Here is a 285,117-nt window from a genome sequence, read left to right as displayed (position 1 = left end):
CAGGTTTCCTGGAAAAAGAGGAAGTAAGTTTCCAGCCTGCAGATTTATAAAAATAGCTGAGACTATTTCTTATTTTAAAGCATGAAAGTTTTAAAGAATTAAATCTAAACATTTTGAGTAATTGGATAAGATTCAAAGTAAAATACTTATATTAATATTGGTTTACTTGTAATAATATTTACACGTACATTTGTGGGAACACTTACAAGAAAAACAAGTAACGGTAACTTTGGTATCCAATAATTAGAATCATGTATTATTCTTGGTTTCTTTTCAGAAAAACATCTGTAATAACTCACATTAGGATTATAATAAGTATAATTAATAAGTTATGGTTATAAAATCATAAATGAATGATAGATCAGAGAAGCTGAAGAAAATAAATGTGATATAAGTTATGGTTATAAAATTATAAATGAATGCTAGATCAGAGAAGCTAAAGAAAATAAATGTGATATAAATGTGATTTTGACATTGAACTTGAAATGGTGTAAAAGGTGTAACTGCAATTAAACATCACTGATATGTTGGAGGTAGATAGTAGGTGAAAGGTGAAAGGCAAGGAACTAACAGGAGAGCAGAGATGATCAACGCCTTATTTAGGTAAAAGGTTGTGCAGGCAATGGACATAGGAGGTTGAGCAACCCTGACATTAGCACAGACATCAGGAAATGTCTGTAAGACAGTGATGGATATGAGATCATCTGTCTGAGCAGTCAGAAACCCTATAAAAGGTGGGTGCAAAAGAGGAACCTTTCGTTGGATCCTCCGGGCAGCTTCGAGCCAAGAGATGGACAAAGAACTCTGCAGCTGAAGAAGAGCCGGGGCCACAGAGCCGAAGACTGTCCTGCTCATGGAGACCAACCCGTCTGGCCCACAACCTGTGGCTTCGAATCGCACTTCTCTCATCAGCTGGGTTCAGACCCCAAAGACAAAGACAAAGGCAAAGACAAAGAAGAAGAACTGGTGCCTTTTTTCCTGCCAGCACCAAGTCCTGTGTGACCTCACCATCCATGCGGAGAAGAAGCTCATCAGACCTACAGAGATTCCTGCCTTCGCCGATCAACATCTTCCTCCTGCTGCAGCACCTTCTTCATCTTCAATCATCACAGAGATTCCTGCCTTCGCCGATCAACATCTTCCTCCTGCTGCAGCACCTTCTTCATCATCAGGCCAGGTCTGGGGTTCGAAACACCAAACTCCGTCCGTCTCTCTCAAAGGTTCCTTTTTTTAGTTCTCAGTATCAGCAGTAGGGAAAGATAGACTAGATGATTGATTTTACTTATTTGATTATTTCTGCTACTGAATTAAGCTGTACTGACCCTTGTAAAAATGCTTTACTAATAAAATATTTAGCATAAAGAAAATCTAAAAGATGTTGTGGACATTCAGTTAATGAGTCACCTTAAGGTTCTTTGATGGTTGTAAAATAGCTGTGATGTTTGATTCTGGAGAGGAAAAAGTTTAAAATGTTTTTAGGTTGCTGGTAGCCCAAATTTAAAACGTCATCCTTGGGACTCGCCCGAGTCACTAAAACCTACCTGGTTCAATAACAAATGCAAGTTGTAAAATAGAGAACGAGCGACCGTTAACAGGTGTGCTCTGTGAAACTAGTTGGCTGTAGGCTGCTCAGTCTGGCTAATTCACAGGGGGAAGCAGGTTGGGACACCTGGATGTAGGCCGTCAGAAAACCAGGCGAATCGTTTCTCGAAACCAGCTTAAACAGAGTTTACTTCAGTTCTGGACAGGGTAAATCCCGGCAGATTTAGGAAACTCAATTAACCCGTTAGAAGGAGAGCTGGTAGCACATCTCCCCTCTCAGAAGAGGAAGTAGAGAGTGAGACAGTAGAGACAGAAAGGAGGGGGGGGGGGGGGGTGTTGCGCAACAACATTATGTAGAAAAGGTAAAATCCCTCTTGACTCTTTATTTTTTCAAGCTAGGAGGGGGATGCATTTTTTGGCAATATGGAATTTGAGCCTGCCGATATTTGCATGCCATACCTATTTTCCCCAAATATCATCCTATTGATATAAAACTCATACCAGCAGTTATGGGAACAAATGTGATTATGTAGAAAATGTTATTTCTTTATTGTCGCTATTGCAAGGATACTGAAGGAAATAAATCTGACAATGCATCTTTGCTAAATGTAAAGCATGCACAAACCATTTTTATTTTGGTTTAACATAAAAATTAAATCACTTTTTTATTAATTTCAACAAAAGAATATTCATAACAATAGGTTTCCTTAACTCACTTTGAGAGTCCCAAAAAGATGTGAAGAGGTGCTTGGAAGCAACAAGGTGAGAAAAACAAGAACAATTATTGTTTATTATAATAAAAAATGTCATAATTGGATAACTAGAATGTTAATTTAACATTTTATCCTCTCAACAAGGACATTTATGAGAAGCAAAGGGATGAAAGTGTCAATGTGGAAATGTGAAACAGTATAACATGCCATCCAGCAAGTTGTGGTTTCATGTGGTGTGTTTGCGCTTAAAGTAAGTGCTGTTTAAATATATATATACAGTGTATATATATATATATATATATATATATATATATATATATGCATGCACATGGTCCTCCAGAATGGTTCGGTAGTCCTTGGCAGTGACGCGCCCATCTAGCACAAGTATGGGGCCCAGGGAATGCCATGATATGGCAGCCCAAACCATCACTGATCCACCCCCATGCTTCACTCTGGGCATGCAACAGTCTGGGTGGTACGCTTCTTTGAGGCTTCACCTCTCGTGCAGCTTTCACAGACTGGCACTGAGTTCAGGAGCCAGCAACATTTAATCAGCCACACAGAGAGGGGGCGCTATTTCCCCATTGCACTGATCCATATAAAGCAAGTGGGATTCTACAACTTAAACCTAAACACTGTTACTCCACCTATATTAAATATATAGTCATTCTTATCAAAGTGTATTGAATCGGAATCAAATAAACACAAACATTTATTTTTTATCATATTTTATATTTCATATTTCAAATTGCATTTAACATGTCCATTTCAAAAGAACACCTGAACAGTGGCACAACAATGTGGTCTTAAATTTAAAGAGGTTGTAGAATACTGAGAGAAGCAATAATATTTGAGAAAGATTTCACTGTTACAATATGAAGAGTTGTATGTACAAAATGTTAATATCTGTATATTTCACTCATTTAGTGTGAAACCTGTGCATGTTTGGATGAACACAGAGCTGATATCCTGGCAGGAATTGAAGACAGACGAAGCTCTTCCTCAACAGCTCTCAGTCTCTCTCTGTTTTTAGTTTTTATAGTAGCCAGGCTTGAGAAGCTCACTTCACACAGATATGTTGTGGAAAATGGGAGCAATGTTAAAATAGCTTTGTTTGCCAGAACAGGGAACTCCTTGGCAGCAGTCAACCAAATACTGTCCAGATGTAGATCATCCATCCATCCATCCATCCATCTTCTTCCGCTTATCCGAGGTCGGGTCGCGGGGGTAGCAGCTTCAGAAGGGAGGCCCAGACTTCCCTCTCCCCAGCCACTTCTTCTAGCTCCTCCGGGGGAATCCCGAGGCGTTCCCAGGCCAGCCGAGAGACATAGTCCCTCCAGCGTGTCCTGGGTCTTCCCCGGGGCCTCCTCCCGGTGGGACGTGCCCGGAACACCTCACCAGGGAGGCGTCTAGGAGGCATCCTGACCAGATGCCTGAGCCACCTCAACTGGCTCCTCTCGATGTGAAGGAGCAGCGGCTCTACTCTGAGTCCCTCCCGGATGACTGAGCTTCTCACCCTATCTCTAAGGGAGAGCCCAGCCACCCTACGGAGAAAACCCATTTCGGCCGCTTGTATCCGCGATCTCATTCTTTCGGTCATGACCCAAAGCTCATGACCATAGATGAGGGTGGGAACGTAGATCGACCGGTAAATCGAGAGCTTCGCTTTTTGGCTCAGCTCTCTCTTCACCACGACGGACCGGTACAGCGCCCGCTTGACAGCAGACGCTGCGCCAATCCGCCTGTCGATCTCCCGCTCCCTTCTTCCCCCATTCGTGAACAAGATCCCGAGATACTTAAACTCCTCCACTTGGGGCAGGACACCCCCCCTGACCCGGAGAAGGCACTCTACCCTTTTCCGGCTCAAGACCATGGCCTCGGATTTGGAGGCACTGATCCTCATCCCGGCCGCGTCACACTCGGCTGCGAACCGCTCCAGCGAGAGCTGCAGATCACGATCTGATGAAGCCAAAAGGACCACATCGTCTGCAAAAAGCAGAGATGAGATCCTAAGGCCACCAAATCGGATCCCCTCAACACCTTGGCTGCGCCTAGAAATTCTGTCCATGAAAGTGATGAACAGAATCGGTGACAAAGGGCAGCCCTGGCGGAGTCCAACTCTCACCGGAAACGAGCCCGACTTACTGCCGGCAATGCGGACCAGACTCTGACACCGGTCATACAGGGACCTGACAGCCCGTATCAAAGGGCCCGGTACCCCATACTCCCGGAGAACCCCCCACAGGGCTCCCCGAGGGACACGGTCGAACGCCTTCTCCAGGTCCACAAAACACATGTAGACTGGTTGGGCGAACTCCCATGCACCCTCCAGGACCCTGCCGAGGGTGTAGAGCTGGTCCAGCGTTCCACGACCAGGACGAAAACCACACTGCTCTTCCTGAATCCGAGGTTCGACTATCCGACGGACCCTCCTCTCCAGGACCCCTGAATAGACCTTGCCAGGGAGGCTTAAGAGTGTGACCCCTCTATAATTGGAGCACACCCTCCGGTCCCCCTTTTTGAACAGGGGGACCACCACCCCAGTCTGCCAATCCAGGGGAACTGCCCCCGATGTCCATGCGACATTGCAGAGTCGCGTCAACCAACACAACCCTACAACATCCAGAGCCTTAAGAAACTCCGGGCGGATCTCATCCACCCCCGGGGCCCTGCCACCGAGGAGCTTTTTAACCACCTCGGCGACCTCGTCCCCAGAGATTGGAGAGCCTAACCCAGAGTCCCCAGGCTCCGCTTCCTCAGTGGAAGGCATGTTGGTGGGATTGAGGAGGTCTTCGAAGTACTCTGCCCACCGGCCCACAACGTCCCGAGTAGAGGTCAGCAGCACACCATCCCCACTATAAACAGTGTTGGTGCTGCACCGCTTCCCCCCCCTGAGACGCCGGATGGTGGACCAGAATCGCCTCGAAGCCGTACGGAAGTCTTTCTCCATGGCCTCTCCAAACTCCTCCCACGCCCGGGTTTTTGCCTCAGCAACCGCCCGAGCCGCATGCCGCTTCGCCCGCCGGTACCCATCAGCTGCTTCCGGAGTCCCACAGGCCAAAAAGGCCCGATAGGACTCCTTCTTCAGCCTGACGGCATCCCTCACCGAAGGTGTCCACCAGCGGGTTCGAGGGTTGCCGCCGCGACAGGCACCGACAACCTTGCGGCCACAGCTCCGATCGGCCGCCTCGACAATGGAGGCACGGAACACGGTCCACTCAGACTCCATGTCCCCCACCTCCCCCGGGACGTGTTCGAAGTTTTGCCGGAGATGGGAGTTAAAGCTCCGTCTCACAGGGGATTCCGCCAGACGTTCCCAGCAGACCCTCACAACACGTTTGGGCCTGCCAGGTCTGACCGGCTTTCGCCCCCACCACCGGAGCCAACTCACCACCAGGTAGTGGTCAGTGGACAGCTCCGCACCTCTCTTCACCCGAGTGTCCAAGACATACGGCCGCAGATCCGATGAAACGATGACAAAGTCGATCATCGAACTGCGGCCTAGGGTGTCCTGGTGCCAAGTGCACATATGGACACCCTTATGCTTGAACATGGTGTTCGTTATGGACAATCCATGGCGAGCACAGAAGTCCAGCAACAGAACACCGCTCGAGTTCAGGTCGGGCGGGCCGTTCCTCCCAACCACGCCCCTCCAGGTCTCACTGTCATTGCCCACGTGAGCGTTGAAGTCCCCCAGCAGAACAAGGGAGTCCCCAGGAGGAGCACTCTCCAGTACCCCCTCTAAGGACTCCAAAAAGGGTGGGTAATCTGAACTGTCGTTCGGCCCGTAAGCACAAACGACAGTCAGAACCCGTCCCCCCACCCGTAGGCGGAGGGATGCTACCCTCTCGTTCACCGGGGTAAACCCCAACGTACAGGCGCCGAGATGGGGAGCAACAAGTATGCCCACTCCTGCCCGACGCCTCTCACCTTGGGCAACTCCAGAGTGGAAGTATGTCCAGCCCCTCTCAAGGAGGCTGGTTCCAGAACCAGAGCCGTGCGTCGAGGTGAGACCGACTATTTCTAGCCGGAACCTCTCGACCTCACGCACTAGCTCCGGCTCCTTCCCCACCAGAGAGGTGACATTCCACGTCCCAAGAGCCAGTTTCTGCAACCGAGGATCGGACCGCCAGGGTCCCCTCCCTCTGCTGCCACCCATCCCACACTGCACCCGACCCCTTTGGCCCCTCCCACGGGTGGTGGGCCCATGGGAGGGGGGGCCCATGTTTCCTCTTCGGGCTGAGCCCGGCCGGGCTCCATGGGTAAAAGCCCGGCCACCAGACGCTCGCCATCGTGCCCCCCCTCCAGGCCTGGCTCCAGAGTGGGGCCCCGGTGACCCGCGTCCGGGCGAGGGAACACCAAGTCCAAAGTTTTCCTTCATCATTGGGGTCTTTGGGCTGCTCTTTGTCTGGTCCCTCACCTAGGACCTGTCTGCCTTGGGTGACCCTACCAGGGGCATGAAGCCCCAGACAGCATAGCTCCTAGGATCATTGGGACACTCAAACCCCTCCACCACGATAAGGTGGCAGCCCATGGAGGAGGTGTAGATCAGCAAAGCTGAACTTTAAACCACGATTTTGTCTCAGTTCAGTTAGTTCTTCCTGCTCCTGCAAAGTCATGTTCTTTCCAACAACTGCTGAGCTGTATGGGTCCCTAACCCAGTCAAGGCATTCAGTGAAGGCTGAAGAGAAATAAAATGACATCTTCTCCTGGAGAGGTTTTAAATGTGTACCTATTATTTCACACAGTGCAGCAGTGTGAACATTTTGCCATTTCTTGGTTAGTGGGAACATTTCAAGGTTGCCACTTTCCACATGTTGTTGCCAGAGGTGCACCTTTGAGCGGAATCCTTTTATTTTATCCGTACTTGTGAGCAGGTTTTCATTTCGGCCTTGCATTCGTGTGTTCAGTTCATTCAGATGGTGAAAAATATCCGCCAGGTATGCCAGCCTTGCACACCACTCATCACTTGCAAGCCGCTTTGTGTAATCGGACCCCTCATTTGTCAGATTCACTCTGAGTTCCTCCCGCAGCTCATGCACACGGGACAGTACCTTGCCGCACAACAACCATCGGACCTCCGTATGAAACAAGGTCTTATGCTCCGCTCCCATTTCCTCACACAAAGATGCAAATATGCGGCTTTTCACAGGTCGTGCCTTCACAAAGTTTACCATATTTACAACATCATTCAACACAGGCGCTAGGTCTGCTGGTAAAGTCTTGGCCATGAGGGCCTCACGGTGTAAGAAACAGTGCGTAATAATTACATCTGGGTTTCTTTCCTTCACTCTGCTTACAAAGCCTTTGGTGCGCCCGACCATGGCTGCAGCTCCATCAGTGCAGACACTCATGCAGTTTTCCCACTTAAGTCCTCCTTGTTCAAGATATTCTGATGTGACCCGAAAAATTTCTTCTCCTGTTGTCCTTTCTGGCAATGCCTTGCAAAATAGGAAGTTTTCTCTGATTGCGTCTCCATCCACAAAACGCACATTGGCCAAGAGTTGAGCATGTCCCCTAACATCAGTACACTCGTCAAGTTGCAACGCAAATTTCTCACTGCAGACATGCCATCAATACGTCTGGAAATTGTGTTATCTGAGAGAGGGACTTTTGCTATTTCTTAAACCGCTTCAGGTCCGAGCATCTCATTTACAATGGCTTTGCATGCGGGTAATATTAATGTCTCTGCCACAGTGTGGGACCTTTTTGATTTAGCTACAAGTCCAGCTACGTGGTAGCTAGCTTTAAGGGCTCTCTCATTTACCTTTGTGGTTTTTCTCATAAAAGTTGCCTGTTTCTCCATGTGTTTACGCAGGAGAACAAAATAGTCTGCTTTCTTGTTCTGAAGCGAAGGGTGTTTCGTTTGGAGATGGCGTTTAAGCTTGCTTGGTACCATAAAACTGTTGGATAGCTTTTCACCGCATACCAAGCACAACGGAGTCGGTGTCGTTGCATCCCCGGTAAAAGTAAATCCAAATGAAATGTAACTCTCACTGTACTGTCTCGAGCTCACGGTATTTGCATTCTGTTGATATCCACTCATACTAGGGCCTTCATCTGGGTCCGAATTTTGTCCAGGGACCAGATTGGAGTTAGCATTTTTTCTTTTCAAAAACTTTTCCATCACTGTCATCACAGTCTTGCTATAGATACAATGCTCTCACCTCTACCTGTCACATTCAAGCATCACTAATTCTCTTGTTTTAACGTACAATGCTATGTACCTACTGCCATCTAGTGGTAAGGAAATTACATGATTATGCCTCTAATCACTACCACAGCACAGACACTCGAAGATAGCATGTTATTTGCAGATAATTAATTTGTTTTCAAAAAATCTTTTTAGACCAATTAGGTGAAATTTCCACGGCACACCTGACGATCACTCACGGCACAGTGGTTGAAAAACACTGATATAAGGGACACTAGAGCCCACAAAAGACTTAGACTTAGACTGACTTTATTGTCATTTTCATGCACAGGGTGTATACAGAACGAAATTTCGTTGCATACGGCTCAGGACAATGTTTTGAGGTTCCAATGTTGTGAGGTTACTCCAGAATAAAATAAAATACAGTATAAAATATGAATATAAATATAAATATAAAATATAAAGTGCAGGACTGACAGTAAAATAGAAGTTATTTAGCTCTGTACATGTGCAAGGTATGAAGTGGAGACCAGATTTTGAGTGCAGTCCAGTTAAGAGTTCAGCAGTCTGATGGCAAGTGGGAAAAAGCTGTTTCAGAACCTGGTGGACCTGCACCGGATGCTGCAGAACCTCTTTCCAGAGGGCAGCAGGGAGAACAGTCCATGGTGGGGGTGTGAGGGGTCACTGACGATGTTTCGGCCTCGGGACACACAGCGCTGGGATGAAATGTCCTGAATGGAGGGAAGGGGGGCCCCGATGATCCTCTCTGCTGTCCGCACCACTCTCCTCACGTTCTTCCAGTCGGAGGCGCTGCAGCCTCCACACCACACAGAGAGGCAGCTGGTCAGAATGCTCTCTATGGTGCTTCTGTAGAACGTCTTGAGGATGGGCGGGGACAGGTGTGCTCTTCTCATCCTCCGCAGGAAATACAAGCGTTTCTGTGCATCTTGACCAGAGACGTGGTGTTCCCAGTCCAGGTGAGGTCGTTTGTGATGTGCACCCCCAGGAATTTGGTGCTGCTGACCTGCGCATTCCCTGAACACCCGCCCAGGTATGTTGTCGGGGCCTGGGGCCTTCCGTGGGTTGACTCTTTTCAGAGTCTTCAACACATCGGCTGTGTCCAGGCAGAGTGCCTCCTCTTCCTGGTGGGGAACAGTTTTCTTTGCCGGAGTACTGTTCAGTGCCTCGAACCTCCCAAAGAAGTTATTGAGTCCATTGAGAAAGTCAGCATCAATTTCACCCACTGGGGGGGAGGATGGATTGTAATCTGTGATCGCCTTTATGCCTTGCCACATACTCCTGGTGTTGCTGGTGTCGTGGAAGAACTCCTGTATTTTCCGACTGTGGGTTCACTTTGCTAACCTGATAGCACGGTTCAAGTTGGCTCTCGCTGTCCTCAGTGCCTCCTTGTCGCCAGACTTGAAGGCTGAGTTCCGTGCTTTTAGCATTTCCCGTACCTCCTTAGTCATCCAGGGTTGTTGGTTGGCCCGGGTGATAATGTTCTTAGTGATGCTGACGTCCTCTGTGCACTTGCTGATGAAGGCTGACACAGTCATGGCGTACTCATCGATGTTGATCTGGTCGTTGTAAGTGGCTGCTGCCTTGAACATCTCCCAGTCAGAGCACTCAAAACAGTCCTGAAGTGCCTCCATGGCCCCCTCAGTCCACACCCTCACCTGCTTCACTGTAGGTTTTGTTCTGATCAGCAGGGGCTTGTATGCAGGAATTAGCATAACAGATAGGTGGTCTGAAGAGCCAAGGTGGGGGCGGGGGGCTGCTCTGAATGCTTCTTTGATGTTGGTGTAGGCCAAGTCTAGAGTATTTCCTCCCCTGGTTGGAAAATCCACATACTGGTTGAAGTGAGGGAGAACAGTCTTCATGTTGGCCTGGTTAAAATCCCCAGCAATGATGAAAACGCCCTCTGTGTGTGAGGATTGCAACTCACTGATGGTCCGGTAGAGAACACTCATAGCCTCTTTAGTGTTAGCACTGGGGGGCACATACACAGCAGTGATGCTAACAACAGTAAACTCCCTGGGCAGGTAGAATGGTCTGCAGTTAACAGTCAGAAGCTCGATGTCCGGGGAGCAGTAACTGGCGACAGTCATGGCATTTTTACACCAGTTGTTGTTGATGTAAATACACAGCCCCCCTCCTCGGGTTTTACCGCTGAGAGCGCTGCTCCTGTCTGTGCGGAATGTAGCGAGCCCCTCCAGGCTAACAATGTTGTCCGGTAACTCCTGGAGGAGTAAAAAAAAAAGTTGTGTTGCTGCTCTTGCTGTTGGATAACCTGCCCATCTGCAGATAAACTGGCTTGTTCTTAGAAAAATTTAGATTTTGAACCTTAACAATAAACTGCTGCTCCAGTCCTGACCCGTATGGAGAGTGAAGAGTGCCAAATGACAATAAATTATTGATGAAATAATTATTTAAATGTGTCATTGACTTATTAAAACTTGTCACTCTCCATAGATCTGTGTGTTTTCTTCCATCTTTAAATAATAGAAATTTATCCATAAATTGCTTATTAAAAATAAATACAATATGTGTTCTGAAATATGTTTTTCTCTATTTTTTATTAATTTATGGAAGTATAAGTCGACAGATTGTAATGAAATGTTCAGTTTGGATTCCATTTCAGTGTTAATCATAAACTTCCCGTCGTTCTGTTAGTGAACTAACTGAACTTTGTTTCCTGCTCAGGATCCGGCGCTGAGCATCATCACCAGCAGAACCAGAGACGCTCGGCCTTCAGCCAAACCACTCACATCCATTTTTCTGTTGGCAGCAGCTCTGCATCCCGGGACGATTACAGCCAATTTATATCCGAGGCGCTGAGTGTGTCTGGTGGGGGAGCTGGCAGAGATTAAACCTATTTGTCTCTGCTTATGGCAGCGACAGAAAGCTGAGAGGGGAGCGGAGGAGAAACCCAGAGACGGAAGGCAAATCCTGCACTTCCTGAGGAGAGACGGGATGCTGCTCCACATTTCAGGACCAGAAACCTGGAAATGTTTGGAGAAAAGGAGAATAAAACGAGGCAGCAGAGATCATCACACCTCCAGAACCAGAACCAGAACCAGAAGCAGACGGGTCTGGACTCCAGACGACCAGCTGGTCTCCACGTGTTAATATCTCGTTATGAAATATTTGAAGATTTATATCTTTTTCTTTAGGATAGAAATGAATCACAAACTTATGACATAAACAGAGTCTTGTTGAAGCGGACCGGAGTCTTGTTGAAGCGGACCGGAGTCGGGTTGAAGCGGACCGGAGTCGGGTTGAAGCGGACCGGAGTCGAGTTGAAGCGGACCGGAGTCGGGTTGAAGCGGACCGGAGTCGGGTTGTAGCGGACCGGAGTCGAGTTGAAGCGGACCGGAGTCGGGTTGAAGCGGACCGGAGTCGGGTTGTAGCGGACCGGAGTCGAGTTGAAGCGGACCGGAGTCGGGTTGAAGCGGACCGGAGTCGAGTTGAAGCGGACCGGAGTCGGGTTGAAGCGGACCGGAGTCTTGTTGAAGCGGACCGGAGTCTTGTTGAAGCGGACCGGAGTCGGGTTGAAGCGGACCGGAGTCTTGTTGAAGCGGACCGGAGTCTTGTTGAAGCGGACCGGAGTCGGGTTGAAGCGGACCGGAGTCGGGTTGAAGCGACCGGAGTCTTGTTGAAGCGGACAGGAGTCTTGTTGAAGCGAACCGGAGTTTTATTGAAGCGGACCGGAGTCTTGTTGAAGCGGACCGGAGTCGGGCTGAAGCGGACCGGAGTCGGGCTGAAGCGGACCGGAGTCTTGTTGAAGCGGACCGGAGTCGGGCTGAAGCGGACCGGAGTCTTGTTGAAGCGGACCGGAGTCGGGTTGAAGCGGACCGGAGTCGGGTTGAAGCGGACCGGAGTCGGGTTGAAGCGGACCGGAGTCGGGTTGAAGCGGACCGGAGTCGGGTTGAAGCGGACCGGAGTCGGGTTGAAGCGGACCGGAGTCGGGTTGAAGCGGACCGGAGTCTTGTTGAAGCGGACCGGAGTCGGGTTGAAGCGGACCGGAGTCGGGTTGAAGCGGACCGGAGTCGGGTTGAAGCGGACCGGAGTCGGGTTGAAGCGGACCGGAGTCGGGTTGAAGCGGACCGGAGTCTTGTTGAAGCGGACCGGAGTCGGGTTGAAGCGGACCGGAGTCGGGTTGAAGCGGACCGGAGTCGGGTTGAAGCGGACCGGAGTCTTGTTGAAGCGGACCGGAGTCTTGTTGAAGCGGACCGGAGTCGGGTTGAAGCGGGCCGGAGTCGGGCTGAAGCGGTGAGATTGATGCAGCCTTTTTGAATCTGCAGAGCCAGAGGAGATGATTTAGTCTAAACCAGCTGATAATTATGGTAAATATTTCTGACTCCTGATCTTGTTAAAAAGTGATTCCAGGATCTGAACCTCTGACTCTCATGATGAGTTCATTGTTCTCACCATCAGTGAATCTGTTGGGTCTCCCTGGAGGAACCGCAGCAGATGAGGCTCATCAGAACCGCCAGCTTCTTTCCTCTCATCATCTGCTGATGTGTTTCTGAGGGAGGATAATCGCTTTGCAGCCAGTTAGAGCCAAGCTGAACATTAAACCCTCGGTCAGGTCGCCTCAGCGGAACCAGAACCGATCAGCTAATCAGAACCGTGTGAGTCCAGAAGCATCTGCAGATCAACGGTGACCTGCTGCTGGACGTAACAGACGGTTAACACCAAGAACTCAGATATTCCAGTTTCACCTGGAATATTTAACAGCTGCATTAGATTCAGTTCATCATGTCAGACAAAGAACTGTTCAGCTGGAAGGAAGAGATTTTTTTGTAGAAGAAAGATGTTGAAGTTCTGGATCCAGTAGAACCGGGTCAACTGGACCATCAGGAGGGAAAACTGCTGTAATTTTCACAGGTTACAGAATCAGTTAAAGTGAGCAGAGGCTCTCCTTTTCTCCTCCGTTAGGAAAGTAGTCGTCTCTCCAGGAGCTGTTGGTTTTAGTTTGGACTTTTTGAGGTTCTTGTTTTGTTTCTGAACTTCCTCATGACTCGTTATGGTGATTCTTTGTTTGTCCTGAAGGCCTGTCCCAGAAGAGCATGGACTCAGATGTTTAGCTCATGTTTTCTGCTGTAGAACATTTTTTATCAGAACATTTATGGCTGCTGCTGTATAAAAGCACTGAAAACAAAAAGCTGACAGACGTTTCTGAAAACAGAGAAAAGCAGCTGTGAGGATTTGAAGCTCCTGAAGGCGTCTGCTGCCTCCCGACTCCCTCGCCTGTCTCGGTTCGCCTCGCTTCAGCCACGCACCTACAGCTGGAGAGACTCTGCTGTCAGCTGGACACACGTCCACCTGGACCAACGTCCACCTGGACCAATGTCCACCTGGACCAACGTCCACCTGGACCGACCAACGTCCACCTGGACCAATGTCCACCTGGACCAACGTCCACCTGGACCAATGTCCACCTGGACCAACGTCCACCTGGACCAACCAATGTCCACCTGGACCAATGTCCACCTGGACCGACCAATGTCCACCTGGACCGACCAACGTCCACCTGGACCGACCAACGTCCACCTGGACCAACCAATGTCCACCTGGACCAACCAATGTCCACCTGGACCGACCAACGTCCACCTGGACCGACCAACGTCCACCTGGACAGAGACATGGACTCTGTCGCTCCGACTCTGATTCTGTTGTCTGAGTGAAACTGGCTCAGTTTGTGTCTGATGGAACAAAATGGCCGACCCTTTGAAGGCCCAGAAGCTGCAGGTCAGACTCACCTGGTTAAATAAAATAATATTTTTTAAACTGTCGTTATGTGGCGGCATTTTAATATGAAACAGATCATTTGAAATGATGCTGCAGAATGAGACTGATTTATTATTTAATATGGAATAAAATCTGATTTCTCGTTAAAACGATTAGTGAATTCAGATGAATTATTCACAGAGACAGAAACAGTTCTGTAATTTATTTCTCTATGAAGCCCCCTTTACTGTAAAGCAGTTATAGATCCTGTATTAGTTTAATATTTGTCTGTAAATATTCCCCACCTCTGTTCTACTAGAACAGGGGTGTCAAACTCAATTTCACCAAGGGCCACTTCAGCATATTGGCCACCCTCAACGGGCCACATTGACGGTATAAATCAGGAATGCCCAAGTGCAGTCCTCCAGACTGCAACTTTTAGATGCGTCCCTGCTAAAACATACCCCAGACAAAAAGTTGACTTCCCTCATTAGCAGCAACTCAGTTCTGTAGAGGCCTATGAATGAGTCAATGATCCAGGCGTGTTAGAGAAAGAACGCATCTAAAGTTGCAGAGTGATAGGTCTGGAAAACTAGACTTGGTCAACCCTAGCATAAATGTATGAAAATACAATGATAAATATAAATTAAACAACACCTCATATTGTTAAATAACTGATTTTATGTATTCAAGTTTTAAATATTACATTTGAGTTTGCATGGATGTAAAATTACTGCTCAGTTTAAAAATTACAGTATTTTTAAACTGAGCAGTTTAAAAATATGCTCAGTATTTTTACTGCTCAGCTAAACTTCGCTCTTTAGCTCGTTAGCTTGTCGATGTTTCAGTTTTATTCGCTGGGAAAATTAATCTTTGTCTGCTTTGAAGATAAGCAGACAAATAATAAAAAACAAGTTTTGATATTAACTCTCAACTTCATTCACAAAACTTTTTCGTTATTTATTACACAACGAACATGCATTTCACATAAGAACAAAACAATGAGGTGATGTTGCCTGTCCTTGAACACAACGCTGATCCTCTTCACCCCGTCACCAACTCACACACATCCTCATTGTGTTGTGTTCTGTAAATAAACAAAACACAAGCAAAATCAATAAACTATATGCATATTCCAGTATACTGAGTTTTGGTTTTACATTCATTCTATTTAAATGTAGTTTGTTTGTGCTTACCAATGTTTTCTGGCCGGATGTCTGGCACCGTTTTCCCCTGGTCAGTTCGTCGATGTCTGGTTTTAGTTCTATTCTGTGGCAATCCGCAAAACGGCGTGTAGGTTTTCGTCAGTAATGCGCGATCTGTGCTTGGTCTTGTTTAAAGTCATTATTGAAAACATCTGTTCGCACAGATAGGTGCTTCCAAACGTGGACAAAACACGAGCTGCATGGAGTCGAAGCTGTGGCATCAACTCAGGGGGCAGGAGACGGTAAAAGTCCTCGATTGAAACATCACTGACCTTCGCTCTTTAGCTTTGTAGTGGCGATTGTTTGTCAAACCAAACATCCAATAAAAAGTTCCATCCGCCACTATGAGGTACTGGGGTCCAGATTCTTCACGCAGGCACAAAAAGTTTAATGTCCAAACTTGTTGATTATCTTGGTTGCTTTTATTTTCCTTTTCAGAACGTTCAAACTTTCCTTCGTTCTCCTGTCTACTTCTGTTGCTCTGGTAAAAACCAAAGGCCCCAAACCCAAATGCCTGCTGGTCTTTACCAGGCCCCTACACTTATAGAAAATGGATTGATCCACCTCACTTCCTGTCTTTAGAAAACAAATAAATAAGAACAAATAATAAAAAACAAAAGATAAATAGAATCGACAATTATTAACCTGCAAATAATACAAAAACTAGAAATGTAAGAATAAACTAACAAAATTCAAATGAATAAAGAAATAAAGAATAAATAGCTCCAACACTCCGGCCCCTAATTGTTAATACTGTCACAATTACTTAAAAGGAAAAAGGAGCTATTCCCTCAAACATCTCCTTAATTCCTCAGGGTGATGCTTCCAGCGTTTGGTCACAGGTCTTTCCAAAACACTGGTCTTGGTTTGTAATCGCACAGAACGCACCAAGCCTTTTGCGTCCTGGTATACACTCAAGACTTTGGCCATCATCCATGATCCTCTTGGGGCTGTAGAGTCTGCAATTAAGACAACATCTCCAGGAGTGAGACATCTTTTAGTTCTTGTCCATTTTTGTCTTTCCTGCATCAGAGGTAAGTACTCAGAAAGCCATCTTTTCCAGAACAGCTCTGCCATGTATTGTACCTGTTTCCACCTTTTCCTGACATACTGATCCTTTTGGTTGAACAGTCCTGGTGGCAAAACTGGTTTGTTTTTCAGCAACAACAAATGGTTGGGTGTGAGTGACTCAAGATCATTTGAGTCATCTGAAACTTTGGTAATAGGTCTGTCGTTTAATATGGCTTCAACTTCACAAAAGATTGTTTGAAGTCCTTCATCATCCAAAACTTGTTCTTTAGGAACTGAGACTAAAATGCTTCTTATGGAACGAATCAGAAGCTCCCAAACTCCACCTTGGTGAGAGGCTGCTGGGATGTTAAAGTTCCATTTGATTCCATCCTGCACAAAAGCATTTTGAATTTTAGCATGGTTCAGTTCAGCCAAACTCTCTTTCAGCTCTCGATTTGCACCAACAAAATTTGTGGCATTATCAGATCTGATGGTGGAAACTGGGCCTCTTCTACAGATGAACCTGCGAACTGCATTTATACAGGAATCTGTATCGAGGGTGTATGCAATTTCCAGATGTACTGCACGGCTGGTGAAACAAGTGAACAGAACTCCATACCTTTTCAGGAGACTTCGTCCTCTTTTAACACTTATAGGACCAAAATAATCCACTCCAACATTTGTGAACGGAGCGGTGGCTGGCAGAACCCTTTCTTCTGGCAGATCTGCCATCTTTTGTTCAATAAACTTTCCTCTGTTACGTCTGCAAACAACACAATGAGAAATTATTTTTCTGGCAGCTGAATTAGCATTTATTATCCAGTATTTTTGTCTTAACCTTGACAGCATATGAGCTCTTCCTGCATGTCCCAACTGTTGATGAATATGGTGTAAAATGAGGGTAGACATATACATATCCTTTGTCAAAATTACAGGATGCTTTGCTTCTACAGGCATGGCTGTTTTATTCAACCTGCCACCCACTCTGAGGACCCCAGCATCCAATACTGGGTCAAGTTTGTATAGAGAACTTCTCTTGGATACTGTTTTAAGGCCACTAGTGATTAAAGCTATTTCAGTTGTAAATTTCTGTTGTTGTGCAAACTGAATAATAGATAGTTCTGCCTTGGCCAAGTCTTCAGGAGTCCGATTTTCTTTCTTCAGCGTGGTCTTGAACCTTTCCATCTGCTTTTCCAGTTCTTTCTTTTGGTTTTCTGGATCATTTTATTCAGGTCTGCAGCAGCAAACTCTTTCCTTTTTTGTTGCAGCAACATCAGGATGTTTTTCAACTTTAAAAGCCAAGCAACAGAGGTTTTAAGCTTTGTCCAAGCTGAAAAATAATGAATCAGATAGTTTGTAGCATTTTGTGATTCATTCACAATAACACTCACTGTTAGGTCCCTTTTGACCTCTGGGTCATCTGCAGGAATTACATGGTGATCCACCTCCAGTTTAGGCCATTCCTCTTCTGATCTGTGGAGAAATTCAGGCCCATTTATCCATCTCCTGCATTTGAGGAACTCCTCAGCTTTCATGCCTCTGGATGCATCATCTGCAGGATTCTCCTTGGAGGAAACATATCTCCACTGATTCACATCTGTTGCCTCTCGGATGACAGAGATCCTGTTTGCAACAAAGGTGTGAAATCTTCTGGTTTCACTGGAGATGTACTTTAGTACAGTTGTACTATCAGTCCAGAAAACAGGTTTTTCCAACTGTATTTGCAGCAATTTATTCACTCGGACAGCCAGAACAGCAGCTGTCAATTCCAACCTGGGGATTGTCGTTTGCTTCATAGGAGCAACTCTTGCTTTTCCTAAAATGAAAGTAACATGTGAGATGTTATTCTTTTCCAGTTTTAAATATGACAGAGAAATGATGAAGTTGTGCTTTGTCTGGTTTTCTGATGCAGCTTGGTTTGATGCAACGGTCCACTTTAAAACTGGATATCAGCTGGAGATCCTTCAGCCAATCAAGCCACTTCCTAGAAATGGAGTGGGGAATAACTTCATCCCACTTCAAATTTTGTCGACAGAGTTCTTGTAGCAACAGTTTGGCTGCCAAACTGAAGGGAGCCAGGATTCCCAAAGGATCATACAGTGAGCTGACCACAGACAAAATGCCCCTTCTGGTGTGTGGGCGGTCCTGTACAGACGTTCTGAACTTCAACTCATCTGTTTCAATGCTCCACTGTAAACCCAGTACTCTCTCAACTGGAAGTTGATCTTTGTCCAAATCCAGATTCTTAATTTCTTTTGCTCTCCTTTCCTCTGGGATTGACATGAGCACTGTGCGACTGTTGCTGACCCATTTTGAAAGCATGAATCCTCCTTTAGAGCAGAGCTCTGTCAGCCTCTTCACCATCTGCACTGCATCTTCTTCTGTGGGAACAGATTTTAAACAGTCATCCACATAAAAGTTATTTTTGATTGTATCAACCACTTCAGCTGGAAACTGTTGTGTGTTATCATCAGCAGTTCTTTGCAGAGCATAATTTGCACAGCTGGGTGAAGACACTGCTCCAAATAAATGAACCAACATCCTGAACTCCTGTGCAGGTTTTGAAGTGTCACCATGATGCCACCACAGGAAACGGAGAAAGTTGACATGTTTTTCAGAGACATAAACTTGGTGAAACATGGCATCAATGTCGGCCATTAGTGCAACAGGTTCTTTTCTAAATCTGATCTCCAACCAGAGAGTTTGTGAGGTCAGGTCCTTGTAGAAGCTGACAGTTCAGTGATGCTCCTTTATAAGTTGATCCACAATCAAATACAACTCTTAACTTGCCTTTTGTGGGATGATGCACTCCATGATGAGGAATGTACCACAGTTGTCCATCACCTTTCTGTAGCTCATCTGCTGGTACGGCTTCAGCATGTCCTTGTTGCAGCATGTTGTTTAAACAGGCAGTATATTCCTCCTTGTACTGAGCATCCTTTTCAAATCTCCTCCTGAGACTCTGGAGGCGCTGCTCTGCAACACAGATGTTATTTGGCAAGCTGGGACTTTCACTCCTGAAAGGTAAGTCAATATGATAATGACTTTCAATAAGTTTTGTTGAGTTATTAACAATGTTCATGAAATGCAGATCCTCTCTGGACATTTCAGTTTTCTCCTCTGAGGATCTTTCGTTAAAATCATGATTGTACTGTTTAACCAGCATTTCTTTAAGATGCTCAACAGAGATCCTGTTGGCTGTTACAGCAGTGCAGACATTTTTATTTCTGCTGTTGCTTCCAGTGCGTAGAGGACCATTTATGACCCAGCCAACTTTAGTTTTTACAGCATAAGGCCCACCATCCACGCTGTTTATCACCTCCCAGGGCTCTAAAACATTTGAAGCATCAGTTCCTATCAGCAGTTCCACATCTGCATTGATGTTATGAAGCTTAACAGGTTTAAGATGAGGCCACTGATCAATGTCCTTTTGTTGGGGAATATTCAATGTAGAAACTGGCATGGTACTTTGAGTCAAAACATCTGGCAACACTATGAAGTCATTTGTTTTCAATTCAGAGACTTCCAAACCAGACAAAACTTGTACATTAACAATCTTATTTTGATTCATTGTTCTCAGCAGAATATTTGTCCTTTAAGTTCAGACTTTTTGCCAGAGTTTCTGTACAGAACGTACCTGAACTTCCTGGATCAAGAAATGCATTTGTTTGTACAACTTCGTTGCTCTTTTGACTTTTAACTTTAACTGCAACAATAGAAAAAACAGCATCATCATTATGACCGGCCCCAATATGCCCACATGTCTGAGTGGTTGCAGTTGAAAAGTTGACATGAGACCTTGTTGTCTGTTGGGTTTGTTCTGAAGAGGCTCCTGGCTCCTTTTGCTCTATGTGAAGAACCTCTGGATGCTTTTGGTGACACACATTGCAATCCAAACGACTCCTGCAGTCTTTGCTTGTGTGACCAACTTTCAGACAACCGAAACAAATCCCCTTTTGTTTAATGAAGGTCAACTTGTCCCAATGCAGTTTAGCTTTAAACTGCATACAGTTTTCCAATAGATGATTTTTTTGTAAACAAAACAAACAGCTGTGAAGAACAGTAGACTTGATCTTGTTTTCAGTTGAGTGAGTTCTGGCTTCTGGAATTGTGCTGACATTAGTGGCAAAACTGCTTCCTTTTTTCCTTTGCTTGCTGGAACTTGAAACTTTAGAGTTGCCCCCAGTTTGTGGCTCTTGGATGTTGCCAAACACTGGGTCTGATGCTATTTTTACTTCTTTTATTATAAAAGCAACCAGATCAGTAAACAATGCTCGGTGGCCATTTTGTTCCTGCAGCTCATAAGCAGTAACTCTCCATTTTTCCCTCAGTTTGTATGGAAGTTTCAGGACGATCGTTCTCATATTTGAAGGTAAGTCCAATTCTTTCATATAAACAATTTGTTGTGTTAAATTTGAACATCCTTGAAGGAAAAGAGAGAATGATTGAAGACTTTTCACATCATCACCTTTTATTGGTGTCCAACTCATAATTTTCTCCATATATGCAGAAGCAATTTTATTTTCATTTCCAAAATGTTCTTCAAGAAGATATTTGGCTTTGGAATAACCTTGATCAGGAGGTAAGTGCTGACAACTATGCACCAGATCTTTAGGCTGCCCCCTAGTGAACTGCTCTAAGAAGTGCAAACAGTCGTTCCAGTTGTCAGTTTTAGCTTCCACTCCGTTTTCAAAGGCGTTCATAAATGATCTGTACTGCAGGGGGTCCCCATCAAACACAGGGATGTTTCTGGATGGGAGAACAGACGATAAGTTTTGTTTTACAAGTAAGGCAGTTATGTCATTTTGTCTCTGCATGATGTTCACAATATCATTCTGACAGTTCTCAGTCAAAGAGGGAGATTGCATTTTCTGTGTTGCTTGAGTTGAAGAATCAACTTTTACTCTCATCTGATCCATTTGAAGTTGTTTCTGCCTCTGTTTAGGTCTGACGACAGGAGAGTCAGATGAAAAATTTGCTCTTTCTTTCGGAACAAATTCATCAGCGCCAGGATTTAGCAGAGGCGTGTCCTTTACTTGGGCTCTTTCAAAATAAGAGTTCATTCCATCGGATCGTTGAGAACCAGCAACTGAGTTTATGTTCAAAACATGAAGTTTTGCATTAGTTGCTGCCAACTCTGTTTCCAAGTCTAGTTTTTCCTCTTGAGCTTGGATCAGATGTTTTTTGTCCAACTTCTCCAATCTCTCCATGATCTCTGCCTTTTCAGCCGCAGCTTTAATGCGAGCAGAAGAGGTAGATGAAGTCCGAGACTGCTGTGAAGATGTTTTTGAACGTGGCTTTACACTTGAAATATTAGAGACACTGTCTTCAGGATTTATTTCATCCAGATCCGCAACCTGATCATCATCAACATTATTTTTCTGTTCAGTATATGAATCTCCTGCTTCATGCAACCAAACCTTTACATTGTCCATAAAATCAGAGAATGTCGTCACCTTGGACTGAAAATACACAGATTGCCTTTTCACTTCTTCTTCTGGTAATGGCAAACATAAAAAGGATTCACGTAAATCGGTTGCATCTTGATAGCATTTAATAAACTTGACAAAGTCAGAAGACACTTTCTTAACATTTTCTTGTGACGTCATTAATGCGGAAATTTTCTCCACTAATTTTGAAGCTTGTTTACACTTTAAACTTCGTTTTTCTTGACATGTTTTTATGTAAAACTCAAAACCCTTTGGTGTGAATTTGATGTTTCTTTTCTCTTGCGACATCTGAGTGTCCTCCTCTTTGCTCTTTACATCAGACATTTTTAGCGATCCTTTGAATTATTTCAAACATTTAGAAGCAGCATAATCCACAAGGAATCCACAGGACAAAGCACAAACGTGTCTCTTTGTTTAAAGAGGTTGATTCGTGTGAACAAACATTTCCATGATGGGCGTCGGCACACGTCTTTATCCAATTAAGCATCAACTTGTCACATCAAACTCATCTCATCAGTCTTTGCAGTGAAATAATGTCTTTAAACTCCAGTAGTTTCATCGTTTTCCTTTACGGCTTGAACAATATTGCCACATACCAGCTTGATGAATGAGTGACGTGTCGATCCAGGCCTGACGCTTGATTTCAACACGATCCAAAACCTTTGGTTTGACGGTAATCCTTAAGATCCATACATCCAACATGTCCATTAATGCGGGATTATTCCTTTTAGTCCACGAGTTGGTTCCTTACTTGATCCATGGGGAGGTTTTTACTTGGTGTAGTGGCGATTGTTTGTCAAACCAAACATCCAATAAAAAGTTCCATCCGCCACTATGAGGTACTGGGGTCCAGATTCTTCACGCAGGCACAAAAAGTTTAATGTCCAAACTTGTTGATTATCTTGGTTGCTTTTATTTTCCTTTTCAGAACGTTCAAACTTTCCTTCGCTCTCCTGTCTACTTCTGTTGCTCTGGTAAAAACCAAAGGCCCCAAACCCAAATGCCTGCTGGTCTTTACCAGGCCCCTACACTTATAGAAAATGGATTGATCCACCTCACTTCCTGTCTTTAGAAAACAAATAAATAAGAACAAATAATAAAAAACAAAAGATAAATAGAATCGACAATTATTAACCTGCAAATAATACAAAAACTAGAAATGTAAGAATAAACTAACAAAATTCAAATGCATAAAGAAATAAAGAATAAATAGCTCCAACAAGCTTGTTAGCTTGTCGATGTTTCAGTTTTATTCGCTGGGAAAATTAATAATCAGCTTGAGGTGACTCTGCTGCACTCTAGTGGCGAGAAGCCGTAATGTTGGCTGGTAAGAATCGGAAGGCATTATGGGAGATGTAGTTTGTAGTCAATTCGTGCTCAAAGCCTATTTTAAGTCAATCAATGGGGCTGTAAAACGGTGGTGGGGGGGAGGGCCACATAAAATGACGTAGCGGGCCACATGTGGCCCGCGGGCCTTGAGTTTGACACATGTGTACTAGAAGTTCTGGTTCCAGTAGAACCGACCCTACTGGACTCAGGGAAACCATCTGGACTCATTTTGGTTTTCTTCCCAGCAGACGGTTCTTGATGTGAGCGTCTCCGTTTGTTGTAGAAATGATCAGATATCGACGTCATTTCTCTTCCTGCTGGCTTTCTTTCTTTCCTCAGGCGACATGAATACGCAGCGTTTATCCGATGTCCAGATGCATGCTGGGAGATCTGGACGCTCTAACAGAGTGAAGCTGAGGCGCAGCTGCAGTGTGTCTCTGCTAGTTGGTGTGTGAAACGTCTCTGATGGTTTCTGTCCTCGGCGGCCGGCGGCCCTCAGGGAACCGGTTTGGTCCAGGAAGGAAAAGCCGGGACGGATCCAGATGTCTAGGAAGGGATTTCTCTGCATGGCTGAGCAGCTGCTGCGTCCCGCCAGAACCGCTCCAAACCTCTCAGTGAAGAACGATGCTGCTGCTGAAAACCATCAGACTGATGTGAGCAGAATCAGCGGATCCGACTCCCAACAGAACGGTCCGCCGAGGAACCTGAGGTCTGCTCGGTTCTGATGCGCTGAAGGTTTTAAGCTCCGCCTCTTTGTTCCGACCGAAAGGATTCGAGGATCGTTTACCGTCAGACCATCCTGATCGTTTGTGGTACAAAATTTGGACTCAGGTCCAGATTAAGAAATTTACTACAAAAATTAAACAAACAAATAAACAATAAAGTAATTTACCTGATATATATATCTGTAGTTATGTGTCTTCTGTGTGTAAATAATCTATGAGGTGAAGCTGCATGTGGTGCAGCCTGAGTTCAGCAGCCTGACGGCTGAAGGGTAGAAACTGATCCTCAGCCTGGAGGTTTTGCTCCTCAGCCTCCTGCATGAGGGGAGCAGCTGGAACAGGAGGGGCAGAGTCCTTCATCCTTCATGATGAGGAGCGCCTCCTCCTGTAGAGTCCTTCATCCTTCATGATGAGGAGCACCTCCTCCTGTAGAGTCCTTCATCCTTCATGATGAGGAGCACCTCCTCCTGTAGAGTCCTTCATCCTTCATGATGAGGAGCGCCTCCTCCTGTAGAGTCCTTCATCCTTCATGATGAGGAGCGCCTCCTCCTGTAGAGTCCTTCATCCTTCATGATGAGGAGCGCCTCCTCCTGTAGAGTCCTTCATCCTTCATGATGAGGAGCACCTCCTCCTGTAGAGTCCTTCATCCTTCATGATGAGGAGCGCCTCCTCCTGCATCCTGCTGTAGAGGTCCATGGTGGAGGAAAGGCTGCAGTCCTCTGTCCAGCCTTATCCTCCCTCTGCAGAGCCGTCCTCTCAGCAGCTTCCTGAGGAAGTAGAGATGCTGGTGGGTATTCTTGACCAGACGGGAGGTGTTGGTACCATCCAGGTCACTGGATATGTGAACCCAGGTACCTGCAGCTGGAGACCACAGCTGCTCCTCTGATGGTTGGGGCTGAAGAGGATCTTTGTCTCTTCTGAAATCCACCACCATCTCATTGGTCTTCTTCACATTGTTGCAGAGGTTATTTTCTCTGCACCAGTTGTTCCACCTCCTCTCTCTAGTTGGACTCATCACTGTTCATGATGCGTCCCACTACTGCTGTGTCATCAGGAGACTTCACTATATGACAGCTGGGCTGCCTTGCCAAGCAGTCATACGTAAAGAGGAGGAGGCTCAGCATGCAGCCCTGTAGTGATGGAGGAGGAGACGGTGTGGATCCTGAAACAAACTCTGGGCCAGTTAAAGGGTTAAAACCAGACGGGTCAGGTGTGAAAACTCACCTGATGGTCCGGTCGACCCGGTTCTACTGGAACCAGAACTCCACCATCTGCTCCACTTCCAGCTGCTGTGGTTCTCTGAGTCAAACCAACCTGTTCCCCTCCTGGCCTGTGGGGGTGCTGCAGCAAGAACCACTGAAGGAAACGACACAAAAACCTCTGAAGACACTGAGAGCAACTTCCTGTTTCACCAGATGGAAACAAGATGGAGGCGTCAGATTTTTCTCTTTAGCCTTTGGCTGAAGACCAGGAGCCATTTCTGCTGCTAGCGCTAGGCTAGCACGTTAGCTTTGGTTGTATTTACCCAGAATGCCCTGCGCTGTAGTCCACTTCCTGCTTTTGGAGCGGTCACTTGGTGTTCACATTCAAACTGAACCAGAGTTCACTTCAACCGAACCCAGACGAGGTTTGGAGGACCAGAGGTCAGAGGTCAGAGGTCGCTGTTTGGTAGATTATGGATTCAGACGTGATTCTGTCAGGATGAGCTGATTGGTCTGTTTAGTGTGGATCAAACTCTGCTGTTTGGTTCTGATCCAAAGTGATGAGCCACCAAGACACCGCCATGTTGGTTCTGTTCCGCCCCGGTCCGTCTGTGGCTCAGCTGAACCTCTCATGCAGACAGATCCCTGGGGATTTAAACCCTCAACCTCTGGCAGAGTGGAGCGTCTCTCCGGCCCGCTGAGCTCCATGGAGCATGACGGACGTCCGGTTCCCCACGGAAACAATCGTGACGCCTCGTTCTCCAGCTGAGCTTCCAGTTTCACATCAAATACGTTTTTGTGTTGAGAGACAAACGAACATCCTGAAGCCTTCGGAGGGATTACATCACCATCTCTGCAACCTCAATATGACATAAAAATATCTCGCCTCAGGAAGTTTGTGATCGTCCCGAACTGAGTGACAGGATGTAAAAACATTTCAACAATTAGTTCCTTCGTTCCTCAGGAGAGCAGAAACAGCTTCTGAAGCCGACGAGACAATTCATCCTGTTTAGTTTAATGGTTAGTTTTCATAGTGGTTTAGGCTAGCTACACAACGTTACACATCGTTACACATCGCTACACACGTTACACATGGCTACACACCGTTACACATCGCTACACACCGTTACACATCGTTACACAACGTTACACATCGTTACACATCGCTACACACCGTTACACATCGCTACACAACGTTACACATCGCTACACACGTTACACATCGCTACACAACGTTACACATCGCTACACAACGTTACACATCGCTACACACGTTACACATCGCTACACAACATTACACATCGTTACACACCGCTACACGTTACACATCGTTACACACGTTACACATCGCTACACAACGTTACACATCGCTACACACGTTACACATCGCTACACAACGTTACACATCGTTACACATCGCTACACACGTTACACATCGCTACACACCGTTACACATCGCTACACAACGTTACACATCGCTACACACGTTACACATCGCTACACAACGTTACACATCGCTACACAACGTTACACATCGTTACACATCGCTACACACGTTACACATCGCTACACACCGTTACACATCGCTACACAACGTTACACATCGCTACACACGTTACACATCGCTACACCACGTTACACATCGCTACACAACGTTACACATCGCTACACAACGTTACACATCGCTACACACGTTACACATCGCTACACAACGTTACACATCGCTACACACGTTACACATCGCTACACAACGTTACACATCGCTACACAACGTTACACATCGCTACACACGTTACACATCGCTACACAACGTTACACATCGTTACACATCGCTACACACGTTACACATCGCTACACACCGTTACACATCGCTACACAACGTTACACATCGCTACACAACGTTACACATCGCTACACAACGTTACACATCGTTACACATCGCTACACACGTTACACATCGCTACACACCGTTACACATCGCTACACAACGTTACACATCGCTACACACGTTACACATCGCTACACAACGTTACACATCGCTACACAACGTTACACATCGCTACACATGTTACACATCGTTACACACGTTACACATCGCTACACAACGTTACACATCGCTACACAACGTTACACATCGCTACACACGTTACACATCGCTACACAACGTTACACATCGTTACACATCGCTACACACGTTACACATCGCTACACACCGTTACACATCGCTACACAACGTTACACATCGCTACACACGTTACACATCGCTACACAACGTTACACATCGCTACACACGTTACACATCGCTACACAACGTTACACATCGCTACACACGTTACACATCGCTACACGTTACACATCGTTACACATCGCTACACATCGTTACACATCGCTACACACCATTACACATCGCTACACACGTTACACACCGCTACACAACGTTACACATCACTACACACCGTTACACATCGTTACACATCGCTACACATCGTTACACATCGCTACACACCGTTACACATCGCTACACGTTACACATCGTTACACATCGCGACACACCGTTACACATCGCTACACGTTACACACCGCTACACAACGTTACACATCGCTACACACCGTTACACACCGTTACACATCGCTACACGTTACACATCGTTACACATCGCGACACACCGTTACACATCGCTACACGTTACACATCGTTACACATCGCTACACACCGTTACACACCGTTACGCATCGCTACACACGTTACACACCGTTACACATCGCAACACGTTACACATCGTTACACATCACTACACACCCCTACACACCGTTACACATCGCTACACACGTTACACATCGCTACACATCGCTACACACTGTTACACATCGCTACACACCGTTACACATCGCTACACACCGCTACGCATCGCTACACAACGTTACACATCGCTACACAACGTTACACATCGCTACACAACGTTACACATCGTTACACACCGCTACACGTTACACATCGTTACACACGTTACACATCGCTACACAACGTTACACATCGCTACACAACGTTACACATCGCTACACACGTTACACATCGCTACACAACGTTACACATCGCTACACACGTTACACATCGCTACACACCGTTACACATCGCTACAGAACGTTACACATCGCTACACACGTTACACATCGCTACACAACGTTACCCATCGCTACACACGTTACACATCGCTACACGTTACACATCGTTACACATCGCTACACACGTTACACATCGCTACACACGCTACACACCGTTACACATCGCTACACACCGTTACACATCGCTACACACCGCTACGCATCGCTACACAACGTTACACATCGCTACACAACGTTACACATCGCTACACACGTTACACATCGCTACACAACGTTACACATCGTTACACATCGCTACACACGTTACACATCGCTACACACCGTTACACATCGCTACACAACGTTACACATCGCTACACAACGTTACACATCGCTACACACGTTACACATCGCTACACGTTACACATCGTTACACATCGCTACACATCGTTACACATCGCTACACACCATTACACATCGCTACACACGTTACACACCGTTACACATCGTTACACATCGCGACACACCGTTACACATCGCTACACGTTACACACCGCTACACAACGTTACACAACGTTACACATCGCTACACACCGTTACACACCGTTACACATCGCTACACGTTACACATCGCTACACACGCTACACACAGTTACACATCGCTACACACGCTACACAACGTTACACATCGCTACACAACGTTACACATCGTTACACACCGCTACACGTTACACATCGTTACACACGTTACACATCGCTACACACGCTACACAACGTTACACATCGCTACACAACGTTACACATCGTTACACACCGCTACACGTTACACATCGTTACACACGTTACACATCGCTACACAACGTTACACATCGTTACACACCGCTACACGTTACACATCGTTACACACGTTACACATCGCTACACAACGTTACACATCGCTACACACCATTACACATCGCTACACACGTTACACACCGTTACACATCGTTACACATCGCGACACACCGTTACACATCGCTACACGTTACACACCGCTACACAACGTTACACAACGTTACACATCGCTACACACCGTTACACACCGTTACACATCGCTACACGTTACACATCGCTACACACGCTACACACAGTTACACATCGCTACACACGCTACACAACGTTACACATCGCTACACAACGTTACACATCGTTACACACCGCTACACGTTACACATCGTTACACACGTTACACATCGCTACACACGCTACACAACGTTACACATCGCTACACAACGTTACACATCGTTACACACCGCTACACGTTACACATCGTTACACACGTTACACATCGCTACACAACGTTACACATCGTTACACACCGCTACACGTTACACATCGTTACACACGTTACACATCGCTACGCATCGCTACACACCGTTACACATCGCTACACGTTACACACCGTTACACATCGCTACACACGTTACACATCGCTACACACCGTTACACATCGCTACACACTGCTACAAACCGTTACACCGTTACACATCGCTACACATCGCTACACACGTTACACATCGCTACACACCGCTACGCATCGCTACACACCGTTACGCATCGCTACACACCGTTACGCATCGCTACACACTGCTACACACCGTTACGCATCGCTACACACGTTACACACCGCTACACAACATTACACACCGTTACACATCGCTACACAACGTTACACATCGCTACACAACGTTACACATCGCTACACAACGTTACACATCGTTACACATCGCTACACACGTTACACATCGCTACACACCGTTACACATCGCTACACAACGTTACACATCGCTACACACGTTACACATCGCTACACACGTTACACATCGCTACACGTTACACATCGTTACACATCGTTACACATCGCTACACACCATTACACATCGCTACACACGTTACACACCGTTACACACCGTTACACATCGCTACACACCGTTACACATCGCTACACACTGCTACAAACCGTTACACCGTTACGCATCGCTACACACCGTTACACATCGCTACACACCGCTACGCATCGCTACACACCGTTACACATCGCTACACACCGTTACGCATCGCTACACACCGTTACACATCGCTACACGTTACACACCGTTACACATCGCTACACACGTTACACATCGCTACACACCGCTACGCATCGCTACACACCGTTACGCATCGCTACACACCGTTACGCATCGCTACACACTGCTACACACCGTTACGCATCGCTACACACCGTTACGCATCGCTACACACGTTACACACCGTTACACATCGCTACACAACGTTACACATCGCTACACAACGTTACACATCGTTACACAACGTTACACATCGTTACACATCGCTACACGTTACACATCGTTACACATCGCTACACGTTACACATCGTTACACATCGCTACACGTTACACATCGTTACACATCGCTACACACCGTTACACATCGCTACACACTGCTACAAACCGTTACACCGTTACACATCGCTACACATCGCTACACACGTTACACATCGCTACACACCGCTACGCATCGCTACACACCGTTACGCATCGCTACACACCGTTACGCATCGCTACACACTGCTACACACCGTTACGCATCGCTACACACGTTACACACCGCTACACAACATTACACACCGTTACACATCGCTACACAACGTTACACATCGCTACACAACGTTACACATCGCTACACAACGTTACACATCGTTACACATCGCTACACACGTTACACATCGCTACACACCGTTACACATCGCTACACAACGTTACACATCGCTACACACGTTACACATCGCTACACACGTTACACATCGCTACACGTTACACATCGTTACACATCGTTACACATCGCTACACACCATTACACATCGCTACACACGTTACACACCGTTACACACCGTTACACATCGCTACACACCGTTACACATCGCTACACACTGCTACAAACCGTTACACCGTTACGCATCGCTACACACCGTTACACATCGCTACACACCGCTACGCATCGCTACACACCGTTACACATCGCTACACACCGTTACGCATCGCTACACACCGTTACACATCGCTACACGTTACACACCGTTACACATCGCTACACACGTTACACATCGCTACACACCGCTACGCATCGCTACACACCGTTACGCATCGCTACACACCGTTACGCATCGCTACACACTGCTACACACCGTTACGCATCGCTACACACCGTTACGCATCGCTACACACGTTACACACCGTTACACATCGCTACACAACGTTACACATCGCTACACAACGTTACACATCGTTACACAACGTTACACATCGTTACACATCGCTACACGTTACACATCGTTACACATCGCTACACACCGCTACGCATCGCTACACACCGTTACACATCGCTACACACGTTACACATCGCTACACATCGCTACACACTGTTACACATCGCTACACACGCTACACACCGTTACACATCGCTACACACCGTTACACATCGCTACACGTTACACATCGTTACACATCGCTACACACCGTTACACATCGCTACACACGTTACACATCGCTACACACCGCTACGCATCGCTACACACCGTTACGCATCGCTACACGTTACACACCGCTACGCATCGCTACACACCGTTACACATCGCTACACGTTACACACCGTTACACATCGCTACACACCGTTACACATCGCTACACACCGTTACGCATCGCTACACACCGTTACACATCGCTACACACCGTTACGCATCGCTACACGTTACACACCGCTACGCATCGCTACACACCGTTACACATCGCTACACGTTACACACCGTTACACATCGCTACACACCGTTACGCATCGCTACACACCGTTACACACGTTACACATCGCTACACACCGTTACACATCGCTACACACCGTTACACATCGCTATACACCGTTATGCATCGCTACACGTTACACACCGCTACGCATCGCTACACACCGTTACACATCGCTACACGTTACACACCGTTACACATCGCTACACACCGTTACACATCGCTACACACCGTTACGCATCGCTACACACCGTTACACACGTTACACATCGCTACACACCGTTACACATCGCTACACACCGTTACACATCGCTACACACCGTTACACATCGCTACACACTGCTACAAACCGTTACACCGTTACACATCGCTACACACGTTACACATCGCTACACACCGCTACGCATCGCTACACACCGTTACACATCGCTACACACCGTTACGCATCGCTACACACCGTTACACATCGCTACACGTTACACACCGTTACACATCGCTACACGTTACACACCGTTACACATCGCTACACGTTACACACCGTTACACATCGCTACACACCGCTACGCATCGCTACACACCGTTACACATCGCTACACACCGTTACACATCGCTACACACTGCTACAAACCGTTACACCGTTACGCATCGCTACACACCGTTACACATCGCTACACACCGTTACACATCGCTACACGTTACACACCGTTACACATCGCTACACACGTTACACATCGCTACACACCGCTACGCATCGCTACACACCGTTACGCATCGCTACACACCGTTACGCATCGCTACACACTGCTACACACCGTTACGCATCGCTACACACCGTTACGCATCGCTACACACGTTACACACCGTTACACATCGCTACACAACGTTACACATCGCTACACAACGTTACACATCGTTACACAACGTTACACATCGTTACACATCGCTACACGTTACACATCGTTACACGTTACACACCGCTACACAACGTTACACACCGCTACACACCGTTACACATCGCTACACGTTACACACCGTTACACATCGCTACACACGTTACACATCGCTACACACCGCTACGCATCGCTACACACCGTTACGCATCGCTACACACCGTTACGCATCGCTACACACTGCTACACACCGTTACGCATCGCTACACACCGTTACGCATCGCTACACACGTTACACACCGTTACACATCGCTACACGTTACACACCGTTACACATCGCTACACACGTTACACATCGCTACACACCGCTACGCATCGCTACACACCGTTACGCATCGCTACACACCGTTACGCATCGCTACACACTGCTACACACCGTTACGCATCGCTACACACCGTTACGCATCGCTACACACGTTACACACCGTTACACATCGCTACACGTTACACACCGTTACACATCGCTACACACGTTACACATCGCTACACACCGTTACGCATCGCTACACACCGTTACACATCGCTACACACCGTTACACATCGCTACACACCGCTACGCATCGCTACACACCGTTACACATCGCTACACACCGTTACGCATCGCTACACACCGTTACACATCGCTACACACGTTACACATCGCTACACACCGCTACGCATCGCTACACACCGTTACACATCGCTACACGTTACACACCGTTACACATCGCTACACACGTTACACATCGCTACACACCGTTACGCATCGCTACACACCGTTACACACCGTTACACATCGCTACACACCGTTACACATCGCTACACACTGCTACAAACCGTTACACCGTTACGCATCGCTACACACCGTTACACATCGCTACACACCGTTACACATCGCTACACACCGTTACACATCGCTACACGTTAGACACCGTTACACATCGCTACACACGTTAGACATCGCTACACACCGCTACGCATCGCTACACACCGTTACACATCGCTACACACCGTTACGCATCGCTACACACCGTTACACATCGCTACACGTTACACACCGTTACACATCGCTACACACGTTACACATCGCTACACACCGCTACGCATCGCTACACACCGTTACGCATCGCTACACACCGTTACGCATCGCTACACACTGCTACACACCGTTACGCATCGCTACACACCGTTACGCATCGCTACACACGTTACACACCGTTACACATCGCTACACGTTACACACCGTTACACATCGCTACACACGTTACACATCGCTACACACCGCTACGCATCGCTACACACCGTTACGCATCGCTACACACTGCTACACACCGTTACGCATCGCTACACACCGTTACGCATCGCTACACACGTTACACACCGTTACACATCGCTACACACCGCTACGCATCGCTACACACCGTTACACATCGCTACACACCGTTACGCATCGCTACACACCGTTACACATCGCTACACACGTTACACATCGCTACACACGTTACACATCGCTACACATCGCTACACACCGTTACACATCGCTACACACGCTACACACCGTTACACATCGCTACACACCGTTACACATCGCTACACGTTACACATCGTTACACATCGCTACACACCGTTACACATCGCTACACACGTTACACATCGCTACACACCGCTACGCATCGCTACACACCGTTACGCATCGCTACACGTTACACACCGCTACGCATCGCTACACACCGTTACACATCGCTACACGTTACACACCGTTACACATCGCTACACACCGTTACACATCGCTACACACCGTTACGCATCGCTACACACCGTTACACATCGTTACACATCGCTACACACCGTTACACATCGCTACACACCGTTACACATCGCTACACACTGCTACAAACCGTTACACCGTTACACATCGCTACACACGTTACACATCGCTACACACCGCTACGCATCGCTACACACCGTTACACATCGCTACACACCGTTACGCATCGCTACACACCGTTACACATCGCTACACACGTTACACATCGCTACACACCGCTACGCATCGCTACACACCGTTACGCATCGCTACACACCGTTACACATCGCTACACGTTACACACCGTTACACATCGCTACACACGTTACACATCGCTACACACCGTTACGCATCGCTACACACCGTTACACATCGCTACACACCGTTACACATCGCTACACACTGCTACAAACCGTTACACCGTTACACATCGCTACACACGTTACACATCGCTACACACCGCTACGCATCGCTACACACCGTTACACATCGCTACACACCGTTACGCATCGCTACACACCGTTACACATCGCTACACACGTTACACATCGCTACACACCGCTACGCATCGCTACACACCGTTACGCATCGCTACACACCGTTACACATCGCTACACGTTACACACCGTTACACATCGCTACACACGTTACACATCGCTACACACCGTTACGCATCGCTACACACCGTTACACACCGTTACACATCGCTACACACCGTTACACATCGCTACACACTGCTACAAACCGTTACACCGTTACGCATCGCTACACACCGTTACACATCGCTACACACCGTTACACATCGCTACACACCGTTACACATCGCTACACGTTACACACCGTTACACATCGCTACACACGTTACACATCGCTACACACCGTTACGCATCGCTACACACCGTTACACATCGCTACACGTTACACACCGTTACACATCGCTACACATGTTACACATCGCTACACACCGTTACACATCGCTACACACTGCTACAAACCGTTACACCGTTACACATCGCTACACATCGCTACACACCGTTACGCATCGCTACACACGTTACACATCGCTACACACCGCTACGCATCGCTACACACCGTTACGCATCGCTACACACCGTTACGCATCGCTACACACTGCTACACACCGTTACGCATCGCTACACACCGTTACGCATCGCTACACACGTTACACACCGTTACACATCGCTACACAACGTTACACATCGCTACACAACGTTACACATCGCTACACACTGCTACAAACCGTTACACCGTTACACATCGCTACACATCGCTACACATCGCTCCACATCGCTACACAACGTTACACACCGTTACACACGGCCTCGTTTTCATTCAAATGCTCCTCTTAAAATTTCCTCATCAAAGAAGCAAAAACCTGAAAATGTGAAGCAGATTCTGCGCAGAAAGAGTCTGAAATGTGTAGAAACTCTCTGCCTGTTTGTCTTCATCACCTTCAGATGAAGGATGAAAAGCTGCAATAAACAAACACATTACATCCAGGTCCAGTTAGCAGCTCCACTGCAGCTGGAGACGTTATTAGAAATCTGAATGGAGGCCAAATAAACAGTTTTCATAAAGCAGGTTCAGAGAGCAGCAGATCTTTAATATTTTCTGTGAAAGCTGCTTCTGCGCTTCGTCTTCTTCACGCTCCGCTGCAGCTTTCCATCTGCAGATCCATGTTTGAGTTTCAGAGCAGAGCCGGAGCCAGATGCTCAGGTCTGCACAAACAGAGCAGAGATGGAGATCAATAACACAATAACTGATATGCTGCAGGGAGTGGACCTCCAGAAACACCTCCAACCATCTGACCAAAACCAACCAGGAAACAGAAACTGAACCACAAAAACGGAAACGGAACCAGAGCCAAACTGGAGCAGCGACGTTTTCAAATCTGACAATATTCTGGGGCCTCATGAATAAAACAGTTTGCAGTTTTCACACTAAAACTTGGCATACGGAAAAATGTATTAAAGTGCGGCGCACAAAAAGAATCAGCAGATCAATCTGATCTCTGATCAATGGCTCCATGTTCTCCATCAGAGCCAAAGCTCCTCAGGTAGCGGCTCACCTTGATGCAGCTACTGATATACCTGGGATTGTCTCCACACCTGATCACCTTCAATAATCAAACTGTTTGATCAGCCCTGGTTTCTCTCTAGTGAGAATAAATAGATGCATTCAGACGATGAGTTTCATCTTTATGAGACACAAACTGAGCAACATGATTATTTACATTGAGGTTTTCACATCCTTTATTTCTCTTTTCTTTATTTTGTGTGTGTGTGTGTGTGTGTGTGTGTGTTAGCTAATTGTCTGAGGATAAGTGTCATGGTTTAAACACTAAAATATTAAAATCATAAAATCATGGGGTTTGATGCTTCCTGGTCTAAATAACTGAATCAGATTTCAGTGGATTTAGTGAGTTTTGACTCTTTCTAGTTTATTATTGTCCACAGAAAAAGTTTCCTGGCTGCTGCACATTTTTACGCCAGCAAAAAAGTTTACGTATATTTACAGAAACTTTGGTGCAAAGTTAATTTTTATACATGCCGACTTGTGCGTAAAATATGGCGCCGCACATTTTTTGTGTGCAGGCTTTATGCATGAGGCTCCTGGAGATGAAACAAGGAAATCCTAGAAACCAGTTTAAAATGGGATGTAACCAGTGGGGAAGCTGCTAGCTAAAGACTTATGTAACCCACGTGACCGCCACGCCCCAACCACCTTCCCTTTAAGCCGTCCCTTTAACAGCTGGGACCCTCATGTGTATTTCCGGGTTTCCACTGTGCTGCTGCTCACTGTTGGTTGTGGCGTTGGTTGTTAATAAAACAATCTCAAATCTCCAACTCGACTCATCGCTGAACGAATTCATCTCTAAAACTCGAGGATCTGCGGTGAGTTAAGTACCATCTGAACTTGACGTTGTATCAGCAATACTAGCGCCGCTAATATATCCGCTGCAATACTCACCAGGTTGGGCTTTGTTGATGCCTGGTTTACCTTCTGATGAGAACAAGTAACATCCACTTCCTCAAACAAGCCGTTACTCGACGGTGAGTAAATATTCATCCATATATGATGGGGCGTTATTTCCGCTGTGCGCCGCCAGTTAGCATTAGCTACCAACTCGACAATCAGTTGCCACATCAGCTCAGTCCACTTACTAATAACTTACTTAATAAAAAGTCACACTGTTAAAGCCGAATTAAAGGCCACACCTTTAATATTTAAAGGCTTCTCTTTCAACTTTAGATTTGATTATTTTTCATGATTTCTTTGTTTATTGTTGTATTCCATGCTGGTGCATCAATGAAGTCTGGTACCTAATATGATTTTGTTTGTAGCTACTTTGATCAATCACATTCTTAAAGTTGATTGATTTGATTTATTATTAGCTGTTCGTAGCGACTGCTAATTACCTTGAGAAATTTTGAACTTGAATTATGAAGTGCACTTTTCTTTTTAAAAGGATTTTTTGTTTTCTCTCATTTTTATAATATATGAAGTGGTTGTCAATACATAGCAGTATGTATTTGTTTTTTTCCCATTTAGCTTATATAAATATAACATTTATATATGAACTTAATGTATGTTTTCTGGCCTTTTAGGTCAGGTTTTTTTTCTCCCCCTTCATCGACTCGCTTGCTGACGGGGGATGGCGAGCTACCCACACACCACCTGGTGGTAGGAAAAAGAAAGACACTCTCCACACAGGAAAACCAAACGACACTTTCCATACAGGAAACAAAATAAACTCTAAGGGAGTATCTAAAGGAAAAGAACAATTCTCCCGTTGCTCTTGGACTTTTGAACTACATTTGGTTTTGAAGTATTATTGATTATTTCTTTTTCGGTTTGTTCTTTTTCCCCGTCCTTGTTTCTTTTGAACAATTTCTCTTTGTTTAGTTTTTGCTGTTAGTATTATTATTATTATTATTATTATTGTCATTATTATTATCATTACTATTTCCACTGCAATAAATGGCAATATAAACAAAGCTCTTTGCATCAGTTGCATCAATTATCCACCCAATCATGACTCCATGCCGTACCTATTTCTGATTTTATAGAGTGGTTAACACTAAGCCCTGCAGTCAGACCTGCGCATTTAAGAAAAGCGTTACATGTGGCGAGCTAGCCAGGAGTCTTGTAGTGGGTGAATAATTGCATAATTCCACAGTACCTTTATTCTGGATGTGTTATCATTATCAATAACAAAAACAAAAATGGATGTTGTTACTCAGCTGGGGTTAAACATGCAACGATCTGTGTTAGTTACTGGCACTCAGAGCAGTGAGGATGAAAAAGAGATAGTTGATCGTTTACAATGTTATGGTGCAGTAAAAGAGGTTTTCCATGTCAGTGATCCACAAAGTACATTTTATAAAAACCTGATTGTCGAGTTTGAAGAAGATTCTACATTAAATGCACTACAACCCCTTTTCCCATATAATTACCCTTCCAGAACCACAGTAGATGCGATATTTCGTGTTACTTCTCTCGCTTCAGAGTATGCAGCCTCAGTGAGTAGCAGCAGCCCTCCCATGGACTACATTGATGAGCTGAAGAACATAGCTAAACGAAGCGGAAAACGGTTTGAGGAGGTCCTGAAAGGTGTAATGGATCAAATCAGCACACATTTGGAGACAACAGGAGATGATGATGGTGATGAGGACGATGATGATGGTGGTGATGATGGAGATGATGGTGGTGATGAAGAGGAGGAAGAAAAAAAAGAAGACATCCTTACCTTAGCACAGTCTGTGCAAAGTCAGCAGATGTTACCAACTGTGCCTCAAGCCTCTTCACCTCCTCCAACCCATTCGTCCACTGATCAGCAGGGAGCACCTCCTGGACCCAGTCACTCCCGTATACCACCAACCCAGAGGGTTCCTTTGTCGAGGAATGACCTTATTCCACAGGACGTTCAAAGAGTTGTGGTGGAGCATGTTGTAAAAAATAGTGACTTTTCCACATCTTCACTTAGACTCCGCTCATTTTCAGGAAAAATTCCTAAACCAAGCAATGAAGCGGACTATGACTCATGGCGATCTCAAATCGAACTGTTACTTGCTGATCCCAGCCTTTCCAGATTGCATGTTAATCGGCGAATTGTGGAAAGTTTGTTGTCGCCAGCTGCAGATTTAATTAAATGTTTGAGCCCTGGTGCACCACCTTCCACTCTTCTTCAAGTCCTTGATTCAGCTTTTCAGACAGTGCAGGATGGAGAGGAGCTTTTTGCTCAGTTTTTAAACATTTTCCAAAATCCTGGAGAGCGGCCATCTTCCTATCTCCAGCGATTGCAGCTTACCCTCAACACAGTAATAAAAAGAGGAGGAATATTACCAAGAGACAAAGACACACATTTACTTAAACAGTTCTGCCGGGGATGCTGGGACAACTCAGTCATCTCCAAGTTGCAACTTGAGGAGAAAAAAAGCAATCCTCCCCCATTTTCTGAACTTTTGTTGTCACTCCGGACAGAGGAGGACAGACAAATTGCTAAAGAATCTCTAATGAGAAAGCACATTCATTCATCTAAACAAAAAGTGACCATTCAGTCTCAGAGTACCTGCTCTTGTGGTCATGTCACAGTTAATGAAGAACTGAAAGAATTAAAAAAGCAGATTCAGCAACTCCAACGGCAGATGTCTTCCTTCATGTCCAGAAAGACACCTGTTGATGCAAAATCAGAACTGCAACAGACCAAGTCTAAGCCAAGGACCAGCAACACCTCACCTCAGACCGCTGGAAGACCAAAGCCAGGGTACTGTTTTAACTGTGGAGAGGATGGTCATATGTCTTCCCAATGTAGTAACAAAGCAAATCCAAGCCTTGTGGAACAAAAGAAGAAACAGCTTCGTCAGAAACAACAAGCGTGGGATGGACAAAAGTCAAGTCAGCAGTTAAACTAAATGCAGTTCCTGCTGAGGGACACCCAGGAGCTGCCACCATCAGCTGTCCCAACCTCCATTCTGAATCACATTTTGTATTACCTAAGGGTCTCATCGGTACAAAGAGCATGGGCCAAATCCAAATAAAGGGGACAAACTTCAGCTGCCTCCTTGACAGTGGGTCGCAAGTCACTACAGTACCACATTCATTTTATAATACCCACCTCTTTGACCATGAAATTATGTCTCTGAACAATCTTTAGTTTGTAACCAAATATTCAGCTTGCTAACTAATTGGTTACCTAGCTAAGTAATTTAGTTTGAATCTGACATTTAGAAATGGATGAAAACTGATGAGTTGCATTTTCTGAATATTGCAGATTATTGTTCATTTGTGTAACTTTACAGAGACGCCTCACTGTAACGTTTAAGCGTGTAGCATCTCATAAAGTTTTAGCATTTAGCGTCCCAAAACGTTTTAGCATTTAGCGTCTCAAAACGTTTTAGCATTTACCGTCTCAAAACGTTTTAGCATTTACCATCTCAAAACGTAGCATTTAGCATCTCAAAACATTTTAGCATTTAACGTCTCAAAACATAGCATTTAGCATCTCAAAACGTTTTAGCATTTACGTCTCAAAACGTTTTAGCATTTAGTGTCTCAAAACGTTTTAGCATTTACCTTCTCAAAACGTTTTAGCATTTAGCGTCTCAAAACGTAGCATTTAGCATCTCAAAACATTTTAGCATTTAGCATCTAAAAACGTTTTAGCATTTAGCATCTCAAAACGTTTTAGCATTTAGCGTCTCAAAACGTTTTAGCATTTAGCGTTTCAAAACGTTTTAGCCCGTAGCATCTCAAAACGTTTTAGCATTTGGCATCTCAAAACATTTTAGCATTTAGCATCTCAAAACGTTTTAGCATTTAGCATCTCAAAACGTTTTAGCATTTAGCGTCTCAAAACGTAGCATTTAGCATCTCAAAACATTTTTGCCCGTAGCATCTCAAAATGTTTTAGCATTTAGCATCTCAAAACGTTTTAGCGTGTAGCATCTCAAAATGTTTTAGCATGTAGCATCTCAAAACAATTTAGCATCTCAAAACGATTTAGCAAAGCCAGGCTTTTAATTTGGCATTTTATGGGAACAGAGTCTCTCCGTGTTGGACACTTGGATCCGGTGTTGGACCCGGTGTTGGACCTGTGTTGGACCCGGTATTGGACCCAGTATTGGACCCGTATTGGACCTGTGTTGGACCCGGTATTGGACCCGTATTGGACCCGGTGTTGGACCCGTATTGGATCTGTGTTGGACCTGTGTTGGACCCATATTGGACCCATATTGGACCCGTATTGGACCCGGTATTGGACCCGTATTGGACCCGGTGTTGGACCCGTATTGGATCCGTGTTGGACCCATATTGGACCCGGTATTGGACCCGTATTGGACCCGGTGTTGGACCCAGGCCTCCTGCCCGTCTCTCGTCCTCCTGCCTGTCTGGGTTCGTTCCGCTGAGACGTTCAGCTGAAAACGCCGCTCAGCGATCGATGAAGGAGGTTTCAGAGCAAATTAAAAACCTTTAAATAGGACATCGGCGCTGGAACCAGGACAACCAATCAGACCTTTGGTTCTTCCTCAGGCAGACGTTTCTGTCCGGATTTAAACATAAATCCCCTCATGGATTCACTGAACCACTTCCAGCAGGAACCGCTGACCGTCATCATCCTCCTCCTCTTCCTTCTGACAGGAATCAGCTGCTGCGTCCAGATCTGACAGAAACTGGTTACAGACCGGATGCTCGTTATTTAGGTTGATCCTCGCCTGGTATTGATCAGAGCGGATATATCTGAGGCTGATGGATCATCAGCATCTGCAGATCATAAAACCTTTTCTCCTCCATTAACCAGCCGAGGTTAGCTGGTTAACCTGCAGTGAGACGGGTTAGTTAGAGGTTAACCTAGAACCATCGCTACATAAACCAGCTTTGCTCCTCAACCAAATAAAATCTGAGAAACTTTTCATGAAATATGGAGCTGATGTAGATTTCACCAGATTGAAACAAAAAGACCAAAGTCATGTTTTCACCGTTATTCATTCATCTATAAATGCCACAGTTTCAAACTAAACTACTTAATAAATGAGTGAAATATTTAGTTTACCAAATCTAGATCTAGCAAACATAATTACTAATTATTATGCTAGCTCAAGGCTAAATATTTGGTTTAGCTACAGCTAAGTTTTTTGGAGTAAACTTTTTTAGCTAAACATTTAGCTGTGAGCAGCTAGCTAAATAGTCTTCAGTGTTGCTGTAGGTTAGCTGGTAAACGACTAGCTCGCCTTTAAAGCAGCTCCTCTTTGGTTTTAAGATGAAATGTTGGACAAAAAAAGAGGAAAAGAAACGACTAAATATTGACTTCCAAGCTAAATATTTAGCTTTAATATTAAACCTGCTGATTAAATGTTTGTTACCAGTATTTATAAATGAATCTGTTTCTTCTCAGCCTAAATAACCCAGATTTTCTGCGCCCGTGTGGCGTAACAAGCAGCAGCTCTGCTCTCTGCAGCGGTTTGTCTTCAGACTCGGTGAGTTTCTGGTTTTACCGCCTGCAGCTGTCAGCCTGTTGCAGCCGATGGAGCCCGGCAGCTTTCTGCTGCTCTCTGTTAGCCGCGGCTGATTACTGTCAGCAGGAAGCTGAGCGGCGGCGGCGGGGATCCAGGCGGCTCTCCATCACTGAGAGAGACAAACGACGTCTGATGCTTCAGCCGACCTGTCATCAGTCAGAGTGAGGCTGCCATGACGCACCCTGCTGAGAGGATGAGGAGGATGATGACGAGACCCTCAGTTTACCTCCAGACCTGCTGCTGCTTCCCAAAGCTTCAGGAACGTGAGCGCTAACCAACATTTAGCGAAACTTTCACGTGATAAAAACAACAAACCTCAGGTTGCAGACAGAAGTTACAACCCAGACCAGTTTTATGGTTCAAAGAAACTCTGATCAGCTTTTAGCTTTAAAGGGACTCACTGTTTCGGCTGTTTTGTAGTTTTCTGGAAGTTTGTTCCAGATCTGTGGAGCATAGAAGCTGAATTCTGCTTTGGTTCTGGTTCCAGATGCACAGCAGAACCAGAACCAGAACCAGGACCAGGAGGTCTGGAAGGTTGATCCAGCAGCAGCAGATCTTTAATCCCGGAAACGTTCTTCAGCTGATGGAACGTCTTTATGTGGCTCTGAAGGTCAAAGGTCAGCCTGATCTTTAGTTTCCAGCTAGAAAAACTGAAGCTAGCTATAGGTCTAGACCTATAGCTCTAGACATATAGCTCTAGACCTATAGCTCTACCTCGTTCAGTTTTAACCCCTCACCCGTCTCCGGAACGCCGCCGTGTCGTTTTTCCGTTGTATTTTCCTGGGCTGAGGTTTAAGGGTTTAAACTTTGCCAGTGTCCATTATGAGGCTTTTATTGGGCAGCCTAGAGCGCCCCCTGTTGGTTGACACCACATTCCACCAATAATGTTATGAAATGGCTTTTTAAAGCCAATAATATCCAGAGAGCGACTTGAGCTCGTTTTGACATGCCTGTATTCTTTCTGGAATATTTCTGACTGGTCAACTGGAGACTAAATCTGTGATTTGATGTGATCAGTGATGTGAATCCAACAGGCCTCCCGTCACACGGATATCAGGCATTTTGGGGTTTGTTTGTCTATTTTATAATGTTATTTTAAAAAGACATATTTTTGTCTGGGATGTTACAACAGACAGAGTGTACGGCTTCAGAGTGAGCTATGGTGCCGAAAACAATAAACAAGAGGAAACCATCTGAATATTAACCAGAACTTTCCTCTTTGAAAGTAACTAAACTGAAAGACAGAAAAACATGAGAAAACTAAGCCAACAGAAACGGCAAGTTGCTGCTACAAACTCCAGGAACTTTTACAAAGAGTTGAACAGCAACAGTGAGAGGCTGGTGGAGACGAGCCGAGGATGGAGGCAGGAAACCGTCGCCTCAGCAGGCCACCAATCAGACGCTCTGCCGTCTGCTGGGAGCCAATCACGGACGGGCTCCTGCACACTGACAATGGAGGGGGGGTTAACAGGAAGTGGGGAGTTTAACAGGAAGTGGGGGGTTTAACAGGAAGTGGGGGGTTTAACAGGAAGGGGGGGGGGGGTTAACAGGAAGTGGGGAGTTTAACAGGAAGTGGGGGGTTTAACAGGAAGGGGGTGGGGGGTTAACAGGAAGTGGGGAGTTTAACAGGAAGTGGGGGGTTTAACAGGAAGGGGGTGGGGGGTTAACAGGAAGTGGGGAGTTTAACAGGAAGTGGGGGGTTTAACAGGAAGGGGGGGGTAACAGGAAGTGGGGAGTTTAACAGGAAGTGGGGAGTTTAACAGGAAGTGGGGGGTTTAACAGGAAGGGGGGGGGTTAACAGGAAGTGGGGAGTTTAACAGGAAGTGGGGGGGGGTTAACAGGAAGTGGGGAGTTTAACAGGAAGTGGGGAGTTTAACAGGAAGTGGGGAGTTTAACAGGAAGTGGGGGGTTTAACAGGAAGTGGGAGATTAACAGGAAGTGGGGGGTTTAACAGGAAGTGGGAGATTAACAGGAAGTGGGGGGTTAACAGGAAGTGGGGGGTTAACAGGAAGTGGGAAGTTTATTACTTCCATATTAAATGCCATTAAATGGAGGAAGCTGGTCAGAACTTATTAAAAGTGTAATAATGTTTCCTCTGTGTGTTTTAAAGTAAAGGTTCTGGTTCTGTATGAAGTTCTGGTTCAAACAATCTGGTTGATGATTATAAAACTGACAGGATCTTTAAACCAGAAGGAGTTTATTTAAGGCCAGAACTGACCCAAACACAGAGCAGGTCGCCCAGCACCAGGACCGTTAGCATAAACATTAGCTACGCTAACGCTAATGTGCTACACCACAGTGTTTAGCAGAAGCTAATGCTGAAGCGCTAACGTCCATCCAGCACCAAGCTAACATCAGGATCAGACGTTTATCGTGTTTCTGCTGTTTGTTCTGTAGAACCTGAGTGTTATGGATCCTGTCTTTTCCTCCATCTCTTTTAGCCTCTTCTATCTGCTTACACGCACACGCTGCAGCTTACATAACCATGTTTTTATGTGTCTGCCAGCAGTCATACATAAACAGCCTGAAACTGATTAGACTGGGAACAGACTGAGGAGAATAAAAGCTAAACTCTCCAGTCTTTTCCTCACCTGGTTCCGACCACCAGGTGAGCTCAGTGTTTCCCGGCGCTGGACGGTGAATGTAACTCTGGTTCTGATCCGTTTCAATGACATGTGTGGCTTATAACACTTGATCATTTTCCAGCATTAAAGCTGTTTTTATAGAACCAAATCTCATTATTTCTCAAGGTAATTTACACTGAGGGTTCTGGTCGGGTTCTGGTCGGATTCTGGTCGGGTTCTGGAGCTGGTAAACAGACCTGGTGGAGCACAGAGACAAAATGAATGAAGTCCAACAGGAGCTACTAAACAGTCACTTCAAAATAAACATCTATGAATAATTTCCAACAGTTAATAAAACATCAACAGACGAGTAAATTATCGCTTTAGCTTTTATCTGGAAACATTTATTTAGGAGACGCTAAACGATTTTAAAGTTAGCAAATGAACTAACATCCTTCCATCCATCCGAGCTGCTCACAGTTCAGCTCGTTAAGAACCATAATTATAATAAAGTTGTCTTGTTTCTCCATGTTTGACCGGCTGGTCAAGCTGTTGGTGTTTCACTGAGCTGAACTGATGCAGTTAAATGCAAATACATTTAATTCAGTATATTTATATCTATTTAAAAAAGAAACGTTTAAAGTCAGTTCAGCTGTTTTTCATCCGACACTAACCCTCATATCGGTGGATCGGTGCGTTCCTGACGTTTAGAAATGGATGAATATCATGGTGAAAATATGGAGCCATTGTTTTCTGTCTGTCAGGATAAATAACGGTGTTTAACAGCGGCTGAACTCATTAGTGCGTCAGGTCCTGAAGCAGGGCTGGGTTTGTTTCCCTGCTTCAGGATAAACGGAGCAGCAGCAGAACGGGAACAACGTGTGGAGCAGAGAAAACTCAGCGCCTCGTTCTGCTAAACGAGCCGCTAGGAACCGTCTGCTATCGAGCCACAGCGCCGCTTTAGCAAAATCTGTTTTGCTTCCAAACTGTCGATTTATGATTTATCAAATCAGAAATTAACCTTTGAACCTCAGAAACTTTGCTTCCTTTCCTTTTTACTTACAATTTTCTTCATTAAAACCAATTTTTTTTTATAAACTCGGCCATCATGTCAACAAAAATGGAAAATTATATCTGCAGCGACACAGAGGAGATTTTTACTCATATTTTATAAAAACGATCCGGAAACGATGCAGTTGGTCCAACAGTTTTAATATTCAGAGCTAAATCTGCACCGCTAAACCCAGGGGTCAAAACCTGAACCCAGGGGTCAATACCTGAACCCAGGGGTCAAAACCTGAACCCAGGGGTCAAAACCTGAACCCAGGGGTCAAAACCTGAACCCAGAGGTCAAAACCTGAACCCAGGGGTCAATACCTGAACCCAGAGGTCAAAACCTGAACCCAGAGGTCAAAACCTGAACCCAGAGGTTTGCTCAGACGTTGGATATTTTAAATGATTTTTAGAAAGTGGTCATATGTTCAGGCACATATTTTACCTCACAATGTTTTGTTTATCATGTTTAATTGCTGTTTTTGTTTTATTGCCTTTTCAACATTTAGTATCTGATTGTTTCTTTGCTTTTGTCTTGAGAATCTTTTGCAGTTTGAAATGATTTCTATAAATCATAGGTGTCAAACTCTGGCCCACGGGCCAAATTTGGCCCGCAGTGTAATTATATTTGGCCCGCGAGGCAATTTCAAATTAATATTAGAGCCGGTATTATACGGTGGCAACGCTGTGACGCCGCATTCACCGCTTATACTACAAATCCCATAATGCTCTGCTGTTTTTTTGTCATGTCAATCAGGACAGAGGCAGACACGCCTCCTCCTCTGTGTCAGTAGCACTTATGGTAGCGGACATGGATGTATTAGGAAGGTGGTGATCCGTCTTCTTGCTCACTCCTTGGGTTGAAAGCCCCGGCGCACCCCGCATCCCCGGGCCTCTCCCCCAAACCTCACTGCGACCTCAAACTACAGCCATCACAGTGTTACCCTACCAAAACATGGCAAAAAGAAAGGCAGAAAATAGAACTTTTCTGGACAGGTGGGAGACAGAATGTCTGTTTACATATGTCCTGTATGTGAGCAACTTTTCTCCTCAGTGAAGATGATGAAAACGTCTCACAGGAGACGCCTGACTGACGAACACCTTTGTTCGATAATGAAGGTTTCCTCAGCTCAAACTCTGAGCCCCAATATTGATGAACTGGCATCCAAGAAAAGATGCCAGATATCTGACTTGGCTGCATCAGAGTAGATCAGTGTGTCGCAAAATGAGCAATAAATAAGTTTTCTATGCACCTTTTCTTGTTACTCCAAGGCCTGAATGGTTTATTCATAGTTTATTTAATGATTTATTCATAGTTGTTATGTTATTTTATTTTCAAATTTATTAGCCTGTGTATGAAGCTAATTTTGACATTTACCTCAGAAAGGAGGCATTCAATTTTTATTTAAATTTTATTTAATATGCCATTTATATGTTTTATTATTATTATTAGCAACTCAATTTTGCACGCCTGCACTTTTAAGTTATATAAGCCTTGCTTGTTCAATATTTATTGTTAAATCAAAACTTGTTTGGGTCCATATTAAAAGATTCATTTGTTCAACCTTAAATAAATTTGTTCAATTTAAAATTTTGGCCCACTGTGGATTTGAGTTTGACACCCCTGCTATAAATAAATCGCTTTGCGTTTCTCCTGGACGGTTCCTACTCAGACTCCCCATTTCAGGTCATTTATGGATCCGTAACGATCGAACCAACATGGCTGCAGCCCGATCAGCTGATCCGTCTGCAGTAACGAGTCGTCCCGGTTCTGGAGGGAAGCCATGATTTCCTGCTGCAGCCGCTCCATGTGACCCAGTTTACAAAGGAGGAAACCTCTGATGCTTCACCAGATCTCGCCAAACTGGAGCTTTCTTACATTTTTTAAACTTTAAATTTAAAGTTACATTTTTTACCAGTAAATGTAACTTTACTGCTAAAGTTACATTTTACTGCTAACTTTGTCTAAAAGTTAGTTACTCTATCCACAAAGTTTAATTTCATCACAATGAGACTGAAAAATTAACCTTTTTATTATTTAAAGTGAGAAACGGCTACAAAACACCTGATCATACTGTAATTATATTATATAATATTATATTATTATATTATATTATTATACTATAATATAATATTATAATACATTATATTACTATATTATATTATACTATATTACATTACATTATATTATGTTATATTATATTATATTATATTATATTATATTATATTATATTATATGCAGGGCTAGAAAGATGAAGAAAGGTGAAGAAACTCTGGTGAGTCTTCATTTAGTTTATTGAAATATGTATTAACTGGTTTTAATTTTTAAATAAACTAAACTATTTTATTATGAGAAGGAATATTAGAGGCAGGTGGAGTTTCAGGATGTGAGGATATAAAATTATATTAATTATAATAGAACAGGTGAGACTGATGTCAGGTTGATTTCTTTCAACGTTTCAATATTTTTTCATTATTTCCACACTATAAGGTTATTGGTTAGGAGACGATAAGAAAAGTGTTTGAGGTTTAAAAATAAATGAGTGAAAAGTTTTGTTATCAGAAACGGTTTACACAGTAAATAGAGTTGAGATGTATAATAATGTATCCAGGCCTGTCAAGATAGCAAATTTTGCTGAACGATTAATTGTCTCAAAAATTATTGCGATAAACGATAATATTGTTTGAAGACCTTTTTACACTGATTTAATGGAAATGACGTAATAATGCAGGTGATTTCCTGCCAAAGATAGATACACTTTATTTTCAAAAGAATATTTAACACTGGAGCTGATAAACAAAATAAACAAAACAACCAAAAACAAAATGGATTCTCAGTCTCCATTAACAAAAAATGTACTTGATAAAAACTAAACAACATAAAGCCAAAGTGGAAATAAATACTGCATTCAACCCAAAGAGTGCAGATTATGAAGTCTGTATATTATGTTGCCCTTCAGTAATAATTAGATGTAAATAGAGAAGATGGGCACATCGACTACCTGATACAATAGTTCACACTACATGATTTTTTGCTCCTATTTTTCCCCTTACAACAATCTTAGATCGTTGGTCTTTCTAAGATTGTGTTTTGTGTTACGGTAGATCTTCGTTGCCGCTCCGATTTAAATCAGGATTTTTCCCCGACTGGGATCTTAACTCCACCTGTTGAATGTGACAGGCAGCCAATCAGAAAGCGAGGATTCCCCTCCGCGCTTTCTGAGGGGAAATTACGGAGGGGAATCCCAAACAGCTGACACGGCGCAACCCGAAGTCCAGGACATTGGAGATGATATGTAGAAACAACATTAATGTTTATTCAACATGCAAAGAATATAGAAATGACAAGAGGAGGAGTTGGAGCGAAATTGCTACTGCAGTTGATAAACCCGGTAACTTTTCAGCTGTTCTTCGTTAACGTGACGTAAATAGGTTATAATGATTTTCATTCAGTCAGGACTTTACGCTGACACTAGCCACATGCATTGCAGGTAGATTGTAGTAAAGCATTGATTAATGCCTGGTTTTAAAATTAGTTCACTGAACTTGTAGCCATTATTTTGTGCCCATTGTTGGACACCACACGGCCGGACCGAACCCGATCGAACCGTCATACCTAGGATTTCTGTCGGCTCATGTTTGGTCTGTCAGGTTTTGAAAATGGGCCGATAATCGGCCGACAGCTCTAAGATCCTGTAGTCTGCGCTGGGCTTTACACTGAGGAAATGAGGAAGGGAGGAGTCAGTGGAGAGAACCGGAGTTGAGCCTTTTTTCATTTGGTGTCATCAACAGAAAGAGAAAAAGGCCGGAAGAGACGATAATGCCGATAATTAAAATGACGTCCATAGTTTTAATTTATCGTACGATTAATTGATTTACCGTTTATCGCTACAGGCCTAAATGTATCCATCTGAATATTGTTAATATTAAGGAAGAATAATATAACATTAACTTTGGACAAAAAGTCTGGCTCCTTCCTTAGAGTCCCGGAATCTCTGGCAGGCGGGCTGCGGCTGGAGGAAGTGAAACCACGACACTGCGCGTTGACGTCACAGATCACGGAGTTTAATTCATAACAAAGCAATCGACAACAAAGCTGCAGAGATACAGAGATATATTCATTACCTGCAACAGGAGAAATAGAAAAAGAAACACAAAGAAACAAAGACGCGTCTTTGGAGAAAGCTTATTCTGCCAAAAGCAAAACAGTGGTAGCATTCTGAATTTTTAACGTTTACATGAAGTTTTATACTGAGTGGGCGTTTCTTCAATTTAATATATTCAACTAAGGCGTTCCGCTCTTTAACCAATTAGAAACTCCCGTAGGAACTACAGGAAACTTGAGAAGTCTCCCAATTTACAACGAAGTTCCAAAGGCGTCTGGTTTCTATCGAGAGACAAAGGCGGACCAGTTAATCTTGGACGATACCAGGTACGAATGTCCCCGGCGCCGAGAGTCTTAAGATAAGATTTCGCAGACACCTATAAATCTGACGTCTCTTCCATTATCTCTCCTAACGTTCTCGAAGAGACTTGCATCTGGTAATTTTCAAAAAATGTTATCTTTACAAACCCCAGTTTTGCTTTTGCACATTCAGCACCCCCAAAAGATTAAGTTCTGCCAAAATAATACATAAAATCTACAGGACAAAATAAAGTATAATTCCTGAGCCATTTTCTAATAGTAAAAAAAACATTTTCATTCAAACAATTTCCATTTGCTTCTAATATCGTCACAGATAATACAGTTTTCAGATACATTCATCATTTAGTAGTTTTAAAATGAGATAATACAATCTTCAGTAAAAATATGATATTAATACTTAGAAATTAAATGTTACGGGGTTTCAATCTTCTATTTTGCATTAATTTTACACCATCGCAGATGCTGAACTCGCAGCAGATCTCCCCCCAACTGCCTGCAAGACTGTTAATTTATGTTTCTGTGTTCTACCCGGGCTGCAAGCGGCCCTCATTTAGTGATCTGCATTCTAACCCCTGTCTTGTCCGGTTCAAAACAAGAGTATGAAACCTACCCTTTTACACATGCGTAAAATTAACTGCATTAAGCACCAAAATCAATAATTTTCCTCGACATTAAGTAGTTTAAATTCTCATTCTGTTTGATAAAAACATATTATTTTATCTTTAGTTAATTCATATTCTGATCCTGTACATCACTGCAGTGTCTGTTGTGAATCCATGAATCCATGCAGGAGCATCAGGCTGCAGAGGCAGAAACACAATCAGTGGATATTTTAGTTAAATGTTTGTGGCTGAAAATGACAGGAGAGAAAAACATTTAGTTTTTTTGCCTCTGTGGTGGGATGGTGTTCCACCCTCCCAACTATGTGCACCAGGTGTATCAAGTAGCGTGCAGTTGATTGGTGGGCGGGGCAAATAGCTTTATAGCTGAGCAGGCCGCTGCGAGGTGTGTGTCTTTGTTTCCTCTACTACATGACGGCTGCCCAAGTGGCTGGTGTGCTTGATCCGCTCATCTGAATTGTAAGTGCCATTTTGTACCATCTGGCTGGGATTGTGGTTGGGTTTTGGTGCTATACCTGCCGTGCGTTTCTGCAGCGTTGCTCGGCTGGCGTTAGCGGCTGCAGCTGGAGGTTGTTGCGGCGTGCGGCTTCCATCTAGCCCTCGCTTGCTGATCCGCTCTCTCCCTGGGTCGGCTGTGCTACTACTGCTGGGTAAGCTACCTGTTTAGATTTTAATTTACTTTACCTGAATCCACGGGTTTTCTAATGCGTTTTTTTGGTTTAGGATTGTTTGGAGTTGCAGCGCTTGGACGCTCTGCTGTCTTGTCTTGTTGGTGTTTGTTTGGGCCGCTCTGAAGGCAACCTGTTGCTGATTGGACAGGCTGAGCGAGCGGGGCAGGACTCCTCTGGCCCATTTGAAGGGCATTGAAATTGGACAACGACGATTTGTTCCACCGTTTAAAGTGTTTGTGTTTTTTCCTTTTACGGTTTGTTTGCTTATTATTGAACTTACTAATGAGTTTGCTTTTTTGTTTTGATTTACTAATTTGTTTTCTTTGGCATTACATGTTTTGTTTGTTCATTTATTTTTTTGGAATAATTCAAGTTGTCATTTTTATTTCACATGATCCCTTTTCATTTCCAGGGACAGAGTAGTGGGCCTGAAGCCTTGCTTTTAAAAAGAAAGGTTTTAAATGAAATTGTTTAAATAAAATATTGTGAACTATTCTGTGTTCCGGTGCATCTTGTTTTAAAAAGAACCCCCTGCCGGGTCACATTTGGCGCTGTGAGCAGGATGCACCATTGAACACAGATTTGTCTTTTTTTTGTATGTGTGTTTAGGGTCTTAACTGTGTTTTGTGTGTTTTGTTCATGGTGTTGTAAGACAAGACAGCAGTAGCTATCCAAGGAAGACTTACCTGTGGGTTCAGGATTTACTTTTACTTTTTTTGGGGGGGGGGGGGTTTTGGGTTTCCTTTTGGTAGTCTTCCCTTGCAGGTATGGAGGAGGTGGCGTGGCGGCCGGTGGATGGAGTGGGTCGGCAGAATGTGACGGCTGGAGGTTCGCCGGGTGCCGCTCCTTCCCCAGCTGTGGCTGGTGGTGTCATGCCTGCTGGCGCTGTAGTTGCTGAGCGGTTGGTGGTTGTGCCCAGGGACCGACGATGTCCCATGTTCGGTGGTAGGACTGGCATTGGGATCGGTGAGTGGATTGAGGAGGCCCAATCATGTATTCGGGCCCGCCATTTGTCAGCGGCAGACCAGGCTTTCTTCCTTTTTGATCATCTAGAGCAGGGGTGGGCAATCCTGGTCCTCGAGGGCCGGTGTCCTGCAACTCTTAGATGTCTCCCTGGTCCAACACACCTGAATCCAACAGCTGAATCACCTCCTACGTGCAGTCAAGTTCTCCAGAGTCCTGCTAACGACCTCATTATTTGACTCAGGTGTGTTGAAGTAGAGATGCATCTAAAGGTTGCAGGACACCGGCCCTCGAGGACCAGGAGTGCCCACCCCTGCTCTAGAGGGAGAAGCAAGGGAGGAAATAAAGTACCGCACCAGTGCAGAGAGGAATGATCCAGCTAAGATCTTGGCTATTTTGAGGGAGTTGTATGGCTGCACCGAGTCATATATAACTCTTCAGCATGCATTCTTTTCTAGGAAGCAGCAAGAGGAGGAAACGCTGTTGCAGTTTTCTCTAGCTTTGATGGCCCTTATGGAACCAGTGAAGCAGAATGCTCCTGATGGGTTGTTGAATGCTGATATTCTGCTGTGTGATCAGTTCGTAGAACATGTGTTGGATAGTGCCCTCCGCCGGGAGCTTAAGCAGTATGTTCGGGGACATCCCACTGCCACCTTGTTGGAGGTGCGTGGGGAGGCAATTCGGTGGGAGAGGCAGGGGTTTCCAGGTGGCACTAGGGAGCGTAGTCATTCTCTCCCATCTACATATGGGCTGCAGTACGGGGTGTATGGCAGCTCTCGGCTAACTCCACCTACTGCTGCCCGCTCGGAGTTTAGCGAGTTAAGGGAACTTCTAAAACAGCAACAAGAGCAGATTAATCAACTCACCCAGTGTATTGCTTCTCTGCAGACTTCTGTACCACAGGTGCGACCTCCTCGTCCGGGTTCGGTGGTCTGCCACAGGTGCCAACAGCCGGGTCACTTTGCCAGAGAGTGTGATGGTGAGAGGGTTCGTGCCAAGGTTAACTCTGTGGCAAGGCCAGTTAATGTTAACCAGGCGGAAAACTAGCACCCACTGAGCTGCTGAGCCACAACTCAAGTGGGGGAATAGCAGGCTCGCAAACAGCAGCCTCGTCAAAATTGTTGGCATCCTGCCCAGTCATTGATGTCGTCATGGGTAGTGTCTCTGTTACTTGTTTAGTAGATACAGGTTCCATGGTGTCGACCATCACTGAGAGCTGTTTTAACGAACATTTTGCATCATTGGGGCATGATCGCCTTCAGTCATGTCACTGGTTACAGCTTCGGGCAGCCAATGGTCTTTCCATCCCATACATTGGCTATTTAGAATTGGATGTCAATCTTTGTGACAAAGTGCTTCCACATTGTGGGATTCTGGTTGTGAAGGATCCCACTAATGTTGGTTCTTCTGTTCCTGGCATTTTGGGAATGAACATAATTAATCGTGTCTACAAAGAACTTTTTGGGGCACATGGTGGCTCGTTCTTTGATTTACCTTCAGTAACACAGTCTCCTGGTCCAGTTGTGGAGGCCTTGCAGCAGTGTCATAGAGTAGCAACTAAGTCCCCAGCACTGTTAACTGGTGCTGTTAGGGTCCGGGGCCCTCGAGCAGTGAGGATAACTGGTGGGGTTATGAAATTTGTAGCTGCAACCTGCCCTGAACAACTTGCTGGTCAGGTTTTATTGTTTGAGCCCCCAGACTCTGGCTTACCAGCTGGCTTATTAGCCTCTCCATGTCTCGTTCAGGCTGTGCAAGGTACTGCTTATGTTCCTGTCCTAAATTTCGGAACTACGGATGTTTTACTCTATCCCCGAACTCACCTGGGTGTATTGAGTCGAACGGAAGTGGTTAGTCTGCCCCGTGATGTGACAGAAATAAGGCCCTGTGCTACAGTTTCTTCTCAGGTTGCTTCTGGTCCGGAACAGAGTTTGCTTGAATCTGTTGATTTGTCTTCACTGACAGAAACTGAACAACGGCAAGTTCAGTCACTTTTACAGAAGTACAGCTCTGTCTTTTCAGCTCATGAAGGTGACTTGGGGTGCACTAATCTGGTTTCCCATGACATTCCCCTGTTGGATGAGGTCCCGGTCCGGCAGAGGTACAGGCGTATCCCTCCCTCAGAGTACGAGGCTGTCAAGTCACACATTAACCAGCTCCTACAGAACCAGGTAATAAGGGAAAGCAGTAGCCCTTATGCCTCTCCCATCGTTCTTGTTAGGAAGAAAGACGGCAGCCTGCGTATGTGTGTGGATTACCGTCAGCTTAACAGCAAGACAAGAAAAGATGCTTTCCCATTGCCTCGCATTGAGGAAAGCCTGGACCAGCTTTCTGGGGCCCAGTGGTTTTCCACTCTAGATTTAGCCAGTGGTTACAATCAGGTTCCGGTATCAGAACAGGACAAGTCAAAAACTGCTTTTTGTACGCCATTTGGGCTCTTTGAGTGGAACCGTATGCCCTTCGGGCTTTGTAATGCGCCTAGTACCTTCCAGCGTCTTATGCAGAGGATGTTTGGGGACCAGCAGTGCCAGTCCCTTCTTTTGTATTTGGACGACATCATTGTGTTTTCAGGTTCAGTCTCCCAGCACATTGAGCGTCTGGAAGCAGTTCTTGCTCGGCTTCAGAGAGAAGGTCTGAAGGTAAAACTTGAAAAATGTTCCTTTTTCAAGCAACAGGTTAAATACTTGGGGCACCTTATCTCAGATAAAGGTGTAGCTACAGACCCTGTCAAGACTGAAGCAGTGGCTAAATGGCCACGTCCCACACATGTTTCAGAGCTTCGCTCATTTTTGGGCTTTGCAAGCTATTACAGGCGTTTTGTGGAGGGTTTTGCTAGACTAGCGGGCCCTCTCCATAGGCTGGTGGCACAACAAGTGGGCACAAAGTCCAGGAAGGGGTCTGGCCAGGCTTTTCAATTTGCTTGGACATCAGAGTGTGAGGAGAGCTTTGAGGCTTTAAAAGCTAAATTGACATCTGCACCAGTGTTGGCATATGCTGATTTTTCACGTCCTTTCATTCTTGAGACAGATGCCAGTCACAGTGGACTTGGGGCAGTATTGTCACAGGAAACTGAGGATGGAGTGAGGCCCATTGCATATGCCAGTCGAGGTCTTAAACCTTCAGAGCGTAACATGGCTAATTATAGCTCTATGAAGCTGGAGTTTCTGGCATTAAAATGGGCCATGACTGAAAAGTTTAGGGAATATCTCTTGGGCCACCGGTGTATGGTCTATATGGATAACAACCCTTTGAGTTATCTTCAGTCGGCCAAGCTTGGTGCCATGGAGCACCGGTGGGCTGCTCAACTTGCTGCTTTTGATTTTGATATAAAGTATCGTTCTGGACGCAGCAATAACAATGCTGATGCACTCTCCCGCCAGCCAACATTAGGTACCAGCCTGGCAGAATTCTTGTCGTGCACCTCCATCCCAGAGGCTCTTCAGCGTGCCTCATGTCCAGTTCCAGTGTCTGTAACCCAATCTGTGGTGACTGTTCTGCCATCTCATTCTCTGTCTGACCTTTGTGCTTTGCAGGAAGCCGATCCTCTCCTGAAGGACATTTTGGGTTTTTGGAAGAAGCAGGTTTATCCTACTCTTGAGGAGAGACGGTGCTTTCCCAAACTATCCTTGGTTCTTTTGAGACAGTGGGGTCGCCTTGTGGAGAGAGATGGTGTGGTGTACCGTCAAGTCCATCGGTCAGATGGTGGTGAGGAGATTTTACAGCTTGTTTTGCCATCAGTTCTTAAGCAGGATGTTCTGACTCAATTACATCAAGAGCACGGACACCAGGGTGTGGAGCGCACCACCGAGTTAGTACGGCAGCGCTGTTACTGGCCTGGGATGTCTAATGACATTAAACAGTGGGTACAAGAGTGTCAACGGTGCCAGGTTGCTAAAAATGTAACATCTAGCTCTGGCACTTTCATGAGTCATCTGTTGGCTTCTCAGCCAAACGAGATCGTTGCCATGGATTTTACCATGTTGGAACCTTCACGAAATGGTCTGGAGAATGTTCTTGTAATTACTGATGTATTTAGTAAATACACCATTGCTGTTCCAACTCGGGATCAGAAAGCAGTCACTGTCGCCCAGGTTTTGCTGACTGAATGGTTCTTTAGATTTGGGGTTCCAAGCCGCATTCATTCAGACCAGGGTCGGAGTTTTGAGAGTGCGTTAATTCAGCAGCTCTGTAACCTGTATGGGGTTAAAAAGTCACGCACTACCCCTTACCACCCTGCTGGAAACGGGCAGTGTGAGCGCTTTAATAGAACACTTCATAATCTGCTGCGCACTTTACCAATATCTAGGAAGCGGGATTGGGCTTCCTGTCTCCCACAAGTACTTTTTTGTTACAACACTACCCCTCATCAGAGCACTGGCGAGTCTCCTTTTTTTCTTATGTTTGGCCGTGAACCTCAGCTGCCAGTAGATTTCTTGTTGGGTCGTGTTCGGGACCCTGCACCAGGCGAGGTGGTGGACTGGGTGGCTGAGCATAAGACCAGGTTAACTATGGCTTTTCATCATGCTCAGGATCACTTGCTGGCTGCTGCAGGGCGTAGAAAAGAGCATCATGATCACGGCATACGGGAGGCTCCATTGCAGGAGGGACAGTTGGTTTATCTGCGCGATCATAGTGCTAGGGGTCGCCATAAAATCCAGGACCTCTTCAGCCCAGTTATCCATCAGGTGGTGAGAGCTCCGACGGCTGGACGGCCGGTTTATACTGTGGCTCCTGTAAGTGATTTGCAGAGAACTCGGAATGTGCATCGTGACATGCTTAAGGCTCGGGTTGGGCCAGAGCCCATACCAGTACCCCTGCAGTTAAAACCTACCTTGCCTTCAAGGGGGTTGGATGACTCTCTGGAGGATGACTTGTGCTTATGGGTTCCCGATTCTTCAGTACCATCCACCTCTGCAGCTCCAGGGTTGCCCCTACAGGCCACTTCAGGAAATGGTCACCCTGCTCGAACTTCTGAGACAGTTCCCCTACCCTTGCGTCGCACTGTCCGTTCAAGGGCTGGCCAGCATTCGAATGTCCATCACCTTCCGCGACCTGTGGGTCAGGCCGCAGGGTCTAGTCAGCCAGTCTCCCACGCACAGTTTGCCATTTTTCGTCCTTGGTGCTGAAGTGTGCAGGCTCATCGTCGGGGCGACGATGCAACACCAGGGGGTAGAATGTGGTGGGATGGTGTTCCACCCTCCCAACTATGTGCACCAGGTGTATCAAGTAGCGTGCAGTTGATTGGTGGGCGGGGCAAATAGCTTTATAGCTGAGCAGGCCGCTGCGAGGTGTGTGTCTTTGTTTCCTCTACTACATGACGGCTGCCCAAGTGGCTGGTGTGCTTGATCCGCTCATCTGAATTGTAAGTGCCATTTTGTACCATCTGGCTGGGATTGTGGTTAGGTTTTGGTGCTATACCTGCCGTGCGTTTCTGCAGCGTTGCTCGGCTGGCGTTAGCGGCTGCAGCTGGAGGTTGTTGCGGCGTGCGGCTTCCATCTAGCCCTCGCTTGCTGATCCGCTCTCTCCCTGGGTCGGCTGTGCTACTACTGCTGGGTAAGCTACCTGTTTAGATTTTAATTTACTTTACCTGAATCCATGGGTTTTCTAATGCGTTTTTTTGGTTTAGGATTGTTTGGAGTTGCAGCGCTTGGACGCTCTGCTGTCTTGTCTTATTGTTTGTTTGGGCCGCTCTGAAGGCAACCTGTTGCTGATTGGACAGGCTGAGCGAGCGGGGCAGGACTCCTCTGACCCATTTGAAGGGCACTGAAATTGGACAACGACGATTTGTTCCACCGTTTAAAGTGTTTGTGTTTTTTCCTTTTACAGTTTGTTTGCTTATTATTGAACTTACTAATGAGTTTGCTTTTTTGTTTTGATTTACTAATTTGTTTTCTTTGGCATTACATGTTTTGTTTGTTCATTTATTTTTTTGGAATAATTCAAGTTGTCATTTTTATTTCACATGATCCCTTTTCATTTCCAGGGACAGAGTAGTGGGCCTGAAGCCTTGCTTTTAAAAAGAAAGGTTTTAAATGAAATTGTTTAAATAAAATATTGTGAACTATTCTGTGTTCCGGTGCATCTTGTTTTAAAAAGAACCCCCTGCCGGGTCACACCTCAGTGTTTTTATGGCTCATGGTTGGTAAGTTACTGAATGCAGAGAGACTGAGTTAGTAGTGAGGAGCTAAATGTCTGTTAGACTTTATTTATTTTGTAGATCAACTGTTGAACTGTTTGTTCAATAACAAAACTTGTTATTTAGATTTTATTTTTGTTGGTCAAACTGCTGGATTGAGTTTAAAACTGCTGAGTCCTTTTTTACTGGCTGTTTTTTATTTCGGTTTTAGAAAGAGGCAGAACCTGTTCAATTGCAAACCCAGATCTGATTCTTGATTCTTTAGCTCGGTTTTGTCAGACCTCTGCTAGGAACCTTGGTTTTACGTTTTGTCAGGTTTAAACACCTATTGAGAGATTAAACAGAAGAAAGACAAGAGAGTTAGATTCTTTTGTCCTCGCGAGGAGAACAGCCAGAGATGTTTTCAGTCACACATCTCTTCCGTTCTGAAAACATATGTGTTTTTCTCCCTTTTTATTGCTGTTAGAATAGAATAGAATAGAAGTACTTTATTCATCCCAGCAGGGAAATTATTTCGCAGTTACAGCATAGAGACAAGACACACAACAACCACCACTGAGTAGTAGTTGTAGATAAAATAAAAATAAAATATAACATGCTGTCAATATAAAAAGCAGCTTAGAGCAGTCCTTGCAAAGATTCAAAAAGTGCAGATACAGTATGTATATGTAAATATATGTACAGTAAGTGTGCCACAGTGCAGTTGTGCAAATTTGGACTGGATTAGGATCCCTGTTACAGAGAGCGTCTCACAGGGCGGGGAAAACACTTCAGTCACATGATTGCAACGCAAATGCTAGTCACTAACAAAACACATGGTATCTACACACTAGATTATTCTGTTCCAGACACAGGATAACACAGAGCAAGTTGTACGTCTTCACAGCGACGGTTTTATATCTAGCAGGTCAAGGATGCAGAGGTTTCTGCTGAGCGATAACTGGAAACAGTTTCTCTGCTCTTCCTCAGAGGCCTTCTGAGAAAGGAATCAAAGTAATTCAACAACACAGAAACTTTCTTTATGCTAAGATGAAACAAATAAAGGCATATAAGACAAGAACATTATAAAGGCACATGAAACAACAAATATTTGATAATAATATATACAATTTACCTAACACTTTTGATAGCTGTTTAAAGCTACACAAGTTAGCTCTGTCGTTAGATCAAGTTTTTATCACCTGCAGATTTTAGCAAAAGTTAAATCTTATTTTTGTTTTAAGGACTTATCCAGCCTTCATTACATCTCGTTTGGATTATTGTAATTCATTATATAGAGGCCTGGATAAATCACAGATGCAGCGACTTCAAATGATCCAGAACGCAGCAGCACGACTTCTTACAGGAACCAGGAAGCGTGACCATATAAGGCCCATACTGGCCTCTTTACATTGGCTGCCTGTTTTTTATCGAATAGATTTTAAGATTCTTTTATTAACTTATAAAGTTTTAAATGGATTAGCTCCCCCTTATCTTCGGGACCTTTTAAAATTTCAGTCCGTGTCCAGAACCCTACGTTCAAATAATCAGCTTTTACTGACCGTTCCTCGGACCCGACTTAAGAGGAAAGGAGTTCGGGCTTTTTCTGTAGTTGCTCCTCTTCTATGGAACAATCTTCCTTTCCAAATTAGATCTGCCCACAGCCTGGATCATTTTAAATCGCTTCTCAAAACCTATTTTTATTCTTTGGCATTTAATTGAACTAGTGTTTGATTCTCTGTTTTTATTCATTTGTGTTTTTGTCGTTCTTGTACAGAACTTTGGTCCAGTTTATGCCTGTTTTTAAAGTGCTATATAAATAAATTTGACATTGACATTGCCAGTCAACTTATATCAATGCTTTTTGACCAATAATCAAATGTCTTTTGACCAATAAAACATATCAGAATCTGGTAGCCTGTTTGTGTAGCAGAGGATTTATCTTGCTGAGGTAAATGATAAAGTTTAGTGTTCAGTCCTGGAATAACAGTCATTTTGCTACATGGATAAATAACTTTAATCTGATTATTAGATTGTAAATAGCAACGTGTGAAATTATTTGTTACTGAAACAAGGAGCCAGATTAGAGTAACGAGTTACTGACGTGTTGATGACATCATTGTTTCTGACATTTCTGCTATTTCCTGATCTGTCAGCTTCCCGTCCACCCGACAGACTCGTTCTGCGCTGCTTAGCAACTTCTACTTCCTGTTTACTAGCATCAGCACGTGGTTCTGCGTAGCCCGGTTGGTTCAGTCCAACCAGACAGAAATATGACTTATTCACTTTGTGTCATTTAAAAATTTCGCTCAAAATCCGTTTGACAGCTGGACGGAAACAAAGCTAGCAAGAACAGGGCAGAGTTCTGATCAGAACCTACCTGGTTCCGGTCCGAAACCCAACATGGCGGCTCATACTCCAGGTGATCTGCTGGTAGTTTTAAATTCGGAGATTCCGACCAGGATCCGGGTCAGGCTGTGGTGTTGATGAAAAGCTCGGTAGAACCTTTCAGAACCCCCGGAGTCCGGTGGAAATCCCTGCTGCTTCTTCTTCTGTGGTTTTATTTCCCATCAGGCAGCAGCACCTGTTGCCATTAGCAACACCGCTACAGGACTGGCGACCCGCAGAGACCGCCAGTCCGTTTGGACCGGTCTTGTGCAAGTCCACCTCGCTGCAGCAAACAGAATGGGGCGGGGACGGACAACTGTCAGTCTCATACCTTATATGGAAATGGGACTATTTCATTCCGGAAATGAAGGGGGCGCTAGTGACACTATTTCCTGTACCGATCGTGTTATAATAATTATATTAATAATAACGTATTTTATTTGACAACGCCTTTTAAAACACCCAAGAACACTTTCAACATTAAAAATACAAATTAAATAGTAAAGAAATGGCTACAAAACGTGATATGTCACGTGGTATGTCTGTCACGTGGTAAGTCACTTTTTTATTTTTAAATCTTTATTAAACCTTTATTTAAAATTATATTAGTAACAAACAATCTAGAATAAGCAACAATAAGGAAACATTATGGAGATGTATTTATCTATCCTTACACCCAATCTATCTCAAACAAAAGTCATAAAACATGAATCAAATCAATATTTTGGAGACAAATATACGTTACATTAAGAGCACATTTATCCATCCATTAATTATCATGAATTATCCCTATAGTGGGTCATGAGGGCTGCTGACCCTGGACAGATGGCCAGTCCATCGCAGATTAAGAAAACAGATATAAACAAATGAAGTTCAAATAATATATTTTGATGTTGTGAATGGTACTCTTAAAATAAATAAGTTACAATCTAAAATATAATAGCCTCTGGCTTATTAAGTAAGAACTAGATGGTAAAGAGGTTTGGTCTGTAAAACATTTAGTCAACAATTTTGGCCAACTTAGTACGTCCATTCACAGAGCACTTTTGTTGTTTATTTGCCAAATATTTTTATTATTCACATTGTGAATATAATTTACAAACAAACCAAAGGACTTCTGAACTTCTAACAAGTGCCATTCAGAAAACTAGAATATTTTTGGTTGCAGGTGACCTGGCTCAACTGTTATCATTGTTTACCATAATGTCTCATTGGAAACTTTTGCTATAAGGACTCCAGTTCAACCAGTAAACTGATTGGTGTCCCACTATTCCATTTATAAATTCCATATCAATTCTATCAATTGCAATCGATTCATAAAATAAAGCCCTTAAATATCCAATTGTTGCAAAACCCAAAGAGATTAATTAAAACTTTAAATGTAGCTTCAACCTGGAAAGACTCACACAGAGAGAAAGTTTTAGAAAGTTTATTTGACAAGAAATAATCTTTGGGGCTCGGACCCCGGCAGTAGACACTGCGCTGGTAACTGCCAGAGAGAATGATCTTTTTTATATAAAACCTTTTTGAATAAAGTCACTGGTTACATAAATTAAACCAGTGTGTAAATTCTAACTATAACTGTCTTCATCTCAGCTGCTCAGCCAATCACCTGATCATGTGTCTCCATCCCAGCCTAACGGCGCCGGGCTCATCTCCTCCACCCTTCATAAAGTCCGGCTTGATGTGTGCAACTGCTCCTCATCTGAGCTTCCATCACCTCCACCCCGACTACACCTTCGCTCTGCTCGTTTAATCTTGTTTGTATCTGAACAATATGTTTCTGTAATGTGCTTACTTTATTACAAAAAAACCCCAACAGTTGATTCTGACTGTTAAAACATAAACAACTTAGCTGTATGTCAGGTTTGTAAAAAACTTTGTATTGATTCCAGTCATTGTTCAAAATGTATAGGAAACATTGTATTTACACATATAAAATATTGAAAGTTATTAGCTTTGCTTGCATTTAAAATTTTTAAAACAAGGTTATCCTATTGTTAAATAACGCTGTTACAATATATTTACAACTACTTTATTGGTTCTACTCTCTCCAACAAATTACAGCCACAATGTAACTTTGTGTGGAAACGGCACCATTTCTATGAAAACTAAATAATGTAAATCAACTGAGCTACAACAAAAGGAACATTCAAAAATGTAAATAATATTGAAAGAACACATTATTAAAAAGGATGACTGCACAAGTCAAAAGGCAAATATTATTTAGCAGAAATGATTTAAAATGGCATGTCACAAAAAAAAACAAACAATGTGTGACAACTGAAATGTGTGAAAGACTGAGGAAAGCAACTAATATTCTCCTTGCATTCAGTATTGACAGTCAGTGCAGTGTCCAGGTCGGCCATCACAGTAGTAACCAGGGTACTCTCCTCGTCTTCCATTGCCGGTGAAGCCCACAGTCTTTATATCACCGGTGGCAGGAAAAACACGTTACAACCGCAAAAGGAATCCGGTTTTCTGCCTTGAATGTTTTTGAAAATTTGCCCCAGTTGATCTCACCTGTTAATGAAAAATCGATTTCATGTAGTTGAAATCTAATTTCACATGTTTTAGGTGAAAAAAGTCAAAGGTCCTTACCATCCAGCCAAGCAAAGTGAGTCTTCTTCCTGAAAACTGGCTCAGACTCAACGGCTTCAAAGCACCTGCAGGTCAATGCCAAGGTGAGGTAAGCTGAGTCTCCCTGTGCTAGCGCCACCTCCTGGAGAACAGCTTCAACAACATTCAGAGGCATCTGAAAATAACAAAAAAACAAACAAAATAAAAAATCACATTGCACATTATGATCAGTAAAACAGTAGTTAATAATAGCCATTTCACCAAATACTTTGTTACTCTTACTTGTGTAGTTTATTGCAGTTACTTACTAAAACTATATTGAAGTAGTGCTACTCGTCATTAGAGTATCACATCTGGGTACTACACCCAACTATAATGGCTGCTGTTAGTTTATAAAATATATTAGACTTTCCAGAAATTTAACATTGGTGTACAAAACATATTTAAAAAAGATCAACCTTTAAAAATAAAAGAGAAACACTAGAAAACTGGTAAGTATGTAAAACATATTTTATATTTTTCAAGTGTAGTTATACATACCGTTATGTTGAACCATAGCAGTTTGTGCTAAATGGTTCTGTAGCTTGTATGAGCAAAGGGAACAGCAATATTTATAAATAGATACGTGGATCTGTATAATGAAAATAAAATAAAGTTTGAGAATAAAATACATTTCTCAATTATACATGTTATCTACATTTCTATTTTTATCTAATGTTGCCCTGCGGGATAATAATTAGCTATGCTACATGCTAAAACTAGCCTTCCCCTGTATGAATTACGAATTTCACTAGTTTACAGCTGTTAATTATATTTTCAACCTAATCTAGAAAAGCGTATTGATTTACTATGTGAAAACATTTAAGAAGGTAAAAATACCTTTTGTTGACTTTGTGAGTTTTGCATTGTTGATCGTGAGCCGAACATCAGTGGAAGAACCTCAAACTTCTTTCTTTCTTCTTCTGTTCCTCTTAACTCCGCGTCTTAAGGTATTTATACTAGTGATTATGAAAATAGCGCCCCCTTCATTTCCGGAATGCAATAGTCCCATTTCCAAATAAGGTATGGGACTGACGGAAAGGTCCGTCCCCGCCCCTTTCTGTTTGCTGCAGCGAGGTCCTTCTCGTCTTGTGCGCAATTCTGTCCCCTGTGAAAATCTGCCCCCCTGTGTCGGGAGCGCGCATTACAGCCGGAGAGGCGGATCTGACCATTTTCACGGCGCTTCTGATCGATTTCTCGGTAAAAACAACTCAGTTAATCATGTCAAGCTTGTAACATTTAGTTTAATCGGCAGCTGTTGTTTACAAAATTGTAAAAATAATTAAATAAACGAGGTCTTTTTACGCTGTTTTGTGTTATTTTAAACGCCAAGAGAATCGGTCTTTTTCCAACTTTTGTCACTTCCGCCTGACAGAAATAAAAGTCAGTCACCAAAACACAGTTTTCCAACACGTAGTGTGTATTTATAATTTTTCATTGCTGATATAAGAGGATGGCTGAAAGCATGGCACAAAAATTAAGACTTCCTGAAAAGACGAGAGTGTAGACTTTCTGGTAAATCCCGTTATAATGTAAAATATGACAGATTACTGTAGTAAGGACATTTCTAGTTTACTACAGGCTATCTATCACACATAACAATATTTGAGAATTTGGCAACAGTTGCTCTTTATTCCCAAACGTTATGGGGGGAGGAGAGGAGAGAATGGATATTTCAGCTGCCTGAAATAATCTGTTCCCCTCCATAACATGGGAACAAATTAATTCACCAACAATCTTTAACTCTGTTTATTCCTTTCATCATCAACAATAAATCCTGTGAATTTGGTAGCATTTCCTCTTTATTTAACAAAGTTATGAGGGGGGAACCATTCTGGGAATCAACAATCATCACCACCACAGACTTTAGTGGTAATAAATGTTTTAAACTCTAAAAACAATCTATATCATACTTATCACATAGACAAAAACCACATGTAAACTGTGGAATGCTCACTTTCTAGGTGATCTACCCACAAGAGAAAAAGTCTTTGTCCTTGAATCCGCTGGGGGAATCAAAACAAGACATCCAGAAATGTTTGCAAATCACAAGGTATGGTTAAAAATTTAAGTTTAACTCAAGTATGAAAATCAAATAAAGTTGTTCATATTAATATATCTATATTTACAGGGCATTTATGAGGAAGAAGGGGTGCAATCTCTCACGTTGGACATGTGACCCAGTCAAGCATCCAAAACAACAAGATAGTTCATCATGTGGTGTATTTTCACTGAAGGTTTCAGACATATTGTCACACAGTGTATGACTTTAGGATTTTGATATATATTTTGAGACATGTACAGTGAATTACTTTCTTTGTTACTTAAATTTAAAGCCATTAAATGAAGCTGTTCATTTCAGTTTGCAGAAAAAATCCTATCAAAAGAGGTTGTGGATTTTCCTGTTTCCAGAGAGGCGGACTACACCATGAGACTTATCCTTAACATTAATATCCTTATTTTCAGTGTTTATGACAATTGTTATCATGATTACTATTACTATCAATTCATTATTTAATTCATGATTTATCATGAACATCAAATATATTTTCATTGGATCAGGTTGATTTAGTCCTTTTAATAAACATAATTCTAATTTGAAAGCCATTTCTAATTCTTAGGAGTGTCTCTGATAGTTTTGAATTTCTTCAAATAGCATCGTATGTTTGGCTAAAACATCTGTACTTAACCAAACTTAATACATTAACATGGACTCTGAAAACATTTATTTAAGGAAATTGTTTGTCTACAAATTAATAAGTACAATCATTTCATCTTCTATATTTTTTTCATAAATGACTGTGTTGGTGCTTAGCACATCCTGTGCAACAGTTTCATACACACACACATATATACGGTCACGATTGTACATGTATAATTGCGTGTGTGTGTGTGTGTGTGTGTGTGTGTGTGTGTGTGTTTATACTTTTGTTGTTAACAGAGGACCTAAAAGACTTGTGTCACTTCTGTGGAGAGATGGAAAGTGACCCGGATGTGAACTGGGTAGGAAAGTTTTTAAAATTATTCAAAGACTTAGTGTTAGTAAACTAAATAAAGAGGACAAGTTTTATCTAATCTTATCTTGCGTAAACAAGCTATGATATGATCCTCCAGCAGTTGGAATATAAGAGAATCTAAAATGATTGATTGTATATTGTAATTGTAAAGACATATTTTTGTAAAATAACCTGATATTTTTGGTTTCTTTCCTAGATCCAGTGACGTGTCTGAGGTGGTTCCATCATGCATGTGTGGGAAGCCCAACAACTGGAACAACTTATCACTGCTTTGCCTTAGTTGCCTTTGTTCCTGAGTTTGCTGTGGTGTGCTTGTTTATGTATGTTGTTTAATGGTTAATAAATTACATTTTGAAAACTGATATTTATATTTACAAGACTTTGATATAAGGCAGCTATGGAAAAAAGTTTAAATCCCAGGGCCCTCATCTTTGAGAAATGAAGAGCAAATGTTTCCAAAGCAAAGTTAAACACTTTACTGTAAATTAATTTGTTCCTGTGTTTTGGAGGGGGGACGGATTATTTTAGGTTACTAAAATATATGGTTCCCCCCTCATAACTTTGTCAAATAATGATCAAATGTTACCAAATTCACAGGATTTATTGTTGATGATGAAAGGAATAAACACAGTTAAAGATTGTTGGTGAATTAATTTGTTCCCATGTTATGGAGGGGAACAGATTATTTCAGGCAGCTGAAATATTCATTCTCTACTCTCCTCCCCCCATAACGTTTGGGAATAAAGAGCAACTGTTGCCAAATTCTCAAAAATTGTTATGTGTGATAGCCTGTAGAATACTAGAAATGTCCTTACTACAGTAATCTGTCATATTTTACATTATAACGGGATTTACCAGAAAGTCTACACTCTCGTCTTTTCAGGAAGTCTTAATTTTTGTGCCATGCTTTCAGCCATCCTCTTATATCAGCAATGAAAAATTATAAATACACACTACGTGTTGGAAAACTGTGTTTTGGTGACTGACTTTTATTTCTGTCAGGCGGAAGTGACAAAAGTTGGAAAAAGACCGATTCTCTTGGCGTTTAAAATAACACAAAACAGCGTAAAAAGACCTCGTTTATTTAATTATTTTTACAATTTTGTAAACAACAGCTGCCGATTAAACTAAATGTTACAAGCTTGACATGATTAACTGAGTTGTTTTTACCGAGAAATCGATCAGAAGCGCCGTGAAAATGGTCAGATCCGCCTCTCCGGCTGTAATGCGCGCTCCCGACACAGGGGGGCAGATTTTCACAGGGGGGCAGATTTTCACAGGGGACAGAATTGCGCACAAGAGTCTCTGTGGTTCTTAATGTTTTTTATTTTAAAACTTTAATTCCTGGTTTAAAATCTGAAATTATGAGATGGTCCATTCTCTGTCTTTAATTCAGTTTTATTTGTGAAAACACAATAAAACTGAATTGTGTCTTTTATTTCCGGCTTCATGAGCAACAGCTTCCTCTGCTCTGAAACGGAAAAAGATTTAAGTTTGTTCAATCTCAGCGAACTGGAAGCCAGAATAATCACCAGTAAGTGTGTCACTCTGCTGCTCAGAGCATCGCAGGTGAAAACATTAAAGGGTTAATAGAGGAGCCATGTTGGGCGGAGCTTCAGGAACAGCAGGAGCTTCTTAAAGAGACAGAGGCCCAATATCATCCACTAAATCAGGAAGCCAAATTATTTTTAAGTCATTTTGAATGTAAAAAGCATTTTTATAACAACTGAAGCAGCGTTCAGCAGCTTTGTTCAGCATACAGATGAGGCGTGTCCGTCCGTCTGTCTGTCAGAACCGAGCCGTCTCCTCCAGAACAAAAGCCGCTCCAGGTTTTGTTTCCTCTGAATGAACCGAATCCTGTGAAGCTCTGAGGTTGACAGCAGCATGTTGGTGCGTTTCCACCTGAACGCAGCTCTGTGTGTCCAGCTTTACTCAACCTGCTGACAGGTTGTTGGACTCAGACATGTTCAGGAGTCCGAAACAGCCTGGAGACACGCAGAGACGCCGAGGGACAACAGGGATCTGACAGGAAGCAGCGGAAAGCTGGAGGGAGACGACTGACGCTCGGCGATCAGGAGCAGAGCAGCAGGACGGGCTGAGCAGAACCAGAACCGTGATTCCTGCAGCGGCACACACATGAATCTAGAAAACAATCATGTAGATGCAAAAGACTCTCATCAACATGTCTAATAAACCAACTCTTCATGTTCTGCAGATATTATTTATGAGATTACACAAAAATGATCAACAGCAATACGAGTTATCAGAAAAACATTTATTCAAATCTCACAGCTTCAGACTAAATGTTTAGTTAGAAACATCATTTTTTAATTAGCAATTGAAATATTTACTTCCAACCTAAATATTTAGCTCTAAGCTAGCTAAATATTTAGTTTATGAACTAAATAGCTAGCTGAGAGTTAAACATTTAATATGCAAATTCACTTGTCAATAAGTGGAAGTGTACTATCAAAATAAAAGCTGCTGGAGATCTATCAGTCCAAGTGGCTGGAACTGCTCAGTGTCAGGTTTCCTCTCTCACATCTGGACATAATTAACACACATTTCTGCTTTCACAAAGTGTTGTTTCCATGGAAACCGACCAAATCACCACAGAAGTCACCAGTTTCAGGTGAAAGTTCCCATTTATAACAGGCAGCTGCAGCGCTGGCTCCTGATTGGCCGATCCTCATTAACCTCCCCATCAGAGCCAAGCGTCACCTGCGCTCATCAGCAGAGGCGATTAAAGACCCGCTGAACAGCGTTAATTAGGCGGCTCGGGGTCAGCTGGAGGGCCAGGCTTTAATCAGCAGACAGGAAGTTCTGCTGAGTCACTCCAACATGGAGGAAGTCTGGGAAGTTTCCAACAACTTCCAGGTTCCTCAGGGTTTCTGTTTACGCTGATGAGACTGTGATTCATGCTAGGCTCCATATATAAGTCTGTCTCAGGTAAGGCGTCTAAATACTGCTTAAAAAAATAATAACAATAAATCCAGACAAACTTTCAACTAGAAAACTGAAATGGGTAGAAGAGCTGCAGGTAAACAGGAAGTTCCATCCATCCATCCATCCATCCATCCATCCATCCATCCATCCATCCATCCATCCATCCATCCATCCATCCATCAGAAGGGAGGCCCAGACTTCCCTCTCCAGCCTCTTCTTCCAGCTCCTCCAGGGGAATCCCAAGGCGTTCCCAGCAGAGGAACATCGTCCCTCCAGGGTGTCCCGGTCTTCCCCTCCTCCTGGTGGGACCTGAACTCCTCACCAGGGAGGCGTCCAGGAGGCATCCTGACCAGATGCTCCTCAACTGGCTCCTCTCGATGTGAAGGAGCAGCGGCTCTACTCTGAGTCCCTCCCGGATGACTGAGCTTCTCACCCTATCTCTAAGGGAGAGCCCAGCCACCCTACTGAGAAAACCCATTTCGGACGCTTGTATCCGCGATCTCGTTCTTTCGGTCATGACCCAAAGCTCATGACCATAGATGAGGGTGGGAACGTAGATCGACCGGTAAATCGAGAGCTTCGCTTTTTGGCTCAGCTCTCTCTTCACCACAACGGACCGGTACAGCGCCCGCTTGACGGCAGACGCTGCGCCAATCCGCCTGTCGATCTCCCGCTCCCTTCTTCCCCCATTCGTGAACAAGATCCCGAGATACTTGAACTCCTCCACTTGGGGCAGGACACCCCCCCTGACCCGGAGAAGGCACTCTACCCTTTTCCGGCTCAAGGCCTCGGATTTGGAGGCACTGATCCCCATCCCGGCCGCTTCACACTCGGCTGCGAACCGCTCCAGCGACAGCTGCAGATCACGACCCGATGAAGCCAACAGGACCACATCGTCTGCAAAAAGCAGAGATGAAATCCTAAGGCCACCAAATCGGATCCCCTCAACACCTTGGCTGGTCTAGAGATTCTGTCCATGAAAGTGATGAACAGAATCGGAAAACAGGAAGTGGAATCGGTTAAATCTGGTCATAATCATGATCAGTGGGTTGTAATTTCAAAGCTAGATATGAGTTTGGACATATTAAAGTTTCTCACAAAAAATGGAGTCACTCAGTGACAGGAAAACTGAATGAAGAAGAAAGAACATGAACTGAAACTGATGAGGATGGAGAGATAATCTCTTCTGTTCGTTTAGCTCCAAACTATTTATTTTTTTATTTTTTTGTTAAATATGGCATTTTTGACATTTCATCAGCTGTTGAAAAAGGTTAATATTTATACTGATTTTACTAGGAAGAATCCAGCTCCTCATGTCAAAATAGCCAAATTCTAAAAGAAAACAAATCTAATTTTATTTATTAAATTGTAAATTTCATTTTGTCATATGTACAGTACATTCTAATGTTTTGGGGGAGATTGAGATGATATTATGTCTGTTTTAGAATAGTGACAGACTGATAAAAGATGAGACAGGAGGAAAATATTCTAATAAACTGAATGAATGAGGAAAACAGGAAAACTGACAAAGCTGGAGAGAAATATGAAATATAAACATATTATTATTTAATTGTGTCTCATATGTTGTATTTTAAGTGTTTCTCTTTGCTATCTCCTGTGGTGTTTCTCAGTTTTTCCACATAATCTTTTCTGCTCTTATTCCATCCAGGCCTCTATGATCATGAGGCTGATGGCTCTTCAGACCCAGGAGGGTTTGCAGGTCCAGAGATGAGCTCATGTTGCTGGACTTCCTGACCAGAGTTCACTCATCTCAAACACACACAGTGTCCTTACAGATCAGCTACATAACTTTACACACACACCTCATGTATTTATGGACAGTTATGTGTCCATTCATGCACAACATTCACAGATGGACCAAGTTGTTGGTATCTTCTGTTAATGACTGAAAAACCCACAGGGGCACTGAAACAACTTGAAACTGACAAAAGTAATAAATGAAAATGTACTGAAAATTAACCAATAAAAATCAGACATTATTTTTAATTGAGGTTCAACAGAATAAGAAAATGACAGACCAAGATGACTACAGAAACTTAAGGTCCACAGGACTGGAGCCGATGTCCTTGGCTGCGGCTGCAGGAAGAAAATGGACAAATTCAAGAGAATTATGATACGAATGGTTACTAAAAGTCCAGAAAGTAAAGGTGAACTCCAAGGTCAAGGTGGACTTGATGTGAAATGACCAAGGAGGAAAGCAAATCATAAAAAGTGAGGCTGAATTTACCACACAGGTTCTGGGAGAGATGAGACAAAATGAACATCAGACACAAACATGCTAATAAGTTTGAACTACCATCATTTTAATTTAAAATCAGTGTCTGATTTTCATCAGTAAACAATTTTTTACTACTTTTGTCACTTTCAAGTTACTTCTGTTTCCATTGTGGCTTTTTGTTCATTAACAGAGGAACCAACTATGTTATTCATGGTCACTTACAAACTATACACAACTTCCAGTTTTAATTTTCTATTGCTGCTGTTACTTTTATTATTATTAATAGTAATATTACCACAGTGTGGAGAGACACGTTCTTGCTTTTATATTTGATTTTTAATGTTTAAATGTTAATAAATATGTAAACTTATCTGACCCGGTTTTTTCATTTTAGTTTGATAAATTTGCTTCTTCTTTATCGCCGAGTGAGAAATATCCCCAGATTTAGTTTTAGAAATCTGGTCACCTTACGCTATATGAGCTTTTATTTAATTATTTTACTGTGATTTTATCAGCAGATGTGTGGAACAGGAAGCTGAGCAGTTTTCTCCTGAAGGTCTGGATGTTTTTCTGATGTTAGCTTTTCTTCTTCGTCTCTTCCATCCGTTACGCCTCCAATCAGCCCAGCGCTGTGAACCCTGCTGCTGCTGGCTGGGAAACCCCGCAGGACGTCAGAGCGCGACCGGAAGCCGAACCAGAACCAGAACCAGAACCGGAAGATTGTCTCTGCTTCAGCAGCAGTTAATGAACCACTCCCTCACTGCTGTGTGATGAAGGTTTTATTATGGTGTTTTTGTTTCGCAGGTTGACATGAAGAAGAGGCAGGTGACTCAGCGCCTGTCCTCCATCTTTGATTCCAGCGTCCAAAACAGAACAGAAAATAATCACTAACATGAAAAAGTATGAGAGAAAAACAACATTTCTGATCAGCAGATAGAAGCTTTTAAAGTATTCACACCCTGACACTGACTCAGCGCTGCTTCACAGGAAGTATTCACACCCTGGCTGTTTCAACCTCTTATTGCTTTTCTGCATAAAGTTATGGTCAAAATCATTTTTAACAAGCATTTGCAAAAATATGGAGTCTGTGGGACGACATCTGGACACATGGGGGGCTTCCTCCATCCCCCCTAACTAAAGGAAAGTTAGTTTGACAGCCCTGTTTTAAATGATGTAGTCAAATGATAAAAATCTCATTTTTCAAAAACAGATCCATTAATAAATACAGATGAATAATGTAATGGAGTCACCAGGTCACCTATCAGTGGTCAGCACTCTGGCACTATTTTTGGGGGCTAAAAGTTGAAAAGTTTGTGAACCCCTGGCTTAGAAAGAGTCAATTTTCATGAACCGATGACGTAAATAAATGTGGGAATTTTTTGAGATAAAAAATGATCCAATCTGAACTTGTTTCAGTCAAACAGAGACATGAGGACGGACAGAAGTGTTATGGATCCTGTCTTTTCCTCCATCTCTTTTAGCCTCTTCTATCTGCTTACACTCACACGCTGCAGCTTACATAACCATGTTGATGTGTGACAGTCATAAACAGCCTGAAACTGATTAGACTGGGAACAGACTGAGGAGAATAAAAGCTAAACTCTCCAGTCTTTTCCTCACCTGGTTCCGTCCACCAGGTGAGCTCAGTGTTTCCACTCTGGTTCTGATCCGTTTGTACAACATGTGTGGCTTGTAACATTTGATCATTTTCCAGCATTAAAGCTGTTTTTATAGAACCAAATCTCATTATTTCTCAAGGTAATTTACACTGAGGGTTCTGGTCGGGTTCTGGAGCTGGTAAACGGACCTGGTGGAGCACAGAGACAGAATGAATGAAGTCCAACAGAAGGTTTCTGCAGAGATACTCAGTTTGTGCCTTTAAATCTACTCACATGCTGGAGAACAGAGGGCTCGTCACTGTAAACATCGTTATTACCTCATATTTACTCACTAGCAAGAAAACTACCAGGAACCGCAGAGACCAGCAGGTCCTGCATGGACATCTGCATGCAAAACAACACGCCATGCATCTGCCTCAGTGTTTTAGAAAAGGGGAACAGTGGAGGATGCAAACGTCTCTGAAGGCAGCTCTTCATCTGCAAAATGCTTTGTAATATACGAACTTTACGAAAGTTTAGCAAAACATCAACACAGTCTTATAAAAACAGCAGGGAGAGTTGGGAGGGGTTCATACATTCCTTCATCGACTGCCTCCCTGCTCGGCATGCTGTCTGCAGGGAGGAGGCGCTTGCATTGGTCACGTTGTGTTTGTGTGCTTTTCTTCTGCTCTCAGCCGTCGTCGGCCCTGCATGCACAGCGGATGCTCAAGGTGCTGCACTTAGTATTTTTACACACGACTAAAGTCTGACCCTGAACTGGGGCAGCATGACAAAAACCTCATGATGTTTCCTCCAAAATGTTCCTGCTACAGGAGGATGACAGCCACAACACACTGCTTGCATCCAACTTTTCAATGTCTGATCTGAGTTTTCCTGTCAGAAAGCCTCTGACTCGACGGCCGGTCTACGGACCACTGGACTGGTCAGATCGATTATTCAGACCAGAGTTTGAACCGGAAGTCTTGCCAACGTCAACACTAAGAAAGGTCAGAAAAGATCAGAGTTTCAGCTCCAAACATGCAGAAGCACGTTATGGTTTTTGATAGTAAAAGATTTTAGTTGGTATTTGTGTGGCTATTGTTTTACACTTCTTATTGTACTCATGACGTTCCCGTCAAATTGCTAATTAGTTCCGACCAAAATAGCCCTGAGGTCTGACAGTTGAAGACCAAAACATCAGATCAGATGATGTACAGAGACACGTTAAAGATAACAGGGCTTCGCAGATCGCTAGCATTTCCCTGTGAGTGTATCTCCAAGTGCCTGACTAAGACCGATACTTACTCTGGCATGAATAATCGATCTTGTGAGTCCAGTCGTATCAGAGTGTAAAGAGTCAGATGCAAACGGTGTGTTTATCCTACAAGCTCTGGAATACTTGGACTGGTTCGGTCCAAAAAGCAAAAGTCACCAAGCTGACGGACCTCATGGAGCCCGTTGATCTGATGAGTCATTTGCAGAACCGCCAAAGGATGAAAACTGTGATGAGAACTTCCTGATTCACGCTGAGCTAATCCAGCTACACTGTGCAAATTACAGGGTGATTGAAGGTCCCTGGAAAAGCTCTACAGGTGAGATGTTTGGTATTAAAGATCTGAAGAACCAGGAGACTCTGATGGAGCAGGTGAGACAGAGTCACCTGTGAACCTCTAAAGGGAGCAGGAGGTTCTACCAGCTGGTGACTGCAAAGACTTTCTCAGCTGGTGAAGCCAGTATGAATGAATCTATGATCCTACATAGATTCATGTGAAGATGCCACAGAGGTTGTTTTCCACAGTTTCAGGACCGACATGGTGACGTCATACCAATTGTAGCGGAGCTTGACACCTGATGGTCAATAACTTCCTGTAGAAGTGGCATGTCCAGCTGGCTCAAAGGAAGTGGATGGTGTCACGGCCTCCTGACCTTAGAAACAGTTCAACCATCCAACGATCCTGCAGGCATGTCCTCTGAAAGTCCACTGATCCCAAGGTCCAGTGCTGATTCTGGTCAAATCTATCAGACAAGACGCTACAAGTACCCAACATGTCATTTCTGAAACCTATGACCTGTCACAGCTTCTGCCATCAGCTTCCACCGGACCGGCATACTGAACAGAACCAACACCAACTTACAAAAAAACAACGAAACTCTGAGGAATGTGTTTGACTTTCTGGTCATCGTGGTTGTGATGACTTGTAAGTAAAGAAGAGCCAGGATTTCTCCAACTGTGCAGACTCTGTAGACCAACCGGTAAATGGAAAGTCTTGCTTTTCGACTCAGCTCTGTCCTCACCGCAGTGGACCCGTGCAGTGTCCGCATTGCAGCTGCACTGATTTGTCTATCAATCTCCTTATCTATCCTCCCTTTACTGATGAACAAGACCACAAGATGGATGAACTCCTCCATTTGAGGGAGGAACGTCCCTCCAACCTGGAGAAGCCAAACTGATCCAACCATTGTCTCAGACTTCCAGCTGCCTCACACTTGGCTGTGAACCGTCCCTGTGCATTCTGTAGCTCCAGGCCAGAAAGAGCCAGCAGGACCACATCATTCGTATAAAACAAGGAACAAAATCCACCAATCAACAAACTAGACCTTCCCAACACTTGGCTACGCCTTACAAATCCTGTCCATACAAGTTATGGGCTCAATGTGAGGAATATGACAGCAACGGTAGCAAAAAGCCCAGGTGTACATGTCTACTTGTTTCCATTGCACAAATTTCTCTGGATGAGTGCAAGTGATTGTCACCTCATTGCGCAAGTTCCACAGGAAATAAATGGAGAAGGAGCGACGTCGCCTCCCACATGTCAAGCCCTTCATGAACAGGACTGGTGATAAATGGCAGCCACACCGGAGTTCAACATGCACCAGAAACAGGTCTGGTTCAGTGTCAGTGATGCCTGTACAGAGAATCCCTAATAAAGGACCCTGGATTTTGTACTCGTGGAGGACCCCTACGGGTGCCCATGAGGGACACGGTTGAACGCCTTCTCCAGCTCAACGAAACAAATGTGGGCACCCCATTTGTTTCGTTGCTCTACACGAAACAAATGCCACAGAGGTTGTTTTCCACAGTTTCAGGACCGACATGGTGACGTCATACCAATTGTAGCGGAGCTTGACACCTGATGGTCAATAACTTCCTGTAGAAGTGGCATGTCCAGCTGGCTCAAAGGAAGTGGATGGTGTCACGGCCTCCTGACCTTAGAAACAGTTCAACCATCCAACGATCCTACCGTTGCTCTACACCCTCCTGCGGAGGGTGTAGAGCTGGTCCAGTGTTCCCTGGCCAGGACGGAAACCAAACTGCTCCTTCTGAAGGTTCAACTGCCTATTCTTTGTTCAACTATGTTCTTGGTTCTGGGATGTCAAAACCTCTTGCTGTCAATGCACTGAGGTTTCTTCTCAACAAGTAAATGATCAATGGAAATGTTGACTGAACCTTTCAGATGCCTATCTAGGGTGGACCAGATGGACTTTGGATCTACAGGTCTTATGATCTTCAGCAGTTACCAGGAGAACAGCAGCTCTCTGATCAACGATAAGGCCTGAAAAGCATCTCCACCTTCACCCAGAGAGGAAGACTAGTGTAGCTTAAGGGGGTTGCCTTTGGGAATTATTATTTGATATGAAAGGCAGCAAATGTTTCAGTTGATGACATCATTAAAAGTTCTAAACTAGCAGCAGCAAAAGCAGGAACCAAGGGGTTCCTAGACTTGGTCCCTCAGAACAAAACTGTGAAGGCCAACTGGTTCAAGGATAGATGGCCCCAATGCCTCATGGGTAAATACTGCGTGCATCATCTTTAGCATCCGCTTTGACAAAAAACACAAGAAAGTAAACATTTTGGTGAGGTTGGTCTGCTGTGGTGCTGAGGTTCAGGGGCCGAACGGCCTGGAAGACTGGTATTCACTGGGCACTTTGGGCTTGATGCCCTTGCTGTTGTAGTAGTCAACCACCTGGTTGGGCACTTCTGCTAAGACGCTCTTAGCCAGAGCAGCCGGAGAGGCCTGGAGAGGACACAAGAGGAAACAAAATGTTGTTTGATACGAACTCCTGGCACTAGTCAGTTTTCCAGAAACAAAACTTCTTCAGTCCAAAAGGTGCTCTAACATGTCTGGAACTGAGCAATAAGGCATAATGAGTCTCAGAAAGAGTTTTTATGAATATCCTCTGGTTCTCTGAAACTCACATGTTTGAAGTTGCGAAAGGGGACAAACTGGACGATGTCCCGGAGGACGGGTTCTCCTTTGGGCGACCGCAGGATCCCGTCATCCCCATCCAGCATCTGCATGTCACCGAAGTCAGCGTTCCCTATCCCGACGATGATGATGGACATCGGAAGATGGGAGGCCTGGACAATGGCTTCCCTGGTGTCGGCCATGTCGGTGATGACGCCGTCAGTCAGGATCAGCAGAATGAAGTATTGCTGGAGCAGGAAGTTCAGGTCAGTTTAGATCGGAGGGAACTGAAGGTTCCTGAAGGTTCCTGAAGGCAGCGTCTCACCATGGCCTCTTTGGTGTGGACCTCCTGCGAGGCGGACTTGGCAACCTTCTGGATGATGGGGGCGATGTTGGTGGGGCCGTAGAGCTGCAGCTTGGGTAGGCAGGCCTGGTACGCCTCCACCACACCCTGGATACCTGGGCAGGTCCAAAAGAAACCGCTTACACTGAGCCAGTCAGTCCAATAACTTCAGATGTTAATATGCAAAAGAAGCATATTTTAGAAGTGAACATTTATAATTTTACTTAAATATAACAGGAAATTTGAGAACTTTCTACACATAAAGAGAAAAATGCAACAAAACTTTTAAATAGTGAAGCTCATATTCCTTGTTGTTTGTGGCGCAGGATCAGTGGCAAAATTAAGACTAGTGTCCATCCAGCAGTGGCTACTTCCTAGTAGCAGGAGGCTATGTCCATTCTCAAGCTAGCTACTGATCTGAGTCAGGATTAATGACAGGCTGGCTTTGGAAAATGAGAAGGAGGCTACTCACTAATGCTAGCATTAAATATGCTAACAACTAGCATGTGTAAGCTGGTCACCCACTGGAAGTTTAGTTTAGCTTATCGCTTTATTTTGGTAAATTGTCCACATTAAACACAGGAAACAACAAAAGAAAAAACAACAATAAACAAACCCAGTTTACTGAAGCAAAGCTTATTCTTGCCTTCCCTGTTTTCATACCTTACAACTGTTACGTCCACAAAGGGCACAACATATTTGAGGACACGAAGACAAAAATGAGGATTCAAAAGTAATTTTTATTTTCAATTCTCTCGACCTTTTCTTTAAGATGAGCTTCTTTTGATTTTTCTGTGAAGAAAAAGAGAATTAAATCCTCGGTTCCCCGTGTCCCAACAAAAAAAAGAAAACAAAAATCCCAAAGTACGAACAGAAAGTTGGACCCGATGAGCCGGTCAAAAAGAACAAAACGGTACAGCAGGGGGCCAACCCTATACAGGGCCGTCGAAGCCCCTGCTAGTACCGGACTACAAGAAAAAAGAAACTACTGTTAAAGAAAAATCGAAAACAGGACAACCGGTCCCACCAGGTCAAAAATTACAACAAAAAAACATCCACCAAACAAACAGCTAACAAAAACTACCGTGTGGCAGGCTGGAGACGTGCGCACCGCGTCAGAACGCATCCTGGATGTTGGTTGGGAGGGCGTCGCCTTTACCTGGCGCAACCCAGCCTATTTATAGGCTGTCCAACAGCGTCACAAATTAACGGACCAATTACAAAAAAGAATTATCAAAACTCTAAAGTATATTAAACAACAACAACAAAAATCATACAACTAACTTCTATACAAAATAATCCAAGTAAAAAAAAATAGACAGAAATAAATACAATGTGCCGGAGCACATAACAACAACCTACCAGCATATCTTCACAATACATATATAAATCTACATAACAGCCTAAGATTTTATCATTTTACATTTTAAAGCTCTTTTAAAGTTCACCAAGAAAGGACATAACTTAAAATCATCATTCAATTCATTCCTCAGTTTCACACCAATAACTGAAACACACCTAGATTTTATCTGGCTCTTCTCTTTTGCACATTCAAATATAAACAAACCTCGCAAATTATATTTACGTTACTATTTTCTTTTTAAATTTCATTGTATTTCCTCTACGCGTCTTGTCGAGTGATCGCCGTTTCTATGCGACAGTATCCGCAGCGACAGAAACGTAAACAATGGAAGGAGGAGCGAGATGCACATTTTGTTGGTGGAAAAACAGGAACTATTTTGAGTTTCTGTTGCCAAGTCCGATTATTATAAATGGCTTTGGGCTTGTTTCTTTTTTAAAGTCGCTAGCAAATTTAACGAGTCGCGGGTTGTGCAACTAAACGCCATTCTAATTATTAATATTAAGATAAGTGTCTCTAATCTGTGCAGCCAGCTGAGCTGCAGGAGGAGCTCTGTGTGACACCAAACACAGGGCCGTAACGCACAACCTGGAGGCTGGGGGCAGACGGGGGGCTTTAAAATCCTATTTATAGTTTTCTAGACAATAGAAACACAAAAACAAACAAAATTGCTAAAGTTTTTTTGTACTGTTGTAACCATTAAACAATCTCCCCTTCAGTTCAACCTTATCAGTGGAGACACATTGTTGATGTTACATTATAAAATAGCTAACAATTAAGTTTTGGCAAAGATCAATGTCATTTTCACAGGAGGTGAAGTGTTGTTGGCAGCTGCTGATGGTAACTAAAAAAGTAGCTTTTAATGTAACTTAGTTACTTTACAAATCAAGAACTCAGTTATCTAAGTTACTTTTTTAAGGAGTAATCAGTAATCCGATTAAAGTTACTTTTTCAAAGTAACTATTCCATCACTGCTGATTAGGCTTTTGTCTTAGATAAAGTTTCCTTTAAAGAACAAAGTTAGAGTCACGGTTGACCAGCCTAGCAGGCTAGTTGCTGGTTTATCCAATGCTAATGCTAGCCCATCCTTTCTAGAGCGTTGTAGTTCTTACAGGTTACCATTGCAGTTTGCCTCAGTCAGGTTAGAGAAGGAGGAGGTTCCTGCTAACCCCGGAGCGGGCCGGGAGCTCAGGTCCTCAGCGTTTGGTTTGTTTTAACTCAGATACGATCACGCTGCAGCTCGTGTTTGCTGCCTGAGATTAAAATGACGCAGACGGAGAAGAAACTTCATGCTGGAGGTCAGCAGACAGCAGGAGGAGCAATCAGCGGATCAAAGCCGCCGCTGATCAATCTGATCAATAGTCAGTGAGGAGAGGAGGGACGAGGCCACTCTTCTTCTTCTGCTCTTTCTGGAATACTCACTTCAGTTAAGAGCATGTTGTCATGGAAACAGAAATTTGAATGAATGAAGAATCAGGTCAGAATTTTGTTTTAAGAACAGGATTTTAATTTGTGGGCAATTATTTAGTTTTTGGGCAGGATTTAGTTTAGTCAGAGAGCAGAACCGTTCCTCTCTGCCGTTTGGACCAATCGGAGAGCAGAACCGTTCCTCTCTGCCGTTTGGACCAATCGGAGAGCAGAACCTACCAGCACACTCCGGGTTGTCCTTGTTGAAATTCACAGCGAAGTCGTGGGAAACCTGCAGGAAACAGGAAGCTGCGTTTGATCTTTGATTGAACAAGAGAGGAAGATGAGAGCTCACTTTCTTCATCATCATCATCATCATCGGCTGTGGGTTTATTGGTTCTGATCATTCAGATGTGAAGTAATGGCCTGGACCAAAAGCGGAGCAGACTAGTTTCCTGCTGATCAGAATGCATCATGGGAAGGGAAATGAGGTCAGCAGGGGGCGCTGCTAGACATGCAGCAGCAACCTCTCTGAGCAGAGTGCATGCTGGGATGGCCCGGCGGGTCGTTACCTTGAAGTCTGGAGGGATCCGGGCTCCGAAGCCAAACGCTGGGAACATTTTATCACTGAAGAGAGAGGAGACAGAGAAACACTCTGATTGGCTGAGGGAGGCTACTTCCTGTTCAGGAACAGACTCTGATTGGCTGAGGGAGGCTACTTCCTGTTCAGGACAAAAGCCCATCAGAATCTGATTTAGTCACATTTCTGTTTCCAACATCTGGAATTTCTTCTCAAGTTTCTGAGGATAAATGAAAATGAATGAAGTCAAATTATTTCCAAACTATAATAATATGAGGTCAACATCAAAGTTATTTATAGTTTTCAGATTCTTCACAGATTGGAGCAAAGTTCATCTTTCCAGAGTTTCTCTGATCATTCATGGAGCTTCTTTAGAAATCTGGACTGTGGATGTTAACATTAGCATTAGCAGCTACATGTTAGCGTTGAGATGCTACTTTAGGTTAGCATATCTTCGGTGATATGCTAAGTCCTTTTAGCACAACTGTCTTCACCTGGCTTTTGCTGAAATGAATTGATAACTAAACTTTTTAAGCTTGTAGAAATGATAGAATCTGGAATTGAAACCATCAGATTATTTTCATGACGTTAATCTCAGTGAACCGTCCAGAGGGGATTCTGAGAGCCCAGCCCGACGGTCTGAGACCGTAGCGGGCCGAGCGGTGCCGCCGGTTCTGACCCACCTGTCGTAGTCCTGGCAGATCTCGCCCACGGCCACCAGCGCCTTCAGGTACTCGTTGGGCTGGAAGGGGTGGATGTAGTGCAGGGAGCAGCTGTTCCGCGGGTCACCGTTAGACGCCGTGAAGTCGATGGCCACCTGCAGAGGAAACGGCCAATCAGAGGCTACCAACCGGGAAGACGTTTCCATGACGATCACAAAGGAAGCGTCAGTCACAGAAGCTGAGAAAATCAGGAAGTTTCCTCTGAAGACGACAGGAAGCTGCTGCCACATAAAACAGCTGGTTCTGGTTCTGAACCTGGTCCTGGTTCCAGTTCCGGATTCCAGTACTGGTTCTGGTTCCAGTTCCAGTACTGGATTCCGGTCCTGGTCCTTAGCCGCCGCTTGTAAAGTTACAAAGTTATCAGTTATGTAGCGTGAGCTTCACTTTGTTCACCATGTTATTCATCCATTCATAAACATCATGCTTCAAACTAAAGACTAAGCTAGCCAGCTAAATATTCAGCTCCAAATTAAGCTAACACAGGAACTATTTCATGTTTAACTTGATAACTATTTAGCTGTGAGCCGGTGTGGAGAATCGTCCGTTCTCCATGCCGAGTTCTTGATGTATAAGTTTGAAGAGTCAGTCTATCTGAGTCAGGAATTCATGACCAAAAACCAAAATACAGCTGGTCCATCTGACATGCTACCGCTGGGAGCTAACAGAGCAAAATGGCGCCAAACTGCAGTTTGTAATTCTCTTTGTTAGCCTCAATCGAAGCTACGCCCTAAAGAGGGCGTTTCTATGTGAATACAAGCAAGCAACGAGCTGAAACAGACAGAAGAAAACACACAATTATTTATTCTCAACACCAGTTGCATATTACGCTTCCAACTCAATATTTAGTTACGTAAATTCTGTTGCCAATAAGCAGAAATAGACTATCAAAATTAAAGCTGGGTATTGTGTGTGACATTTGCTGATGTTAAACGTCTGTTAGCCTTACAACGGATCATTTTTTATTTTAAGCTGAAAGTTCAACAAAAGAAATGAAGATGAAGATGTTTGAAATCAGGAGTTTGGAAAGACATTTAGAAGGTCAAGCTTTTATTTTGGTATTCCACTTCCACAAGTGAATTAACATTAGCTAAATATTTAGCCTTATATTTAACTTGCTAACTAAACATTTAGTTTGAAATGGTGACATTTACAGATGAACGAATAAAACTGTGAAAATGTGACGTTGAAACATGAACTCCACGTTTTTCTGTAATGACAGGCTGAATAACCCAAACGATTTCTGTTGGTTTCTGTAGCCTTACAGGCAGCGGCCCGAACGCCCGACCGCCCAATGACCCGACCGCCCAATGACCCGACCGCCCAATGACCCAACCGCCCAATGACCTGAACGCCCAATGACCCGAACGCCCGAACGCCCAATGACCCGACCGCCCAATGACCCGACCGCCCAATGACCCGACCGCCCAATGACCCGAACGCCCAACCGCCCAATGACCCGAACGCCCAACCGCCCAATGACCCGACCGCCCAATGACCCGACCGCCCAATGACCCGACCGCCCAATGACCCGAACGCCCAACCGCCCAATGACCCGAACGCCCAACCGCCCAATGACCCGAACGCCCAACGGCCGTCTGATCAGAGCCAAACGAGTCAAACTGGACCCAGCCTGTCTGCTTCTGGCTCCACTGGTTCCACTGGAGCAGTTAGAGCCAGTAAAGCTCTAACTGGGACACGGAGGCTGCCAGTGCAGTTGTCCTGGTTACTGTTGCCATGGCAACGCCAGGCAGACCCAGACAGCAATGAGAAGCGGGACACTGATCCGGATCTGACCTTTGTGAAATTCTGAGATCTCTGGAGAAAATTTTCTGGGTCTTGACGTCTGCAGAGGGGAGTGTGTGTGTGTGGGGGGGTGTAGATGTGTGTGGTTTGGGGGAGGGGGCTGCGCGTGTGTGTGTGTGCGGGGGGGCTGCGCGTGTGTGTGTGTGCGGGGGGGTGCGCGCGTGTGTGTGTGCTCTTACAGTGAACTGTATCTGACAGCCGCCCATGATGTAATCCAGGAAGGAATGCATCTTGATGATCTGAGACAGAAAACAGAAACTCCGTCGTGAATCACTGAAGCTTCGCCGTCAGCTGATCAGACGGCAGCCAATCAGAGCAGGCGCTGCAGGCGAAGAGTTTCTAATCAGGATGGAGACGGTCAGAAAAATAAAGACTGAATAATTAAAAGAGTAGAAGAAGAGTTCAGACCTGGAAACAGCAAAACGAAAAATAATTTTTGTTCAGAACCAGAAATATGATCTGAAACCGATACCAGAACGACCAAAGGTTCTGGACTGGACATCGGTTCTGACCCAAACTAACGAAATAAATTCAGAGGTTTCAGTCTGGAAGAGAACAGAACTCCTCTGGGATCTGTTCGGTTCTGTTCTGTTGGTTCTGCTTGGTTCTGTTCTGTTCGGTTCTGTTCTGCTCTGTTTGGGTCAGCAGGCGGAGCGGCTCCGGCCCGGTGTGCTGTGACAGAACCGGACCTCTGGAGCAGAATTCACCTTGCACTGGTTCAGGATGACAATCCCAGAGTTCTTGTAGTTCTTCTTCTTGGTTCTGTATTTGGGATTTATGCACAGCCACTGGACCTGGAACACAAACAGGAAACAGGAGCGTCATTCAGACCTCTGGAAGGTTCTGCTCTGGATCTTTGACCCGTTTTATTTCAGTGACTCGACGTCAGCACGGATCTGTCTGAATGAACGATTCATGCTTTCATTGGCGAACAGTTCAGATGTTTGACTGTGTTCACATCATTTATCCAATAAGTTCAGTCAGTAAAGTATTCACATCCCTAGAACCACTGACCCACAAGCTTCAGGTCGTTTTACTGTGAATTCATGGCACATGAGGAAGCGTCGCCCCCATCCAGCAGCGGTTACCGCCCTGAGGTCGCCGCCAGCTGCCCAGCCCGGCACTTAGCCTGCGGCTCTATCTGAGTCAGGAGGGTTAGGAGCTGAATCGGAAACCAGCTTCAGCTTCGTTCCGGCACAGAGGAACGGGTCGGGGGATTTGTAGTTCAGAGTCGAACGGCCAGCTGACAGGAAGCAGGTAAATCCCAGCGGCGGTGCGGTGGCTCCTCTGGCAGTCGCCCCGTTACCCACTGCCTCCCTAGAGGTTCGGCAGTCAGGACTCTGCCAGCTCACTTCAGGGTTCATTAATCTGAAGAGGTCCGGTAAGGAGCCGGGTCGTTCTCCTGCTCAGGGATCCTGTCGTGTTTCCAAGGAAACCAGCGGCAGAGCGCCTGCAAGCTGGCAGGACCGGGTCCGGTCCAGAGCTCAGCGGAGGAAACATCCAGAAGAATCTGGACTCTGTTTCTGAATGATTGGTCGGATCTCTTCCTGCTGTAATAATGACATAAATCCAGATTTACAGCCGACCCTCAGAGAGCAGAACCATGTGAACATCAAAGGTCCTTCCGGGTCACTTCCTATTCACACCGACCTTCAGGAGAACCGGGCCTGTTTGTCTGAATCTAACAGCCTATGAGAAATAGAAAATGTCACTTCATTCATTAAGGGTTTGAAGAAAACCTGCAGAAATGCAACAAATTATGAAGAACATTAAAAAAGATAAATGTTGAAACTTTTATGATAATTTTTGGCTTCAGCCATTTTCCTGTTTCCTCTTCCTGTTCTGTCAGCCAGATTCCCATCATCTCCATCAGACTCCTCCCAGTTGAAACCAGTAACCAGTTGAAACCAGTAACCTGCATCCAGATCATTCAGGACCCTTCGAACTGAAACCCTGAAGAACATGGAGGAAGTTCCTGAGCTCCGGCGTCTAGAGAAAAACACAAACCTCCAGCAGCGACGCTGAGAGCAGACAGAAAAGATTTCTGTAAGACACCGACCTGCTGAGCCTCGCCAACAGTGTGTGTCACGGTGTGTGTGTGTCACGGTGTGTGTGTCATGGTGTGTGTGTGTCACGGTGTGTGTGTGTCACGGTGTGTGTGTGTCAAGGTGTGTGTGTCACGGTGTGTGTGTGTCAAGGTGTATGTGTCACGGTGTGTGTTACAGCGTTTGGGTCGTGGTGTCGCTCAGTCTGACACTCAGTTGGTAAATTGATCGTGCTGCTGAAGGAGAAACAGCAGAAAGTACACACACACACACACAGACACACACACACCCACACACACAGAGACACACACACACACTGGGCTTCAAGCTGGAGTTTGTTCATCTAGACCAGTGGTGCCCAGAGTGGGTCCTGGAGGCCCGGCATCCTGCACGTTTTATTCTCTCCCTGGTACCAACGACCTTCTCAGCAGGTCAATGTTCTTCTTAGTCTGTAATGATCCATCATTGGATCCAGGTGCGTTAAAGCAGGGAGAGACTAAAGCATGCAGGATGTCGGCCCTTAGGGACCCACTTTAAGTTCCACTGATCTACATGTTTCTGTGTTTTTCTGAGCTCCAGCAGCAGATGACCTCTGACCTGGACGTGGCGGTCTCACCTGTCGGCCGTCGATGGCGCCTCTCATCTCCTTGAAGGACGCCTCGAACTCTCCGATGTAATCGTGTTTCCCGTTGGAGTCCCAGTCCCACACGTTGCACTGGAACCAGAACACAGAGCAGACTGGAGACCCGGCCTGGTTCCGATACCGGGTCAGAAACCGGGTCAAGTGGTTCTGACCCAAATCAGGATCACTTGGCCCAGTTTCTGTAAAAACAGTTTCTAAGATTAAATTCAAAGAGTTGTGGTTTTATCACTGGGGCACAGAACCAAACGGTTTGGAGGTACAGCTTTTGTCTGGTTGTCTCTGAAAATCTGTCACCATGGTAACGTTGCTCAACAACTGTTAGATTTTTTTAGAGTTTTTCCTTCCACTCGACTTTCCATGATCTCTCTGCAATGCAGCGCTGTGTGAACAGCTCTGAGGCGACTCGGTTTAGTTCTACTGTTCATAACTAAACCTTTATGAATGAATAAATGACGCGGTGAAAATAAAAACAAACCTCCATTTTGTTCCTAAATAACCACCGCTGTTAGTTTCTGATGATGTAAATCAGTGGAGCCCAAAGTGGGTCCCTAAGGGCCGACATCCTGCATGCTTTAGTCTCTCCCTGCTTTAACGCACCTGGATCCAATGATGGATCATTACAGACTAAGAAGAACATTGACCTGCTGAGAAGGTCGTTGGTACCAGGCAGAGAATAAAACGTGCAGGATGCCGGGCCTCCAGGACCCACTCTGGGCACCACTGATGTAAAGGCACTGATGGCACCCCATACATCCCTTCCTGGTCAGTTCTTGTTTAGCATGCCACCTGCCCTGCAGGGAAGCGCATGTGCATAGCTGGAAATCAGCTAGCTTAGCGAGCTAATGCGGCTGGCTAGCAGTTGCTATCAACAATTAGCTTGCCAGCTACATTAGCTCACCAGGCTAGCTGCTCGAGGAAATTCCCAGTAATCTGTTTTCACAGCTAAAACTCCCAGTTACTTTATGGTCCAGAGTTTCATCGGAACACCCTTGAGATTGACCTCTGACCCCTGACCTCTGGGTTAAAAAAAACATCTGAGGCTCCAGACAAACTGACAGAGGAAGATGAAGGCTTTCCTGTCACTGTTAGCTAAAGTGCGACCTGCCGCAACAGCCAATCAGATGTCCACATTTAAACTGGAGTCGTGACATCATCAGCTGACATCATCATCTGAGGGACAGGCGGCGTCTTACCTGCAGCTTCCTGTCGTGGTCTCCGCTGCAGAGCGAGTTCAGAGACACTTTGAAGGTTTTCCAAACTGGATTCAGATTATTCATGACCGTCTGAGGAGGACAGAGACAGAGATGTTAGACTGAACCAGATTAACTCAAACTGAACCAGAACCGACTGAACCAGATTAACTGGAAATGAAACATTTTCTGAAATGCAGAAATTGAGGAATATTAATGTTGATGTTGTAAACATGAGGTATTTTTGGATTTTGTTGTGGATCTGCTACCTCCGTCCTGTAGACGAGCTGCATGGTGGCGTCGTCGTTCACTCTGTAGATCTCCAGGAACGGATCCGATTTACTGAAAAAGTCCTGGGAAACATCCAGAAACACTCAGATCAGCAGAGAGAGATTTTGCTGCAGAGAAACGTTTCCTCCATTTCTCTACAGCAGGAAACACATTCTGAATCACAACAGAGCCTCTATGTTAGCGCTTTTGCTAACTTTGAAAACATTTAGCACACTTAGCTTCCCCTACATTACTTTTACCAGATAAAGTTTTGTAAACTTTCATCTGAATAAAGTTTGACCTCTGCGTTGAGGTTTGAAAATTCACATGTATGGATTGTTTTGAGCTCCTCCTCAACACATGTGGCGTCAACATGGCTGAATTTAGGACTTTAGCATTAGCTTCCATCAAATACTGCACTGGCTTGGTGCTTTAGTGTTAGCTTAGCTGAGTTAGCATAGCGCTTTAGCATTAGCCAAGCTAATGTTTATGACGAGTTATTTATGATTAGTGCAGCTAACTTCTTAGCTAGCTGTGTCCACCGCTGGTTTTAGCTAGCTTAGCCTTCAGGGGAAACAGATCTGAGACTGAAGCTGCTACCTTGTCGTCCAGCTTCCTGGCACTGAAGGAGAGCTCGATGTAGTCATCGTTCCCCGTCAGCTCTTCTGCTGTGATCTGAATACACACGCACGCACCCACCCACACACACACACACACACACACACCCACACACACACCCACCCACACACACGCACACACACACACCCACACACACACACACACACACACCCACACACACATCCCTTTGATCTGAGGCTGATTACGAGGCGAGGACACCGTCATTAAGTCAAAAACAAACACTGAATATTCAGATCAGGAAGATCAAAGGGACCAGCAGCAGTCAGTAACACAGGGCCCAAAGGAGCAGGTTCAGGTGACTGAAAGCAGAACCAGATCTGAACCGGATCCCAGCTGAAACGGATCCAGCACTCGGCACTCGGACTCACCGTGATGATGGTTTTCCCCACGGTTCCTCCAGGTCGGAGCAGAGCTTTGGTCAGGTTCCTCTGAGAGACGATCTGCACACACACAGGTTCACACCACGATTATTATGGGATGTTCCAACCCTCCCACCAGCTCAGCCCTATCGGCCCCTGCCTTTATGCTTATGAGCAAATTTTAACATTTTCCTTTCAATCTGTTTAATTCTGCAAACGCCTCAGTGCTTCCCTCTGTGGGCTGAACAGTGGTACTGCAGGCGAATTTTCCTATTGGTTCCAGTTTTATTGACGTCTATCTCTGTCTGGTTCAGGTATAAAACTACTCAGAGGCGCCCCCTGGTGGCTAGCATTGATTGATAGCGTTGATCAATAGTGTTGATGTAATTGTGTCTCTAGTTGCTTGTTTGAGTGAAAAGTAAATTTGGAGACAAAGTTTCGAACTATTCTACTGCCGTCCCGTCCACAGAACCGCCTCATGCCTCCACACCTGGCCACGCCCCTCTTGGCTCCGCCCACTTCACTTCCTCAACGCCTTCTGGAATCTGTGGCCCATTCAGAAAGTGTTGCTGCGGTTGCTATGGTTACTAGGGATAGTTGACAGAACCAGTGACATCACCTTCCAACACTTTTACCCTTAGAAACATCATCAATACCAGAACCCGGTCTGGTTCTGGTTCTGGACCGGTCGACCATCACCATAGACACGACATGTTTCTTTAGTGGTACTCAATTTTTCACACACTAGATTATTTTTTCCTGGTTATAAATGCTCTTGATAAGAAAACAATCTTTACACAAACACACAAATGTCTGCGTGGCTGTCTTTGTGGGGACTTTCCATTAACTTCCATTCATTTCTAAACTCTTATCCTAACCAACCAAAACTCAATTCACACCTTAGTCCTAAATCTGACCCCTGACCCAAAAAGAGCGTTTCCCCTTGTGGGGACCAGGCTTCGGGTCCCATAAAGAGCAGTGGGTCCTCACAATGTAGTATGTGTCAGGAGAATGGTGCCCACAAGGTATTATAAACAAACGCACATATACACACACACACACACACACACACACACACACACACCGTCTCCAGACTTTCCGCTCCTGTTTTCTCTGGTCTCTGCAGGAAATGAAATCATCCTGGTGGAAAATGAAACTGCAGGAGTCGAATCTTTTCCAAATCAAAGATCTTCCTTTAACATCTGGTTGAGTTTTTATTTAATGGAATCTGCAGAGCAGCTTCAGACTGACAGAAACCTCTGCTGGATGACAGGGGGCGCTGTTGGCAAAGTTACAGGCAAAAGATAACTAATAATTAGTCCCAGCTGGACTCACTTGTCCCAGCGTACACTCCACTGAGCCCAGGAAGTCGGCCTCCTTCGGCCCGTTGTGGCTGTTGATGTCGAACAGCTCGAAGCGCAGCCGCTGCACCTCTTCAAAATAAAAGTCCAAGGTGAAGACCTTGGAGTAGGTGGGGTTGACGCAGCTGCGGATCACCTCCGTCCGGTCCACCTGTGGACACACAGTGAGGTAAACCTGTGAGAACCATCAGAACCGGGTAAGGTTCTGATGGTTCTGGAGCTGGACCAGCAGCACTCAGATGGTGCTGAGGCATCAGAACCAGAACAGAGTGATGTTGTGGTTCTGATGTTCTGGTTCTGCAGGATGTAACGTCAGTGTTTCATCAGACTCTGTTTAAGTAAATTTTTTCCTTCTGGTGAATTTTCTCCTGAACTCAAAATTTTCTCATAACAAATCAACACAGAAACAAAGATGGCGGCACGTCAGGAGGACGACCTCGGCCCATCGACGTGATGCGGCGCTGGTTGTCATGGCGACCCACCTCCATCCACCGGCTGTGGGACTGCATGTTGAGGACGACGCAGGGGTCGGGCCTGGAGAGCGCGTCCCGGTCAGAGACGCCCTTACAGGTGAGGCGCAGCTCCACCTTGGTGAGGCAGGAGCTGCTGAACAGACCCAGAGAGCCGGCCGCCGACTCCAAGATGTCGCTCATGGCGCAGGCGGGACAGGAAGTCTGCAGGGGCAGGCAGGAAGTGGGTCAGAACCTCCTGTTTCAGAAATGAGGTCAAATCATCTGGAAAACGGAGCAAGAGGTTGAAAAGCAGAATGAGATGACCTCCGACCTTCACATTACCATGACAACCCTGTTGGTCGCCACTGACCTCCGACCTTCACAGGAAAACACAAGACAGGGCTGCAGCCAGCGATCAGGTCAGTAATCGATTAGTCCGTCATTCACCGATTGTTTTAACAATTAATCAGTTTCCTCCGAGCGCGGATGATCCCGTGAACTTGTTGGAGCTGAACACAAACGCAGCATTTTGAGTTCATTTTCAAGTAAATTAATGGAAACTTAAGAAAAGAATTTTCCAAAATAAAATGTCTTTTGTCATATTTTAGTGTCCAGGCTTCTCAAGTTGTTCTTTTACGGCCAGATCATATAATTTTGGAAAATTCTATATTTATGTTTTTATTTTTATTTTTTAAACTCTAAAAAAATAAGATCAAACGTAAAATCCAAGATTGTTTGGACATTTTTTATTTCCAAAGTGACAGATCTTTTTTTACTTGAAGTCTAAAAAGAGTTAAACTCATAATTTTATAAATGTTCCATAAATGTTTCACTGTGAAAATGTTCCGAATCGTTCAGTAAAGATGTAAAGTGTTTGTATTGGCTCAGAGGCAGCAGAAGCAGAGCTGAATCCGTCTGGATCAGAACCGAACCATCATCTGATTAACCGAGCCGCCTGCAGGAAATGTCAGGTTTCCTCCTCTTCCTCCGCCAGGCCCCGACTCGGATAACAGGATGAAGAGCAGATACATCTCAGAACCAGACCAGGCGTGTTCGGCTGTCCGGGATCCGGTTTCAGTCAGAACCGCTGTAACGGGCCGTTAATAAAGCTACACTGTCAGAAATAAACAGCAATAATCTGGATTATTTAGTCTGTTACAGGAGGAAAAAAATGGAGGTTCATTTTTAAAAGTCATATTTTCACCACATTATTCATTCACTGATAAATGCCACAGTTTCAAACTAAATATTAAGCTTAAAAGTAAAAGTTTAGCTAACATTTAGCTCCAAACTACATACTTCATCAGCAAGCAGCTTGCTAACAAAATGTTTAGCTACATATTTGTAAATATTTAATTTGAGCTAAATAAATAGTTTGAAGACAAATAGTTACCAAGCTAAAGATTTTGTTAGCAAGCTAAGTATTTAGCTAAGATCAAAATACTATACTATACAGATACAAATGCACTTGCCTATAACTGGAAGTGGACTACCAAAATAAAAGCAGAAGACTGGAGGAGTCAGTCTCACTAGCAGAAGTTTGTGTACTGGCTATCAGAGTCAGCTTTTATTTTGGTAGTACACTTCCACTCATCAACAAGTGAATTTGCATACTAGCTAAATATTTAACTCTGAGCTATCTAAATATTCACTTGGTAAAGAGAATATTTTGCTAGAGCTAGTTCTTAGCTAACTGTATATATTTAGCTATAGGTAAATAGCTAAATATGTAGCTTGCTAATGAAGTATTTAGCTTGGAACTTATTATGTAGTTAGCCAGTTAAATATTTATTATTGCTGCTAATTTTGGACCGTAACTTTACAAATGGCACCAAATAAACGTGACGACCGTCTGAGTCCGGCTGCCGCCTGTTTAAAGCCGCCATCAGACCTTCCAGATCAGAATTATTCATACACCTGACAGGTTTAAAGCTTCAGTCACACAGGAAGTTGTTTCTGCCAGGAAGTGACATTTATGAATAAATTAAATCCAATAAGAGGAGGGTTGGTTTTAAAAATACAACATGAAGCAGAACATAAAAACTCAGGAAACTCTAAAAAGCTCAACACACACCATGGACTACAGCTCCCATCAGCCTCTGCAGCTGTTGCTATGGAAACAGACTCATCCAGAGCCAAGAGATCCGAAATATCTGCAGCTGTTATCATGATCCAACTGTTCATCCAACCATCCATCATCCATCTATCCATCCATCCATCATCCATCCATCCATCCATCCAACCATCATTCATCCAATCATCCATCCATCCAACCATCATCCATCCAATCATCCATCCATCCATCCATCCATCCATCCAACCATCATCCATCCAATCATCCATCCATCCATCCATCCATCCATCCAACCATCATCCATCCAATCATCCATCCATCCATTCATCCATCCATCCAACCATCATCCATCCATCCAACCATCCATCCAACCATCCATCCAACCATCATCCATCCATCCATCCATCCATCCAACCATCCATCCAACCATCATCCATCCATCCTTCCATCCATCCATCCAACCATCATTCATCCAATCATTCATCCATCCAACCATCATCCATCCAATCATCCATCCATCCATCCATCCATCCAACCATCATCCATCCAATCATCCATCCATCCATCCATCCATCCATCCATCCATCCATCCAACCATCATCCATCCAATCATCCATCCATCCATTCATCCATCCATCCAACCATCATCCATCCATCCAACCATCCATCCAACCATCCATCCAACCATCATCCATCCATCCATCCATCCATCCATCCATCCAACCATCCATCCAACCATCATCCATCCATCCTTCCATCCATCCATCCAACCATCATTCATCCAATCATCCATCCATCCAACCATCATCCATCCAATCATCCATCCATCCATCCATCCATCCAACCATCATCCATCCAATCATCCATCCATCCATCCATCCATCCAACCATCATCCATCCAATCATCCATCCATCCATCCATCCATCCAACCATCATCCATCCAATCATCCATCCATCCATCCATCCAACCATCATCCATCCATCCAACCATCCATCCTTCCATCCAACCATCATCCATCCATCCAACCATCCATCCAACCATCCATCCAACCATCATCCATCCATCCATCCATCCATCCAACCATCCATCCAACCATCATCCATCCAACCATCATCCATCCATCCATCCATCCATCCATCCAACCATCCATCCAACCATCATCCATCCATCCTTCCATCCAACCATCATCCATCCATCCATCCATCCATCCAACCATCCATCCAACCATCATCCATCCATCCTTCCATCCAACCATCATCCATCCATCCATCCATCCAACCATCCATCCAACCATCATCCATCCATCCTTCCATCCAACCATCATCCATCCATCCAACCATCCATCCAACCATCCATCCAACCATCATCCATCTATCCATCCATCCATCATCCATCCATCCATCCATCCATCCAACCATCATTCATCCAATCATCCATCCATCCAACCATCATCCATCCAATCATCCATCCATCCATCCATCCATCCATCCAACCATCATCCATCCAATCATCCATCCATCCATCCATCCAACCATCATCCATCCAATCATCCATCCATCCATCCATCCATCCAACCATCATCCATCCATCCAACCATCCATCCTTCCATCCAACCATCATCCATCCATCCAACCATCCATCCAACCATCCATCCAACCATCATCCATCCATCCATCCATCCATCCAACCATCCATCCAACCATCATCCATCCATCCTTCCATCCAACCATCATCCATCCATCCATCCATCCAACCATCCATCCAACCATCATCCATCCATCCTTCCATCCAACCATCATCCATCCATCCAATCATCCATCCAACCATCATCCATCCATCCATCCATCCATCCAACCATCCATCCAATCATCCATCCAATCATCCATCTATCCAACCATCATCCATCCAATCATCCATCCATCCATCCAACCATCATCCATCCATCCATCCATCCAACCATCATCCATCCATCCATCCATCCAACCATCATCCATCGATCCAATCATCCATCCAATCATCCATCCAATCATCCATCTATCCAACCATCATCCATCCAATCATCCATCCATCCATCCAACCATCATCCATCCATCCATCCATCCAACCATCATCCATCCATCCATCCAACCATCATCCATCCAATCATCCATCCATCCAACCATCATCCATCCATCCAACTATCCATCCAACCATCATCCATCCATCCATCCATCCAACCATCATCCATCCAATCATCCATCCATCCAACCATCATCCATCCATCCAATCATCCATCCAACCATCATCCATCCATCCATCCATCCATCCAACCATCCATCCAATCATCCATCCAACCATCCATCCAATCATCCATCCAATCATCCATCTATCCAACCATCATCCATCCAATCATCCATCCATCCATCCAACCATCATCCATCCATCCATCCATCCAACCATCATCCATCCATCCATCCATCCAACCATCATCCATCCAATCATCCATCCATCCATCCATCCATCCAACCATCCATCCATCCATCCATCCAACCATCATCCATCCAATCATCCATCCATCCAACCATCATCCATCCATCCAACTATCCATCCATTATCCATCCATCCAATCATCCATCCAACCATCATCCATCCATCCAACCATCATCCAACCATCATCCATCCATCCATCCATCCATCCAACCATCCATCCAATCATCCATCCAATCATCCATCCATCCATCCAACCATCATCCATCCATCCATCCATCCAACCATCATCCATCCATCCATCCATCCAACCATCATCCATCCAATCATCCATCCATCCAACCATCATCCATCCATCCAACTATCCATCCATCATCCATCCATCCAATCATCCATCCAACCATCATCCATCCATCCATCCATCCATCCAACCATCCATCCAATCATCCATCCAATCATCCATCTATCCAACCATCATCCATCCAATCATCCATCCATCCATCCAACCATCATCCATCCATCCATCCATCCAACCATCATCCATCCATCCATCCATCCATCCAACCATCATCCATCCAATCATCCATCCATCCATCCATCCAACCATCCATCCATCCATCCATCCAACCATCATCCATCCAATCATCCATCCATCCAACCATCATCCATCCATCCAACTATCCATCCATCATCCATCCATCCAATCATCCATCCAACCATCATCCATCCATCCAACCATCATCCAACCATCATCCATCCATCCATCCATCCATCCAACCATCCATCCAACCATCCATCCAATCATCCATCCAATCATCCATCCAACCATCCATCAGAGGAACTCTCATCATTAAACTAAACTTTTTTCTGTTGAACTAAAATCACCAGAACAACCAACAGATCAACACATAAAGAAACTAAAGTTAATTGGTTCATAAATGTTTTTCTCTTCAAAGTTTCCCGTCTGTGATTTGATCCAGTTCTTGGTTTTTTCTGACCTTTGGACATTTCCCTTCTGTCCGTCTACAGACTGCTAGCTGTGATTTTGCTTTATGTGAAGAGTTTGGATTGTTTCACCATCATCATCACCATCATCATCATCAGCTGAGGATCACCAGGAGAGGATCATCAGATCCACCAGGACAGAAACCAGCTGAGGATTCTCCATAAGAACTAACCTGCATCAGGAGGAAACTAACCAGAAACAGAACCTGTGACCGGCAGAGAGCAGACAGAACCCGGATCATCTCAGGATTTCTGACCCAAACCTCAGCAGCATCACACTCTTCCTCAGCAGCATCACACTCTTCCTCTCTTTTACCTGCTCGGTTGAGGAAAAGCTTCAGAAAAACATGCGGAAGTTTCCAGTTTCAGCTCAGCAGCTCCGAACTGAGATCAGCTCCGCTTCTTCACCCTCATCCTCCTCTTCTTCCTCCTCTGGCTGCTGGAGAGCATCTCCGCTCCGCAGCCGCTCCTCCCGCATTTATACCCGGGGAAACCCGGAGAGGAGCGGGCCGCGGCGCCCCCTGCAGGCCGAGTCAGGAAGCGCACCGTGAAGAGCAACTTCAGCTTCTTACGGCGGAAACAAAATCAGCTTTTATTCATGACACATCCTCCAGATCAGAGCTGAAGCATCCTGAGGTGTGAGGACGTTCCAGAAGTATTCATACTGGTTGAACTGAGCAACACACGCCAGAAAACAGTGCAATGATCTGAAAAGGCAAATCGCAGTCGGATGGATGGAAGCCAGAGAATCTCTGAACATCAAGCTTCCTGACATGGATTCTCAGCTGGACTTTGACTAGGTCATTCCAGTGTGTTCAGAGCTGCTGCCCTGCAGGAAGTGAGGTGAGTTTATTTATTGCACAAAAATCAAATCAGAAACAGGACAATAATAAAAACTAAAGAAGATGTTGTGCAGGAAATGTTTCAATTTTTAGGTCATTGAAACCTGCTCTAACAGAGTACTAAGGAAGTAACCCACTTTGATCTGTTCTGGAGCAAAATGGGGGGATGGTGAACTCTGGATGACCTACAAAATCATTTTTAATATCTCAGAAACTAAACCCGCACAAACAAAAATGTTAACGGCACAAACCTGCACTAACGGAGCACAAACCACTCGGACTATTTGCTGGATTTTTTTGACGTGGGTGTCAGCTTCTCTCAGACTTTCTACGCCTTGGATCTGGGAAAACTCCCGTTTTTGAAAGTTTTATTAGATTTAAAGACACTTAGACATCTGTTGCTGTTTCTTTAGTTGATCAAATGTGGAATGTGGAACATCTTTCAGTGCAGCACTAATTAGTTAATAATGTAAGTTTTCTCTTCTGTTGTATCTTCTGACTTCTGACTGTTAACTGCAGACCATTCTACCTGCCCAGGGAGTTTACTGTTGTTAGCATCACTGCTGTGTATGTGCCCCCCAGTGCTAACACTAAAGAGGCTATGAGTGTTCTCTACCGGACCATCAGTGAGTTGCAATCCTCACACACAGAGGGCGTTTTCATCATTGCTGGGGATTTTAACCAGGCCAACATGAAGACTGTTCTCCCTCACTTCAACCAGTATGTGGATTTTCCAACCAGGGGAGGAAATACTCTAGACTTGGCCTACACCAACATCAAAGAAGCATTCAGAGCAGCCCCCCCCCCCCCCCCCTTGGCTCTTCAGACCACCTATCTGTTATGCTAATTCCTGCATACAAGCCCCTGCTGATCAGAACAAAACCTACAGTGAAGCAGGTGAGGGTGTGGACTGAGGGGGCCATGGAGGCACTTCAGGACTGTTTTGAGTGCTCTGACTGGGAGATGTTCAAGGCAGCAGCCACTCACAACGACCAGATCAACATCGATGAGTACGCCATGACTGTGTCAGCCTACATCAACAAGTGCACAGAGGACGTCAGCATCACTAAGAACATTATCACCCGGGCCAACCAACAACCCTGGATGACTAAGGAGGTACGGGAAATGCTAAAAGCACGGAACTCAGCCTTCAAGTCTGGCGACAAGGAGGCACTGAGGACAGCGAGAGCCAACTTGAACCGTGCTATCAGGTTAGCAAAGCGAACCCACAGTCGGAAAATACAGGAGTTCTTCCACGACACCAGCAGCACCAGGAGTATGTGGCAAGGCATAAAGGCGATCACAGATTACAATCCATCCTCCCCCCCAGTGGGTGAAATTGATGCTGACTTTCTCAATGGACTCAATAACTTCTTTGGGAGGTTCGAGGCACTGAACAGTACTCCGGCAAAGAAAACTGTTCCCCACCAGGAAGAGGAGGCACTCTGCCTGGACACAGCCGATGTGTTGAAGACTCTGAAAAGAGTCAACCCACGGAAGGCCCCAGGCCCCGACAACATACCTGGGCGGGTGTTCAGGGAATGCGCAGGTCAGCTGGCTGGTGTCCTAACAGACATTTTTAACACCTCACTGGACCAAGCCACAGTGCCAGCCTGTCTCAAAACTGCCTCCATCATTCCGGTGCCAAAGAAACCTCAAGTCACCTCTTTCAACGATTACCGGCCTGTGGCACTGACTCCCATCATGATGAAGGGCTTTGAAAGGCTGGTAAAAGAACACATCGTCTCCAGACTCCCCTCCACATTCGACCCGTTCCAGTTTGCCTACCGTCGAAACCGCTCCACTGAGGACGCCATCTCCTCCGCCCTACACCTGAGCCTGGCTCACCTGGAGGAGAAGAACACTCATGTGCGGATGTTGTTCCTGGACTTCAGCTCAGCGTTCAACACAATCATCCCACAGCATCTGGCAGGAAAACTGGGACACCTGGGCTTCAGCACCCCCCTGCGCAACTGGCTGCTAGACTTCCTCACCGACAGACCTCAGTCAGTCCGGATCGGACAACACACCTCCGATGTCATCACCCTCAGCACAGGCTCCCCTCAGGGCTGCGTCCTGAGCCCTCTGCTGTTCACTCTGATGACACACGACTGCGTCCCCAGGTTCGCCACCAACCACATCGTGAAGTTCGCGGACGACACAACGGTGGTGGGCCTCATCAGAGACGACAACGACCTGGACTACAGAGAGGAGGTGGAGCAGCTGGTGGACTGGTGCAGAGACAACAGCCTGATCCTGAACGTTGACAAGACGAAGGAGATGATCGTCGACTTCAGGAAGAACCGGCCCAGCCACGCTCCACTGCTCATCAACAGCTCGGCTGTGGAGGTGGTCAGCAGCACCAAATTCCTGGGGGTGCACATCACAAACGACCTCACCTGGACTGGGAACACCACGTCTCTGGCCAAGAGGGCACAGAAACGCTTGTATTTCCTGCGGAGGATGAGAAGAGCACACCTGCCCCCGCCCATCCTCAAGACGTTCTACAGAAGCACCATAGAGAGCATTCTGACCAGCTGCCTCTCTGTGTGGTGTGGAGGCTGCAGCGCCTCCGACTGGAAGAACGTGAGGAGAGTGGTGCGGACAGCAGAGAGGATCATCGGGGCCCCCCTTCCCTCCATTCAGGACATTTCATCCCAGCGCTGCGTGTCCCGAGGCCGAAACATCTTCAGTGACCCCTCACACCCCCACCATGGACTGTTCTCCCTGCTGCCCTCTGGAAAGAGGTTCTGCAGCATCCGGTGCAGGTCCACCAGGTTCCGAAACAGCTTTTTCCCACTTGCTATCAGACTGCTGAACTCTTAACTGGACTGCACTTAAAATCTGGTCTCCACTTCATACCTTGCACATGTACAGAGCTAAATAACTTATATTTTACTGTCATTCCTGCACTTTATATTCTATATTTATATTTATATTCATATTTTATACTGTATTTTATTTTATTCTGGAGTAACCTCACAACATTGGAACCTCAAACATTGTTCTGAGCCGTATGCAACGAAATTTCGTTCTGTATACACCCTGTGCATGCAAAATGACAATAAAGTCAGTCTAAGTATTTCAGTTACAAAAAAAATCCCTTATAAAAGATTTTTGGAAAACAATCTTTTATTAGGTGTTCGGTGACTGTCTAACTGCACACAGTTCCAAACTAAATATTTAATTTAGTAAATATTATATTTATTATATTTCAAACTATTATTTTTAGGTTGGAAATTAAATGTTTAGTTTGGATGCTAAACATTTAGTTGAGAACAAAGCATATAGTTTGCTAACTAAATATTTAGTTTACAAGTTAAGTATTTCGGTTGTAGATTAAATATTTAGTTTGGAACTATGACACTTATAAATGTTTGAGTTACACGGTGAAAATATGACTGTAAACTGTTACATATTTCATCTGGTTCTGGGAGAAATAGGAAAATTTTGGGATGTTTTTTGTAAAGTTACATAGTCAGAAAGGTTTTGGTTTAATCCTTTTATAGGGGAAAAAAAATAGTTATTTTTCAAGCCGTTTGTTCCGTCTGTTTTCCACCACTAGATGTCGGTGTTAAAAACCAAACTCCAGGTTTCTTTTCTCATCAGAAATCAAACTTAAACATCTTAGTCACTTTCTTTCGACTCTTTGACCTTTATTGTGGATGAAAAGTGCTGATTCTTGTGTTTAGGGTCGGACTTATATACCAAAAGTACCTCAAAGGTAAACTGTAATTGTTTTAGACTTTACAATAAAGCGACGTCGAAAACTTCCGGTAGATACCGGAAGTTAAGTTTTGCGTTACGTCACAGCTTTATAAAATTCTGAAACGCGGAAGTGGCTCACAAACAAAGCCCAGAAGTGACGGAGTTAGATTTTAACTGTAAAGTTCATCTTTCCTGCGAACTGGGAGACAACACAGCCGTGAGTTTTATACATTTAACGTCACGTATTTTTTAAATTCTCATTTCTTTATTTTTTGGTTCAAAAAGATAAAAGTTAATCACGTTTAGGCCGCTGAAGTTGATGTCGAACGTCTTCAAATTCATTGTTTGACATGGAATTAAAAGTTTAAAAGTACATTTTTTCTTAGTTCTGATAATCTCAGTTGTGTTTTTAAAAATCTATCTTCATCTACTGAGTTTAATCCCGTTCTCCTGTCTGAAGAAGTCCACATCCGCTTGGATCACTCCCATTCCTTTCCTTGGCTTTGGAACCAGATCCAGCTGCTGGACCCATTAAAACAAAACTTTTGTCGGATAAAATTCAGGCCGAACTTCCTGCAGGACTCCTTGCTTTACAGACAATTCATAAATCCTCTTTTTAAATGTTTAGTTTGGTGTCTACCAAAGTTTTAATTTAAATTGTCAAGTTTTACAGATGGAGTTTGGTGGAGATTAAGTTTCCGATTTTCCCAGAAAGTTCTGTTCAGGTTAAATATTTAAGATCTGCTCTGATTCGTTCCTGTGAGATAAAAAAAACGGTTTTGTTTTTATATTTCTGAATCACGTTTGGTGTTTTAAACCCGAGATGATGGGAAAGTTTGAAATTGAAAACATGGTTGCTGTTTTTCACTTTCACTTGCAGAGAAAACAGAAATCCCCTCCAAATGTTTGTTTTTGGTTTTATCTGGAAAATTAAAGCTAAACTCTGGTTTTCATCTGAATGTTGATGCTCGCATAAAACCCCAAGCAGAGGTCAGACATTTCCCTGCAGCTTCATTTAGTTCTACATGTAGAGCTGCAGGATATTAGGAATAAATGGCATTGAAATGTTGAATATTGTTATAATTATTGCAGGAAAGTTTATTGCAGTAAAGTTTGCCCAGGCAGGAAGCGGACGTTCAGAGTCTGCAGTCCTGTCGCAGCAACATGCAGCATTATTCTAATAAATATGACCCAAAACATGCATTAATACTGATGTTGTGAAAATCCAGTCGTCCTACAGATGTTTTTATTTAGAAATCTGTGTCTCATTTGATCTTCAGTTTGGTTTTTCTGATATTTTCTGTTTTATTTATAGATAGAATTGAAGCCAAAAAGAGTCATTTGTGTCTCAGAACCGGTTTTGGGTCATAAGAGCCTCAAACTTTCTGGTTCTGGATCAGAAACTTTCACATTTTTACTTTAGTCCCAATGTACTTGGTCCAACTGTTCAGCTGCTATTTCTGATCTGGACCAGAACCGGGTCATGCTTCAGCCTGTGGTGCGTTCAGTGCCTGTTGGGAACATTTAGCTCCAGAATTTTACCAGTTTCAGCGGTGCGCCCAGTCGTTAGAGGAAAAACAGAAGTCTAACGTGGGCGTCGCTCTCCCGCCCCCCAGGGGGGTAACATGGGCGTTGCTCCCCCCCAGGGGGGTAACGTGGGCGTCGCTCTCCCGCCCCCCGGGGGGGTAATGTGGGCGTCGCTCCCCCCCCGGGGGGCGTAACGTGGGCGTCTCTCTCCCCAGGGGGGGTAACGTGGGCGTCGCTCTCCCGCCCCCCGGGGGGGGTAATGTGGGCGTCGCTCCCCCCCAGGGGGGGTAACGTGGGCGTCGCTCTCACGCCCCCCGGGGGGGGGTAACGTGGGCGTCGCTCTCCCCAGGGGGGTAACGTGGGCATTTTAAGACAAATGGTTTCAGTGAGAAAAACTGGGCTTCCTGCTGCTGATAATTTGTGATATTTGTGCAGTGAGACTGATGTTGGCGCGTATTTCTGCGTGAAGGAAGAATAATTTGTTTAAAACGCTCATCATGTTGAAGCTTCGCTCTGACTCTTCGGGCTCGACCTGTTGTCTGCGTTCACAGCTTTACGAAGTTTATTCAAACAAATCACTCATAACCCCCTGCAGCTATTCTTCATGAGAAAAATGGTTTTAATGTAGAGAAACATTTCATTCATCGTTTAGATTTTCTTCTGTTTTATCATTTATTTATTTTGACTTTGAAGTTTAAATTTCTTTTCATTGAAACTCTGTAAAGACATTTTCAGGAGGTTACACGTCTCTTCTGCTTCACATACAGAACTTTGTTAATTAATGGTGCAGAGGTCAGTGTTGGTGAGCGTTGGCTCTAACAGGAAGTGGTCATAGATCTGGACTCTGATGCGTCTTCCTGTTCCGTCTCCAGCTCCATCATGGCCAACGAAGTTTACGCAGCGACGACGGTTTCTAACCCGAAGGCGCCGTTCTGGCTCGGCCCGGCGTCGGAGCATCTGAACACGCCGCGCTTCGCCCTGAAGATCCTGGAAGTGGTGAGGTCAAAGTTCACTGAGCTCTGATTAACGCTGTCTGGACAGAACCGCCCGGGTCCTCTGGTTCTGATCAGGCTACCTTGGTTACCGTGCTGCTGGGGCCGAGGTCCAGATGTATAAACACAGCTGGATCAGAACCAGAACCACTGAGCTGAGTTGGGTACTGTTCAGTTCACTGGTTCAGTTCACTGGTTCGGTTCACTGGTTCAGTTCACTGGTTCAGTTCATTGGTTCAGTTTGTTGGTTCAGTTCACTGGTTCAGTTCACTGGTTCGGTTCACTGGTTCGGTTCACTGGTTCGGTTCATCGGTTCGGTTCACTGGTTCAGTTCACTGGTTCAGTTCACTGGGTCAGTTCACTGGTTCAATTCACTGGTTCGGTTTACTGGTTCAGTTCACTGGTTCGGTTCACTGGTTCAGTTCACTGGTTCGGTTCATCGGTTCGGTTCACTGGTTCAGTTCACTGGTTCAGTTCACTGGTTCGGTTCATCGGTTCGGTTCACTGGTTCAGTTGTGCTTTGTGAGTCTGTTTTCTTTCAGTTCTTTTCTGTTGTCTGGAGAAACTTTGCAGAACCAATTGATCCAATTCTGTCAGAAATAAAATCATAATCAGATTAAATTAAAACCTTTTAGTTTCAATCTGAATGTAAAATAATCCAGTCTGGATGGTTCCAGTGAAAGGTTTTGTGCATGTTCCCAGTACTGGACCAGTTCCCCAGTCTGCGTCTGGTTCGCTGGTTTCCTGTTGTTCACTCCACGATGCTCTGAACCCGTTGCCGTGGTTTCCGAGGTCGGCGCTCCCTGAATCACACTTCCTGCCACTTCTTCTTTTTCTTCTTCTCTGAATCCTCGGTTGTTGTCACAGGAAGTTGCCGTTCGGCGGTTCGTTTCACACTTTGCTGCCTCTCCCAGTTGGCAACAAGTTGCTGAAACTGTCGGCTCAGAGTGACGCTGAGGCCAGAAGTTTACATACCGCCAGTTAAAGACGCAGGCGGCCATGTTTTATTGGTTCTGGTTCGGCTCAGGATCGTTTCTATAAAGCTCAGAACATTCTGGTCCTTAAACACCGCTCAGCGAGGAAGACGGATCAGCGTCACAGAACCACGGGTTGCCTTCCATACATCTGCTGCGAAAACAGGCGGTGGCAGCATCATGCTGTGGGAGTCAAGAGGAAAAAACATTGAAGCAGAGCAGAGCAGACTTTTCACCTAGTGGGCCAGAAATCATTTTAAAAACTAAAATCATAAAAATATCCTTTCATAGAATCCTGGTCCTAGATCCAGAACTTCTGATAGTTCTGATCCAGTTTTTTTGTTCTGGGCTCATCTGAAGCAAAATGTTTAATTTCTTCTTCGAAATAAAAGCAGAATCTGGGTCAAAGTTCTGGTTTCCTATGTGGTTACCATGGCCACAGAGGAAACCAGTTTGATTTTTAAGTAAATTCAAGTTACAAGTCAAAGTTCTGGCCGTTAAAGTTCAGGTCCGGTTCTGGTTCTGTTCTTCAGCAGGAAGCTGCAGACGGAGAAGTGAAAGTTCTGCAGGACCCGTTTGGCTGCAGTCAGCAGAACCGCCGGCTGTCGCAACGGCGCCTGGGAGGGCATCCGGGCCGAACAGAACCGGCTGCGGAAACAAGATGTACAGAGCTCTGGACCTCCATCTGACCGGTTCTGGTTCTGTAGGACGGGTCCATCCAGAACCTTCCTCTGGTTCTGTGTTTGGTGACCTGACCCGGTTCTAGTGGCTCTGCAGCTCCTCACACTGGACCCGTATCAGAACCGGACCTCTGACTGAGTCAGGAAGGGATCAGAATAAACGGATCAAATCTGCAGAGTCAGCACTTCCTGCTGCAACCTTTCACAATAAAATCCTTCCTCTTTCCTCACATCCTGGGTCCAGAGGCTTCAGGGGGAAAGAAGGGCAGGTTCTGGAGGTTCTGGAGGTTCTGGAGGTTTATTACAGAAGAAACTCTGCAGACAAAAACAACAAAATCAACAGAAAATCAACCAAACAATAAACGCTGCAGGAAATAGAAACTAATGCAGCAAAAGCAGCAGCAAGTCTGAAACTGGACCCGGTTCTGACAGTGAGAGGACATGAAGAACCTGAAGGACATGAAGGACGTGGAGGACGTGTCTCTAGCTCAGCTGGTCATGTGACGTGACGAGGCAGGACGAAGGTTCTGCTCCAGACCGGTTCTGCAGCTTCTAACCCAACACAGAGCAGAGGCTCCGCCCCCTTCAGGTGGAGGACATAGATATATATACAATAGATTTATTTTGAGGCAGCCTCTGGATGTTGTCTGGCTGTAATGTTTTAGTTTCTGCTGCCGCTTTTCGTTAGTAACTCCATTAAAACCAGTTTAATCTCACTGGCTTCAAACCAAACTCACTATGAACTCAGGAAGAATAATCAATCAGGAAGGATAATCAATCAGAAAGGATAATCAATCGTTTCCGTTAGCGGCTACATGCTAGCCTCACTGCAGAACCAGGAGAGGCTTCAGCTCCAGGTGACCAGATTCACATCATCCATTTTCTTCTTGTCTCTGGTGGGTCAGGAGGAGCTGCTGCCTCTCCAGCAAATGTTTCGGGTCAGAGGCAGGGTCACCTGTCCAGGTCACCTGTCCAGGTCACAGGGCAACACAGAGACAGACAGGACAAACAACCACACACACACACACACACACTCCTAGGGAGAATTTAGAGAAACCAATTAACCTGACAGTCATGTTTTTGGACGGGGAGGAACCCGGAGAGAACAGAAAGACCCGGGTCGGGAATCGAACCCAGGACCTTCTTGCTACCAGCGGCGCCACTGTGCAGCCACCAGATTCACCTGCGTTACGTAAAATTTTTACCTGAACCCGTTTCTGGACCGAAACGCCTCAACAGCCCAGTTTGAACCAGAACCGGGTCCAGATTAGAACGAACTCTGTCCCTGTCGCTCTCCGCCATGACACTTCCTCTTCCTGTCTGTTTGGATGCCGGCTGATGATGTCATCAACTGGCATCACCGTGACTAGCTGGTAGTTTACAGATCAAGATGGCCGCCCTTACTGGGCCGGATACATCACATAACTCTGGTTCTGATGGTTCTGTTGTGTCCCCAGCTGCTGTCCCTGGTGGCCTTCGTCCTGGAGGAGACGGTGTCCACCTGCCTGAACTGCTCTCCTCTTTACTTCTTTGAGTTTGTGAGCTGCACAGCCTTCCTCTTCACGGCGCTGCTCCTCTTCCTCCTCTCCACCACGCTGCACAGCAGGGTGGGCATCAGCTGCTGGCCCAAAGTGGTAAGGTTCTGCTCTGGTTCTGGTTCTGTCCGTCCCTGTTGTCTTACTACAGAAGTGATGATGTTTCTGTCCTGCAGGACTTCCTGTACACGCTCCTCATCGCCGTCTTCTTCTTCATCGCCTCCATCGTGTTTGCAGCCAACAACGGCAAAACGACGGTGGAGGCCGTTGCTGTGGTGAGACACCATCCCCCACGTCCCCCTGTGTCCCCCACGTCCCCCTGTGTCCCCACCGTCCCCCTGTGTCCCCCACCGTCCCCGTGTCCCCCACGTCCCCCTGTGTCCCCACCGTCCCCCCGTGTCCCCCCCCGTCCCCCCGTGTCCCCCACCGTACCCCCGTGTCCCCCACCGTCCCTCTGTGTCCCCACCGTCCCCCTGTGTCCCCACCGTCCCCGTGTCCCCCACGTCCCCCTGTGTCCCCACCGTCCCCCTGTGTCCCCCACCGTCCCCCCGTGTCCCCCCCCGTCCCCCTGTGTCCCCCACCGTACCCCCGTGTCCCCCACCGTCCCTCTGTGTCCCCACCGTCCCCCTGTGTCCCCACCGTACCCCCGTGTCCCCCACCGTCCCCCTGTGTCCCCACCGTCCCCTTGTGTCCCCCACCGTCCCCTTGTGTCCCCCACCGTCCCCCTGTGTCCCCCACGTCCCCCGTGTCCCCACCGTACCCCCGTGTCCCCCACCGTCCCCCTGTGTCCCCACCGTCCCCTTGTGTCCCCCACCGTCCCTCTGTGTCCCCACCGTCCCCCTGTGTCCCCCACCGTCCCCCTGTGTCCCCACCGTCCCCTTGTGTCCCCCACCGTCCCCTTGTGTCCCCCACCGTCCCCCTGTGTCCCCCACGTCCCCCGTGTCCCCACCGTACCCCCGTGTCCCCCACCGTCCCCCTGTGTCCCCACCGTCCCCTTGTGTCCCCACCGTCCCCCTGTGTCCCCCACGTCCCCCTGTGTCCCCACCGTCCCCCTGTGTCCCCACCGTCCCCCCGTGTCCCCCACCGTCCCCCTGTGTCCCCACCGTCCCCCTGTGTCCCCACCGTCCCCCCGTGTCCCCCACCGTCCCCCTGTGTCCCCCACCGTCCCCCTGTGTCCTCCTGTCCTCGCCAGTCCTTCCTGTCTTCGGTCCACCAGATTGTCAGAAATTATTTTCTTCATTATGAGAATAAAGTTGTAAAATGTTAAAAGATTTTTCTTGAATAAAATAAAATAATAATGATGATGATGATGATGACCCTCAGACGAGCTTGAAATCGTTTCTGTTTTGTTTAGAAACTATCTGTTTTTTCTGATCTGAAGCTTTTTTTAAATGAAATTCACAGTTTTTTATTTTTGTAATTTTCTGACTTTATTTTTTATTTTTTCTTGCCATTTATTATTCTCTCTGTCTGCAGGTGTTCGGCTTCCTGGCCATGGCGGCGTTCATCCTCGACTTCATTGTCTTCCTGAAGGTCAAAGGTCATCCCTTCCAGGGCGCTCAGGCCCCGCCCACCACCAACGGCGCCGTTCCTCCGCCTGAAGCCGAGAAGCTGAACGGAGACGCCAACGGAAAGGCGTAGGACGCGGCGCCGCCTGCGGGGGGCGCTCCGCCAGTCAATCAGAGCCGCCTGAGACACAAACTGGTTTTTATTCCTGTAGGTTCAGAACCAGCAGACACTAAACCAACCAAACCACTAAACTCTGCTCCACTGGGAATCACACGCCTTACTGGTTCTGACTGGTTTTTACTGGTTCTGACTGGTTTTTACTGGTTCTGACTGGTTTTTACTGGTTCTGACTGGTTTTTACTGGTTCTGACTGGTTTTCTCTCACTCTGCCAGCTTTGCTTTTTAATAGTTCCCTTAAAATTCAGGATATCTTGTAGAAATGATTTAAGCTCCTTAGTAACTTGCCACCGTTTCTGGATGTTGTTTAGTTTTGTTTCTTTTTTTTTTTTTTTATTGAATTTTTCTGTAAATTTTCAGATTTTTGTATATTTGTTTAGGAAGATTATTTTGTTCCCTGAAGGAAGATGAATGTTTATTTTTCTAAATGAATCGGACAGAAACTGTTCAGCTGCACATTTATGTCCAAATGAAATATTTCTTATCAATCATCTGCAGATTTCACTGAAATCAGGAGGAACCTGAAGTGAACCGCCTGTCGCTGTCCAGCAGGGGGAGCTCTAGTCTGATTTTAGTCGTTTTCCATCATTTCCCCTGAAATCACTTTCTTCTGATCTGAAACATGAAACGGTTGAACCTGTAAAGTTCCTGCAGCCGATGGGATTTATCTCCATCCTGCTGGCAGCAGCTTCATGTTGCTAAATGTTTCTGCCGCTTACACAGAAACTGATCATATCAGATCTTCGGTTTGGGTCCGGGTTCAACGTTTGTCCTGCTTTTAATCGTCTTAAAGGAAACTACTTCCTGTCAGGCTGAGGGAACCACTTCCTGTTTTTATTTAGTAGAAAACAACAGTTTTAGTCTTCAGGATGATCTTCAGCTTTTTCTGCCGTTTTATAAATGTGCAGTAATCCCTCAGATTAAACCGTTTATGCTAATATTTTTGGGTTTTTTATCCATATTTGGGTTTTTTTCTCCATATTTGTTTTTTTTCTCCATATTTTTTGATTTTTTTCTCCATATTGTTGGTTTTTTTCTCCATATTTTAGTTTTTTTTCTCCATATTGTTGGTTTTTTTCTCCATATTTTAGTTTTTTTCTCCATATTTTAGTTTTTTTATCCATATTTTTGTTTTTGTTTTTTTCTCCATATTTTTGGTTTTATGCCGTAGACTAGAGAGGACTGCAAGTGAAAGGAGAGCGGTTGTTTCTCCTCCTGGTTTAGTTTCTTCCTGATCGACCTGAACATGTTTGAATCTGTTTTATTGACAATAATCTGTGTGACAATCATGTAAACATACAAATACTAGCGGTTTTTCTGTCAGACGATCCTGTTTGTATCGGCGTGTCGCTCTTCAGAGCCAAATCAAATGTTTTCTATGATTTATATGAACTGTAACTTCCTGTTTCTCTGTTTGCTGCATTTTAATAAACTTTTTAACTTCATTCATGTTTTGCTTCCTGTTCAAACATCAGAACCACTTCAGCTCTGCAACAACTGCCAGGCTCTTAATTTGAAAAGCTTTATTTTGTGAATTACTACTTCCTCTAGCTGGTTTAAAGGGCCAGTGTCATGTAAATTTTTCCCTCATCAAAACAAACCTGGAATGTTGCCTTGATTTAACAAATCCTTTGATCTCCATGGCAACCATTCAGCTGCTAAACGCCTGGATGGACCTAGCCCCGCCCCCGGGACGCAGCTCCTCCCCCGCTCAGATCCTTCAGACTAGCCAGCAGCAATTAGCAAACAGCAGCTGAGCTCATTATAGGAGCTGCTGCTCAGAACGACGCTGGTAGAAACTTTAAAGGGTTAATGGAGGAGCCATGTTGGGAAGACTTGCTGGAGGTGGAGCTTCAGGAAGAGCAGGAGTTTCTTAAAGAGACAGGCCCAATTTCAAGGTGTTAAATTAGGAAGTCAAATTTCTTTAGTAATTTTTGATATATTCATTATTTTCTCACTTCTGAAGGTAACATAGTTACGGTGTTATAAAATGTCACTATTTGCCTGTTTAATTGTAGTTTCATGACTCACGTTTTTTAACGCAGCCTGGATTCAGTGATCAGTTCGTTTTGATCCTCTGAGGAGGATTGGGTTTTCTGTCGTCTGGCGTCAGCCAATCAGAGCCCAGATTAGACCTGTTGTTTTATCTCAGGAAGTTAGCTCCGCCCATAGCCACGCCCCTCTACTTTAGTTTGACAGATAAATTCAAAGCGACGCTGCAGGAACACATTTAATTATCCATATCGGCTCTTTTCAGTTTGCATTTTAATGATCTGATGACATATTTAAGAAATTAACGGTCTACATAAGATATTAAACATTTCTTTATTTCATGTAATAATTTAAGGAAGACCTTTGTCCCTTTCGGCACTCCGTAGCAGAGCCCCAAATGTTTGTTCATCTTCTCTGGATTCAACCGAGTCCAGCTGATTCACTCAACACTTGGGAAGTCTGCCCAGTTCTCCCAGTTCACCCAGTTCACTCAGTTCTCCCAGCTGCCTGACAGACACACTGCGCCGGTTTGTCCAGCAGGTGGCAGTAAACGGCTTCACCAGAACTTCAACATTTGACAATTCAAGGAGAATAAAGACACAACAAGCGTGATTCAGGAGTACCGGCTGGGTTCTGGTTCTGGTTCTGGTTGTGTTGAAGGGACAGTATTCTGTGTTTTCCATTCACATATTTCCATTTTACAGTCCAGTTATTTTGTCACATTCAGTTGTTATAAAATACTGAATATATCAAATATGACTAATAAATTTCAGTTCCTGATTCAACATCTTGAAATTGGGTCTCTGTCTCTTTAAGAAGCTTCTGCTCTTCCTGAAGCTCCACCTCCAGGAAGTCATCTCAACATGGCTCCTCTATTAACCCTTTAGCGTTTCTACCAGCGTCACTCTGAGCAGCAGCTCCTATAAGGAGCTCAGCTGCTGTTTGCTAATTGCTGCTGGCTAGTCTGAAGGAGCTCAGTGGGGGAGGAGCTGCGCCTCGGAGGCGGGGCTAGGCCCACCCAGGCGTTTTGCCTGAAAGAATGAAGGCAACACTCCTGGGAAAAACATTTCCCTGTGGTTCCCAAAGATTTTCTCCTGGGCCCCCATGGATTATAATAAAATTCCCTCTAAAATCTAAAATTTTAGTTCTATACTGTAGCAGAGCATTATTTGCTGTCAGTGTTACTTCAAACATATTTTTTTTATTTATTTGTAACAATATTCAACTTTGCTATCATCAATGCATTTTAAAAAAGCTTCTGTGCAAAATGGGGTTAAAACATGAAAACTCCCTGAGAGTTTTTTTTTTCTTTCATCGCCCCCTGCAATGGCACTGCGCCCCCTAGAGGCAGCGCCCCACACTTTGGGAACCACTGCATTAAAACATGATGGAATGATTTTAAAACATCGATTTTACATGATACTGGCCCTTTAAATTGTAACTCATCTAGAGCCTGGAGGGCCACAGAAGCGGCCGAGGTGAGCCGGGTTCGGCCCGCGGGCCTTCACTTTGACACGGTTCTATGGCTGCTGAAAGTTTCACTGAATAATAACAGGGTTGAATCTGTTGTGTGTTTTTAGAGTTAAAATCTGATTCAAAGTATTTTAGAAATGGAGTGTCTTCTAGTCTGAGGTTTAATGTTGACCTTTGACCCAGTTGACCTCGTAGGCACACTAATGATCAGACTTCCAGCCTTTCGACCTTCTAGGAGGTTTTACTGGCTGTGAACTGAACTTTATTTCCTCTTTTAAAAGTTCAGATGGAAACATTTTGGTTTAAAGGTTTCATGGGAACCTGGAAGTGGACCAGCAGAGTTAATATTAATCCTCAGATCTGACCGAAAGTCCAACATTTAAACATGTCAGTTTCTGACCCGATGACCGACCCGACAGGCGATTCGCTGCCGTCTCCGATCCAGCTGCTTCTGCTCCGTGTCTGCAGGGAGAAACATGAACTCTGTCACTTCAGAGTCAGAGGCGTCCAAGGAAAACGTCACTTCGACCTTCCAGCATTTCCTGCTGAAATGTGAGGTTTCTCTGCTGAGGTCTCGTTGTTTCCCTAAAAGGAAGTGGAAGCCGCTCTCTGCTCAAACAGCTTTTATTCTTCTGAGAGGAAAGACAGCGCATCGATAACTGCAGCCGTAAATCACTGCAGCCTGAGACCCACGGCTCCATGAGACCCAAACGCAACCTGCTGAAATTCAGACCAAACTCCTGAAAAGACGAGTTTCTGTTCTTCTTGTTTCCTGCAGTTTCTTCATCCCACACAGAAGACTGCAGGATCATGGACCTGAAACTGGCAACTGTTTATGTTTTATGTGACGCTGTCTTTTGTTTTTGTGTCTATGATGGCTGCTGCAGATTCATTTCACTTCAGCACAATAATAAAAACGGACTTGGAGAACCTTGAGAAACCCAGACTTCATTTAAAACCCCTTTGACAGGAAAACGCCCTGAACTCCATAAACCCGGACGCCTCCGTCGACCTCAGCACTAACACTCCGCTCTCCTCTCCACAGAGAGCAGCTCCGTCAAAAAATAACAGCAATACTTCAGGTTATCTACCTAAATATTTAGCCTGCTAACTTAACATTTAGTGAGTAAGCTAAATATTTAGTTTGAGGTCGAATATTTAGCTTTATGAGCTAAATATTTAGCTACAGACACAGAAGCTCGATAATTAGCTTGATAGCTAAATATGTAGTCCACAAACTATATATATTAACTAAAAAAGTCCATTTTAACTAAAGTAAATCCAGGTGGACAAGTTCAGAATTTGTTTCTGTTTGTTCTCCTTGTAGGTCTGAAAGTTTCCCTCCTTATTGAACCTTCAGAATATATTTTTCGTGTGGATTTCTGCGCCTCCCACTTCATGACAGATTCATGAGTTTTAACAATAATAAAGTAAAAAGGCTTCAGATTCCTCCCTCTGAGTTTAATAAGCTTATTCCTTTAATGTTTCATATAATCTCTGAAACAAATGAAGTGTTTTTTTCTAACTATAAAATAGATCTTTCTCTGTTTTGGATTATTAGAGAATATAGTTTCCAGATTCCTGTCTCTTCCATCATGACTTCATAAATGTGTATTAAAAATGTGATCAGATCCAGGTTTCTGTGGTCAGACATCATTCTCACATGAAAACATCTAATCTAAATGTTATCTTCATATTTCCAGATAAACAACAAAAGTCTCTGATTTAATCTTTGCAGCATCAGAACAGAAACAACCTCAGAACAAAGGAGCCTGGATTTAAAGGGACTCAGTGTTTCACCACTTTTTCAGTTTTCTGGGAGTTTGTTCCAGATCTGTGGTGCATAGACGCTGAATGCTGCTTCTCCATGTTTGGCTCTGGTTCTCAATGCAGAACAGAACCAGAACCAGGACACTACAAATGTTTGTCTTTATTCTGCCAATGTCCCAAAAAATACAATACCACAGTTAAATAAGAAATTACGTTCAAATCACACGTGAATACGCTTGTTCACGCGGTAAGTCTGTCCAAAAAAAAGAAAAAAGAAACAAAAACATCCATCAACCTCCTGCTACTTCCGGTCGATTCTTCTTCTGTTGAGCACGTGACTCGTGTTTCCGCACGGCTGAAAAACCTCCTCACCCGGCGTACATACTTTTATCAAAACACGTGAGTCATTACGCTAATTTATTTTCATAATTTCAATTTGCTCAACTCTATGGTTAACAGAAACGCAGGTGCTGCTGCGGTAAAAATGCGACTGACGATAAACACCTGGACGTTTCTTTAGAAATGTCCAGGATTTCAACATTGCTTGTGTTATTTTTTGCAGTTTAAATATGATTTTTCAGGACTACTTTGGGAATATTTGGAAGGTGATATTTTCCTCCCAAAATCTCTATATATAGAAGAAAAATGATAGTTTTGTTCCTACCACATGGACATGAATACTAGAGACGCCTGCGTTACGTCGCCGCCATCTTGAAACGCGGCAGTAGCGGTCGGTCCACAATTCATGTGCTGCAGTTTGTTTCAGCTGTTTTACAGTACAAACTGGACCCATTAGCTAAGAATGCTAAGATTTTCAGTTAAGAATGAAAGAAAATAACAACGCAATTTCACTAGCAGAATTTTGTGACTATATTTTCTATGTAACTAACTTGGCCTAAAGTAACGTCTCTGGTTTGAATTTTCTAGGCTAAGCTAGCTTGTTTCATACTGTAGGTTTTCTAATGCGAGAGAGCTAATGCTAATGAGAAACGGCTCATTAAAGACCGCAGGATCACAGCGGAGTGTTTTCATCCCGTCTGATGTTTCCCAGCTCAGCTTGTCCATGTTGGGCAAACCCTGACCCTAAACCTGACCCTAAGCCTGACCCTGAACTTGACCATGACCCTAAACCTGACCCTGACCCTAAACCTGACCCTGACCCTAAACCTGACCCTGACCCTTTAACTGTAAAGATGCTACAAGCTGAAGCCTCGACCAGCTGGAAATGTTGATCTGAATATGAAGGAATCAGGGATACATTTTTTATTCTTAGATCTTTTGTCCTTGGCTTTAGCCTGTGTTTCCCAGGATGCCTCCCAGTCACTGGGCTGCTCCCAGTTTGACCAGCAGACCGAACCCTGCCTGTACCCAGTGTTCCCAGTATAAATAAATCTGTATTTTAATGTACACTTTTGTCTTTCACTTTCTAGTGACTATTTGTCCAAAACCAAAAGTAAAGAAACTTAAGACTTCAAGGTGATCAAAGCAAAAGTGAATTAAACTCAAATAGCCACTTGATGCACCGCAGGTCTCTGGCTAACCGCTCCAAACAGGGTCAAAGGTCAGAAATGCAGTTCTTTGTTGCAGGTAAAACATGCTACAAAATTCACAGGAGCCTTGTGGTTCGGCTACCTGATTGTCTGACCTGTGGGCTGAATGACTGGCTGTCAGAGTAACTGGTAACAAACCAGTTACCGTGTGACCTCCACCTGCATAAAGTCCCCATGGCACCCACATCCCAAACTGAAATTAATTACCAGCCAAAAAAAACTATTCTAAATCGAATTAAACAAAAATTCTAATTCTAAATTAACCAGAAAGTAAGTAAATACAAATAAATTGATAATCAAAATTCTAAGATTTAACTGAAAATAGAGAAATGGCTCCTACACACTGTTTGTGTATTTTCAAATTAAGTATCTCAGTCTGAATTATTAGGTTATTAACAGTATGTGTAATGAAATAAAAATAATTTAGTCAGATTTTTTTCACACAACGTTGACATATTACAGTGGAATAATATTTTCCTGACTCTAGATCAGTGGTTCTTAACCTGGGTTCGATCGATCCCTAGGGGTTCGGTGAGTCGGTCTCAGGGGTTCGGCGGAGCCTCCGCCACGGAGGTCAAGACACACCCGACTCATTATGTAAATTCGTGATGACCTGCCCGCTTGGCCATCACTTGCTGCAGATGATCACGTTACATTAATTGGCCAATCAGCGCTGCAGGGACTTTAGTGTGCTCAGTAGTCACCGTGTGACTGTCGTAGTTGTACGTTGTATGGTTTTTTTCTTAATATTTTAATCCATACTATGTCGAGCAAAAAAAGAAAGTGGTCGGACGAATATGTACAACATGGATTCACACGTATCACGGAACGTGATGGGAGTCAGCGTCCTATCTGCATGATTTGCAATGTCAAGTTGAGCAACTCTAGTCTCGCACCGGCAAAACTGAAGGAACACTTCTTGAAGCTGCATGGAGATGGGGAACACAAGAACACAACGCTCGCTGAATTCAAGGTGAAAAGAGCCAGGTTTGATGAAAGGGCCACTCTGCCTGCTCTTGGATTTGTACCCATGAACAAACCGATCCTCACCGCATCGTACGAAGTTGCTTACCTGATCGCAAAGCAGGGCAAGCCGCACACCATCGGTGAAACACTCATAAAACCAGTGGCGTTAAAGATGGCGAATCTGATAAACATATACCTATGTCTTGAATTTGGAAAAAAAATCATATTTGATTTATCACTAAAGAAGGGTTCGGTAATATTGTGCTAGGAAATTTAGAGAGGAGAGGTCATATTTCTTTATTTTATATAGCTTTACTAAGGCACGATGAGGAATCCACTGCAGATAAATTGGATGCATGGAGAGCTGACATCCGAGAGGAGATACAAGTAGCAGACTGGAATACTGCATGCGTAAAGGCCCAAAAACAATCAATTAATACAAGCATGAAACTCCTTCAGTACAAGTGGTTGATGAGAATTTACATAACTCCAGTCAAATTGAACCGCTGGGTGCCTAACATCCCAGATATCTGCTGTAAATGTTTGGTTGGAAGGGGTACTCTCTTTCACTGTGTATGGGAGTGTCCAAAGTTACAACAATATTAGAACTTGGTTACGCAAACTTTGTCAGAGATCGTTGGAGTGAATGTACCTGCTGAGGCCAAAATGTGTGTTTTGGGTATTTATTCAGAGAACTGTGTTTTTAATTCCAGACAGTTAAAATTGATTGACTTTGGACTCCTGCAGGCCAGGAGATTAATATCTCTATACTGGAAAAAAATGGATATACCATCAAATCACATGTGGGTGAAGGAGATGTCATCCTGTATGGCTCTGGAGCAACTCACTTATATTGTCAGAGGAAAAGGAGCGAAATTTGAAAAGACATGGTCACCGTTGACCGAGTTTCTGAAACGTTACAAAGGACATTAAGAGAACTGTGCAGAGATTGCTGGGTTGTTTTTTTTTTTCCTCATCGTTCATTATTGTTTATTTGTGTTTGTTTGCTTTGGGGACCAAGTTATTTAATGAGAATCTGTGTTAAGTGCATCACTGTCACTTGTTCTTTCTTTTATGTTATAAAATTCAATAAAAAATATTCTTCAAAAAAAAAAAAGAAGGGTTCGGTGAATGTGCATATGAAACTGGTGGGTCGGTACCTCAAACAAGGTTAAGAACCACTGATCCAGATTGTTCAAAGATAATAAGTTCAGTTTCTGATCAGCTGGAGAACGTTTTGGCTCTTCCACACATTTATCAGCGTCTGCACTGTAAAAAATGTTGGCAGCTGTGAAAATGACAGATGTGAAGTAATTAACCTGCTAAGAAAATCCCAGGTGAATTACAGTGATAATCTGTTAAATTTACAAACATTAATTTTGCAGAAAGGTTGTAAAAAGTTCAGCATAAAGTCACTAATATGTTTTGCATTTTCAGAAACTTAAAATTAATTTTTTTCCTATATTTGAATGTCAAATTCACAGAGTGACTATTCCAATATTTTTCAGGTTTTTTTCCACCATTTGTATTTTTTATTTGTTTATCGGTAGATTATAAATTCATTGACATTACATACATTTTGCAAAACTTACATAACTTCTCAGAATTTTTTAACTGATAAATTAGATTCTGTTCACATATTGTTGCTGTAAAAACAACATAAACATTTTTGTTTTCCACCTTATGATATTGTTCTGTTGTGATTTTACGTAGTTTTAATGTAAATTCCACGGTGGTTTTTTGCAGTGATCGGTCGCTGCGGCGCCCGGGGCTCCCAGCAGGGGGCGGAGCCTCCGGCCGGAGCTGTTTCCTCCCTGCATGGCTGTGGGACTGGGCGCCTGGGTTCTGGAGGAAGCGGACGCGGAGCGGCTCGTCTGTAAGTAACGCTGCATCTCTTTGTTCCCGACTCGCTGTAGGTCTGCACAACTCAACCTGAAGTTAGTGCATTAAAACCAAATATGCATCACTTTATCTGCAGATTGTTGCAGCTTTCTCTTCTTTTATAGCATGTAAAGGTTTTATTTTTATGCAGCTTAAGGAGAATCAAAGTTTTCTCTTGACTTTTGTAGATAAACCTGAGAAATGTTTGCAAATGTTGGAGTTTTTTACACAATTAACTTGCAGATTGATGCTGAGATTTTATCAAATCTGAAAAGTTTCATACATTATTATTATTATCATTATTATTATTATAATTTCCAAAGCAGCTCTGAATATTAGTCTGATTTTCCATCTTATTCCTCTGATCTGTTTATGTTCAGAAATATTCATAACTTCAGTTTCTGAGAGTTTCGTCTTTATTTTGCTGCTTCATGTTGGTTTGAAAGCCAGAAATTATTCACCGTGATGGCCGAGCGCCGGTGTGCCGCTCGGCTTTAATCTCTGATGTTTCTCTATAATCTGTTCTAACCCCCACCCCACCTACACCTGCCCCTCAAATGCCCCCCACCGCTCTTTTGCCCCCCAGCGGCGAGGCGAATGTTCTCTCTGATTTCCGTTCATTCAGTTTCATTCAGTGTCTGCGATGCATTCGGATGCCTGCAATATATATATATATATATATATATATATATATATATATATATATATATTTTTTTTTTTTTTTTTCTTAAAAGAAACAAGCAACACTCAGCCTGGTGGGGGGCTAGCAGAGCATGGCGGCTGCCAGGCTTATAAAACACCGGGGAAACCCTGTAGTGCTAGCAGCTACGTCACACAGATCAGCTGAGGAGTGATGAAGCATCTGGAGCTGACATATTGGTATCAGGGGCCCAGATGAGAACCGGTCCCGGGCCCCAAACAGCCGGGCCCGGGCCCTGAGGCAGAAGCTTCGCCTCAATAAGTCGCATTAAAACTTTCTGAGCTCCCAAGTCCTGCATTGTTTACATTTTTGCTGCCATTGTATGCAACTGTGTGTGTGTGTGTGTGTGTGTGTGTGTGTTGGGGTGTGTGTGTGTGTGTGCCTCCTGCAGACCTTGTTTGGTCAGAGTTTACGTTTCCAGCCTCTCATTAGCTCGGAGTCGGCGGCGCCAGGAACCAATCAGATTAGGATCAGCAGGATGAAGGTTCCTCCCTTCATCATCTTCAAATCTTTCTGCTCCAGTTTCCACTGCAAGAAAAAACCTGAAACTGTTCGGTAACTAAATCCATCAGAAAGTTTAGATCAGAGAAATGTTGGAGCGAAACGAGCAGAGGCGCTCCCAAAGGGGGGCGCAGGGGGCCCTGCGTAGTTATTTAAAATAATCTTTAATTTATCAGTTGGTTTATTTTGGTGGTTTCACACCGACTCTCCTCCTGGCCTGGACTCGGCCCCCTGATGAAGGTTTCCTGGGAGTGCCTGGTTCTGATGTCAGAACCGGACCGGACCGGACCTGGAGCGTTTCTCTTCAACACCTTGAATCTGTTTCTGTTGGTCTGGTCTGAACTCTTTCCTCTGTTAGGTGCGGCAGCAGAGGTCAGAGGTCACGCTCATGTTTATGGCTCCTCCAGACCTGATGAGTGTTTTCCTGTTTATGCTGCCAGGTCCCAGTTCTTCATGCTGCTTACTGGGCGCTCTGGTCCAGCTGCTCACATTCCAGTCTGAGAACGATTCAGAAAATCGAGCTGCACCTCGTGGATGGGTTGATCCCTCCAGCTTCAGTCTGGACCCAACGCGCCGGGCCGCTTCCTGAAGCAAAGCTCGCCTTTCTTCACCCGTTTCTTCACTCGACCTCACTGACCGCCATCTTGTTTCTGTGAAAAAGATTTTACACGTTTATCTGCGTCTGATCAACGATTCCTCTATTTATCTCTTTCTCTGCCTCGCTCTCGTTCCTTCTGTGTTTCCATCTTTCGTCACAGTTCATAAAGAAGCATCTGATCATTTCACAGGTGGATGAGAAAAAGAAAACTGGACAGTAAAATAGAAACATTATAATCCCTGATCTGCACCTGAAAGTGAATATTTCAGAAATCTCTGCTGTTAAACATTTCCGTGCGGTTCTGATCCGACGGTTTGGATCTCGTGTGTTCACTGCTGCTTTATGGTTTTGCAGGACGGTTCGAGGCTCCCGCTGTGCTGCTGAAGGGCTTTTGAGCCAGGCACTGAACCTGCACCAGGTACCGGTTTCATTCCCGTCACCTGCAGAGACAGCATGGCTGACGCTATCGATCAATGCTAACCACGCTAGCTCTTCCACTTGCTCGCCACCAGGGGGCGCCTCTGAGTCAGATGCGCTAACAACCGAAGCGCTAAAGATGGACCTTCAGAACCAACAGGAAAACTCAACTGCAGTACTGTTATTCAACCTGAAGAGAGCAGCACTGAGGCGGCTTCAGGCAAAATATTGCAAAATCAAATTTGAACAAAATGTTAAAATGTGCACAGAAACATTGTAATATCAGCTGCAGTATTTAACTTATATAAAACATATGATTTTTACATATTTGTTAATATTATTATTGTAATCTGTGGGGAAAATGAGCTCCTCTGCTTCTCCCAGTACTCCCAGTACTAACTACAAAAATTCACCAGTCATAAACAACCAATCAGAGCCAGGAGGAGGGTCTTAGTGCTGTCAATCACCCTCGTGCTCACTGCTCCGGCTACGAATGCTAATGCTAGTTGATCTGGAAGTTAGCGCCTCTTTGTATCAGGACTGTAAACCAACTGACCTCCATATTTAACCCGAACCTCCAGGTAGTGTGTGTGTGTGTGTACCCAGGTTTTTATATACTTATAGGAACCTATTTCTGTCTACAATGTGGGGTTATGGGGACCATTGATCCTTATGGGGACATTTTCTTGGTCCCCATGAGGGAAATGGTTTTTTTTGATGGAGGTTAAATATGTGATGGTTAGGATTAGAAAGTTTAGATCAGAGAAATGTTGGAGCGAAACGAGCAGAGGCGCTGCCAAAGGGGGGCGCAGGGGGCCCTGCGTAGGATAGGCTGTAGAAATTAATGGAAGTCATTGTGAAGTCCCCACAAGTGATGAAAATACAACTGTGTGTGTGTGTGTGTGTGTGTGTGTGGGTGTGTGTGTGTGTGCGCTCAGATCTGATGCGTTGAATCAAACATCACCTTCGGTTCCATGTGCTGCTTGGAGCACATGGAGATTCATCCAGAACAAACTTCCTTCCTGCTACAGCGTGCAAAGATCTCCTCTTCCTCCTCCTCTCCTCTCTTCCTCTTCCTCCTCCTCTCCTCTCTTCCTCTCCCTCTCCTCCTCCTCTCCTCTTCCTCTTTACCCAGTAGCTGCTCCATCACAACCGTCTCTCGGTTCTCAGACCAGTTAAAATATTTTTTCCGGGTTCCCGGTTGGTTCAGGTTCTGATCCGAAGCCTTAAACCTCCTGATGGTTCTGAACGGAGTGGTGGGAAGTTCTCACAGATCCAGATGTTCCAGCTGTCAGAAACAAGGAGCTGCTGCTGGTTTGGATTAGAACAGCTACTGCTTTGGACCGGAACGGAAGAGCCTCAGCTGCAGCATAGGGCAAGCTGTTTTATATTTAATAACACCTTGTTCATCCTGGAGCAGCTTCATGTTGTTAGCTCTGAAAACCGAAAGGCTCCTCTGTGGTCGGAAAAACCGTTTTATAAAGTCCGTCAAAAATGAATCACGATCATTTGGGTCAAAATTAAAAATGAAATTAAATATTTAGTTGAATATTAAGCTGGCAAACTAAGTATTTAAATTACAAACAAAATATCCAGCTTCCAAATTAGATATTTAATTTATCTAGCAAGCTAAATGCTAACAGGTTGAATATGAGTTTGACGAATGAAGTCATATTTTGCTCTTATTGCAGATTAAATTATCTAAATTACTTCCCTTAATTCTCGACAGTAACGTTCATAATTTATGGCTAATAAATTTGTAAACATCTTGCCGTACTGGTCCCGGTTCAGCAGAACCGGCGGAACCGGAGCGGTTCTGTTCAGATCTGTTTGTTCGTCAGGCAGATAGATCTTCGGTGCGATAACTCTCCCTGGTTCTGGTCCAACCAAGACCCACAGCATCATCAGAACCGGTTCTGTGGTCAAAGTGGACCGAGCCGAGCCGGCGTGGCAGCAGCACTCCTGCTTCCTTCAGAGATTATTTTTTATTCTTCTGACTCATTTTTCTTCTTCATGGGATGCAAATCCAAAACCCAACAGAACCAGAACCGACAGACTTTTTCTCTCTGAGTCCAGAACAAACACAGCGACTCACAAGGAGCCGCTTTGGATCCTGGTTCCGAGACTTTAATTGGTCCGTTCCATCATCTCTGACAGGAAAAGCAGAGTAAAAACCAAAAACATCTCTGAGCCAACAGAACCTCTTCCAGAACCCCATCAGAACCTCCTCCAGAACCCAACCAGAAACCCGGCGGGCCTCCTGGTGTCGTCGGAGGAAACGCTGCAGCGCTGCGATCGGACGGAAACAGCTGAGCGCCAGATGTTCCCTCCTCCTTTCATGTCTTTCCAAAAGTTTTCCTGAAGTTTCCATGGAAACTCTGAGAATCATCATGAAAAAACAAACAACTTTTCTGCAGGACGCATCCGAGCTGCAGGAACAAACATGTTCTCTGCTCCTTCCTGTCCTCCAGGGGAAGAAACGCTGCAAACGCATCAATCATGCAGGAAAGTTATACACAACAGAAACGCTGCAGATTAATCACCTGGATATCAATTAATCACCAGAAGAATCATCAGAATAATCGTCACAATAATTGATTACTAAAATAACGATTGGCAGTGAAATGCAGCCACTCAACGCGCGTCCTCCCGACCACCAGGGGGAGTCTGGAGTCGCTGATATTTCCTATGTAAATATGCTGCTGTCTGATAACACGAAGCTTAAATCTCGTCTGTGGAAAATGGAATCCAGTCGGCGCTTTTTGTAGCTCGTTTCCTGCTGGACACCAGGGGGCGGTGTGGCGCACAAACCGCCACGCAGCATCTTTAGATGCTTGTTAGCAGCAACATGGCTTCTCCTGTGAGCCTGGTGTTCTTACTGGATGGGATCCATCTGTTTGTGAACCTCCAGCAGGGGGCGCTCTTAAACGTCCGCCATGTTTTTCTGAACTACTGTCCACAAAGTTTCACAACATCAGAGGCGCATCAATCATAAATCCGGCTGAACGCAACTTTTCTTTCTTCCTCCACCTTCACTGAGGTTCTGGTCAAATACGGTTTTCTCGGACGGCTCCCCCGGTGGCCAGGAGGACTTCGCTGCTGTTTTTGCTGTTTGTGGCATTTTTCCTTTTGTTTCTTTTCATGGTTGCTGCGTTTTCTTTGCTTTTGTTTTGTTGTTGGTCGTTTTTGCTTCTGTTTCCTGTGATGTCATCAGTTTTTGTTTGCAGTGTTTTTCTGTTGATTTTGTTTTTTGTGTTATTAAAGTTCATGTTTGCGGCGTTTGCTGCTTGCTGTGTGTTTGTCAGCCACTGTAGATAAATGCTACATTCATGTCCAAAGTAGAGAAACGTGTAAAAAGCGACTCCCCCTGGTGGCCGGGAGGACTTCTGCTTGGTGGAACGTTTTATACTCGCTGCTCATATTTTTGACATTTTTGCTTCCTGGGCATGACATCGCTGTGATGTCATCGGGACCGTCCGATGGTTCTGTTGGACCTCAGGGCTCAGATGTAAACCACATCCTGACAGCAGTTTACTCTCGGCCGGCCCGGCCCGGCCCGTATACCTTCCATACGACGTGTTTGGATTATCCAGAGAACAAACATCTGGCGCTGCAACGGGCCAATCAGAGGCTGCCGATGTTACAGAACCTCCAGGTTCTGGTTCTGGACCGCTCCGTCCCTTCAGAGTGGGCGGCATCTGTTTCCATAGCAACGGGCGGCAGGGTTCTCTCCTTGTCATCAGAACCATGACCATGTCTGGACCGGACCAGAACAAAACCGACCCAGAGGTCCGTTGGGTTCTTCCTTCCTTCCTTCCTTCCTCCCTTCCTTCCTTCTTCCCTCCCTTCCTTCTTACCTTCCATCCTTTCTTCCTCACTCCCTCCATTCCTTCTTACCTTCTTTCCTTCCTCCCTCGCTTCCTTCTTACCTTCCTTCCTTTCTTCCTCACTCCCTTCATTCCTTCATTCCTTCTTTCCTTCTTACCTTCCTTCCTTCCTTCCTCCCTTCCTTCTTGCCTTCCTTCCTTCTTTCCTTCCTTTCTTTCTTTCTTCCTTCGACCCTTCCTCCCTCCCTCCCTCCCTCCCTTCCTTCTTTCCTTCCTTCCTTTCTTCCTTCGATCCTTCCTTCCTCCCTCCCTTCCTTCCTTCTTACCTTCTTTCCTTCCTCCCTCCCTTCCTTCCTTCTTACCTTCTTTCCTTCCCTTCCGATTCACTCCCGATCCAATCGGATCTGAACAGAACCAGGAGGAGTAATGAGGCTGTAACGAGGAACATCTGCAGGCCGGGCCTCAGATTGGACCAGAACCAGAGCACCTCGTTCTGGGCCCGGCCAGCATCAGAACCGCCTGACGTCCTTCAGATTCTCGGAGCGGGACTCCAACAGAGATCAAATGGGGAGGCGGTGCCGACGCACACTCGGGTCCAAACAGTAAACATGGCGGGCCGCCAGAGGTTCTGGAGTTTCTGGTAAACAGAGCTGATGGGTAAACAACACCGGGACCCACAGGGGCCCCAACGGCCCGCAGGCCTCTGATTGGCTGCAGATGGACCCCCTGAAAGGGGCCCGGGACTAAACAGGCTGAGGAAACAGACAGCCAGAACCGGACCGGAACTGTGGGTGTGGGTGAACTGGGACAGACTGGGCCCAGTTCACCCAGCCCAGTCTAGGTGAACTGGGCCCAGTGTGGGCGTAGCGGCCGGTCTGAGAGCAGCTGGTGAACCAGCAGCAGTTTCTCCATGAAGTTGACTCTCAGGAAGGATTTTCTGCTCATCCTGGCCGTAGCGAGACGCCGCCTGCTGCCCTCAGGTCACAGGAAGTGGAGCCGCTCGGCGGTAAATGCAGCCAGATGCCGAGGCTCAGCTCTCACCATGGAGAAACCATTAAGGCTCATTAAGCTGTCGGAGCCACAGAGTTCCCTGCTCTCACCAGCAGGAACCCAAGTTGGGCCCACAGCAGTCTGGAGTCGTTAAACGGCTGGTTCCTCTTGATCGGTAAACACTACGAGTCAAATTCACCAAGAGTCTGATTCCCTCATAGATCTCCCCTCATAGATCTATTTTTGAAGCTTCAGAGAGGTTCAGTTATTTGCTGAGAGGAGATGACAGAAAATACCAACTTAGTGAGGAGTTGACCCTGTTTCTAGATGTGGTTGACCCCATGGTTAGGCATGGTCAATCCCGGACGAGCCCCTACTTCTGTTTCACCTGTCAGGCTGTAACATAATGTACAAAAGGAGCGGGTCAGTAACCAAAAGAAACTCAACTGTCAATTATTTACTTTTCCAGTTTTTTCTCTGGCTTACAAGCACAGAGTGAAGCGACTTTGGGGCTTCAAATAAAAATATAAAAAATTACAGCTCAAAAACAAACAACTACAATTACTGAACTCGCTTTACCCCGTTGCTAGGCGTGGTTGAACCCGTTGCTAGGCATGGTTGGCCCCGTTGCTAGGCGTTGTTGACCCCGTTGCTAGGCGTGGTTGGCCCCGTTGCTAGGCGTTGTTGACCCCGTTGCTAGGCGTGGTTGGCCCCGTTGCTAGGCGTTGTTGACCCCATTGCTAGGCATGGTTGGCCCCGTTGCTAGGCGTTGTTGACCCCGTTGCTAGGCGTGGTTGGCCCCATTGCTAGGCGTTGTTGACCCCGTTGCTAGGCGTTGTTGACCCCGTTGCTAGGCGTGGTTGGCCCCGTTGCTAGGCGTTGTTGACCCCGTTGCTAGGCGTTGTTGACCCCGTTGCTAGGCGTTGTTGACCCCGTTGCTAGGCGTGGTTGGCCCCATTGCTAGGCGTTGTTGACCCCGTTGCTAGGCGTTGTTGACCCCGTTGCTAGGCGTGTTTGGCCCCATTGCTAGGCGTGGTTGACCCCGTTGCTAGGCGTGGTTGGCCCCGTTGCTAGGCGTTGTTGACCCTGTTGCTAGGCGTTGTTGACCCCGTTGCTAGGCGTGTTTGGCCCCATTGCTAGGCGTTGTTGACCCCGTTGCTAGGCGTGGTTGGCCCCGTTGCTAGGCGTGGTTGGCCCCGTTGCTAGGCGTTGTTGAACCCAGTAAACCCAGTAAAGAAATGAACCTAAGCTGGATTCATGACGGTGAAACTAAACGAAATGATCCAGCTGCTGCTTCTGTCTCCTTCCTGTCCGTCTGTCCTCCATCTTCCTGCTTCAGCTGAAAAGTCCAATTTAAACATTTTCGAGCCTCCGGAAAACCTGCAGCGACTGTTTGGAACAGATTCAGGAATCTAAATGTAATCTGTAAATATGTCACCTTTTGTCAACTTATGGGCAGCGGAGCTCAGAGTAATAATCAGATGCAGCTTCTCTGCAGGCGTCGCTCAGGAATATTCGCCCAAATGAAAACTAAGCTGACTGACGGACCGGCACCTCTGGCGATGTGTGACCCACATCACTTCCTGTGGTTGTGAACTGATTCCTGCGACTGCAGCAGATTTACGGTTGTATCTGTGAGCTGCGGTTCCTGCATGGCGTCACTCTGACCTCTGACCTGAGAGGAGGAAACGCTGCTGGGAAACGGGATGAAGCAACCAGGAGACGCGGCTCTAAAACGGTTCAGTCTGACTTTAATTAACATCTGTGGCTAATGAGATCATCGACTCATTTCATGAAAAATTATGTCAGTGTCATAAAATAAATCTAGATCCTGGTGTCATTCACATCACAGTTATAGTTTTTCAACCACAAACCAAAGATAAATCACTGAAAATGAATCAATGTGGAAATTTTCTTCATAATTATAAACAATATAATCAGTATAATATTAAAATGCCTTTTTTAAAGCAGGATTTTCTTATTTTGCTCTAATTAAGAAAGATTTACTGAGGCAACAACTGGGTTAAAGTTTCTGTCTGTTAAACCATCGGGTGTGTTTATATTTTCTTCGTCGTTGGGCTTCATGTTCTGTATGCTGTTCAGTCCCACATGCTCATTGCTCTTTAAATGGTGTTGCCATTTGTGTGTTTGGGTTTAGTTTTCTTTATCTGTGTTGTTTCTTCTGTGTTGATTAGTTTCCTTCCTGTTCCTCTGCTCTGCTCACCGCTAATGGCAAAACTAGCTGCGCTTACCTAAACACTGAGCATAAACATTGGCCATGTGAAAACTAAGACATTATACCAACATGCTGTTTAGTGGTAGCTAATGCTAAAGAGCTAAAGCAACATAGTAACAGGTATCTCTGGTTAACGGGTCTGTCTTGACAGTATGAAGAGATTTTCCTGTATAAAGGATTAATAATGATACCTGGTAGAAGCTAATGCTAGTATGCTAACTTCAACCATGTTACCCACCTTGTGTCAATGACACACGTGTTACATCGCCCTCTGGAGGATCAAAGTTTACAAAAGTAAATCTGTGCACTAGACCTGTTTTGGAAAAATTAGCTTAGGGGAAGCTAATGGCACTAAATGTTTTCAAAGTTAGCAAAAACATTGCAGCACTAAACAACAATTAGCAACACTATTAGCACATTAGTGGCTTAGCGCCCACCACTGTTACTTACCTTCTTGGCTGTCACAGCATTTCCTGGTCCCATTGTGACGACTTGGAGGTTTTTGGATTGTTTTCTTCATTAAAACGCCTGATTTACATCCTGCCTTCATTTGGGTCCAAACAAAAGCGAACATGCTAGGAAAGGAGGCAGCAGGATGATGGGACTCATGGTTTGGGCTTGGATCGTCTCAGCAGTGATGCAGCGAAGGTCTGCTGAGGAAGAGGAGGGAACCTGCTGGGCCGACTTGTTCCCAGCAGGAAGAAGAACCAGGAATGGGACAAAGACAAGTGTGTACTGTCGAAGTGTTTCCACCCACAGTTCTTCCTGGGTTGGAGCACTCACAGCGAGAGTATGAATACTTGTGACCCTTTGAGTCTTTGTGTGTTACGCCTAGAGTGTCGTGTTGGGAACTGAGGGAAAGCCTCAAATATTTCTGCTTCATATTCTTCATCTTTTATTTCTGAGCTCTTGTTGCTTGAGGGCTGAGGAGACAATGAAAGACATTTCAATGTCTGGTTCTGGTTCTGGTTCTGGTTCTGGTTCCCCACCGCCCAGCTGTGGTTGGACCTCCCACCTCCAGATGTTGAGCAGACTGCTCCTCTTCATCTACAACTTGTGTGTTTGTTTCAGGAAGAGAAGGACTTGAGGACAGATCCATCATGGAGGGGGGCCGGAGTCTGCTGCTGTGCCTCATTGTGGCGGCGTGTTTCCATGGCAACGGCGCCCAGACGACAGGTGGGTGCGATGATGCTGCTCTGCTTCACGTGCAGACACTCCCACGCTTCACTCGTAACATCTGTAGGAAAGATGAACTCAGCCTGAGCTGCATGTCTCTGCTCCACCTTCACGCTGCACTCCAACACAGCCGGGCTTCACCTTCAGCTGCAGGACACCAACCGGGGTTAGCCGGTGTAGCGCTGAGCAGTCAGTATGTAGAGGCCAGCTCATGGCAGAGGAAACTACCTGAAATGTTGGGATTTGAGCCACAGACGGTTCTGCTTTGCATCTGCTTGGTTCTTCAGTGAGCCGTCGCCTTTTCACGGTTCAGGATTTACAGAGAATGTGACTCCGCATGGATACTGCCACAGAGCATATCGAAAATACGATATGGTCTATTGCTAAATGCTAAATTCAGCCACATTGATAACCACTAAGTGTCACTGGTTATGTTTCCATCCAACTGTCATTTGAATTTTGAGCAAACTTTGAAAATGTCGTAAAAAAGAAAAAAAAATCGAATTAGCCATTTTTGTTTCTATGTAAACCTACGCAGAGGTTAATTTTGCCAGATGATGGCGCTATATGACTGTAATAAACAGATGGTATGGGTGGGAAGCTAGCATGAACCACACAAAAGGCCTCCAAGCTCTGTGCCTCTGGTAAGGCACAGACTCACCAGTGGATGGGAGTGTTTGCTGCGTCAGAACGTATTTGGAAAACATGTTTCCATTTCTCCTTCAGCATTAACACATTTTCAGAAAAGGGAAAATCCACCATAAAACCTGCGGACATTTTTTCAAAAGGTTTCCATCCACCTTTTCTAATGCAATGACTCAAATCTAGGCATAAACACTGTTGATGGAAGCACAGTGTAGTGTAGCACCCTCTACAGGACAGCATGGTCATTGCTTCAGGAACTGAGACCTGGTTTCAGTTTGATGCTGAGTTTTGCTAACTGTTGCTGATTTAGCCTAACCTAGCGGTGTGGCTTCTGTCAGAAAGCAGTGGGACATCAGAAGATTTAAAACTGGATCACAGGTGGAGAACGTGAAGACAGGAAACAACTGCTGCGTAAACAGACTTAAAAATAAAAGCATGAGTAACTTCATTTAACTGAAAATTTACAAAACAGGCAAGTAAATTAACACTTTAGCATTTATGTGTAAAAATAAATTTAGGGGAAGCTAAGCATGCTAAATGTTTTCAAAGTTAGCAAAAACATTTAACGAATAATTAGCTCTGCTAATAGCACATTAGCCTACTAGCGGATTAGAGTGTACAGCCAATCCAGATTGTAGATCATGAAGACTGTGAACGTTAGGTTTTGAGGTAGCGCTAAGCCAATTTCCACGATGCGTATTAATGAATATGAAGGCGTAAGCGTTTTAGAGGAGCTCTCTAGTATTGGCGGATGGCTGTGATCCCTATCCACGCTGCTGGCATCCAGAAACCTTCCAGAACCGCACCGAATCAGGAATCACGCTACTTATTTTCCTCCAGTTTTCACTCAACACGATCAGCTCACCACCTCTATCCTGAAATCACGCTACACTTCCTCACCTGCGGCCAGAGGTCCGGTCCGGTAGTTCGGTCCGGCTCTGTTAGATTCTGTCAGCGCTCTCCTTGACCTCCACCCTCCCTCAGTCTGCACCCAAGAGGCCGTAGCTGACCTGGTCTTCCTGGTGGACGGCTCATGGAGCATCGGCACCGAGAACTTCGATCAGATCCGTCAGTTTCTCTACACGCTGGTCAACAGCTTCGACGTCAGTCCCGATCACGTCCGGGTCGGCCTGGTCCAGTACAGCTTCACGCCGCGTACCGAGTTCCAGCTCAACACCTTCCAGGACAAGAAGGAGATCCTGGAGTACATCGAGAGCCTACCGTACTCGGGGGGCGGAACCAACACCGGGAAGGGCCTGGACTTTGTACTGAACAAGCACTTTGTGGAGTCAGCTGGGAGCCGCGCGGCGCAGAGTGTTCCGCAGATTGCCGTGGTCATCACCGACGGCAAATCGCAGGACGAGGTGGAGCTCCATGCAGAGAGGCTGAGGAACAAGGGGATCATTCTGTACGCCATCGGCATCAAGGACGCAGACGCAGATGAGCTGAAGCAGATAGCAAACCGGCCGTACAGTCAGCACGTCCACAGCGTGTCGGACTTCTCCGCTCTGCAGGGCATTTCCCAGAACATCGTCCAGACGCTCTGCACCACCGTGGAGGAGGCCAAGAGACAAGTCCAGCAGATGTCTCAAGGTAAAGACCGGTCTGGTCACGCATCCAGAGCGCTGATCTGTGATTGGTCCATTTTCTCTAGGATAAACCCAGTTTGGCCCTGGGGGCCACAAGCTGATTGTCGAGGTCCTGAGGTCCTAATCAAAGCTCTGGGAAGATATTCCCTAAAAAGAGACAGATTTAATCACTCTTGCTTTGAGCAAGTACAGGGTGAGAGTGGAGAGGAACAAACCCTTTATCAAGAAGAAAACGTCAGGAGAACCAAAGACGATATAGGCAACAATCTATCCTGACTTTTTTCCAGCCAAACTGAATCATTGAGCCAGGAGTTTCTACAGAAAGTAGGTAGACTGTTTTAATGTCAGTAAGTACAGAAAACTCCAGAGATGTTTCAGAAAAACTTGATTTAGTCTAACTGTCAGAGGAAAGTTTTAGCCCTAATCCAGAAAGTATCCAGGGTGTCTGCCTGAGTAAAGTAGGAGCTGGAAAACTAAAGGATCTGCCTCCGTGAACCCTGCTGAGTAACATTTTACTGATGAATAGAAGGTCATCGAATGGTGAGTTCTGCAACTCAGCTCTGGGAAACGCCTGATTAAATAATCTCTCTTCAGAACAGAAACATCTGAGGTTTGTAGGGTGCTTCTCTTCCAAATACTCGGAGCTCAAAAAGACTCGGATCAGAAACACTCGGTGATCAGAAACACTCGAATCAGGACCAGTTTTGCAGTGTTTGACTTTCTTCTTCTTCTTTGCAGAATGTGCCGTAGCCAACACGGCCGACATCGTCTTTCTGGTCGATGGCTCTTCCAGCATTGGCATCCCCAGCTTTCAGCAAGTTCGGTTATTTCTCCAAAGCATCGTCTCCGGTCTTGACATCGGCCCAGACAAAGTCCGGGTCGGCCTGGCTCAATACAGTACCAACCCTCACAAAGAGTTCCTGTTGAAGGAGCACCTGGACGCTCCGTCTCTGATGACTGCAATACAGAAATTTCCCTACCGGACCGGAGGCACGAATACCGGCAAGGCCATAAACTTCCTGATTTCAGAGTATTTCACGGAGGAGGCGGGCAGCCGAGCGAGTCAGAGAGTGCCTCAGATCGCCGTGGTCATCACTGACGGAGACTCGTCAGACAACGTGACGGAGCCTGCTCGGCGACTGCGAGAACAGGGGGTCATCGTCTTCGCCATCGGGGTGGGAAAGGCCAATCTGGAGGAGCTGGAGAACATCGCTAACCAGCCGTCACAGCGCTTCCTGTTCACCATCGACAGCTACGAGGCTCTCCAGAGGCTGACGGGGAGTCTGATGCAAACCGTCTGTGTCTCCATGGAGGACCAAAGACAAGGTGAGGCAGAGAGCTGCAGGGCCTCTAAAGTCTCAGTAGGTCTTCCCATGGTGCTTTTGGATTTAAAGCAGACGTCAGTATCAGATTTGTTTGCTGTTCTTGCAGTCTCGTGTTTCACATTGTAACTGGTCTTAGCGGCAGGATGTGCTGAGTTCTGCTTCCTGTGATGCTCGAGGTCAACGTTTGGTCTCAAGAACAGCATTAGCTTAGAGCAGGGGTCTCAAACCCGCGGCCCGCGGGCCAACTGTGGCCTTCGGGACGATAGTTTGTGGCCCCCGCCTTAATATGAAAGTTTAATGTTAGTGCGGCCCGCCAGTTTGATATAATTGGCACTTTTCAGTGTTGTGTGCGGAGCTGAACGAACTTACCAATCACGGTGGAGTATATTGCTCTCGGGGGCGGGACATCGGCCGGGCCTATTTGCATTTTCTATTTGTCATTATTTGCATGCGGTACATGCGCAATTTCCGCGGCCGCTTCACGTGCTTCAGCATCCAGTCTGGACCCGGAAGTTGCTGATCAGTGTAACGTAATTAAGGTTAGGCGCTGTAATGCTTGGGTTGTGTTTAAGGGAGGAGAGGAGGCGGCAGATTCGTCAGGACGGTCAAAAACTCCCAACCACTCTGGTACTGGGAATTTTCCAGTGTTGTCCTTTAATAAACTCTCTTCACCAACCTTACAAAGCCGGTTGAACGGCTGCTATATTATCAGACATGAAAATTGAGCAGCGTCCAAACAACCCGTAACATTACTGAAAAGTTAGGGAGCTAACATGTCCGTCTAGCACGTTTCTCCCACGCTCTCTACAGAGAAGCTGTGGCGCATACTTCTGACATCATTAGCAATACTAGAGTATCTTAAAGAGACACTACACAATTACGGCTGTTACAGCGCCTGACTATGGCCAAATATGGTAATAGGCTATCAGAAAGGTTCGGCTGAGGAGGCCGTGTGTGTGAATGTGGCCCAGCCTCACCCAGACTCTACCTCCAGAGGCCCCCGGGTAAATTGAGTTTGAGACCCCTGGTTTAGAGACTTTCTTATTCCCAGTCTAGAGTTGGTTGTTGGTTGAGTTGGACCTTACCAGTTCAACACGTCTGTTGCTCCTCTCGAGTTTAATTAAAGGCTTAACTCAGTTCTTCGTTTCTACAGCCATTTATTGTGGACACGTCTTACAACGTCCCAAAAATGCCGTCAGAACTAAAAACAAAAGGTAACACAAGCCCAAATCAGTTCACAATAAACTGAGCACCCACATAAACAAAAGATACAAATAAACAAAACTGTACCTCATTAGCCACACTGACTCCAGAGGAACAAAGCTTCAGCTTCTTGAGCTTGAATGCCCCACGCGGCTCCAAGTGCGCCAGCCAACGCTTCCCTGGGCAACACATGGTCCGCGGAACAAAACAAAAGGTCCCCCCACATTGAACGTACACTCAACCGAACCCAATGAGCACCAACACAAATTCACCAAAACTACCACACACACCAAACCCAATGTTCAATATCAAATAAACTTCAACCACTGCCACCCCAAACCAAACATCAAAACAATAAACCAGATGCAGTTGTCCCGACAGCAGCTACAACGTCTGACCTCCAGAACTCATTCAGTGTTGTTCCTTCTTTCAGCTTTGGCAGAGAAGTTTGCAGACATCTTCTTCCTGGTGGACGGCGGTATGACACAAGTTCAGTTCCAGCAGGTCAGAACGATCCTCACCCGACTGGCCAATCAGGTTAACTTTGGAGCTTCTGCCTATCGCCTGGGCTTGGCCCAGTACAGTGAACAAGTGAAGGTGGAGTTTCTCCTCAACCAGCATCAAACCAGAGAGCAGATCCAGGCTGCAGTGAAGAGCTTCCAATATCTCCGGCTTCCACCTGCTGCAAAACGAAACCTGGGCGCCGCCTTGACCTACGCCAGCGCCAACTTTTTCACCAAGGAGGCGGGAAGCCGAGCAGATCAAGGCTACAGACAGTTCCTGGTTGTTATGAGCGGGAATGACTCCAGTGATCGTGTGTTTTTCGGATCCCGTCAAGTCCAGTCAGAAGCCATCACTGTGGTGGGGATGAGCCTCGGCGCGTCCATGGAGGAGCTACGCGTGGTCGCCACTGGACAGCATGTCTACCAGGTCAACACCACTACTGTTCCTCTGCTCAGACGGATCTTTGAGACCGAGGAACCCGAGACGTCTCTGACTCAAGGTTAGTTACACTTAACTTTTTTTTTTTCCTTTTTTTTCTCCGAAGAGTTTTTGCGGCGCTAGTGGCTCGTATTTTTTCGACAGTAGGCAGACAGGAAAGCGGGTGAGGAGAGGGGGGAAGACATGCGGCAAAGGTCGTCGGGACCGGGAGTCGAACCCACGACGTCCGCGTCGAGGACTAAGGCCTCCAAACGTGGGGCGTGCTAACCCCCTGCGCCACCACAGCACGCCCCAGTTACACTTAACTTTAATTGTAACCTGACTACCTGCTGCTGTAGCTCATCCATTTAAGATTTCAGATGATGCCTGGTGTCTGCTCCAACGTTAGAATCAGTAAATCTGATCATTGCATTTACAAATGATCTGCTTTATAAGCACTTAAAGAATACTTTAAGCACATCATGCCAAGCTGGGTGTTTGACATTATTTCTGATTTTTTTGCAGATTGCAGAGCTGCCAAACTGGCCGATATCGTGTTCATCGTGGATGAGTCGGGAAGCATCACTGTCGAAAACTTCCAGCTGGTGCGTTCCTTCCTGTACTCGATCATCAGCGGCCTGGAGATCAATCCAAACAGAGTCCGAGTGGGGATCGTCTTGTACAACGAGCAACCCACAGCGCAGGTCTACCTCAACACATTCAAGCATAAAACCGAACTACTGAACTTCATCAAAATCCTGCCTTACCGTGGAGGTGGTACGAGCACAGGGGCTGCCCTGAACTTCACACGGGAGAATGTCTTCATCACAGAGACAGGGAGCAGGAAGGATAAAGGTGTGGAGCAGGTGGCTGTAGTGATCACCGATGGAGAGTCTCAGGACAATGTGAGCCAGGCAGCAGCTGAGCTTCGGCGTGCCGGAGTCACCATTTACTCCGTGGGAGTCCAAAATGCCAATGAGGATGAGCTGAGGCAGATAGCCTCCCACCCTCCACAGAAACATGTCTTCATAGTGGACAGCTTCGCCAGACTGAAATCGCTGGAAGAGTACCTGCAGAAAACTCTGTGCTACAACATCATCCGCCAGGCGGTGTCAGTCAGCGCAAGAAGATCTGGCATCAGAGAAGGTCCGCAACAGCGTCTCAGAAAATCTGCTGTTAGACTCCAAGCAAAAACAACCTAGAGATATTTGCACTTTGACCAGTTTTCACTAACCTAATGGGAACAAATGTCCTGTTTGTGTTTCCTTCACAGGCTGCGTCCAAACAGATGAAGCTGACATCTTCTTCCTCATCGACCACTCAGGAAGTATTTACCCGTCTGATTTTCAAGACATGAAGAAGTTCATCCTTGAGTTTATCAACATTTTCCGTATTGGACCACAACATATCCGCATAGGAGTCGCAAAATATGCAGATTTGCCAGAACTGGAATTTGATCTGACGACCTATTCGAATCAGGAGACGCTGAAGACAGCGGTGGAGGAAATTGGACAGGAGGGAGGCGGCACAAAGACTGGGAAAGCTCTGGAGTTCATGGGTCCGCTCTTTAAGAGAGCCACGGTGACCCGCGGTCACAAAGTTCCTGAGTACCTGGTGGTCATCACTGATGGAGAGTCTGCAGATAAGGTCAAGGCTCCTGCAGAGGCTCTGAGGGCACAGGGCGTGATCACCTACGCCATCGGGGTGAAGGACGCTGTTGTGGGAGAACTGGAAGAGATTTCTGGCAACCCAAAGAGGATGTTCTTCGTTAACAATTTTGATGCTCTCAATCCAATCAAGGACGATATTATCACTGACATCTGTACCACAGACGGTAAGCTTACTGGTTTATTCGGGAGATTTGGTGGAAAGTAGACATCCTCCAAAAAAGTTTGGAGAATGATTAGTAAAAGTTTGTAGGTGGATTTCAGAGGCATGATGAACATTTTTAAGGTTTCTCATCCCATGTCTGTGTCCATTTGTCCACAGTTTGTAAAGATGTACCAGGTGACCTGCTGTTCCTCATCGACAGCTCTGGAAGTATTCACCCAGACGACTACAACAAAATGAAGGACTTCATGAAATCTATCATCAGCACGTCGTTTGTTGGCAGGAATGAGGTTCACATCGGTGTGATGCAGTTCAGCAGCCGCCAGAAGCCTGAGTTCTCCCTCATTGAGCACTTCACCAAAAATGACATGATGGTGGCCGTTGACGGCATGACACAGATGGGCGGAGGAACGAAGACCGGTGCAGCCATCTCAGCGGTGTCCCAGCTCTTCAATCCAGCCAGGGGAGGTCGCCCAGACCTGCCGCAGAGGCTGGTGGTGATCACCGATGGCGAGGCTCAAGACAACGTCAAAGCTCCTGCTGAGGAGCTGAGGGCCAAGAGAGTTCTGGTCTACGCCATTGGAGTGATGAAGGCCAACACCACCCAGCTGCTGGAGATCAGCGGCTCTGCAGAGAGGATGTACGCTGAGAGGGACTTCGATGCTCTGAAGGCTCTGGAGAGACAGCTGTCCCTGGATCTGTGTGATCCAGAGAGAGGTCAGAAAATATTATGTTTCCAGGCTATGAAAGGTGTTCATTTATTTGCTGTATTGTCCCTTCTGTCTCAAGTTGAGTGGACTTGAGGTTGAAGTCCTCTTTAACGGGCCAGTTCAGAACCTCAGCCTCGGCGGAGCCATCCGGCGGGTCATTGTCTTTCTACATCCTTCAGTGAGCTTAAGGTCACAGATGGTGGCCAGACAAGTCAAACTTTAGCCTGAGGCATCCCCAGGCCATCATACTACCACCACCGTGTCTGACTGTAGCTATGTGATGTTCTGGTTCTGAGATGCTGTTAGTCTTGCACCAGAGCCCAACTATTGCCTCGTAAGTCCACAGAACATTTTAAGGATAGTGACAATAACTTGGTACCGGCCGCGCAAGAAATAATGAACTACTTCCGGATCTTTTATTTTGAAAATCCTAAACCGGATTTTACCGGTTACGCCTTGCGCGTCAAAATTGAGTCAACTTGCAGCAGAATGAGTAACAAAACAACATCGGAGTACTGTGAACCCTCGCTATTTCGCGGTCTCGCTGCTTCGCAGATTTGCATCGTGCATTGTGTTCTGCATTCTGATTGGCTAAACAGTCTCTCCGCTTCTTCTCTACCTGTGTGTCAATAATGTTGCGGTTTAATATGTACACATACGTAAAACAGCTTGCCAAATTTAACATAATCGATGGTGGCATGTCGGTTTATAAGAATCTTTTTGCCCAGAAGAAAAAAGAGGACAGCAGCTACCGATAACTATGTTCTTCTCTCGTAAAAACACACCTGCACCGCGGGCTTTAGAAGAAAAACCGCTACAGAGCGGAGTCAGGCTGCAGCGGCTCGGTCAGAAGAGCAGTGAAATAGATGAGAGTCACTATTTGTGCTACTGTACTTTGTTTTGTTGTTTTTCATAATTATTTTTTATTTTCTCCCGTTCTAATCCAATAACTCAGGTCTCGGTGGGGCGGCGCTGATCTCCGCAATTAGGGGAATCCGCTTTCAGTTCATTTTAAAATTATTATTTTACAGTACAGTAGTTATTTGTAAAAAAAAAAAATTATACAGTACTTTTTATTTGTTAAACAAATGTTTGGGCCTGTAAAAAGGTTGTGTTCTTTGGTTTCAATGTATTATGGAATATTTTATTGTATAATAATTGTAAAAAAAATAAAGGTTTCTACTTCGCGGATTTCGCCTATCGCCAGTTCTTTTTCGAACGTAACGCCGCGAAAAACGAGGGGGTTAGCCCTAACACCCCTCCCCCGACTCGATACTTAGGAACACCCCCCCCCCTCAGTCATAAAATGTGGTAATTCAGCATTCAAAAGGGGGTGATTACTTTTTCAGATAGGACAAGATTGTTTTTCTTCATCTGACCGGCTTTCCTTTTTCCCTTCCAGACTGCAAGAAGACCGAACAGGCGGACATCATCTTCCTGGTGGACGGCTCCACCAGCATCACCCTGAACAAGTTCAGAAGCATGCAGAAGTTCATGCAGTCCATGGTGAACCAAACCACGGTGGGCAAAGACCTGACTCGCTTTGGCGTCATCCTCTACTCCACCTTCCCCAAATCTGTCTTCACTCTGAGTCAGTACAGCACCAGACAAGAGGTTTTTAAGGCCATAACAGACCTGAGGCCCCCGTTTGGAGACACCTTCACTGGACGGGCCCTGACGTACTCGTTGCAGTTCTTCGGTGCTGAGCACGGGGGGCGGGCGGCGCTGAAGGTGCCTCAGATCCTCATGGTGATCACGGACGGAGACGCTACCGACCGATACAGCCTGGCTGAGCCGTCTGTGGCGCTCAGGAACGCAGGAGTCAACGTGTTCAGTATCGGGGTGGAAGGAGCCAACGTGACCCAGCTGGAGATCATGGCTGGTAATGATCAGTCCAAGGTTTTCTACGTGGACAACTTCAAAGCCCTGGAAACCCTCCACAAGAACATCAGCCAGGTGCTCTGCAACTCCACCAAGCCAGGTGAGACAGTTCCTTTCTCTGACGACTCATCCGACGTTACAGTAAGAACCTGAGCTGCAGCATCCTCCAGCTAATGTGCTAATAGCTCATTAGCTCAGCTTTTATTAAGTTTTTTTGCTAACTTTAGCGCACTTAGCTTCCCCTAAATTAATTTCACCCGATAAATTCTAGAGCACCGATGTACTTGGTCATTATGTAAACTTTATTCAGCTTCAGTTGAATGAAATGCGGCATCTTTGTTGAAGTTTTGGGTATCGATGGTCAAGAACTCAAGTAATTACACGTCTGTGCTTTTATTTTGAAGTCCTTTCAGTTCTGCTTCCTATCGATATACATTTACACAAATGATTGGATGGCAGGAGCATTACTGACATAAATACAGTAAAGGAGATGCAGAGACTGCACAGTTAGGAGTGTAATTGCATTTTTGACCCTGTTGAGGGCGATATACTCATGTTGTGTCATTGTGGATATTGAACAAAAATATAAAGCCCCATGTCAAATATAAGAGTTTTATGAACATTTGGGTTAACAATATTAAGAAACTCAAACTACATTTTCAGTATTTACTGATCTTCATGTCGGCATTGATGACATCGTGGTTCGGCCGTTTGTAGCGGATTGACCTTTGGACATGATAGAGGCTGAGGAATCTGGTTCTGACCCAGTTGGCTTCCCGTAGGCGGTTACAGACAGTCTGAGGTTTGATGCATCTGTTGTTCAGACCAATAGTCTCATCAGCTGAGTGTCGCTGGTCTGAGCCGATCCTCAGACGGACGAGTCGACGTGGCCGTCTGGTGCTGAGCGGTCAGACGAGGATGAGGAGGATCTGCAGTCTGTTGGAAACCAACTCTTAAATGGCCGACGGTCCGATAACGGACCATTATCGGACCGTCGTTACGACGTCCCTGCATCCAACATATCAACGGCTCCAACATAACATCTGAGGCTTTATGACTTCTGACATAATGTGACATTTTGGTGCCTTTTATTGTCCAGGCCAAGGATTGTCCAGCTGTTGCTCATTTTGTCTGACCAGCTAGTGGACATGTCCCACAATGCACTGAGTAAAACAACGCTTTCCTCATGCTATTTCCTGTTGTTGCTTCTGCAGTTTGTGAGAAGCAGGAGGCTGACCTGGTTTTCCTCATCGACCAGTCTGGCAGCATCAGCTCCAACGATTACTCCATCATGAAGAACTTCACCATTGAACTGGTGAACAGCTTTAAAGTCGGGGAGGATTTGGTTCGCGTTGGTCTCGCCCAGTTCAGTAGCGACTTCCAGCATGAGTTTTACCTCAACCAGTTCTACCAGGAGACGGAGATATCGGCCCACATCTTCAACATGAGGAATAAGGGTGGAGGCACCAACATTGGACTTGCTCTGGACTCCATCACTGAATATTTTGAAGCTTCGAGTGGCTGCCGGAGATCTTCGGGAATCTCACAGAATCTGGTGCTGATCACGGACGGAGATTCACAGGATGAGGTGGAGCAGCCGGCCGATCGTCTCAGAGCTTTGGGGATTGAGATGTTCGCCATCGGCGTTGGCGACGTCCACGACCTGCAGCTGCTGCAGATCACCAAAGACCCCAGGAAGATGTTCACAGTGCAGAACTTTGGCAGCCTGGATGCAATCAAACAGAAGGTAGTGGACACCATCTGCAAGTCCAAACCTTCAACAGACCAACCTGGTGAGTTACAAGTTCAGTCTGAGGCTGTGTTTCATTCTCCATCAGAACCAAACATGAGCTTCGTCTTCCTGCAGACTGCTCCATTGACATCGCCATGGGCTTTGATATCTCTCGGCGAAGCGGCGAGACTTTGGTGAGCGGCCAGAGCAAACTCCAGGCCTTCCTGCCAGAGATCACCAGCTACGTTTCCTCAGTGCCACGCCTGTGCTGCACCACCAGCTCCATCACCCCCAGCCTGGCCTACCGCCTGGTGGCCAGGGACGGCCGCATCCTGGACGACTTCAAATTTGAGGCCTACAGCGAGGATGTGGTGAGAAAGGTCATGACCTCCAGTCTGAGGGAGCCCACGTTCTTCAACGCGGCCCTGCTGCGGTCCTTCGAGGCGAAGTTCAGGGCCGAGTCCAGAACCGGCGTGAAGGTGAGTCGGAGGCGGCGAATTTGGGGAAACGGACGCGGTTCTGCTTCAGAACCAGCGTTGGAACGAGATGTTGTGATGATAAAACTTCAGGATAGTCGAAGCTGGACTGGAACATCCAGGGATCAGTGAGGCAAGGCAGGTTTATTTATTTATCCAAACTGGAGGCAGGCTGAAATGAAGCACGTCAAAATATTCACAGCAGAGACTAACAGCATAAACCACGAATGCGGCTATATCAGAGCTAGTTCCCAGCTTAGCACTTTAGCGTTTTTTTCTGATTTGAACTCTTAACTTCCTCTAAGTTAAGTAAGAAGCGCTAATTTTCTAGACTGTTCTATAAACTGTCAGTCAAATAAAATTTGACATCTGTGTTGAAGTTTTCAATTCTTACCGTAGTTAGCCATTTCTTCCATGCTCTTATTTTGAAATGAGTGTTTACACCACAGGTCTGTTTCCTTTTCTCACATTCTTTCTTTTATTTCTTCCTCAGTAACTTTATTTAAACACAAAACATACTGGAGCAAATGAAAAAAGCATCATAAACATTTAAATTAAATTTAAAATTTAAATTGTTGCTCGAGGGTTGAAGTCTTTAAGAGTAGATTTAATATGATTGGCTTTAGCATTTAAACTTTATTTTAAGGGTTTTACATAGAGCTCCAAATGACTGAAGATAAAAATATCTGGAAATTAAATTTTGGTTGCAGATGTTTAAGGTTTGAATATTATATTTACCATAAATAATAATAATATTTGTTTCACTAAAGTCACGTTTCCATCCCAGATAAAACAGCCGAATATTCTTCCATAGCAACAATCCCGAAGCAGGAACTTCTCACTTTCTCCACCTGTGATGGGTAATGATGTTTATTCTCTACCCAGAATGCATTGCTGTAGTTCAACAATTAACAGTTAAAATCTCCTGATGTCCTGCTGCTTTCTGACCAAATCCTGTTGCTAATTACGATAAATTAGCAGCAGAGTTTGTAAAACGTAGCAACTTTAAAACTGAAGCTACAACAGAGACGTCCGTTCCAAAGAATCACTTCCTGAAGCAACAGGAAGTGGAGCAGTGACAGGTTTGATCTTTTCGAGGGTCATCAATATGTTCTAGCATGTCGTGTCATTGATGGCGTTAGCGCTTTAGCATAGCTAAAGCCAATATCAGTGGAGCTAATTAGCTTCATTAGTAGAATTGAAGTTTTTGGTTAGCACTTTAGCGTTAGCTTCCACTAAGTCCCATGTTGGTATTCTGCGTTGGTGGAGCTAATGTTATGGTTAGCACTTTAGCGTTAGCTTCCACTAAGTGCCATGTTGGTATTCTGTGTTGGTGGAGCTAATGTTATGGTTAGCGTTTTAGCGTTAGCTTCCACTAAGTGCCATGTTGGTATTCTGCGTTGGCAGAGCTAATGTTGTGGTTAGCGCTTTAGCGTTAGCTTCCACTAAGTGCCATGTTGGTATTCTGCGTTGGCAGAGCTAATGTTATGGTTAGCGCTTTAGCCATTTTGGTGTTCTGCGTTGGTGGAGCTAATGTTATGGTTAGCGCTTTAGCGTTAGCTTCCACTAAGTGCCATGTTGGTGTTCTACGTTGGTGGAGCTAATGTTATGGTTAGCGCTTTAGCGTTAGCTTCCACTAAGTGCCATGTTGGTGTTCTGCGTTGGTGGAGTTAATGTTATGGTTAGCGCTTTATGGTTATTGTAACCGGATTCCTAGTTAGCGCTTCCCAACATTTCATGATCCAGAGCTGTTTGGTGTTTTTTTCTTTGTTAAAAGGAACCAACAGTTTCTGGACATGTCAGGTTTTCCTGCGGTTTGCTCCGGACCTCCGGGGCCGACATGGTTCCGACCGGACCGGCGGCGTTCCTGGTGAGGAATTCTGATCTAACCTGTGACCATCGTCTTCCACCAGGTGCTGGTGATCTTCTCAGATGGACTCGATGAAGATGTGATTACTCTGGAGAATGAATCTGAGAGGCTGCGGCAGTCGGGTAACACGCTGACCAGGATCGACGCTGGCGTTGCCACGGTAACGCGTATCACACCGCAAGCGGGTAACCTGTGCGTACCTTTGCCGGCAGGGATCAGCGCGCTGCTCGTCGTGGCCCTGGAGGGCGTGCGTAACGCCGCCCAGCTGCAGATGGTGGAGTTCGGCCGAGGGTTCGGATACAAACTTCCTCTGACCATCGGAATGCCGAGCGTCGGGAGCGCCGTCCTCAAACAGATCGTAAGCCGTTTCTGTTTCAGAAAATTAGCATTCATGGAACAAACATCATCATTTAGCTTTCCTCTGATCCTGTGAAGTGTTTTTGGAGACGTTCATGTTCACAGGCTGCTCTGGGATTCACTCAACGCTTTCATCTGTTCTGGGGAAATGAGCCTCTGCTCCAGGCAGACGCTGATAAAGGAGAAATGTTGCTGTTGCTGTCGAACCTGACAGGCTAATCAACCTTCCTCCGTCGTTCCAGCCAACAGCTGCTGCAGCTAATCCACAGGATGAAGGAATCTGCATTATTCTGGCCTCTCATCCACACATGTTTCTAATTCATCAGCGTTACTCCAGCAGACCACAGCTGGATCAAACCTGGACAAATGTTTTCCTTTCCTAGGAAAACCCCCCAGAGACTCATTTACTGCTAAAACATGATGAAGGCTCACCAAGCATCTGTTGGCGGCCGCCCAGCAGCAGAGAGGCCAATAAACAGAGGCGGCCTGGTGAGCAGAACCGCTCCACCTCTGCAGGGCCTGCAGGTGGAGGCGCCGAATACCAGGATGTGACTCATCAACCTGTCAGGAGGAGGAGTCACAGAGGAGGACAGAGAGCATTTCATCATCACTTCGCCTGAAGTAGCCCACGCTCTGCTCAGACCAGAACAGATGAGCGACGCGTCCTAATCAGCTGACTCTGGCTCATATGTATGGTGCACTATTAGGGCCACAATTAAGGCTGATCTCCAGCCAGCAGGGGGCGACATCCATTCTGAAGCTTGCTACTGATTTTAGATGTGGTGACATATCCAGTTTTTAGGTGAGCCACAGGTACAAAACCCTGGAATGAAACGGTTTAATGACCTCCTCCTGGTGTGGATCGGTTCTCCAGAACCTTAATGACCTGATTATTCTGTTCAGGTGCAGCAGAGTCTCATCTAAACGTTGCAGGACTGCGGGCCTCCAGGACTGGAGTTTGACACCCCTGAAATACATGATACTGCCTTTTTGAATACACTGACATTTTGACAGAATTTACTGTAATCCAGTGAGTCACCAATCATAAACTTGCTGGATTATACAGAGCTGAAGTTGGCTTCTGATTGAGCTAATAGCTAATAGCGAGCTCCGTATAATACAGCAAGTTTATGCTAGGTGTCATGTAGGATTACGGCAGCGTTTCTCAGGTCCGGTCCTCCTGCCTGCATGTTTCCCTGCTGCCACACCTGGATTGAATCTGTGGTGATTAACAGGCTGCAGTTCTTGATGGTATCATTTGGATCAGCGGTTCTGGTTCAGAGGCTCATCTAAAACATGCAGACTGGGGGCCTGAGGACTGGGAAGCACTGGATGACAGTAACCAATATCATACGTGTTGATTGGGCTAGGTTTGCTAACTGGCAGTCCGGTCCGGTTTAGTCCGGTCCGATTCGGTCCAGACTGTTTGCTTCAGGAACGGTTTCCTCACAGACGTCAGAGTTCAGTGGCGTCCATCAGCTGCCTGGAGACGGTCGCCATGCAGTAACTGCTCTGCTGATGGGGGAAACCAGACGCTTCGTTTAGGAATGTGTGAGAAGAAAAACCAAACATCTGGAACGAATCCTCACACTTTCCTGAACATCACAACATCCATTAGAAGTTTCTGTGTCACATGAGAAACATTTCAAGTTCTTTGATGTCATGAAATTAAATGAATGAAATGAGTAGAAACGTGCTTTTATTTTCACGGCTTGTTTGTTGCTTCCTGTCCCTTCTGCAGGACTCGGTGTCGAACAGGGAGTGCTGCAACGTCATGTGCAAATGTTCAGGACCAGAAGGAGTCCGAGGATCCCGGGGCCGCTTGGGGTCAAAGGTGACTGCGGCGCTGCCGTCTGAACTGCAGGACAGATTTCATGCATGACTCAAATCTGCAGCTTCATAACAGCAGTTATGAATGTTTGTTTTGTCTTTAGAAGGACCAGGAGTTTAACATTAATCCAGATTAATTCACCTCAAAAATTTGAAGACAATCTTTTTTTTCCCATGCAAAATTCCTGAGAGGAACTTTTGTATTTGCGTTTCTGGTAGGTCTGTAAATCTGACGCACAGGTAGGCCTGTCACCGTAACTAATGCTGCTGGTCGATAAATCGTTCCTGAAGTTACTGCGATACACGATAATATTGTTTGGAGACCATTTTAAGCTAATTTAATAATAAATTAGCTTAAAATGTAAGAACACATTCTCAGAAATCAATGAACTCAATTTATTGGTTATTGCGACAGGCTAACCCACAGCTACAGGCGCTACAGCAGCTTCTCTGGGTTAATTCCTGCTTCTGAACCATCTGATTGTTGTGTTCAAGTTGTGCTAAAAGCAGTTAGCCTATCAGAAGCTATTCAAGCCTAAGTTAGCATCTCAATGCTAACATGTAGCAGCTAACGCTAATGTTAACATCCACAGTCTAGATTTCTAAAGAAGATCCATGAATGATCGAGAAACTCTGGAAAAATGAACTTTGATTAAAAATCTTCAGCTTATTTTTAAGCTGAAAAATAAGCTTAAAAATTAAGCTTATTTAATAAGCTTAACAACATCTTTGTTGTTGATGTTCATCTCAACAACAAAGATTTTGGTTATTTCTTCAATAATTTCACAGTAATTAAACTTTTATTGGCGTCTACTGCTGGTCTTTACATTTTAAAATCACAACCATCTGGTCTACGCAGCTATAATGTCTAAACCCACCAGCAGAGGGCAGGAGCCATCAGGGTATCAGGCGGTTTCTGGAGCGTCTGACAGCGAGGTGGAGGACCAGCAGAGCCGATTCTCTGGTCTCTGGTTTAGAACGGTTTTATCTGCAGGATAACGAGAGAGCGAGTGTTTGTCCTGACGGACGATAATCTAGATTATCTGTCTGTAATCTGTGCTGTGTTTGTGCTGCAGGGCGTCCTGGGACAGAATGGTTTCCCAGGTTTCCCGGGAGACGAGGGCAGCGCCGTGAGTCCATCTTTTTACTCTCACTTCCTGTTTAAGAAATTCTGTCTACTTCCTGTTCCGTGGTCTCCACTTCCTGTCGTGTTGTTTCCACTTCCTGTCCCGGTGTCTCTACTTCCTGTCCCGGTGTCTCCACTTCCTGTTCCGTTGTCTCCACTTCCTGTCCCGGTGTCTCCACTTCCTGTTCCGTTGTCTCCACTTCCTGTCGTGTTGTTTCCACTTCCTGTCCCGGTGTCTCCACTTCCTGTTCCGTTGTCTCCACTTCCTGTCGTGTTGTTTCCACTTCCTGTCCCGGTGTCTCCACTTCCTGTCCTGTTGTTTCCACTTCCTGTTCCGTTGTCTCCACTTCCTGTCCCGGTGTCTCCACTTCCTGTCCTGTTGTTTCCACTTCCTGTTCCGTTGTCTCCACTTCCTGTCCCGTTGTCTCTCTGTCTTTTCCTCGCATGTGACAGCAACGTTTTCCAAAGTGGGATTTAACATTAAATGATCAATTTTAAATGTGTAATTTGTGTTTTTCTGTCATTATTATAAAATATGAATTAAAATAATTTCAGAAATATTTTTTTGTCTCAGAATAGAAAACCAGGAGAGCATTATTTGTCATGTTCATGTTACAGTTTTCTTATCAAAATAGAGGATATTGGTGGCAACACAGTGCTTCTCAAATAGTGGGGCGCGTCAGAAGCAGGACTTTATTTTATTTTTTTTAACAGAACTCAATATATTATAAAGTATGCTATATTATACAGAGTAGCTTTCAACAGTAAAACATTGGTATGAAAATCAAAAGAATATAGGGAAGATATTACAGACATGACAAATTAAAAATATTCAGAGATCTACAACATTCATATGTTTACAGCTTTTTTCTTCATACTCTTGGAAATAATTGTCTTTATTCGTGTTAACTGATAAACCAGCCTCCTTTCACTAGGTGGCAGCAGCGTTCAAACTAATCAACAGACTCCTGTTCCAGCCAGTAGTAGCAGCTGCTCAGCCCTGCTGTAAACGGATTTACCGTCATAGAGAAGTTTGACAGTGAAAAGAGAAACGGCAGCAGAGCTCAGTAAAGACAGGCGAAAAATGTTATTTTTATGTACAGGAATACAATCATAATACTACGAGAGCCATGTCGTATTAGCAGAGTAGTTTAAATATTGGCAGAATAAAGACGTTAAATTAAAAAGCTGAGTGATGTGCAACGTGACCCGCTCAGCGAGTCTGGTTCTTTCTATTAAATAAAAAGTTGTTTAAACAATCGTTTCAAAGTCCTGCGGCTAAAACATTTACTATTTACTCCTTTGTTAAACCAGTACCAACTATAACCTTACAAGACTCTCAGTATTCCGCATTTTAGCTCAGTATGGTGAAAAGTTATAAAATTACAACTTTATTCTCGTCCAACTTTACTTGTATTTAAAACCCAAATGAAAAACTCAGAGCCCGGTTCTTATACTCCATCATGAGCAAGTAACTGCAGAAAAAGGCCAGAATACAGACGAAACCTGTGTATTTATTGTTAATGCTAAATGTTAAACACTTTTCATCTCTTCTGATCTGACAAGCTGAAATATAAGCAACAGTGCTGCAAATTTTTCCACAATAAATGTTAAAAACTATTTAGTTGCAGGGTTTCAGCCCATCGGCGGTCCGCCAGGTTTTTGTATTAAAACATGTTAAGTTGGCAGGAAATGTAACAATATTACTGGGTAATTACATGTTACAGTGAAACCATTTAAATCCACAGCTAGTCTTAAAAACAACAAATCAAAAAATACAATTAAGATGAATATCAATTATTTGCACTTCTGTTTAACCCAATGAAGTCAGCGGCTCCATGAGGCCCCCAGGGCTTCAGGGGCCATAAATGTTGATATTTTAGCACAGATATATAAATGTAACATTTATTTATTGAGATGATCAAAGCTGCTAAATTTGATTTAATGGTTTCAGTATAAATTAAAAGATTTTAAATTGTTTAACATTTAAATTTAAGATTTTAAGGAGCTGGCAAGTTTACTTTGTAAAAGTTCAAAGAACAATATTCATAGTTAGATTGTTTTGTTACCATAGCAACAATCTGACGTGAGTTTGATCTGTTTGTTCACAAATACAAATTAATAAACTGTAATTATAACTGATTGTTTTCAGGTTGGCCAGTTAATCTACTCTCTCTCTCCCAGATTAAATCCAACCCAGAAGCTGTTAGAGGTGCTGATGGATTTAGCAGCAAGAGGGGCCCCTAGTTCAGATTCTGCCCCAGGCCCCATGCAGCCTTGGACCAGCCCTGCAGGATGAGTTAAATCTGCTGCACTGAGCAGAGATGAGCAACAAACTGAGATTTAATTTAATGCTGCTAATGTGGCTTTAGTAGCTCTAACATTTTGTGTTTGTTCAGTTTTTAATAAGAGCCACAGAAACTGTTTTGGTTGCTGAAGTTTATGTTAAGAGTTTTTCAGATCTCTGCATGCATTAACTCTGACTAAATATACAAATCATTAATATGGTTTGATGCTTCGTGTAACCGGAAAAATAATAATAAACTAGAATAAAACCAGCGTGAAGCTCCTCACCGGCTGAACCTGCATGATGAGGTTAGCTCTGGTTCGTTAGCCGCTAACGCTCCGACCAACCGGGACACAGACATGAACTTTACAGGGCAGACAGCGCCACACGCTGGGCAGCGAGTTGAGATGGAAACGCCCAACATCATTCTTTGTTCACAAATATAAATCATTCTCGGCGCTCCATCAACACTCCTCTGAAAGCCACTAGAAGTTATTCCTGCGGTTCACATAGAGCTGCACAACTTACACTGGGGGAAACTCTGCGTTGAGAAACCTAAACTGAAGAAGCTGATAGTATCCAAAGCTTATACTTGTAAAACGTTTTACTATATTAAGACTAAAAATGTAAATCCCAGTGAATCATTTACACTTTTTTCCTTTTCAATCCGAGTCTTTATGAAATATTAGTGATTCACTTGATAAACTGATTTTGGAAATTATTTTGAGGCTTAGGACAATAAAACTGGTTTTGATAATAGAATGCTGGAGCCAGTGGTTTGTACAGATAAATTATGAAATATGAACAGATTCGCAATAGTATTTCAATTCTGGGGAGGGAAGAGCACGAAAAAATGATGATCCCAGGGGTGTGGCAGAGAATAGTTGAGAAACCAGAACAGATAAAAACTCATGACCAGCTAAAGTCAGAACTGATGACGCAGCGTTTACGCTAAATGAATTTAATAATTACAGAATAAAAGGATTTTTTTTTACATATTTAGCGGCTTCAGGTTGGTAAACGGTTTCCAGCCAGAAGCTTTTTGGGCCGGAAAAGTTTTGGAACCCAAACATTCCTGCCAACCAGCAGAACCTTGGGGTAAAGGTCAGGATAAACTCACCTGGATAGAACCTTGGGGTTCTGCTGGTTCCTCCATGCTGCCTGTTCTGACCCGTTCTGTCTCTGCAGGGCGAGCGCGGCGCTCCCGGACCCAGCGGACCTCCAGGCGTCCAGGGCTGCCCCGGACTCAGAGGACAGAAGGTAGAAACCAGCTCTGACCCGGTCTCTGGGCTCTGACCCGGTCTCTGGGCTCTGACCCGGTCTCTGGGCTCTGACCCGGTCCGGTCTGTATGACTCCTTGCTGCCTGTGTTGCTCTAACGGCTGCGTGTGTTGCAGGGAGGGCGCGGCCTGCGCGGGAACCGGGTGAGTGACGCTCAGCCGCTGGACGGCGGGATGTTTGGACCGACGGTCCAGTCCGGACAACGTTTGACTGTGATTCTCTGTGGCTGCAGGGGGAAGACGGAGAGGACGGGCTGAACGGGATCAATGGGGAACAGGTACCAGCACCCCGCAGCATCGGCTCCTCGGGTTCTGCGGTTCTGGTGGATCCTCAGAGCAGATCCGGTCCAATAGCAGTAGAGATCCTGGGACCAAAACCAGCATTTCTAAAGCTACACAGTCAAAAAGTAGCTCTAAGCTAGCTAAATGTTTGCTAACTGGTTAGCTCGCTAGTTAAATATTTGGTGTGAAGCTAAATTACTAGCTGCCTGAGTGAGCTACATATCTGCTAAATATTTAATGCAGTTATCTGGCTAGCTAAATGTGGCTAGCTAAATGTTATGCAGCTACATTTTCCTCTGTGAGCTAGCTTAACATAAATATGTAGCTTGGAGCTAAATAGTTAGCTTGTTAGCTTAATATTCATCTTGTGAAGTAAATATTTATTTAGATATTGTGACATTAATGAATGAATTAAATAAATATTACGAGGCGTGAAAGATCCCAGTCGGTTCCGCCGGCTGATCCCGGATCCGCTCGGGTTCTGTTCGGTTTCTGGAAATGATCTGGTAGCTGATTGGACGGATTTCTGTTTCCGTTTCCAGGGAGAAACGGGAAAAGATGGAGCTGGAGGAGAGAGAGGACATCCAGGAAACCCGGTACCTGAACCCATTCATTCGTTCGTTCATTCATTCATTCATTCATTCATTCATTCATTCATTTATTCGTTCATTCATTCGTTCATGTTTGTTCATTCATGTATTCATTTGTTCATTGATTCATCTGTTCGTTCATTCTTCAGCTCCTCCAGGTTCAGATGTTTCAGTTTATTCACTTAGACTTCAGAAAGCAGGAAAACAGTTCTGGTTCTGGGTCTGACCCAGCCTGGACGCTCTGACCTTTGACCTTTTCCTCCTCAGGGCATCCCTGGAATCAGAGGGGAGCGTGGGCCGGAAGGACGGCGAGGACTGAGAGGAGACCCGGTGAGTCCAGCAGAGGTTGCAATGATCACGCTGCAGGTGACCTTTGACCTCCTCCTCAAACCCAACTCGGCTCCAAACGTCCAATCAGAAGGCAGAGGAGGCGATGATGTCAGAGCAGGTCCAGGATGATGATTCCTCTAAATGTGAAACAGAAACATCAGGATAAACTCACCTGGATAGAAAAACAGGAAGATTCCTCTGGATCTGGTTTCTGCTCCAGAACCGGATCCATTTCCTTAAATCTGCCACAATCATATGACATCTTCCTATAGGGGAAGAAGCGTTAGCATTAGCATTAGCATTAGCAGTGGAGCTCATAGACATGGAGCGGGCCGGCCCGTTGCTGCGATACGTCACAGCGTCCGCCATATTGAACTTCACAAAGTGCCGTTCTACTAAGTATTTTTAGTTCATTCTTGTCATTGACACATTTTCTCTCACACACTGATATATTTGGTAATCAGAGAAATGACTGAAGACAGAGTTTCTAACTTTTGATGTGATTATTTAATTATTTTGGGGGATTTCTGAATAAAGAGCACAATGTTTTAATTTGCTACAAATGATTCTGATCATTTTTATATTGACATTGATGAACAAACACACTTTTACAGTGTTTTATTAAAGAACATATTTACATGATTCCATAATTTAATGTACATTCAACATTTCAAGATATGAAGAAAAATTTATTTCCTTTTATTTTTTTATATTTTACTGTAAAAACAATAAACTTTGATAAATCAATTATTGTCAAGCATTAGCTACATATGTTTTCTTCTGGAAAAAAAAACATTTATTACAGTTTGATATGCCAACTCTGGACAGCAGAGACAGAAAAATGGAACAGAGGAAATTATTTTGATTTCATTACATAAGTTGTCTTAATACATTAAAACTTCAGATTGAGATATTTTTCTTAAAAAGACACAAAAAGTGAAAGAATAAAAGTGTGCAATAAAACACAAATGTATGTATTTATATTATACTGGGAACACTGGCCACTGGTTCAGTCTGCTGGTCACACTGGGAGAAGTCCAGTGAGTTCTGAGACGTCCTGCTACTCAGGCTAAAGCCCAGGATAAAAGAGAAATGATCCAAAAGTGTAATAGAAACTAGAAAATTTCGGAAGAAATTTAGCCGGGGCCTGCCAAGGCGCGCCCGTCGGGCATGGGCCCGGCGTCGTCACGCTACAAATCGGCGTCGACGCTAAAGAACGCCGCGACGTAATCAGTGGCACGCGGAGAACCGCAAGAACGTTAAGCGAGGCGGACGTGCACCATTCGGTACGATTTAAAATGTTGTCAAGGCTTTTATTTTGGAAGTTTTGTTAAACTTCATTTCAAAGGGCCAAACTAATCCCAAGCGTAATAGTCCTTGGGTTAAAATAGTTATATAATGCTCAAAACACAAGTAGCTGATGTAAAAATATTCAAGGCTTTTATTTTGAAATTTTCAGTATGCTTCATTTTAAAGTTCTGAACTAATACCACGTGTAAGAGTGCTTTGGATGAAAAAGTCAAATAAAGCCAAAAAGAGCAATTACGTCATGTAAAAATATTCAAGGCTTTTATTGTGAAACTTTTGTTAAGCTTCATTTCAAAGGGCCAAACTAATACCATGTGTAACAGTGCTTTGGATGAAAAAGTCAAATAAAGCCAAAAAGAGCAATTACATGATGTAAAAATATTCAAGGCTTTTATTTTGAAATTTTCAGTATGCTTCATTTTAAAGTTCTGAACTAATACCACGTGTAACAGTGCTTTGGATGAAAAAGTCATATACGGCCAAAAAAAGCAATTACATGATGTAAAAATATTCGAGGCTTTTATTTTGAAATTTTCAGTATGCTTCATTTCAAAGGGCCAAACTAATACCACGTGTAACAGTGCTTTGGATGAAAAAGTCACATAAAGCCAAAAACAGCAATTACGTCATGTAAAAATATTCAGGGCTTTTATTTTGAAATTTTCAGTATGCTTCATTTTAAAGTTCTGAACTAATACCACGTGTAAGAGTGCTTTGGATGAAAAAGTCAAATAAAGCCAAAAAGAGCAATTACATGATGTAAAAATATTCAAGGCTTTTATTTTGAAATTTTCAGTATGCTTCATTTTAAAGTTCTGAACTAATACCACGTGTAACAGTGCTTTGGATGAAAAAGTCAAATAAAGCCAAAAAGAGCAATTACGTCATGTAAAAATATTCAAGGCTTTTATTTTGAAATTTTCAGTATGCTTCATTTCAAAGGGCCAAACTAATACCATGTGTAACAGTGCTTTGGATGAAAAAGTCATATACGGCCAAAAAGAGCAATTACATGATGTAAAAATATTCAAGGCTTTTATTTTGAAATTATTATTATGCTCCATTTTAAAGTTCCGACCTAATCCCATGTGTAACAGTGCTTTGGATGAAAAAGTCATATACGGCCAAAAAGAGCAATTACATGATGTAAAAATATTCAAGGCTTTTATTTTGAAATTTTCAGTATGATTCACTTCAGAGGGCCAAACTATTCCATTGTGTAACAGTGCTTTGGATAAAAAAGTCACATAAAGCCAAAAAGCGCAATTACCTGATGTAAAAATATTCAAGGCTTTTATTTTGAAATTATTATTATGCTCCATTTTAAAGTTCCAAACTAATCCCATGTGTAACAGTGCTTTGGATGAAAAAGTCATATACGGCCAAAAAAAGCAATTACATGATGTAAAAATATTCAAGGCTTTTATTTTGAAATTTTCAGTATGCTTCATTTCAGAGGGCCAAACTAATACCACGTGTAACAGTGCTTTGGATGAAAAAGTCATATACGGCCAAAAAGAGCAATTACGTCATGTAAAATATTCAAGGCTTTTATTTTGAAATTTTCAGTATGCTTAATTTTAAAGTTCCAAACTAATCCCATGTGTAACAGTGCTTTGGATGGAAAAGTCAGATAAAGCCAAAAAGAGCAATTACATGATGTAAAAATATTCAGGGCTTTTATTTTGAAATTATTATTATGCTCCATTTTAAAGTTCCAAACTAATCCCATGTGTAACAGTGCTTTGGATGAAAAAGTCATATACGGCCAAAAACAGCAATTACCTGATGTAAAAATATTCAAGGCTTTTATTTTGAAATTATTATTATGCTCCATTTTAAAGTTCCGAACTAATCCCATGTGTAACATTGCTTTGGATGAAAAAGTCATATACGGCCAAAAAGAGCAATTACGTCATGTAAAATATTCAAGGCTTTTATTTTGAAATTTTCAGTATGCTTCATTTTAAAGTTTAAAACTAATCCCATGTGTAACAGTTACTGAGTTAAATCAGTTATATACAGCCCATAGCAGCAGGTAGTTCTAAAGGCCAGTTCTCAGTCCTGATCTGTTTCAACTGAGGGTAGATAGAACTACAGTGATGCGTATTCGTAGTCCTAACCAGCAGCCAATAGCCTCTTGAGTTCCGTTGCTATGGTAAATAATGGTCTCAGCAGGTGTGAGCTGTGAGCTCTGAGCTCTCAAACACACAAGTGTGTTTGAGCAAACACACTTTACTGAAAAAAAGCATTGGAAACAAATCCTTCTTGTTCGGGAACCGTAATACATATTGGAAAAGCGTTTTAAGCGTATGACAGGTCAATGTGTCTTCTGCGATAGTCCCGAGATTCATATCTGTACCTCACTCAGAACATTTACAGCGATGAGAGAAAGAAATGTTGTGCCCAGATATGAACCGAGATCGGCTGTCACTGTAATTTGAGCAAAAATGAGAAAGTTTGGGTCGCTTAGAGGCAAATTGTGGACAAACCGTAACTGGTATCGACGAGCCGTCTTCACTTTCGAAGAGATCACAGACGTATCTACAAAATGAAATTTGAATGGCATTTCTAGGTGAATTTGTGACGACACAGCAAATCCTCAAAAATAGGGTATTTCTAGGATTTTTCCCATTGAGTTATAATGGGGTTTTTTTCGTAGTTTTTTGCGAATTATGTCGCCACGTTAAGCCCAAATCCCACCAGAAGTAATAGCTCCAATGGCGTGAATTTTCTGCACGTTTTGATACCTCATTTGTAGGTGTGCACCCAGCGGTACGAGCCGCATTAACGGTTACGGAAGAAAAATAAAGATTAAAGAGACGCTTCTCTCCGACAATAGTAATAGGTTCCTGCCATTGCTTTGCATGGCAGGCCCATGTAATGTAACAGTGCTTTGGATGAAAAAGTCAAATAAAGCCAAAAAGAGCAATTACATGATGTAAAAATATTCAAGGCTTTTATTTTGAAATTTTCAGTATGCTTCATTTTAAAGTTCTGAACTAATACCACGTGTAACAGTGCTTTGGATGAAAAAGTCAAATAAAGCCAAAAAGAGCAATTACGTCATGTAAAAATATTCAAGGCTTTTATTTTGAAATTTTCAGTATGCTTCATTTCAAAGGGCCAAACTAATACCATGTGTAACAGTGCTTTGGATGAAAAAGTCATATACGGCCAAAAAGAGCAATTACATGATGTAAAAATATTCAAGGCTTTTATTTTGAAATTATTATTATGCTCCATTTTAAAGTTCCGACCTAATCCCATGTGTAACAGTGCTTTGGATGAAAAAGTCATATACGGCCAAAAAGAGCAATTACATGATGTAAAAATATTCAAGGCTTTTATTTTGAAATTTTCAGTATGATTCACTTCAGAGGGCCAAACTATTCCATTGTGTAACAGTGCTTTGGATAAAAAAGTCACATAAAGCCAAAAAGCGCAATTACCTGATGTAAAAATATTCAAGGCTTTTATTTTGAAATTATTATTATGCTCCATTTTAAAGTTCCAAACTAATCCCATGTGTAACAGTGCTTTGGATGAAAAAGTCATATACGGCCAAAAAAAGCAATTACATGATGTAAAAATATTCAAGGCTTTTATTTTGAAATTTTCAGTATGCTTCATTTCAGAGGGCCAAACTAATACCACGTGTAACAGTGCTTTGGATGAAAAAGTCATATACGGCCAAAAAGAGCAATTACGTCATGTAAAATATTCAAGGCTTTTATTTTGAAATTTTCAGTATGCTTAATTTTAAAGTTCCAAACTAATCCCATGTGTAACAGTGCTTTGGATGGAAAAGTCAGATAAAGCCAAAAAGAGCAATTACATGATGTAAAAATATTCAGGGCTTTTATTTTGAAATTATTATTATGCTCCATTTTAAAGTTCCAAACTAATCCCATGTGTAACAGTGCTTTGGATGAAAAAGTCATATACGGCCAAAAACAGCAATTACCTGATGTAAAAATATTCAAGGCTTTTATTTTGAAATTATTATTATGCTCCATTTTAAAGTTCCGAACTAATCCCATGTGTAACATTGCTTTGGATGAAAAAGTCATATACGGCCAAAAAGAGCAATTACGTCATGTAAAATATTCAAGGCTTTTATTTTGAAATTTTCAGTATGCTTCATTTTAAAGTTTAAAACTAATCCCATGTGTAACAGTTACTGAGTTAAATCAGTTATATACAGCCCATAGCAGCAGGTAGTTCTAAAGGCCAGTTCTCAGTCCTGATCTGTTTCAACTGAGGGTAGATAGAACTACAGTGATGCGTATTCGTAGTCCTAACCAGCAGCCAATAGCCTCTTGAGTTCCGTTGCTATGGTAAATAATGGTCTCAGCAGGTGTGAGCTGTGAGCTCTGAGCTCTCAAACACACAAGTGTGTTTGAGCAAACACACTTTACTGAAAAAAAGCATTGGAAACAAATCCTTCTTGTTCGGGAACCGTAATACATATTGGAAAAGCGTTTTAAGCGTATGACAGGTCAATGTGTCTTCTGCGATAGTCCCGAGATTCATATCTGTACCTCACTCAGAACATTTACAGCGATGAGAGAAAGAAATGTTGTGCCCAGATATGAACCGAGATCGGCTGTCACTGTAATTTGAGCAAAAATGAGAAAGTTTGGGTCGCTTAGAGGCAAATTGTGGACAAACCGTAACTGGTATCGACGAGCCGTCTTCACTTTCGAAGAGATCACAGACGTATCTACAAAATGAAATTTGAATGGCATTTCTAGGTGAATTTGTGACGACACAGCAAATCCTCAAAAATAGGGTATTTCTAGGATTTTTCCCATTGAGTTATAATGGGGTTTTTTTCGTAGTTTTTTGCGAATTATGTCGCCACGTTAAGCCCAAATCCCACCAGAAGTAATAGCTCCAATGGCGTGAATTTTCTGCACGTTTTGATACCTCATTTGTAGGTGTGCACCCAGCGGTACGAGCCGCATTAACGGTTACGGAAGAAAAATAAAGATTAAAGAGACGCTTCTCTCCGACAATAGTAATAGGTTCCTGCCATTGCTTTGCATGGCAGGCCCCAAATACATCTATTTTTACTTCCCATTCAGAATAAACCTACATTTTCATCATGTTGTTTTCTGACTCGTAGCATCTTTATAGCTAAATAGCGGCGTTGTGAAGCCGAGCTGTGAAACAGAGCAGCTCCAGCTCTGACCCTGACTGACCTTTCCTCTCTAAATCCCCTGGTCTTTAATGCACTTCCTCTCTAACAGCGGTTTCTCATCAGCTCTCTCTCATTAAAACAATATGAAAACGTAGCTACGCTAACAATCAGTGGTTACTTCGGGCCAATTTAGCTACATAGGAAATATTTCTCTGTTGTTTAGAAGCGAGTTTCTGTAATTCTGCTCTTTCATGCTTACCTGTGAAAGGTAAAGCCAATGAATCCAGTTTGTTTTGTAAAAGGGTTTAAATAAGTCAGAACAGCTCAGGACTTGGAGCTCCGATCGCTCTGCTGCCACACACAACATGGCGGCGACGTAACGCAGGACTCAGCGCTCAATGAGGAGTCTAGTATTCATGAATGTTCTTAATCCAGAAGGTCAAAGGTCATATCAACGCAGGTTCATATGTGACCCTGATTTAATAAAACCCGTCCAGCTCCGTCATACGGAACACCTGGAATGTCGAGAAGCGGAATTAAAACAGATTTTCTTCTTCAGATTCCTAAAGCAACATCTGTTCATGTTTCTGTTCTCACTCCAAACGTCGGTGTGTTTCAGGGCGAGCCGGGCGGCGACAACACGGCTCCTGGACCCAAAGGAGAGGCCGGATACCCAGGATTACCGGTAACACACACTAGGGAGCGGCTTCCTCCAGGTGACTCACCTGAGCAGAGAGGATCAGCCAATCAGGCGAGGCGCAGAGCAAACCTTAAATCAGATCCAGTTTGTTCCAGTTTCTTTCTGCAGAAACTTTAATAAATGAAAGTTACAGACGGATGGAGAGAACCGATGACAAAATGACTCCATCCTCTGGTCACTGCTCAGGTTCAGCCTGGAGGCTTTCAGGTGGAACCTGGAGAGGAAGCCGGTTCTGGTTCTGGTTCTGGTTCTGCTGTGTCCGGTCTCTGACCCGTTTGTGACCCCACAGGGTGCTCCAGGAGAGGACGGACCGCTAGGAGAGCCCGGCATCATGGGAAACCCGGTCAGTTCCGTGTTTACCTCCACGTTTGGTTCTGCTGAGCGGCTCGGCGGTTCTGGTTCTGATCCAAACAGTTTCTGCTCCACAGAGAAACCAAATTCATCGGATCAGAACCAGATCTGGGTTTAGTTTCAGTTATTAATGCAGAATATTTCAGCAGATCAAAGAGTTTCACATCATAAACATCAAACATTAAACCAACAATAGATCTGATCAGTTGATCAGTTTTTATTATCAACACTGATCAATGGATTTTATCTATTGATCAGTTGCCATTAGTAATAATCAAACCAGCTTTAATCAGATGCTGGTCGTCAGCTTCTGATGATGATGGTGATGAAGATGATGATGATGATGATGATGATGGTGACCTTCTTCCTCTCTGCTGGTCAGGGTCAGGACGGGAGGCGAGGGAATCCAGGTCAGAAGGTCAGAACTTTCCTGGTTCTGTTGGTTCTGTTCCCACCTGGAACCTTTTTAACCGTTTCTGTTCCTGCAGGGCTCGACCGGACCGCCCGGTTCTCCAGGTCCAAACGGACCTCCAGGTGCTGCCGGGCCCCAGGTGAGAGCCGAGTCGAGCTGCAGTTGTCTGGACCATGGTGGTTCTGGATCTTGGTGGTTCTGGACGGTGCCAGGCTGAGTGACGGCGTTCTGTCTGTCTCGTGTCCCTGCAGGGGCCCCGCGGCGTCCAGGGCCCGACCGGATCCAGAGGAGTGCCGGGCCTGACTGGACCTCAGGTCAGCTGGAACATTTTCTCTCACCTTCATCTGGAAGGAGCTAACGTAGCTAAGCTAAATGTTAGCTTAGCTACGTTAGCTCACTTTGAAGACATCCAGCACTTAGCTTCCCCTAGATTAGCACAAGCTAAGGCGCTAATTTATTTTGCTGCTCCATAAACATTCAGGGAAAAAGTTTTATTGGTACCAGAATCCTTCAAGTAGCTGAACATTTATATTCATGCTCTTATTTTGAAGTGGCAGGTCTGTTTCCTGTCCTCACATTCCCTCTTTTCTGTTCCAAATAAAAAGTCAGATATGCAACATTTCCACGAACAAACAACCAGCGGTGTTTATTAAATAAATATAAGAAATAAATTATTGTTTTCAGAGCCTCACATTCTGTCATGGAAGAAAAGATGGCTGAATTTAGCACTTTAGCATTAGCCTGGTCTAAACACCATATTGGTATAGCGCATTAGCTTCTGCTAATTATTGTGTTGGTGTAGTGCATTAGCATCAGCAGAAATACTGCTTATGATTAGCGTAGCTCACGCTGTAGTTAGCAGTGGGCAACAAAAAAACAAGTTTGTTTTTTTATTTAACCCCAAACACAGAAACATGAATTTCTGTGTTTCTGTGAAACATGAATTTCTGTGTTGCCATAACCAGGGTTTCCGTCCCGAGGTTAGAGTAGTAAAGAGTAACTAAAGGTAGTAAAAGGTACGTAAATATCAACCAATCACCAATCTCCAAAAATTGAGGAAATCGGTGCGAAATTGTGTTGGTAGCAAAAATATTGTAGATAGTAAAAGTATTAAATGAAACTGTGGGATTCCTGTTTAAACCCAGCGGACCGTGTGAGCAGACCCGGTTCTGTTTATATTTGTTGTTTTCTGCTGACCGATCGGCCTCCGTGTTCCTGCTGTGTTTGTGTTAATGATGAACATGCAGGTCGTGTTTATGTCTGACCTCCGTCGTTTAGTCCTGGAGGTAAACACGGATCTGCAGCTTTGGTTTATTTATTAGCTGCATGTGTTTTACATCCCGACTTTAAGAAGCAGCTGCAGATCTTAGCAATCAGGTCGCCATGCCCACCACTGACGGAGGCCGTCATATGAACAGCGGCCAGCAGGGGGCAGAAGCTTCTGCATCTGGCGGTTCCTGCAGCAGCCGACCCGAAGGCAGCCCTGAATCTCCGACCTGAACAGAACCAGAACCACGGCTCTTTGGTGCTTTCAGTCCAGCTGTCTGGATTCTGTTCGGCTGCATACGGATCAGGAAGGAGCATCACCAGGACCGGGGGTCGGGTCGGGTCGGGTCCAGTCCCCGCTTGGGGCCGCCAGACGGCAACTGTGGGGTCGAATTTCAGATTCATCATTGTTTTAGTTGCGTTTAATCAGTTGAGCTTTACTGCCACCTAGTGGACGTTGTTCATCATGTTCAACGACTTAAATGACCTTTTAAATATTACGGAGTAATTCATTATTTCAGTGTCCTTTGATTAATTGTACAAGCTAAGCTACATTGTTAGCTAAGAGACATTTGTAGCAGTTTAGTATCTTTTTATGGATTATTGATTTATATTTCCTCTCAATTTATTTCAGGTTCACAAACAAAATGGAAGTCAGATGTAAAACTAGAAATATGATTTTAATCTGGTGAAACTCAGGAATCTGATCAGAAAAAGAAACTGATCGGCCGATCAATCAGATTATTGGGTTTTATTGATCAGAGTTTGACATCATTGATTGTCTAGATAAAAACTGAAGCTGCATCAGTTTCTGGTCGTTTCTAATATTTTCACTTTCATCAAATTTATTTCTGTTGCTGCTGAAAACGTCGGAGGAGGAAATCCTGAAACGAATAATCCCAGAACAAAACGGCTCGGTTTAAACATTTCAGACTCTGTGATGCGTTCAGGGACGCTCAGAGCGCCGCCTGCCCTGACTCTGTTGCCGTGGTTACCTGCAGGGCGCGGCGGGGCCGATGGGAGAGACCGGGCCGGCGGGGCGGAGCGGAGCGGTCGGACCCAAGGTGAGCGTCGGCCTTCTCTGGTTCTGGCCATGTTCTGGTCGGACCCGGGTCGGGTCAGAAGTAACCCAGGTGTTGTGTTCAGGGCCAACCAGGAGATCCAGGAGGTCCTGGAGTTCCAGGACCGCAGGGACCCAGAGGAGCTCCGGTATGACACAGCAGGTTCTGGTTGTGGTTGTGGTTCTGGTTCTGACGGGTCAGCGCTCTGTTTTAGGGTCAGGACGGCAGAGACGGGATCGGACCTCCGGGACCCGGCGGTGCCAAGGTAAAGCCGATCTCAGGACGCTCTGCTGTCCTCTGAGTTTCTGCGTTTTGATTGACTGTCTGTGTCTGAACAGGGAGATCCTGGTTTCCCCGGTTACCCCGGCCTGACGGTGAGTCGTTTCCATGGAAACCAGGTCAGATTGACCCGGAGTACGCTGTAATCTGGTCCTGAGGTAAAAACCTCCGTCTGCTGGTGGAGACGACCCGCTGAACGGTTCTGGTACCAAACCGGCTGCTCTGAGCGTTTCCACTGGGATTCTAACCAGCGACCAGGCAGCAGAACCGGGCCGTATGGACCAGAACCGCCCTGATACCTACGGAGAGAAATTCCATCCAAAATTTTTGCAAAGAGAATTTTTTTAAAATTGATATTTAAAAAAAAATGTATTGTTTTGATAGTAATTTAGAAAATCTGATCAATAATTGAACCGACAGCTGCAGCTTCAGAACTTTTCTTCGTTGGTTTTTAAACGCAGCGTTTCCCTCAGAGCATCATCAGCCTGGTGGGCTGCCAGGCTTTACTTACCGGTTCCGGTCGGTTCTGGCTTGCTTATTCTGCAGCTGCTGTGCTGATCCTGTCAGTCGGGTCCAAACGGAACCGTCCGGTCCGGTCCGGTCGTAATGAATGGCTGTTTGCTCCGAGTCAAAGCTTTTATTTTCTCACAGTTCCTGCAGCCGCCACTTCCTGTCAACAAACGCGTCTCTTCCTGCAGGGCGAGGACGGGCTGCAGGGGACCAAGGGAGAGCCGGGTCGCAAGGGGAACCGAGGCCGAGCGGTGAGTTCTGGCCCGGTTGGACTTCAGAACCGGCCGGGTGTGTGTGACTCTGGCGTGTGTGTTTGGGTTCCTGCAGGGGAGCGCGGGCTGGACCGGAGCGCCGGGAACGCCGGGAGAGCCGGGACATTCCGGACACAGGGTGAGTGACCCGGAAGAACCGGGTCCAAATGGACGAGATGAAAACATGAGGGATGGATGAATGAAGTGGTGATTCTCTCTGCAGGGATCCAGAGGCCCTCCTGGGTTTTCTTCTCTGTCTGTAAGTTTACCTGAGAAAGTCTCACCTGTCCAGATCTGCAGCTGCTCACCTGTCTGTCTGTCTGTCTGTCTGTCAGGAGTGTCAGCTGGTCACCTACATCCAGGACAACTGTGGTGAGTTCAGAACCTGCAGAACCTGCAGAACCTGCAGCTGGTCTCTGACCCGTGTCTCCTCTCCTCACAGCGTGTTCCTTTGGTACGTATTCGCACCGACCCGGACGGCAGCGCGGCGGCCCAGTCGCTGCGGTGCAGCGGCTGCGGCGCAGCGGCCCAGTCGCCTCAACATTTGATCCAGAGTTTGTCGATTCGGAGGAAGTGCTCAGTGTGGTTGCATCATTCGTGCTGCATGTTCACGTCTGTCAGCCAACAGACGAAGAAGCAGAAGGAGAAGAAGAAGAAGACGGCTCCTGAATAATAAGGATCTCTGATCACGAGAACCAAACCTTCACGGCGAGCCGTTACTTTCTTCTTCGTTGGTTTCCAGGTGACGCCGGCTGCCCGGCCTTCCCCACCGAGCTGGTCTTTGGCCTGGACATGTCCGACGGCGTGACGCCGGCCGCCTTCGAGAGGCAGCGCTCCGCCCTGCTGTCGCTGCTGGACGACATCGACGTGGCGGAGAGCAACTGTCCGCGAGGCGCCCGCGTCGCCGTGGTGGGATTCAGCAGCTACACCAAGTACCTGATCCGCTTCCAGGACTACCGGCAGAAGGCCCAGCTGAGGGAGGCCGTGCAGAATGTCGCCCTGGAGAGGACGTCCAACAAGCCGCAGCTCGGCGCCGCCATGCGCTTCGTGGGTCACAACGTCTTCAAGCGCGTGCGGGCCGGAACACTGCTGAGGAAGGTGGCGGTTTTCTTTTCCGCCGGCCGCTCGGAGGAGGTCGACGACGTTCTGACGGCGGTCATGGAGTACCGCGCCTTGAACATCGTTTCAGCCGTCATTTCTCTGACCAGAGCTCCTGGGATCCGGAACGCCATGGAGGTGAGGCTCAGCGCCCGGCGACCCGCTGCAGTGGTGACCCGACACAGTCCGTTCTGATCACGTCACCTGTTGAAGGAAGGTAACGATGTATCAGACGAAGTGATCTGATCTGTTTTCTGGCAGGTTGACGATTCGGGCAACTCCATGTTCACCCTGTTGACCAGGCAGGACAACATGGCCGCCGAGCTGAACAAGATCAGGAGCTGTGCAATCTGCTACGGTAAAGATCACATCCTGGTCTCTTTCCTTTGCTGGTTCAAGCAAACCTGTGAAGCTCCTGATCCAGAGATTCATCGGGTCACACCAGAACCGGACCGGACCGGACCGGGACTTTTCCAGCTCCCACCTGATTCTACATCTGGTTTTCTGCTCCGTCCCTGCAGACCCCTGCAGACGCTCCTCAGAATGCTCCTTCATCCTGGACCCGCCGGCCCCCCTGCAGGCCGAACTGGACCTGGCTCTGGTTCTGGACGGCTCCAGGGAGGTCCAGGCGGACCAGTACGCCGGCGCTCAGCTGCTGCTGGCCTCTGTGGTGGAGCAGCTGGCCGTCAGCGCTCAGCCCCGCCGGCCCGGCGCCCAGGCCCGGGTGGCGGCGCTGCAGGGCGACAGGCTGGAGTTCGGCCCGCACACCTACCAGAACCGGGACGGGATGAAGACCCACCTGCAGACGGCGCGGCAGCGGAGCGGCTCCTCGGCGCTGGACCTGACGCTGGACTTGGCCCTGAAGGAGGCGCTGCCGCCGCAGGCCGGCCAGCCGCGCAGGAAGAGGGCGCTGCTGGCCGTGGTGGCGGCTCGGACGGCCCGGCGGGACGGCGCCGCGCTGCGCCGCGCCGCCCTCAGGGCCCGCTGCGACGGCGTGGCCGTGTTCGTGGTGGCGGTGGGCGGACGCTACGACCGAACGCAGGTGGAGGAGCTGGCCGGCCTCCCGGTCCGGCAGCACCTGGTCCACGTCGGCCGGCTGCAGGCCGAGGAGCGCGGCTACGTCCTGCGCTTCTTCAGGGTCTTCCTGTCCGCCCTCAACAGTAAGAGCCCAGCTGGAAACTCGGTGCTGCTGCAGCAGTAACCGGGCCTTAACCTCGCTTCCATCAATGTGTTGCAGAGGGACTCGTCGGGTCTCCTCCCGCTTCTGCCAACTGTCAGGATCTGGCCGGTCCGGAAGGAGGACAAACCGCCTTCACAGAGTGAGAACCTGCAGAAACACCGACTGTCACCAGGATTTAGTCCTTTCCTCTCAGCGTCTTTAGTTTGGTCTGTTTCCTCAGCCTGTCCTAGTCAAAGCTGAGAGTCGCCTCCTGAAGCCTCCTGATGTTCAGAAATCATTTCACACTGACAATCAGCTGAACTGCTGATTGGTCCAGAGGGAGTTGGTCGACCAATCAACTCCCAGAAACTCCACAGATAGGACAGAGAGTTTCACCTCCTTGTTGCAGAACAGCGGGCCGCCTCGTCCCGGCTCCCTGTGGCTGCCGGTGCTGACCCCACCTGTTGCTGCTGTCTGCAGGGCGGCGGCCGACGCCGGGCAGCAGGGGTTGCAGGAGCAGACCGGCGGACAGACCCAGACGGACCTGCTGGACGTCATCCTGACTCCGGGCAGAGGAGACAGTCAGGCGGTGGAGCTGGGAGCGGACCTGACCGGTAGGACACACAGTCCGGTCCAAACCTTTAGTACCGGGACAGTACCAGTACACAAGTAAACCTGCAGCTGTCGGCGCCCAGATTCAGTCGCTGCTGCAGATCAGACTGACCTCCTCTTCTGGACAGGAGACTGTCCTCATGTTGTCCCTCTGTGATTTACTTTGTGCATGTTGGTCTCTGGTGTGTTCAGCTGAATGTGTGTGTGTGTGTGTGGTCAGTAAATGTGTGTGTTCTGCTTGCAGCCCGCTGTCAGCTGGACGTTGATTTCGGTTTCCAGTGTACCGACTTTGTCCAGCGGTGGTTCTTTGACAGAACCGTCGCTGCATGCTCCCCCTTCTGGTTCGGCGGCTGTGGCGGCAACGCCAACCGCTTTAGTTCGGAGCATGAATGTTTCCGGACGTGTGGCGTCCAGAGTAAGTCCAGCCTGACCGTCACCGGCCCGCTCTCATCCATCTCTGCTTCCGTGTTTCTGTGTAACGCGGTGAGCGAAGGGACCGGCTTCAGCAAGGAGCCATTCGTTACAGAGGAAACAATTCACAGCAATATTTTGGTTGCTAAATATTTATTTATCCAAATTAAATGTTTAGCTGGACCAAGTTAAGCTTTCAAGATAAATATTTAGGTTCCTAGCTAAGTAGCTAAGTTGCTAGCATAATATCTAGCTAGCTAGCAATATATTTTGTTTGAAAGAAAATATTCATTTGCAGATGAGTATCTTGTTTGCTCACTAAACATTTAGCTCTAAAATAAATCTTTAATTTCTAAACTAAATATTCTGCTTGTCGCTAGCAGCTAGACTAACTTAGCTAAGCTAACAAGCTTAACTAGCAAGCTAAATACTTTCTAATACTTTGGATCAGTATTTTTCATCCTTCTTCCTCTAACTGCTGGACAGGGTCAGGGGTCAGGGTTAGGGTCCAGGCTGATGGTTCTCTTCTTCCCGGTCCCACTGTCCAACACGTCCAGATCTTTGAGCCACTTTGTTTTATCCTTCTGACCCGGTGCTGCGTCTTCACCGGTCCCTGGAGGATTCAGCCACCCAGCAAACTCTGCACTGGGGCAACTCTGTGGCGCCCTCCTCAGGAAGAGACGTGGACGTCCTGAAGCTTGTCTGTAGCTGAACCTCAGTTCTTGTTGATTGAGAGCAGAGCTTCTCAGATTTCTGATTATTTAGACATTTCTTGTATATTTTTAGACTCAAAATTTAGTGTCTAATTACATATTAGCAGTAATCCAACATGTAATTGATAAAAAGAGTTACTATTGATCACATTGTATTGTTTTAGTTATAATTTAACATAATTCAAAGAGGGAGACAGTATGTTGAATTGTGGTGTTGTACCAAATTACACCACAGGGTGGCGGTGCTTCCCCTGCCAGCTCTTACATGAAGAAGCAGTAAATAATGGAATTTAGTTCAATTCCAGGTTTCCAACGTTCACCAAAAACTTGGAAATGATCCCATAATGTTTTCATAGTTAAACATTTGTTATTCCATTAACCAGTCTGACATAGACGACGTTTGAGAGCGAAATGACTGTATTAGCATTTTGGTGCTAATATGCTAGTTGCTAAGGGCTAAACTGTTAGCAGTGATGGTAGCGGCCCGATTATCTGCTACTGAGGCATAAAATAATGTCATAAATGAAGACATTCAGTGAGCAAAACATTCTTCACTATGTTAAAAGTTAAACATCTGATGTCACTTTGGTGTTCAGGCTCTTGTTGAAATTCAAACAACTTTATGTGGCAGATAGTTTATTGTAAAAGCTCAGCTCAGGGGCCCCAGGCTGAGAAACCATGGAAGGTCTCGGCTCCTCAGCTCTTGATCTGAGCCGGTCGACTCTGGAATCCTGGAGAAATGTTAGGATGCAGAAGAAGAACCCGTAACATGTTGACATGGTTTCCTCCTTCCTAACGTCTGCATGAAGCTGAGCTCAGGTTGCTGTAGATGTTTGTTTCCTGTAGATCTGACCTGTTCTGATCTGTTTTCCCTCTCAGATCCCAACAAGAGGCAGCAGCCGGAGATCATGGTCTTCTCTAAAGGTGATCACTCGCTCCTCAGCCTCCAGGTGATCCATCAGAGCTGCAGGTGGAAAAGGTTCAGCAGCTTAGCTTTAGCTTTAGCTGGTGTGTAGATGTCCTGATGGATCGCTCCTGGTGGCCTCTCCAGAACCGTTGCTCTTCCATTCCTCCAGTCAGGTGTTGGAGTCGTTCTTCTTCTTCTTCTCTCCGTGCAGACGCCTGCCTCCAGCGCCAGGACCCCGGCGGCTGCCAGGACTACGCCATGATGTGGTTCTTCGACACCGTTCAGAACGAGTGCATCCGGTTCTGGTACGGCGGCTGCGACGGTAACGCTAACCGCTTCGAGACGCAAGAGGAGTGCGAGAACCTGTGTCTGATGCATATCCAGTGAGGAGGTCGAAGGTCGTGGCCGGAGAGGAAACCGCAGGACTTGATGTCACCAGAAGGAGGCGCTTTCTTCTTCCTGATGGACTACAGGACCCCTGAAGGGTCACACTCAGGAGGTTCTTCCAGGTTTCCCAGCTAACGTTCCCTCTGACCCGTTTGTGAAGACTTTTGATCACCACATCTGGATTTACCTCCAGCAGCTGTTCCTCCTTCAAACCCGGATGTTCCCGTTCCCAACATGACAATTGACACCAGAACCGATTCTTCCCGTTCAGGAACTTCATCGGTTCAGTTTCAGCTGCAGGGAGAACTGGACCGGTCCTGAAAGTGGCACCGTCTCCAGAACGCTACCCCTCCTGTCCAGACTGATCCAGGGATAATCCAGAGGTGGTGAGCAGACGATCCGGATCCGTCTGGGTTCTGTCCATAGGTCCAGATCCAAACCGACCTTTCCTGGAACCGTGAAGTTTGTCTTGGGAACCTTAGTTGGGAAAAGCTCCTCAGCTTGGAAACAGAAAACTCTGAGTGACCCTTCAGGGCCTCCGTAGAACTCCCATTGGACCGACACGGTTCTGCTCGTCCTTGGATCAGGTGCTATTTTTATGAAAGCGGGTCGATCCGGATCAACGGTCACAATGTTTTAAGTTTCTGTAAAGTGTTTTAGCAAAACAGCAGCGCCCCCTTCAGGCTTTTCCTGACGCACCCCCTGCTGGTGGAAATATGTAACAACATTTAAATTCATGTCAAAATCTGAAACCAATAATCTATAAATATCTTTAATAGAAAATGTTCCCAAAGGTTCTGGAACAGGCCCGGTTCTTCCTCAGGGATCGGTCAAACGCTAGAGACAAACGCTCTCCTCCAAGCCCCTCAGAACCAGAACCTACCTGCTGTTGCCTGGTAACAACAGAGCTTCTTGGTCTCAAACAGCTGGTTCTGGTTCTGATCCACCTGGCTGACGGGTCAGAAGCTGAACCGCTGCAAACCGCAGAACCGTTCAGGAACCGGGTCTGAGTTTAGAACCCGTCAGTGACTGTCCAAACATCCTGACAGGTTCTGTTCATACCAGAACCAGAACCATGAGAACCTGTGATGTAACGGCTGCAGAAACCCAAATAAACGAACCAGAACCGGTTCATACGAAGCTCCACTGACTCAGCCTCATGTTGGATGATTGTTGGATGTAGGTTGGATGGTTGTTGGATGTAGGTTGGATGTCTGGTTGTTGGATGTAGGTTGGATGGTTGTTGGATGTAGGTTGGATGTCTGGTTGTTGGATGTAGGTTGGATGGTTGTTGGATGTAGGTTGGATGTCTGGTTGTTGGATGTAGGTTGAATGGTTGTTGGATGTAGGTTGGATGTCTGGTTGTTGGATGTAGGTTGGATGGTTGTTGGATGGCTGTTGGATGTAGGTTGGATGGCTGTTGGATGTAGGTTGGATGGTTGTTGGATGTAGGTTGGATGGCTGTTGGATGTAGGTTGGATGGTTGTTGGATGTAGGTTGGATGTCTGGTTGTTGGATGTAGGTTGGATGGCTGTTGGATGTAGGTTGGATGTCTGGTTGTTGGATGTAGGTTGGATGGCTGTTGGATGTAGGTTGGATGGTTGTTGGATGTAGGTTGGATGGCTGTTGGATGTAGGTTGGATGTCTGGTGTTAAATGTAGGTTGGATGGTTGTTGGATGTAGGTTGGATGGCTGTTGGATGTAGGTTGGATGGTTGTTGGATGTAGGTTGGATGGTTGTTGGATGTAGGTTGGATGGCTGTTGGATGTAGGTTGGATGTCTGGTGTTAAATGTAGGTTGGATGGTTGTTGGATGTAGGTTGGATGGCTGTTGGATGCTCATTTCCTGACTAAGCAGCAGCTTCGTCCCTATGCTAATCCAACATGGCCGCCTCTGTAATCAGGTTGTCTTTATTTATCATGTGAAGAATTCAGTTTAAAATTGGATTTTCAAAGTAAATCTAACAGATTCTCTTCAAAATAAGAGTCTGGCTTTTTTATTAAATATGAATGACCTGGAAAGAAGGAAATGGGATTTCATTTCTCTTGAAAATGGTTCTGAATTATTCCAGAACCAGTTTCACGTCAGTTAGACAAAACAAAGCGACTCATGATGACCAGAACCAGAACTGGGTCGAGCTGCTGGGGGTCTCTTTAAACGGAACCCAGATGGTGATGACATGCAGAACCAAGACGTCCGGATCAACATTGAGACCGGACCTTCAGGTGAGTCTGAAACCGTCTCATTCACTGGTCTGATTGGTTAGACCAGAACCAGAACCCGAACCGGGTCCATCCACAGTTGCATTAGGATGAAGCAGGAGAGGAAGAGGAAGTCTGATGTCAGGAAAACCCTTCAAAATAAAAGTCGGTCCACATCTTCACTTCCACACTTTGACTATGCCGTCTCTGGACGAGGTGACGATGAAGCCCTGTGTCGTCTGGAAGGTGGCGATGTCGGTGATGATGTCATGATGGCCGACAGGAAGTGACTCCAGGCCGCGGCGAGGCGAGTCCTCGGCGGCGCCGCTCTTCTGTTTGCTGTGGATCTCCTGCAGGGACGGGAGGAAGGAGACATGATGGCCGCTCTGTGTGTGTGTGTGTGTGTGTGTGTGTATACTTGTTTTCCTGCATAAGCAGGGCCTCCTTCACCAGTTTCACCCACAAACTGAGGTCATTGTGGGAAGTGGGGACGTTTCTCTGGTCCCGTTTTCTCAGATTTACTGCGCTCTGTAACAGTTAGCTCTAGACGTATGGATCTTTTAATGTAATTTTCTGTTTTTGAAGATTAAATTTTTGCAAATTTAGAGTGATGTCAGCCCACCCAGGAACTACCATCAGGTTTCACAAGCTGCTGTTTAATCAATTTTGGTATAAAAAAAATTGGAGATTTGCCCAGTGGAAGTAAGGAGTGATTTCAGTTTTGATTTGAGTTTCCTTTACCTGAACCACTTCGGTTCCCTTTACCTGAACCACTTCGGTTCCCTTTACCTGAACCACTTCGGTTCCCTTTACCTGAACCACTTCGGTTCCCTCGATGATCTTACGGCTGTAGAGGACGGACGGACAGTGCAGCGAGTCGTGGGCTCCTCCCGCCACGATGTACGACCGCTCCGGGTACGCCAGGTCCCAGAACCTGAACAGAACCAGGCAGTGAAAACAGAACCTGAACAGAACCAGGAATTCAAATGAATTCAAAATGGCGCCGGCTTAGCTGGCTGCCTGCAGACGCAGCTCCCGTCGTGTGTGTTAATCTGTGTATATTTGCTGTAACCGATTAAGGATCCGTGCTTAAAGAACCCGTAGATCATCAGTTAAGCTTCCACAATGGCTGGATGTGGTTCTGTAGGTTCTGTCGCTGTTCTCTACGGAGTAGAGGCATTGATTGTTACGGAGAACCTCGCCGAACGGAGTACCGGCATTGTTTACACGCGTGAACAGCTGATTGCACTGTGTAAGCCTCTGCTGCTGCCCGGAGACGGGCCTGTGGTCCCAGAGGAGCTACGGAGGAGACGCCGGGGCTGCAGGTCTGGAGTTAAACGGAGGGAGAAGAGGAGACGGCACAAACCAGCGGTACCGGCGATTATTGTGGGGAACGTGAGGTCTTTGGGGAATAAGACAGATGAAATCACGGAGCTGGTTAGGACCCAGAAGGAGTACTGGGAGTGCAGTATCTTCTGCTTCACGGAAACCTGGCTGCACTCGCTTATTCCGGACTACAGCGTGGAGGTCCCTGGATTTTCCTTGGTGCGGGGGGACAGGGACTTTTCCAAGAGTCGGAAGAAGAGGGGCGGCGGGATTGCACTTTATGTGAGTGAGAGGTGGTGTAATCCCGGTCATGTTAACGTGAAGGAACAGGTTTGTAGCCCGGACATTGAACTTCTGGCTGTGGGAATGCAGCCGTATTATTTACCGAGGGAGTTTACGTCCGCCATTTTGATCGCTGTTTACATTCCCCCATCAGCTGATGCAGCGGTGGCCTGTGACGTCATCAGCTCTACCGCAGCCAAACTCCAGAAACGCCTTCATGGTCATCACAGGTGACTTTAACCATGCCTCATTGGACAAAACTCTACACAACTTCCAGCAGTATGTTGACTGTCCCACCAGGGAAAACAAAATGCTGGATCTCCTGTATGCTAATGCCAAAGATGCATACAGCGCCACAGCCCTGCCCCCCCTTGGCAGGTCGGACCACATCTTGGTAAGGGTGACTCCCAAGTATGTCCCTCTAGTGAGTAGGCAGCCTGTGCGCATCAGGACAGTGAGGAGGTGGACACAGGAGGCAGCTGAGGCACTGCAGGACTGCTTTGGGTCGACAGACTGGGATGTGCTCTGTGGGCCTCACGGGGAGGACATCGACAACATGTCTGACTGCATCACGGACTACATCAGATTCTGTGAGGACACTGTCATGCCAGCCCGGACCGTGCGCTGCTTCTCCAACAACAAACCCTGGATTACCAGTGACCTGAAGGCACTTCTAAACAAAAAGAAGATGGCTTTCAGGTCTGGAGATAAGGAGGAGCAGAGGAGAGTCCAGCGTGAACTCAGAGAGACACTGAGGACATGCAAGGACAACTACAGGAGGAAGCTTGAGTCTAAACTCGAGCAGAACAGTGTGAAAGATGTGTGGAAAGGAATGAAGAACATCGCTGGGTTGAAGGGGAAGGACACACAGACATCTGGGAGCCTGGATAGAGCAAACCAGTTCAATCAGTTTTTCAACAGGTTTAGCTCACCTCCTGCTACTCCCCTACCACCACCATCCCCCCACACATCCACACTGCCCCAAGTTGTTCAACCCACCTACCGGCATTCTCCTGCACACCACCTCTCCTTCAGCCCCCCTCCTCCCCCATCTCCACTGCAGACAACAACACCTACCCCCAGCTAACGGTGACTACAGGCCAGGTTGAGAGACAGTTGGAGCGATTACACCAGGGGAAGGCTGCAGGACCTGATGGCATTACATCACGGATCCTGAAGACCTGCTGGCCCCTGTACTGGCACACATGTACAACCTGAGCTTGAGGCTGGAGAGAGTCCCGCTGCGGTGGAAGACATCACATGTGGTTCCTGTCCCCAAGAAGCCAAGGCCATCCGACCCAGAGGACTACAGATCAGTTGCTCTCACATCTCGTGTGATGAAGGTCATGGAGAGACTGGTCCTGGCCCAGCTGAGGCCTCAGGTGAGGACGTTTCTAGACCCCCTGCAATTTGCCTACCAGCCCCACTTAGGAGTGGACGATGCCGTCATCTTCCTGCTGCAACGAGCACTGTTGCACCTGGATGGTGGAGGAGACACTGTGAGAATCACATTCTTTGATTTCTCCAGTGCCTTCAACACCATCCAGCCTCTGCTGCTGGGTGAGAAGCTGCGGAGGATGGGTGTCAACGACTCAGTGATCTCCTGGGTTACTGACTACTTGACAGGCAGGCCACAGTTTGTCCGTCTGCGCAGTGTCCGTCTGATGTGGTGGTCAGTGATGTAGGAGCTCCACAGGGAACTGTGCGTTCTCCCTTTCTCTTCACCCTGTACACCACTGATTTCCAGTACAACTCTGAGTCATGTCACCTACAGAAGTTTTCTGATGACTCAGCGGTTGTTGGGTGTATAGGGGATGGAGGGGAGGGGCAGTACAGGACACTGGTGGACAGCTTTGTGGAGTGGTCTGAGCAGAATCACCTGAGGCTCAACATTAGTAAGACCAGAGAGATGGTGATTGACTTCAGAAGGAAGAAGACACCTTCATGGCCACTAAAGGTCAAAGTGGAAGTGGTGGAGGAGGTGGAGGATTACAAATACCTGGGAGTTGTAATCGGCAACAGACTGGACTGGGCATCTAACCCTGACGCTGTGTGCAGCAAGGGGATGAGCAGACTCTATTTTTTAAGGAAGCTGAGATCCTTCAATGTGTGCAGCAAGATGTTGGAGACCTTTTATCACAGTGTTGTTGCCGGCGCCATCTTCTTTGCTGCTGTGTGTTGGGGAAGCAGCATCAGAGCCAGCGACTCTAATAGACTGGACAAAATCATCAGGAAAGCTGGCTCTGTACTGGGACTAAGGCTGGAGTCCCTGGAAACTGTGGTGGAGAGGAGGACACTGAAGAAGGTTCTGTCTATTATGGACAATGAACAGCACCCTCTCCACCACATAGTGGACAGACAGCGGAGCACCTTCTCACATAGGCTGCTCCAGCTCCGCTGTCGTAGGGACAGATACAGGAAATCCTTCCTGCCACAGGCCATCTCACTGTACAATAAAAGCTAAATCATTGTTCTGCACTAATCAGTCCGATTTTGCACAACTGCACTGTGGCACACTGCTGTACATATATTTACATATACATTCTGTTCTGCACTTTTTTAATCTTTGCAAGGACTGCTCTAAGCTGCTTTTTATATTAACAGCATTTTATATTTTATTTTTTATTTTTTATTTTATCTACAACTACTACTCAGTGGTGGTTGTTGTGTGTCTTGTCTCTATGCTGTAACTGCGAAATAATTTCCCTGCTGGGATGAATAAAGTACTTCTATTCTATTCTATTCTATTGAACCAGGCAGTGAATGTGAAAACAGAACCTGAACAGAACCACCTGGTTAAAAGCTGCTGCGGTTTGAATTGTTCTCTGCAGAGCCTGGTTGTCTATGCTGTGAAGACTGGGACCAGGACTGGTTCTGGTGGTCCATATGGTTCTGATTAGATTACTCTGTGCAGCCTTTAAAGTGCAGCAGCTGCAGAACTTCCGACCCGGTTCTAATTAAACCCTCAGACAGTTTTGAGGAGCAGAAGAGGCTCCAACAACCGAAACATTTCCCTTTTGGACTCCAGCTCGACATCAACACGTCGATCTGGGACCATCAGAACAACGTCGGAACCAGCCGGTTCGATGTTCCGGTCTGATCTCTACGGATCCAGAGGTTCTGCTCACCTGATCCTCATGTCGGACCCGGCCGTCAGCAGCAGAGGGTTCCCGTCGGCCGGGCTGCAGTAGATTCCGTGGACGCTGTGAGGAGACGGCTGCAACACAAAGCAAGACGTCAGAACCGCTGCAGGACCGGACCCGGACCCAGAACCGGACCGGACCGACCTGCATCTCAGAGAGTGGCGGGGCGGAGCTGGCCCACAGCGTGAACTTCCTGTCCCCGGTCTCCATGTCCCAGATGGACACCTCGTTGTTCCCCTGGACGGCTGCAGAGACACAGACAGGCGGTGAGACGGGTTCTCCTTCGGACCAACCCGGTTCTGACACGGCGCCGACCTGCGATCACCGACGACTGGTACAGCGGGTGCATGAGTAGCCGGCGGACCCGGGCCCGGGCCGGGTGGGAGTGGTTGGAGATGGGGAGCTGGAACCGCATATCCCAGCAGGCCATGGTGCCGCTGCTGGTACCTGCGGGGAGAAACAAAGCGGCTCGGTCACCAGGGAAACGGACCAGAACCAGGAAGGCTCCAGGACGGGGACGGACCCAGGCAGAGCCAGCACTGGTGCACGTCCACGCTGAAGGAGGTGATGAGGCCGAGCCGCAGGTCGTGCCGCAGCGTCCAGGCGTTGCAGTTGGAGCGCAGGTCCCAGCCCACCAGGCCGCCGTTCACCGTGGCGTAGGCCAGCACCGACTGGGCGCCGCAGTGGAAGTGGTGGACGTCCACAGCACAGCCGTCTTCCTGCAGGTCCAGAGTCCTGGAACCAGACGGCAGAACGTCTTTAACCCTCCAGACGTCAGAGGAAAACGCTCATTTGTGTTTTTTATTTTCAGCCATTTTGGATCTGATGTCTCAGGTCCTTAAAGCAGCAAAACATCGGCACTTATTTACTCCTTATCGTTTGGCAGGAAGCAAACACTCATCCTGACGTAATCGCTCACTTGAGAAGAATCATTTATTGATTTAATGTTTGTGCAGCAGGTGGCGCTACCTGAGTAAAGCTGCAATGAAGCAGCAGTAGTGAAGCATCGCTGCCGGAATAAGAAAATCATTTTTGGGTTTTACTTATAATGTGTTAAAGGTTTTGGGTAGCTTCTGCTGATGAGCTAACAGCGCAGCTAATGTTTCACTTAGCATTTCTGCTAACTGAAAACCTTCATCTTCACTTAAACGATTTTTTCCAGATAAACTCTGAAACGCTAATTTACTGGACTGTTTTGTAAACTTTCAGCTTAATTAAGTTTGACATCTGTGTTAAAGTAGCTGGACGTTTAAGTTCAGGCTCTTATTCTGAAGTTCTGTTTCCTGCGGAGCAGCAATGATGTTTATTATTATTTAAAATCAAAACTCCACAACAATAAAACTGAAGCCAGGAGTGAAAGGTTTGATCCGGAGGTCGGATGTAACTGCACATGTAGCGTTCTGTGGGTTTCAACATGGTTAAAATTAGAGCTTTAGCGTTAGCTTCCACTACAGTGGAGCAATAAGAATGTGTCGAACTGGTTTAGGGTTTCAGACCCTAAAAATATTAATATATATTCATATATAACTGAACATTTCAGACTGAAGGAGTTTTAAGACTGATTTAATGAGGTTAAAAATAATAATTAGATCATTTTAGCAGCAGGTGTTTGTGTCCTGATGGCTAATATCATCTCCATGTAGAGAGCATACTGGTTCTGGACCTTACTGGTTCTGGACCTTACTGGTTCTGGACCTTACTGGTTCTGGACCTTACCGGCTCTGGAACGGCTGAACTTTGGGAGATTTGGGAGGCTTGTTGGCTTCCACGGCCAGCAGCTGGATGGATCCGTTATCGGACGCCACGGCTAAATAATGCGAGCCTTGGCAGAAGGTCAGTGTCTTCACGTGACCCCCGATACGGGAGTAGGTCAGCACGGACCTGTAGGAACACGGAGAGAAGGTCCGGATCATTCAGAACCGCTCCGCGGGAATGGAAGGGTCATGTTCTGTCTGTAGGAGGCAGCGGTGAGTCTGGGGGTTCCCACCTGGTGGTGGTGGTCTTGCCCTCCATCTTCTGACTGTCCCAGACTTTGACTGAGCCGTCGTTGGACGCCGTGGCGAAGATGGAGTGTTCGTCCGAGACGCGGATTCTGTTAACGGCTGCTTTGTGTTCGTGCAGGTGGGCCACCAGCAGACCCTTGGGGTGCCAGCCTGAAACAGAGCAAAGCCAGGCATCAGATGGCTGCGGCCGAACCGCTGCGCCCCCTGGCTGCGGCCGAACCGCAGCGCCCCCTGGCTGCGGCCGAACCGCAGCGCCCCCTGGCTGCGGCCGAACCGCTGCGCCCCCTGGCTGCGGCCGAACCGCAGCGCCCCCTGGCTAGAGGCCGAACCGCAGCGCCCCCTGGCTGCGGCCGAACCGCTGCGCCCCCTGGCTAGAGGCCGAACCGCAGCGCCCCCTGGCTAGAGGCCGAACCGCTGCGCCCCCTGGCTAGAGGCCGAACCGCAGCGCCCCCTGGCTAGAGGCCGAACCGCTGCGCCCCCTGGCTAGAGGCCGAACCGCAGCGCCCCCTGGCTAGAGGCCGAAATGCAGCGCCCCCTGGCTGCGGCCAGGTGTGCAGGTCTTACCTGGAGGAGGTGGCCGGCTCTCCCACTCGGCGCTCTCCATCATGTGCTTGGCCATGCGCTCGGCGCTGCACTGCTCCCTCTTCTGCTGCACCAGCTGCTGCAGCTCCGTCTTGCAGGTGTTGATGCGGCGCTGGTAGGGGGGGCCGCCGGCCGCCGCCTGCTGCACGGGCGGCGCCGGAGCCGCAGTCGACTTCCTGACCTGGTTACCGGAGCCGTCGGCGGACTGAGGGAGAGCAGGAAACATCTGCTTTAAAGATCATCACTGAACGGAACCGGAACAAACGGGTCGTGTTGCTCTGGTCCAGCCACACAGAGGAAGCGGTGGGGACGAACACGGGGAGTGGTCACTGTGGTGGGCTGGGTTACCGTGGTTACCGTGGTGGGCTGCATGGCCGGCGGGTCCTGAGATCCAAACATGCTCTTCCACTCCTCGTTCATGGCCGAGTCCTGCTTGGTGTGTTTCCTCGCTGCTGGGACAAACAAGAGAACCTGATCAGAACCCGGTTCTGGTCCAGAGATCGGCCTACATGGACGCCTCCTGCTGCCGTCTCATTATTGATCCAGAGATAATCAAACCGAGCAGAGCTCAGAACCAGAACAGAGACCCAGCAGGCTCTGGTGACTGATCTCCAGATCCATCAGAGTTGCCGCTGCAACCAGAACCACAAGAACCGGATCGGAACCGTTTCCCACCTCTCTTGTCGTCAGACTCGGTCTTGGGTTTGACCAGGTCCACCTGGCGGCCCGTGATGCCCAGCGTCCCCAGGTCGATCACCCCCGTCTGTCCGGCGTCCCCCAGGTGGCCCGCGTCCCCCATGTTGGCCTTGGCCTTGTTGGACTTCAGCATGAAGTCTTTGAGAGCCAGAAGCTTGTCCTCCTCGGCCTCCGTCATGCCCTGGACCGACAGACGGGACAGGGAACACGCTGAGGTTGGATTCATGAAAACAGGGGGAAGGTTGAAGTTCTGGGTCGGTTTGACCACAGAACCAGAACGTCTCTGTAGACCCGAGTCTGATCAGAAATCTGGAATAAAGGGGAGTTCAGGACCGTTCTGGCTGAGCTCTGAAACACACTGAACCACAGTATGTAGAGAAAGCTAATGCTAACATGCTACTAAGCTAATGCTAACGCGCTGCGTCATCCTGCTACAGACTCTGCTGAGGAGCTGTCCTGACCTGCGACAGCAGCTTCTTCAGCAGCTGAGCGATGGCCGGGTCATCCGGATTCGGACACTCCGGGATGGAGCCGGATCTCTTCTTCTGCCGCAGCAGCAGGTGTCGGAACAGGCTGCCGATGTCTTTGGAGCGCAGGGCGTAGTCGAAGATGGAGCGGCTGACAGGCTCCTTCAGGACGCTCAGCAGGACCAGCTCCTTATCGATCTGAGAGGAGACGGGCGCATGAGGAGGGGGAGGGGCGGAAGGAGTGAGGAAGAGGAGGAGGAAGAGCAGAGCACACACCTGGATGATGGGCTGGGTGACAAACGGGGTCAGGTGAGGCATCAGCTTGCAGTAGACGTCGGCCACGTTGAGGTGCTGCGCCACCACAGTGATGAAGCCCACGGCGCCGTAGCGGATCCACAGGTTGGGGTGGCACAGGAAGGGAGCTACGGCAAGCAGAGCGGGACAAGTTAGAGCCGCGAGACAGAGGGGCGTGGCCAGGTGTGGAGCGGTAAGCAGGGCTGTAGGAAGCACCGATCTCAGCTTTCCAACTGTCGCTTTATCAGCATTTGTGACCTTGAAGAGACTTTTTTTTGTTTTCTAAAGCAGCGATGAATTTTTTCAGCTCAGCTGCGATGCGGAGCGGAGAGGAGCCGCCATCTTACCGATGTCACCGACGAACTCGTAGATGTGCGGTTTCTGCAGCAGCCCCAGCTGGCACATGCAGGTCAGCGCGTTCAGAGCTTTGAAGATGACGAACTCCTCAGTGTCGCTCAGTCCCTGCTGCAGCAGCGGCTTCAGGATGGACGAGCTCTGCCAGCCCACGTACGCCGCCACACCTTCAACACGACACAGCGTTAGTAAGCAGCCAGGCGCTGCCGCCACTGCGCCGCCGCCGCCACTGCGCTGCCGACGGATCCTCACCCACGATGCTGTCGAAGAACGCCCCCCGCAGGTGCCAGTCGTTCTTGTCGTTCAGGAAGGTGATCATGTGGGACAGCAGCACGTCGTTGGCCTTCTGCCTGCCGAAGAACACGCAGAGCCGCGTGATGCCGTTCTCCATCAGCGTCTGCTTCACGATGTTCTCCGAGTCGCTGAGCAGCGTCACAACCTTCTGCTGCACCATCTCATGCAGCGCCTGCAGCTCTGAGGGTCACAAACACACAACGGCAGGTCAGCGTGGCTAACAGGGCGTGGCTAACAGGATGTGGCTAACGGCACGTGGCTAAAGGAGCGTGGCTAACAGGGCGTGGCTAACAGAGTGTGGCTAACAGAGTGTGGCTAACGGCACGTGGCTAAAGGGGCGTGGCTAAAGAGATGTGGCAAGGCGTCACCTGAGTCGTAGTTCTCGTTGGGGTGGCTGCTCTCCTCGGCGTCCTCTCCACCCGGATCCTGCTCCGTGTTCACGTTGTTCTCCTGCACCAGCTCCAGGAAGCGCAGCGCGCTCTCCGCCAGGTGAGCGATGTTCTCTACGCAGCGGGAGACAAACATGGAGACCTGAGACGCGGCTGGGAGCCGGGACTGCGTTGCGGTCTGCAGCACAGACCTGCGTAGGCCAGCCTGACGATGGTGGCGTCGTCCTGGGCCAGGTGAGCGATGCCGGGCAGCACGTACTCCGGGTAGATGTTCACATCGTTCCTTGGAACCTGCTTCACCAGCGCCAGCACCTTGGTGAGCGTGCGCACAGCCTGGGCGCGCACACGGGGAACCGGGTCATTGCAGAAGTGCAGCAGGTACGGCGTGATGCGGTCCAGCAGGATGTCGACGCCCAGCCGCGGTGCCAGGTGCAGGACGAGCTCCAGCGCCGCCAGCTTGGAGTCGCAGGAGTGCAGCGTCTGCAGGCAGGAAGTGATGACGGAGACGAGCACCACGAGGCCCTGCTCCTCCTGGCAGGAAGAGGAGGAGCCTGGAGGAGAGGCGGGCCGTCAGACAGGAACAGGAAGTGCGGTGTCAGGAAGCGGACGGGCTCACCTCCCCGAAGGTTCAGCAGGATGTTGTCCAGATCCTTTCGGATCACCAGGACACGCTCGTCTGCGGACTGGAACGTCTCCTTGGCGAACTGAGCCATGTAGGGCTGCAGGAAGCTGTAGAAGATGTCGGGGAACGCTTTTCCTCTCTGCAGCTTCAGATGCTCCTCGGCAGAAAGACGCTTCTCCGGCTCGCGCTGAACCATCTGGGCCACCTGTGGGACAAGATGGAGGCTCCAACCTGCTGACTCAGCTCCACTTTCGCTGTTTCACAACAAACTAACCACAAATCTAAAGATTCAAGAATGCAACTAGCGAGAAAACAAGCAACTTTGTTGCGTTTATGGAGACTTTATGCATGAAGAGAAAAACCTTCAGCATTTAGCTTGTCTGCAGAAAAAAGCTGAAGTTTAGATTCTCCTGAAAGGCTTTTATTCCTGACAGAGAAGAAGAAGCAGCATCTGGGTTAAAGTTCCTCCCTGCAGAACCCTGGAGGAAACTTCTGGGTCACATCAACAGAACAAGAACACGAAGGCCTGGAGGAGCTTTCCTCTCAGATCACCATGAAGGGACAGAAACCTTCGGGTCAGGCATGCTGATGTGACCTTTGACCCTGAATTAAACCATTGGGACCAGCCTGGAACCCAGTCAGACCTTCTACACCTGGCCTGTATGGGATCAGAACCGGCCCATGCCTACCAGCTCGCGGATGCTCTGGTCCTCGATCTTCAGCAGGACCTGCTCAGCCTGGAAGTGTCCCTTGCGGTAGGCCAGCAGCTGGGACAGGTCGAAGAGCGGGACGCCCTCGGTGAAAAGCTCGGCGATCACGCAGCCTGGAACACACACACACACACACGTTCCCGTTCAGCATCCAGCAGGGCCTCTGGGCCTCGGCCTCTCTCGTCGGGTCCGTACCTGCAGAGAAGATGTCCATGGCCGGCCGCAGCTCGCCCCGGCTGCGCTGGTTGTTGCTGGTCAGGTCCACCAGCGGCGTGTTTTGGTCGCTCTCTGTGGTGAACATGCTGCCGTCCACAAACCTCTCGGGGGCGATGTAGCACGTCCGGCGCCTGGACGTGTCGAAGAAGTAGTTGAAGTCGGCGGGGTTGTCCTCGGGCAGATAAGTGGGCTTGAAGCTGGCGAAGTCGGTGAGCAGCACCCAGTTCCAGCCGGTCACCATCACGTTCTCCGTCTTGATGTCGCCGTGGCGGACGCCGGCCTTGTGCGCCTGGTCCACGGCGGTGAGGATCTGGAAGGCGATCCAGCGCTTCTCCACGTTGTTGAGGAAGGGCCGCGTGCTGATCCGATCGTACAAATTGTCCCGGACGAACTGACGGAACAAGATAGCGGCCTTCTCTGTCAGGGATGTCTTCTGGAAGGGCAGGCAGTTCTGGCAGGAGTGCAGGCGGATCTTCAGCTCCTCCAGCTCCTGCTTGTAGCTGGTGAGCGGCAGCGACGGGTCCTGGATGGCAAACACCTTGACCACCACCAGGCCCTCGCGGTGCTTGGCGCGCGCCACCTTGAAGAAGCGCGTGCTGCCCAGGCTCTTGTCGTACTCGTGGTCGTGGATGTCTGAGAAGTAGCTGTCCACAGAGAGGATCTGGGAGGGGGCGATGCCTGCCAGCTGGTTCCCCATCCTGCCGCCGCCGAGCCCGTCTGGGAGACAGACGCCACGGGTCACACACTTTACTGCAGCACACACTTTATAAAAGTAAAATCTGGACCTGCCTGGATGCTAATCTGGTCTTAATAGTTATGAGTTTTTCATTACAGTTTATTTTTATTTTGTGGTAACTATTTATCTAATTGAGTTAGTTTTTGCCAGGTATTTTTAATAACATATTGTTTAGTTTTAGCTTAGTTTTTATTAGTTATTGTAGTAGTTTTAGTTTTTTCATACTTGATTTTTACAGCGATTGGGTAATAAATACTCAACAGAAGACTACATTTTTTACCGACAGCTAATTTACCGACAGCTGACATAAACAAACACATCAGTTTGTAAGGCGAAAAAATTAAGTATATTATATCTGTAATTTTGTTTTAGCTTTAAAAAAAACTATAAAAATGATGTTTAATTTGGTTTGTTTTAGTTTTCTAAATCCATGATATAGTTCCAATTAGTTATAATTTTCCTCCATTATTTACCAAAGTTATTCATTTGAGTAAACATAAATGTTTTTTCAATTTCGGGTTTGTTAGTTTACATTAACTATAACAATTTTGATGCTAATCGGGTCATAATAGGAAATATTTCAGTATCTAATCTGAGATCTCTTTATGAAACACATTAACGTGAATCCAACATGTAACAAACTGATACAATGAAATGTGATTTTATTTATACCATCCTGAGGTTCTGACCACATTTTCTGTTTATCAATCATATGAAAGATGAAGTTACTTTTGCATCTCTTTTTTCCTTCAACTCAACCTTCCTATAATATTCTTGGCTCTGAACAACTCCGTGGTCGGAGGCTATCGGTGGTCGGCTCGATGGTTGGACTGAACCGAACATTTCTATATTAAATCCTTCAATATTTGTGCAATTCTATGATTAAATACTCAGAAGAAAATAAATATTTAGACGTAAATCAGAAACAAATCCGTCCAGGTCCCTGATAGTTCCGACAGTTCAGCAGTTCTCCGGTTCCTCTCTGCGGAACCGGCTGTCAGGGTCCGCTCCGCCTCAAAACGCTCGTTTACTAATAAATATAAATAATTCGCAAACAAAAAGTGTGACTTTACCAATTTACTTTCAGATGTTTTCGAGTTGCCGCAGATCACGTGACCGGTTAGCCGTTAGCTTTAGCTCGTTAGCATGAGCTAACCGTTTCTCCTTTTTCCGCCGGGGCTCTGATGCTAGCAGTGGCTAGGAGATGCTAGCTGCGTCAACCCGCGGGGCTTTAACTACTTCCGTTCCGCAGGCTTCACCATCTTCCGCTCCGCTTCGATTAGACTCCCGTAACCGTTAAAATGTGTTATTATGCCATAAAAACCCCAGACTGGACCACAAAGCTGAGCGGCCAGCCGAGTCCAGCTGTTGTTATGAATCCGGGTCACAGTAGATGTGTGCTGTGGCGCCCTCTGCTGGTCAGCATGTTTAGATCGTCTATTAGACAGATGAAGTACTCTGCTCTTAGACCAGAGGTCAGTGGAAGAGACTGGAGAGCATATGAGTACAACATTTTGAGTTCTGTATGTGGTTTCAATAAAAATTAATATTGCATAAATAGTACGTTTGTATGGGTACACCATTATGAAACGCTTAGTCAAATCAAAGTATAATTTATTAGGACATTTAAAACTTCCGATTATCAGAATGCTGCATCAGCGAAAATAAGCTACAACTAATATGAAATATTACCAGAGGTGGGGACTCGAGTCACATGACTTGGACTCGAGTCAGACTCGAGTCGTTAAAATCACGACTTGAGACTTGACTTGAAAAAATGCTCAAAGACTCGGACTTGACTTTGACTTTCATGCCATTGACTTGGGACTTGACTCGACTTGAAGCTGTTTACTTGAAAAGACTTGATATTTTTTACTCAAAGTCTTAAAATTTAAAACACATTATTTATAAAGTGGCGTCATTAATTAATTTCACTCATTCCGTATCAATATGCGCAGACCGTCACTATGTTTTTCCTCTCTCCTTATGTATGTATGTGTACGTAGCTGCAGCACAACCAATCAAATTAACAGGATTTGGACGTTTAAAAAAACGCGGCAAAGCTACAGAGCTCAGGGAACGAAATACGAAATAACCGCTCGAATATGCTTCCGCGAGTAATTTCTTTAGGCTATGTAGGTTATGAACTTTCGACTAAAAAACGAACTGCAACTTGTAAAACATGCAAGAAGAGAATATCGGATGGAGATGCCACGACGTCCAACTTTGTCCGGCATTTGAAGCTTCACAGAGATCGGTAGGTGGCGCTTTTCTTTTGCTGTAAGATAGTTGACTTTAGCTAACTTCGTGTTAGCATGTGTACTCCGGGTTAAATTGGTGATGATTTACCATAAATCCGGTCCTTCAAATGCCTCCACAAATAATGTGCACCGTGTTAGCTCAGGAAGCCGGTGGATAGTGAGCGGGGCTCCGGAACAGAAAGCAGATTCTGGACCTGAACACAGGGAACAGAGTCTCTCTGTCCCATCATGATGATGAGCCGGGTCTAGTATCATCTAAGGATGGTTGGTGTATTTGAAGACATCTACGTTGGGAAATTATATTGACAATATATTGTTTACTGCAGTCAGTGCATTAAGTCAACTGTTTTTGACTTAATGACCGGCGTGACTGTCACATGTCGCACAGAACCCATTTCCAAGTAGTATAGCTTTGCTGGGAAAAAAAAAAAGACCAAATACAGTGACTGTCCCAAATAAATTTTGTGTTTAGAATATCTGTCCCATATTTACGGAGGACTGAAACTAACATACTTAGAAATAAAAGCAGAAAAATAAATGCACCAGACCTTCCTGAGTTTACTTGTGATAACTTCATTTATACTTATTTTATTTTTTGAAAACTATGATTGTTGTAGAGTTGATGTTTATTTATGAATAGAAGGAGTAAACTGAAGTCAAATGTAATTCATGAAAGGCTGTAATTTATTTTCTGACATCTGTTTACTTCTGACAGATTTGAAGAATACCAGATGAATAAGAGGATCACAAATGAACCTCAAATACATATTTTAAAAAGAACAAATGGTCTAATATTTGAATTTTATGTATAATTGCAAATTATTAAAAAAAAATAAATAAAAATGACTCGAAATGACTTGAAATTAAAAGCTCCTGACTTGAGACTTGACTCGACTTTTGCCTGTCTTTACTTGAGACTTGACTCGGACTTGAGGACAGAGACTTGAGACTTACTTGAGACTTGCAACACAGTGACTTGGTCACACCTCTGAATATTACCAAATAAAATCACCTAAAACTAAAATAAAAATTCAAAGAAACAAATCTTGCGAACTAACAACCAGTGAATAAAGTTTTGATTTTTTTTAAGTTTTGATTTTTAAATTAATTCAAAAACAATTTATCCCAAAGAGAGAAATAAAGTTTTTTTTATAGCACATTTCAGCAACAAGGCAGTTCAAAGTGCTTTACGTGATAAAAACAGTCGATTGAGAAACCAGCAATTACATTTCGATGAGTGCCATCATGAAAAACATCATACACAAATATGTAGGTCAATGTTTCATTTATTATGGTGCAGGTGGGTTTGAAGGAACTCGGTGTTTCAGCTGTTTTACAGTTTTCTGGAATTTCTGTTCCAGATTTGTGGGTCAAATGTTGCATCTGGAGAGCAACCAGAACCAAAGGGAATAATTGTTCAAACGGCGACATTAAACAGAAAAATGAACTGAAGTCTAGAAAAAGATCAACTCCCAGCTAAGAGCTGCTCCAACACGCTGCCGCCAGGAGGCGCTGTTTAAAGCAGGAGCAGGAGTCTGTGCGGTTCTGATGGGGAAGGCAGATCCATTACAGTGGAAGGTGGATGGAAAGAAATCGAAAATTAAAGTTAATTTCACCACCAAAACTGGCTTCATATAGAACTTCTAGCCTTGTGGTGAAATCCGGATAAATTTATTACTACAAAACCCAGAACAGCTTCATTTCTATCCGGGACATTTCATACTTCTCAAGAAGGGGAGTCCAGAACTTCTGGAAAGTCTTCATCGGTCTCTCCGGCTGCAGCGTTTCTGTCAGAAGATCCAGTTCTGCTCCACTTGGACGAGGATCCTGCAGGTGAAGACGGAGTCCAGGCCTGAAGCTCTTCTGCTCCCAGGACAATGTCCTCATTTCAGCAACCTGGACCCAAAAGGTGCATTTCTCAGCCGAACCCCTGCGGGAGATTAAATATACATCACAGCTGGAGCACATCAAGGATTATTGGAGTTCAGATTATATTTCACCTCCATTTCAGGCAGCAAAAACAATCCAAAAACAGTTATTGATGGCGATCTTAGCAAAATATAGAATATTATGCACGCTAAAGAAGTCACCCAGGTTAGATTATCACTAAAAAACGGTAATTGATAAATATTATCCATAGTGAATGAATATTTCTGGTTACAGCTGCAATAAAAATCATTTAAAATTAATTTAAATGAGCCGGAAAATCAGAGTTATGTTTACAGCACCATATAAATATGACACACAGTTAAATACAGAGTTTATTAAAGTGCTCAGTTTTCTGTTTCTACAAAAATCTGACAGGAACTCCCCCTGTGGAGGCTTCCGGTGGGAGTCATCAGCATTCAGCTCTGCAGGGGGCAGCAGAGAGCCAGGGGCCGCATTCAGCATAAATATATATATAATTTAGATATACAGTACAGACCAAAAGTTTGGACACACCTTCTAATTCAATGGGTTTCCTTTATTTTCATGACTATTGACATTGTAGATTCACACTGAAGGCATCAAAACTATGAATAACATGTGGAAATATGCACTAAACAAAAAGTGTAAAACAACTGAAAATAGCCCTTATATTCTAGTTTCTTCACAGTGGCAAGCACTGAGCACGATGATGATGATGATGATGGTTCTGACCTGGTGAAACTAACACGGTGGACTCTGGATGCTTTTATTCTGGGGGGCTTGATGCTTTTATTGTGAAGGGCTCCCTCCACTCTACCTAACAACATGGTGGACTCTGTCCTCTCCAGTCGCTTTGCAGTGGGATTTCACGGAAGATGCTGAAGAAACGGGAGCTGTTGGTAAGTTCGGAATCTTTTATGTCAGTCTTCCAAACGACACCGTGTTTCGGAACCGGCGGAGCCCGCTGGCTCCAGCGGAAAGCCGGCTTTCCCGGCGGCGGCGACTAGTTTGGGGAGTTTGTATCCCGGAGTGAAGCTGCTGCTCTCGGCTGTTAGCCGCTGCTGCTACCGGAAAGCGGACTGGACGCACGTAACCGAGCTTCCTGTCTTCTGACTGGACTCCGAGCTATTGTGACTCTGATGTTCTGTGTCGGTTCTGCTGGTGGTCCTTCTGGTTCTGAGCTGTTTAACAGTTTCTAACAGTTTCCTGGTGGGAAGCTAACGAGCTAACGGAGGCTAACAGGAGCCACAGTGCCTATAGATGCTCCACTCTGGTTCCTTACTGTTATATTCGTGTTTGATAATGACCAGGCGTCTTGTAATGCTCAGACACTTTTATTAAAGTCTCCTTTCATGCATCTGCTCACACAGGTTTCTTACAGGCATGTCACCCAAGACTCTCTAACTCTGTTGTTCTATTCTTTACATTTATGCATTCACATGAACTCATGATCGCCACCTAGTGGGCATAAGTATAATTCATTCAATCATCACATCCTCCTTTCTTTAAAGTAAGAATGTTACAAAAGAAAGTTCAAAGAATAACATACATTGTATGAGACAGATAAAACACTGAATTACAAAATACAGACATTTCAACTTAGACATTTCAACTTTTCCCCCCTTTTTTTTTTTTTTTTTTTTACAAGTTCAGCCTATCAGGTTTTTTCACCACTCTGGTAGATCTTCTTAACACAGGTGGATCATCCCTAATACTGTCCATGTTGCAATGTGTTACAGTTGTAGGAATAATCTGAGAGTCCTTAGAATCTTCATTCGACTCATCAACAGGCTCTAATGGAATTTTCAACAAACTGCGACGATTTCGTCTCAAAACCTGTCCATCTTCAGTTTTCACTTCAAATGAACGTGGAGCTACTTCCTGTAGAATAGTTGCCTTAGTATTCCATCCCTCATCATCCTGAATCCTTACTGGGTCCTTGTATGACAATGTGGGGAGAATCTTAGCTGATCTGTCATAATATGACTTTTGTTTTACTTTCTGCTGTCGTAACCTGTACTCCAACTTTGACGACTTCTTTGCACCTTGTTCATTACTGTCATAACTCGGCAGAGTTGTACGAATCTTCCGATTCATCAAAAGCTCAGCAGGTGAAAACCCACATTGCAATGGCGATGATCTGTAGCTTAATAAAGCTAAATATGGATCAGAGTTACTATCTGCAGCTTTCTTCAGAAGTTGTTTAAGAATATGAACACCTTTCTCCGCTTTTCCATTCGACTGTGCATAATGTGGACTTGATGTTACATGCTTAAAATCATACTGTTCTGTAAACTTTTGCCATTCTCTGCTACTAAAACATGGTCCATTGTCACTCACCACAACATGTGGAATGCCATGCCTTGCAAAGATTGATTTAGCATGTGTTATGACACAATTTGATGACAGATTAGCTAATAGAGCCATCTCTGGATAATTTGAATAGTAATCAATGATCACTAAATAGTCTTTACCCTTAAAATGAAACAAATCCATTCCCACTTTCAGCCATGGTGATTTAGGAATGTCAGTTATTATCATAGGTTCTTTGCTCTGTTTGTTTCTAAATGTCTGACATGTTTCACATTTGCTTATTAGTACCTCAATGTCCTTATTTAGTCCAGGCCAGAAAACTGAATCCCTAGCTCTTCTTTTACATTTTTCAATGCCTAGATGACCCTCATGAATCCGCTGTAGAATGTCCTGTCGTAACTCTTGTGGAATTACAATCCTGTTGTTTTTCAGTAATAGTCCATTCACAACACTTAAATCAGCTTTAACATTGAAAAACTGTGAACATGAGCCTATTGGCCATCCTTCATCCATATTCTGTATGACTAACTGCAACTCTGTGTCTTTAGCTGTTGCCTCAACTATTTGTTGTAGCTTTCCATCTGACACAGGCAACACAGTGGACACCAAATTCACATGACACTGAATATCCTCTTCAGTTGAACTCACACTAATGTCTGTAGGGGCTCTAGACAGAGCATCAGCAAGAATCAGATGTTTCCCTGGAGTGTAGATCAATGTAAATTCATACCTCTGCATCTTCATCATAAGTCTCTGAATCCTTGGTGACATCTCGTTTAGATGTTTTTTTATGATGGCAACCAAGGGTCGGTGATCTGTTTCAACTACAAAAGATGGCAGACCATACACATAGTTATGAAACCGTTCTAGTCCATAAGCCAGCCCCAAGCATTCTTTTTCTATTTGAGCATATCTGCATTCAGCTTTGGTCATGGCTCTGGACGCATAAGCCACTGGCTTCCATTGTTCATTCTCAGCCTGAAGAAGAACTGCTCCAAGCCCATCTTTTGAGGCATCTGTAGATAGTTTTATTTTTTTAGTTGGATCGTAGAAGATGAGCACCGGTTCCGTAGTCAGATATTTTTTTAATTCCTTCCACTCTTGTTCATGAACTTCTGTCCACTGGAATTGACTATCGTTGTACAGGAGTCTGCGAATGTTTGTCATCTTTGCACTCAAATTGGGAATGAATTTTCCTATAAAATTAATCATCCCCATGATGCGTAGGACACCCGTTTTGTCGACAGGCGGTGGCATTTTCAAGATAGCCTTTATTTTATCTTCATCTGGTTGAACACCCTGGGCAGATAGTTTGTCTCCGAGAAACATAATTTCTTTGACGCCAAACTCACATTTATTTTTATTGAGCTTCAGTCCATTTTTCTGTATGCGCTCCATGACGCGTCTCAATCTGTCACTGTGTTCTTGAGCTGTTGATCCCCAGATAATGATGTCATCAATGTAGACTCTCACTCCTTCCAAGCCTTCTATGATTCGCTCCATCGCTCTGTGGAATATTTCTGGTGCCGATTTTATTCCAAAAGGAAGTCTTAGAAAACAGTATCTTCCAAAAGGTGTGTTAAAGGTACAATACTTGGTACTGCTTTCATCCAGCTTTACTTGCCAGAACCCTTGTGCTGCATCCAACTTGGTGAAATATCTTGCTCCAGCCATCTCACTGATTATTTCCTCTCGAGTGGGTATTTGATAATGTTCTCTCCTGATGTTCTCATTTAGATCCTTTGGATCCATGCATATTCTCAATTCTCCATTCTTCTTCTTGGTAATCACTATGGAATTAACCCAATCGGTGGGCTCTTCCACTTTCTGAATGACTCCCAACCTGGTCATTCTGTCCAACTCATTTTTCAACTCCTCTCGCAGTGGTGCTGGAATGCGACGTGTAGCATGCACAACAGGTTGAGCGCCCTCTCTCAGCTGAATCTTGTATGTGCAGGGTACAGCACCTAATCCTTGAAAAACATCCTCATAATCCTGAAGCATTGCATCAACAGGGTTATTAGATTCATTCAATTCAGTGTTTATGTGATACACTCTTTTCACCAGTCCAAGTTCTTCACATGATTTATCACCTAAAAGTGACTCACGATCTTCTTTTACAACTGAGAAGAACACAAGATGTTTTGTTCCTTTAACTGTCACATTCAGCTGACATGTGCCAATGCACTCAATTGATTGTCCATTATAGTCTCTCAGACCCGACTTTATGTCTTTTATATGAGGTTTTACTTGCATTTCTTTTATATCAGACATGCTAATGAGATTCGCCTTAGCACCTGTGTCCAATCTGAACTGAACTGTGGTTCCATTTATTAACAAAGGAATTGTCCATTTCTCATCTCTGTCAACACACTGCACTTTTTCTGACTCATTTTCACAATTCACAACACCAATAAAGAATGTGTCACTTAGGTCAGTTTCCTCTACTAAGTTTACACGATTCCTCTTCCTTTCTTCTTTCCTCTTCATAAAGCATTGCTTTGCAAAATGATTCTTTCCATGGCAATTTAAACACTGCTTACCATAAGCAGGACATCGTCTCACTTTATGCCGTGATCCACAGCGCTTACAGTCGATAACGGTTTCCTCCGGCAGCTGCCTCCTCAGTGCATTGCGTTTTTTCTGGCAGGACACCACTCCTACCGCCGCTGCTCCGTCACTGAACCGTGAAGTAGTTCCTGTTGAAAGTTCAGAAAATGTCCTCACTTGCTGCAGAGACAGTTCGCTCGCCCGACACATCTTTACAGCTGTTTCCAGGGTCAGTTCCACTTCTCTCAGCAGTCTTTCTCTGAGCTTCCCATCACGTACACCAAAGACGATCTGATCTCTGATCATCGAGTCCTTCAGCAGGCCAAAATTGCATGACTGAGCTTTTACTTTCAGATCTGTCAGAAAGTTATCGAATGGTTCATGCTGAGTCTGCATTCGGGAACGAAACACGTATCTCTCATAGCATTCATTCTTCTTAGGTGAACAATGATCATCAAATTTACTTAGCACAACATCCAACTTTTCTTTGTCGTCTGGTTCATCAAACACAAATGTGTTGTAGACTTCCAAAGCCTGCGCTCCCGCTATGGTCAGCAACATCGCTACCTTTCTTGGCTCCGGCTTTGACTCCAAACCCATTGCGGCGACATATAGTTGAAAGCGTTGTTTGAAGGCACGCCAATGCTCATCCACGTTTCCCGTCAGCTTCAAGCTCTCCGGTGGTTTCAGCTCCATGGTCGGCCTTTCAATCCCACTCCTGACACCATGTTATATTCGTGTTTGATAATGACCAGGCGTCTTGTAATGCTCAGACACTTTTATTAAAGTCTCCTTTCATGCATCTGCTCACACAGGTTTCTTACAGGCATGTCACCCAAGACTCTCTAACTCTGTTGTTCTATTCTTTACATTTATGCATTCACATGAACTCATGATCGCCACCTAGTGGGCATAAGTATAATTCATTCAATCATCACACTTACTGGTTCCTTTGGTCCCATTCTGGACCCAGGAGTTGCTGACAGGTTTCCTTTCCGGGTCCAGTCAGGTTCTTCTCTCACCTGGTCACCATGGCGACACTCTGGGCTCTTTATGTCCTGTTCGGAGGATGGTCCGACCCAAACTTCTCCCAGCGATCAGAACCATAAGACGACGTCTTATGGCGAGAAATCTGTTCTGGTTCGGGTCGGGCTGCTGGAGGAGACTGGTTCGATTTTGTGGTTCTGCAGCAGAGTTAGCTATCAGGTCCGGTTCGGATCAGGCAGCAGGAGAACCGAGCTGTCAGTAATTGGGTTAAGGAGGCTCGGCTCTGATGTAATCTGATCTCATCGTGATGGACCGGACCGGTACCGGGCTGAGCCGTTCTGCTGCTGGATCCATTAACGTTCTTTCCAGGTGTGCTCTTCCACCTGCTGTTCCCACCTGGATGATCCGGACTCTTCCAGAACCTCCAGCCATTTTGGATCCTGCTGCTGAAAAATAATCTGGTATTTTCCCACTGAGTCTGGAGCTGCTGGCAGACATCTTGGTTTCAACCTGCGTTCAGCCCCAAGCAGGAAGTTTGGATTTTAATCTGCTGGAAAGTAAACATGGCTGAGCAGCAGGAGTGTTTACTGTTCCTGGAGGAAGCTAGCGCTAAAGCGCTAAGCCAACATGATAATTAATGGAAGCTAGCGCTAAAGCACTATGCCAACATGATAATTAATGGAAGCTATCGCTAAAGCACTATGCCAACATGATAATTAATGGAAGCTATCGCTAAAGCACTATGCCAACATGATAATTAATGGAAGCTAGCGCTAAAGCGCTACATTAAATTCTAACCAAAACTTCAACACAGATGTTGAACTTTATTCAACTGAAAGTTTGTAAACCTGCAGAATAAGTTAGTGTTTAAGATAAATTAATTTAGGGGAAGCTAAGTGCGCTAAATATTTTTAAAGTGAGCTAGTCAGGGCTTATTGACTAATTAGCTCTACTGTCAGTTGATTAGCAGAAGTGCCGCCAATCATGGATCTGACGGTTCCAGATGTTCTCTGCTGGTTTGAACCCAGTCTGCGGTTCTCAATTCTCCAGAAGTTTTGGTTCTCCAGGTTTTTCTCTGGGCCCGGCTGTTCTAAATGGACTTTGGTCCTGAAGGAGAGTGAGATGATAACGATAAATCATCGTCAGACTTCCTCCTCCTCCTCCTCTGCTCTAATTAGGCCTGCTGTCACATGGTACATCTAATAATAGAGCAGAAGTTCCTGCAGGGACCCAAGGTGACCCGACCCGCTTTCTCAGAGGAAACTCCAGGTGATGGACCAGGACAGAACCGGGACAGAACCAGAGCAGAGCAGGACCCATTCTGGGTCCAGGGTTTCGTTAAGGAAGACGTTTGGGATCAGAAATGTGATTCTGAAATCCAATCAGGATGTTTTGGTTCTGATCCAATCGGGATGTTTTGGTTCTGATCCGATCCAGGTGCAGCATTTAAACATCTGCTGATATTTTTGTTTTTTCTTAAAGCATTGGTACTGGTGTTGGATCAGACGGGCCAGAATAGGTCCAGATGTTGGTTCCGTAGAACCACATGTCAGATTATGATAAATATCTTGAGGCCTGGTTCTACCAGAACCTTAAGTTAAAACGAACAAACCGTCTGAATCTTGATAAACGCTGTGTCTGCATTCAGTGAGGCCCTCTGAAGAGGCCGCGGCGGGCCAGGTTTGGCCCCCAGGCCACCAGTTTGACACGTGAAACCTGTTGGTTCAGAAAAGCAGCCGCCCTCGGACCCGTCGCCGAGCCCGCCGTCATGCTGACGGAGGAGACGGACCCCTGCAGTCATCATCATCATCTGAGCCTGTCTGGCCGTGTTTATGTTTCCTCAGACCAGTGATGAAAGTATTTTTCATCACTGGCCCGGAGAACTGCTGATCCGGTCCGCTGGATCAGATTCCAGGCAGTTCTGGACGGGATTCGGGTCGGGTCGGACCGGATCTGAGTTCAGACGACGTCCTGCAGGTCCAACCGAGTTCCTGTCAATCTAGCAGAAAGGAGCGGCCTCCTGGAGGCAGGTGTTCTGGGTCAGGTGGGGGGCGGAGCCTGCAGAACCGGCCCGTTGCTGGGCCCGGCGGGGTGGAGGCGTGTTTGCTTTAAATGCTCAGCGTCTCCTGCCTGTGACTCATCCTGAGCGGCGACAGCCGGCTGGTTTCTCCTGACGGTTCTGCAGCAAAACCCGACCGGTACCAAGATGTTCCGCTTCCCGTTCCCGGCGCTGTGGGGGAAAAAGAAAAACAAGGAAAACCAGGAGATCACGGTCCTGCCGCTGGAGGTAAGGCTGGGAGCAAAACCAGAAGCTGGTTCTGGTTCTGATGGAGAAATGGTCCGTTTTTTCTGTTTCCTTTCTTTTTCAGCTAAACTTAATTAATTCTTCTTACTTTTCTGAAAGTTTCTAAGTGCTGATGAAGTGAAAGGGATCCTGAGCTGCTTTGACTAAACTTTGCATGAGTTCTGGAGTCCAAACCATATTTACCAGAACTTTAGAGTCTGGAGGCCGCGACCCCTGACCCTGCTGGGGGTCAGGTGACGACGGGTCGACCTCATGGCCCAGGCCTCTGCCGCCCGTCACTCTGGCGCTCCTCTCAGGCCCAGAGCCTGACCTCTGACCTCCAGGGAACATTCCTCCATGTCAGGTTTTGCCAGATCCTCTCCTGGGTGTTTCAGATGCTTCCCTGATATCAGAGCCGGCTTCAGGATGCCACAGGTTCTGGAGCGACCCGGTGCCGACCCGGTGACCCATGACAGGGAGTAGAGCTGCTTCCTGTTGACGTGGCCTTCTGGAGGGGTCTGCAGGGGGCGTGCTGGCGGCTGCAGCTCCCCTCACGGCCTGCAGGGGGCGTGCTGCTCTCTAATAGGTTTTCAGCAACATGGAGGCGTTTACGTCAAAAATTCATAATTTGTTCCTCTGGGTTTTGGTCCAGCAGCTCCTGGTTCTGGTTTATCATGCAGCAGTCGGGTCGGGTCGGGTCGGATCTAGTACAGTCCGGTTGGGTTCTGTCGACCCGGTTCTGTCGAAGCTTCCAGAAGGTTCTGTCCTTCTGGACAGAGGGTTCAAACAGAACCCAGGTCTGACCCAGTCAGCTGTCACAGTCTACACTGGATCAGACGATGCGTCTGTTCTGGTTCTGACCCGGTAAAACTTTAAACTCCAGAAGCTGTGCTCCTGGTTCTGGTCCGGTTCTGGTTCTGACCCAGTGTGTGTGTGTGTGTGCAGCTTTCCCAGAACCAGCCCTGTGGTGAAGATGAGACCATGGTCCCGGTACTGACGTCCAGAAAAGCCTCAGAACTCCCGGTTAATGAAGTAGCGTGCGTCCTGCAGGTGAGCCGACCCGATCGGGTCAGAACCAATAAATATCTGTTCATGTGATCATCTCCACAAAACTGGTGAAAACATGAAATAAACTCTGTCTTTAAACATTTAGTTCTATAAATTCATGAACCAAATGAATTTAATGTTTGTTTTCGTTTCGTTTTCTCCACCTGTATGAATAATTATGAACCTGAAGCCGATCCGCCATCAGCTGATCCGGTCCGGAACCTTGAGCTTACATGGAGCTCTTATTATGACCGTCTCCATGGAAACCGGATCAACTGTGTTATCTTTATGGTTGTGGTTCCCTCACTGCTCTGTTTACTCAGACCGGATCTCATCAGAACCGGGTCAGGAGAAACGATTGGAGCATAAAAACTCCAGAGCCTCTAAAATCAGGAATTACATTAAACAAAGAATTAAAACCAGATTCCTACTTTTATGTTAACGGCGTTTTAATAGCAGCTTCATTGGTAGCTGAACTGTGAGAACGAGTCGCAGGTTCTGATCCAGATCTACGACGGAGAATCAGAGCCAGGCTCACAGTTCTGAAGAACCAGGTCGCAATATTACCAGAACAAAGCCGTATTGTTATGAGAACAAACTGGTAATACCAGAGTAAATCAGGATGCTTTGTTGTCTTTGTGAGAAGCAAAAAGAAATGTCATTCCTGTGCAGCCCGTCTATAGAGACTCGAACAAAAGCCAGGGGAAGGCGAGCGCCTGAGGAGGCGCCGCCGCCGCCGCCGCCGCTCTACATCACAAATGAAGACATGAAGTTTGACATAACTCACAGTCATTAAGGACAGACATTTTATGTTAAATGTTATGTTTTATGTTAAACGTAAAATGTTTAACATTTTATCAGTGAGGCTGGATAAAAAGCAACGTGGGAGAACTCTGACACGAAAACAAAATGACCTGAGTTACTCTGAGCTTTGGTATCGGTTTTAAAAGTAACGAAATATTTAATACTTTAACTTCAAATTATTATCAGCATCAGGACTTTTTTGATGACTGAGTGGATTTAAAGACCAAACTGATGTTTGTCTGTTTGTCGCCACCATATGGTGGCTCTATGGTAGAGTAGTCGCCTTGCAATCGGAAGGTTGTAGGTTCGATTCCAGCTTCCTCCTGCCACATGTTGATGTGCCCGGTGTATAAATGTGTGTGTGTTTGTGAGTGCGACTGCGTGAATGTGACTAAAGCGCTTTGAGTGGTCAATATGACTGGAAAAGTTCAGTCCATTTACAGAGGCTGGCTTCCTGTTTGCTGACTTCCTGTTGTGTTGGCTGACAGCGCCCTCTGTCTTCCTGCAGGCGGACTTGCAGGCTGGTCTGACCCAGGAGGAAGTGACCCGGCGGAGGGTCTACCACGGCTGGAACGAGTTCGACATCAGTGAAGACGAGCCGCTATGGAGGAAGTACATCTCCCAGGTAACGGATGATGCTGGAGGGGGGCGGGGCTCCTACTTCCTGCGGAGGAGGACTAGAGGCTGCAGCAGCGATCACCGATCAGATCGGAGCCGATGTTCCAGCTGAACAGGAAGTGGCTCCAACATCCAGTAACTGGAAACGTTGGACTGTTTGTTCTGCTGCTGTCACTGTTTACACACAAAAACATAAAAGCTGCAGCTCACAGGCATCTGATTGGTCAGTTGCTTCTCTTCTGATTGGTCGGTTGCTTCGCTCTAAAACAGGAACCAGTGAATGATAAAGTTTTAGTCCCCTCTGTCCACTGTATCGGGCCATTCCAGCTGTAACGTCTATTTATGTTGTTCTGGACTGGGAACTGTTCCCTGGAGGCTCTGGACTGGGAACTGTTCCCTGGAGGCTCTGGACTGGGAACTGTTCCCTGGAGGCTCTGGACTTGGAACTGTTCCCTGGAGGCTCCGGACTGGGAACTGTTCCCTGGAGGCTCCGGACTGGGAACTGTTCCCTGGAGGCTCTGGTCTGGGAACTGTTCCCTGGAGGCTCTGGTCTGGGAACTGTTCCCTGGAGTCTCTGAACTGGGAACTGTTCCCTGGAGGCTCTGGTCTGGGAACTGTTCCCTGGAGTCTCTGGTCTGGGAACTGTTCCCTGGAGTCTCTGAACTGGGAACTGTTCCCTGGAGGCTCTGAACTGGGAACTGTTCCCTGGAGTCTCTGGTCTGGGAACTGTTCCCTGGAGGCTCCGGACTGGGAACTGTTCCCTGGAGGCTCTGGTCTGGGAACTGTTCCCTGGAGGCTCTGAACTGGGAACTGTTCCCTGGAGGCTCTGAACTGGGAACTGTTCCCTGGAGTCTCTGAACTGGGAACTGTTCCCTGGAGGCTCTGAACTGGGAACTGTTCCCTGGAGTCTCTGGTCTGGGAACTGTTCCCTGGAGGCTCCGGACTGGGAACTGTTCCCTGGAGGCTCTGGTCTGGGAACTGTTCCCTGGAGGCTCTGGTCTGGGAACTGTTCCCTGGAGTCTCTGAACTGGGAACTGTTCCCTGGAGGCTCTGAACTGGGAACTGTTCCCTGGAGTCTCTGGTCTGGGAACTGTTCCCTGGAGGCTCCGGACTGGGAACTGTTCCCTGGAGGCTCTGGTCTGGGAACTGTTCCCTGGAGGCTCTGAACTGGGAACTGTTCCCTGGAGGCTCTGAACTGGGAACTGTTCCCTGGAGTCTCTGAACTGGGAACTGTTCCCTGGAGGCTCTGAACTGGGAACTGTTCCCTGGAGTCTCTGGTCTGGGAACTGTTCCCTGGAGGCTCCGGACTGGGAACTGTTCCCTGGAGGCTCTGGTCTGGGAACTGTTCCCTGGAGGCTCTGAACTGGGAACTGTTCCCTGGAGTCTCTGGTCTGGGAACTGTTCCCTGGAGGCTCTGAACTGGGAACTGTTCCCTGGAGTCTCTGAACTGGGAACTGTTCCCTGGAGCTCTATGATTCTCTTCCTGGAGAATCTGGGCTGATTTCTGCTGACTCTCTGTCGTCGGAGACGGACAGCATTCTGTGTGTCTGACCTGAAACCAGGCAGGTCTGGTTCTGACTGAACTTCAGACAGAGAGAAAAGCAGGATGTTTGATTCTGCAGAGTCAGGTTTTTATTTTGGATTGAAGGTTGAACTCTGTTCCTCCAGGTTGACGGTGCTCGCCTGCTGAAGGTGTCGCTGGTTTGAACCTTCCTCTCAGCAGCGGCTCTGGCTGCCATGTTGTTGTTGCTGCAGCTCTTTAATCTCTCTCTTTGTTCCTCTGCAGTTCAAAGATCCTCTCATCCTGCTGCTGCTCGCCTCGGCCGTCATCAGCGTCGTCATGCACCAGTTAGATGACGCCATCAGCATCACCGTGGTACGTTCAGCTAGAACTGGCTGATCCTCCTTTAAACCTGTCTGATCAGCAGCAGCAGCTGGGGAATGTTGCTGCTGTTGCTGCCAGCAGGACAGAAGCAAAATGGCTTCCTCCCTCTTATGACCATAATTGTAACTGGGCCACATGTTATTTTATTTTTTATTTTTATGGCTGTAAAATTCTCCAAAAAAGTGCATTGTCTGTATTTTTGCTCTTTTTTTCTGAACAACCTCAGCTTTCAGTGTCTGATAGTTATTTAACATTTTTCTGTCTGAACAGTTTACAAAGAAAAAAACAAAAATTGGAATTGAAATTTCCAGGTTTATTACTAAACAAGAACTTCATAAATCCAGAGAAAACTGTGAAGCCTGGCCTCTGGTTTACCAGTTTTTATTCCTGTTTTTCATTAAATTATTTCAGGTACTTTTATTTTTTGTGGTAGGCTCTTAGCAGTTCCTCTCCAGCTGCAGACAGTCTCACTCTGCACACCTCACATTCCCACAGGATGCTACTTTATTTCCATCCTTCCATACACTGCAGGCTGAGAGGGGTGCTGGTCCCATGTCCAGCGGTCAAAGGGCAAGAGGCAGGGTCTCAGCTTCTCAGCACGTTTGGAATTTTTCTGATATGTTGAACTGTGCAGGAATTACGGTAATGTACACAGCCGAATCCTGTCGGCGGCGACAGGTTGGTTCTGAGAGGGTTTTGAAGGATCCTCCGGAGTTTCCAGGCCCGGTTTGTTCCAGTGGTGCCTCTCCGGTCTTTACTGGAATAATGGTGTTTGTTCCGCCAGTGGAGCCCAGCCCTGCTGCCTTCACCTGATCGTTTCTTCCTCTGTGTTGACAGGCCATCATCATCGTGGTGACGGTCGCCTTCGTGCAGGTGAGTCCCGCCGGCTCTGGGCGTGTTCACCTTCACGAATCAGAACCAGCAACCCAGCCTCACTTCATCAGAACTTCATTACATATAACAAATAGGGATTAAACTACAAGAAGTAAATCAATTTGGACTTGAATAGAAATCGCAATAACGGGGCATAAACATTGCAGCTAGTCTTCGTTGTTTTGTAGTGATTAAAAGCTGGCGTTAGTACTTCTGTATTAAGCATGTTTTAATTATCTATAGATGTAGAAAACTATTTAGTCAGCAACCCTTTATTTGTTATTCATGTCTGACTTTACATTCATTTTGCCATCTTCCACTTAGCAGGAAGCTAACATTATGCAACAGCCTGCTGTCGCTCACATTTCTAGTCATTGTTGTTCTGGAACCCGGCGCATCTGCTCTGTTACCATTATAGTCACAATATACTGGAACCTTTAACCAGCATATCGAACTATAACTCTCTTTACTTTATGTGGGAGGGAACATAAGCAAAAATACACCATTAGTTGGCTGCTAGGCCAGCGGGGCTACTGGCATGCTAGCGCCGAAATGCTAACACAGTAGAACAATTATTTCACTCTCATAATATCGTCTACATGAAACTGGTTGATGAAATAACAAATGTTAGATGATAAAGAGTTCATAGGAACAATAAACATGTGCCCGGTGGACATTATAATCCTGGAATTAAACTAAAATAAGACGGAGAATCTTTGCTGCTTTTGCCCTTCTTCATGCATCTGTGAGAACTGGCAAAGCAGCAGCACCGCCACCTTGTGGTGAAGAGTGACAATACATCTTTGTCATGTAACAAATTCATTTTATCAATTTGTTACATGATGTATTCATATCAATGTGCTAAGAAAGAGACAAATTTGTATTTTACAAAATAGATTTTAAAAATGTCTAATGAGAAATGGACATTCATGTTCTTTCCTATTAACTTCAGATTTACCTTACAATAATCCTGAGTTGATCTTCTGAGATGATGGACCAGTTGAGTCCAGCAGGTCTCAGTAATCCTTTCAGATGTTTGGGTCTGGGATCCTCCTGCTGCTCCAGCTTCCTTTCCTGCCCCAGTTTTGACTGAGTGCGATTACTTCTCTCTCTCTGCCCCGGCTGCAGGAATACCGCTCAGAGAAATCATTGGAGGAGCTGGGGAAGCTGGTGCCTCCAGAATGTCACTGGTGAGGGTTCTCTCTCCTTCCTCTTCCTGTTGGCGGTTCCTCTCTGACCCAGTCTGTCCTCTCAGCATTAGGGACGGACAGTTGGAGCACCTGCTGGCCCGGGACTTGGTTCCTGGAGACACCGTGTGCCTGTCGGTGGGGGAGCGGGTCCCTGCGGATCTGCGGCTGTATGAGGTGAGGACGCTGCTGGTTCGGTTCGTTTCCTCCTCGCCTGGCTCTCCGGGTAACCCCTGCCCTCATCCTGCAGGCGAGCGACCTGTCCATCGATGAGTCCAGCCTAACGGGGGAGACCCACCCCAGCTCCAAGTCCACGACCCCCCAGCCGCCCGCCTCCAATGGGAACATCGCCTCCCGCAGCAACATCGCCTTCATGGGGACGCTGGTTCGCTGCGGCAAAGCCAAGGTACCAGCACGACCTTTGACCTTGCCTCCACCTTCTCCTGTTCTGATGGAGGTTCTGAACCTGGATTTCTGATCCTCAGGGCATCGTCATCGGGACTGGAGAGAACTCTGAGTTCGGGGAGGTTTTCAAGATGATGCAGGCGGAGGAGGTGAGTTCTCCTGGTCCGAGAGACGGAGAGCAACATGTTGACCAGCGGAAGAGTTAGAAAATATCCAAATGAAAAACTGAAAGGTCTCTGAGCAACACTGGGTTCAGGATCCAAGATGGCTGCCACACATAAAATAATGAGGAAGCTGCAGAAAATCTCCTGAAACAACCCAGGAGCTTTAATAGAGACAGAAATGAGCAGAGATTCTGGTTTCAGAAATGAGATCCGGCTCGGGATAATTATTTAAAAGGAAGAAATTTCCAGCCTTTGTTTGTTTTTATTTATCAAAAAGTTTCTCAAACAGATTCCAGCTCGGACGTCACATCCCAGCTGGCCTCTAGGTTTAGTCTTAGCAGAATACCAGTTCCTGCCTCACGTTGGCACCAATTTGCTGGGAGTGGAATCACGAAAGTAAAAATGATCACAGGAGTTTTTTAGCACATTTTGGACTTCCGGCCCATAAACTGTGTTGCTTCCTGCCTGGTTTCCATTTGTTATTGTTTTGATTGACGATGACGGCAGTTTGTGTGTTTGGAGGCCGAACGCTGCAGGAACACCATAAATGAAACCGGAGGAAGAAATCAGAACATTTTCCTTCTGGGAACGTTTTGCAGTTTTTAAATTAAAGCTGCATGAAGATCGTCTTTGCTGTCAAAATGCAGTAAAATGTTTAAAAATGAACAAACAGGAAGTAGTTGTGACTGCCTCCTGCAGGGGGAGCTGCTGACTTTTAGACAGAACAGTTTGGTTTCCTCAAGTGTTTCCTGACCTGGTGGCGCCTCCCCAGTCCTCATCCTTCCTGTCTCCTGTTGCAGGCTCCTAAGACTCCCCTCCAGAAGAGCATGGACCTGCTGGGGAAGCAGCTGTCGCTTTACTCCTTCGGCATCATCGGTGAGCCGCTGGCCTCTGCAGACCCAGCTCTGCCTCAGCCTCTTCTTCATGCTCTTGTTGTCTGTGTGCTGTTGCAGGGGTCATCATGCTGGTGGGCTGGCTGCAGGGGAAGAGGATCCTGGACATGTTCACTATCGGCGTCAGGTAGCTACATGCTAACCTTGCTCTCCTCCAAGGTTGCGGCTGATTGCAGAGGCGGAGCCGGCTGCGGTTTGCGTGAATCAGTGAAGAGTTTCTCCTGTGTTGCAGCCTGGCGGTGGCGGCCATCCCAGAGGGTCTGCCCATCGTGGTGACGGTGACTCTGGCGCTCGGCGTGATGCGCATGGTGAAGAAGAGAGCCATCGTCAAGAAGCTTCCCATCGTGGAGACTCTGAGTACGTAGCGCTGAGGGACGTGGCCACGTGCAGCCGCTGCATGTTTCCATGGTGACGTTGTTCCTGTGGTTCCTGCTAGGCTGCTGCAACGTGATCTGCTCAGACAAGACTGGAACGCTGACCAAGAACGAGATGACTGTGACCCAGGTCTTCACCTCAGACGGACTCCATGCTGAGGTCTGAACCCACAGGAACGTCAGCGTTGTTCAGCCGCTGCGTTACACAGCAGATCTCTGCTGAACGGGTCAGTCAGGTTCTGGGTCAGGACAGACGGCCTGGTTCCGGTCTAACAGTTTGTGCAGCGATACAGAGCTGGTGATGGGTCAGGTTAGCTTTCACCAGGAACCCACTGCTCAGAAGGCCTCAATGTGGGCATCAAGGGATTTTCAATTAATTTGACTTTTTTTTTTAGTATTTTTTTAAATTCAAAATTAAATATTAACATGACTCTAATTTGTAACAAATTTATAAAATGAGGGGTGACACACAAAGGTGTGATTATGTTTTATTGATCATTTGCCAGAATCAAAACAGGAGTTAGTTCATTGAACTGAGGTGTTGTACCGAGTTAGACCACCGGGTGGCGGTGCTGCTGCTCTCGGCCTTGTGACGTCCACTCAGCACATGGAAATCATTAACTTAAAGATTTGTTCTTCCATCAACCAGTCTCAGGTAGATGCTGCTTTAAGAGTGAAATAACTTCTACTGTGTTAGCATTTTGGTGCTAGTAGTCCCGCTAGCTTAGCTGCTAACAGCTAAAGTATTAGCTATGATTGTATTGACCTGACAGCTGCTACAGAGGTATAAAATAATGTATTTCAGTCAGAAATGAAGACATGCAGTGAGTAAAAAAATCTTCATTATGTCAAAAGTTCTTCATTTTATTTAAAATAACATTTTGTTCATGGCAGCGGCATTAGACCATCACGTTGGTTTAGTCAGACTAAAGAAGCTGTGTGGTTATTTAGTACTAAACCTTGTTTATTGTAAAATAACAGTTGGGGGTTCAAGCTGAAAACACAGTTCATATGTTTGACCTGGCAGTTGATCCGTTCCTCTGAACCAGGTGGACCAGAACATCTCTGGGTCCAGGAAACAGAAGCAGATATTTGGGTTGTTTAACCCTCATTGTTGTCTTGCAGGTGACAGGCGTGGGCTACAACGGGACCGGAGAGGTGCTGCTGGACGGAGAGGTGGTCCACGGCCTCGCCTGCCCTTCCATCAGTAAAGTTGTGGAGGTGAGAAAACCAGGTCTGCTTCTCTGTAGTTCTGATGTTAGAAAGTAAAATGTTTTAGATGAGGCTGAAACCAAAGGGCTGATGCACCTGCTGCTGTTGCCAGGTGGGCTGCGTGTGCAACGACTCAATCATCAGGAACCAGAACCTGCTGGGGCGTCCCACAGAGGGCGCGCTCATCGCCCTCGCCATGAAGGTAAGCAGCAGCCGCTTCTTATTTCTTGGAACCAACTTCCTCTGATAAACACCCAGACTCCAGAGTCCGATCAAACATCTGGGTCTCCTACACAGAACCAGCTTTTATTTCAAAATGGAGCCCATTGGAGCGGGCAGAAACCAACCAGTCTAGATGGACTTTGGTGGCTCTTTCTGCTCGCTTCTGGTTCAAAGTTTGAGGAAACCATCAGCCAGAGCAGATAGCAGAGGTCAGACATGACGGTAGTTTGTGTTTTCCTCAGATGGGTCTGGAGAGTGTTCAGCAGGAGTTCATCCGTCTGGAGGAGCATCCCTTCACCTCCGAGCAGAAATGGATGGCTGTTCGCTGCGTCCACCGCACACAGCAGGTACAGGCTAATATCTGGAGTCTGGATCCGGGTCTGGGACCTGGACTGATGTCTGCAGTGTGTCCTCTGCTGCTGTAGCTCCTCTCTGGTTCTCTGCTGCCCCCTCCAGGATAAAAGTGGAGTCTACTTTATGAAGGGCGCCTATGAGCAGGTGATCCGTTTCTGCAGCTGCTACAACAGCAGAGGCTCCAACCTTCCTCTGACCCACCAGCAGAGGGAGCTCTACCAGCAGCAGATCAGCTACATGGGCACCTCAGGCCTAAGAGGTACTGATCAGAGACGAGATCAGGATGTTCTGACCTTTCATTGACCTGTCTCTGACCCCTCTGTGACCTCTGTGTCTGCCACTCAGTGCTGGCGTTCGCCTCGGGTTCCCAGATGGGGAGCCTGACCTTCCTGGGCCTGGTGGGCATCATCGACCCGCCCAGGGAAGGGGTCAAAGAGGCTGTCGCTACGCTGCTCAACTCTGGGGTTGCCATCAAGATGATCACCGGAGACTCGCAGGAGACGGCCGTGTCGATAGGTCAGAGGTCACGCTGCTTACAGCAGCTTTAGTCTCACCTGAACTCTCCTTTAGTCAGGCTGGAATGAAGCGAAGCGAAGCGTTTTTACTCCCTCCGTTCCTCTGAAGATGCTTTTACTGTAACTTCATGGTCAACGTCAATATTTATATTTTAAAAGCATGGAGGGATGAAATCAGGACTGTCAGAACCAGAACCTTCTTTTAAAGTTTCCCTCCTGGTCCATCTGCTTCAGTTACACAAACTGATCCAAGACCAAACCCCACCCATGACCTCTGACCCCAAAACCAGAATCCCAACTAGCTGTCTGACATACTGTTTTATAAATGATCTCTGCAGAGGTAGAACCCAGACCTCAGAGTGCATGCAAAGTTCAAAATGTCTCATTTATTTACAGAAATTACAGCACACACACACACACACACACGTTCCTCCCTCCTGTCTCAGATCAGATCCATCTACATCAGAGGGGCCCAAATTCGGTCCTGGAGGCCCGGCATCCTGCATGTTTTAGTTCTCTCCCTGGTACCAACAACCTTTTCCGCAGGTCAGTGTTCTTCTTAGGCCTTCTAACGAGCCATCATTGGATCCAGGTGCGTTAAACCAGGGAGAAACTAAAACATGCAGGATGCCGGGCCTCCAGGACCCACTTTGGACACCACTGTTTTACAAGTTAGCGCAAACTATTGTGGACAGCGTCATGAGAGAGTCACTCTCTAATGTCAGACAGCCAATCACCTGACAAATGGAAAACAATGGCCGCCTACAGAGCTGGTGGGTGAAACCAGGATGAGCCACATTAATACAACAAAACATTCTCCAGTTTCTGGTTCTGATCTGCCCGTTTTAGACAAGGCCATTTATTTCTCTGGAACGCCTTCAGGAATGCTGGGAAAATGCCAAACACCAGATCTCTATACAGGACATTTAGTAAGGAGGACAGTATAATGCCACTGACAGGTGTGTGTGTGTGTGCGTGTGCTTGTGTGTGTGACCTTAGCGAACCGTCTGGGCCTCTACTCCAAAGGATGCCATTGTTTGTCAGGAGAGGAGGTGGACCATCTGGACCTGCAGGAACTGTCCAACATCGTTCCTAGGGTGAAAACACACACATTCTTGTACTTCTATTGTTCTGAGGTCTTCCATTCGTTTTAGTTGCTGCATGTTTGTCTAACCCAAACGTGTTTCCAAACCATTACCAGGATATTCCTAACCTTCTTATGGACGAGTGAAACCAAGTAGCTTCATCGCTTTCTTTCACATGAATACAGCCAATGTTGAATCTTCCTCTCATAATACGGTTGCTATTAGAAGTGGTTTGATACCATCTAGTGGTTAAAGTGTGAACTACATGTGGTTCATGGAAGCAGAAGTTTGCGACGGGCTGATAAATTCAGTAAGTTAACTTAGCCCTGAGCTAGGTTGTCCAATACAAATACATTTAGGCTTAGTAATGTCTTTTATAACTGATATATCAAAAATAAACATGTGACCAAAATTCTAAGTTATTTTTAATTTATGGTATGAAACTTCTTAGCAACGCTCAGCAGCTAAGGAATGGAAATGAGAAATACAGGTGTTGGTAAGCAATATATGAATTGTAAGCATAGTTGTAAAAAACAAAAAGTAAATGATGTGCATTCATTTTGGCTATGCAACCTTATATCAAAAGATTACTTTAGGTTTCAAGATATATAATATAAATATTGGATAAATCATTTTTTTTGTATATACTCTGTTTTTTGTATCATGAAATACAGAAAAAACCCTCTAGGACACTACAGTCAAATGAATTTTGCAGTATTTAGCTGTATTTAAAATTGTCTTGAAGCAAAACTGATGGTTGTTCAAAAACTTATAGTTTGACTTTTTTTGTAGTGTGGTTTGAGCAAAAACAGCATCAACAAAATAATCAGTAGACTGTGATTCAACAATGTTTGACTCATTAAGTTCCTAGTGTCACCGATTAGCATCATAGCTAAATTTACACTAATAATAGGTGTAATGTTCAAATAAATCATCTCTAAATAATACAGCATCTGATTGATAGAAACACGGGTCAGATGTCTTTTTGTACAGTTGCATATAAAATAAGGAGTGAAGTAGAACTGAAACAAAAGTGAAGGAAAATGTCCCCAATTTTTATAAGGGCCTCCTTTCGTGGGAGGTGAAGGTCGTCCCCTCAATGTACTAAAGACAAGTACACACATGCGCGTACACACACCTTTGTGTCCACTTTCTGATCATCTCAGTGAAGCTAAATCTGAATCGTTTTCTTTACAGGTTGGTGTGTTCTACCGGGCCAGTCCCAGACACAAGCTGAAGATCGTCAAGGTGAGTCTGACCCGGTTTCAAACTGGGCCACAGAACCAGAATTCATTCTGCTGGATCGGTTCCTGAACCGAAATGAAGAGTTCTGCGTCTCTGCAGTCTCTCCAGAACCTCGGTGCCGTGGTGGCGATGACTGGCGACGGCGTAAATGACGCCGTGGCGCTGAAGGCGGCAGACATCGGAGTGGCGATGGGCAAGACGGGCACCGACGTCTGCAAGGAGGCGGCGGACATGATCCTGGTGGACGACGACTTCCAGACCATCATGTGAGTCCGCCACCAGGGGGAGCTGCTCCAGCTGACGGATGCTGGGAAGGCTGGATCCAGAATGTTTGAATAAGATGCAGATTTCTGTTTTATTCTACTACCCTTCAAATGAAAAGACTGTCGTTCACTTCCAGGTCAGCTATCGAGGAAGGAAAAGGAATCTACAACAACATCAAGAACTTTGTCCGCTTCCAGCTGAGCACGTGAGTTGCCGTCTCCTCTGCTTCCTGGTTTAAATGTGCTAAACTCAGCTTAACGCTGCCCCTGCTGGTCACCAGGAGCATTGCAGCGCTGACGCTCATCTCCCTGGCAACGCTGATGAACTTCCCCAACCCTCTGAACGCCATGCAGATCCTGTGGATCAACATCATCATGGACGGACCACCCGCTCAGAGGTGCAGGAGCATCATGGGAAATGGAGTCTTTTAATGCTGTGATTTTTAGCTTTTTCTCTGTTTCTTTAACTTTCTGGAAATTGTTTCTCTTTGATATTTTTATGGTTACATGTAACTTTTCTGACTAATTATGGACAGCATCAGCTAAATGTGGCCTCTATATGCAGTTTGGGGGTGGAGCCTGTGGACCGTGACGTCATCAGCAAGCCGCCTCGCAATGTGAAGGACACCATCCTGACCCGCAGCCTGCTGGTCAAGGTTCTGGTGTCAGCCTTCATCATTGTCTGCGGGACGCTGTTTGTCTTTTGGAGAGAGGTGTGCCATCTTCCTGCTTGCTGGTTGTGCTGGATCTGTCTTCTGATTGGCTCTCCAGTCTGATCTGGTTTCTGTGCTGTTTGGATTTCAGTTGCAGGACAACATGATCACTCCTCGAGACACCACCATGACCTTCACCTGCTTCGTCTTCTTCGACATGTTCAACGCTCTGAGCTCGCGCTCTCAGGTGAGACTCGGACCTGGTATCTGAACCAGAACCTCTGTTTCTGGAGTTCTGAAGAATTAACTGTGTCCTCAGACCCGCATGGTCCATGAGATGGGCCTGTGCAGCAACAGGACGTTCTGCTACGCCGTCCTAGCCTCCATCATGGGGCAGCTGCTCGTCATCTACTTCCCTCCGCTGCAGAGCATCTTCCAGACGGAGAGCCTCAGCATCCTGGGTGAGGTTCTGATCCCACACGCTCCTCCTGATCGCTGCTTTCCTTCCTCCCACTTGATTTTGGACCCGACATACTCTGGTCGGGCATGAGCCGATGATTTAAAGCATTCTAACCTGTTCTCAAACTGATTTTCTCAATCCAAAGGTCAAAAATATAACAACCAAGGGATTTTCAACATTTTAAGGCCTGGGACACCCAAAAAAAGGAGAGCAAATATAAAAAAAAAAAAAAAAATTCCCTTCTCACCCACCGCGGGTGGTTCTTATCCTCTGAGCTCGGGTCCTCTACCAGAGGCCTGGGAGCTTGAGGGTTCTGCGCAGTATCTTGGCTGTGCCAAGGACTGCACATTTCTGGACTGAGATGTCTGATGTTGTTCCTGGGATCTGTTGTAGCCATTGGTCCAGTTTGGGGGTGACTGCCCCGAGGGCCCCGATGACCACAGGCACCACTGTGGTCTTCACCTTCCAGGCCCTCTCCAGTTCCTCCCTGAGGCCCTGGTATTTCTCTAGTTTCTCGTGCTCCTTTTTCCTGATGTTGTAGTCGCTTGGTATTGCTACATCTATCACAACGGCTTTCCTCTGTTGTTTATCCACTACGACAATGTCTGGTTGGTTCGCCATTACCATTTTGTCTGTCTGGATCTGGAAGTCCCACAGGATCTTAGCTCTGGCGTTCTCCGCCACCTTTGGGGGTGTTTCCCACTTTGATCTCGGGGTTTCCAGTCCATATTCTGCACAGATGTTTCTGTACACTATGCCTGCAACTTGGTTATGTCGTTCCATGTACGCTTTCCCTGCCAGTATCTTGCACCCTGCTGTTATGTGCTGGACTGTCTCAGGGGCCTCCTTGCACAACCTACACCTTGGGTCTTGTCTGGTGTGGTAGATCTGGGCCTCTATTGCTCTGGTGTTTAGGGCCATATATATATATATATATATATATATATATATATATATATATATATATATATATATATATAGGAATCTTATTGCTGTCCATTTAATTCAAATGATGCCATAGTAATGGCTTAATAATTCCACTGCCATGAACAAAATGTTATTTGGCATAAAATGCAAACTTTTAACATAATGAACAGATTTTTGTCCTCACTGAATGTCTTCATTTCTGACAGAAATACATTATTTTATGCCTCTGCAGCAGCTATCAGGCCAATAGAATCACTGCTAACAGTTTAGCAGTTAGCTGCTAAACTGGCAGGGCTACTAGCATGCCAGTGCCGAAATACTAACCCAGTAGAACAGTTATATTTTACTCTCAAATCATCGTCTACATAAAACTGGTGGATGGGATAATAAATGGTAGACGATAAAGACTTTATGGGAATCCCATTCATGTGCTTAGTGGATGTTAATAACCTGGAATTAAACTAAAATAAGACGGAGAGTCTTTACTCTCTCCTTCATGTTTCTGTGAGGACTGGAAAAGCAGCAGCACTGCCACCCTGTGGTGTAACTCGGTACAACACATCAATTCAACACATTTTGACTGCCTTTTAATTCTGTTAAATTATGAATTAAGAAAAAATTAATCACCTTTTTGTGTGTCACACCTTATTTTTGTCAGTTTGTTACATGTTGGCTTCATACTAATGTGTATTTATAGACAAACCTCTTAAATTAAAAAAGCCTCCATATTTAATGAAAATGCCTCAAAAAGCTGACGATGCTTTATGAAACGATGTGGAACTGCGACCTGCCAAAGGAGAGATGTTTGATTTTAAATTAGTTTATTTAAAGCTATTAGTTTTAGTGAGTTTGATGGTTCTGTCTGGTTTTAACAATAATAGTTTCCATCCGTCCTGCAGACCTGCTGTTCCTGCTCAGCCTCACCTCCTCGGTGTGCGTGGTGTCAGAGGTCATCAAGAAGGTGGAGCGGTGTCGAGGAGCTGAGCGCCGCCCCCCCTCCGACTGCTCCCTGGAGGTATGACCCGCCCCCCGTTCTCTGGCTGCTGATTGGAGGAAGAGGACGTCAGGGTGATCTCACCTGGCAGCACTGACTTTTTTCCTGTGAGATCCTCCGACAGAGCGACGCTCCGGTCTGGGACTGGACGCAGCTCCTACTTTATTGGACTGGGATTAAGAATTGGGAGGACTGGTTTGTAAAATGCTGCTTTGCTTTGAACCCGTTTGGTTCTGGTGGAGGTGTAACCGTTCAGTTTGGACTCTGAGTGACCTGATGGGGTCAAGGGTCAGGGTTTATTTAATTACTGGAACATTCCACTGGGATCTGATGCTGGGAAGCTGACTGGGACGACTGGGACCAGTGAAGCTGGTCTTGAGCTCTGTGAGCCGAGCTGGACCAGAACCGCTCGGATGTTACTCCAGGTTCAAATCATTCCATGTTTTTAATCGGTGGGAATTTCTGCTGAAGCCCCGCCCCGTTTGGGGAGCTCCGCCCATTTCTAAGCGCCGCCTGTTTTGGGATAAATATTCCAGCTTTGTTTCTCGTTGCTCTGCTGGTTGTTTGGTTCTGATCCAGCTGAATTATGGATCCGGATCCGTTCAGTATCGACACTACAGCTGGTTGAGTCACACTAAGGACCCGGAAGACGGATCCAGGATCGGATTGTCAGAACGTCAACAGCGTACGGTTAAACTTCTACCAGGCCGGCCCGGTTCCAGTTCTGCTCACCCTGACCCAACGGGTCAGGAGCAGCTCCAGTTTATTCCCATGAAAACGTTCCTGATACCAAACCTGCGGCTCTTCAGGGTCCAAACGGCAACGCTTCCTCTTCTGGTGCCTTAGAAGCCCTGGACTGTCCGACCGACTTCCTGCTTCCTGTCCTGCTGTGGTCTGCAGAGAGGAGTCACCCCAGTGCATTCTGGGTAATCTGGGGCCATCTCTGTGTACGATTTTATTTATTTCTGAAAGTCTCTGCTGCTGTTTCCCAAAAACGAAGCTCCGGTTTCCTCTGGGCTGCTGCTTCCTGCTGCAGACTCCGCCCCGTCCCGCTCCTCCGGATAAACTTTTACTTTTAGTTTTTCTAGTTTTCATCCTTTTAATATTTGTATGATCAGGCATACAAGCCAGAATAATCGTTTAATTTATAAATAAATTGATGCGGGACTTATTTTTATCTTGACTCGTCTCAGTGGAGAAAATATGGTGGAAGAAATAAAAATATAATCAATAACATTCTGGATTCTTTCTTCTTTTTTGCAGTTTCTAACATTTTTAAGCAAAACAAGACATTTTACTTAAATGGTCCAGACCTAAATGTTGACTGAAGGCCATTTTACAGACTATCTCTCCTTGCTGAATGTTTTTTCTCACTTTTCTTCACTAAGTAATGATAATTACATTTTATCACTTCCACCTCTTCTTGGCTTCAATAAATAGTTTGTTTTACTGATGGTATGAAGTCAGCTTTAATCTGGAGATGTAAATCTTTACAGTTCTTGTTAAAGCTCCACTTTCCTTCCCACCGACGATCTAAAATACAACAGGAACTTAAATGAGATGGTGTCATGAGTACAATACATAAAAAATTATACTCAACATAAAAATATACCTGGCTGGCTGAGGTCATTAAACAGATTCTTTCAACTCAAATTTTTCGACAGCCACTTGCTTCCATAGGATGTGCCCCAGCTAACATGCTGGATTCTACTTCCTACTTAGAAATTTTCAAAATAAATGTCCTTTATAACAAAAAAAATATGCATAATACAAAATAAAACTAAAACATATGTTAATGATTTGAGATCTTAGGGTTTCTTGCTGCAGTTTCCTCCAGATGATCTTTGGTCTGTTTCTGGTCTCAAACTTTTCCATTAAAACATTAAGACAAGATCAGAAAGATGAGGATGGCAAATAAGATTTTAAAAAATCTAATTTCTAATTACAAGTATTAAATTCAACTTAAAGTTTTTTTTTTCTCATCTTCCCTCCAACTTTCTGAGCCGCTGCTCTGGCGGCCTATCCTGTATAACCTCGCTGTTGACGTCACTTACCTCCCGTAGGCAAGACGCCGAGCCAAGATGGCGTCCTGCACTGAGTTCTCAGTACCAGTACTCATATTTGCAATTTCCTTTGCATATCCTAACATAAGAGTGAAGAGCTTTTGCATCTTGTGAAATTATTTTAATCCCAGGAAGATGCCAAAAAAATAACTGATCACAACAAGTTGCAAAACTAGCGCAGCAGCTGAGGAGGATCGAGATTAATGGCCGCAGTTCTTCACTCTTCACCCGAGGCTGATGACGTAAAGGATTTCCTGCCACTTCCGGTAACCCCAAGAAACCATCCTCAACTAGCAGCCCAAACCTAAGGCCCAAACCCCGACGATGCTAATGCTCTGCTAGCTAACCTGATCAAGGGAAGAAGCGATGCTTTAGAAAAGGATCAGAAAGAGAGAAAATCATCAACTTTATTTATAAAACAGCAGCTGCAGTTGAAACAAAGTGCTAAGATAAAGAAAAGATCAAATAAAGCATCAAAATATCAATAAAAAACTGAGTGAAATCAGGTCTCAATTGGGTTGAAGGCCAATGAGTGAAAATAAGTTTTGGGTGTGTCGGATGTGAAGCTGTGGATTCCAAAGCTTAGAAACGGAGAAAATCAGCCGAAGTTTCATGAACGGAGAGGATTTTCCCTCACAGTTGACTCCAGTCAGGAATGACCTGGAATCCCGTTTCCTTCCTGCCGGGTCCATTCTGATTTATTCTGCGCTGCAAACGGAGATTTGGGACTAAACCATAAAATTAAATTATATAACATTCTTCGTTCTTGTTCTATAAATGTTCTCTGTTTGACTCCACTGCTATAATAATCTATCGCTGACAGATGATTCTACATTATTTTTAAATCAGTCAAATTTTTTTAACCGGTCTTTATCTTAACCTGAAAAAATGTGGAAAAATGGCCATCAAGACTCATTATATTAAGAAATATAATCCAATGAATTTATTTTTTATCATTTCTATTTTGAATAAAAAAATTGGATTCTTCAGTTCTTTTATATCTCCAGTCTCTTTTTGGAATATCATATATGGTATGCCATTCCATATTTTCTCTATATTTGGTGGTTTGAATTTCTTTTTGGGTTGTAATTTCAATAAAACTCACATTTTCACCATCAGGGCTTGTTGTCGTGGTTACTAATCTAAAAACAAAACTTTATATGAATCAATAAGAACATTTTATATAAGAATAATTGTTTTCTTTCCTTTAAACCCAAACACAGAATCTGCTCTGCTAAAGGTCAGCTCAACATTTAAGCTGTAGCTGTTGTGACCTTTGACCTGAGTCCTAGTTGTTCTGGATGTGTCCTCTCTCCGAAGTATTAAGGCAACATTTCTGTAACTATGTTGACTGAAAAACATTTTGGAACATGTCATGTTTGGGTTTCAACAAAGTGAATCGAAAGGTTTTATTTATCAATTCATTCATTATTGAAACAACATTTCAACAAACAAATATTGATTTTGGAAGAGAAAACCAGGTTTGAAGCAATATTTGCGTCCAGCTGGACATAAATGACAACATGGAAATGTTCTCTGAAATTGTTGATCGGTATTAAATTATTTTTATGAGGCTCCATAATGTCACAGTTTGTACAATTGTTTTCTTTTGGCAAGTTTTTTGACTGTCATTTTGTCCTTCTGAGTTTTTATTTCTGCTCTCATGTTAACACTTCTGTGTGTTTTTGTTCTTCACCGACACAAACAGAAAAACAATCTTCCTGCTGTGACCCTCCCTGTTAGCGCCTCCACGTTTCCTGACCTGGTTGTTCCAGGGTCTGGGAATCGGACTGGGTTCTGGTTCTGGTTCTGGTTCTGGTTCTGCGGGTCGTTGACCTTTCTGGTTAGTGACTGATAAGGAGTGACTCCCACTATTCCAGGATTCCGGCTGGATGGTTCCTCCTTCGGCTGCTGCTGAGGGAAGTTACACACGGCTACACCGGAAAACCGGTGGCATCTTCAAAATAAAAGCATGAGGAAGAACCCAGGGGGGGTTCATCTGTTTCCTCTTGCTGATTTTCTGCGTGATGCTAAAATACAGTTTTTTCAACAAATAAAAATAATAAGGCATAGTAAAATGTAATGAAATATGAAAGCACCAGATTTTTTTCTTCTCTTAATTTGTAAACCGGAAGTGTGCTGCTGTGTCTTTACGGGGTGTTTGACGTCAGCGCCTGGTTGAGGCGGGATCCACTGATGGGAACTGAGTCAGAACTTCCCGGACTGTCCGCCATAAATCCCAGTCAGGAGAAGAACATTCCTCCTGAAAGCATCTGGGTCACGTGACTGAACCGAACCGGTCCGGGAAGACCAAGGTTCGGGAACCTAACGAGTCGCTGTGGGTCGCGGATTTTCTCGCGTGATTATTCTTTGGACCAAGGTGGGAAACGTTGTGGTTCGCTTCTGAATCCGCCTGGTTCCGACTGTAAACGGACCGAAGGCTCAGCAGGAAAGTTCTGATGGTTCTGATCCAACTTCAGGTTATGTGAGTACAGTTCCAGACTTCTGATTCTATTTGGGTCAGAACTATTTTAGACAGAACCCCCATGAGTCCAGACTGAAACTCAAAGTTTCCAGATACACAAAGGACCTAAAATCCCGGTTCTGGTTCTGGCCATAAAATTTGAAGGTTCTGATCCAGTCAGCTGCTTTCCATTTCTAGAACCCATCCAGAACCACCAGGAACGATTCGGGATCTGGATCCGGTCCGATGTCTGGAGTTTCAGTCTGGAATCCCGGAATGAGAAACAGGAACTTCATTAAAGCTGCAGCTTTTTATTCAAATCAGGTTTATTTTTATTTTATCTACAACTACTACTCAGTGGTAGTTGTTATTGTGTCTTGTCTCTATGCTGTAACTGCGAAGTAATTTCCCTGCTGGGATGAATAAAGTACTTCTATTCTATTCTATTCTATTCTATTCTAATAAAAAGCAGATTTTTTCAACGGCCTCCATGTTGTGACAGATTGTTTCTCAGTTCCTCAGTTTTACTATCATTAGGATCAATAGAGGAACATCTAAAACATGCAAACAGGAGGCCTGAGGACTGGAATTGAGAAGCACTGCGCTAACCGCTAACACCAAAAACAACCAATCAGAGCCAGGAGGCGGGGCTCAGCGCTGCCAACCAATCTCATGTCCTCACTGCTAAAGTGCTAATGGCGGAGAAACAAGTAACCGCTACAGGAAAACCATTTAACTTCTGCCATCAGTGGCTATGATAACTAGCATTAGCATTCCTGACATGCTATGCTAGCTGTAGAGTTTGTAGCTAGCACTGGGATCTTGCCACAGATTTCCAGTCTCAGATTAAACATGTTGACACTTCCAGAAATCATTTCCAGAAAAGTTTCAACCTGCAGCTTTGAAACACTGGTTTGTTTCCAGAACCCTGGATGCTAACGGTTGCGTTGGTTCTGACAGATTCTGGTTCCGGTCCAGGCCAGGCTGCTGCGGACTCTGAGGCAGCCATGACGGTCCTGGGGGGGGCGGCGGCGCTGCGGGACCCGGCCGACCTCCCGGCTCTGGAGATCAAACTGGTGGCGCTGGTGGTTCTGCTGTCCGTCACGCTGCTGTTCGGGTTCGTCCCGCTCTGCCTCGCCAGGGCAGGCGGCCGCTGCGGCGCAGACCCAGGTACCGGCCCGGTTCTGCTCCGTCCAGACTCCGGACCAGCCGGCTGAGCAATGCTGAGGGTGTGTGTGTGTGTGTGTGTGTGTGTGTGTGTGTTTTAGAGCGGCGGCGCCGCCTGCTGGCCCTGATCAGCTGTTTCTCCGGAGGCGTCTTCATGGCCACCTGCCTGCTGGACCTGCTGCCCGACTTCCTGCAGAGCATCGGCGAGGCGTTCAGGGACGCTGGGATCAAAGTAGGACCAACACCAACAGAAACAAGCCCATGTTACCAGGCCAGGTCTACGGCGCCCCCTAGGGGACATGCAGGACTTTTTAATACTGAAAGTTTTTCTGCTAGCAGGTTTTTGTAGTAAAATCTGGAAAATGAGATCTGAAGTCAAACATGGTGTTTCATAAAAACGACTAGTTAAAAAGTTCTGACAGTTTTGATCAGAGCCGGCCCAAGGCAAATGCAAGTTAAGCGGCTGCTTCAGGCCCCCACACCACCAGGGGGCCCCCAAGAACACCAAGATAACATGATTAAAAATACATGAAATAATCCAAATTAAATGCTGTTACACACATAAAAACAATTTCCACAATAAGATCTAAACTTTAGTGGTAATCAGATTTGGCACTGAAACATCAAATCATTACCGCTGGTATGATGAAAGCTAATGATGATGCTAAAGCTAGCAGCTGTGTTGCACAGGCCTGATGAAGCAGCTGCTGTTTGTTGGGCCCCAGATGAAAATCTAAACACCATTTTCATTTTCCAACCCAAACCCGACCGGTCCAGAAGGTTCCTCTCAGGATCTCTGAAGGTGTTTTTGGTTTTTGGTTTGTTTTCACCGACTGGAGATAAAATGGATCCGGATGGATTTACTGATTTACTGCGAGGAAACGCAAAGGAAGAAATTCCCCATGTCCACTGGGGGGCGCCGTACTGAGCCTGTTTACAGTACAAATCTGAAAAGTGAGGCCTGAATATGTAAACATGGTGGTGGCAACATCATGCTGTGGGACAGGGAAGATGGATGGAGCTAAATCCAGATCACAGAGGAAACCCTGTTGGAGCAGCAGGGGCCCAAAGATGGCGGCCGATGCAGACAAACACTTTCCCATCTTTTAGGTTATCATTTTTCATAGATTAAATTATTTTTTTAACCAAGTTTCTTCATTCAACGACATTTTGGAGTAAAAAAATCTAAACTTTGAGGCCAAAATTTCTAAACTCGTCCATTTCAGATCCTTTTCTAAAAGAAATCTGACTTTTTAAGAAAATGTTAAGTACAAATTGTCCATCTTTAGTATTGACTATTATATCAGTAAGACCTTTTCCTTCATCCTGGTTCTGGTTCTGGTTGGAAGCTGATCAGACGTTCACATGACGGCTCACCTGGCCCTCAGGTGAGCCGTCATGTGACTGGGCTGGAACAGGGATGTTTTGACCCTTGACCTCAGCAGATAAAACGTCTCATAGCTGAAGGTTCTGAAGCCCAGGAACCGGTCCGTTCTGGTCCTGGCAGAACCGGTTAATCCAGGAGTCTTTAATGTTTTTCAGAGTAAATTTTTGATAAACTAGATTTAGTATCAGTTGATTCAGCAGGAATAATGTTTGGCTTCTTTATTTGATGTTTTTATTTTAAACACGTTGGAAAACTTAAACAATCAACATTTTTTATCCTGATCAACGTCTTAATTTCTGACTGAAATACATTATTTTATGTTTCTGTAGCAACTATTGGACCCCTGCAGTCATTGCTAACAAGTTAGCAGCTAAGCTAGCATGCTAGCAGCGAAAAATACTTTAAACCTCTTTTAATTCTGTTCAATTATCTATCAAACGAAGCCACGTGATCATCACACCTGTCAGTTTGTTACATGTTGGATTTAAGACGTAACTTCATTTTACAAATCATACAAAAAATGTGTCAGATTGAAAACCTCTGATTTACATACATGGATACAGGTTCTGTTAGTTCCTCTGGTTGCTACTGGTCCAGATGCAGAGAGCTGCTGGGTTCTGGTTCTGAGTGGTGTGTTTGCTGTTCCAGCTCCAGTTCCCTCTGCCGGAGTTCATCGTGGCCATGGGTTTCTTCCTGGTTCTGGTTCTGGAGCAGATCGTCCTGGCCTTTAAGGACCAGTCTCCGCCCCAGCTGGAGGAGCGCCGGGCCCTGATGGCGGACTCCGGCGCCCAGGCGGCCGGCGGCGGCCTGGCCCAACGCCGCAGAGGCTCCGCGGAGCCGGCGGGGCCCCTGCATGCCGCCCCGGGCTCCCAGTCGGCGCTGCGGGCCTTCGTGCTGATGTTCTCGCTGTCGCTGCACTCGGTGCTGGAGGGGCTGGCGGTGGGGCTGCTGCAGCGCGGCCAGGAGGTGCTGGAGGTCTGCCTGGCGCTGCTCATCCATAAGAGCGTCATCGCGTTCTCGCTGAGCGCGGCGCTGTCCCAGGGCCGGCTGCGGCGCGCCGTGGTGTCCGGCTGCCTGCTGGCCTTCGCCGTCATGTCGCCGCTGGGCATCGCGCTGGGCGTGGGGCTCACGGAGAGCCGGATGTCGCCGCAGCACCGGCTGGCCCGCTGCACGCTGCAGGGGCTGGCGGCCGGCACCTTCCTCTACATCACCTTCATGGAGATCCTGCCGCACGAGCTGGCCGCCGGCCGCGGCCGCATCCCCAAGGTGGCCATGATGCTGCTAGGCTTCGCCGCCGTCACCGGGGTCCTCTTCATCAAGGTGTAACCATGGCGACGGGGAGAATCAGAACCTCTGGCTTGGACTGATGGAGGGGGGCATCTGTCTGTTATACAGGATCTTTGTTCCAATGACGGTGAGAGTTTTGCAAAGTGATAATTTTCATAAAGTTATTGGAGTTTAACTAAAGGAAGTGAATCAACCTGCTGCTGCCATGGTCATAAACCAAACATGATCACTTCCTGTGAAACATGATCACTTCCTGTGAAACATGATCACTTCCTGTGAAACATGATCACTTCCTGTACGGCGCAAACATCCAATTCCCAACAAGAATATTCAACATACATGACGTCACTTTGTGTGTTTGTATAACCAGCTGTTATTTACATAAAACAATCCTGGTCCAGATGTTTTCAGTCCGGAGGAAACATCTGGACCAGGAGGTAAAAATCACCAGAAACAGGAGCCACAGCGCCCCCTGTTGGTCGGCAGACTGGAGTACAGATGGATAAAAACAGAAATAGTTTCAGATTAAAAAAAAAACAAACTATACAAGTATTTATATATTCTGATTTTATTTTACTAGTTAAATGTTTGTTTCCTCCTCTTTGGTTTATTTCTGCACCCTGACTGAATATTCTGTATATTCTATTAAAACAACATTAGGAAACTTTGTGTTTTGGTGCTGAGTCACATTAACGTGTCGCCGACCAGAACCAGAACGGTTCTGGTTCTGGATCCTGAGACCAGCTGCTCACGTCTTTTCTATCAGATTTTCTATCACTTTAAAATATTCTTGGTGACATTTATGGAGGAGGAGGATTACTCATGTTCAGGACAAATGTAACAGGTTTGATGTGCCAGTTCCTCCTTTTTCTCCTACTTGCAGCGAAGATCATTTTTAGAAGACAGTGGCGTCCCTTATGGGTCCCTCTCACAACACACTCTCTCTAGAAACTGTTCAATGCCGTTAAATCTACAGCTGGATTTGTTTCAAGACTATATCGGTTGTAGTTACAGGCTAGTGAACTTCTAGACCTCTGGCATTAGATTTGATTTGGAAAAGATGGAGCCGTCACTGGTTGGATGGGGTGTGGATTAATCTAGAAATCCTGGCCATCAGCAAATTCATGTCAACTTTATACATAAGGTATATTCAACTCCTAGAAAACTTCATTCGAAGGTTATTGATGATCCATTCTGCTCTCCCAGAGATACTGGTAGTTTTTTCATATGTTCTGGTTCTGTGATTTAAAATTTGATCACAAAAAAAGGTTTTCTATCACTTTCATATTTCTGCTGTAACTGATGGATATTTGCATATAAAATAAGTCAATAGTTTCATTTGCAATTGTTCCATCTTCGTGTCATGTAGCTCTCAGCGGGCTGGAGGAAAAGCAGATGTTGGTCTCAAAGGTTTAACAGCTAGTTTGGCTAGTTAGCCCTGTTAGCGCTGACTCAACCAGCTGAGCGGCTCCAGGTGGATACAGACTCACCTCAGGTACTTTATCACTGGTTTTCAGCTGCATAAACATATTTTAAGATCAGTGTTGATTTTTTTATTGAAATGGGACCAAAGTGCCTGTAACAGCAAAGGATTATGGGATATAAAGTTGAAGGATGCAAAGCCTCCATCTGACAGATGCTTTAAAACGGAAGTAAAACCTGATGAAAGTGAATGAAACCTGACAAAAAACACCAAAAATCATTGAAACTTTATTTCAAAGCAACTAAAGGAAATGAAGCTCAACAAGTTCATCTGAGCAATCGATTCAACCTGATTTACAAGGACAATAAAAACTTTAAAACACCAAAAACATCAAATATCCATCAAAATATTAATCATTTATTTCTTTAGTTCTGGTTTAATCTGCATTATAACTGATCTATAAAACCCAGAAAATCCTTCCTGGAGGATTTCAGACGTTTCCTGGTTTAGAAACCAAATAAATTCTGTTCGACTGGAGAGTCGGGTTCTGGAAAACGCGGTACTAAATAATATCACCATGGCGACCAGAGCAGGTAACCATGGCGACCAGAGCGGGTAACCATGGCGACCATCAAAGCCCCCAGGAGGAGCTGGACGGTCAGAGGAGGTCCCGGCCCCGACACTCCTCCTTCCGGGCCAAGTCCGGGTTCTTGCTCCGGTTCCTCCTCTCCTTGGTTCTGTAGCGGGTTCGGACCTGGAGCAGCTCCTCCTGCAGCCGCAGCTCCTCCTGCGCCGCCACGGCGACCCGAGCTTCGCTCTCCGTCTCCTCGTCCCGCAGGAACAGCCGCCGCAGGTCGGCGCTCGGCTCCTCTGGGTTCCGCCGCCGACGGGTCGCGGCTTTCCGACGGTTCTGTGAGGCCGCCCGGACCCGCCGGACCACGGAGAGCAGGGAGCGGTACAGCTCCTGGCTGGGCCGGTCGCTCCTCAGGAGGGTCTTCAGCTTCCCGCCGCTCCTCATCCTGTGGACCAGCTGGTGGACCAGCGTCCCCTGATACAACCTGGACACAAACAGGACCAACCATCGGTTCCCTCCAGACCGTCTGGCTGGTCCATTAAAGCCTTTTGTTCCCTTTGGATGGAACATTTGGTTCTTTTAATCAGGAAAGAATCGACTGTCTCCTAATAAATGTGCAAAACACTAAAAATGTCTTAATGGGGGAGTTCTGTGTACGTTGTTTGGGAAAAAGGCTGGAACAGAAAATGTGGAAAAGGTGAAGAGCCGTGAACGAACTATACATCGAACCCAAAGCCAGAGCTGAGAGCAGGAGGCTTGGACTGGACCATCTATGGGGAAAATTTCCTGCCATAATCCAAGAGCACATTTTAAGTCTGAGAGCAGGACTTCATGTCTTTCTTCTCAAAACTCGTAACACTTGTACTCAAAATGTCTCCTCACTCTCAGTCTCTGCTCAGACTCTCTGCTCGCTTACGAAACATGGAACTGACTTTTTGGCAGAGTCGCCTAGCAACCTCTCAGCCAATAGAATGAAAGTGTTGTGCTGGATGCGTTTGTTTCCTTCTAGCTGGTCTGCCTGTGTGGCTGCTACTCATCGTAGCAACCTGCGCCACCCACTGGATGTAGGGAGAAACTACAACGTTAGCTTTCTGCTCCGTAGTACACTAAACACCCACCAGCAGAGCTACTGGTCGCTAATGGCTACTGATAGCTAACACCTACTGATCTTAGGCCGGATTTTGTTCATCCAATCAAACACAACATAGTCACGACATGATGTCCGTCCGTTTGTCACCAAAATAACCTCCAGAAGTTTCCTGAAGCCGTCTCACCTGGAGACGTCCGGTTCTGGCAGAGGGAGGCCCAGCAGCTGGTTCAGACGGATGCTGTCCTTCATACAGACCTGCCACTGGCTGAAGACATGAGACACGTTGACGTCCACCTTCTTTATACCGCTCTTATTCTGAAAAGCTGCAACACAGAACCAGACGTCTTCATGTTTCGTTGCCCACCTGAAGAACAAAAACTCAGAGGCAGAGAGAATGAACTGATTCATGAGGAGACGTAGCATCGAGTCTGGACAGTAAACAGCTCTGGCTTCTTTCTAAATGTTCAGAAACTGAAGAAAAATTTCTGAATGAGTTGCTTGCATTGTGCATATTTGCCACTGGATGTCACTAGAGATGCGTTGCCTCATCCATTCATCCCGATCCATCTCCCGTTCCGTCTCTCCATCCTGCAGACACGTCTGTACTTCCAGGTCCTGAACCACGCCGGCCCGGTCCTGAAGACACCAGCAGCTGGTCTCCTTTACCCCCACAGACAGGATGGATACCTGAGAGGCAGCTCTGGAACCAGACCAGTTCTGGAGCCAGACCAGCTCTGGAGCCAGACCAGCTCTGGAGCCAGACCAGCTCTGGAACCAGACCAGCTCTGAGCCTGACTACCCCAGAAATGTAAAGACGCCCACCCGTCGTTTCTAACATTGGTCAAACCTGGAGACGGTGAGAGATCCTTCTTTAAAGATCTTTGTTCGACTGGCCAGACTCTCCATGAGGCTGAGTCCAACACCAAGGACTGAACCTGCCAGGTCAGCCCATCCTGAGGAAACTTCTCTGGGTTGAAGCCAAAGCCAGACCATCAGGGTTCCTTTGACTTCCTGCTGAAAGCATTCTGCAGGGAATGCCAGAGGTCCCCTGTTCACATGTTCCTACCTCCGTTTGGGTTCACCTGTGGCCAAGTTACCAAAGGAGCAAATGCACCTTCCAGGAACCTGATGGTTCAAACTAATTCAGCAGCTTTACTTAGCAATGCTGCAGAAACTGTGACAATACCTCAAAACCCCAAACCAGCCCCTGCTCTTCCCAGGTACCTTAAACATGTCAAGAGTTTCATCTCAAACAGTTTTAATCATTTACCAGGTCTAGTTCTACTTATGCCCAGCTGCAGTTACCTGTTCGGGACCTCAGAGTGTTGCTCATCCCCAGCAGCAGCGCCCTCTGCAGGTCAGGAGGAGGCTGAGCTTTCTGTAGCCAGTAGCAGCTGACGGCTGCTGGGAGCTGCAGCTGAGGCGGCAGGAGGTGCAGAAACTCCTGGGTCACTCCCAGAGCTTCCAGTAGGACGTTCCGACGGTCAGAGAGCGCCACCTGGGTCATCATGCAGGAGAAAGACCATCAGGATGGGGGTGAGTCCCTGAAAGCTGCGCTGAGGGACACTGGGAGACGAGGACATGAAAGACAGGTTTACGGTCTTCAGTTTGAATAAACTCACCTGCAGCAGGGAGTCGAGTCTGAGCCTCTTGCTGGTTCTGGTGAACGTTGGTTTCACTGGGACGGATATCAGCGTGAGACCCTCTCTGTCTATTTCCTCCACTGGAGTGAACCTGTCTTTGCCCAGCAGGAGGCCGTACATCACCTGTCGCAGCGGCCTGGACGTCTGGTTGGCGCTGGGCAGCTCTTGGGTCTCAATGCAAAAACCGAGGCTCATCCTGTGGAGCCGCAGAACGTCCAGGATATTTCCAGAGAGCCGAGCCTGAGTCAGGGGCAGCAGCATCCAGCTGGGGACGAGGCCAGCTTCCTAAAGGAGACGACACTTTCAGCTCAGCGTGTTTCGCTGCCATCAGTGTATCTGAACCCTGCTGAGATCTGGACCTGCTAGAGAGATTCTGGACATTTCAGGTCCAGAGTTTGAAGCCTGCATCCCCTTCAGTGACTGAACGTTTCAATACATGTTTTCAACATCGCTGTCTGACAAGCCCTGAGCTGCAGTGGCGGAGCTAGACTTTTTTTCAAGGGGTGGCCAAAGGGTGAGCAAGGCTTTATCAGAGGGGTCCATATACAAATGACGAACGAAAGGAAACAAATATTTTCTCACACACACTCAAATTAAAATGGTTTATTTAACAAAGATTTGCCATGACCAAACAAGGCGTTAAACGGCACTATGGAACAGTGAACATGTAAATGTAAACTCAGAGCCCAGAATATGACCAAAAACAAATTCTCAAAAATAAATAAATAAAACTGGCTCCAAATAGTAAACTGCAAGACAATACCACCAGAGCTGACCAGCATTATCCTGGTGGTATTTATAAAGGTTTGAGAAACACTGCTATGGTCAAATAAGCTTTGAATGGGAACAACATACTGCAAACTCAAAGCCAGGATACACTCAAGAGAGCATAATTCTCCGATTTTGGTGGGAAGAAGCAAAATGTTTTACAAAGTCATCCATGTTGAGGGTATGTGCCCTCCTTGACTCAACACTGAGAATGCCAAGATGACTTAACCTGTCATCAGCCATAGTTGTTCTAAGGTGGTTTTTGATCAGTTTTAGAGCAGAAAAACTTCGCTCACAGGACGCAGTACTGACTGGGATAACAACTGAAATCTTACAAAGTCTAAACAGCTCATGAAAAAACTCTTTATAAGGTTCCAGGAACACAACAAGGTCAAGTAAAGTAGAGGGTCTCTCTAACCCACCTTTTTCTCTCCTCAGAAGAAGCCGTCTGGTTTGGTGAACCTCATGTTTAAGATCTTCTAGATCTGACTCAAATGTCTGTCCAAAAGCATACAGTGTTTCCTCTTTCAAGAATAATGGGCTTTTTGGGACTAGAGACTGAACCCCCAGCATTATCTCACAATTCTTCTGTGAAAAACGCCTCTCAAGCTCAGCTGTGAGACAGTCAAGTATCTGATAAAAGACACCTTTGTTAAAATCCTCATTACTTTGGTCACTGTGCCTCTGTCCTACAGTAGTCATTACCAGTGAGTCCAAAAACCTGGAACTGGCCTTAGGCTGTCTCTTGCTGAGTGGCAGGGTGCTTATTTTGCAGCGTTCTACTAGTTCTTGAGTGTCCCTCAGTAGTTCACCAAAGCAAGCTTCACTTCTGTAGCTTTTCAATGTGTCTGTCAGGGAACCGACTAAATCTACGGCTTTTGATAAATCAAGATTGCTAGATTGAAGCATGTCAGACAGGATTGTGATATCCCCGAGCACTTTACAAAAAATAACTAAAAGTGCTATAAACTGAAAATCAATCTGAGCCAAAAGACCCTTTGCTTCCACTTTTCTATCCCCACTGTTATTTTCAAGGGAAATATCTTGCAGAAGCCTCAAAACCGCTGGAAGCCTGTCTCTCACATTGCGACATGCCAGGTATCTACATGCCCACCTAGCATCTATTAGTCTCTGGAGCTCCCTAGGCTTCTCTTGTGGATGCAGCTCTTTTTGGACAGCAAGCCACTTGGTGTGAACAGCAGAACCAGTTACAAATTTATAAATATTCTGGAGAAGAGAAAAAAAGTCTTCAGCTTCAGGCACTGACTTTACCACATCAACAAGAACGAGATTCAAACAGTGTGCGTTACAGTGTACATAAAATGCAAACTTGGCATCGTTTTTAATGCGTGCAGCAACACCTGAATGCTTCCCACTCACCACAGAGGCACCATCATAACCCTGTCCTACAAGGTTGTTTCTGTAGTCCAGACCATGCTTCTCCAGACACCCCACTATCATTTTGGTCAGACCCTCAGCATCCAAGCTTTCTGCCGACTGAAAGTGAAGGAAGCTTTCATGTATGGCACCACTGTAATAGTAACGAACTACTAAAGATATTTGTTCTTTCTTTTGTAAATCTCTAGTCTCATCTGCCAACACACTGAACACCTCGCTTTGTTTAACTTCAGCTATGATTTCTTTTTGAACCATTTCAGCCAATCCCTGCAGAATCTCATTTTGGATTTGGTGGCTAGTATACTTTGCATTGCCATGTGCATCTAACCTTCTCTGCACAAAGGGGTCATGCTTTGCAATTTCATTCAAAATGGCTAAAAAATTGCCTTTATTGTCAGAGTCATCAGACTCCCTGTGACCCCTTTGTGCAATATTTTGAGTTGCTGTTAATAGTAACACCTCAGCAACTGTTTTAATGTATTTTTTATTTTCTTCAACTTTCTGTTTCCTACCCTCATTTAAGGCATCAAGAATAGATCTGTTACACTCATTGACCCTTTTGTACTCAGTCCAGGCATACATTGCATTTATGTGCTGCTCTGATTTTGAATGAACTTTAAACCCAGCATCCTTAATAACTCTCTGTCACAGCCTCTAACCTGCTGGTGATACACTTGGGCCTGGTGTCTCCTGGCTGGCTTCTCCAGGTTGGTCACTGCTGCAGGGTTCTGTCTGGTCCTGGTCTGGCCCTGGTTTTTGCCTCTTTAAGAAGAACTGGGAGATATTCCCTTTTCTCTTCATTTGGGCTCTACACAAAATAATTCAGCCTGGTATTTAGACTCCATGACTGTTTGGCAGAGACAACACTATTTTAACTATTATTTAAACTATAGTTTTTAGTTTTCTGTAGCTAGCTAAAATAATACTAAATTAAAAATAGATTAATTAAATGAATTAATATAACTAGTTAGGTTATAATTCAAAGCTTTCATATGACATAGCCTACTTACATTTCAGTCATTATAAAACTTAACAATGGTTGTTCACATGTTCTTATATCCTGGCCAAATGAATAAAACATTACAGGGCAGCATGTGCACTAAAACATATGTTAAAAGAATCTGTCTAAAACACCATCTATCAGCACTAGCATGGCTAATATAATAGCATGGCTAATATAATAGCATGGCTAATATATTAGCCATGCTAGTATAATAGCATGGCTAATATAATAGCCATGCTATTATATTAGCCAGGCTAGTATAATAGCATGGCTAATATAATAAACGAGGCACTATGGAGCGGTGCACAACCTTTTTTTTTCTTTTTAGAAATGTATGACAAGTGCCGCCTCTCATTAGGAAGGTAACACAGCGGTTACCGCTGAGCGGTAAAATGTTGTAAATACCTGCAAAACTCCTCAGGTGTACTCTAAAGCCGCGGGTGTGTTTTGGATCAAGCAGGAACCACATGTCAGCTTAACCAATGAACAGCGTCAGTGAGCAGCATGTAGGCTGCTACTGCATCGGGCTGCCTTCAGGGACAGTCGGAAATTACAGCTTTCCTGGCAAATCTTTGCCGATCTCATAAGTATTATATTTTAAAATGACCATTTCCAGTGGGGTGGCAGTAGGGGTGGCAAGGGCTCTGTTGGGGGTGGCAAATGCCACCCCTGCCACCCCTCTGGCTCCGCCACTGCTGAGCTGCAGTTCTGGTTGCAGGTGTTCTGGAGTAAACGGGTTTATGAACTGGATACAGAGTCCTGGGAAAGTGAGTCCAGGTGGGGAACCAGTTCAGCACCAAGAGCCCAATGAAGATCATCGTCACCGTGAAGAGCCACACAACAATTTCAAGATTAGCTGCTGCTGAAACACCAGACAGGGTTTGTTTTGTCTTTAGGTTTGGTTTGTAGTCTGTTACAGCTCAAAGCTTCTGCTTCACATGATTTCACAATGATTAGACTTGTTGAAATGTAGTAAAAATTCATTCACAGACAGAAAAGGTTTGAGCTCCGTCTGCCAAACTGCCGGATGTGGAATCATCTCATGCAGAACAGTTTTGAAACATGAAGGACTGACCTGGCTCAGATTTGAGGGCCCTGTGGTGACCTCTACCTTTATTTTGGGGTAACAACTCAAGATCACCACTGGCCCCCTTTTGGCCCTCTATAAAAACTTCCTGGATTCACCCCTGCTCAATAGTTTTGACGGGACTTTTAATAAACATGAATGTTCAAGCAGGAAAACAAATTAAATGTCCCTCAAAGGTCAAACACCACAATGACCATCGTTATTCATTTAGACTGTCAGACGAGTTTCTGTTTCTTCCTGATTTCTCAGTCTTGTGTTTTTCAGAATGGCTCCATTTCTCCAGTGACACACAGCATTGATTGATTCATCTGATCAGAACCGATTTGCTTCTTAGCAGCACCAGAACCTGCTGCCCAAACTCTGACATGTTCGCTTCTGTCTTAGTAGCAGCAAATACTAAGACATCTATTAAATATTAGACATCTATTAAAGTCTCTTGCAGCGCTAGCTTAAAATTTCACATCCTGCAGCTCGTTACGCTGCTTTTGTCAGTGCTGCCTTCAATGAGTGTGGGAAATTTCAATATCAAAGAGCCACACATGATCCGTGGAAGAGTTGCAGGTTCGCCACCCCTGGACTAGACCACTGATTTAAGTCCAACCCCCCGTTGCCTGTCAGCATTGATGAGGAGACATAGAGGAGTTTGTGACGGACGTCTGGTGTCCACCTGACTGGTCAGCAACATTTGACCTTCAACAAGGGACAGAGCGGTCTAGACTTTCTTTGCCAGCTAAAGTCTTCCAGTGTGCTGTGAGACGGCACACTGGAATGTTTTCAAGTCATTTCTGTGGTGAAAGTTATGTGCTCTGTTGTCTGCTTGGGTGGCAGAAGCAACTGGACAAGCAGAACCGGTTCAGTGGTCGGTAGGAGTCTGGACCCGGTAGGAACTCAGAAGGCACCGAGCGTCTCGCCCTGAAACCACCCACCCTTCACTCAGAGTCCGGCCCGCAGAGCGTCCGGCCCGCAGAGCGTCCGGCCCGCAGAGCGTCCGGCCCGCAGAGCGTCCGGCCCGCAGAGCGTCCGGCCCGCAGAGCGTCCGGCCCGCAGAGCGTCCGGGCCGCAGAGCGTCCGGCCCGCAGAGCGTCCGGCCCGCAGAGCGTCCGGCCTGCAGCTCCTTCATCCTCACAGCCATCAGGACTCAGCGGCCAGCTGATTGCACTCTTTGTCCTGGACTTCACATCTGGTCATTTCTAACATATTAAGTTTTTATGTATATTTTTATTATGTTTGAGCTTCTTGGAGAAACTCATTTCCTTGCTGGGATCAAGAAAGTATCTTGAACTGAAATACAGAGTTAGTCACCTGCTCCGGTGCTGCGAACTCAGGCGGCGCTCCATGAAGGAAGAAGCGGCTCAGAGCGCTCCGACCCAGCTGGTACTCCGCCATCCCCAGACGCAGTCTCTGGAGGAGCTCCTGCTTGTCCCCGCTCAGGTCCTCCATCAGGCCCAGCGCTTCCTCCAGCACCTCCTGAGGCTCCTTGAACCCCTTCAGCCAGCAGAGCAGCCCCTCCAGGCGGCTGCAGGCCTCTCTGCCGGAATCGAACCGAGTCCAGTCAATCCCTCTCAGCTTCACGTAGTCGTTACCCGCCAAGGCGGCGAAGGTCGGCAGGAGCTGGCGCTGGAGTCCGAAGAAGCTGCAGAAGCTGGAGGTGCAGTAGCTCCAGCAGGAGATGGAGCTCAGAGAGCCGCTCTGCCTCACCTCCCGCCACTGGAAGTGGCTGATGGGCAGAAACCCTGCTGGCAGGTCGAAGACCAAGAAGTCGCTGTCGTTGGACAGAACCGGGCAGCGCCATTCTGACGCCAGCGCCGCTATCTCCTGGTCAGCTTCTGCTAAACACTGGGCCACCGGAACCTGCAGCCGGGCCAGCGTCTGTTTGAAGACCAACTCGGCCATTTGGGGGAGGATGCCCATCGTTTTACCGTTGACCGCTGCTTCATGAGCTTTCCGGACCCGGTCCTTGCCCCGCTTTGCTATCGTTTCCAACTTTTTGTCTGTGACATCAGAACCTCCGTCCAGAACCACGTAGGGAGTGATGTCACAGGACCTGAGAGCTGCGATGAAACTCTCAATCAGAGTCTCGTAGGCGGCGTACTCCCCGCCGTGGTTCTGATCCAGACCTGAAACAAACCACAGAACAGAGAGATTAGACCGCTGAGCGGTGATGGTTTCATTAAGAGGAGAGCGGAGTCACGTCTGCAGTGTGTGGTGGTGGCAGTATTATGGTCCGGGCTGCTTTGCATCAGTTTGTGACCTTCAGCAGTCTTAGTTCAAAGTACACCAGAACATCCTGATCTGGACGGGTCAGGAAGAATCGAGCAATCCACCATGACCACCGGCACAGGGCCGGCCCAAACCTCCTCTACACGGCCGCTTAGTTTGCTTATGCCTTGGGCCGGCCCTGCACCAGCAAGTATCAGCTGCTGGTGAACCAGGTAGAACCAGGTAGAACCAGGTAGAACCAGGTAGACTGAAGACATGAACACTTTTCTCTGCAGGCTTGAAAACAATTCAGTGAAGAAAAGCTTCAGACGTGATGAGCAGGAGAAGAATCAGGTTGGAGTTTTGGTAGAAAGATGAAGCTGATAGAAACTTCATGTGGATGTGAAGCAAAATCAACCGACAGATGAACGTCGGTCAGAAGAAGCTCACACACCCACACACACACCCACACACACACCCACACCAGTGCAGAGAGAAGGTGAGGCAAATATCATCCATTTTTCTGCTTCCCTCATGTTTGGATTCAGATGCACTAATAAAATTTGGTGAACTGGGGCGTGCCGTGGTGGCGTAGCGGTTAGCGCGACCCGTATTTGGAGGCCTTCAGTCCTCGACGCGGCCGTCGCGGGTTCGACTCCCGGACCCGACGACATTTGCCGCATGTCTTCCCCGTTTCCTGTCAGCCTACTGTCACATAAGGGACACTAGAGCCCACAAAAGACCCCCTGGAGGGGTAAAAAAAAATTTGGTGAACTGCAGTAGAGAAATTAAACGCCTGTGCATTCATTTCATTTTTCCATATTTTGCTTCAACGTCTCCATGACGGAGTTAGTGACCGGCTGGAACGCCCTCTGGTGGCTGCTTTAGCTTCGAGCTTCACAGAGGTTCATTCACTGAAACAAGTCAAGCCTCTCCATCCTGCTTCAATGACTACCGTCCAGTGGGACTGACATCCATTATCATGAAGTGCTTTGAACGGCTAGTCATGGCCCACGTCAAGTGCAACCTTCCCATTACCCTGAACCCTTTTCAGTTTGCATACAGAGCAAAACGATCCACAGAGGATGCAATCTGCTCTGCCCTCCACCCTGCCCTCACCCACCTGGACAAAAAGGACTCTTATGTGAGAATGCTGTTCATTGACTTCAGTTCAGCATTCAATACCATAATACCACAACAACTTATCTGCAAACTGGACAAGCTGGGGATTAGCACCTCCCTCTGCAACTGGCTGCTAGATTTCCTCACTCAGAGGCCTCAAGCAGTACGGGTTGGCAACTTAACCTCGAGCAGTATTACCCTGAACACAGGCGCCCCCCAGGGCTGTGTGCTCAGTCCTCTGCTCTTCACCCTGCTGACACATGACTGCACAACAACCCACACCTCCAACCATACAGTGAAGTTTGCAGACGACACAACTCTTGTGGGCCTCATCACCAAGGGCGATGAAACCCACTACAGGTAGGAGGTCCATCTTTTGACCAAGTGGTGCAGCAACAACAACCTCTTGCTAAATGTCAGCAAAACCAAGGAGATTGTTATGGACTTCAGGAAGGGCCATATCGAACACCCACCACTGACCATAGATGGCGCTGCAGTAGAGAGAGTAGGCAGCACAAAATTCCTTGGGGTGCACATCTGTGAAGACCTCTCCTGGACCACCAACACCACATCACTTGTGAAGAAGGCCCAACAACGCCTCTACTTCCTGCGCAAGCTCAAGAAGGCAAGTGCTTCACCACCCATCTTGAGCACTTTCTACAGAGGCACCATAGAAAGCACCCTGACTAGCTGCATCACAGTGTGGGGCGGAAGCTGCACAGAACAGAACAGAAAAGCCCTGCAGCGCATTGTGAAAACAGCCTCCAAGATCATTGGTGCCCCACTCCCCGCCCTGCAAGACCTGTACGCCACCCGACTCACCCAGAAAGCGGTCACGATTGTGGGAGATGTAAATCATCCTGCCCACAAACTGTTCAGTGTCCTGCCCTCTGGGAAAAGATATAGAAGCCTCTGCTCCCGCACCACCAGACTCTCCAACAGTTTCATCCATCAGGCTGTGATGATGCTGAATTCCCTCCCCTCAGCATCAAAGCGGCCAAGAAGATGAAGAAGAAGAAGAAACCCAGAACCTTGCACAACTGCCCTCCCTCCTAACATAGAGGGCAAATTCAGCATTTAAACTCTGCACTTCTGCCACTTTTTTTTATCTGTATATCTCCATATACTTATATATATACATACATTCTCAGTTGTAAAACTTTTTATGCTATATGTCTAGTTATTGTACATCTATTTATTAATTGTTTAGGATAATTTTAGTTAGACTGTGTCTTTTATTGTTACTCAATGTTAGTAACGCCCTGTCTTGTATCACTGTGGGATAGTGAGAAACGTCATTTCGATTCCCTTGTATGTCTGGACATGTAAGAGGAATTGACAATAAAGCTGATTGATTGATTGATTGATTGATTGATTGATTGATTGATTGATTGATTGATTGATTGATTGATTGATTGATTGATTGGCTAAAACACTAAAATAATTTCTTAACTTGACATTCTGAACTTTGTTGCGTTTTGTTCTGCGTAACTCTGAGATCTGTTCCAGGTGAGACCTGCTGAGCTCGTTATTTATTTAACTCATCCAGAGACCAGAGGCGGCGGCTCTTCGCTTGGTTGCCATGGTAATGTAAGCAGGTAACAGATCACACAAACTGCTTCTGTGGAAATTTTACACAGTGACAATAAACTCAGAAGCTGGAACTGATTTTATATGAATGTGACTCTGATTCAATAAAATCTTTATGTTTTGATAGGCAGAGGAACCGAGGGGCCGGGTGGGACGTGGCCCCCCCCAGGCCCCCAATATTGTCCCACCCAATAAAGACGCAGTAATGAGAGAGGAGCTAAAGGCCTGTTAGATGTGAACAGATTCATTGTTATTTCTTTTGTAGGTCAAACTGCTGAACTGAGTTTAAACCTGAGTCTTATTTTATGAGCTGGTTTTTTTTTTACTTTGGTTGTAGAAAGAGGCAGAATCAGGTCAATTTCCAGTCAACTGATATCAATGCCTTTTTGACCAATAATCAAATGTCTTGACCAATAAAATCTGTCAGGACCTGGTAGCCTGTGTGCTAGCAGAGGATTTATGTGGCTGGTTGTGAAGCAAACCATAAAGTTTAGTGTTCATCCTGGAATGATGCTGATTAAACAGTTTAAGATCATAAACACACATATGATATCTAGTGCAGTTCATTTATTACCAGGGACGGTATAGTTATATGAAAAGGTAACTTGATTACTTAATGTTCATCTCTTGTTGAGCTTTGTGGCGTAAAAAACAGGAGAGCAGCAATAAATGTTTTTACTAAATAAAAACCACAAACATAGTAACTTGGAGTAACAGTAAGGTGTTGATTACTGAAACAAGGGGTTGATGACATCATCAACTGACTGATGACATCATGGTTTATGACATTTCAGGTTTCGATATGCCCCCCAAAGACGCCCTTGGTTTTGACCTTGTAACGCTGCGGCTCTGGGTTCTGATGGGTTCTGATGTTTCAGAACCCATCAGAACCCAGTAAGGATTTGTCCTCCTGCTGTGAGGATCCTCAGCTGAACTGAACCGTAACTAGTAACTTTTACTCAGAGCAACTTTTAGAAAATAAGAGACTTTTCTGAGTTTGTTTACTACAATGTTCTTTCTGTTTTTACTTGAGTAATAAAGTAAAAGAGTAATAAAGTAAAAGAGTAATAAAGTAAAAGAGTAATAAAGTATTGTTACTGTTACTTGCTTCTGGACCAGGAAACATAAATACCTCCATAAATGAAACAGAACCTTTGCGGATCTGTTCAGAAACAGAAAAGTGATCAGGAGCTTCAGCCTAAAGACGTTTAAAGAATGACCCGAACAGTTCATTAAATGACCCGAACAGTTCATTAAAGGACCCGAACAGTTCATTAAATGACCCGAACAGCTCAGACAGGTGAGTCTCACCTGAGCTGAAGTACAGCAGGTAGTTGAGGTTGCAGCCGTCGACCAGCAGGCGGCTCCGGCCGAACCGAACCTCCCGGTAAATGTTCCGGTGGTGCTCCAGGAAGGAGGCCAAGCCCTGGACGCCCATCTCCGGTCTGAGCTGCTCGCATGGCGGCCAGCCTTATTATAGCTGCCCGGTTGTGTTTCCTTCAGTTTCACTTTCCTGACATCAAGACAACAGGACCCATAATAAACTCCGAGGTTCCGTCTGGTCGGGATCCAACTTCTCCTGCTTTTATCATACGATCAAGTTGCTGCTTTCTAAATGATTACAGCTGATTCTTTAAATTAGAGGAATTAGAAATGACCACACTTTTCAGATTTATATCCATAAAAACGTTGAAAACAATTCATAAGGTTTCGGTTCTGCAGAACTTTGTGTTGGTCTGGTCCAATAAAAGACGCTGGAGCTGGAATGTGGAGCAGTCAGAGGGTGTGAATACTTTTACTGCTGTGGAAAATGAAACCTAAGAGAGACTCTGAGGAGAAATGAAAGCCAGAACCAGCAGCAGAACCAGCTGAGTCCAGAACCAGAACCGGACAAGTGAGTTCTGTCCGGGCGGGTCCGGTGGTTCCTATTGGTTCTTGCTGCTGGCTCGGAATCACGGAACAGAATGAGTTGTAATGTTATTATATAACCGTGGCCATTTCGTCCAGGTGGGGGCGGTAGTGAGCTCTCAGTGCATTGACGCCACGCTCATTTCCAGGGGTTGGTCCAGTTCCCCTTCATGTTAGAAACAATTCAAATTAAAAGTACTAAAATCATTTCATTGTAAATCTTTTATTATTGTGTTTAAAACAAACATTTTCATGAAACAAAAATAACCAAAACAACAACTTATTGTAGCTCCAGGGTGTTCACGTTCATAACTTTTAAAGTGGCAGTTTTTATAGTTATATTCACATTTTCAACATCATAACTGGATTACTACAAACCTAAAGACTGGAGGATTTTCTTACTTTTATTTTTACCTTACTTTTCTTCATTTCCAAGTTGAACCGGGACAAAATGCCTCCGGCCGACCCCAAGGACATTAGCAGTATTATACAACGACTTCAGTCTATAGAAATGAAGATCAAACAGCTGGAGGTGAACTTTGAAATCAACGCTACCTGTGGAAATCAGACAACTCTTCCTCAAATCAACGGAGAGGTTGTACGCCTCGCATCAAGCAGCTCACCCTGGAACGCTCTGGGTGCCAAGCCGAAGCAAACGTCTCACACCGCAGATCCGATGAGGCGACTGACAGGGAGAACCCCTCACCTGGACGAATCAGCGTGGCCGGCTCTGAGCCGAAACCCACCTTCAACCTCAACACCTGCTCCACCAAAGAAAAACAAACAAGCAGCTGCAACCAAAACGGTTCCACCGACCCTGCTCCCAAGGACAGAGCGACCAGCCCGGGCCTCAAAACATTCTGACTCTGTGGGAATCCCACTGAAAAACAGATTTTCTGTACTCCAGCCTGAGCCTCTGAGTGAAACCTCGCTTTCAAACATCAACAATGAGGCAAGACCATCACATCCACCCCCTAAAGACAAAGCGGCTACCAGGAAAACGAAAGGTATGCCAAAAGTGCTTATTGTTGGAGATGAGGCAGTAAATGGAATCAGTCACGTTTGCAATCCCAAGAAAACGAGAGTGATTTCTTTTCCTGGTGACACTGTATCTGATTTAACTCGTAAAGTTCTTTCGCTAACCGCTGATCAGCCAGATATTGAGTCCTTAGTTGTGCATGTTGGAGCCAATGATGTGGCAAAGCAGAAATCTGAGATTCTGAAAAAGGACTTTAATATTCTACTGGAAACTATGGGAAAGTTAAAAATGAAGTTATTTCTCAGTGGTCCAATTCCATCACCTCAATGGGGAGACGAAAAACACTCCAGGCTGGACATGATAAACAAATGGCTGATTAAAAGCTGCTCTGCCAGCTCAGTGACCTTCATCGATGACCTCTGGATCTATTGGCAGCGCTTTCACCTTTTTGGAAGAGGCGGACGCAATCTTAATAAACATGGGATAAAGCTACTCACTGCAAATCTTTTTCACTTTATCAACAAGGACAGCAACGTGATCATCGCTTCAGAAGAACAGGCTCAAGGATTTCTGACTAGGAAGAAACCGCCGGCTTATCAGGAACAAACAGTTTCAAAAGCAGCTGATACATCGACTGGAGGCGGAGCGACTGGTTCCCTTCCTCCTTCTCCCTTCCCTCTCTGCTCACCCACTCATTCACAGGATTCACAAGATACACATGGAGAAATGTCTTCTGGACCGGAGTTTCTTAAATTTACAGATGGAATGAATCAACAGGTTGTACTTGGGACGTCTCTCCTTAGCGCTCACGTAGCAGACCTCACTTCATTTAAGCCACCTGACTCTAACGTCCCAGAGGATCCATCACTCTGTGTTTCTGAGGTCTGAGGGTCCAGACTTTATCTTTACACCCTTCTTGCTCCAGAATGTGTCTGGCCCCTCGGCACTGCAGAACAGGACATTACCTGTCCGGATCACTACAAGAAAATTTACAAGAAACAGAAACATAAAATACAGGGGACCTAATTCAAACATCAGACTGTTCCCCTGCCTAAAGGAACCTCAGACTGAAGATTTCTTGGCCTCCAAGTCACTTAAACTTTTTTAAATCCCAGATCTCTCTGTGCTAAAGCTCCATTAATTAATGATTTCATCACTGAGCATAATATCCATGTTATGTTTCTGACAGAAACATGGTTGAATGATAATAATGAATCGATCGTACTAATTGAATCTGCGCCTCCTAACTACAATTTCTTCAGTGAGAATAGAAAACACAAAAAAGGAGGAGGCGTGGCTTCAATATTTAAGAATACCATAAATTGTAGTAAAATCTCTTTGGGTCACTTCACCTCTTTTGAGTATCTTGGAATTGAGGTTAAAGGCCACAAACGAACTTTGACTGTAACTCTATACAAAACTCCAACTTTTGTGGAAAATTTCTTTACTGACTTGAATGAACTTCTATCTCTTATATGTATTGATTATGATTGTTTAATTATTGTCGGTGATTTCAACATTCATGTTGACAACCCCCAAGACAGAGGGGCAAAAAAGCTGGCTAATATTTTAGAGACTTTTGGTCTAACACAACATGTCAAACAAGCAACACACACTCAAGGACACACACTGGACCTGGTTATCAGTAAGGGTGTGAATATTTCCAATGTCTCTATAACTGATGTCGCCCTGTCGCATCACTTCCTGTTATCTTTGAAAGTTCTTTATCTTTTAACCCACTTGGACAAACAGCAACCATCACAAAACGTTCTCTCACTGAAAACACAGCAGAAACTTTTAATCAAATCTACTCTTCTTCCTCACCCTTAAGCTGTAATGATGTAGATAAGTTGGTAAAAGATTTTCAGTCTAAAGTTTCAGATATTATTGATTCCATTAAAATGAAGGTTGTGTCTGGTAAAAAGAAATCTCCATGGAGAAATGCACAAACAGTTAGATCTGCAAGACAACTCTGCCGCAGGGCAGAACGAAAATGGCGTAAAACTCAACTCCACGTTCATTGTGACATCTATAAAGAAAGACTACGTAACTATCATTTAACACTAAAACATGCAAGAGAGGCTTTCTTTGCAGATGTCATAAACAAAAACATTAATAATGCTCCAGCTTTATTTGCAACAGTTGACAGAATCACAAACCCTCCTGTGACGTTACCGCCTGAATTCCAATGTATTGCCGCCTGCAACCAGTTTTCCAGCTTCTTTTCAGAGAAAATTCAAAAAATCAGAGGATTAATCTGAACATCCACTATAAAGTCAGTACCAATGCTGAGCCCAAACAAAACAAATACAGGAAAAATGACCCAATTTCAACTACTTAATTATAAAACCCTACAGGAAATTATAAGTCAATAAGCTCCAGTTCCTGCTGTCTGGATGTCCTAGATCTATAACTCTAGAACATTTCTTTAAGAAAGTCCTGCCTGTTATTGCTGCTGATCTGATCCAAATAGTAACTCATCGCTCTCATCAGGCGTTTTCCCCCAGGCTTTGAAAACAGCAGTAATCAAACCACTGATAAAAAAGAACAATCTGGACAAATCACTAATGCAGAATTACAGGCCGACCTCTGACCTCTGACCTCCCATTCATCAGCAAAGTTATTGAAAAAGCTGTGTGTAAACAATTAACTAGCTTCCTAACGATAACCAACCGCTTTGACTCCTTCCAGTCTGGTTTCCAGTCTCACCACAGCACAGAGACTGGCCTAGTCAAAGTGTTCAATGACATCCATATAAATACGGACTGTGGCAGAACCACAGTGCTGGTTCTGTTGGACCTCAGTGTTGACCATGACATATTACTGAATCAACTGGAGAGTTGGGTTGGACTCTCCGGTCCAGTGCTCAACTGGTTTGAATCCTACATAAAGAACAGGCATTTCTTTGTTTCAATTGAAAACTTTTCATCAAAGAGGTCAAAGGTCACATGTGGGGTACCCCAAGGTTCCATCCTAGGACCCTTTTATTCAATATTTATATGCTCCCACTAGCTCAGGTTATAACAGGAAATAATATTAGCTACCATAACTATGCAGACGACACACAGCTCTACATTACGATGTCACCAGGTGACTCAGAGCCCATCCAATCACTGAACAGATGCTTAGAACAGATAAATGTGTGGATGTGCCAAAACCTTCTCCAGCTGAACAGAAACAAAACTGAAGTTATTATTTTTGGACCTAAAGAGGAACTATCTAGAGTTATAGATCTAGAGTTATAGATCTAGAGTCAATGCACAGTTTCAGTTATTACAACTAAAACCAGCGATCAGCCCGAAACCTGGGAGTAGTGATGGACTCTGACCTGAACCTCCAGAGCCACATAAAGACAGTTACAAAGTCGGCCTTCTGTCACCTGAAGAACATTTCCAGGATTAAAGGACTAATGTCTCAGCCAGATCTAGAGAAACTCATCCATGCGTTCATCTTCAGTCGTATTGATTATTGCAACAGCGTCTTCACAGGTCTGTCCAACAAATCAATCAAACAGCTGCAGCTGATCCAGAATGCTGCTGCTGGCGTTCTGACTAAAACCAGGAAGATAGAGCACATAACACCAGTTCTAAAGTCCCTCCACTGGCTCCCTGTAGCTCAAAGAATAGACTTTAAAATCCTGTTGTTAGTTTATAAATCACTGAACAGCTTAGCACCACAATACATTAAAGATCTGCTGTTGTTGTATCAACCTTCCAGACCTCTCAGGTTCTGGTTCTGGTTCTGCTCTGCATCCCCAGAACCAGAACCAAACGAGGAGAAGCAGCTTTCAGCATCTATGCACCACAAATTTGGAACAAACTTCCAGAAAACTGTAAAACAGCTGAAACACTGACTTCCTTTAAATCTCAACTAAAACCCACCTGTTTAGGATTGTATTTGAAATGTAATCAATTACAAATTTATTGATGGAACTTGACTTAATGATTGATTCTATGTTGCATTGTGATTCTGTGTTTGTAATGATATAAAGCACTTTGAAATGTCTTGCTGCTGAAATGTGCTATACAAATAAAATTTGATTGATTGATTGATTGATTTTTGGGTCTAATATTGTTGATTTAGAAAACATTTTAGTTTAAACTAAGCAGCAAAAATAAGAAGGTTCTTCTAAAATCCTTCCTGTCTTTAACTGAAGTTTAACGGGTTCCCAAGTCTGTTGAGTAAAACATTGCTGAAGGTTTGTGACCCGACTTCAATTATATCAAAATCAACGTAAACAACATGACTTATAAAGAATACAGATTTTTGCGTTACTGAACACTTTCCGTTTAGGAATATCTCATCTTAAAGAAGTACATAAAGTGTTTGTCTTCTTCAGCTCCATTCTTAAACTGCAGTCAGGGCCTCAGAATTTATTCCAAGGGCCGCCAATGGCCCGAGAGCCGCACTTTGAGTACCCAGGTTTAAACTACTGAAGTCAAGGGATGGAGTAGTTTATCTCTGTGGCAACGCGTCGTCACTGCACGTTAAAGCAGCTCACTAGCGCCACCATCTGGATGAAATCACCTTCGGGTTCAGTCTGGCTCTTTGGCAGAGGATTCCAGGATACATGGGATTTGTAGTTTTTTACTGAAACCGGAAGCAGAAGGTTCAGCGCTCTGTGCAGCGTCCAGGAGTTCCAGCTGCTGCTCTCCTCTCCCGGTCTCCTCCTCCCTGGTATGTCCGCCGTCAGAGCGCTGAGGAGCCGCCGGCTCCTCCGGCAGGTGTCCCCCGTCCTCCAGGCCTCCCTCGGCAGACATTACAGCCTGGACGTCCCCGCCGCGCTGCTCCGGACTCAGGGCTACCTGGGCGGCCGCTGGGTCTCTGCAGCCTCGGTGTTCCCGGTTCTGGACCCGGCCACCGGACAGGAGCTGACCCAGGTGTCGGACTGCGGGCCCGCAGAGGCCAAGCAGGCGGTGGAGGCCGCCTACGAGGCGTTTCAGTCCTGGAAGCACACCACAGCCAAGGTAGGCGCTGCTCGGCGGGACTCCGTTAAAAAAAATCACGTTTAAGATGAAATGCAGCAGATTTACCGAATAACTACACGGAACCCCGCGTTGGACCGGTCCGTGCCTTCATGGTGAACACTTTGTGGTTCGGCTCTCACATCATGGACCAAAAACATGTTTTCATGGTAAATTTTAGCTCAACCTGTTGCTTCGACATATGATGTGAAACATGAATGTAAATGTCAGAGTTTCAAGCTACATATTTAGTTTGAAGCTAAATATTAAATTGACCGATTTGTCTCCTAACTAAATAACTAAATATTTGTTGGGATGTTAATGTTTGCTGCTGCCCTGCAGGAGAGGAGCGTCCTGCTGAGGAAATGGTCAGACCTGCTGCTGCTGCACCAGCAACACCTGGCCGCCATCATCACCTTTGAGTCTGTGAGTAAATTCTGATCATCAGGTTCATAATTGATTCCAGTGAAAGTTGCTGGAGGTTTGTGTTGCTGTCAAAGTAAAAACGTGGTGATTAAAGGATTATTTGTTTGTGATTTTAGAATTAAATTTTTCTTCATCATTTCTTGATCAGTGAAAATTTTGCTTTAGTTTTTACTTTTCACCATCAACAGTCAGAAATAAATGTGCAGCAGAAAAGCTGCATTTGGTTCATAAAGAGAGAGAGAGAGAGAGTTTCTGAGTGTGTGTGTTTCCATGTGTGTGTGTTTCTGAGTGTGTGTGTTTCCATGTGTGTGTGTTTCTGAGTGTGTGTGTTTCCATGTGTGTGTGTTTCAGGGTAAACCTCTGCCGGAGGCCCTGGGCGAGGTGTCGTACTCGGCCTCCTTCCTGCAGTGGTTCTCAGAAGAAGCTCGCAGAGTTTACGGCGACATCGTTCCGTCTCCGGCAGCGGACCGCAGACTGCTGCTCCTCAAGCAGCCAGTAGGGGTCGCCACCATCATCACACCGGTGAGCACAGGCACTAAACAGGAAGTCGGCGCCACACGCAGGAGAGCCTGAAATGTTTGTGATGAACCTCCTCGTCCTCCTCAGTGGAACTTCCCCAGCGCCATGATCACCAGGAAGGTTGGCGCCGCCCTGGCCGCCGGCTGCACCGTGGTGGTGAAGCCGGCCGAAGACACGCCGCTGTCCGCCCTGGCTCTGGCCGAGGTCAGTCTCCGGCTCCTGTCCCGCTCCGGTCCCGGTCCGGTCCGGTCCTGGTGTTCATCCTGCCTCCTGTCTCCTGCAGCTGGCGCAGCAGGCGGGCGTCCCGCCAGGCGTGGTCAACGTGGTTCCCTGCTCCAGGGAGAAGATGGCCGCCGTGGGCCGGGTTCTGTGCTCCGACCCGCTGGTGGCCAAGATCTCCTTCACTGGATCCACGGCAACCGGGAAGGTGAGTCCTTCCGGTCCGATCTGGTACAGACGGACCGGACCGGACCGGACCGGCTGAGGTTCTCAGCTGTTCCTCTCTCTCCTCCAGGTGTTGCTGAAAATGGCCGCCGACTCGGTCAAGCGGGTTTCCATGGAGCTGGGAGGCCACGCCCCCTTCATCGTGTTCGACAGCGCCGACCTGGAGCGCGCGGTGGGCGGAGCCATGGCCTCCAAGTTCAGGAACTCCGGACAGGTGAGGCGGGAGGGTGGGGCTGTGCTGGTGTGACGCAGCGTCCAGCTGACCGCTCCTGACCGCCCCGCAGACCTGCGTGTGCTCCAACCGCTTCCTGGTCCAGAGCGGGATCTACGATCGCTTCCTGGACCGGCTGGGCCGCGCCATGGACGCCGAGCTGCGTCTGGGCCACGGGTCGGAACCGGACACCACGCAGGGACCGCTCATCAACGTCAGAGCAGCGGAGAAGGTTGGACCCAAAGCCAACGACCCGGAACACTTCCAGAACCAGAACCGCCTGCTCCGCCTCTCACTGGGTCTTTACTGAATCAATCAGGGTGCATTCTGGGAAAAATTCTGGTGTCTGGATCAGAACCTTTTCCAGAAAACGCTGGATGGTTCTGGATCTGGTTTAGGTCTGGATCACGATTTAACAGTTTCAGATCAATCTATCGATTATTATTGATTAGCTTTTTGTTTCTCAAATCCTGTTGGAGAAACTGCTGCTGCGCTCAACAGGTGGTTGCTAGGCAACCAAAAAGTCAGCGGGTTTGTTGTGGCTACCCAGCTAGCTTAGCTAGCCTTGAGTTTGAGCGGCTAAAGCCTTTCCTCTGTCTACATCTCCCAGAATGCTTTGCAGTAGGGCTGGGCGATATATTGCGTATACTCGATGTATTGTGATATTTTCAATTTACGATAGTTTAAATGGCTATCGCAGCCACCGAGTATAAATTATCGTTCAAATAATAAATCTTGGCCGTCAAATTCACTGCGAGTCTGGTTTATCCAACACCCTATGAATGCATCACTAGGCCCCCCCCCCCTTCCAACCTGAACATTTTCTACCAATCAGCTGCGCAGAGAAAACAAACATCATGAGGAAACAGATGAACTGTTAGGTTCTGGATCAATAATCTGGATTTTATATGGAGGATGTAAAACAAAATGAGGTCATTTACCAAACATGTTGTCAATCTGTTGCCACAAAAGGTTGAACCACAGATTTATTCCCCTAATCAGATTATTCTTCTACCTGCAGCTTATAGCCGGTAGAACCAAACCTGGAGACGTAGATATGATTCATTTAGTGATGTGCAGTGGAAAATAACTATAACTCAAAACTATTCATTCTTTTTTTTCTCGCTCTGTCGGCTTTACGCTACACGTAGTCTCGTTGCCATAGCAACTGACAACAATGCAACTTTATGTATCAGGATTCAGCATCAAAAACACTCAAACATTTTCCCCACATAGAGCAAAACATTCAGTTTGCTTTTTTTTTTTCTTAGTTAAAACTTATTTCTCACCTTGTTATCTAGTCTTAGTGCAGACAGTTCACAGTAAAACACTGCAGCCCTTTTTATATGAGATTAGATTTAAGGGTAGCAGGAAAATGGGGGGAACTTGGTTGGATGACTTCATGCTGCAGCATCTAGATTAGAATAACATCTAAGAATATTGTGATATATATCGCGTATCGTGATATAGCAAAAATATATCAGGATATTAGATTTTCCTCATATCCCCCAGCACTACTTCACTGTTCTGATCAGAGTTCAGTGAAACTGATATTGATCACATGTTCATATTATATTATTGATTTACTGCCCAGGCCCAGTCCGATGGTTCCGGATCAGACGGTTCTGAATCTGTTGGACGTTGGATGGTTCCAGCTGGTTGGATGAGGTTCTGATGGGTTTCTGATGAGGTTCTGATTGGGTTTTGATGAGGTTCTGATTGAGTTTTGATGAGGTTCTGATGGGTTTCTGATGAGGTTCTGATGGGGTTCTGATTGGGTTTCTGATGAGGTTCTGATTGGGTTTTGATGGGGCTCTGATGAGGTTCTGATGGGGTTTTGATGAGTTTCTGATGAGGCTCTGATTGGGTTTTGATGAGGTTCTGATGGGGCTCTGATGAGGTTCTGATGAGACGGTGTCTCTGCCCCAGGTGGTCCATCAGATAACGGACGCCGTGTCTCGTGGCGCCCGGGTTCTGCGAGGCGGGAAGCGTTTGGACGGGTCGTTCATGGAGCCGACCCTACTGGCGGACGTCACCACTGACATGCTGTGTACGCAGGAGGAGACGTTCGGACCGCTGGTTCCGGTCATCAGGTGGGAGCGGCGGGTTCTGCTCTGGGGGCGGGCCGTCCGGGTCCGAACCAATCAGCAACTGTGTTCCTCGTTTCCAGGTTCGAGACAGAAGAAGAAGCTCTGGCCGTGGCCAATGCTGCCAACGTCGGGCTGGCAGGTGAGAAGGTCCGGTTCCCCTCAGGCCCTGCAGAACCTGAGCTCAGACAGATCCGGTCCCAGTAGAACCACCGTGAAACCAGTACAGCTCCACGTCTTCCAGACACTTTAACCTGCTGAGCTCAGCTGGTACCAGTCAGTCCAGTTAACACGACTGACTGCAGAAGAAGAAAAACACAAAACACAGTAAGGAGTGACCAGCTAGCGGAGCTAGCTTCAAAGTTAGCGGTGCTAGCTGGTCATATGTATTATGTCTGCTAACTCCACACCTGCATGTCAACATGGTACTGAGGGTGAAGCTAACGCTAAAGCTATACATCCCTGAACTTTCTTCAACTGAATGTTTTCTTAAGACCCCAGTGAATTAGCTACATTAAAAATGTATCAATATGTGCTAAACATTAGCTCCTCTATTAACGTGTTAGCTTCAGGGTTCCCACCACTCAGGCTGAAGATCTGGTGATGTCAGTTCGAACCTCAGATTCTCCTCAGGCTGAAAGCTGCTGCTTAGGGTCGTCTGTGACGCCTCCCTCCTGGTTCTGATCCGGTTCTGCTCCGTCTCTGCTGCCAGGATACTTCTACTCGCAGGACGTGGGCCAGATCTGGCGGGTGGCCGAGGCGCTGGAGGTGGGCATGGTGGGGGTCAACGAGGGCCTCCTGTCCGTCGCCGAGGCCGCCTTCGGCGGGGTCAAACAGTCAGGCCTGGGCCGGGAGGGATCCAAGTACGGCATCGACGAGTACCTGGAGGTCAAGTACATGTGCTTCGGAGGCCTGAGACCCTGAACCGGGCCGGAGCTGGTACCGGCACCGGAGATAGGAAGGAGTGAGAGCTGCTGATCAACATGACCCAGGAAGCTTCCCAACCCTCCAGCACGTCTGCTGCCATCATTAATAATTATAGTCATTTAGATTTTAATGGACTTTACATTTTAAAGTCTCAACATTCGACTGGGTAAAAATAAAAATACTAAAACAGGATCAAATATGTGGTAAATATAAAACTAATCAAAAATCCTAAAAAATAATGAACTAAATACCAGGATTAATAACTAAATAAATTTACAGAAACTCTAAAATCACCATGAATTATTATTGCTGATTTTTCTACATAAGTGACGTTTTTATGTCTTAAATTGTTCAACTTTCCTGCTGCCTGGTTCCACTAATTAAAGGTTCTGTGTGTAGAGAACACTGCCATCTGGCGGTCAGGTAAGGTACTGCAGCCGTTAGGTTTAATGACCTCATTTCCTCAGACTGATCATGTTAAACGTGGTTTTGTCATTTCTGACCTGAAAGAGATTTTTTTTTATTTGGAAGGACTAAGCTCCGCCCACTTTTACGCATCACATCCTAGAAGCTGTTCGATTGGACCCAGACTTCCTGAACCCTTTGATGCATTCAGGCAACAATGTGCAGAAAAAAAAAACAAATGAAGTTGGAGTTTCATGTTGACTTTAATCTGAAGAATTTTGGATGAATCCAGAATCTGGAACCGGGTCGGTTCTGCTGCAGATAGAGATCTGTGGGTTTCTTGGATTCTAGATGTTTAGTTAGTAACAAAATGTCTCGGATTATTCTGGAAAACTTTGCTGTTTAGGTTTTTGTACGTTTGTGTTTGATCTGAAATAAAGTGACGGATGAATTCATGTTTGATTTCTTCAGTTTCTCCTGAAACTTTGACTTTAAATCACCAGACATGGAACTGGTTCTGATGAGACGTTTGGGTCACCAGGATGCTAAATAATCCCAGCTGGGTCCGGTTCTGGTTCTGATGCGACACTAAAGGAACAGTCCAACAGGCCCAGATGAACGGAACCTGAACTCATGTCTTGGTGCTGCCCCCTGCAGGCCAAGTCTTCGCTTCATGAATGTTTCTCTGGGAAGAACGAATGAAACCTCTGAACCGAACGTGTGCTGCCACCAGGAGGCGCCGTCCAGACTTCCTCCAACCCTCACCGTCCCCCCGGACTTCCTGTCTTCACCCGAAGGCGTTCCCGTTGCGCGCGGCCTGGGAGCTGACCCGGTTCCGGTTGCGGACCGGCCGGCTGAAGACGGAGTCCTGGTCGCTGTCCAGCTCCGACTCGGACATCATGAGGCTGGAGTTGTGCTCCGTGCTGCGGTGCTTCAGACCTGGCAGGACAGGGGGAGTTACTGAGCGGGAACGTTCGGATCCATCCCACAGAACCGTCATCTGGACTGGAAAAGGCTCTGACCCGGACCGGCCCCTTCCCCAGAAAGGCTGGGATTAACTTTCAGAGTCTTCCACATCTGGATGAGAGAGGGACCATTTTCACTTTTTAAATCGCTTTGCAGGAGATTAAACCAGGATTAAACCCAGATTAAACCAGGATTAAACTCAGATTAAACCAGGATTAAACCCAGATTAAACCAGGATTAAACTCAGATTAAACCAGGATTAAACCCGGATTAAACTCAGATTAAACCTGGATTAAACTCAGATTAAACCCGGATTAAACTCAGATTAAACCAGGATTAAACTCAGATTAAACCCGGATTAAACCCAGATTAAACTCAGATTAAACCAGGATTAAACCCAGATTAAACTCAGATTAAACCCGGATTAAACCCAGATTAAACCCAGATTAAACTCAGATTAAACCAGGATTAAACCCAGATTAAACCAGGATTAACCCGTTAGGTGAATTTCTGCATCTTGAATGGACGTTGGATCAGATTGTTGTGAGATTTTCATGTTTAGAGATTCTCTGCTGGTTTTGTTGCTTTATTGAAAAGTTTTGCTGCTAATTCCAGTAAAATTTCAATCAGAAATCCGGGAAAGGATTGAATCCGCGTCACTGTGGGGTTTCCTGAAGGGCGGTCCGGTCCGGTCCAGAACCTGCAGGGCCGGTGGACAAACTCACTGAATCTGGGCCGGAGCTCCAGCCGCTCCTGCTCGTCCATGTCGTCCAGGATGGTGTATCTGGTCTTCTTCCTGCCCTTCCTCTGCTTCCTCCTGCAGACACACAGAACACCGAATCGGACCCGGCAGATTCTGGATGGGACCCGGCGGATCCCGGCTTGATCCTGACCCGACGGTCCAGACTCACCTCCGGCTGCAGCAGACGAAGGTCCAGCTGAGCGACAGTATGAGGACCATCGTCAGGAAGCTGCTCAGGATCACGAACAGAACCCTCCACTCTGAGGGGACAAGCAGAGCCGGGTCAGAGGTCGACCACAGGGAACATCTTTAGAGCCACCGGCTCAGGAATGATAAAAACGTTACCACAGTTACTCTCTCCGTCCCCGAGGTAGAGCCGGATCAGGTTCTCCGTCCAGAACGGGTCACAGGAACACTGCTTGGTGATTGGATCACACTGGCCCCGCCCTGAACAGCTCAGCTCGCACGCTAACGAAACAAATGACACCAGAACATAAACAAAGAGTAAACAAACATCCATTTCCTTCTTATCTGGGGTCGGGTCGCACTGATCCACGTCCTGGACTCCTAAGCAGGATTCTGGGGGAATCAGCTGGCCCGATGAGCGGCTCTACTCTGAGTCCCTCCATGATGACTGAGCTTCTGTCTCTAAGGGAGAGCCCAGACACCCTGCGGAGAAAACCCATGGACCTCACCACAGGGCCGCTTTTCATTGGCTGATGCCCATTCTGCGTGGCCGTCTCACAAACACACTTAGCTTCCCGTTAGCTAAGTACAGCATAATAGCAGAACTGATCCAACTTCTACACCTTGAAGCCTGTCTGCTACACAGTCTGACGTTAGCTAAACAGATCAATATGCAATGTGTCTGTATCTGACACACACTAAAGATTTTATTTTAGCAGAAAAGGCTTTGGACTAAACTGTTACTCTGTTAGCCACGTTAGCACCAAGTACAGCTAGTCAGTCAACCATCGCTGTGTTCAGGGAAGCGCTGATTAATAATCGAGAAATAAATATCAAGCCTGGAAACTTGATATCGTAACGAACTGAATGTTATGTTTTTAACGTAATCTTTGCTCGTCTTGCGGGGCGCAGGCGGTTGCCATGGTAACAGGTGTGCTTAAACTACAGAGAGAGAGAGTAAAAAGGTAGGAGTGGTTTTGAGTTGATCACCTGTTCAGGTTATTTTACCTTTGTTTCCCTTTGCTGTGGCTCATTACAGCCGCTGTAGTTTCTAAACGTTGGACTAATTACCTCGTTCGTTTGTGAGTTTACGTCATTCACAACAAACATCAAACAGAACAAATATATTTCATAAAATTTAACAAACAAATGGCTTCTACCGCGGTAATTATGTGAAATTAAATGAATTATATCCCAGCTTCAGAAGATTTGCCTTTACCTTTACAGAGCTCTTTGGTTCCTCCCAGAGGTGGAGACTCGAGTCACATGACTTGGTCTCGAGTCAGACTCGAGTCGTTAAAATCACGACTTGAGACTTGACTTGAAAAAATGCTCAAAGACTCGGACTTGACTTTGACTTTCATGCCATTGACTTGGGACTTGACTCGACTTGAAGCTGTTTACTTGAAAAGACTTGATATTTTTTACTCAAAGTCTTAAAATTTAAAACACATTATTTATAAAGTGGCGTCATTAATTAATGTCACTCATTCCGTATCAATATGCGCAGACCGTCACTATGTTTTTCCTCTCTCCTTATGTATGTATGTGTACGTAGCTGCAGCACAACCAATCAAATTAACAGGATTTGGACGTTTAAAAAAACGCAGCAAAGCTACAGAGCTCAGGGAACGAAATACGAAATAACCGCTCGAATATGCTTCCGCGAGTAATTTCTTTAGGCTACGTAGGTTATGAACTTTCGACTAAAAAACGAACTGCAACTTGTAAAACATGCAAGAAGAGAATATCGGATGGAGATGCCACGACGTCCAACTTTGTCCAGCATTTGAAGCTTCACAAAGATCGGTAGGTGGCGCTTTTCTTTTGCTGTAAGATAGTTGACTTTAGCTAACTTCGTGTTAGCATGTGTACTCCGGGTTAAATTGGTGATGATTTACCATAAATCCGGTCCTTCAAATGCCTCCACAAATAATGTGCACCGTGTTAGCTCAGGAAGCCGGTGGATAGTGAGCGGGGCTCCGGAACAGAAAGCAGATTCTGGACCTGAACACAGGGAACAGAGTCTCTCTGTCCCATCATGATGATGAGCCGGGTCTAGTATCATCTAAGGATGGTTGGTGTATTTGAAGACATCTACGTTGGGAAATTATATTGACAATATATTGTTTACTGCAGTCAGTGCATTAAGTCAACTGTTTTTGACTTAATGACCGGCGTGACTGTCACATGTCGCACAGAACCCATTTCCAAGTAGTATAGCTTTGCTGGGAAAAAAAAAAAAAAAGACCAAATACAGTGACTGTCCCAAATAAATGTTGTGTTTAGAATATGTGTCCCATATTTACGGAGGACTGAAACTAACATAGGGGAGAGCGGGGTATTGTGAGACATTGGGTAATGTGAGACACCCCTTATATCTAGGCAATGGAACAAAATTATGGTCATGTGACCATTATATTTACAAGCCCCTCCCATTCTCCCCTTGCCAGGAAGGTGAAGTTGGTGCTGTTGCTGTGGTAAGTATGTTTTTTTCATAAAAATGTGTTTTTTGCACGTGAAAGTAAATTTTCTAGCTATAAACGTAATTAACTATTGTGTCAAAGCAAATTAATTCAGGTAGAAAAATTTATATCATGCATGTTGATGAACTTCCAACATATACAACCATGTGATTGATGCTAGTTCAAGATTAGCCTGACTTGCTAGAGATGTTGTTTTTTATAAAATGATGGCTGTGGGGTTAAATGAGACAAATGCCGTGGGGTAATGTGATACACTGTCTTACGTTACCCCATCATGAAGTACAATTTAAGTTTAGTCTTAAACATATTTAGTGTAATATTACATTACATCTGTTTAATTTTTATGTCATAACCATTGTAGAAAAGCCATCATGCCAAGAAAGTACACCAGGAAAACAACCTGGGGACAAACACTCCTCGCAGAATTGGAGAATGCAGCTGCTGAGGTCAGGCAAGGAAAGAAGTCTTTAAGAAAAGCTGGAAGGGACAGAAATATTGACAAGACAACCCTACAAAGATTCATAAAGAAAAAAGAGAAAGGGCAAGTAAAATCAGTAGCCCGGAGTGCAGTAGCTGAGGCAAAGAGAATATTCACAGATGAGATGGAGGAGGAGCTTGCTAAACACTTGAAACAACTAGCTGACCAGTTCCACGGCCTTCCTCCAGTTAAGTGCCGTGAACTGGCATTTGAATACGCAAAGAGAAACAATATCCCTGTTCCAGCCAATTGGACAGAGAAACAATGTGCAGGTATGCTAGGGTGTGCAAGTGATCACAAGCTAAATAATAATGCTAAATAATAATCTTATAATAATAAATTATCTACTCTCTAGGAATAGAGTGGTTTCGGAGGTTTCTTGCATGTTGCCATCTGTCTGTCCAAACTCCAGAGGCAACATCCCTGGGAAGGGCTACAGCCTTCAATAAAACTACAGTAGGGGAGTTCTTCGACAATCTGGCTGTAGTGATGGACAGGTGACACTTTTTTAGTTGCAAATGTTTTAAGTTAGCTTTACCCGTAAGATTTGTTTTGAATTCTGATAAGGTTTTTTTTTTTGCCTCTCCTCTTTCACAGGCACACATTCCCTCCACACGATTTACAATGTAGATTAAACCGGCATCTTTACAGTTCAAAAGCCACGACAGGTAAGCAACACATGATATACAAGAAAGCACCATACTGATATTGAGTGGATTGTGATAATAACCAGTGAACCTGTGAGCTGGAAAAATGAATGGAATGAAATTAAATACAATGTACTTTTAGACCAATAGTAACCTACTGATTGTACATTTGTCCCTGATTCTAGACTTTCTATCTTGATTCAGGTTGTGACAGAGAAAGGAAAAAAGCAAGTTGGTTCTATCACATCATCTGAGAGGGGAGAACTAGTGACTGTGGTGTGTGCAGTGAATGCTGCTGGGAATGCCATACCTCCTATGTTTGTCTTCCCCAGAGTTAGGTTTATGGATGACTTCCTGATAGGAGCACCTCCAGGAGCCAAAGGTGCCTCCACCAGAACAGGATGGATGAATGAAGACAAGTTCCGATTATGGGTCCATGTTCTGAGACCCAGACTGTGCATTAGCTGGTTCTGCTTGTACTTTGCTCTTGACACCCAGATACTAGCTAAAGGTCCTGTGCTATGATTCTCACACTGTGAATGTTAATTAAAACATTTTGAAGTATATTATGTTGTATTTGATTTACATTTTAATACTTTGGGTTACTTTCAAGTGCTAACTATAATTAACCAATCTCCATAACACTGATCCTAGTCTGACATTTTTTTGTTTTTGAAGGTTAGGTTGTCAGTCAGGATTCAAATTGTTACAACATGTGTTATGGTAGTATTAAAGTGGAAAACGTAAGTGTATCAGCTTACCCCCAAATGGTTCAATTTACCCCATTGATTTTTCTGGTCTGTCTAACTTTACCCCTGATCTGGGGTAAAGTGAGACACAGGACCACTTTTTTTAAAACAATCATATTTTCATTGTCCTTTGTCTTGACGATATTCTGATAACTTCCATAGCTAGGAAACATCCCAAATTAATAGGAAATGTTTACATTTTACTGATACATCATTTTACCTTGCCTATAGGGAAACAAATGTAAAAAATGGCTCACAATACCCCGCTCTCCCCTACTTAGAAATAAAAGCAGAAAAATAAATGCACCAGACCTTCCTGAGTTTACTTGTGATAACTTCATTTATACTTATTTCATTTTTTGAAAACTATGATTGTTGTAGTGTTGATGTTTATTTATGAATAGAAGGAGTAAACTGAAGTCAAATGTAATTCATGAAAGGCTGTAATTTATTTTCTGACATCTGTTTACTTCTGACAGATTTGAAGAATACCAGATGAATAAGAGGATCACAAATGAACCTCAAATACATATTTTAAAAAGAACAAATGGTCTAATATTTGAATTTTATGTATAATTGCAAATTATTAAAAAAATAAAATAAAAACGACTCGAAATGACTTGAAATTAAAGGTTCCTGACTTGAGACTTGACTCGACTTTTGCCTGTCTTTACTTGAGACTTGACTCGGACTTGAGGACAGAGACTTGAGACTTACTTGAGACTTGCAACACAGTGACTTGGTCACACCTCTGGTTCCTCCTATCAGTCTGTAGCTTCTCATATTGAGGTCAAAGTTCAGATCTACCATAACTGACTGACACCTGCTGGCCTCAGGTTTGCAACCAGCTTGTGACTGAGAAACCAGTAACCTGCTCCCAGTGACAGAGTCTCACTGAGGAAGAAACTCCATTAGGTTTTCTATCACTTTAATATTTCTGCTATAACTGATGGATATTCGCACATAAAATAAGTCAATAGAGTTTAATTTACAATTTTTATGTCTTCGTGTCATGAGGTAGATCTCAGCCGGCTGCTGAGAGAAAAAGTAGATCTTGGTCTCAAAACGTTTGGGTTCCCCTGATGTACAGGGTGGATCTGCCGTTTTCCTCATGAAGCGAAAGCGTTTTGCTGTGACGCTCAATGTTGGAGGCGTCGCGAGGCTCAAACACCTTGATCTTGATAGAAGCCTCTGCTCCCGCACCACCAGACTCTCCAACAGTTTCATCCATCAGGCTGTGAGGATGCTGAATTCCCTCCCCTCAGCATCAAAGCGGCCAAGAAGATGAAGAAGAAGAAGAAACCCAGAACCTTGCACAACTGCCCTCCCTCCTAACATAGAGGGCAAATTCAGCATTTAAACTCTGCACTTCTGCCACTTTTTTTTATCTGTATATCTCCATATACTTATATATATACATACATTCTCAGTTGTAAAACTTTTTATGCTATATGTCTAGTTATTGTACATCTATTTATTAATTGTTTAGGATAATTTTAGTTAGACTGTGTCTTTTATTGTTACTCAATGTTAGTAACGCCCTGTCTTGTATCACTGTGGGATAGTGAGAAACGTCATTTCGATTCCCTTGTATGTCTGGACATGTAAGAGGAATTGACAATAAAGCTGATTGATTGATTGATTGATTGATCTCATCCAAAAAACATGACATGAACTTGTTAGTTCCTCTGTCCATTTAGCAGCTGATATATTGTGAAAATCCAGTAGAAATGATGCACTAATCAGTCATGTTTACATAGAAACAACGCGCCGTGAGGCTTTGCTTGTGAGACTAGCGGTCACGTGGGTCGGTTGTGGGCGGAGCTTGGTAAGGTCCATTTCGGCCGCTTGTATCCGCGATCTCGTTCTTTCGGTCATGACCCAAAGCTCATGACCATAGATGAGGGTGGGAACGTAGATCGACCGGTAAATCGAGAGCTTCGCTTTTTGGCTCAGCTCTCTCTTCACCACAACGGACCGGTACAGCGCCGCTTGACGGCAGACGCTGCGCCAATCCGCCTGTCGATCTCCCGCTCCCTTCTTCCCCCATTCGTGAACAAGATCCCGAGATACTTGAACTCCTCCACTTGGGGCAGGACACCCCCCCTGACCCTGAGAAGGCACTCTACCCTTTTCCGGCTCAAGACCTCGGATTTGGAGGCCCTGATCCTCATCCCGGCCGCTTCACACTCGGCTGCGAACCGCTCCAGTGAGAGCTGCAGATCACGACCTGATGAAGCCAACAGGACCACATCATCTGCAAAAAGCAGAGATGAAATCCTAAGGCCACCAAATCGGATCCCCTCAACACCTTGGCTGGTCTAGAAATTCTGTCCATGAAAGTGATGAACAGAATCGGTGACAAAGGGCAGCCCTGGCGGAGTCCAACTCTCACTGGAAACGAGCCCGACTTACTGCCGGCAATGCGGACCAGACTCTGACACCGGTCATACAGGGACCTGACAGCCCGTATCAAAGGTACCTCTTACTAACGTAGCGCCCCCCATAGGACTCCCTGAGGGACACGGTCCAACACCTTCTCCGAGTCCACAAAACACATGTAGATCGATTGGGCGAACTCCCAGAACCCTCCTGAGGGTGTAGAGCTGGTCCAGTGTTCCACGATCAGAACCAGAACCACACTGCTCTTCCTGAATCTGAGGTTTGATGATCCAACGGACCCTCCTCTCCAGGACCCTGAATAGATCTTGGCCCAATAGTGTGACTCTGCCTTTCTCCTTTTGAGTAAGAGACCGCCACTCTGGTCTCCAGAGCCTTAAGGAACTCTGAATCTTAACTCCTGCTCCACGCTTCTCATCAGGGGCAACGCCAGAATGAAAGAACGTCCAACGCTTCTCAAGGAAACAGTCAGTGTGGTGCACTGAGGTGAGTCCGACTATTTCAACTTCACCACCAGCTTCTATAGCCGAGGATCAGACCGCCAAAGTCCCTGCCTCCAGCACCACCCATCCCACTCTCCACCTGACCCCTCTAGCCCCTCCCACAACCCCTGGAAAGAGGTACCATGTCTCCTGTTCGGGCTGTGGGTTAAAGCCAAGGCACCAGGAACTGGCCAGCTGCCGTGGGTCCAGGCGAGGGAACTCTGGTTCCATTGGTCTACTCATCTTTGGGCTGAACTTTATCTGGTGACCCTACCAGGGGCACAGGCCCCTGATGGAACAGCTGACCGCTGGGGAACTCAGACCCTCCACTAGGTGGCAGCCTGGGACGGGCTGACCATAGACAAACAGGAAGTAAAGCTAAGAGCCAATCAGAGTGACCCAGCCAGGGGAGCCATCTAAACATCCCAGCAGACACATGTTCCCTGACGGTTCTCGATGGTTCTAGATGGTTCTGGATGGTTCCTCTCTAAAACATGAACCCGGGCCGATCGGGACCAGAACTTACCCACAGTGTCGACTCTCAGCACCTTGAATAGCAGGAAGTCGCTCTTGTCTCGGAGCAGCTGCTTCCTGAGCAGAACCACCAGGCTGGAGGCCGGGACGGGTCCGGTCGGGCCCTGGACCCAGAACTGCAGAACCGTGCTAAAACAGAACAGCGGAGCAGAGTTCTGACCCGACTAGCAGGCAGCAGGTTCAGGTGCAGTGAGCGGCGTCTGTTTGGGCCTGACCCGGTCAGGGTTCTGATACCTGAGTTGGGTCCGTCCCTGCAGCGCCCGGACCCGGATGTCCCGGTCCAGGACGTGGATCAGTGCGGCCAGCTGCCGGACCAGTGTGTCCCTCTGAGCCACGCTCACCTGAGACACCGCCACCAGCATCTCCAGCTCCACCTGCTGGCCGCCGCCTGGTTCTGCACAAACCAACCCAGAGGTCCATTTACCCTCAGAACCTCAGCAGAACCTGCGCTGAGCGGCGGCCTACCTGGCCGAACCTCCACGGTGGCGGTGGCGGTGCTGACCCGGCCCTGAGCGTCCGTCACCCTCAGCTGGAACAGGTAGGTTCCCTCCACCAGGTCCGACAGGTACAGGACCCGCCGGGTCTCCGAGCCGAACAGGACCTCCTGCACAGAACCGGGAGGTTACCTGAGCCGGCACATTTGGGCCTAAATTGCTCAGAGCGGGCGGTACCCCGGCTGCTGGACTCTGGCTGTCCCTGGTCCACCGGTACCGGACCTCCGTCTGGTCTCCGTCAGTAACCGACCCCTCCAGAACCACGGAGTTGTTGGGCAGAACCAGAACATGGCTGCCGCTGGCGTGCGCCACCGGAGGAAGACTGCGGGCTTCAGGGGGAAGGAGACAGGCGGTACCAATCAGAACTAGAACCAGAACCTACAGCAGAACTCACCTTCCTGGACCCGCACCGACAGCAAGGCGCTGTCTGTCGCCCCCTGCTGGTCCGACACCGTCAGCTTGAACGTGTAGTGCCCCGCTCTTAGGCCCGTTGCCATGGCAACCGCCCGGTCAGCATCCTGCAGCCGCAAACCAGGAGGACCGCTGCGGACACAGGTGGCAGAGAGTCCGTCAGGTACCAAGCCGCCAGTTCTGGTTCCGGTTCCGGTCCGCAGAGCTGCTCACCTCACCACCTCCCAGCTGTAGCCGCTAACACCGCGGTCGTCGGTGCTGCCGCTGCCGTTGAGCAACAGGCTGGCGCTCAGAGGGAGAACCAGACGGAGGTCCGGACCTACGGCGGCCAGCGGGGCCCGGTTCGGCCCCTGGGGTTCCGCTGGGGCCAGACGACAGACAGAACCTCAGAGAAAGAACCAGCTGAAACGATCAGAACCAGGCCGTAGAGGCCCGAGATAACGACCAGCCTGGGCCGCTGCTAGGCACCGGGCGGCTAACAGCCTAGCTGTAGCGGCTAACATGCGCTATGCTAATACCATCCCTGCTCAGACAGATTTGGGTTTTTGTTTTTGTTTTCCAAAAAAAGAAAATTAACTTTTAAAGAAAATTTTATTTTGATAACTAAGAAATAAAAATCAGTAATCAGTTCAGAATCAGAACCAGAGCCTGGCAGAACCGGACCAACAGGAACCAGAACCAGGTTGACATACCTACAGTAGTCGGGGGGAGAGCAGCTGAGGTGGAGAGGTCAGAGGTCACCTGGTTCAGCGGGTCGGTGGTTGGAGCCTGGAGAACCTTCAGAGGTTCTGTCAGAACAAAAACAAACTCCAGCATTAAGCTTCTGTCCAGAACCAGAACCCTCTGCAGAACTTCGGATCAGACCTGAAGTTCTGTTCCCGGCTTCAGAAGAACCGGTTGGTTCTGATGTCACAGCAGAGCCGAGGTCCACCAGATCCACCGGGTCCCCCACGGGACGACCTGCAGGAAGACGGTCCAGATCAGGCCGGACAGAACCACCAGAACCAGACACAACATCAAGCATTTCTGCAGTTGGTTCTGACCCGCTCAAAGGGATTTTTACGTTCTGTGTCTTTAAATGCAGCCACAAACTAACCCCTGTTACCATGGCAACAGGTTTGGGTCTTTGTGAAAAATGTTTGAAGTCAAACCAGGAAGTGAATGTTGTCACATGACTGATGGTATCGTCCAATCAGAGGACAGAACCCGGGTCCAGTCCAGACCCGGATCAGAGTCGCCTACCTGGGTTCAACGTGGTGCTGATGACATCACCGGGCGTGTTCATGTGACCCGTAGGGGCGGAGTCAGCGACAGGCGCAGGAAGCTCTGGTCTCTGACTTCCTGCCTGGAGAAGAGGAGCAGGAGGTTCTACAGGTTCTGTTCACCAGAACCTCCATCGTTGTTCTGGTTCTGGTGAAACAGAACCAGCTGGTTCTGATCTGGCTGCAGACCCTGTAGAGCTGGTTCTGTTGGTTCTGACCCGGATCAGTCTTCACTCACCGTTCCCTCTGCAGCAGCCGGACCAGCTGGTTCTGTGGTTCTGGTTCCGGTCAGGTTGCTGTCTGACTCCGCCCCTCCAGGATCCGCCTCCTGTGATTGGTTGAACGTGGACCAGAACCAATCTGCCTCCAGGTCCGCCGGGTCGGACCAGGTCGGGTCGGGCCCGTCGAACAGAGGCGGGCCCTTGAGGGCCTCCGGGTGGTCGCCGGGCCCCCGCGTCCGGCCGAACGGCGCCGGCCTTCCCAGGGACCGCAGCAGGGAGCGGGCCGGACGCTGCAGGAAGGCCAGAACCGAGTCGGCGCCGGGCCGGACCCGGGGCCGGCAGTCGGCCCCCTGCTGGCAGCTCAGGACGTAGCAGCGGCCCTTAAAGCGCCAGGCCAGGTCGCAGTCCGGGAGGTCGCAGCACGCCGCCACGCACAGCTGGAGTGACGCCGCGGCCGGGACGCGCACGATGCCGCTGCTGTCCGCCGCCGGGGAAACCACGGCCTCCGGGAAGGTCGCCCCCTGCCAGCAGGGCGGCGCCACTGCAGCTGCAACACAACCAGCAGAGGAAGTGAAGGACTGGACCGGGTCGTTCATCTGACTTCATGTTACTGAGCCTGAAACAGGAAATCAGTCTGAAAGGTTTCAGATGCTTTTATTTTGAAGGTTCTGCCTGAAATCTAAAACATTCTTCTACCACGAGCAGCAGAACCTTCTGGGTCCAAACCTAGTTCTGATTGGTTAAACAGAACCTTTAGGTCCAAGTTCTCCAGAACCAGACAGAACCAAACTAACCAGAAGTGAATGAGCGTGGGCGTGTCTTTCTGCTCTCTGATTGGTCAGAAAACAGGAAATGGGAGACAAACATCGCTGCATGGAGAAACTGGTTAAATCCATGAAATTCTGAATGTTTTACCGGGTCAGAACCATGATTCCTCTGTGCTGAAAAGAATCTGGAAGATCATCGATGAGAAACTAAACCAGTAAAAATCCTGAAAGTTTTTACCTTCCATGATGTGAAGCAGCAGCAGCAGAACTGGTTTCCTCCACATGGTGGCGCTGTGTGGCTCCGCAGCCTGAAAACAAACAGCAGCTGGAAGGAAACCGAATAACCAGACATTGTTTTTGTATTTTATTGGATATACAAGAATAACAACACGTCAATAACAAACGTTACAAAAACCAAATATCAACTCCTGCTGTTACAAATCACAATTAGGAACAAAGTACTAAAATTAGGGAAAAATAAATCAATTAAATTAATAGGAGGGGTCTAACTGAAAATCCTCCATTAACTCAAACAATTTAATTGCGTTTAAACTCTGCATCTTTCTCAGAAATCTTTTAAAAAAGGAAAGTTCATTTTTGACAGCAGAGATTGAGAGAAAACATTTTGCATAGCGACATTTATGGATATATTTGGCTACAATAATTAGAACATTGACTAAAGACTCCACATGTTTTTCTTTCATTAATAAACTGAACTGAATATTTAGTAAAGAAATAAAATCCACATTTATTGTTTTAGAAGACAGAAGTTATGAAGTTGATCCCATAAGTTTAATACTTCTTTACATTCGTAAAACAAATGTTTAGTTGTTTCCAACCACAATTCTCAACATTAATATTAAATCTCTCTCTTAAGAACTCATTTGGAGGATATATGTTATTAATTTTTGGTGCCTGCTATAGCAATGCATGGCAGTTCCCACCACTCGTGCCGCTGCGTTCCCCCTCACAATATACATGTCAAAACGTGCAGCTCGATCCCACGAGGGGAGATATTACTTTTGTTGCCATTTGGAGTAACTGTGCCGACATAAGTAATGAAAAACGAGCCAAATTCAACTCAAAACAAAAGTCTGACACAAAACAGTGTCAGTTAGAGTCAAGATAGACAGAATTTAGTCGGCCCCTCTGAGCTGCTGTCTAGAACCACAGTGATGGAGGAAAACAGAGTTTTAGAAATATAGAAACAGCATCTTGACAGAATACAGACAAGATGGCAGAAGAACAAAGAAAACCTGATACCTTCATGAAACCTGATACCCTAAACTGACTGTCGAAATGAGAGCGTCACATACTAAATAATAAAATAAAACATAATAAAAGCCTTCATATTTTTCACAACAGGTAATTGCTGTTTTGGGCTTTATATGACTGGTTTAACCCAACCACTGTTACACATGGGGTCATTGTGGCCCTCAGGGACGGCTGGTATAAGTGAGCTGGTAGGGCTAAGCCCTCCCTGACATTTACAATAAAGTTGTTAAAATAAACAACTTCAAATTAAATACATTTTAGAATTAATGTATCACAGTTTGTTAAATTGTCAAACCGCCTGGGGAAAATCCCAGGGTCTTTATAAAGGACTAACTTCAGACGGCCCGTTCAGGTTACTGTCTGTCACCGCCAGGAATGACTGACCGGCGTCCAGCCACGCCCCCTCAGGGCCAGCCACGCCCCCTCAGGGCCAGCCTGGGCCACAGGATCCATCCAATCAGGATGGACTATCCTCGAGCTCGAGTGTGTGTGGGCGTGGTTTGGCGTAGACTGAGAAATATTAGCATAAACAAGGTGGATTATTTGGCCTTTTTGCTTCCCAGAAAAGTCGTCAGAGTGAGTTTCTCTTTAAATAAGGTAGGCCTCATTTAAAATATATTGTATCTTGTTTCATTTTATAAGTGGGATTGTATGGAAACACGTTGCTACAGAAACACATTGCTACAGAAACGCCTTGCTACAGAAACTCGTTGCTACAGAAACGCCTTGCTACAGAAACTCGTTGCTACAGAAACGCCTTGCTACAGAAACGCCTTGCTACGCGTTGCTACAGAAACACGTTGCTGCAGAAACGCGTTGCTACAGAAACACGTTGCTACAGAAACGCGTTGCTACAGAAACGCGTTGCTACAGAAACGCGTTGCTACAGAAACGCATTGCTACAGAAACGCATTGCTACGCGTTGCTACAGAAACACGTCGCTACAGAAACACGTCGCTACAGAAACACGTCGCTACAGAAACGCGTTGCTACAGAAACACGTCGCTACAGAAACGCATTGCTACAGAAATGCATTGCTACGCGTTGCTACAGAAACGCGTTGCTACAGAAACACATTGCTACAGAAACGCGTTGCTACAGAAACGCGTTGCTACAGAAACGCGTTGCTACAGAAACGTATTGCTACAGAAACACGTTGCTACAGAAACGCCTTGCTACAGAAACAAATTGCTACAGAAACGCGTTGCTACAGAAACGCGTTGCTACAGAAACGCATTGCTACAGAAACGCATTGCTACGCGTTGCTACAGAAACACGTCGCTACAGAAACGCGTTGCTACAGAAACGCATTGCTACAGAAATGCATTGCTACAGAAACGCATTGCTACGCGTTGCTACAGAAACACGTCGCTACAGAAACGCGTTGCTACAGAAACGCATTGCTACAGAAATGCATTGCTACGCGTTGCTACAGAAACACATTGCTACAGAAACACGTTGCTACAGAAACGCATTGCTACAGAAATGCATTGCTACGCGTTGCTACAGAAACACATTGCTACAGAAACACGTTGCTACAGAAACGCGTTGATACAGAAACGCATTGCTACAAAAACAAATTGCTACAGAAACACGTTGCTACAGAAACACGTTGCTACAGAAATGCGTTGCTACAGAAACGTATTGCTACAGAAACGCATTGCTACAAAAACAAATTGCTACAGAAACAAATTGCTACAGAAACACGTTGCTACAGAAACACGTTGCTACAGAAACGCATTGCTCTCATGCAGGAAGAAAACATTCAGAGCGCTATCACGTTGCAACGTGATACGTATCTTGTTTGACTTGCTGCTCAACAGGTGGTTGTTCTGAATGAGGAGGGGAAGGAGGACACATTCAGTCATGAGTTGATTCCAGAATCTTTTAAACGCAGGATGATGGGATGTTAGCCTTTCCCATAAAATAAAACTCTCCCAGGTTAGTGCAACATTCCTCCGCTAGACTGAGAAACGGAGTGGATTTCTGACCCCAAACCAGTTTTTAACTCGCCCTCACGCCCACAAATATGGCTTTATTGGTATGAAAGTCGGTCATGACACCATCTCTCTCTCATTGCTGCTATTACTGAGTGAGCTACAGATATGAATCGCGGTACTATCAAGGACAACAAATAGCCCTCTCACACATTTCAAACGGTTTACGAATACGTATCACGGTTCCTGAACGGGAAGGAGTTGTTCGGACTGCTTTGTCAAAAACTGACTGGGTGTCTCACAAAGATAAAATTCTTTCTCCACCTCTCTGTCTCTCACATGACAGTTGGCTGAGAGCTGAGCTGCTCTTTAGAACTACAATGATGGCAGACGATCAGAACTACAACATGGCGGAACTCTCACTTACTACAGAGGAGGGATGAGTTGGCAGTTAAGAACTACAATGATGGAAGGTTTGAACTACAGACATGGCAGAATGTTTTGTTCATTTTATAACTGATTTTACCCAACCACTGTTACTCATAGGATTAGTATAGCCATTTAAAATGAAGCTTACTGAAAATTTCAAAATAAACAAATAATTAACATTAGCACAAACATTAGCATTTCACTGTCCCCCCCTAGTGCACTGCCTGCTTGCTGAGAGCAAGCACAGAATATTTGCCAATGAAAAAGTTAGTGACTGATTCTCCTCTTTTTACCTACACTTAAGTCAAAGTGAAGGTAGCATGTAGCATTAGCCTTGTTAAGAAAAATGATTATTTTTTGGTGTTTAATATAGCCAATATACGACATGTGTAACAGTTATATACAATACTTCTATTTGGAACAGGTCTCGTCTGAGATGCGGAAAGCAGACAAAGCAGGGCCTTTTTTCCTCCCCCTTTTGACAGACACAGCAATAAAATTTACAGTCTGAAAGAGGTTAGAGACTCTTTGGCGCCTCTCCCCGTATCTGGCACGGCCCAAGACGAAGAGGTCCGCCCGTTTGCGTAGATAAAAAACAGACACCTTTGCTATAAATCAGGAAGTCCCAACTTTCTCTGGGGGGCCGAGACAGGGCTCTGATTAGTCGGACAACGGAATGCCTTCTTTGCATATATTAAATAGGGAAACGCCTCTTTGGTTAAAATTTCAGGTCAACACCGGAGAGTGTGAGAGTTTTTTCATCTTTTCTGCACGTGGGCGCCTTTGTCTGTCTTTATGTTCGTTTGTCTTCCCTTGTGTGTCTTATTTTGTGATAAAATGCATATCTCTGTTCCTCTGCAGCTTTGTTGTCGATTGCTTTGTATGAGATTAAACTCCGTGATTTGTGACGTCAACACGTTTTGTTGTTGTTTCGTTTTAGCAGCACGCCGTCGCTACACGTCGCTGCACGGAGAGCGTCACTCGCCAAGGACTCGGAAGATCCCGGGCAAGATTAAAGAGGAAAAGAGCCAAACGTTTTGTCCAAAGCTAGCATTAAATGATCCTCTTTTTTAATAGCCTTTTCCCTAAAAAATCTTTTAGCTCTTTTTCTTATTCTTATCTATTAGCCACATGTAGTATACTGAATGGAGTAAGTCAATGTCAGACCACATGCTAGTGATGCCCATGTGCCGCTGACAGCGTTTAGGCTAATGTTAGCAATTTGGCTTATTTTAACTTGTACGCTAATTTCAACAAACTGAATGGCATAAGTTCATGTTCCTCAACATGCTTGTGACTCTCCACATACTATTGAGTACATTGCAGCTTACTTTAGCATTGATGCTAAGTTGTAGCACCAGAACGTGGGGTTAAAACCGACAGGCACACTTTGGCAGGCCCTTTTAAATTTCTTCAGAAATTTTCTAGTTTTAAAATGTAATTCTTTATATTTAGGAGGAATTGGGAATTTCAAATAATACTATCTAATTTTGACTATCATCAATTTGTAAAAAATTTGTAAGAGAACTGTGATTATGTTATTTATTGAATACTGATTCAAAAACCTGTTTATTATCTCTGATGTCCACAAGCTCAGTTTGAATCTCATGGAGTCTAGGAATAGAGAAATTAGGTAAAAGGTTTTTAACTGACAGAATGAGGACATCAGGGAAACTACGCAAAACTTTCTTATAATTTCTTAGTGAACAATCAGCTCCATACTTCCTGTTCAATTCCTCCAAACTCAGAATTTCACCATTTCCATCCAGTAAATGAGTAACTGACCAGATCTGTTTATTCCACCAATCTTTCATAAATATAGATTTTCTACCACATAGAATGGCTCTGTTGTTCCACAGTGGAACATTATGGGGCTGAAGTTGTGCTGGAACATTAACTTCCATCTGTTGGTGGAAATTAGAGAGTTAAAGGGGAGTTTAGATAATTCAAAATCACATTTCATAACAACTCAATACGTCGTTCGTAATTCAAAAATACGAACGACGGTAAAACAAACCAATAGTGATGTTACGTGATGTGCCGAGGCTTCGAGGCGTGTGTCCAGTAATGGAGGGGGCGTTTCCGTAAAGCGCGTATCGAAGCTTGCTTCATTTAGGGGAGGAGCCGAAAACGATGACGTCCGAAGCCTCGCTGCCCGGCTGTACCACGTGACTGCTTCGGGAAGTGGCTCAGAGTTTGGCGCGGGGTTTGACAGCTTTAGAAACCCCACAGGCTCCATTCAAAATGTGGGTTGTTGTAGGCGAGTTGGGTCAGTTGAGAGAGTGGATAGAGTTTTGATAGTTTGGATAGCAGAGTTTGGATAATGGTTATTTAGTTTGAGACAGTTAGTTTGGTGTTTGGAGAGTTTAGGAGAGAGATAGATAGATAGAGAGAGGGAGGGAGGGAGGGAGGGAGGGAGGGAGATGGATGGATGGATGGATGGATGGATGGATGGATGGATGGATGGATGGATGGATGGATGGATGGATGGATGGATGGATGGATGGATGGAAGATTTAGGAGCGCGAGGACAGGATAGGAGTAGGATGGAGCCGGCGAGAAAGAGGAGGATTTCCCCTATGTGGGAACATTTTGATTTGATAAGCCCTAACAAGGTAAGGTGAACTGAACATTTGCAGATGCATTAGGTTTGCTTATGAGGAACTGTATTTTTCACAGTTTCTTATTTTCTGTAAAGGTGAGGTGTTTATTGTGCTCCAAGGAGTTGGGGTACAATAATAACACCTCATCCATGTAGTGTCAAAAAAGAGAAATCGTGTGAAACCAAAAACTGTGGAGAAATTGTTGTTTCTTAATAAAAATGCATGAAATCATCCAAGTTACACAAGCATTAGCCTATTCACTACCCCTCCCTGGTTCCACAGGCACTTTCACTGTCCTCTGCCTGATTAAGCCCAGGCCATTTTTCTAGAGTCACAGAAAAACTTTATTACACAACATGCCATATCACATGACACATGACTATTTTGGGAATAATTACACACAGAGGATACATTCAAACAATATTTTATTATACACATATGTGTATACATAATTTATGTAGACAAATGATTTCGTCCTACACCTTTTGTGACGTCATTCCCAAGAGCCATAATAGACAAAAATTCAATGCATCACATGTGTTAAGATACAGCTGGCTGTGATTATACACCTGGCCAGTAGGTGGTTTCGTGTGCACATGAAGCTTCAAGAAATGAACCCTTTCTCGAACCAGTTGGCTCAAGTGGTTCAATGAGGCTTCATCTCACCATCACTACAAACCAAATATGAAAAATAACCCGACATTCAGCAGCAGCAACGTGACTTTATCTGATCTGGCCGGAAAAGCAGTTTCAGCATTTCCGGCCAGATCTTGTGACTCTCCACATGCTATTGAATACATTGCCAAAGGTGGCGCTCTGCTTTAGCGCGCCACCTTTAGCCCCGCCCAGCTGCAGCACAGCGGCAGGAGCTGGAATAAAAATCAAGCATTCATTAAGTTAAAGCGCACAAAACATCGTTAATTAATCAGCAACGACAAATAAAGCATCAATATTTATCACTATTTCGTTCGGCAAATATTAAGAGCAACAAAACCAACATCTGAACACGGATTTATTCCAAATAACGTTTCAGTTAAGAAACTAAACGCGATTTTATTTCTCATATATGAAATAAAACAGTAATATGAGGAGATAAAATCATGGCCGAATTATCAAATACAAATCGGATCTTTTAGTCAAGATCTGATTTAATATTTTCAGTCACAAAACAGTCGCAAAATGAGGAACCTGGAGCGGAACCAGCGGAGCTTCTGCCAACAGTCCGACATTTCCAACCATCGAGAAAACATCCAACCTGCCTCGCGCTCCTGTCGGAGATCCGCAGCGCGTGACGAATGTTGACCCACCTGGAGGAGGAGGAGGAAGAGGACTCTGCTCCGGTTCTCCCGGTTCTCCTCGACCCAGCTCGCTGGTTGTCCAGAACCAGAACCACTCAGCGCATCCCGGAGGAGCGAGAAGACACGAGTCATCCCGAGGCAGAATCACCTGTCCCACTTCCGGTCCGTTCCTACAAAATAAAACATCCCAATAATCCTCATAGGGATGTGGAACCAGAACCAGAACCAGAACCATCACATGAGTATGGGTGAACAGAAACAACACCAGGTTTTTTTAAAGTCTTTTATTGACGATTTTCTTAAAAAAGCAACGTTGCCATGGTAACCACAGTCAGATATAAATAAACAAACAGCAAATTTAAATAAACGTCTCCGGGTCAGAACCGGGTCAGAACCGCCAGGAAGGGTCCAGTCCTGAGTTCTTCCTGGGTTCTGGACTGGTTCTGGTTGAATTCTGGTCATGTTCTGTCCTGGTTCTGGCCTGGTTCCGGTCGGGTTCTGGCCTGGTTCTGGCCTGGTTCTGACCTGGTTCTGACCTGGTTCTGGCGGGTATTAAACCAATCAAAACTCTGATATTTTACATTTTCTATCATTTTGCCTCTGAATCGTTCTGCCTCTCATCCCAGGTGGTTCTGATCCATTCTGACCCGTCTAGCCTGATCGGGACATTTGAACCGACTGGACTTTGGAGTGAATCCCAGCTGGTTGGAAAGCAGAACCCTGGATGCATCGCTGAGTTTCTGGTCAATAGAACCGGTTCTGAGGAGTTAAAACGGGTCAGATCCGTTTTTCAGTCTCATCCACAACGTTCCAGTTCAGGAAGCGGATTCCCAGGGGAATATCCGGTTCGGTTCTGGGTTCCCGCTGATGACAATGCGCCTTCCTCTGACTACAGAGCAGCTCCGCAGTCCGGTCCGATCCGGTCGCGCCGGTTGCTTCGGGATCCATAGAGGTTGGTAGGAAATAGGATGCTGTGCCCTCCACCAGGGGGCAGCAGAGAGGCGAAGCGGGTGTTGGTTGCCGGTGGTGCGGTCCGGTCCGGAACCGCTCAGCACTCCAGCGGCGGGTGGAAGCTGCGTCTGCAGTCGACGGCTTTGGTGCTGGGAGGCTGGGCCCGCTTCCTGCGGAGCTGGTCCCGGCCCAGGGAGCTGCTGAGGCGCAGGAACGCCGTCTTGTACTTCTTATCGAATGCAGCTGCAGACAGACATGGGAGAGGATTGCACAGCAGAACTTCCAGAACCTTGCTGGTTCTGATCGGAAAAGCGACCCGGATCGACCAGCAGTCTTACCGACGTGGTCTTTTCCCATCGCCGCCAGCGTCAGGAACAGCATCTCCCGGTAGAGACTCCTGTCGGTCCGGAAAACACAAACATCTGAGTTCAAGCTCAGCATGAATCACCAGAACCGGCGGTCCGAACTCCCACCTCTGGGTCTGTGGCGACCCGGGCTGCTTCTCCAGGGTGTCCAGGAAGAGCGTGATGGCCTTGTGCACCTCGTTCATGCCCACCCAGCGCAGAACCTCCTCCAGGAAGGACAATGTGAACGGGTGGTTGTGCCGCCTCCAGCTGTAGCTCCTCATCAGGGCGCCACCTGGTGGAGGAACACGTTAAAGCGCGGCGGGGACACCGTGTCCTGTGACGGATTGTCCGCCCGCCGTCCTTACTGTGGATCCTCCAGAGGACATAGAGCGGCGGCCACTGGTCGGTGTCGGGGCTCAGCGTGTCCCAGAGGAGCCGGACCCTCACCGCAGAGTTCTCCGACTGGAAAAACCAAGACAAGCTGTTAACGAGTCCGGAGGCGCCCCCTGGTGGAGGCCCCTGAAAAACCATTATATTCAGGTGCTTTCCTGGACTTGAGCCCTTCCAGAAACTACGGGTTCTGTGTTCAGACACCAGAACCTTCTTAAGCGAATGAGTTCATGTTCGCAGTATTTGAGTCTCCCAACATGAACTAGTTCTTTCGAGTCACCTGAGTGAAGTGGCTGACCAGCGGCGAGCTCCGGACCAGCTGCAGCAGGTTGCTGGGCAGGCCGAGCCGCTGGAAGTACCAGACCAGGTTCCAGAAGATGATGGAGTGGCTGTCCAGAAACTGAGGCTGGGCCAGAACCGACTCTCCCTCGTTCTCCAGCAGACTCTCCAGCTCCTTCCTCAGAACCAGAGGGCTCAGGTAGGCCACCGTCACCTGAGGAGTCCCTCCCACCGACGACACCTGGAAAGAGGGCGGAGCCTGTCAGCAGTGAGGAGGGACGCAGCGCTGGCGGCGGCGGGCGGCGTTACCGTGGTGGCCTTGCTGGTCTCGGAGTAGGTGCTGGTTTCAGAGCTGGAGTCGTCGCTCAGTCCGTTGCACTGGGGCCGCTGGGACGCCTCGTGACCACTAGGGGGCCTCACGGCGCTCTCCACCTCGTCCTCCAGGTTCATGGTGGAGCGCTCCGCGCTGAGAAGGAGCAAGAGCAGAACCAGTGACGCTACAGAACCAGGAGCGTATGAGCGTCCGGTCGGCTGGTTCTGTACCTGCTGACAGGCCCCGGGTCGCAGATCTCTGCGTTCAGGAACGGGACGAAGGAGGCGGCGCAGAACGGGCAGGACGAGTTCAGGTTGGAGTCGTCCGAGGTCCAGCCCGCCATGATCTCCTCGTCGTACACCAGAGAGTTGCAGCTGCGGCACAGCGAGCAGCTGGACATCAGAACCTGGACACAAACACACTGTGAGGTCCAACTCGGACGAGACTGCCTCACCGACCACACCGACGGAGCTACCTCGATTCCCGCCCCCTCCTGGTTGGCGTCCCACGACTTGCGCAGAGGATACACCGTGGTGGGCGTGTCCGACAGGTCCAGGTCACTTCCTACCGACAGTGAGCTCTGAGGAGAGATTCCTGGTTATTCCTAGACATCCAGAACTATAGGGAAACATCTCAACAAGATCTGGACAGCAGCCCCTGGTGGAGGACGCTGGATCTGCAGCTCATCGCCTTCAACAGGAACATGCAGTCACCTCTGATGTGGCGTTCACCAGCCGCTCCTTTGCCTTTAGCAAACTTTCAGGCCCCTGGGACTTCCTGGACTGCCTCTGATCTGACACTTTCCGACCAATCCCTCCTCCGGACCGGCGGTTTTCCACGCTGGCGGCGCGCCGGACCGACGCTCGGTTTTTGGTCGGTGTGAGGAGCTGCTGCAGTTTCCCTGCCAGGCCTCCTCGGCTCGGGGACGACACGTGGTTGGAGTTCTCGTCTACGGTTCTGGCCTTGTTCTTTCCACCAGAGCTCCCGGATCTGTCGGATCTACAGTCGGAACGTGAATCCTGTCAGATCGGTCGGAATAAACTCGGAAAACCCGGCAGAACAAACACACCGACCTGCTGAGCCTCGGTTCACATCTGCAGTCCAGCTCCGACTCGGTGTAGAAGGTGGAAAGGCAGACCTGACTGCGCCGCACCACGACTCCCCCAGGGGGCGCTGCAGGCGGAGCGGAGGCTTCTCTCCGTCCCAGCGGGGGCTTCCGTTGGACCGTGTCCCCGTTTGTCCCGGAACCGTGGAGGACGGGGGACTTCTTACAGACTTTGAGCTCTGAGGGCAGAAAGGGCTTCAGGTCAGCTCTGAGGGAACCAGCTAACGAGCTAATAGTGGAGCTCATTTTTAGTAGCTAAACGGCTAGCATATCTGATGCTCAAAATTAGTGCCTCAGTGTTAGCGCAGCTAGCTTTCTAGCTAGCAGTGCTCACCACTGACTGTGGGCGTCTTCATGCTGCTCAGGCTGGAGCTCTTCACCAGCGACCCGGTCAGAGACTCGTGACTCGAGCTTTCGCTCAGGCCGCTCCAGCTGGACTGACGAATCAGAGCGGACTGTGGGCGGGGCTTCTGATCGAGCTCCATCATGGCTCCTGGGATGGAAACAGAGATCATCTTCATCACCTTCATCGCGTAGAGCAGTGACGCGTTTATCCTGCAGGACGAACTACGAGACAGCTGACCTCTGGAGCCCACAGAACCACTCTTCCGCCGCCGTTTGATTGGCTGCCTGAACTGAGCCACGGCCAATAGAACGTTCCGTAGCTTAGCCCAGCGGAGACGGCCGCCCTGATTGGTCGAGGGCCACTTACACTCCAGCACAGCCTGATGAGGGAAAACAGCTGTCAGCCCGAAGCTTTATGGTGTGTGTGTTTGTTTGTATGACCTTATGAGGCCCGAAGCCTGGTCCCCACGAGGGGAGACGCTGTTTTTGGGTCAGGGGTCAGATTTAGGACTAAGGTGTGAATTGAGTTTTGGTTGGTTAGGATAAGAGTTTAGAAATGAATGGAAGTTAATGGAAAGTCCCCACAAAGACAGCTGCGCAAATATGTGTGTGTGTGTGTGTGTGTGTGTATGTGTAGGTGTGTGTGTGTGTGTGTGAGACCTTGTTGTAGTATCCGTAGGTGATGGTGTTGGGCGTGATCCCGGCCTTCTTCATCTCCAGCAGGACTCTGACGGCGAGGACCGGCTGGCCGTACTGACCGCAGAGCTGCATCAGGATGCGGTAACACACCTGACACACACAGCGGAGTTTCTGTTACTGGCGGCGAGCCGATCCGGCCCGGTCGGCGCTCCGGCCCGGCGGGTCTCACCTCGTCGGGCAGCACCACCTTGCGGGTCTCCATGTGCCGGAGGACGTCGTGGGCGGAGTGCAGGGCGCGGACCTTGGAGCCTTCGGCCCGGACGAAGGTGGGCAGGTAGATGAACCACAGGCCGTAGCAGTGACCCAGCAGGCATTTGGACCACATGTCCGGAACCGCCGAGTACTTCTGGGCCCGCTTCTGGGCCACCTTGATCTCCTGCAGACACACAGGGGTTCTGTGAGTCCATCAGAACCAGAACCTGGTTCTGGTTGGGTCACCGGCTGGTGAAACACAGGTTCTGGTCCTAAAGCGCCCCCTGCTGCTGCTTCTGGGGTCTGCAAGAAAAACAGGACTGTGATCCATCCAACCGTTCATCCATCCATCCAACCGTTCATCCAACCAACCGTTCTGATCCGACCCGTAGAACCTTCCTCTGACCCAGCAGAATCGTTGTTTCCAGAACCGCTGACTGGAAACCGGGTCAGTCGGTTCTGAAGAATGTGCTGCCACATTCTCCACTAAAATCAACACATGAAACTACAGGAACCTCTCCATCAGGGCAGTTTGGACCTTGTTGGACCAGAACCGGGTCAGAACCAGGCCGGCTACCTGCTTGGTGCGGCGGGGGGCAGGGCTGCTGGGGGCGCTGCCTCTGGTCGGGGCGCGCAGCGGGTCCTGCGGTCGGTCGAACAGCTCCGCCGTCAGCCTGGGGAACGTCTCGTAGCTGTTGGACGAGAGACGCGTCAGGTCACACGGCGCCTGGTTTGTTGGCTCCGCCCCCTGGGGGACGAGCCTCACCTGTAGCGGGCGGGGCACTCGGCGCCATCGGCCTCCTGCGGCTCCTCGGGCGGCATGATGAAGACGGTGTGTTCGCCGCCGCCGTTCTCGTCCAGGTCGATCAGCCGCACCTCCTCCGGCTTCTCCACGTCCACCTGGGGACCCAAAGGTCAGCGGGTCAACAGGTGGTCAACGGAAGGTCACGGGGCCAAAAGAAGGAAACGATTAGACCTCTGACCTTCTGGACGCACTCGTCGAAAAACTCGAGGCAGGCGTGGCGGTCACTGACGAAGGAGCATTCCTCGATGAACTGGGTGAACATCTGGGTCCGGCTCATCTGGGCGTACAGCTTCTGCTGGCTCCGGTCCCGAGACTTCAGGAAGCCTGCGGTCACAGGGTCAAAGGTCGTTCAGGGTCAGAGACTGCTGCTCGACTGCTGAGGCAACATCGCAGAACAGCACAGTATCATGTGAAAGTCTGATATTTCTAACCAGTAGTCCTGGAAATGAAATATTTTATCATGACCTGAAATCCATAAAGCATCTTAGCATATGATGAAAATATGAGTCTGTTGACGTCTGCTTGGCATGTTGAGTTATTTACAGATTCTGAGTGTCGAAGCTTTCTAGTGACGTCAGACACATAAAAACTAGCTGTTCTTTACTGTTATGTGCATTAATAACATTTAGGGCTCTTTGTGATTTACAAGCACAATTAAAGAAAAATAGACTAGAGTTGATTTAACAGAAAAATCATTTTCTGCTCCATTAGATATAAAAATAATAAAATATAAATATTTTAGCCAGTTTTCCATCATTATTTTTAACAATCCTTTGGTAAGCTAACTGCGGCGTCGCACTTTAAGCTGACGTCACAGCAAATGAACGGTCGTTTACTTGCAGTACCTGGCGGACCACTAGGGGGCGGCCGCGGACCACCAGTCCGGGGAATCTCAACCTGTGACTGGTCTAGAAGAGTCTTTCTTAAACTGTGGCTCCCCCTAGTGGTGCACAAGGTGCTGCATGGAAACGACTGTTTCCATGGAAACGACTGTTTATTTGCTGAGACTCGCACGGTTGGCTTACTAAAAGATTATATTTAACAATAATAATGGATAAGAACCTTAATATGCTGGTGGAAAGAAACATTTTGCTTTGGGATAAATAAAGTTTTGTTGGATTTTAAAGCAGGAATATTTTCCATTTCTCTGTAAACCTGTATTGTTTCTAGAACAGAATTATGATACATAGCATCATGCCTGTGCTGACAGTGAGGAAGGTGAGCAGTCTGCAGCAGAACCTTCCTGCAGAGACTGGAGCGTGTTTAGAGGAGAGCGCACCCTGCAGGTTGAACAGGGAGCTGCAGTCAGTGGTGGTGTCGGACGGCGCCTGCGTGATGGGCAGCAGGAAGGCGCGGTAACCCCGCAGCAGGCAGCTCATGAAGCGCAGGAAGGCCTCCTGGATCTCCAGCTCCAGCTGCTTCTGCCGCCGGTAGATCTGGTCGTAGTCGGTGAGCAGGAACTCCAGCGTCGCCTCCTCCTGGCCGGGGCTGCAGACTGCAGGAAGAAGCACAGCGTGACCCCTGACCTCTAGCAGCTCTCCTGACGCGCTCAGTGGCCACTCACTCTTCTCCAGGGTCCGGTGCAGGTTGGTCAGCGTGATGAACAGCGTCTTTCCGTGCTTCCTGGGTAGCGATCGCCACGACAACGGCTTCTTATCCTCTGACCTGCAGGGATCCGAACAAGAGCAGCCGATGAGCTCCTCGTTAGCGGCCGCAGAAGCTGCAGCGACTCGGACTCACTGGAAGACGGTGTTGGTGTCCAGGTCGACGCAGACGACCTCTGGCGGGGGGTCGTAGAGGTCAAAGTAGCTGGAGTGAACGCCAACGATGAAAGGCATGGGCGCCAGCAGCACGTCGGCCATCTGCAGCGGGCACAGAGGGATGTAGGGGCAGAGCCAGCGCAGCGGGAAGGTCATCTGCACACACAGCGAGAGCCAAACATCTGCAGCTTCAGTCAGAATAACAGACTTTAGTCATAAATTAGCAGAAATGACTTCAACAAGTCAGAGGTTCTGCTGAGGGCCAGAAGACCAAAACTTTGAGTCCAACTTCTTTAGTTCTGTTTATGATGGTGTCGTGTGATATCTTTAATAATGCAGCATAATCCAGAGAATAAATGTCTGCCACAGTGTAGAGCAAAGGTCTTCAACAAGGAGGTCATGACATTTCTGATTAATTTGACATTTTTTCGATATCTTTTTAAAAATTGATAAAATGATAAAACTGATAAAATGAGGTGTGAAACACATTTTATTTTATTGATAATTTACCAGAATTAAAAGGAAGTGAAAGTATGAACTGATGTGTCGTACCGACGTGAAGAAGGGCACAGAGAGTAAAAATTCTCCGTCTTATTTTAGTTCATTGCAAGTTATTAACGTCGTCTAAGCACATGAATGTGATTCCCATAAAGTCTTTATCATCTACCTGTCATGGTTTGAGTTTCCTGTGTGTTTATTTTTCAGTTTCTTTGTCTCTGAGTCTCCATGTTGTCCTGTCTGCCCTTGATTATTCCCAGGTGTCTCGTTCCCTGATTACCTCTTGTGTATTTAGTGTCTCTGTCGGGTCCTCCTCGTGTCAGTCTAGTTTCCAGTTGTCACCTGTTGTGTACATTTCTCTGCGCTTCTGTGTTCTGGACTTTTGGATTTGCATCCTATTAAATCATCTATTTCATCTGTACCTGGGTCTGCTGCCTCTGCCTCACCACCACTCATGACCCTACCGTTTATTATCCCATCAACCAGTTTTATGTAGACGATGATTTGAGAGTGAAATTAAGTGTCCTACTGGGTTAGCGTTTTGGCGCCAGCATGCTGGTTACCCCACTAGTTTAGCAGCCAAGTGCAAAACTAGCATTTTTCCACACTAATGCATAATTGTGAATTCACTAAAAATTCATAAAAATTGTTAAAAACATTGGGCTTCAGTGATGCTAACTCCCATGTGCAGCTGGCAGTACCAGCTGCAGCCTCAGCCTAACTTGATGTCAGTGATCAAGAAACAAAATATCACATCTGTCATACATGAGTGCAAAGGACCCAGGTTAAGAACTGTCCCTCAACTGCAATATTTCTGAATAAATAACATATTTAGCTTTTAGAACCAGAACTGGCTCCTCCAGGTCTGCTCAGTTCCAGGTAGCAGACCCGACCCGGTTCTGTTTCAGGAGGAGGGCGGAGTCTTACAGAGACGAGGGCCTCGCTGACGGAGGTCAGGACGTCGGGTCGCAGCGAGTGCAGCAGCAGCTTGTGTTCGGTGAGGACGGCAAGCAGCAGTGTGCAGGAGTTCTCTGGACCCAGGTTCTGGAGCAGCTTCAGGAAGCTCGCACCGCTGCCCCACACACACACACACACACACACACACACACACACACACACACAGCATAAAAATCACAACAAAACGACTCAATCAGGCGAGTCTCTGAGAAATTAAAGGAACAGTTCAACATTTGATCTGAGAGTGTTTACTGAGGTTTGGTGTTCCTCAGGGTTTCTGTATCTGAACCAGTCACACTCACCTGAGTGGGAGTGGGGAGGAGACCGGCTGGCAGAGCAGCAGGTTGTCGTACGGAGAGAGCTGCAACACAGATGGGAAAATTAAATCATGAAGGGAGCTGAAGGATTCCCCGGAGGAGCTGGAACAAGTGGCTGGGAGAGGGAAGTCTGGGCCTCCCCTCTTAGGCTGCTGACCCCGCGACCCCGGATAAGTGGAAGAAGATGGAGAGACGGATGGATGGACCTGAAGTCTGTTGGGAATTCAGGTCCAGACAGAGGAGTGACCGGTGGAGCAGATCTCTATCTGAGATCAGGCAATATCCTGATGATACTGAGTTATATCCAAGGTCTCGTCTGGTTTTTATTTATCTAGTCTCTCATCCACAGTTGAAACTTTTCTGGTATCGGTTGCCGGGTTCACAGGTGTGTTTGGGTTTGACTTTTACCTGAACGAGGATCCGCGGACGCTGAGGGGAAGGGAACGGAACGTTGTGCATGAAGCTGGAGATGTGTCTGCAGAGACAGGAACAAAGACGAGTAAAGACAGAGAAGAAGAAGAGATGCAAAGAACTTTTTTATCTGAAAACACGGCTGAGTGGAAAGGAAGGATTCAGACTTCTCGAGCGGCAGGACGTGCGGCCCGGAGATGGAGTATCTGTAGATGAAAGTGAGGAACTTCTGGAAGACGGTGAAGAAGGGCCAGTGGGACAGGACGCAGATGCTCTTCTTGGCGTGGAGACTGCGGCTGGTGATGGGCCGGCGGTCCACCACGCTGAGCAGGCCGAGCCGGACGTTCTGCCGCTCGGACAGAAGATCCCTGGAAAACGACTCGTAGAACTGGATGGCAGCGCCGTAGACCTGCAGGACAGAGATGGTGTTACTCAATGCTGGCGTTCTCTGCCTCTCTGGTCCATTTAGTCTAACCGCAGCAACCGTCTCTGGACCCACCTTGTCTCCGGAGGCAGACGTGAGGACAAAGGTGGAAAAGACGGGCAGCTGGTACTTGGAGTTCAGCGGCCAGCTCTCCACCGTGACGCCCATCGGCAGACAGAAGACCGGCACCGACTCGGGAAGAGGGAACGCCTCCAGGTCCTCCTCTGGATACCGGCTGATCAGACCTGCAGAACACAGAGGGTTGGATCAGCAAGGCCGGGCTGCTCAGAACCTGAGAGTACAGAGAGGATCTCTCTGCTTCATGAAGTGATTTCTGTCCAAAAACACCCTGATGTATGAAGTTCTCCTGGCTTCTGGAAGCTTTTCTTTGGACTCTGGCTGTTATCCAGTCTGGGAGCTTAAAGTTCGGTGGTGGGCACACTTCTGCTAATCTGCTAATATTTAGCTTAGCACTTTTTGCAGAACCTGTATTTTTGGTAATACCATGCTGGAATAACATTTTAGCGTTAGTGGATCTAATATTTATGATTAGCACATTAGTGTTAGCAACTTAGCACAGCTAACTCTTAAGTTATTGATTCCCACCAATGATGTCATTATTATTTGAAAACCTGGCTGCTAGGAACCGGACTGTGAACCCAAACCCGGATCTCGTCCATCTGAAGCTTCTCTGGTACAACAGGAAGTAACTGAGCGCCGACTCACCGGCTTCGAACACCAGGGCGTTGGCTTTGGCCACGGCTCTCTTGTAGCACACGTGCAGAGCTGGACCCCACTGCAGAAACAGGAGCCATTAGTATTCACACCCTCAGAACCGGTCCGGACCACCACCGCTACTCACCATGCCCGTGTTGAGGTTCTTGTCAACCCGACAGAATGTGTGCGGCGCCACCTCCCCCTTGCCGGGCATCAGCAGGGCGATGTCGGTGACGCCTAGCGTGTGCAGGCCCTGCGAGTCCAGGGCCCGGCGGTACATGAGGAAGACCCGGTGGGCCGTGGGGGCGCCGCCAGAGCTCAGGCTGGCCGAGCGGCTGTAGGGCGTGGTCTCGATGACGTACCAGCCCTGCTTCGGCTTCTCCTTACCCTCATACAGAACCCTGCGGATCAGAACACACAGGGACGGCCTCAGCAACACGGCCACTAGGTGGCAGCAAAGCCGCGCTGTTTCTTTAAAACCACTAGGTGGCAGCAAAGCCGCGCTGTTCCTTTAAAACCACTAGGTGGCAGCAAAGCCGCGCTATTCCTTTAAAACCACTAGGCGGCAGCAAAGCCGCGCTGTTTCTTTAAAACCACTAGGTGGCAGCAAAGCCGCGCTGTTTCTTTAAAACCACTAGGTGGCAGCAAAGCCGCGCTGTTCCTTTAAAACCACTAGGCGGCAGCAAAGCCGCGCTGTTTCTTTAAAACCACTAGGTGGCAGCAAAGCCGCGCTGTTTCTTTAAAACCACTAGGTGGCAGCAAAGCCGCGCTGTTCCTTTAAAACCACTAGGCGGCAGTAGTGCCGCGCTGTTCCTTTAAAACCACTAGGTGGCAGCAAAGCCGCGCTGTTCCTTTAAAACCACTAGGTGGCAGCAAAGCCGCGCTGTTTCTTTAAAACCACTAGGTGGCAGCAAAGCCGCGCTGTTTCTTTAAAACCACTAGGTGGCAGCAAAGCCGCGCTGTTCCTTTAAAACCACTAGGTGGCAGCAGTGCCGCGCTGTTCCTTTAAAACCACTAGGTGGCAGCAAAGCCGCGCTGTTCCTTTAAAACCACTAGGTGGCAGCAAAGCCGCGCTGTTTCTTTAAAACCACTAGGTGGCAGCAAAGCCGCGCTGTTCCTTTAAAACCACTAGGTGGCAGCAAAGCCGCGCTGTTCCTTTAAAACCACTAGGTGGCAGCAAAGCCGCGCTGTTTCTTTAAAACCACTAGGTGGCAGCAAAGCCGCGCTGTTCCTTTAAAACCACTAGGTGGCAGCAGAGCCGCGCTGTTCCTTTAAAACCACTAGGTGGCAGCAAAGCCACGCTGTTTCTTTAAAACCACTAGGTGGCAGCAAAGCCGCGCTGTTTCTTTAAAACCACTAGGTGGCAGTAGAGCCGCGCTGTTCCTTTAAAACCACTAGGTGGCAGTAGTGCCGCGCTGTTCCTTTAAAACCACTAGGTGGCAGCAAAGCCGCGCTGTTCCTTTAAAACCACTAGGTGGCAGCAAAGCCGCGCTGTTTCTTTAAAACCACTAGGTGGCAGCAAAGCCGCGCTGTTCCTTTAAAACCACTAGGTGGCAGCAAAGCCGCGCTGTTCCTTTAAAACCACTAGGTGGCAGCAAAGCCGCGCTGTTCCTTTAAAACCACTAGGTGGCAGCAAAGCCGCGCTGTTTCTTTAAAACCACTAGGTGGCAGCAAAGCCGCGCTGTTCCTTTAAAACCACTAGGTGGCAGCAAAGCCGCGCTGTTCCTTTAAAACCACTAGGTGGCAGTAGAGCCGCGCTGTTTCTTTAAATCTAATGTTCTCATTGGGGTCAGAAGAGTCAGCTCTGACCTGCTGACGTCCAACCAGACTCAGACCCAGACCCAGAACCAGAACCGGGACCAGGACCAGCCTCAGAACCAGAACCAGAACCAGAACCAGACCCAGAGTGTGGTGACTCACCCCAGGTCCAGGACCGGTGGTTTGTCCCGCCCCCGGCGGTAGCACAGGTAGAGGTGTGGGTTGTTGATGAGGCCGGCGCTCAGCTCGGCCGAGTGGCCCCCCAGGGTCTTCTCTATGCAGGTGAAACCTTCCGGCACTTCCTCCCCCAGACCGCGAGCGATCACCGCCAGGTCCGTCACTGGCTCCGCCGCCCGGACCGCCGCCGCCGCTGCCGCCGGTGAAGAAGAGGAGGAGGAGGAGGCCCGGCCGTCTTCGTCCAGGGACCTCCAGGGCCCGGCGGGGTCCAGGCCCGCCACCACGAAGTAGTCCACCAGCTGGGGACATTTCTCATCCGTCATGCCTCCTGAATGGCCTTCACTGCAGAGTCAGAGGTCAGAGGTCACCAGCAGAGGGTTAAAGCCTCAGTGGAAAATACTTCCTACAATTTTATTAATATGATAAACCCTGAGAATCCTGAAGAGGCAAAACACGGAACGGGATTAGAACTGGATCAGACCAGTTCCAAACCAGGTTGGACCAAGTTCAGTCTCAATCTAGATCAGGTTCAAATTTGGTTTGAACCCGGTTTAGACCAGATGTAAACTAGTCTGAACCAGGTTCAGACTAAAGATTAAACCTGGTTTGAACCTGGTTAGAAACAGGTTTAGACCAGGTTTAATCTAATCCAGTTTCAAACCCGGTTGAGTGATTCCACTGAACCTCCTGTGAACAGATTAATCCAGATTACAGGAAGTCTAGGAATTAAATTCTGTCTGTGACTCTAGATTAACAATCAGCTTCACTTTCTGACAGACTGAACCGGTTCTGGTTCTGCTGAACCAGCCGGTTCCTTCCTGTTGGGCTCAGGTTTGGACCTGTCATCACGGGAAAAAAGGGGTCAAAGGTCAACTGGCAAACAGGAAAAGGCCTGGCAGCCTGCTTCCTGTTCTTTGAGGACTTCCTGTGTGGTTGCCGGTTGCCATGGTGACAGCACATCCGGTTACCAACGGTTCTGTTACCTTCAGTCAGAACCGTAGGAAGGAAAGACCAGCAGAACCGCCAAGTTCTGATCGGATCATCCAGCCCAGATGAACAGGAAGTACTGCAGCAGCTGGTTCTAACCCAAACAGAACCCAGCAGAACCAAACAGAACCCAGCTGGATTCTGAAAACAGTTAAAAACCAGAACCAGATTAAAGTGAGCTCAGACCGGAACCAGAACCGACCCAAACAGCAGAATGGTTTACTGCACTTCCTCCCAGCTGAGCATCAGGTGGGCGGAGCTTGCTGCTCACTTCCTGTTTCCACAGGAAGCAAAAAAAACAAGCTGAGAATAAATGTGATGAAGTCGGTCAGTTTCACATTAGAATCAGAACCAACTGAGAAACTAAACCTTTCAGAACCTCCCGAACTTCTTCAGTCAAGTTTTGTCATCGCCATAGCAACAGCTGATTTCATCACTTCCTGTTTCTGAGCAGATCTAGGAAAACCCGGAGAACCAGATTTCCTCAGAGCACCGGGTCACTTCGGGTCGAACGGGTCGGCGGTGATGATGATGATGATGATGGCAGCGCCGACATCTCCGACCCGGATCGGCCGGCTGGTACCACCGGGCTCAACAGAGGCCGCTTGTCACTGATGGTTGTCATAGCAACGCAGGCAGAGTCACATGACAGCAGCTTTCAGTCAGACGGAACAATGGAGGCTTGACTGGACCAGAACCAGAACCAGAACCAGACAGAGAGAGCAGAAACCCAATAAACACAGAAGCAATGTTTACTTATGGATTTATTTATTATTTACGTTATTTATTTATCTCTTTTGGTTTTTTAATAAATTATTTATTTCAATCTAAGACTGAAATTTATTTTATTTTTTATTTATTATATTTTCTTTCCTTCACATTCAAATATTTCACATGTGAAGTATATTTTACAAATTCAGTAATTATTGTTTCACTTAATGATTTCTATATTTATTCCTGCTTATTGTTTGTAGTTTTATCATTTAGTTTAATTTTTTTACAGTTACCTGGTTTACTAACGAGCCACGTTAATAAAACAGATTTTCTGAAGGAAAAACTCCAGGCGTCTCGTTTGACTCGTCATCAGGCTGAAACTTTTCTAACATCAGACAGACGAGCTGCTCTGGAGGAAATCCTTCCTGCTTTAGTCTCACCTGGTCTGTTACTGTAACGACCTTTGACCTGCTGGACAAATCCTTCGTTTCTGGTTTGGTATGAATGCAGAAGGCAGCAGCCAGAACAAATCCTGTCGTCCCTCCGGTTCTGTTCTCTCCACTGGTCGGTTTTAGGATCGTTGTAAAGTTCTAGTGCCGACCTGCAGAACGTCACATGGCCAGGCTGCTGGTTCTGTAGTAACTAAAAGTTCTGCTGGTTCTGTGGGTCTCCTGGTTGAACTTGTTAAAATTCGTTTATCAGTCAGAGGTTGTTTTTACGGTTTTCTCTCTCAGCTCTGATTTCTGACTGGAGGTTTTTAAAAAGCAACTAAAACATTTTTATTTCACTGTTTCTTATGTTGGTTTTATGTTTTGAAAAGTTTAAGTTTATATTGTAGAATATAGAATTTTATATTACATGACATTTATTTCCATTATATCCTGATGTATTGATGTATCTTTTTTTAAAAACTGAGAAGTGAAACGGACTCATCAGTCTTCATCAGAGTCTTCCTCTCTGAACAGACTGTTGCCGTGGTTACAGGGACAGAACCTGAGTTCTTCCAGAGACACAAACATCACGTCGGTGTCGACCACTTCCTGTTCAGTTGACTCAGAACCGGGTCAGACTGTGTTTCCTTCCACTCAACTTTCCATGAAGAAGTTGCACAGCCTTCCTTAGAGACAGTCAGTGACTGTGTGCTGGTCAGAACCAGAACCAGAACCAGAACCAGAACTCTCTCTTGTTGAATGAAGTGATCTGGGTTTTATTGAAAGCTTCAGTGTTGTTCCTGGGGTGTTTCAAGACTCTGGCCCATCTCAGAGGTTCTGGCCCGTCTCAGAGGTTCCGGCCTGCTTCAGCAACAGGCTGAAAGACGAGGCGCTGAGGCTCCAAATATCTGCCTCTATTTTTATCTGCAGCAGAGATGAGAGGAGCAGCTGCTGCCGGGATGACAGAGCAGAACCAGAACCAGAACCGGAACAGAAACCAACCCGTCTCCATCTGTGGTGTTCAGCAGACCAAGAGCCAGACCTGCTAGTCCACAGAATTACTACTACAGAATTGGATGCTGACTGAATGCTGGTTGGAAGATGGTTGGATGTTGGTTGGATGTGGACTGAATGCTGGTTGGATGCTGACTGGATGTTGGTTGGAAGCCGGTTGGATGTTGGTTGGATGTGAACTGGATGCTGGTTGGATGCTGACTGGATGTTGGTTGGATGCTGACTGGTGATGCCTGGATGTTGACTGGATGTTGGTTGGATGTTGACTGGATGCTGGTTGGATGTTGACTGAATGCTGGTTGGATGTTGACTGGATGCTGGTTGGATGTGAAAATGAATGCTGGTTGGATGCTGACTGGATGTTGACTGGATGTTGGTTGGATGCTGGTTGGATGCTTACTGAATGCTGGTTGGATGTTGACTGGATGTTGGTTGGATGCTGACTGGATGTTGGTTGGATGCTGGTTGGATGCATCGCTGCAGCTCCATCAGCTGATCTGTGTTTCTGGCCCCAGTGCATGCTGGGACGTTAGGGTAGGGTACTAACTCTAACCCTCATCCTGAAATCTCACAGCGTCAGTCTGACCATTCCGGATCCAACCTGATGCACCAGGATCAGAACAGAACCAGAACAGAACCAGGATCCAGCAGGACCAAAACCGGGTCTGTTATCGGAGCGTCGGCGTGTCGGTTCCTTCGGGAACAGACGTGAGTCGACACGTCTGGCAGCCGCAGACAAAACAAACCCAGAGTCGGTCACATGACTCCCAGGAGGGCTGTGATTGGAAGGAAACCTTCAGGAATCTGGATCATCTGGTTTACTCCTGACCCGGTTCTGCTGGACCTGGTCCATGTGCTGATGATTCCTGTGAACAGCTTCCTGGTTCTCCACCTCAGGGATCAACTCTGGAAAACCAGAACGCCTGGGAATGCCTGGGAACGCCTGGGAACACCTGGGAACGCCTGGGAACGCCTGGGAATGCCTGGGAACACCTGGGAACACCTGGGAACGCCTGGGAACACCTGGGAACACCTGGGAACGCCTGGGAACGCCTGGGAACGTTCTGCACATTTCACAACAAACCCCAGCTGCTTCTCCACGGAGCTGCATCTGATTCATGAGATGCAGCTCCTCCATCATCCAACCACCCATCTAACCATCATCCAGCATCAGCTCCATGCGGGGCAGCGTGCGGGGCAGCGTGCGGGGCAGCGTGCATGAAAACAGGCCTCAAAACCACTGCAGCAGCCGGCTTCCATCATCGGACAGCCCACGGTGAAGCTCTGGCCGGGCTCTGAAGCAGCTTTCCCGGTCATAGCGGGTCAGAGTCGCTGACCAGCTCCGGAACCACCGAAACGGAAAGGTTAAGGAGAAAGGTTCCGGTACCGGCCAAACATTGGGACCGGATTGGGTTTGTTCCACTGTTTTTAGCGATAATGTTTAAAACTATTATTATTGATAATAGATAATAATAACGATACAAAGCTGCGTGTCAGTCTAGAGGCGGTTAAACATAATTCACCAACAACTCGATCGGGTTGAGGATCATTCAACCCGGATAAAACCCGAACCCACCCCCCTGGTTCCGAACTGCGGCAGGTCCGAACATCACTAAAAACAAGCCAGAGAACTGTCCGACAATAGGCGCATCGCGGTGTCCGTTACCCTCTGTGGCAGTTAGTGGCTAACTGGGAGTCGGACTGGGTCCGGCCCGGTTCGGTTCTGGGCGGTACCGGCTCAGCTGGAGGAGGGAGGACCGTACCTGGATGTGTCAGCTGGTTCGACCCGCAGGTGAGAGGAGGGAGGATCATGGTCAGGTCGATGCCAGCCAGGTTCCGTCCATGTTAGCAGTTCTGGTTTGAGAGGCGGAGAAGAGGAAGAAAAAGAGGAAGAGGGACGCAACACTGCTTCCGGAAGAGACCTTCAAAATAAGAGCACGGACTCCTCACCTGCAGTTAATCAGATTTCCAATTGTTTTATTGCTTTGTTGTTCATGTTGTCAATTACATCCATCCATTAATCAATCCATCCATTAATCCATCCATCCATTAATCAATCCATCCATCCATTAATCAATCCATCCATTAATCAATCCATCCATTAATCCATCCATCCATCCATTAATCCATTAATCCATCCATCCATCCATCCATTAATCCATCCATCCATTAATCCATCCATTAATCCATCCATCCATTAATCCATCCATCCATTAATCCATTAATCAATCCATCCATCCATTAATCCATCCATCCATCCATTAATCCATCCATCCATTAATCCATTAATCAATCCATCCATCCATTCATTAATCCATCCATCCATTAATCCATCCATCCATCCATTAATCAATCCATCCATCCATCCATTAATCCATCCATCCATTAATCCATCCATCCATCCATTAATCCATCCATCCATTAATCCATTAATCAATCCATCCATCCATTCATTAATCCATCCATCCATTAATCCATCCATCCATTAATCCATTAATCAATCATCCATCCATTAATCCATTAATCCATCCATCCATCCATCCATTAATCCATCCATCCATCCATCCATCCATCCATCCATCCATTAATCCATCCATCCATCCATTAATCCATCCATCCGTCCATCCATCCATTAATCCATCCATCCGTCCGTCCGTCCATCATAGCGCTCTTTCAGTCTAAAGTCTATATTATGTCAATAATGACTTCCATAATTTATTTATAATTGTGATTTTGTTTGGGTTTTGGAATCTCCTCAGTTAATCAGACAATCTGGATTCTCTGGACAAGATGGCTGAACATCTCCGTTCTGTGCTTTCATTGGTTGATTAATCCTCCAACTGTTTGTCTAATAAATAATCTATAAATCCATCTGACTTCCTTCAGGGTTTTTCTCTTTAGTTTGAGATTAGTGGTACTTTTATTTTGAAGCCTCGCAGCACTGTTTCCGGTTCAGATGCGGTCAGATTGACGCA

General features: G+C 46.1%; 12 protein-coding genes and 6 long non-coding RNA genes across 35 annotated transcripts; 9 read left to right on the top strand and 9 right to left on the bottom strand.

The window, feature by feature from the left end:
* Positions 1–16,130: 16,130 nt before the first annotated feature.
* LOC116715751 (uncharacterized) lies at positions 16,131–18,405 on the bottom strand. Its single transcript, XM_032556362.1, has 2 exons — positions 17,750–18,405; positions 16,131–17,121 (listed from the first exon to the last, which is right to left on the bottom strand). The coding sequence occupies exon 2, from the start codon at positions 17,088–17,090 to the stop codon at positions 16,131–16,133; it is 960 nt and encodes a 319-aa protein (XP_032412253.1). The 5' UTR covers positions 17,091–17,121; positions 17,750–18,405.
* Positions 18,406–37,463: 19,058 nt separating this feature from the next.
* Positions 37,464–40,901, top strand: LOC116716874 (uncharacterized). The gene is made up of 3 exons (XM_032557834.1): positions 37,464–37,650; positions 37,730–37,809; positions 38,365–40,901. The coding sequence occupies exon 3, from the start codon at positions 38,983–38,985 to the stop codon at positions 40,669–40,671; it is 1,689 nt and encodes a 562-aa protein (XP_032413725.1). The 5' UTR covers positions 37,464–37,650; positions 37,730–37,809; positions 38,365–38,982; the 3' UTR covers positions 40,672–40,901.
* A 25,676-nt stretch (positions 40,902–66,577) lies between these two features.
* LOC116716891 (uncharacterized) lies at positions 66,578–91,287 on the top strand. Its single transcript, XR_004338647.1, has 6 exons — positions 66,578–66,741; positions 66,820–67,348; positions 68,343–68,349; positions 81,880–81,890; positions 87,384–87,386; positions 91,276–91,287. It is a non-coding gene; the product is annotated as an uncharacterized LOC116716891 (long non-coding RNA).
* On the bottom strand, positions 73,652–77,539 carry LOC116716892 (uncharacterized). The gene is made up of 2 exons (XR_004338648.1): positions 74,511–77,539; positions 73,652–73,738 (listed from the first exon to the last, which is right to left on the bottom strand). It is a non-coding gene; the product is annotated as an uncharacterized LOC116716892 (long non-coding RNA).
* cpne4a (copine IVa) lies at positions 78,089–97,856 on the bottom strand. Its single transcript, XM_032557835.1, has 16 exons — positions 97,713–97,856; positions 91,880–92,071; positions 91,372–91,548; positions 90,046–90,117; positions 89,639–89,713; positions 89,038–89,121; positions 88,772–88,861; positions 87,552–87,650; positions 85,598–85,684; positions 85,070–85,129; positions 83,049–83,182; positions 82,358–82,412; positions 82,026–82,077; positions 79,001–79,134; positions 78,687–78,923; positions 78,089–78,504 (listed from the first exon to the last, which is right to left on the bottom strand). Exons 2-16 carry the CDS (start codon positions 92,048–92,050, stop codon positions 78,373–78,375), a joined length of 1,659 nt encoding a protein of 552 aa, XP_032413726.1. The 5' UTR covers positions 92,051–92,071; positions 97,713–97,856; the 3' UTR covers positions 78,089–78,372.
* Positions 97,857–102,030: 4,174 nt separating this feature from the next.
* cmtm6 (CKLF-like MARVEL transmembrane domain containing 6) lies at positions 102,031–110,785 on the top strand. Its single transcript, XM_032557848.1, has 5 exons — positions 102,031–102,163; positions 104,346–104,469; positions 107,577–107,753; positions 107,831–107,929; positions 109,131–110,785. Exons 2-5 carry the CDS (start codon positions 104,353–104,355, stop codon positions 109,293–109,295), a joined length of 558 nt encoding a protein of 185 aa, XP_032413739.1. The 5' UTR covers positions 102,031–102,163; positions 104,346–104,352; the 3' UTR covers positions 109,296–110,785.
* A 2,308-nt stretch (positions 110,786–113,093) lies between these two features.
* On the top strand, positions 113,094–114,668 carry LOC116716896 (uncharacterized). Its single transcript, XR_004338653.1, has 3 exons — positions 113,094–113,105; positions 114,436–114,441; positions 114,574–114,668. It is a non-coding gene; the product is annotated as an uncharacterized LOC116716896 (long non-coding RNA).
* A 4,184-nt stretch (positions 114,669–118,852) lies between these two features.
* Positions 118,853–169,395, top strand: col6a4a (collagen, type VI, alpha 4a). Of its 4 annotated transcripts, XM_032557798.1 has the most exons (43): positions 118,902–118,967; positions 121,126–121,189; positions 129,313–129,417; positions 131,047–131,655; positions 132,390–132,977; positions 134,613–135,182; positions 135,626–136,246; positions 136,374–136,934; positions 137,090–137,647; positions 139,043–139,621; positions 140,736–141,314; positions 141,389–141,732; positions 143,643–143,721; positions 143,812–143,957; positions 145,698–145,790; positions 146,863–146,916; positions 150,388–150,459; positions 150,596–150,622; positions 150,712–150,756; positions 151,303–151,356; positions 151,618–151,680; positions 158,754–158,819; positions 159,124–159,177; positions 159,568–159,603; positions 159,674–159,736; positions 159,849–159,911; positions 161,865–161,927; positions 162,010–162,072; positions 162,139–162,189; positions 162,263–162,298; positions 162,902–162,964; positions 163,041–163,103; positions 163,188–163,223; positions 163,300–163,336; positions 163,407–163,418; positions 163,707–164,200; positions 164,324–164,420; positions 164,584–165,222; positions 165,300–165,381; positions 165,702–165,835; positions 166,078–166,248; positions 167,837–167,881; positions 168,076–169,395. In XM_032557798.1, the coding sequence occupies exons 3-43, from the start codon at positions 129,342–129,344 to the stop codon at positions 168,249–168,251; spliced, it is 8,262 nt and encodes a 2,753-aa protein (XP_032413689.1). In that variant the 5' UTR covers positions 118,902–118,967; positions 121,126–121,189; positions 129,313–129,341; the 3' UTR covers positions 168,252–169,395. The 4 variants fall into 4 exon arrangements, with proteins under 4 accessions (XP_032413692.1, XP_032413689.1, XP_032413694.1 ...); XM_032557801.1 differs by lacking the exon at positions 121,126–121,189 and having other exon boundaries at positions 118,853–118,967; XM_032557803.1 differs by lacking the exon at positions 131,047–131,655.
* LOC116716897 (uncharacterized) lies at positions 134,117–134,424 on the bottom strand. The gene is made up of 2 exons (XR_004338654.1): positions 134,267–134,424; positions 134,117–134,177 (listed from the first exon to the last, which is right to left on the bottom strand). It is a non-coding gene; the product is annotated as an uncharacterized LOC116716897 (long non-coding RNA).
* Positions 169,396–170,219: 824 nt separating the features above from the next.
* pik3r4 (phosphoinositide-3-kinase, regulatory subunit 4) lies at positions 170,220–183,964 on the bottom strand. Of its 4 annotated transcripts, none has more exons than XM_032557811.1 (21): positions 183,640–183,964; positions 181,810–182,547; positions 181,594–181,727; positions 180,899–181,109; positions 180,474–180,833; positions 180,262–180,396; positions 179,852–180,073; positions 179,593–179,766; positions 179,228–179,373; positions 178,946–179,149; positions 178,464–178,665; positions 178,137–178,240; positions 177,771–177,993; positions 177,191–177,356; positions 176,920–177,084; positions 175,727–175,938; positions 175,519–175,650; positions 175,348–175,448; positions 175,189–175,277; positions 171,266–171,386; positions 170,220–170,802 (listed from the first exon to the last, which is right to left on the bottom strand). In XM_032557811.1, the coding sequence occupies exons 2-21, from the start codon at positions 182,525–182,527 to the stop codon at positions 170,632–170,634; spliced, it is 3,990 nt and encodes a 1,329-aa protein (XP_032413702.1). In that variant the 5' UTR covers positions 182,528–182,547; positions 183,640–183,964; the 3' UTR covers positions 170,220–170,631. The 4 variants fall into 4 exon arrangements, with proteins under 4 accessions (XP_032413702.1, XP_032413704.1, XP_032413703.1 ...); XM_032557813.1 differs by having other exon boundaries at positions 178,146–178,240; XM_032557812.1 differs by having other exon boundaries at positions 178,137–178,237.
* Positions 183,965–187,531: 3,567 nt separating this feature from the next.
* Positions 187,532–211,381, top strand: atp2c1 (ATPase secretory pathway Ca2+ transporting 1). Of its 2 annotated transcripts, none has more exons than XM_032559511.1 (27): positions 187,532–187,634; positions 195,815–195,919; positions 197,229–197,345; positions 199,125–199,214; positions 200,061–200,096; positions 201,225–201,286; positions 201,352–201,460; positions 201,534–201,689; positions 201,769–201,837; positions 202,653–202,728; positions 202,806–202,872; positions 202,978–203,102; positions 203,182–203,279; positions 204,245–204,340; positions 204,444–204,533; positions 204,796–204,900; positions 205,010–205,166; positions 205,253–205,423; positions 206,422–206,519; positions 207,705–207,755; positions 207,852–208,018; positions 208,153–208,221; positions 208,297–208,413; positions 208,581–208,728; positions 208,820–208,915; positions 208,988–209,129; positions 210,955–211,381. In XM_032559511.1, the coding sequence occupies exons 1-27, from the start codon at positions 187,611–187,613 to the stop codon at positions 211,074–211,076; spliced, it is 2,763 nt and encodes a 920-aa protein (XP_032415402.1). In that variant the 5' UTR covers positions 187,532–187,610; the 3' UTR covers positions 211,077–211,381. The 2 variants fall into 2 exon arrangements, with proteins under 2 accessions (XP_032415402.1, XP_032415401.1); XM_032559510.1 differs by lacking the exon at positions 187,532–187,634 and adding an exon at positions 194,078–194,872.
* Positions 211,270–211,582, bottom strand: LOC116717877 (uncharacterized). Its single transcript, XR_004338828.1, has 2 exons — positions 211,411–211,582; positions 211,270–211,376 (listed from the first exon to the last, which is right to left on the bottom strand). It is a non-coding gene; the product is annotated as an uncharacterized LOC116717877 (long non-coding RNA).
* Positions 211,583–215,300: 3,718 nt separating this feature from the next.
* On the top strand, positions 215,301–220,086 carry LOC116717876 (zinc transporter ZIP1). Its single transcript, XM_032559530.1, has 4 exons — positions 215,301–215,597; positions 216,537–216,746; positions 216,845–216,975; positions 218,779–220,086. Exons 2-4 carry the CDS (start codon positions 216,584–216,586, stop codon positions 219,454–219,456), a joined length of 972 nt encoding a protein of 323 aa, XP_032415421.1. The 5' UTR covers positions 215,301–215,597; positions 216,537–216,583; the 3' UTR covers positions 219,457–220,086.
* Positions 220,087–221,107: 1,021 nt separating this feature from the next.
* On the bottom strand, positions 221,108–235,280 carry aste1a (asteroid homolog 1a). Its single transcript, XM_032559526.1, has 6 exons — positions 234,626–235,280; positions 229,706–230,520; positions 224,127–224,432; positions 223,810–224,002; positions 222,689–222,827; positions 221,108–221,898 (listed from the first exon to the last, which is right to left on the bottom strand). Exons 1-6 carry the CDS (start codon positions 234,750–234,752, stop codon positions 221,499–221,501), a joined length of 1,980 nt encoding a protein of 659 aa, XP_032415417.1. The 5' UTR covers positions 234,753–235,280; the 3' UTR covers positions 221,108–221,498.
* Positions 235,281–240,758: 5,478 nt separating this feature from the next.
* Positions 240,759–246,639, top strand: aldh5a1 (aldehyde dehydrogenase 5 family, member A1 (succinate-semialdehyde dehydrogenase)). Of its 2 annotated transcripts, none has more exons than XM_032559527.1 (10): positions 240,759–241,168; positions 241,508–241,591; positions 241,943–242,113; positions 242,198–242,314; positions 242,394–242,537; positions 242,625–242,768; positions 242,839–242,997; positions 244,695–244,858; positions 244,917–244,994; positions 245,565–246,639. In XM_032559527.1, the coding sequence occupies exons 1-10, from the start codon at positions 240,881–240,883 to the stop codon at positions 245,818–245,820; spliced, it is 1,605 nt and encodes a 534-aa protein (XP_032415418.1). In that variant the 5' UTR covers positions 240,759–240,880; the 3' UTR covers positions 245,821–246,639. The 2 variants fall into 2 exon arrangements, with proteins under 2 accessions (XP_032415418.1, XP_032415419.1); XM_032559528.1 differs by having other exon boundaries at positions 240,765–241,168; positions 244,936–244,994.
* kiaa0319 (KIAA0319 ortholog) lies at positions 246,429–267,587 on the bottom strand. 10 transcript variants are annotated; one of them, XM_032559518.1, is made up of 17 exons: positions 266,563–266,765; positions 265,214–265,221; positions 259,248–259,320; positions 258,260–258,789; positions 258,002–258,104; positions 257,624–257,719; positions 257,452–257,547; positions 256,973–257,144; positions 256,743–256,891; positions 256,526–256,677; positions 256,320–256,458; positions 256,089–256,248; positions 255,847–255,983; positions 248,238–248,360; positions 248,062–248,152; positions 247,876–247,967; positions 246,429–247,123 (listed from the first exon to the last, which is right to left on the bottom strand). In XM_032559518.1, the coding sequence occupies exons 1-17, from the start codon at positions 266,681–266,683 to the stop codon at positions 246,972–246,974; spliced, it is 2,394 nt and encodes a 797-aa protein (XP_032415409.1). In that variant the 5' UTR covers positions 266,684–266,765; the 3' UTR covers positions 246,429–246,971. The 10 variants fall into 10 exon arrangements, with proteins under 10 accessions (XP_032415409.1, XP_032415412.1, XP_032415403.1 ...); XM_032559521.1 differs by lacking the exon at positions 265,214–265,221 and adding an exon at positions 264,482–264,667 and having other exon boundaries at positions 256,973–257,120; positions 259,248–259,317; positions 265,933–266,575; XM_032559512.1 differs by lacking the exon at positions 265,214–265,221 and having other exon boundaries at positions 259,248–259,317; positions 266,442–267,587.
* On the top strand, positions 251,319–252,255 carry LOC116717880 (uncharacterized). Its single transcript, XR_004338830.1, has 3 exons — positions 251,319–251,539; positions 251,640–251,710; positions 251,894–252,255. It is a non-coding gene; the product is annotated as an uncharacterized LOC116717880 (long non-coding RNA).
* On the bottom strand, positions 267,063–284,042 carry dennd4b (DENN/MADD domain containing 4B). Its single transcript, XM_032559508.1, has 29 exons — positions 283,906–284,042; positions 278,982–279,338; positions 277,207–277,462; positions 277,071–277,140; positions 276,420–276,589; positions 276,088–276,329; positions 275,918–275,984; positions 275,495–275,553; positions 275,163–275,307; positions 273,718–273,893; positions 273,542–273,642; positions 273,257–273,472; positions 272,156–272,301; positions 271,939–272,072; positions 271,750–271,864; positions 271,150–271,356; positions 270,942–271,070; positions 270,520–270,661; positions 270,271–270,429; positions 269,905–270,115; positions 269,545–269,830; positions 269,307–269,411; positions 269,062–269,237; positions 268,828–268,984; positions 268,520–268,759; positions 268,215–268,311; positions 267,976–268,141; positions 267,841–267,899; positions 267,063–267,745 (listed from the first exon to the last, which is right to left on the bottom strand). Exons 2-29 carry the CDS (start codon positions 279,317–279,319, stop codon positions 267,600–267,602), a joined length of 4,515 nt encoding a protein of 1,504 aa, XP_032415399.1. The 5' UTR covers positions 279,320–279,338; positions 283,906–284,042; the 3' UTR covers positions 267,063–267,599.
* Between the last annotated feature and the right edge of the window lie 1,075 nt (positions 284,043–285,117).

The sequence above is a fragment of the Xiphophorus hellerii genome, chromosome 3 (assembly GCF_003331165.1).
Source record: "Xiphophorus hellerii strain 12219 chromosome 3, Xiphophorus_hellerii-4.1, whole genome shotgun sequence".
Classification (NCBI taxonomy): Eukaryota; Metazoa; Chordata; class Actinopteri; order Cyprinodontiformes; family Poeciliidae; genus Xiphophorus; species Xiphophorus hellerii.
The sequence above is the reverse complement of the archived record's forward strand: the minus strand, read 5'-3'. Positions and strand labels throughout refer to the sequence as shown.

Coding starts and splice junctions, on each gene's coding strand:
- LOC116715751 (XM_032556362.1), bottom strand. CDS start 17,090: ATGGCAGATCTGCCAGAAGAAAGGGTTCTGCCAGCCACCGCTCCGTTC.
- LOC116716874 (XM_032557834.1), top strand. CDS start 38,983: ATGGATGTTGTTACTCAGCTGGGGTTAAACATGCAACGATCTGTGTTA.
- cpne4a (XM_032557835.1), bottom strand. CDS start 92,050: ATGAGCGACATCTTGGAGTCGGCGGCCGGCTCTCTGGGTCTGTTCAGC. Junction 89,122..89,638: donor CCAGGAAGCTGGACGACAAG/GTAGCAGCTTCA, acceptor GATGTTTCCCAG/GACTTTTTCAGTAAATCGGA. Junction 85,685..87,551: donor GCGCCATCGACGGCCGACAG/GTGAGACCGCCA, acceptor TTTGTGTTCCAG/GTCCAGTGGCTGTGCATAAA.
- cmtm6 (XM_032557848.1), top strand. CDS start 104,353: ATGGCCAACGAAGTTTACGCAGCGACGACGGTTTCTAACCCGAAGGCG. Junction 104,470..107,576: donor CCCTGAAGATCCTGGAAGTG/GTGAGGTCAAAG, acceptor TTGTGTCCCCAG/CTGCTGTCCCTGGTGGCCTT. Junction 107,754..107,830: donor TCAGCTGCTGGCCCAAAGTG/GTAAGGTTCTGC, acceptor TCTGTCCTGCAG/GACTTCCTGTACACGCTCCT.
- col6a4a (XM_032557801.1), top strand. CDS start 129,342: ATGGAGGGGGGCCGGAGTCTGCTGCTGTGCCTCATTGTGGCGGCGTGT. Junction 150,623..150,711: donor GCGGCCTGCGCGGGAACCGG/GTGAGTGACGCT, acceptor CTGTGGCTGCAG/GGGGAAGACGGAGAGGACGG. Junction 165,223..165,299: donor CTTCCTGTCCGCCCTCAACA/GTAAGAGCCCAG, acceptor AATGTGTTGCAG/AGGGACTCGTCGGGTCTCCT.
- pik3r4 (XM_032557811.1), bottom strand. CDS start 182,527: ATGGGGAACCAGCTGGCAGGCATCGCCCCCTCCCAGATCCTCTCTGTG. Junction 180,074..180,261: donor CAACGAGAACTACGACTCAG/GTGACGCCTTGC, acceptor TGTGACCCTCAG/AGCTGCAGGCGCTGCATGAG. Junction 175,449..175,518: donor CCAGTCGTCGGTGATCGCAG/GTCGGCGCCGTG, acceptor GTGTCTCTGCAG/CCGTCCAGGGGAACAACGAG.
- atp2c1 (XM_032559510.1), top strand. CDS start 194,792: ATGTTCCGCTTCCCGTTCCCGGCGCTGTGGGGGAAAAAGAAAAACAAG. Junction 201,838..202,652: donor AGATGATGCAGGCGGAGGAG/GTGAGTTCTCCT, acceptor CTCCTGTTGCAG/GCTCCTAAGACTCCCCTCCA. Junction 202,873..202,977: donor ATGTTCACTATCGGCGTCAG/GTAGCTACATGC, acceptor CCTGTGTTGCAG/CCTGGCGGTGGCGGCCATCC.
- LOC116717876 (XM_032559530.1), top strand. CDS start 216,584: ATGACGGTCCTGGGGGGGGCGGCGGCGCTGCGGGACCCGGCCGACCTC. Junction 216,747..216,844: donor CCGCTGCGGCGCAGACCCAG/GTACCGGCCCGG, acceptor TGTGTGTTTTAG/AGCGGCGGCGCCGCCTGCTG. Junction 216,976..218,778: donor TCAGGGACGCTGGGATCAAA/GTAGGACCAACA, acceptor TTGCTGTTCCAG/CTCCAGTTCCCTCTGCCGGA.
- aste1a (XM_032559526.1), bottom strand. CDS start 234,752: ATGGGCGTCCAGGGCTTGGCCTCCTTCCTGGAGCACCACCGGAACATT. Junction 230,521..234,625: donor CCTGCTGTACTTCAGCTCAG/GTGAGACTCACC, acceptor GGTTTGTTTCAG/GTCTGGATCAGAACCACGGC. Junction 224,433..229,705: donor AGTTCGCAGCACCGGAGCAG/GTGACTAACTCT, acceptor CGTCTCCTTTAG/GAAGCTGGCCTCGTCCCCAG.
- aldh5a1 (XM_032559527.1), top strand. CDS start 240,881: ATGTCCGCCGTCAGAGCGCTGAGGAGCCGCCGGCTCCTCCGGCAGGTG. Junction 242,538..242,624: donor GATCCACGGCAACCGGGAAG/GTGAGTCCTTCC, acceptor TCTCTCCTCCAG/GTGTTGCTGAAAATGGCCGC. Junction 244,995..245,564: donor TGCCAACGTCGGGCTGGCAG/GTGAGAAGGTCC, acceptor CTCTGCTGCCAG/GATACTTCTACTCGCAGGAC.
- kiaa0319 (XM_032559512.1), bottom strand. CDS start 266,786: ATGGTTCTGGTTCTGGTTCTGGTTCCACATCCCTATGAGGATTATTGG. Junction 248,361..255,846: donor GCTGAGAGTCGACACTGTGG/GTAAGTTCTGGT, acceptor TTGTTTCGTTAG/CGTGCGAGCTGAGCTGTTCA. Junction 247,124..247,875: donor GGAGCTCCGGCCCAGATTCA/GTGAGTTTGTCC, acceptor CTGTCCTGCCAG/GTCTGAAGCACCGCAGCACG.
- dennd4b (XM_032559508.1), bottom strand. CDS start 279,319: ATGACGGATGAGAAATGTCCCCAGCTGGTGGACTACTTCGTGGTGGCG. Junction 273,894..275,162: donor TCAGCGAGGCCCTCGTCTCT/GTAAGACTCCGC, acceptor CTGTGTGTGCAG/ATGACCTTCCCGCTGCGCTG. Junction 271,865..271,938: donor GAGTGCCCCGCCCGCTACAG/GTGAGGCTCGTC, acceptor CTCGTCCAACAG/CTACGAGACGTTCCCCAGGC.